Here is a 213,704-nt window from a genome sequence, read left to right on the forward strand (position 1 = left end):
CTCCTACATAGCAGTCCAGGAAAAAGGCTAGAAAGAAACATCCCTACTAATATTATAAATGCGAAAGTAACTTTGCCTGTTACGCTTTCACGTCTAAACCACTGAACTGATTTTAATGAAATTTGGTACAGAGATAGAGTTGACCTTGAGAAAGAACAAAGGATAGTTTTATCCCGGACTTTTGAAGACTTCTCTTGGAAACGCGATATAACAGACTTCGACGCGGGCAAAAAGCTAGTAAACTCCATAAATGTATATGTTTGTGCATTATAATTCTCGATAACAGCAGAATTAACAAACATGTTTACAATCCGTGAAACTGAACTGCATTTAAAATAACCGTGCAATAAACATTTGTCCCGCGCTTGCGCACGTAAACGCGCACAAACCGATGCCAAGTCTAATGCGCGTACGCACGTCGATATTACATCGTACGAACTACAGAAGGTTTAATTGAGAGAATAGTAATACGAATCTATTTCTGGTTTAAACCCCTTTAGATGTTTTTCGAAAGTTTTTATCTGTATCTGTAGTAATTTACAAATTCCTTCACTGAGGAGATTGTTCGTCTAGCAATTATCTGTTAAAGAAGCTTCAGTTTTAATTAAAACATTTTTTGCAAAGACCCTTAATGTGAACCTACCCTCGCCTTATGAAGAGTCCTATAGGCAGAGGTTAATGTCTTATTTCCGTTCCCCTATAATCTCGCTTAATACTTCTGCGACTTTGTTGAATATAATATTGTAAGATTAGTTTAATGACTCTTCATTACAAGGTTGAAACCCGAAACAGTTTATACGCTACATTAAGTGCCAAAATTGTTGTAAATTTTATGTTACAGGTCAAGCATTAACTGTGGCTCAAAAACAAACTATTTTGTAACTTTTCTCATGTTTATACAACTAAACACACTATTTGCACTTGCTTTTTTTAAGTCGATACCTATTCATTAGTTCTTTTTTATAAAAAATACAAAATTTCGAGTGTCAAGATTTCTTGTCTAACACTATGGCCGGAACACCATGGGAAAATATGTACAATGAAAAAGGCAATATAAAATAAACAAATTTTAATTTATTGATATAATAACTAAAAAAAATATTTTACACAATACATTATAATTAGTATTATACCACTAAGAATAATTATTTTTCATTAAACATATTAAAGACGCGGACTAGCAAATAAAAGTTAACTAAGGTATACAAATCCTTTAAGTCCAAAGGAATATGATATACAATTACAGGGATAAGTCAACTCCTTAACAAATTCGAGGACATCGCCCCTTCGGTTTTCACATCTTTAAGATTAGGCATTGTAATCCCTGATAACCATACCATCTGTTATCCCTCGTTTTTTAAGTATATTTATAGTTTACAGGTTAAAATATGGCAGTCCATTCCAATAATATGATGTAAAAGTGAGAAAAATTGGTCTGAATAGACAAAAAACCGATTATGAGCCATCCAAACTATTTATTAAATATAATACATATCATATAATGCTATATTATAGTTATCGTACATTGATCTGAAAAGAAGCCGTTACAGTAGAAAACAATGTTTTTATTATTATTTAAAAAAGAGTCTTATCCTAGGCGTAACACTAGCAGACCAGAGCTAACTTCAGATTACATCCTATGTATTTGTCCAACGCCGGCTGTATGCTACTTGTGCCTTTGCCTCGTCAGCATTCCCGCCTAAACGTCGGCGGCCATCTTTTTTGTTCGTTGGACAAACATTTCCCATAATGCAAAATTACCTTACGTATAGACAAATAGATGCATGCGTGAACATAGATAATAATATTCTCAAAACGTGTTTAATCAACATAATAATTCACACACAAAATGATTACATCTCGATGATTATTAGGGATACAAAATGGCGGAGCATTTGTTTGATATGCCATTTTTTTTTTATTTAAATACATTCACCTGTTTGTCTTTAGAGCTTTTATTGTTGAAATTATTTAAGTTGATTAGTTTCCGCCTTTGTGCAATATAAATATTATGATAATTGAGCACGACAAACTATAGAAATGAAATTGATTATATTGTGTTTATTTATCGATAAATTTCAAAAGCATATCGATACCATTAGCTCTCATAGACGCCACTCCTGACCTCGTCTGCCTAATACAAACATCTATAATATAACCTATCTAAGACAAAAAGGCTTAATTTAAAACAAAAATTAAAAAGAATAGCGCGACAACCATTCATCGATTGTATAATTAAAAAGCCGACAAACAATAATTATAAAATATTTTGTGCTTAAAATCCCAACAAATACTGCAACGAATATAACTAAGTGTTACAAAAAAAATATTGGCATCCAATTTTTGCAGTTAGCAACACAGAATGTTCGAGTTACAAATGCCTATTATTTTATTCATGTATATTAATTCTTACGTACCTAAAGCTAGCTTAGTCTAGTTATATGAACTTAGGACGATGGTTTGATCTTGTCTCGTCCGGTGTGTTGATTCTCAAGGGATTATAGATCATAATTATCTGTGTGGGAATACGAGCGAACCTGGCGCGAAAAATTTTACATGATAACCCTTATATGACATTAAAAACGCTACCGTTTACTCTTATTTTAAAATTAACCATCTATGATTGAAAATTGTTTCACAGGGTATTTAAACGTTTCAAAACGTATCGAAGACGGACTAAGTACTATTAGATGAGTTGAAACATATTTACATTACATTAAATGGCAATACCAAAAATAAACTCGGATATACTACGTCATCGAGGAAAGTTCACTCAATGAGTTGAGTTTATTTGGTTGGTTTGAGGTTTTAATGTGATTTAAACATGGCGTCAACATTTAATCATAGTTATAGCAGTATAAACATATAAAATAGTGCATAATGATGATGATTCCTGCTTATTTACGCGAGACCTAACACTCTTACATTAGTCTCCAGACGGATCACACCCCACATCACTACAGATCATATCTCATTTCCTGCGTTTATGCTGGACTCCCCAAGGTTTCCGTTAGCCATCAATAATACATACATTTTAGACTAGAACAAACTAAAATTAAGCCACTTTCTGCTACGTTTGATTACAGTTAGTATACTCTCTGTACCGCACTCGCCAAGTTAGTCTCGCGCAAAAAAACTTGATTTGAATGTTTAAGTTCATTTCAAACCGGAACATTAATGGTTATCAATACAGCCCGCGATGATGTGGCTCAGACTCACCACGATCAACCACTAGGATTGAATTCAAACAATTTTTACACAAGAAATAAGTCGTCACTACGCCAAATAAAGGAATGGAGAGAAATAAAATGCATCTATTTTACGGCACAGCGCTATCGCTGCACATTCAATCTCAGCTTTGACAACGTCCTGCTGACGGAAGCCAATGGATCGTTAATTTGTGTTACCAAGCAAACTTGATAGAATCATACAGACCAAGCATTAGTCGACACAAACCTTGTGATAATCCCGAGGGACAAGTATACCCGTCTAACAAAATGAACGCCTGTATCATTCCAACAAGCAGTTTTCAGTGCAATCAAGGGATAATGATACGAAATTATATTGGATATAGATAAATTATATTGCATGTCAAAGTATAAATCATTGTAATTGTACGCTTAAAGCCTAGATTAAGATTTAGATCTCAGTTAACAATAATTCGTGAACATCAAGATAAAGACGTTTACACACAAACAGTGCAGGCGTGTATAGCGAGCCGTGGAGAGTTGTGCGTGAGAAACGTGTTAAACGCGTCGAGTTCATGTGTAAACGTCCTTATGAAGGTACAAAAAATGATTTTTCCTTTCGTCAATGGAGATCAGTAAAATCTCGTTTTACTTATAACAAACCGGTGTGTTGACTAATCTAAAACATATAATAAATACATAATAGCTCAACCACGTAAGGATTACATTAAAGTGACGAGAAACGAAAATTATGTTCTCATTTAATAAGTTACGCATAGATACATTTATAATTAATATTTGGTTCTTTAATTATAGTTTTTTTTTATAAGTTGTACGACATTCTGTTGTGCGAAGACGTCACCTGAAACCCAAACAGAGACTTGTCAGTCATGCGGCCCTTAGAGTACCTCAGTGGCTGATTAAAGCAGCAATCATCAATATACTGTGAAATGTGAATACTGACAGATGAAATAAATAAAACTTGTACAGAGTAAACTTTAGCGGTATTTTCATTGGAATCTGTCATAAGCACTGAGTATTGCTGAATTAACACACTGTACAATTTCATGATCGGTGAAAGTGAAAACACTACATTAAAAAGTCATATACATTTATATTGAAACATCAGCAGAGTGCCACAGAAAATAATATAAGAGCTTCTCTACGATACGACTACATTGAAGTTAACTGTCATAAATAAATGAAAATTACACGAGACTATAAATTAAATAAACTTACCAATAAACAGAAAATTATTCCGGCAGCCTTGACCCCTCCGCGGAAAGGTCTCCAGCGTCTATCGTTAATATATCATTACATCATTATCCAATATATAATTATATAAACGTTATGCAATGAACAATGGATCAGTAAACACACACGCACACACGCGCGCACATTTATAACGCACACACATACATACACATGTAAACTACATACCTCCCTAAAAGTTGTTTAAATGCTTTTAATATTGTTAGAAATTATAATTATAAATAAATAAAGCGAGTTGTGTCGGGTGGAGTCCCGTGTCGCGGCTGTATCGTACGGTATTGTGCGTTTGTTCGCCAAACTGCGCATCTATTTAAATTGTGTGTACGCGCAAACTTGTTTACAATATTATTCACAACACAACACGACAGTACACATTTGTGCATGTTCAGATCGTACGCAACTTCCAACCGCAGGGTGACGGGACTAGTCTTAGGATCATGTTGTAGTATTAACAGACACTGTAACAGCCGCCCCAAACATTTCTTACAAGAACATATAAAGACCATTTCGGTTCAGTTTTATAAATTGATTCTACTCATTGATCATTCAATGCTGACGGTCGAAAGGAACAAGGAAACGGACCATCAAAGGTAAGACAGAAGCTAACACATTCACACACCGCGTTTGATATCGAATATAAAACTAGAAACGGTCCGTGACGTCACAGGCTAGACTGAGGGCCCACCACCAACGCTTTAACGTTCAAGATATGACAAGCGAACTGTCTGCTGACATCGTAACAGTCGGAAACATTCGAGATATTTTAGAATTATTAACTATAGTGATTATCAAATAAGTTTTGAATTTGATAATGTATGAGTTGCTGTTGTTAATATTTCTAAAATGTGTTCGCAGGCGGGCATGGCGCCCATACGTAGTGCGGGGAGGTGGCGGAGCGTGTCGGGTGCGGGAGGCGGGAGGGGGGGGAGCGGGAGGCGGGGGAGGGTTTAGTTCCAGATGCGCAGGAACGAGTCCCAGGAGCCGGTGGCCACGGCCATGCCGTTCTCCGTCACGCCGAGGCACGACACGCGGTTGTCGTGGCCCGCCAGGATGCCTGCGAAACAATATCACAGTTACAAACCAAATTATCATATGCCGACTTAAAACTCTAGTTATATGCTACATTATGTTTAGCAACTGCCCCTGGACAGTAGATTTAGGCACCATCTTTCTATATGAATAACATAAAAAAGGATCATAATCAGAAATCAAGTTTTTATTGAGTTGTCCTATTCAATTCTGGGTATACACATGTTTAACCTAAGTTGTTCAAAGGGCGTGAATGTCCTACTGCTGGCCAAAGGGCTCTTTACTGTGAAGTTTATTGGGTTTTCGAGTCTAGTTTCATGAAGAAACACCAAATAACAATAAAAATGTAAGTTACCGGCGCGTTCGCTCTTCATGGAGTCCCAGACGTTGCAGTTGAAGTCGTCGTAGCCGGCGAGCAGCAGACGGCCGGACTTGCTGAAGGCCACGCTGGTGATCCCGCAGATGATGTTGTCGTGCGAGTACATCGCCAGCTCCTGGTCGGCGCGGATGTCGAACATGCGGCACGTCGCGTCGTCAGAGCCCGTCGCGAACGCGAACCCGGACGGGAAGAACTGTACAGGGACAAGGGTGGAGGTGAGTCTACTTAAACAGTTCTTGTAGGCTTACAATTTGAAAGAGAATAAAGGATCAACAAATTCACAAGAAATTATGTAAGCAGCAATACTATTAGGAAAGATTTAGACTTAATAAAATAATAACTTGAAATGTATGTCGGTCGTAATGTATGACCTCCTGTTGGAAATCTCTGCATATATTTGCCCTCTTTTTATATTTTGTAGTTAAGCCCACTCAGTTTGTACACACTATGAAAGCTTTTTATGGACGCAACATAGTGAGGTGATGGGGCTGTCCTCACAGTGTGGCAGTACGTACCGTGACCGCGTTGATGTCGCTCTCGTGTCCGGGGAAGGTCTGCTTGCAGGCGCAGTCGCGGATGTCCCAGAGCTTGGCGGACGCGTCGCAGGCGCCCGACACGAAGGTGCGCTGGTCGGGCGCCAGCGACAGCGACATCACGTCGCCCGTGTGGCCCGTGAACTGGCCGCACTGCTGACCTGTCTCTATGTCCCACAGGGCACTGCCGGGACAACACAACGGCTCAGGGATAAGGTGATAACAAACATCGACAATTAAGGACAGATCAATATTAAGAAATCAAGGAGGGAGACCTGTACGCCGTTGTATGATTAAGTACGTACCATAAAAAATAAAATGTTTTAATTCCATAATACATTTTAGAATTTTAAAATAGGCACTAATACATGTATACACACATTCAAGAAAGTATTCCAATTAGATTTGACGAGTCTTTTTATCTGTTGACAAAACCGCAAAATACAGATTGTTACGGATATGACAAAGCGAATATTGAAAAATCATTCTGTTTAATTGCTTTAAATTTTCGCACCTACGCAAAAAGAACATCTGAGTTACATTCTATATTGCATTCACCTATAGCAACTACAATAGTTACATCATATATCCGGATTTCATCCAAGCATTTTATTGCATGTAACAATTGTCGCGATTCTATAATTAACTCGAAGTAATTAGGAGTTTAATTCACATGAAACATTACAAATTGAGTGATTACACGCATTCCTCATTCATGCTATGTTAATATAAGAATTATAATCGATTTGTTGCGCGAACACAATGATTGGTTGATCTTTTGTTTAAAATCGTGTCAAACAGTTTTAAGTCGTTTTTTTTTCTAACTACTTAAGGAAGGTATTGTTCAAACGCGAACTATAGACAAAACAGTATCCTGTTCCTAATATGGCAAGTTAGGTGACCTTTTCCTAAATGACGATGTGAAAATGTTCATTTATCGTTAAAGCTGACTTGATAATTACATAACAGTATGTCACCTACGGGCAAAATCGCAATCAGAACAGTTTCTGAATACAACCGTAAAGCTATTTCGTTACCTTGCACGCAATGTCGTTAGTAGTATGCTTTTGCATTTCATTTCGTATAACTTGGACAAATGCCTGTGATGTGTTGGTTTGAGGTGTAGACTGCATATCTAACTCAAACAAAACTATGGTTATGCCATTCAGCATAACCGGCTATGTTACGTTGCTGTACCTATCATAACAGAGACTGAGGGTCCATATTGATCTGTAACTGTTATCATTACCATCTCTGTAACATATAAATTGCAATAAATGATTGAGTATTGAGAGTGTACTGACCAGGTCATATCCCCCGAGCTGGTCAGAATTTGGTTGTCATCGAGGAAACGGCAGCACGACAGGTAGCCGGAGTGTCCCGGCAGCTCGCGGGACACGCGCACGTTGCCCTCGCGGGTCTTGAGGCTGGAACACGCGACCACATGGCTTAGATACGGTTACAGGCAATGATGAGAGGTGGCAATGATTTTATACTTCTTTTTATCTCATTTATTTACGGGCATTTTTCTGTACAGTAAATGTCACCCAAATGATTAATACAAATATTTTTTTAAATAACACTTACATATAATTACTGGATTTTTATACTTTGTAACGGAAAATAGAACAACACTTTATTGAATGGAACAGAACTAAACATAAACGTAGTATAATATATCAGATTCAAAGTGTTGCTAATACATGAAGAGGGAAGATGCATTAGTTGTGTATGTTACCTGTAGATGGAGCATATGTTGTCTAAGCCGCCGCACGCCACGTAGGAGCCGGAGGGCGCGTACGCGCAGGTCATGACCCAGCTCGAGCGCAGCGGGATCGCGTGCACCTTGTTGGTCGTGTGGCTGTCCCACACGATTAGCTTGCCGTCCTGGCTGGCAGACACCAGGTTTCTGGAACAAAATAACAATAGGTTAGATAAGTTTAATATTGATTGTAACTGTAACGTGCGAAAGTGTTCCAGTTTGGCCTCCGAAAATTTTAAAAGTCCTGTGGTATTAACTGATTTGTGTTGAGGCACCACTCTTTACCTTATCCAGGGCCAAGGAATTCTTTAAGTATGCTTATTAAATAGAAAAAATAAACATTAATTTGTAGGTAAAGGAACAAAAGCGACTTGGTGTAATGTTTTATTTTGATCAAATTATATCTGCTGAAACTTTAATGCAAGGGCGTGGTTTGTCTAATTTCCACTTTATTTATTTTATTCAATTTTCTACATTCATTTTCATTATAGATTTGGTAACTGTATGTTTTTAGCCACAAACCATCCTCAATAGGTAAAATGTCCCAGTTTACGAGGACAAGACTTAACCAGCGATGCATAGGAGATCAATTACTAAATTATAATGATTATAGTGCAAAGTCTTTCAACAGACTGAAGAATAACGTCACAAATTGTCAGGTACTGACTATTGTGACTCGTCTAAACAAAACAACGATTTAAATTCTTCTTTATTACATTATGAATAAGGTAACATTTTGAATGAGTAAGTAATTGTTTAGGTATTTCCTTTCCTATCACAAGGAAAAAGTGAGTAATATACGTTTAGTAATAAGTCCTTTTGTCTGTTTTATTGTATGTCTGTGACTGCGAATATATGTCATTAATTTGTTTCGTAGTTATATTAACATTACTTATACTTTATAAAAAAACAATAAAATCGTTTGTTTGTTATAAAATTTAAATATATATTATATTCAGTTGTTTATTGCACGTCGATATAGTTATTCTTGTTTATTGCATTAACTCCCTGTTATTTTTTGTTTCCATTTAATTTCTCCCTTACTAAGAAAATAAATAACTTGTATTTTTGTTATATACTCTTTCTTTTTTGCATGCTTTATGCTGTTCGATGATTTTGTTACATGGTTACTTTAAATTACTCGTGTACATAAATTGTTAAATACAGTCTTAAATCATTTAACTCTAATCGTTTTTTTGCCAGTTTTACAGAATCGCTATTCACATTCTGACTGCTTCCGGCAAAACTAAAGACTAATACTGAGTCCTTGGAAACTTTCTAATTGTAGCTACAAAATCATATTCCTAGTCAAAAATAGCGGTTATTTTGAAATATCCTTCTATCTCCGCTACTCGTTGATATAAAGCTTACATTCACATTGATGACATATTTATAAGAAATAGATTAGCTCATGAGTCAAAACAAACAATATGTTTATAAATTTAGAGTTTTATTATTGTTGGCCAGGAACTGTGAGCGTCACACATTGCTAAATAAGAGTATTATAATCGGAATGCCGTTCTGCATGGTTTTCTATCTCTTTACATTTAAAGTGTAAAAATCCTATTCTGTCCTATTTTGTCTTTCCTAAATCAGACTACAAGGTCGGTATTATTATTCAAGTAGTACCTAAGTTCGATGAATTCATTATTGGGTTTCTTAGTTTGGGGTGTTTATTTGACTAATTTAATTTTTGAACTATTTAAGTGTTTCGGTGGTTTTCATTGGTTTTATTGCAGATCCAGGCTTACAGGTGTTGCAATATCCACTGGTCACTATAGCCTACATGGCTAGCACAGGAGCTTAGAAATAATTGCAGGAGTTTGCCTGTTTGCCCTCTGGTGGTTATGGCCGGTAAGAGTCCGGTATAGAAAGTCCATGAAGATTTCCCCGGGTAAAAAAAATCAGGACCGTAGAAATTGTCACGAGAAAGGGGAAGCCTAAGCAGAGGCCTACCAGTGGAAGGACAAAGGTAATGATCTTAAATCATTGATCAGTTTAGAAACATACAAACTTCTTCATTATTAAAATGCAAGTACCAGTTTCCATAATAAAAAAAATCAGTTCCTGTTTTCATTTCCCTTCTTTTATTATTAGTCTCATCCAAAAGTCTATCAATAAAACTGACAGACCATCTTGATTCTACAAGAATCTCTATCACACGTTACAAGCATCTCGATATTGCCTCAACAACTCAGTAGTGCTGATCGTGTCATGAGTTCGTGACGTGAAGTTTCCTTAATAAATAGGTCAGTTAACGATACACATCGCATCGTAAACCTCGATGACATCTCAACAGTTTCGGTCACGAATCACGATTGTTTGACGCGTCATCGGTTAAAGATTTACCTTTGACCGAGTCATTTCTTTGTTGTGTATGCCGTTTTAGGTATTAAAATATTGTATGAACGGTAAACATACTCTGTGAATTTGTTTAAAAATTATTGAAAACCGCAACAAAACATTTATTTATTTGGAAATATTTTTGTATAAAGAGATTCAGGAGTATGATAGGAATAGCATTTTAAGATTGTTGAAACCTGCTCTCTGAAATGCGTTTCTTGTGTTTTAGTTAGCTACTTTGCACAATTTGATGACTATTAATTTCAAAAACTCTTCTTCCTAGAAATGTTCAGTTTGATTCTCAGGTAAAGTTGAAGTTACAGTCTGATTGAAGAAACTGGGAACATGCAACAGTCGTTTTTTTTTTAAAGAAAAAAAATTATGCATTAGCGAGTTGAACATCCCGACTACACTTACAGGACCGTCACATCGTTTTCAGACGTGCTAGATCCCCATAGTGAGTTTTATGACATAGGGAACCGCATGTTTCATGAGCTGTGTGTACTGAAGACTTAAATCCGTGTTATGTTCCTTACCTCGAATCGCTACCCCAGTGCATGGCGTAGATCTTGGCGAGATGTCCACGCAGCGTCCTGCGCGTGCGCATCTGTATGCGGCCGATCGGCTCGAGGTTCGCCGTCGCTTGTGCGAGCGACGTGTCGCACGCCGCCTTCCTCGCATCCTGAGGATTCACAAGAATATTTCATAGGATTAGAGCATTTAAAGCAGCCTATACACTTTAAACCTTCTCTTCAGATCTATTACATATTGAGTTGACATGTGGTTTTGTGAATATTTATTGAAAAAGATTTTTCATAAGTTTTGAATTTATTGCATGATTAATAAATATTTTGCTATTGATTTTCCTTAGAGACCCAGGATAGTCGGAGCAAAAACTTAACTTTTTTGTTACTAAGCGACAAACTTGTGTGAAACGCCCTTTTCTCCCGTCTTACGTATCGGCTATAAACTTTCGGCATTTTTAAAACCTAACATAGTGAAAAAAATAGTTGTCAACTTATTTAAAGGAGTGACTCGTGCTCGCACAAAAGAATTAACTTGTTTTTTTTTTAATGTTATGTCTTATAGAAAATGCATACCGTCAATTTAATAAATTATAAACTACTTTATTGACACAATCAGTTACAAAATTATTGTTTGAGGACTGTACCTATGGTACCTATGTGTAACTACAAGTCAGGAGTCCGAGAATCGAAAAGAATGAGGGAGACAGAGAATCAAAATAGATATTTAAAGTAAACATGGTGTACTCACCCTGATGGCATTCTTTAGCGTTTCCGCCTCCTGGCGCAGGCTATCTAATTCGTTCATATTTCCCGCGTTGCCCCTGGCTTCTCAAACGTACCGACCGCTCGACAACCGCGCGCCGCGTACAAAACACACGCAACGCTCCGACCTGCATAATAAAAAAAGCATTATAAATTAACTATACAAGAAATTTGAGGAAATCGTCGTTATGCCGATATAACACCATAACTCTTTGATAAATCTCTTATTTATACTAAAGAAATTACACTATGCGTTGATGTTGATTCGTAATTACACCCTCCCTATGAGCATAAAGTACTGATGTACCGCATACATTATGGGAAAGGCACCATTGTACAAAAATGTCTATCTTATTCACTAACTCACACAAAACATCCGCGACTTACTGAACACTTGTTATAAAACCACTTTGTAACTAAAACATTAGTCCTAAAACGTAGAATATGACGGGAAAATGCACTGGAATACTCAGACAACGAGGCTATGCAACAATCATTGTCACTGGTACACTCCCGGTCCGACTAGCTACCATATTACCTCTGCACACTAAAATATCTAGCACAATCACTCGAAACACGTTTCCACTTACAAATATATGTTAATAATACAACTTACATCAATGTTTGGTGAAGATTTATCTAAAACAAATGAGAATCGAGGTGTTCTAATGCCTGATATCCGTATATCGTTCGGGTGGCGGTGGCGAGGCACAGCGGTCAATGTTGGCGCATGCGCGGTGGCAGTCGGTACGGTTTGACAGGAGGGCCCTAGTACGCATGAACACGCCGAGCCGCCGAGCGGGCAACGTTGACAGCCATCATCCAATTACCGGGATAATTCCTGGAAGTTGACTGGTTGCGATCGATCGGGCCGATGGGAAGCATGCGGTTCTAGGACTCCTAGTATCTAGATGTAATTCTGGATAGCTAAACTGTTCGTTGTACAGGTATATGAATGTACAAGTTCTCTTGTTCTTTATAGAGTATATCCTTTAGCTATAGCTAAAGGATTTTCTGACACGATATTTGTGAAACGAGGTGTGTCGTTTAGTAGAGATCCTATATTAAAAGTTCACGGTCTGCATGTCATTATTTGACACTGATTTATTTGCAAATACAATATTAAGGTTATTTAGCATAATCTTATTTTTTGTCCAAAGTTTAACGACATAAAATGCTTACTAGACTGATATACGTATGTTATGAAAATACTCTTTCCTGATGCACATTCGTAGTTTCATTGCTTATATTTTCACCCCTTACAAGCGTGGAGCAAAGGGGATATTTTAACATAGGGTTGTTAGTAACCCTTGCAATTCAAGGACACTTTTTAAGTGCTTACCAAAACATTGGGAAATAAGACAGTAGCAGATGTGGAAAAGGGACGCCGTTCTACATCGGGAAGCGCGGTTTTGCATTCACAATTACTGCAACATTAGCACTTTAAGAGTTGAATGATGAATCAATGACGTTTATAGATAGCCTCAGTGTTAATATAACCGTTTCCCAATAACTCCAGTTCTCCATGATTAATATAGTTTATGATTATACTGGAATAGGTGAGCTTGTTGGCACGCACGAGTAAAATCACCGAACCACTCCGCTGTGCTGTTCAATCCTTTATTTTTATTTTATAGTGCTGAACTATTGTTGTAGGTTGTTAATAATATGTAAGTCTAGTTTTAGGAATTAGGGTTTCGGAATGTCTCACCTAGTAGTGATAATTTTCTTAGTATTTTATTCTATATGTATAAGAGACTAGCTGTTGCCCGCGACTTCGTCCCCGTGGGTAGAAGATATAAGTTATGATTTATACCTGCCCTGTTTTTTTCTCATTTTCCATTGTATCTTCGCGCCTATTAGTCGCAGCGTGATGGTTTATAGCCTAAAGCCTTCCTCGATGAATGGTCTATTAAACACAAAAAGAATTTTTCAATTTGGACCAGTAGTTCCTGAGATTAGTGCGTTCAAACAAACAAACAAACTCTTCAGCTTTATATATTAGTATAGATATGAAAATAACGTGTAAATTTGTAAAGACCGAATAATGTGCAACTTACAAAGTTCGAAATAGAAATGCCAAATTCAAATACTGGTAAGTAACGTTAACTATACTTTGTTTATTTTAATTATTTTATCATTTTCAAATTAAAAGCAACATATGATCATCGTCAAACATTAACCGCCATTTCATAACACCGAAAGAGTTTTCTATGCTCAATAAAACATAAAAAGTGCCGCTATTAAAATGTGAAGGACGAAGGCTTTGTATCTCACGGGCCGTCATTATCTCGGCCATTGTTTTCAGCTGCGATTGTCCTGCGTTGCGTCAGCGTTGCACAACCGACGAACGACGGCCAAAGACGTGTGACGGTGCAATGATGACTTGCGAAAATCGACCTTATGGCGTAGTGAAAAAGGCTGTGTTGGTGAAAACTGGGCATAATTTTGTCTTACCCATGGACAAGTATTTTACTACGACTAGACCGAATCGCTGAAGTATGTGGGAGTGACAAGTTCTAGTAGCATACTCGCGTGATTTATGAGAATATGTCGTTTCCATACATTTGGGCGATTGAAATTTTCCTCGGCCACCACTGCAGTGGTCAGTACACCAACTTTGTTTAGATGAAGAATTAAGGAAAATGGTCAGCATATTTATAAATAGTGAAACTTTCACTATATTTCTTTAGTACATAAATCAAGTTACGAGTTTGTAACTATTCAGCAAGTGGCTAAATTTAGTTCGCCATGTTATTGTTGTAAGTGTTCTCGTTCAACAGTGTTTATGTTTCATTTTAGGGCTGTCACGTTGCATCCAATGATAATTCTGTAATACAAATCGATAATGCAAGAAAAATAATGTGTGTCCGCATGCGTGACAGTCTCATATTACCTTTAATATTTAAAGGGACGCGCTAAGGAACTAGTTAAAACGTCATTTGCCGTTATTTTGTAAACTTTCTTAACGTAATTTGGTATTACATATTGCGTACAGCCCTAGGTCTGTTTCATAATGGGATGCGTCCACACTATCACGGTGCGGTCTAACGAGGTAAACCAAAGTACATTGTTATATTGAAAACAATTAGGGCAAATATTTATATTGTGGCTGTTATAAATTAGATTGTTATATACATTTTGTTATAATGTAATGTACTTTGACGACAGTTTAAAAAACTGTATATTACACATGGCTTCTAAATATTTTAAACCTTTCATCTATGACTATGTTCCTGAAGAAATGGTTTTAAAATATATTTAAGAGCCATCTCTTTTGAATCTTTCGGTTTATAGTTGCAACGAAAGAAGTCTAATATCAACTGATTTCCAAAAATAAAAAACATAAATATTGTTATGTTCAGTGGTATTGAAGTAGCGTCATAGCTCTACAGAGTTTAGGTAGCTTAGGTATAAACTTCGACCCCTAACCAAGAATTTACAGCAACAAACTAAATACACGTGTTCTAGAAACCCTTTGAGGGTGTTACTGGGAACATAATACATAATTCAGAAAGGCAAATCAGTGCAGGCTTCCATACAGTGACGCAAGTCGCTACACAGGTGGGCAGTGCCTAGAATAATCCGGTATTCACCCCTAACGGCTAACATTAGGGCGGTATATTCGGGGAGCTATTTGTGAGTCTGGCTGGACAGTATGATACAGCTCTGCTTCTTTGTCACAATGTTGCATTGAAATTTGGTTGGTTTGCTGGGAGTATCAGAACACTAAATCGAATTGGAGATTGGTTTGCGGAAACGACACAGGTGTTAGGAATATATAAATAAAATTTTGTGCTTATTGAGTAGTTATTACCAAGCTGTAAAATAATTCGCTTGTTGAGTTACATTTTAAAGAAATCGTAGTTTTGTGCAAATCCAATAGCACTAAGGAAATGTGAATAAAATATTCTCTGCCGTAAAAAATACCTTTAAAGCTTACTCATAATAAAGGGGTTCAAAACAACGCCTCAACATGCAAACTCTATTGAAATCGTATAAAACGTGAGTCTACCGTACATTTCCGTTTCGTTCAAACTCATTTATGGCGTGCAAACAGCCGCCAACCGGTTGTGACGTCACACGTATTAACACGTCAATAAGCGGGATTACCGTAAAATTGTTATTGGGAACTCTGGGTCATATAAGAAACGTTTTCAAAGAATTTAGTCGTTAAACCAAAACGTGTAAATTTAGAAACGTGGCCATTATTGTTCGCGTAACAAAGTTATAATCATTTCTTGTTGATGGATTGTCTAGACTAGTCTAGAGATATGAAAACAATAAATAACGAAAAAACTTTGCCAGTTATCGAAATTGTTATTAAAGTGGTTTAACAAATTGTCGATTCAAAAATCGGAAGGACACCCTCCATTCAATTTCTGCACAATAATTACAAGATTAAATTCCAGACTTAACAAAAATCTATTACTAGTGTTATGGAGCCAATAACGTAACTAGCAACCAACCTTATCCAATCACATCAACTATTACGACGCCTAAAAGAAATAGGCTTGGTAAACGTAATATTTGTCCGATGAAGCAGAATAAGTTCTGAAGTAACGCTAACCGAAACAAAAAAGAAACAATACGTAACGCTTATGCGGAAGTTCGTACAGTTTGTATTACACTTGATACTCAATCATGGCAAATCAAGCGAACGGATTTAGAAGACGTAGATTGATTCCTAGATTAACACAGAGAACATTTCATCATACAACTTACATATTTTTACGGCAGTAAAGCTCAGGTCTTAGATAATATTTTAGAGCAATGTGTATACATTTACGTAAAATATTATGAAGTAGAATATAGTAAACAAGAAAGCTAATTCGGCATTCGGCATGACTGAAACAACTTGTTCGGTACATCAATTCATCACGGGTGAGACGTATTTATCCTGAGTCGGAAAATCGAAAGACAGGGAAAAGACATTAGGTGTAGTCGTAAAGAAAACGGGAGAGCATTAGACACATGCCCTGTTTGTACGAAACGACAAGGGGCAGTCACTTATAGGGCTGTGTCCGTAGCGAATGCTGAAACCGTGCGATTTTCGAAATCTGTACAAAGAGACTGCTGCACAGAACAGTTCATTCGGGGTTTTATCGTTTTAGCTATGTGTATTCATGGATTGTGGAGTATGACTGTATGAATTCATTTCATGAATACATTTGAAAGCAAAGGTTTAAACAATACTGTCTTTTGATAACGATTGCAACACCTAGTCTAAGTATCTTTCTTAGATTTGTACATGTTCCCTTACGCTAACAAAACCTACTCTATGTACTTAGACTTAAAGATACCTCTCATCTCGGCTAGTATTACCACAAAGGGGTCCTCATTAAGTACGTAAAAGGGTTCCACCTCGTATTATCTATGCTACCTTTTGCTTATTGGAAGAACAGTGGTATGGCCGTAGTGAGATAGTAGCTTACACAAGAAAGGCGGGCGCAATCGAAGGCTCCTATCTACCGCTGTTAATAAAATGAAGCCACTCACAGGCTATTCCAAGTCAAACGACACTTAGCCGTACTGAGCAAGCCTGAGTAACATCCAGACAGGCTTAAATAATAAATGACAAGCGAAGGCGCCGCCGAAGCGGTATTTCCAGAGGGGTTCGGACCTCAGAAGGGGGAACGATGGGGAGTTGGAAATTTATTAATATTAGGGGATGTAAACTGCTGCGGGCGAGCTCCTTCGGCAAGTCATAGGGGAATTTGAATAAGTCTGCGATTTAGTATTATGAAATACATAAGAATTCATCTGAGGTAAGATTTCTTATTTAAGTCTGAAACATGAATCTCAAATATAATACTAACAGATGTGAGCGCCTCTTAGTTCGCTGTTGTTTATTGATATCGTCCTATATAATATGAGAGCGAATAGATTACAGTGTCCGACGTACCAACAGTGAGATTTGGTAACAACATCGTACAAAAATATACAAAGTCGGCCGTTTGCTCATAGCGTGGCAACACTGAAGCGAGTCTATACCGCCGTTAAAGTTAAAAGCTACGATTACCTTTTATACGCCGACGTTTTAGTCGAATTGCACCGGCCGTAATCGAGGTTGGGCGAACGACCTGTGTGTATTTATGTAATAGCGGAATCACCCTCACTAAAAATAGATAAATAAAGCATTTGCTTTGTGGTAAAATGCATAATGAGCAAGTTACAACAGATTACACTGCGAAACTAACGTGCCTCTGATGTTTAAAAAAAACTATGATTTGTACGTAATTATATGTATTTTAATGGCTTATTTTAATACTCCAGTTTAATATCAGTCCTTAATTAAATGTATACGTAACATGTACGTGAATCGAGAAGATAAACAGACGACGCAATTTACCGGAACTGGTAAACAAACAATTACATATATTGTGAGGAAAAACACGAGGAAACTGGCGATAGTTGGAATACCTATAAATATATTATTATAGCAAAATTCTCGTGAAGACGTGAAATCTTGGAATCGGACGGAAAGCTAAACTGTTTTTTTTTTTGTTTTGATTCATTCCATTTGCCGAAATATGATTTGTGCATAATAGGATAGCATTCACTAGGCCTATTTAGTTACTTTGCTTAGATTTTCTAACCATCTTAAGCACTTTAATAAGTAATACCTGAAAAGAGAAACGTTTAATGCTTGAATAGCCATAATTTTATTGTACTTATACCTTAAAAATTCACATAAAAGACGTGGATATGAAAGAAATGATGGATTTGGACATGGGCTGAAGTAAACTGATAAACTCCGTGGAAACATGCTAAGAGACTACTAGACGCAATATACACACGATGTATATGGTCTAACTCCTCTCGCTAATACAGGATATGAGAGGAACTTGTTTTTGCTCCTGTCGCGTTTGCATCCGCGACACATTGCCCTAGGCATCTAGGTTTTATTTTTATTAGATATACCATAACGGTATTCTCCACCACAATCGGTTATTTGTGTCATATTAATTCCTGATAATTGCACAACTAACTCAATTTAAACTTATACATTTTTTTTAAGATTTCATTGTCTAATGCGAAACCATGGAATTATGTCAGACTTTTAACAAACATGTACGGCCATTACAGAAATCTTTTATTTTATTCCAGGCATCCATAAGTTATGCAGGATGACCGTACATGTTCAATAATTTCCACTCAATTACTTATGGCTTAAAATTACAGTTCAAGGAGTAAAGCTTTCTGGTTCTTTCTTAATACAAAAACGACCCTACAAGTAAAATAAAGAGATAACCCAGTTTGCTGCGTTCTTGCCCACCTCCTTCCTCTAAATAGTTCATCATTCACCGCCGTCAGTTGTTCAAAACTTGGCGGAATTTCCAACGGCTTCGGTACGAAGACACAGGTTTATGAGGAAACTTAAATGACGTCACATATTAAAATAGAACTCTGGACTATTTGTTTTTATTGACACATAGAAATGTTTTAAGCCCTCTAAACTGCGGATGGTCACGAACGCATTGTGGGCGGCGGTAATGGTTCGGCGGGTGTGTGTTTAAATAGAACGACTAAAATGAAGGACAAAGTACTAACCACGCCCCTATTTTGGACTCTAAAGATATGAATTCAGAAGCGGTCAGATCAAAACTGAAGAATATATTTAGAGAAAGTGTAAGAAGCTAACAAGGATAAAAAGATTTATCAAGTGCGTGACTGACGCGCATCAAACCTAGACTCCGTAAAATGTACTGTTTATCAAGTTTATGGCTTCATCCGAGACCTACTTCACGGGTCGTGTGATTATTCATCTTGTACCTTCCTATAAGGCCGATAAAGAGGTTTACAAGAATTTCTAGTCAAACGAGACATGTAAAAACTTGAATGCTCTAGTCTTTTCATTGTTAATAGCATGCATAATTCAGTGGCTTCTAGACTTATAACGGACATTTTCAGCAGTCGTGATTGTTAAGTATTTTTTGCCGAGTCACTACATTGCTATTGGTTCAAAAATAGAGAGCAGAAATAACGGATCCTGATCCGCTGACCCAAATTCTATCTATCTAGGTAAATTTAACCGTCTTTTTTTCTCTACAGCCTGTGTGAGATCCCACAGATAAGCAAAGGCCTCTCCTTTTCTTCCAGATCTGTCGCGATTACTGGCCATCGTAATCAGTAATAAGAATGAATGAAAAATTAAAAGGTTGTTTCTACCATTATCTGTGAATTACGTCCGTACGTTGATACGTAGAAGTGCTAGCTAGACATTTAAACAATCGCACTAATGACACGAACCATCTCGAAGGCCGTCACAACGCCCGCAACACTGCAACATCCCGTGTTGCATATCTCAAGTTAACTCGTCCACTGGACCGTGAAGTCTACATTGCATGCAGTTCTAAACAGTTATTTAAGTAATCAACACATGTAAGTCGACGGAAACGCAACTGAAATGGAAGGCTCGCGCATGCAACAAATCATTTATAATCATGAGGTTATTGACTTAGACAGGATTATATGATCACGTGTGGGCTATAAAATAACAGTAAAAGTTAGAACGAAGCGACAAACAGCTTTTTCTAGGTGGTGGAAACGATCCCTAGGTGAATTAGTTTGGGCATTTTTTTTTGTCATATAGGTTGTATTAGCCCATTTGTCTACCATATATTTTTTTCATTATTTCCAACTTTTAAAAGAGTAGTAGTTGTTGCTAAGGGTGCATTATTTAAAGGCCAGTATTAAAACGTTTTGTAAGACATCGATATCATGATCTATCATATCAAGAATTCCTTCCATACTCTATTGAGCGATTGTGTCTGTTTGTGCGTGAAGTACTTTCTAAATATTTTCATATCGATATGGCGTACTAAGGAAAAGAATTGCTTTTATGTTGATACGACGATAATAGATTATGCATGTATGGTAGATAGTTTGCAATATGTCGTCAAACTGATTGGATACTGATTTATTTTGTTTCTTTAACTAACATTGAATTTGATTTCAAAACGCTTGATACTCAGGGTCTTTCATACATCACACAATGATAACAAGGTCGATAAACAAAAACAATCTAAGAATGTAATTAAAATAATTAGAGCATACATCTAATCGTACAAAACAAAATCTTATCTACAAACAACATTCTAAAATCTGCGCTGAAGGTTCGACTATACCCAATCGTTAATATCCCTTTCGCAAGTGGAAAACAAAGTTAAAATCTCTTTCAATTAAAAGGACAACAAATGAGGATAACGCTGGCTGACCTAAATATTGAGAATCAGATGTGATCAGGGCCTGTACTATGAGATTTCAATACTGGCCTGGCGCCATTGAGGAAGGGAGACAACGCTTTAACATTTTCATAGCGCCGTCTTGCTTCCACTTCGGCAAATCCTGCTTTAAGAGCTCATGGTTTGACTGCTCCGCCCTTTATAGCTACAATAGATTGATAGATGTGTGGGCCCGGATAGATTGATCGCAGACTTGTATTGGGCGTTTCAATGTCTTTGTTAATTTAGGGGTGATCGAGCTGCATAAAGATTAAGAGTGGTTTGATCAATAACAAAGGACCTTTGGGAATTTAATTCCAAAAGCGATGCAGATTTTTTTTATTAAAATATTGGAGTTTGTCTAAAGACTTATTTACCTATAGGTAACTTAAATACTGTTTCTGTTTAAAACCAGTTAACAACATCTAAACTTATTTTGCAAGTCACATCTAGTGAATTAACCATACAACCACACAAATGACTTCCTTCATCTATTTAATTGCATACTCTAACTGTTAATCTTCTCATAATATAGGCAAATGAATCAGCTCAATAGTGCCTGCATAAAACCTTGTCAAGCGGTGACATTTCAAAACTTAATCATGTATATACGATACCCGTCGTTATTTACTCAGAACTAAAACTACCGCAAACGACATCAAACGAATCGAATCTGATTGATTTAAACACGGTATTGATATAAATCGCAGTCGAGTTATGGATTGATAGCTTTTGTAATTGATTATATTGATCGGACACAAGTAATAAGGTCAATGAAATAGGTGCATTGTGAGTAAATAATGAAGGTTTGAATAAAAACATTGTGCGATAGACTATCGCAAATTAATTCGGTTTTCACAGTGCAAAGTGATAATTATTTTGCAGAGAATCTTTTTTTTCAAATAACGCCTTTCTACGAACTCTATCAATTTTGGAAGCGCGACAGCGCACTCCTCTATATTGAGACGTATCCCTTCCACAATTTCAAGTCTTACTTCAAAACATCGTACTAAGCGCTCAGATTAATATAAGGTTTTCAACTGAATCAGAATACTACACAAAGGCGTCATACATTTCGTGAATGAGTAATTTATGTTTACACGAACGAACAAATATCACAGCGTTGCGTCCTACAACATTACATTGGGCGTCAGCATTTGATTCACATTTGTAATTGAGAATTGCTTTTGTTTGGTGTTTCCCGTTTCAAATATCTTGCGTTTCGATTGTTGCTGCGGTTGGATAGTGTTTAATTATTTACTATCGGCCTCGTTAACACGGCCTGTCTTGTTATTATGTAATGAATGTGTACTTCAACAGTTTTACGGTAAGCTATCAATCGCCAGCTTTGAAACGTTAGAAAAAAAGGTTTGTATGTTGAGAGATTTAGCCATTTAAATAATTATATTTCGGACCTTTTTTTTGCAAATAGGATAAATGATTTGGCTTTTACATGCGAAATGTATTTTTTTGGTTATCAGACTCGACATTTCCTGTCTACCCTGAGAAGAGTATGAACTTGATAAAGAGAACTCCTTATATTCGTTCATAAAAAATAAGGTAATACAACAAAAATGTGCAATGTCGAGCAAAAGATCGTAAAAATGTGAAAAATTAACGAATGTCGAAAAACATTCGTTTGTTTCACATAGTTTAAATTAAAAAGGCCCTGGAAATGTCAGGTCGGTGGCACGTTACAGAAAACATCTGCAATTTAATACGCCATGTTGGATCTATTGTAGCTAGCTTAATACGTATTGATTAATTCAAGAATGCTGTACAATCACGCCATTTATACAATCAATCAATAGTACATAAAGTAATCGGAATGAAGGGGTTTTGTTTTACTCTCTTATTCTGATTAGCAAATATTAACTACGCTTTTTTTCTAATGTGTATTTATAAGCTATCAGCTTTTTCAAATCTAACATTTGTAGAATATTTTCATTTAGCGTACTAATTTCTTATAAAGTCGGTATTAATACGAGCCAATGCGAGCCATAATTTGATATTATTTTATACTCCCAATTGTGTTCACAACATACTGATTTATTGATTGACATGTTTATGCCTATGTGGGTCATTAGCCCCTTACAACTGTAACAACTTTAATAGAGCGTCATTCGAACGGATCCTGTCAATTGGAGTAGCAGAGGATTTGAATACATTGTATCCAAAATTACGAAGCAATTTTTTCCCATTTTATTTAAAAAAGAACCACGAATAATATATTCAGTTTCGTACCATCAGGTTTCTATAGCACGAAACTGCGCTAGATACATCTGAATATTTTGCCGAAGAGCCTTTTGTTTATATTAAAGATTAAGGCAGTCGAAATGCGTGTAGAAGTACAATAAGAGAGGCTGTGAGATTTTTAATAATATAAACACAGCTTGAATGATTTCGATCTCCACCAATGACCAATGATCTAAATGATCCTCCAATGATCTGATGACCGCAGTATAAGACGAATCGATACTATACTATAAACTCATATACGGTAAAAGCTACATCGCGACAGGATCAACTAGTGGGTCGTTAGCCGGCTACACCTGTCCAACGTTCAATAGGGCACTGCCATCGGCCGGATCGAACCAATTAGACGACAGCCACACATTTTATACTAACGTGCACTTGTAGATCGCATTTTAAAAGCTATTGCTAGCTGTCTAGTAGCCGTTTTAGCAACAGCTATGGCGGTAAAAAAAATTCTGTACTCTTTATTGTAATCCAATAGTAATACTCACAAATATAATTAAAATAAGTTCAGCGGTTTAGCAGTACGCATAGAACAGACAAACAATAGACTGAGACTTCATATTGGTATAGATTACTTTCAACTGACGTGTCGGAAATTGATTGTTTCCGTCTAGATGTTTCTTTCTAAATCACACCGTAACGAGTATTTGTTACTAACATATAATCTCGTACGGAGTATAAGTGTTGTTTAGCTTGCGTGTTTACCTGCTAGATTTTTTTTTAACAACATAAAACCAATTTTTTTGTGTGTAAAAAAATTGTTACAATTCATTACTTTTGCATAAATGATTTTTTTCTTTTCAACCCTTATACGCAACATATTTTTTCCCCTTAAATATCATGGGAAACCATTCACCTTTCCTTCGCCTTCCCCTCCATCTCCACTTAGATCCAACACATATATCTTTAGCACATGGCTTTAAATTTAACAATGAATATATTTTGTCCTTTCCAAAGCTACATTATAATCCTTTGTTCATATCGACCGGTGAACCCAGTATGTGCTATAGTGTTCGCTGGTTATCGGTGTGTCCGCGTCAAAAATTAGGTTAACGAAGGATTTGTCCGGAAATAGACGCGAAAGGCAAAACGAAAACTCACTTTCGTATGGTTCCATTATTAATTAGTTAGAACCCTTTTGCTGGCTGTTGATCAATAGGATGTTCTGAATTATTTAATCGGATTCAAAGTTGTTCGAAGTGTTAATGTGATAATTTCGCAAGTTGTTTAATGGGAAAGCAAGGGCAAATCCAATGCAATATTAGTCAACTTTGAGTATCAAAATAAAAATAAGGACAAAAAACAACAGGTATAAATTAATCCTAATGTCCCTCACGACTGTTTTTTTTTCCATTAGGTCAGCTCCAGGCAGTCGCTACACTGTTATTTGGTAAAAGGTCAGTAATCGTGTCAGGTTTTTCATCATTTTGCGTCATGATCAAGCTATAAAACAATAAAAAGTTTGGTGGATTTTATATAGCTTATTCGAAGATTTTGTATATTTTTTGTTTAGTTAATAACTATAATGCACGTACTCGATGTTTTGTAGTATCTATTAATTTTAATGATTGCTTGACCTGAAGAATAAAATATAAATAAAAACTTATTTTTCTTTTCAATAGTGTATCGCCTATTTCTCTATGGTGTATCTCATATAATAAATGAGCTTAATTTATGTTTTATAGTCAGTGCTTCTAAATTATTATGAAATCTACCTAAGGTACCTAAGTAATTATTTTTTTCATTCAATGAATATTTTTTTGACATTGAGACATTCATATGCAAAAACTTGTCTTAACGAATTTCTCAAGTGTTCCTCACGCAGTCAATCTAGTTATAAAAATATACAACCTGTACCATAGCGGGGACAATGGGACCATTCATGTGAGCCATACAAACCCATACAATGCGATTAATGCACCTGCTTTGTATCATTGTTACGAGATGTGTTGTTCAATAGTCTGGAATGGTACTTGAAAGACGTTTTGAGTGACTATAACGTAGGTTTTATAAAAAGCGTCGAGTCCTTAAGATATTCAAATGAAAGTATTCAAGCTAATTAATCAATTAAGATAAGTTTTCATTAAAACCATATCAATGATTTCACCTAAGATACCAAAAATCAATAGAATCGCTTAATTTGCCAATCCTCACAGATTTTTTCCTTTAATAATGCAACTGAAATTCCAACTGACCAACAATGACAACTTTTAGATATGATGTTTCACATTTTGCGCTTTTGACGTTTCGCTCCTAAGCCCTTCTGTAAATGTACTATCACTTAACTAACACGCCAGTAAAAAGCCTGATATCGGCAGACTGACATAGTTAATTAACTAAACAATTTTGAGATTTACTCTGGTTTGTATAACTTTCCATAATATGTCCGTCCCAAAGAAGCAAATTCAAGTTAAAATGAATAATGACGAAAACAAATTTTCGAAAACGATTTTCTTACATTATTATCAAAGGCACGAACTCTATGACGTTTAATTTCTATCTCCAGACAAAACTAGACAAAAAAATCAGTTCATCCGTTTCCGAAGTGGTCCGGAACACGATTGAAATTCAAACACCTGTTTACACTCACAATATCATGTAAATAAGCAGTGCTCCTAGTTTCTTAAATAACATTTTATTTATACATTCGTTACATATCGCCATATTGGATTTCGTATTTCAACTCTATGGAATATTCTTAGTCGAGATTTTTCATGGATTTTCACACTTTGACGTTACAAAAACAAGGTCGTGAGCGAACGAAAAGTATTATATTGCTATTGTCCATTTGTTTAGATGCTTAACTAAATATGTATAAGCTACTGCCCTCCTTTACGCCTGTTTTAGCGTATTTATAACAAACACTAGTCATCATTGTAATGTGAATTCGTCAACATTAAATTACGATCATAATAATTGGAGGCAGTTTTTGGATTTGATCGTGTTGAACTCATCATAGTGACCACAAGGAAACTTAAGTTATTTAATCGAGTATATTGGGGTAGTAACACGTATAAAATTAAGAAAGTTACCGGGCAACTTGTTTTAGTATACGAGTAGACAGTAATTACTAATTAGTGGGTCAAACACGTAACAGATTAATTGTTACATGACCACTGACCACGTTGTAGCTTCGTCTAAATATAGACACAGTTATTTAGTTCATTAATAAGTTAAATGTTTCTTCGGTGTTGTTATACTGGCAAATAATGATGCATCGTTTACGATATTGTTTATACAGCGATAAACGCTTGTGATCGGCTTGTAATAGGCTAGTTGTAAAGAGATACAGTAGCGTATTTTCCACCTTGACAAATGGACATTTGACAAAGGTAGTTACACTAAAAACACATTACTAAGGAGGCACTTAATTATTGTCATCGAGCTTGTGAACTTTAGGCAAAAGTATACATATTTCATTAAATTGTGATTTTACTTTGCAGATTAACGGGGCAATACAAGTCTCGAATAAGCACCTCCTCCTCCTTAGATCAGATCCATAGATCCATATATGTTCATAGACAAGAATCGTCGAAGACTTAACTCATCGTAGACCGAACATTTGAAACCATGTTGCTACGTGATTGCACACTCTTACAAGCAGTAAATGACTGATTTATTGATCTAAAAGTAAATATGTACAAAAAGTGAGTGAATATCCAGGATCTGAGGGCTTATCCACACACTTCCTACAGTTTCTACCCTTGGGAAATCGTGTGGGCATGTATATACTATAATTGTATGTGAAAGAGAACCATAAATAAGAATTAAGTTAATTAAGGTATAATACGTCACTAAAGGGTGACCTCGTTAAGTGTAATTAAAGTATGTACAACCTACTTTTATTCATTGCCGTGTTTTACGTTTAAACTAGTATAATTTTTGGATATTCTTTAACTTTGTATTGTTGCATTTTGAAACTGCAGTATAGTAGTAGTCCACACAAGATATAGCACTTGACTATATTTTGTGTGGACAGAACACAAACTGATCATTTTTAATAAAATATTATAATTTTCAACTTCTAACTATTAAGTATAGGAACTCACCGATATAAACAACAACGTCAGAATAATAAATCTCTATACATATATTATGTTGTATTTACATTTATATGCTCTATCTTGTCAGTCTAGTTTATAAAGGTCATGTAATATACATAATAAAATCTAAACATTTATAATGTCGCATTTTATACTGGTAATGATGGCAAGGCTACTTAGTTAATTAGATGAAACTTGAATGCATTTATTTATTGATATTTTATGATTAAATTAACTAAATATTAAAACTATTAAGGCTACATTATTTCCTGCTGCAGTAACTGTTAATATATTTTATAAAACCCTATACCAGATCTTGTAAATTTTGTCGAATGTAAAATTCTATCAAGTTTATTAAAATTTTGTTTAGTGTAAATAAGTTACAAAGTTTTATATCATTTTGATAAATGCTGGGGTGGTAATAAATAAATATTAACAGAGTGTCAATATATCACTGAAAGGAAAAAGTTAAAATTCATATTGTTTCGTTCAACCTACAAATATAAATCAAGCATTTTAGGAACACAATGTTGAAGTCCCTTTTTACATTTTAATAATATTGCAGATAAAAACATTGTTCCCATATTGTGCATTCAGTACTTGAGAGCAAGAATCTGTATAAAAGATCAAAAATTATTGATTTGTAAAGATTACATTTGTTGGATGTGTGTTGTCTTTTCCAAACAACTAGCAAAGTCCGTGCCACACCTAACTTGTAAAAGCATATCAAATGTAACAACCTCGGATTAAAATTATAATCTTAGTACAGTAAATCTTAGGGAGGCCTTTGCCCTGCACAGACAGTAACGGCTAAAAAAAAGGTGGTTACCATGGACACACCTCAAAATACGAATCAGTACAGCAACTTAATATACAGGATGATTAATTAATAACAGCAACCAGAAACCATTGAGGTTTAAACTTGTGATTTGGTTTCCTTTCCAAAATTAAGAAACCGTTAGCAAAGCTACTTGTTGATGCACTTAGGCCCCATAATGGTACACTGTATCTAACAGAACTTGTTTTCTATCACTCAATAAGCTTTATATATTTATGCTTATAGCTCAGGTGACGTTTCTGAGATATATCTGTAGAAATTGTAACTTCTGAACTGGGAAATTCTGATAACTGAGTGTTATCATTTCATTTGACTTTTATTTGACCCATTCTTAATGTCTGCAAATTCAGCAGACTTTATTATTATTTAAATATACAAACATAAGTAAAATAGTATTTAAGATTTTTTGTAAACCAATGTCTTATGTCTAAAACTGATAAAAAATTACCACAATGTTTGTTTGTAATCAGTTTACAGAATAATTGTTTAGGACATAATGTCTGATAACACTTCTGATAAAACTTATAGTAAATGAAAAACAAATAAAATTCATGAAAATATTACACTGTTTTGTTTCTAAATGTACTATTGTACTGTTAACTGTTTTTAACATTTTTTTTTTTAATTCATGGTACATCATAATTTGACCCAATTCAGTACCTAAGTAAATGGCTTTACAAAATATGTTGATTTTACAAAAATCACACACACAACTACAATACTAAAGAGTACTAGACACTACATATATATTGTGCACTAAACAAGAAACTAACATACAGACATACAACATGCAAATATTTTCACTTACCTGGGGACATTGACCTCCAATCAATTGTAAAAACTGTATGTAATCACTCAATTGACCCACATGTCTGATAATAATTGCTGAATTAGCAAAATTGCTTTATCTAATAGGCAAAACCAGCCTTAAGAGACATACTAATAATTTGTTCTTGTCACACATACTGATATTATAATTGCAAAAATTATTCTCTTTGTTTAATGGGTATTCATGATCATGACTAAACAGCTGACCTGATTATGATGATGCTTGGTAGAAAGTAAGGACAAAATTTCACCCTTATTACTATTATTCCATCTATTAGGAATCATGATGTTAACCAGTAATTGATATACCAGCACATCACATGACTTTAATAGACTATCAGGAATTTGGTCCATTATAAATTTTCATTCATCAGACTCTTATCTAATAAAGAATTAATATGGTACACAGGAGAAAACTGAACATGGATAACCATTACAACCATAACATTTATAATCGAACATGACTAACAACTGGGACTCTGTGGGAGATTATTATAGAGGAAAATATACAATAACTATGATGGGCGAGGAAGACGGAACAAAATTATTCAGATGAATATGAAAATAAAAATTATTAAAATCTTACTGATAGATTTTTAACAATCAGACTCTTGTATTTTTTAATAATGGGACAAGTATGCCTAACATGCCCAAATTCTGGTAACTACAATGATCAATCACAACCAACAAATAACCACTTAGCTCACACAAAGCTCAACTGGCTTTGTGTATCCCAGGGAAATAGTTGACTCCCTTCATGGTGATCACGGTCTGAATATGTGTTGGTACTTAATTGTTGAGGAAAACATGTAAGTTATAAAAACTGTCTCTCTATCACCAGTTGTACGGAGTTGGTGCAACATGTGAAACAAAATATAATAATGCCTTATTGGAATTTGGTGTTGTTCAGTTTATATGCAAGGAGTTAAAATTTGACTGATGAGGAGAATAATTATCTAGAGAATGAAGGCAAATATTGTTTATAAGGTATGTCATATTGCCATATTGTTGGTAAGGTATGGTATTGGTAATTACAATTTTATGGAGAACCCTGCAGTTTGTCAATTTTTAATCTAAATAAAAGGTTCTTTTACGAGTTTCTTGTAGCTTTCACTCAAAATATCTACCTAACCGTCAAGGTACGTACAAGACAATTATTTAATTTAAAATTATGTTCCTAAAATGCTGCATGCATTAAATACATAGCCAAAAGCAAATAAATAGTGCAGACACAAAGCATAAACATTAATTAATAACATAACAATAATAAAAACATAATTATAGCATTTTTGTAACTAAATGAGCAAATAGACTTAGTATTTACTGTGTATAAGTATTTATTATATCTCAGAGTTGGTTATGGGTGTTACACATGGCAACTTCGGTAAGGTAATTTTTTCGAGATTTGATTGTTAAAGCCTGTTAATAATTGATGCTAATCCTTTTATAGATTTCCCTTAGCTGCTTCCAGGAAGCAATTATCTTGCAATTTACAGATAGATTAACAAGTTTATTAATCTTTATGTTTCAATCAGCTGACACTGCCCACAGCTGGACATAACTGTGTTGAATCACAGTTGGGCAAAAGCAGGTTATTGGAAAACTGTAGTTTAGCAGTTATTATGAACATTCAGGTCACATTATACTTAGGGTGTGGTACCATTGATTATTCACACACCAAGTACAGTAGTACAGGGAAGTTAGTTATTCTTGGTTATTTCAGGATATATCTGAGTGATTTACTTGTATTATAATCCTATACCATTGTAAGCAATGATAGCCATCAGATAAACTGTAGGTCTACTCATTATCATAATAACACAAAATAATACAAAATTGTGTAATCGTAGGATCTCACGCCCGACACAATTGATTATCAATAATTGTCATTCAAATTAGTGTTGGATGAAATTCCATCACAGCTATAAATTACAAACAGTTACACCTCATTTACAGCGAACATACATGACGATTAAACTCAAACTACCTAAATATTGGCATAATGGCTGTAATAAAAGGTGAAAAGCGGATAATAGCAACGAATCGATGTCGTTTCGTCTAGCAACAGGGCTGTGGCTACATGGCCTCTTATACATACCTATAACTATGTACACACCCTACACTTTTCCCGATAAATGTTCAATTTCCTATGTTCCAATGGCAGTATTTAAGGCCCACATTCTCCGTAGACTGCGTACGTGACGATATCAGCTCAATAACACTCACATATCAGCACTAATGCGCGTTTCACAAAACGTTTTACACCGGCGAAGCTATGCGCATACACCCAAACGAATGTCGATTTCGGTCAATGATTTATTACTAATTTACACACGAATCAACAGCAAGACTTACACACATCGCAAACATAAGAAAGAAGCAACGAAAAAAGACACGATTAGGCTAAAATGATAGTAGGATTTTACCCTTCTGTCAGCAAAGTCCCTTAGATCGTCGCTCCAGCGGTTTTCGGGCGCGTCCTATACCAACATTAAGACTGGATTCTCACTTTTTGGCACATTTTGTATCTTGCACAGCACCACACTGAATCTAGAATTATTCACAAGTTTTTATCACGGTACAATCCACCATTAGCTTTTCATACACCCTCGAGATCGGTCCTTTTCACGGCCATTTGCAAATTGCGTCAAAGTTCCTGAAACGTGATTGGTGTTCACTGCGCTAGTGTAGTTTTATGAAATAGCGCCATCTGCCGATACAGATTGAAACTAAAAACTTGGTTAATCCAAAACAGACCTTCCGTTCACCACAGAGAGGTTACTTTGATAAAAATAGTTCGTTCATGATACCTTTGGATTTGCAAGAAATAGGGTGCGGTACGGTTCATTCGAGAACCCCGTAGCGTGACGTCAAACTGGGCGTGAGAACCAAATACGCGGGAATATAAATTTTCAGTGTGATTGCGGGAAAACTAAGATAAATTATGTAAAATAAATCTATTATTAATGCTTATCAATAGCAAGAAATTATCGAAAATTCAAAAATAAATACCGTGTCTATTGCACATAAAGATATTTTTTTATATCTTGAATGAAAATATAATAATGAATTGAGATTTCTTCGATCGTTTGCTTACGTTCCAAATTAAGCAAAATATTTATTTTATAAAAGATTAAAAATGTTTTTATTTCTAACATATTTTAGTCTGTAATTATTAAAGATTTATATTTTTAAAGTGCATACAATAAAATCAACATACAATCACAAAATAAAAACTGTAAGCTGAGTCTTGCCTGATAGTAAAATTAAGTATCGATCTAAAATTGAATTAAAATGAAGCCAAAGAAAACTATAATTTACTTGTTTATATCGCAATAATATGTTTGGAAAATGTATTCTCACTGTGTCATTGATGTTTTTAATAAATATAGATAGAATATAGAATATTGTCTAACGCCACAGCATAAAATTAAATAGTAATACTAGGTAGGTTTGTTTCTTGAATTTGTTTACATCATATTGTTATATATTAATTTCCACTATCTTAATTTCATCTACTAATAATTTTATTTAAATCGTTGATGATGAAGGACATTCTTTATTGCTTGTTACATTTTTTAAATGTGAACATACCTTTATATTTTATGAGTCTGGCAATACTACTTAACGTCAGCTGTTTTTGTTCCTGTGATTGGCGGAACAATTTAATTCTATTTCATGATTCGTCAACGTTTGCACTTGCGCAGTTTGCCAATAGCTGGGTTACCTACCTTTGTGTTTTCTTGTCTCGCCTGTCATTCATTCATTTATCGGTGAACATCATTATGTAGTCAGTTGCATTGTTTATTATTGTAAAATAATAAATAATAGAAGCATAAATTGTGCGCGTGTGTAGTGTTACGTGTAAACATTTAGTTTTTATTTTCCAATATTCGCTGAATCCTTAAATAGGATTCTGTTGAAGTGCAATTTATAAAATTGGTGTAATTTACTTCAATTCGCGATCTTTCTTGGGTAAGTATTAAAAATTGTTTTTAGTAAATATTAGAATGAATCATATTTTTAATCGAGCTATTATTGTTCCGTGTTTGCAAAGTTTTCTAATGAGAATCTTATTGGATAATAATAATTATGTATCATGTTTATAATGCAGTTCTGTCAATGCCTTTCCCTTTCTCTCAACTTTTAAAATCACTTTTCTGTATAATATAACGTTTAACGAACGGCACGATTACCAGGATTGTTGCACGACGAAGGTAAAGTTTGTTCAATGTAAAATTACGTCTTATTTTTTCTCATAAATTCAATGATGATAGATTATTTGATTCACTCAAACAACTTAAAAGTTTTCAAATTCACTTTTTTGACTTCGTAACAACAAGGTTCTTTGTAATAGTATGTTGTTTTTAAGTATGATAACGAAATGTTAAATACGCTTCAAAAATAATTCATGTTAGCAATAATACGCATTGCCGCGATTGTGTTCGATTGCTTTTGTTCAAGAAGCGCTATCTGAAACAATAACATAACAGTAATAAAAAAACTAGAGTAAACAAAGTTATTCTAATAAATATTTAAATTAATAAAAATAATTCGTCTGTACTGATAATATTGGGCTTTTAGCCAATTTTGTGTCAAAAAAAGTACCTAAAAATAGTTACGTCTGGCAGATAAGATCTACTTTACTTGTGGTTTTATATTTACAACAATGTAAAACTAGTTTTCTGCTTTTAATTATAAGAAAATCGTAAAGAATTGCTTTATCAAAACGTAAAATCTTTGTTAATTAATTTAAATTTCCGTGAGCCCGCAAAAAATACAGACGAAATTATTGCTTCCGCATTTTTTGAAGTGGGTCAATTTTAGGTAGGTAATAGGTATGATAAAGTAAGATTATAAAATATGTAACTAAACTCGTTACTCATTGAAAAGTGCCGCTAGTTTTACCGCAACGGTACTTACGCCGGGTTCAATCTGCGCCATAGAGAAACACCGATGCCGCATTGTTTACGCATCTGTAGCGATTCCAATTGTAATTAAAAAAAGTTTTTTTATGTCTATTGCTTCATGAATCGTAAAATGACGCAGTTTACCTAAAAAATAATTTGAGCTGCGTGCAATGTGATGTGACAAATGCTATAAAAATTGGTGTTTAGTTCAATGTAGAAAACTGTTGGTTAATCTGAAACTGGGAGTTTTCAAACCTTTAGAATATTAATGATTTAAACTTTAAAAGATTTCTCAAGGTTGCATATTATTAATCTCATTATATGCACTTACAAAAAAGTATTCAATGAATAAATCAAATTATATATTGTAAAATAAATCTACTAAGGAATTACTAATTATTATTAAAAAACTAAAATATTTATTATTTATATAATCTAAATTGTTGGTAACATTGAAATTTTTTTTTTATGAGAATGGACATGACTCCAAGTAACATTAATCTAACTGATAATTGTAACGGTAGCACTAATTAATTATGTTATTCCTCTGTAAGGATAAATGGACATAGTTTTACAAATAAATACTTAAGTATGTAGTCCCAATAATTCTCACCAAATGCATAAAAATATCTTAGTGCTAAATAAATTACAACTGACAAATTTTCATTTACAAATATATGTATAATATATGTACCTAAAACTATATTTTTAAGTGACCACTGCACTAAGGGATTTAATTGTGTTGTGTTCAGGGCTAAAAATAAACAAAATTGTGAATTTCTACTACAAACTCACATCAATAGTGGTTTTTGCACGGTTTCAGATCCCTAAGCGGCAAAATGTTTTCAATCATACAGCCCAGGATAGCCCAGAGCCATTTTAGCTTTTGAAAACCTCTCATACTAGCCAGATTATGAAAAATGATTTAAGAATTTTAATAGGATTATTAAGTATTTGTCATTCAAATATTGATCTATCAAAAAAATCTGTTTATGATATTATGTCTATGATAAGGAAAATGTGCGTGAGGTATTTATTGTAATCAAATTAAGCACATTAATTGCGACTATCAATTCCCTTTGATACTGTTGTAGGATTAGATTTTGGTTTATTAATTGTATAAATGTATAAACGCGGACAATTAATTGGAAATTAGATATTTTTCAGTCATATTAAGATACACGACATATTAATGTATGTATGGTCTCTATACTTTATTCGTTCTAGTATTGTGCGACAGACAGATGTTATTACAAGATTAATATATATTTTTTATTCCTATATATATTTCGTAACGACGTCTGTTAACGAACGAATGAGATTTGTTTTAGTATGTATTACGCACCATCCTATTAATCACCGTTTTACTGCCTTCAAGCAATATTTTATCACAATTGATATAGCCGTTTTATCACAAACAGGATCAAACATACATTGTATTCACACTCAAAAACTTCCGCCTCTGGAGACCCTGTAAAATTCCGCTAATAAGTTATTGCAGTGACAAACTAAATACAGAAGATAAATTACAAAGTTAAGAAAGCTCGGCCGATTTTTATCAAACATAATAACACTCGCACATAATTCACTTTAAATACATAACCGCTCAATCCGCTATGATGATGTCCAATCACGTCAAATTTTAACCCCTTTTTTCGCGTCGGGGTATAAAAAGTCCCGCCTCCGAATCTATAATCAATAATGTGAGAAGTTGTTTTTCTTTATAATTATTTCTTCGCAGTGCGTTCTTCGCATGTTTCTAAACCTTTTTGGTCTTACAAATGACATCCGATATTTACATAATATTTCTGCTATCACCGAAATTGCTTGTTCAGTGCAATCTGCACTTGCTGCGAGATTAGATAATAACGAACTGTATGTCTTTGTGTCGGCTGTACATCATAATGGACAAAGTTCGAGTGTTGTGTGAATCATTTTTTGTTATCATTACTTGGAAGTTACTCGTGTCAATGTATTTTATTTTATACTATAGTATTAAATGTTATTTGTTCACATGCACAGCTGTTTTACAGTTGACTTTTCGCACGGATCGTTGTGATAAACTTTCAAATTCATTTATTTTAAAAAAGAAAGTACTTATATATGTATAATAGGCATTCTTAAGGCCTGCTAATATTATAGATTTCGTAGATATTATGGTCCAATAACAGTCACATAAAGTAAACACGACTACCAGTGAATTATCAGTAACCCAATTACTTGTCGAATTTTGATATCTTGAGGTTAACTGGTTAACTCTAAATACTCGTACAAGAATGTCAAGTTTTGATAATTATTATTTATGAAGGGATCTTCTTGTTATGTTTTGTTTCGTCTAAAAATATGGCCATCGGCCATAAAGAAATCCCTAGGAAACCGATTGTGAACCTCAGTAAGCATATGATACTAGACAGTTTTTTTGTATTCCGCATCGAAGCGTAGCGTATTTCGGTTAGGTTGATTGAAAAAGTGAATACTTCCCAAAGATGCTTGATAGTCTGATGATACGGATTTCTTGAAACTTAGGTTTGGATGCGGATGGCTTAGTAGCTAATGTTAGTGGATAGTCTATGTCTGGTCTAGTCTACAATAGAACTAGCAATGAAGTTACAGCCTAATGAAACAATCTATATCAGGTTGATGAAGAAAGGAGGTTTGCGAGTTCCAAGATTTATTAGATCTAAGATTTGTCTAATGAAATAACTTCACTACTACTACGTACTACGAAAATGAAATGATACTTTATTTTTCAATAACTTTAAACATTCTACTATCTACAGTTTATAAATGATGACCTGTCGAACTCATAACATCCGGGGAAATGGAATGATGGATTTCTGCGTCTATAGATACAAAAGCTTTGCTATTGGAGAATAGATAACGTTTGTAAATCATGATCATTGTTCCAATTGAGTCTCTCCATGGAATCATCTCAAAATAGGTTGTGGAAGCGTGACAGCGCATTACAGAATGTAGAGCGGCATCTCTTTCCTCCACTACAGTAATAGTACTCTAGAAGGTGGTGGTTTTGTAATTTATATTATTGTTAACCGTAGACCATTATAACGGCTCTTAATGTCACAGTTGCAGTTGTTAAATTGTCACCGTTTAAATAGAGGATAAAGTTAATGGAAGCAGTTAAATGATGTGGTAAACTTTATTATGCATGGATTCAAAGAACTCTAACGTAAATGTGTGAGAATTTTCGCAATATGCGTTCTCTGAAATAATTAAAGCGACTTTGTAATGCTTGAAACCAGCGAGACAATTATGGGCATCCATGCAAGATTTATTTACCTACGACAGAAAAGCTTTCTCATATTATAAATGTGAAAGTGTGTGTGTGGGATTTTATGTGTTTTTTTCAACTTTACACTCCCAAACGGCTGGACCGATGTCGATTAAATTTGGTATTGAGGTAGTCGACACCTTGGATTAACAGATAGGCTATTCCTAGCAAAATGAGAATCCTATAAAATTCTATTCCTAATTTGAAACCGAAATTAAGGCGGGCAAAGCCGCGACCAACAGCTAGTTATTCATATAAGAAAAAAATAGCCTCATTAGAATTTTTTTGTTTATATTGATAAATTGATATCCAATGGAAACTTTAACTCCTGATACATATTTCGTAATCTCACTCTTACTCTGCGGAGTTTGTGGCCCTGAACGGAAAATCCTTTCACCTTACTTCGTCTAGATCCATTACAGCGTATACTGTACAGCAAAGCCGCATTGCAGAACGCTCAAATATTTATCCTAGTTCTGGTATTTGGGACCTTCGATCTTGCGACACGGTTAAACAGCTTCTGTTTGTATGGTAAACCTTTGATTTATTTACTAGAAGGTTGACAATATTTGTTGTAGATTGATTCAAGGTATGGAGGGATACACTGCTTTTATTGTTCCGTACCTTAAGCATGAAAACGGAACGCTATTGCTGAGCCGATGTCTGTCCGTCCGTCATTATGGCAGATCATCTGCCAGATTGAAATTTTGACAGATGACGTATTTCTGTTACAACTCATGAGGACTACTTATTTACCTGAAGTTAAATCTGTATGCAATAAACTAAGACATAATAAACCTTAAAATATATCTCTTTTTTAAGTCCGTTGCCAAAAATCTTTGACACAGACTGTCCGCAAAAATTAGGACATCATATTGAAGACATCTACTTACTAAAAAGGTATCAAATCTCGTCTGATAAGTAGAGTCATTACTTTAAAAACATCCTTAAACAAAAGCAAGAAGAAATAAAGAGAGGTTTACTACACCCCATAATACTATAGAGACCATTAGTATCAAATCTCAGCTCTCGAACCGGTATTTAAATAAACAAACTGGTAGCCCGCGGTGTAGTGTCATTTGAACACAAATTTGTGTCATTCAAAAGTACGTAGCTACTACTTCAGATATTTGTGATGGGATGTTTAAAGGCGACGATGATGATGCACTTTTTAAGTTTATCACCATGAACGCTGACAAAAGAATTGTCGAAACGTTGTTATTTGTATGTAGAACGGCGATCTAAATTCTTTTTTAAATTATGCCTCGGTTTACTTACGTTTTTAGCGGGATTGTCTGACTAGTTTCGGACCTATGAGTCCTTAACCATGTTACTGAACTGATATTGCTATATAGATCTACATTCTACTTAAATACTTTGAAATGAAACTACTTTTACGGAGTTTATCGCGGTTTTATTTTAGATTTTAGTTGAAATACTTTTCCAAAATTTTCTTCTCTTCTGCCCTTGGTTTGCAAAAAAGGATGAGTCATCAAATTGCTTTTTCTAAGTATTCCCCGTATTTTGCAAATTGTCGTATTTAAAGTTGACATTGATAGCGTGTATTACTACTGATGGTTTATTTCCGTTGACTAATTGAAGGTCATATCATAGATACACGTATTAGTTGTAAGTAATAAAAGTAAATTGGTTGATATAGCTCTTTATTCATAAATAAACATGCCTAGTCAACGTACTCAAATTATATTTTCTATACAATATGTTTTTACCTACTAACATTTTGTCTTTCTCGACTGTTGAGAGAGCTTATTAATGCACTTTAAAATAATCACCTGACTATTACTAGAGTTCCTAAGACTGGTCATAAAAATGACCATAACATTTTTAGCTAATGTCAGCCTCATGACACTCGACCTCATGTAACGTAGTAATTATCAGCTATTATGTTTTTTCTAAGAACTGCACGTGTTTGTATTATTTATATATGTATGATACCTAAGCTGTAATAGCCCTCGTACGAGCTGTCTGGTTTCTAGTATTGCATGCCCTAAATAACCAACGAGGTGTGGTGCCTCTGTTGGAGGTATGCATGTAACCTGCTTGTTCATCACTACCCCATCATTATGGTGTATTAATGGCGTTTCAGTCTTGTTCATTTGAATTACAGTTATCAGTTTTATTACACTTTATCTAGAATCTGTTCTGTTGGAGTCTGTAAGTATGAGTATTAAAAGACGATTTAGGTGGCATGAATAAATTCTGGAGAAACTTGCTCAAAATTAGTTCGTGTAAGTACCTAAATAAAAGCTACTAGCATTTTAAAATTCAATTAAATGTTTAATGTAGTTATTACGTACAAAAAAAAAGATCAGAGGGAGTCGTCAAAATCTCGATTCTTCACTTAAAGAAAAAAAAACAATTAGATTCATATGTAAGTACAAATCTAACGCTAAAAAACAAAATTAAAATAATACTAAAATATTTTTTTGATATCCATCAGAGACTTCTAACATTGGTTTGGACATTAAGTGGCTAACGAAACGCGTTGGCCATAGAAAGCAAATACATCCGGTAACCGGGTGAGTAGCTATAACTCCAGGAGATACAACCGACAACCAGTAACCGGTTAACTTTCTTAATGTTTGGTTTGTCGACCGGAGCGCTGGTGGCGTCGGCATCAACGATATCTTAATCATGCTCTAGGTGTGTTCTTGTAGCCTGGTTTTATGACTTGTTCTGATTTTTATGTCTTTGGTTTCGATTGACTCTACGGATAGTAGAGTGTTGATGTCACCACGCCAAACCCACTGTGGGCGGCTGTTTACGATCCTCGCGAAGGACAAGCATTTTTGTAATCTTGTTCTGACTTCGTGTGTCATTGTGCCTGTGCCTTGAAAGTATGAATACTGTAAAGCCAAGGAATGTGATTTAATTGCCTCATCGATAGTTGCTGTACAGAAACCTAGATTTAGGAGTTCTAACATGCTGTTAGCCTAAACGCTGGATTTGAGTGCTGCCCCTTGCCATAAGCTCGCTATAGAAAGTAGTGTGTGGCGTACAATCTCTTGTTTTAAGCGTAAGTCTTCTTTTGGGGACGCCACACAAACATTTGGGAAAGTACAAAAGAAAATCAAATATGTATATTGTACCTAAATGTTAGTATGTCAATTTAGTCCATTACACATTCATAATCAACAAATGATTTAGCTTAATCTTTTATCTCATCTCGTGTGGTTTCGGCACGTGTTTATAATGGACGGCCCTGAAGACATTAGCCTAATACGTTAACGTGATCAGTTCATCTCTAATGTTCGAACAGATTTGTTTAATGATGGCTTTGCCCTTGACAGATAAAAAAATAAACTAAGCCCCTTTTTGATAGGCTCGGATGAAGATCATTAGTTAGATGTATGGTATAATTATGATGGTATTAGGTTATCTGGTTGACAATTCGTTGGTAATCTGGGTGAATATTTTGACATCACGAACGGTTTCGGAAATGACCTTGCATATTAAATACTAGCTGTTGCCCGCGACTTCGTCCGCGTGGTTAGAAGATGTAAGTAAGATATTTTTGAAACCCTCGTTTTTCCGTTCTCTTTTTTTCACATTTTCCATTGTATCTTCGTTCCTATTAGTCGCAGCGTGATGGTATATAGCTTAAAACCTTCCTCGTTGAATGGTCTATGCAACACAAAAAATAATTAATAATTTAATATAATAATTTTTCAATTTGAACCAGATGTTCCTGAGTTTAGCGTGTTCAAACAAACAAACAAACTCCCCAGTTTTATATATTAGTATAGATTTGAATTTGAATTTATTTTTAATCTATTATGTATAATACTTATTCATTTTTTCAATGTCTTCACATAGATCCGATTAAATTATTTTTGATCCTCCATCCTCAGGATTATAATTGATCTCTTTGATTTAATTTTGATGCGTTCATATAAGGCAACCGGTTTTAAAACCTCTTCCCATCCGATCATCTGACCTATCAGACAGAAATAGACGAAAAATGTAATTTAGAAACATATTATGTAAGCATATTAATTCCAAGGCCGCACGAGACTTGCCCCGCCGGCTCCGAACCAGCTACCGACCACTTTCTACTAGAAATGGCCGTAAGTCAAACACTTATTAGCACCTCTCTCTGAGTTTCACTTTAGTGTAGTACGATCGATATGAATAGCTAAATCATAGGTGCTCTTGAAAAAATAAGGTTAGGATTGATTTCGGTGCTTTTGTGAATGTATGCAGGTGTTTTAAGAAGAAAGTACATGATGAGTGGATTTCTTATAGAAATTATAGTGTTATAAATACCTATATGTGTTTTACACAAGTGTCCAAAATTATTTTAGATACCGATGTACCGATTTCACACTAAAGTCAGAATGGCTATCCCCAAGTTGTATTCCTATAGACAACTCGAGCATGGATTCGACTTCTAATTCGCTGCGCCGCGCCCCAAATAGATGCAATAATTAAATAATAGCATTTGTTCAATTAGTTCTCACTTGATATTGTGAGCTTTTACTCAGCAAAGTAACCGGTCAAGACCTAGTCGGTCCTCCAACACTGCAACCTCAGAAAATAAGGTTCAGTACCCAAAGTTTATTACGATATACGGATTTTTTTTTTAAGTTTCTATATGTAACAATTTTACTAGTTATAAAGGCGCTTTTCCAGCTACCAGTATAGTGTCCGTGCGAGTATGCTTCATTATGGTCATAAAATTCGATATTTACAAAGAAACGACATTTTTAAAATGGCGGAAACAGAGGCGACTTCTATTACGCAATAAACTAAATTAATTAAGTACATTATCCTTTGTTCTAGCATTAAATTTGTTATTTACGTTATAGCGAAAATCACACAGTTGAATTACGATCATAAAATTGTAATTATCGATAGCTTGCTATGAAAGAAAAGAGTGTTGTGTAGTTAGTTGTGTAGGCAACCTAACTCAATTACAAAAAAATATTTACTATTTACTCGAAACTCTGTAAATCTAAATTGCTATACAAACGATGTCTATAAGAAAACACGACTACGAGTATATTTAATTCTCTTTGTTCTAAAGTTAAAAAAATCTAAATTCATGAGTAATAACGAATTGCGATTAAGTTTATATGATACCCAGTCATAATCAGAATCTAATATTATTATGATAATAAAATTAAGCAAGTATAATAAAACAGATCTCCCTGTATTTCAAAGGCTGTGCCCGGTGGAGAAAACGAATAAAAAAGCATCACGATGCTAAGCATTTAGCTATCAACTCGGACAAAGAGAGGTTGTCTTATTACATGCCTACTAGGAATAGGATGGAATTATTTATTCTTCCTTGCGATTCTAGTGTTCCATACTCAGAGGAGGCGAGATAAGGCATCCGGTTTAGCCCGCCAACAATGTTTGTTTTAATGGGTACCTCGCCTCGCCAGTTTATCGAAGGAAACGAAAAAGCAAATTCTAAGATATGAATAAATAAATGCGGACAACATAAGTAGTATTCGCTACACTAGTTTTTTTCAGTCACAACATTGTGGCAAAAGTTTATGTTACGAAAGTTTCATGCATCTTCAATTTCCATTCTTATTCTTGTCAATTAATTCTGAACACACACACCCGTTCATTTGAAAATTCATAAAGCACAAGTATTTGAAGTCCCAACATTGTCTCGTACAAATTAAGCACTTTATGATTTTCCAACACGAAATCATTACTTCCAAGTTATATTGCTACATTGCATCAAAGTCAAATGTAGCAATATCTTCGTTGAAAGGAAGTGCGTAAACCACTCTGGCTCCTGAATAATTAATCAGCTTGTGAAATGTTGGCCTGTTCATAAAGTTCAAGTTATATGCATTTTATGTCCGACTTGATCCTTGATTGGTTAGGCAATGGTGAGTGGTTGACCATTAAAGGGTCATTTTGTCCTAAAGCACTTTAATGTACTGTGCACTGCATCGAATCGTTGATCTAAATGTAATTATAGCTTACTAGCTGCTTTACCAGCGGGCCCACCCGATACAAATCGAAATTGATCCGACGGGAATACGAAATCGGGATAAAAACCAGTACCAAGTTTCGTCTAAATCAGTCCAGTGGTTTTTGCGTGAAGGAGAAGCAAACAGCCGTACATCTAATATACATTGTATACCTACAGACTGTCACGTTTGAAATATTAGCAGGAATGCAAATACATCCTCATCGTCATAAACATCTATTATCTACAATCTATTGATTAGCTAATTTAGTTATTATCGTCACGGATACTGTGGTTTGAACTAAAGTAAAGAAAAGTCTTTCTGTATAAGGAACTTTCTAGATTGGAAGCGAGCGTAGCAGGAGGCGCAACTAGTGATAATGATGGAAGTATCGGAACGGAAACAGGTGTGCAACGCCGAGCTCGTGCCGTCGATCAATATCTAGGACGGGGTATAACTGCTGATAGCTTTAGACTACTGATAACGCCCTTTGGCTTACTTAAATTTAATACAGCCTGTTAAACTTGGTCCACAAATACCAAAATTGTCTCAAACTGATTTCCTGACAGTAGGTAAAAAGCAACAAGTTTTACCTGATTGAAATATTCAGAAATAAGTTCATTTTGTGGATATATCGAACCATAATTTACCTCTTGTTAACGAATGGGTGTTCGGTGAAATGTCGCATGTCACATCCTTTTTCTCCATCTGCATTCTGTAGGTATGTCATTAAATATTAACGTCATTCCAATGCAGTTTATAAATCTGATATTTGTATTATCTACGACTGGACGATGTATCAAAAACCATGGCTCAACGTTTGTTGATTTTAAATCTGTGTTTCGACTGGTGTTCTATTTGCGATTTCTGTTTGTTGCCATAAGCAAATATTGTCTGTAAACAGTAATTAAATTTGTGTCGACATAGACCTCTATGGTAGCTAATAGTGAAAATAACTTTTAACTGGGTAAGTTTGGAGTGGGCTCCTTATTCCTGCATGCAACATGTTGTGTTGTTTTGTAAATTGCATTACTTATTTGACGGAAGGCGCTAAAGATCAAGGTGCTTAAAGTCTTGATGCAAGTGATTACAAAAGTCCAGTAGTATTCTAAGTGTTAAAAATAGTCTTATCAAAAAATCCATCTGGGTTTTTACCTGGCAACTCTGTTACTTACAGATTTAGGCGCATTTCCATGCCTTTGCAAGACATGTATGTAAATTCCTTAATAAAACCTAAAACATGTTAAGTGAAGGGCTATTTCGCAGCGTCGCTATTTGCAGGTGTGTCGCGATGTACGGACAAACAGATTGCGTTAGTATCCCATACATTATACTGTTGGCACATGCTGGAGTTCGTATTATAGCAATATTTGTTGTAGGGTTCTCGAAGATATGAGGGCCTTCTTGTAGCATGTTCATCTTGGGCAGTGTTGTGCAATATACATTTGAGCTAGGAATTTATGTGCTTGCTTTGGCCCATTAAAGTTTTAGGTTGGTTGTAGACCTCAGAAGTAAAGATAGTGGCCTGCTATGCTAATAATTTGTGCGCTTTTTTATGATCTGATCAAACTATTGGTCGATTAAATTCAGTATTCTGTCCAGTCTCTGTATATACTCTAAAACACTAGAAAATAGTGCAACCTTTGCCCCCGTTTTAATTGTATTTTTAAATATTTGTTTTATAAATAAAACCACTTAACTGCTGCGGCTTGTAGAACATAATTAACAAGATTATGATTTACCGATAGTAAAACTAGGTTTATAGTATATTATTTCTGATAGATTTTACGGCAATGTGAAATACCGGTGTACCGGATGTTAATGCAATAATTATAGTATAAGTAATCTATGATAAAAATAATTAATAACATTTCCTAATAGAAAAAGATTAAATATTTATTTCTACGTATTCATAGTTTCATCATTAGAAAATTTGTAAACAAAGACATTTTTTTTTTCTTTTGTATCTACTTTGATTTCACGAAGCCAATCCATAGTTACTCACACCAAGCATTTCAAGAGCGCACCAAAAGATGGGCCAGCTTACTCGACTAATGATTTTTTTACATCCAAACTTGCACCACAAACTGGAAGTAGTTTATTTTAATAGCAATAACAGTCAGTAAACACACTATTGCCATCCCAGTAATAAATAAACAAGTGGTCGAGACTTGATGCCCAGTGGTGCGCAACGGGGTCAACCCGTGCGCAAGTGTATGTATGTTGCAAAAGCTCGCAGTCGCCATGTAGTGCACTACACTTAAATGTATATTTATATTAATGACTCATGTATACGATGAAAACCAATATTGTTTTTGTGCTGGATTAGCTTCGAGCTTCGATTTTCTTTATTATTATGTTGCTTCATCGTCCATAAGTGTACCTTTGCTCCTTTAAAATGTACTCTTATGGACTTTAGTTGAAATCGCGTGTCTAGAATTTACGAACTTTCGTAGTCAAGCTATATTAATTTATATTAGTTTCGGTTAACCTGTCCTAAACTTGAAGCGCGTTTCCTCTAGGTCTGTAGGTATGCAGGTCTGTACTACAAGCAACAAAAAGGGGATGTTAGTCCCGATTTTAGTCTAAACTTGTCAGGTAACGGAGACTTGAGATTCTTCGTGTCCGCTAGACTTTAAAGTCTGCCATGGTCGGTGTCACATCGCCATTCAGACTTCTATCCTACAGGCTCAGGAGGAGTTAAATAAATTGGGGTAGTCTACTGTGCCCTCAAATAAAAGACAATTCCGACTTACCTGAAAAACATAAAAGAAAAAGTATATTTTGTGCAAGTGTTACTCGATCTGTCGTCGGTAGCGGTATTAATAGTGAAGTGAAACTGGTTTTTATACACAGATGGAGAACAAACTGTCGCTATTGCGGTTACTGCAATTATTTAACCCAGTTACACGTGCAGTTGAGAGATTAACTCACGTGATTCGAGAAATAACGTCCATATTTTTTACATGTGGTTATTCTGAGGTTGCTATACTTAGAAGTATAGTTCTGTTTTAGAAGAAGCTTTATCCAAATATTTATAACCGGTGTTGGTCTGCCTTTTAAGTCTCGTCCGTGGCACAGGTACTTTGGGTTTTCCAAAAGTGTTACAGTAATAAGGAATGATTTTATATATTTTTTAGCAGAGTACTTAAGTAGAACCAGGGAGTCAGCTACTTGATGCATAGAATCTCACTAAAGCGAGGAGCGTTAAAACATTTCCAATAATTACGCTCTACAAACACTCTTCAAGGTTCAACATGGAGTGTCTATCGAACTTTACACTTTGAAGATATCGATTTCGGGAAAGAAAAAAACGCTTATCGTAAACATCGCATATTAATATTTGAGAGTAAATACATATCTATTCGAACGTCTCATAAAAGTATAGTTAAGTGTTTGCATTATGATTCATTCATGTTTATGATTACAATTCGCGTTACGATGCCGTTTTTTACTATGTTTGTTTAACAAATAAATATTTCCGTTATCCTGTGTGCTTACTGACCTAATTTGGTCTTGTACACGTGGGAATATTTGCCGAACCTAAGCACGTCTTAAATTATATGGACTATGTTGGAGGGCCTATTATAAAGAGGCACTGAAGGCTGCTGAAATTTAATTGTGGAAGAGAGATAGAGTTTTTGGTAAAAGTTTACCAAGAATTTTCAGTATAATTAACAGACCTAGATGTACAATAGAGAACCAGTCATTGTTTAGTTTACGCGTACGTATTATAGTAGTTAGATAACGAAAAAAAAGATAAACTTTGACCTCACATACTAGAGAAGTTTTTATAACTTAAAACTATTACGAAATCATGTCGTACTGGTTAGAAAATGATACTTAATTATTTTTCGAGGAAGTTCGGTATTGCTACAATTAATTAAATCATCATCCTATGTAAGTTATTTCTTATATGATACTAACTCTAATTCAATGTATTATTTGTTTCAGACACACCAACAGACCGATGTAAGTTAACTAAACATTTTGGTTGTAACAGGCAGACGTAACTTCCTGAGGTAATATACAAATCGTTTGCATACTTGATTGATAGTTCGGAAAGCGTAGAATGGTAAAGTGTCTATGAAATGAGTGGAAATCTTTGGTAGGGGGAGGTGGGGGATGTCTAGCAGTGGACCTCTTTATAAAAAGTCGTTTTAAGTTATGTCACTGCACGATTTAGCGCTAGTTTCGGGTTCCAGAATACCAAATTAAAACAGATCTCGATCTTCCGGGATTAAGTGTGATGTGATGATGATGAAAGTACAAAACTCAATTTGTGTTTTTGTCTTCAAATTAATAATAATCTACTTTATAAACCTCTTATGTACCCCATACACATAATTTATACAGTTATCTTAACAATTAATTTTCCGCACGTTGTACACCGTATTTGGACATAACTTTCAACTTTTGCAAAATATTAAAAAATCCCATAAAGAAGCGAAATCTTTCATATCAAAGTAGGATCAACATTATAGCGTCCATACCCCAGATTTGGTTGCGCAATGCCGCAGTGTGTCATTGTGCGCAAGATGGCGACCTGCGCCCGCGTAGCTATTGTCGCGCTTTCGTTCCGCCACTGTAGGGATGGGACATTCCTAAGATATAATAATATATTTAGTTATTAATCATAAGCTTATTTTTAAAATTTTTGTCTCTATCATAAACGTTTTATTTAGTAAAAGGTACCTATTTGATTTAAATTGAAAAATGAACATCTAGCTTCGAAATACGTGCTTAAAATATTACTAGATACATTTTGGTTGACCGTACTTGAAATTATTACAAAACGAATTAATAATATAATATCGCAACGTAAGATAGCAATCTTTCATTCTAATTGACGAATTATTGTGTATTTCGATTCACTCATTGGCGAATGCAATCAAAAGATTGCAATTGCGATGTCGACAATATCTAGCAGAAATCATAATAGCAACCTTGATTTTTTTCGTATATTAGATAGTGTACAATATTGAGTACACATACATGTATAATACTATTCATAGATCTGTTTTCTTTGAGTCGCACGTCACGGTAACAGGCAGGCAGGTCTTTGTACACAAATTGCTTGCATCCCTTCAATAATGACAGGAGCTATCCTTCTGTTCGCTGCCTTTCTAGGGATGGGAAATGATATAGATCGTGTAATAGCATGACATTTGATAACATCGCGATGTAGATAAAATATTTTTTTATATTACACTGACTCATAAAAATATTTTGACTGGTTAATGGATATCGTTTGATGTCACTAATATGGCTAGTTTTTATGATTCAATTACTAAGTTCCTGCCGGGGTAGCGTGGGTTACCGTGGCCCCGGTACACGAAGGGCAAAGGGCTGATGAGGGGTCGGTCGCTGCCGCTGCCGATGCTAGTTTTAGTCGGTAAAGACTGTTGTTTCCTTCCGCTCAACCCAAAGCGGAAATAGTCGACTGATAGTTTCTCATCCGAGAAAAAAAGGTTTTTCTGCGCTTTCGTGTACTGTAATGATAGTTTTGAGTTAGGACAAATAATTAATCGTTTTGACATGGATAACGTGACTCGTGTCTCAATTAAACAATTCTCTGCGTAGTAATTAACATTGAGGATACAACGTAAAATAAATATCACATCGATTAGCCTTACTTTGTGACCTGTTCAACACGTGGGTATGTTGCAAAAAGGATGTTTGGAATATCTTATCTGGGGAATGTATGGATTAAGATAAAGATATCGTATTGTTATTAACTGATAGTAAATACAATGTGGGTTTATACGGTGATACTGTGTTACGTAGTGAAATGTGCTGTAGAGGTCAGAGTGCTTCTCAACACATCCTGAAGAAATAATATTGCAGTGTGGAAGAGAGATGCCGTTCTACGCTGTGTAGAGTGCTGTCACGCTCCCACAACTGCAATAATAATACTTTATGAGGTAGTGGTAGGCTTTCTGGTGGGTGATGTAATTTGAAAATAGGGTTTTCAGGGTTCCAATTCTGCTATTTACAATAATAGATGAATGAATGAAAATTTGTATGAAATTGGCACTATTCGTATTATTCTTCATATTTTTTCAACAAAATAATTGGAAATTTAGTACGGGGTGAAGCACTCAAGGTTTGCAAAATGCATAACAGAATAGCAAAAGTTTCGAATTTAATCCAATTGCCATTCATTCATCAGTCATTGTAAATAGCAGAATTGGGGAACAGCTGAATTCGGTAAGAATGGCCTGAAAGAATTGTTTAAAGTGCGAGTTGTACCCGAGACTTAGGTTTACTTACAAATAAACTAAAGAAAAAGTAATCGTTTTAATGACAAACAAATTCATTTCCCTCTTAACAAATAAATGACTGTAACATTAACAACCGTTGCCTCACCTCGGTAACTATTTTGAGTATGTGTTGGTTGATGTTATAGTGGCATAAGAAACTTTCTGGTGACAAAGGGATTGATTGGCAGATAGTAGTGCCTGAGTAATAGGGTTCCGTTTTTACAGTTTGGAAATAGAAAACTTATATTAGTTTTGTTTTTCATTTGTTGCAGTAATTAATAAGATTGTTTGATTTAGTTTCTTTGGTAAGATATTTGTTTCAGAAAAGTCTCCCACGTAATTGAATACAGGCTAAACTTCTGCTTACCCACAAGTTAAATCGTGACGATATGTATATTTACTTTATTTTGTTATAGTAGCTTTTTAAGTACCAATAAAAGTTTTTTAAAGATAAAAATGAACTGAGAAGATAATATTTATTATTGAAAGAGCTAACATGTAATATTGACAATGAATTACACAGTAATTTACATGTACACTTATCGTTAATGAATATAAACAATAATATTGACATGATGTCGTCTGCGGCATCATTTATCATGATGTACTTCGTGAACTTACTGCACTGAGAATAAATAAATGTTAAGAGTTTTTTTATGTATAAAAAATCGCAACAAGATCAAAGAGAGTAATTCTTTTTTCGACAAAAATTGATATTCAAAATAACACCAACCATAAAAACCACCGAAGAAAAATAGCATTTTTTTTTTTAAACTCGTCCCTTTTCTTCCAAACCTATTCTTCTTGAATTTGGGTCACTTGTGCCGCGTGTCTGAGCATCACCTTAAAATAAGAAGACTTAAATTACTATACAAGTTAACTTTCTATTTTCATTATTTTAATTCGCAGAAAAGACTTTAAATCGGAAAATATTTACATTATTCATTATTTGGACAAAATTGCAGGTTCGCGTCCAAAAAATATCAACTTCAGACAAGACAGAATCTGCGACTCCTGTGATTTGTTTATTCATTCGTATTTAATTGCCAAACTCTCATCAGACAATTAAGTTATACCGACACCATTCACAGCTGACGCACGACGCTTTATCGATAAAACAATAAAAATAATCGCATAATATTATTATTGCACTTATGTAACGAATTTTATGTGAATAGAAAGTTATCGATGTTTTATATCCCATCACTGGTCGCTGTTATGACATGTGTGAATAGCTTTTGCTTTCTTCGACTGTTATTATATTATTGTTATTTAATATGCCGTGGTTTATAGGCTTGTAAAGGTGTGTGTTATGTTAGTGGCCCAGAAAAACGATGTTACCTGGCATATTGTGAAGCAACATTATCAAAATGATACTAAATCTTGGCTATTTGTTTTTATTGAGCTTACAAAGAAGTTGATGCGCAAGTTGGGAGAGGCCTATGCCCAGCAGTGGACCGCCATAAGCTGTGTTGATTGATTGTAAAGAAACTAATGACTAAAAACAAGCCGTGTTATTTATTCTATAATAAATATTATGAAGCCTCGGTGACCGCGGTTGACCCGTAGATGGGTGACCTTTACACATCACGACATTTCCGCGTTTGTAAAATTAATAAAACCGTCACCGTTCTGATTGTCATATGTTTTGGATGGGTAATTTTTTATGAAGTTAACAATCAACTGTGTTACCAAATCAAACGGGCTGTGGATGGCGGATTGACACTCGCTTTTCTTTAGAAGAAAGTATTTCCCATTGACTTGTACTTGGGGCTTGATTGGCACCCTGACGGAGGAAGTAAAGAGCTTAAAAGCTCAAAAAAGTGCAGTTAAGTATGTTGAATACTAAATAAATATTATTCCATTGTTTACATGTTCATAAATGTTCCAACGAATATTATATAGTTATAGATAGTGTTTAGAATATGGAAGACTGCGCAGATCGATACAAGGACGAGTGTCGTCGCGGCACCGTTTTCAAATGACTGACCCATGTTTGTAATACAGTCCTTCGTCTAAGAAATAGACACTGACAATGAAGTACTAACATAATATTCCTCAAGATTCCTCGAGTTGGTTAGAGACAAAACGACCAATAACATTTTTCTAGAAAATAGGATTGTTATCATACTAATAGAGAGACCTATCTTCTACATAATCCACTTTTTTGTTTGTATCAGGTCAATTGATAAATTATCCGATATGACAGTAAGAAAACCAAGTGTATCAAGAGACGCGGTTAACGATGCTCCGACTGCACTACTAGAGCCGTCTAGTTCAAAATAATAATTTAGTTGTAGATATAAAATCAAGATACTGTGGCTCATATTTATTAGTGACTTAAATTTTTGTGAAACCCCCGCGATAAAAGGAACAAATTCTTTAGTGCTTCAGTCCTTAGAAGAAGAGCTACTTCGAAATTAGACCATACTAAAAGCCAAACCATTCGAGTAAAGACAATAAAATTCCGTAATACAAGATACCTATGTGTATTTTGTGATATTCCAATACACGGAGAACGAACGAGATAATGTTATATGTCGTACATGGACATTGTACTTAGATAATATTGAAACAGATCGATTACGATAATGAGGACGCCAGAACTTAAATACTGGTAGAATGAAGTTGTTGTGATATGCTTGTGGTAATTTTAATTTGTTTAGGGGAACTTCATGGTGAAGTTTTGGCAGTTGACGAATTAGACTTGGTACTACGACGGAGACGTTGGCCGTCTAGCTTATTTTGTAAGGGGTTTGTTTGTGAGTACATGCATTTGGGAGTTTTGGTTTGGATTGTATAATCTGTCACTTTTTTCTTCCGGAATTACTATATTGTACATTAAATAAGAGGTAAAGCTCTTTTCTCCTTTACTGTCAAGGCCTTAGATCAGTCACGCTAAGTTAGTTTGCCTTTTTTGTCTTCTGTACTATCTATAAAATAACCTCCTTAGTCCAGTATACTAGACAACACGGTGTCTCATATTCACTGTATGTCACAAATCACCTATATTTAATATCAAAAATAGTTTGTACAGACAAACAAACGGATTACCTAATAATTAATAATTATATGCTTCTACACGTGAAAAATAAATGAACTAATCTTCATCACGTGTATTATAATATCAATAGGAAACTATTTATCCGATTAGTTTACTCATTTAGCTGTACAAATCAATAATGTTATATTTAGATAGTGTAAATTAGATAGCAACATTTGATTTAATTTCTGCTAATCTGTCCGTGTATGTGGAGATAAAGCCCAGGCTAGTCTCTCGTATCATAAGTTAATACTAAATGGTAGAAAATAATAAAAAACAAGTTTTGTGTTCTGCTTACGATTTCAGTCCAGAATAGTCATAGCACTGCTGGGCATATGCCTCCGGTGGGCCATAATAGAACGCACCCAAAAAAAAAATTGCGGCAGGCATATAAAATATCCCTTTGACATTTTTTTTTTAATAATTGAGCAAACAACTCTGTAAAAAATATTATCATTATAAAAGTATCATCATTGCAGTAAATGACGTACCGTCCCTATACTTCAAACCAAGGATGTTTCTCAAATTCGAGCTTTTATTTCCATTAACAACATGATTTCAGTAGTATCATTCGTCCAGCAAGGGTAAACGAAACGAAACAAAAGAACAACTCAAGCCAACCATCGCATTAAAAAGTTTAGTAATGCCAACGAACTCTTTGGTTTGTCGAGGAGTTCCGTGGCTAATGCAGATGGACAATGGACTGGGCTCGCAGTGTAACGACAAGGCGTGGTAATGACTGACTCATAATAAGTGGCCTGAGGCCTGGGGGCCTACTACTAACTCGATCGCGGTATCGTCACGTGTCGTGTGGGTTGTGCGGCTTCCTTAGTACTCCACTCAGGGCATGCTTGCCGCTTGATGTCGCAGGCTTGCTCATATCCATCTGGACTTTCAAAGAGGCGATAAACCCTGAGTTTCGATGTTTCTTCTCAGGGTAGCCAGCTAGGATATGTCGAATCCAACCTTGAAAAAATGACATGTAGAAGTGATAACCTATTTGCAGAATAATTAATTTCTAAAAGTCTGTGTGCAGCTGTGGAAGCGTGATGGCGCTATCTAGCACTTGAAATGGTGTCTCTCTTTCACAAATGGTAACGTAGTAATTTTCTTATTGTTACGGGTGATAGTAGACCTCCAGTTCGGCTACCATTTTTGTTTGACATGGGAACGGATGTTCGAGAATAACTTGGAAAGGGTTAGCTGGTTTCTGATGTAGGTAGACGTATCAGGAGTGAATTGTTTCATTTGGAGTTCATCAAATTATTTTATTTTGAACTTGTTTCGCTAAATTGCAATTACTTTTTTTTTCATACTTGACTTTTCCCAGTATGATTCGGTTCATCATTTAGTAGAATACACTGATAGAGTACCGATTCTTTCGCAAAAATCATATTTGGCATTTTTTTATCTGTTCCTTTTGGCTAAGGATTGTCATTACTGGCTATTTTTTTCATAACATCATATTATTAACAGAAGTAAGTTACCATGACGAATCCAATTCAGGATTTGATGACGTCACAAACACGCCTGCGTATCACGGTCATTCGTCTCGCATTCATACGGATGCTGTAATGCCTGGTAATGACATTGTTTTTTATTCTATGAGAACAAAGTAACCGGTAATATAAAGGTATGTTTAGACATGGCGGTAGTCATTAGCGACTGCTTAACGCTGCAGACCACGCTGTGCGACTCCTTCGCCGACTGATGATGGGGACTAGGGAAGACGATAATGTGTCTTGTAAAAGTCGCGCGTTTCTCCCGCGCTCTTGTCGCTCTCTGTGGACTATCCTTTATATGTATATAACTAGCTGTTTTGCGCGACTTCGTCGGCGTGAAGGTACAAGATGGTTTCTTTTTTTAAATCGGATTATTAGATTTAGACTGCATGGATCTTCTCCCCGTTTTTATATCATATTTCATTGCTGCTTTGCTCCTATTCATTATAGCGTGATGATTTATTTCCTATAGCGTTCCTCAATTAATGAATGCTGAAGAGGAAGAATTTTTAAAATCGAACCTATAGTTCCTAAGCTTAGCGCGTTCAAACTTTTCGGCTTTATAATGTTAAGTATTGATTTTAAGGAAATATGTATGTAGACCTTTGAAGTTCTTGTTTATTACAGAGTCCATTAGGAGTTCCCCTGCATTAAAGTTTACGATTTAATCAACATCAAAAGTTTATAACTCTAGAACTTGTTTTAATTACGTCAGATATACACTAACCTAACCTAATCATAAAAATGACGGCGTTTTAAATGCAATGTCTTGTTCAAAACTGACATGGACAATTTTACTCAAATTTACACTTTGACGCCATGTGTGGCCTAACTTTTTAATTAAAAAGTGACGTTGTGTATTAATGCAGAGTATATTTTTGTCATTGTCACGTTATATGGAAGTATCAATAATGGCATAAACAATCAAAGCATCAAGCGTCCAGCGCCGCGCGCACAAATGAGTTTAACTTATGTATCTAAGAAGGTGACTAGTATATTGAATACAATACTATCGATATCATCCTCCTAGCCTTTTCCCAACTATGTTGGGGTCGGCTACCAGTCCACCCGGTTACAGCTAAGTACCAGTGTTTTACAGGAATATTGTAGGAATAACAGCCGGGACCCACAATTTAACGTGCCTTCCGAAACACGGATTAACTCGCTATGGCGAGTATGACGCTCGCTATGACAAAGATGGTCACCCATCTACGGGCCAACCGCGTCAAGCATAGCTTAACCTATGATCGAATCACTTATGCGGATATAGCTTAGCCACGAGCTCCTCTAGTCTTTTATTCTTATAAATAGTACTAAATAATCGCTATAATGGTTTTAAAATTATCAGCCGTATAAAGATTTGAGTTTTCCGTTGTTCGCACCTTAAATCCGAAAGGTGTTAATAAAACTTTATTTTATTATGTTTGAATGTGTTAATTGATGCTATGACTGGTAGGTTGACACGAAATATTAATGATAATATAACAGATAAGGGAATGATGTCTAAATATGTACATCTAGTCACATTTGATTATTATCAAAAATTACAAAATTGATTTGGTAGGTAATGACACATAGTAGTTGATTATTAAATACTTGAACAGGTGTTCGTGGCAATCGTGTTTTGTGGCGTTCTAGAAAAATACAAATTTCAATATTAACATTACTACAATCACTACGAATTACTATAGATAAGAGCAGGTTTGGCGAAACAAATACTATCAAGTTCCTCGTAATGTTGGAAATGATACGTTCCGTGTCTTGGAAGGAACGTAAAAATTTGATTCGATGCCATCTAGTGACAGCCAACCTTTGTCCAGCGCACCTGTCTAGTTCCTGGCAACGCTAGCTGCCGTGACCGAAATGGGTCACGACATTATTATTATATCATCAGTAGCCCTGAAAAAAAAAATTTTTTTTTTGACTATCGGTCAAAAAAGACAAGCAAAAACTACAGTTACGTATCTTAAATATCTTTACCCTTGTATTAAAATTATCTCAACCATAAAAGTTTATAATCAGGCATATCTAACAGCTCTCATTGAAACTGCTCTACGTGATACACTGTGTCATTACGCACCCTCAATTACAATTGACGTATTTATGGAGGAGGTGGTAAGCCATCTGTCAAATCTCCATCTACACTGGTACAGTTGTAATCTTTGTTAATGTTAGTAAAACTTAACAATAATTCGTTGTGGTGTAAAAGGAGGTTGATCGTGACTCCTGAGATTGGTCCATTAGACATGGATGCAGACTTGTGGCCGTGACTCGAGAATTGCTTATTTCTCTTTAATTTTACTTGGTGAATGTTAGGAATGTTTCCATCATCACTGACATCCCTGCCCTTATGCTGTTTCTTAGTAAAATTGTATTAGTCTGCCAGTCTGAATGCATGGGCATAATGAATGGAGAATGGCGTGCATGGTGAATTACATTTTGATCAGATTTTTTGCTTAGCGGGAAATCCAGGAGCTTCAAAATCTAGAATCAAATTTGGAGAGGTTCTAATAGCGATGATGGTCCAAAACGAAATGTTTTTGAATACAAATCAATTTGAAAGTATGAGGCAACAATCATAGCCAAAGCTACAGTGATGAAGTGATTTAAAACTAGATTCCATGAAACATCAGAAGACGTTAGACTCGACCAGTTAAAACTCAATCCAATAAACACAGTTTAACAGTTATCAGTATTCAGCGTGCGTTGGTAATCGCGTCAATTCGACACTCTCGATATATCATTGAGGTGTGACGTCAATGGTATCGGCAGTCATGTTAACGTTTTGGTTCAATTGCTCTGCCCATAAATGAAGATTTTATGTTAAGTTTGATATGCATCTCGAATAAATTAACCCGAAATTATCACTTCAGTGAAGTCATGAGTCTAGTAATAGTGGATATTACTATTAAAAAATATCATTTGTACCGATATAGCGATAGCTTCAAGTCTTTTTGAAACGAGCTATACTTAAATTCAATGATGTAGTACAATCGAAGAGTTGAAGAACCAACGAAGCAAAGAATTTTTAATGATACACCGACTAGGAAAAGGCCAGTCATCGTTATAATGAACCTGATTATGATGATGATTGTCCTTTTTACGCAAAAGACAGTCTGATACTGTTATGAAATGCTTGACTGAAGACAAGTTCGTTAGGTAGGTTCAGGTATTGCGACTAACTTTAGGAGTTTTTGTTAGTATTTCTTATCTGGTCCAAAAAAAACATTGGCAAGCCGTTTTTCGGTGGTACTGACAAAACCTATCCAAGCAAAACAGAGTTCCTGTTTAGTCTAAATTACAGGTCGAATGACGTCAAAGCCCCTTAGTTTCTGTGTTTTTTTTGTTCTCCTATGATAACGGATAAATAAGATTGACGCACGTTGAGGCTTTAAGATTTTTTTCTTCCTCAACGATCAAAAGCCATAAGCAAAAATACTTTTGAAATAAGTTTAAATTGCCATAACAAGAAAATACTAGAACCTCCACGGGTAAGTCTTCTCAAAAACAAATCATACAAATCAACAGCTAACTTGTTTATGGTAGATGGCGCCACGTGCATTGTCAAACCACTATAGGTCAAGTTCACAATAATATTCCGCTCTAATAAAGGTTCTACTCTGAACTTATGTTAATGAATGCTCGCTTTACCTCAAGGCACAATAAACCTTGACACATGGCAATCTCGTTACCAGAATATCAAGACATTTTCCCTAAACAACATCGATTTTAAGACGAAAATATTTGCATCATGTGTTTGACATTTGCTTAAATATAAGCAGCTGGAAAGATTTTTGTTATATTTCTAAGAACACAGATTTTAATATGACCTAGAAGGATATTTTAATCTAAAGGGGAAATCCCCTTTCCCGATATTCATATGGACGAAATCACAGCTAATGTGAGATGATAAGAATTGGGACTGGTCCGAAGGAAAGAAGAAATTTGTCTTCTTATTTAATAACGGAATAAGACAAGGGTGAAGAAGAGGGTCCAAAAAGATTGGTTTCCAGACCTGGTAAAAAATTATGGAATTGGTAATTTCCCACGTTAATTTTGTACGGACATAATTCTATTTACCTACCTTTTGGTGATTAGGCGCATAATTGTATAGGATTAAAACTGCATGCATATCAAGATGAATTTACCCAAAATAAAATTGAGGGTTTTTTAAATTGTCCAACCAAGTTGAATGATATTTAAAGTTCATTGCGAATTATTCATGTATGAATTAATAACATCCTTTATTGATTACCTTCAAAATAATCGCAAGTGGAATTATTAAAACAATTATCAGTTTAGCTCTCGACCTTGAATTTTTAGATCGAAACGATTAATAGCTAATATTTCGGCGTAATAATTATAATACATATGTTATTGATTTAATTCATGAATATTTGCATTCAGGGAAATCCTGCTGCCAAGAAGGCTGAGCAGCCGATTAAACTCATATGAAATGCAAACATATCATGTGTTAATCTTTGTTTTGTTAGCGTTCACAAAAAAACAAACTCAATATTTTTGTGTTACCATTATCCTTTAAAAAGAATACAGTTGGATATCCCGACCCTCGTCTCATACTCTTTCCTACAAAACAGTAGTCGAATTAAAAAGAAAACAAAACAAAAAACAATCTACTCAACCACACAATTAAGTATTCGGGGATTATGGAGCGAGCGCCAATGACAAAGCCTCAGTAGTTCCGCGGCCGCGACCAGCGACGCACGCGCATCACAATCGTTACGCCGTAAATATCGAACACATCGATAGTGCTGTGATTGTGTATGTTGTAATCTGTGATATACATTTCTAATTGGATAATCATTTCGGTGAGTCTTTATCTGTAATTATAATATTAAAAGAGATTATGAATTGTCGTCATTACTTAGATGACTTGTGGTTTGTTGACGAGGAAAATTCTTATGGCGATGTGATTACTTTGATCGGAGTATCAGTTGCCTTGTCTTCTAATCTGTATTACTGATATTAAAAAACTGACATCCTTAATGAAGTTGGTGTTCTGAGTGGCACAGTTTCAAATGTTTATAAAACATTAGGATGCCTCCAGTGAGGTTCAGCTGATAAGTTACTGACCTTTTGTTTCTGGGATCATTGTCTGGTCTCTTTATTTGATCAAGATTTATTGAGTGCAATGCTTGTGCTAACACTTAACATATTTATCTCGTCCTCTTTTAATATTTGGTTTAGTTAGCAGATTTGAAACATTCAGTAACTTCTTTGGAAGATATTTCTAGAAAATGAAAGTTAAAATCTTTAGTACATTGTCCGAACATTCAAAAGAGAATTTTCCATAAGTTTTTGTCATAAAAGTAAGGTTTAATTATCAATGAATGCTCAAGTTTTTCAAGTGGCTCCGATCCTTAACAATATTACTTTCGCTTCTTTCACTTTCATTACATTTTCAACAAGTTTTTTACTTGCTGGGCCATAACCAGATGTCTTCAGGTATTTCGTCAAAAAACTTGTCTCGCCTTTCAAACGAACAGCTTTTGGAAAATTTGCAATTTCAAGGTTAGCAGCTAATATGTCTTTGTTAATTCGAATACATTAAATTTAAAGGATATTAAAGTTTAATCTTTAATTAAGCTCGCATGTGATAATTGTATGACATCATTATTATAATCCTTTATATACCTATTGTATGAGATAGGTCTCGTATAGAAAATTCTAATCGTTTCAATAATAGTCCGATTCTTAATGATTTATAATAATTGCTTTATGCATATATGAAATAATGAATCATTGTTTGCTCTGCGACAATTGTTTTTTTCTCGTAGTTGTTAAGAGACCGGCGGTTACAATTATATTGTTTATTTAAATTACATATGTTACTGGTAATTAGGAAAAAAAATATCATATTTATTGCGAGAACAAAACGGCAGTTCTTAAATTTAAAAATAAAAGTCAATCTATTATACTAATTGCCGGGCCCCATTTTGATGGTTTTATTTATTTGTATCGGTTTAGGTAAGATAACTTCGACATATAATTGGTTTTGGTTAAATGGATAAGTAGTCCCTTAAATCGATACTGAGAATTTGCTTAATTACCTATTAATAGCTTTAAGTAAGCCGCATTATTTTATCGTCTTTTTCTACTGTTGTGTGTGTGCCTAACAATTTTTTTTCACGAACATTGTCGCTGTGCTAACTATTACATAAATGAATTATTATAATCAGTATTTTAGTTTTATGACAATTTCAAAACTTATCGGATCAGTCGGTATCATTTATTTGTAAATATTATATTTGTCAACCCTTTCTACTTTAAATTTGATAAAGTTAACATTTTTTGTAACAATATTGCATTACATGTATTTAATCGAAATTGTTACGTTTCAGTTAAGTAAATATGAGGAAAACCAGACAAAAAAGGCTTTAACCACGCGTGGGAAGATAGTAAGATAGATAACATTATATGTACGTAACTGTGTCCAAATTGATATATTATGCGAATAATTAATTTATTAATTCTATCTTTAATTATTGTTACAAAAAGGAACTTTGAATACAATTGGTTTTGATAGCGATAATTTCTCGATGTGATGATACGTCTCTCTTGCATCAGATTTCCTATTTTGGGAGGAGGTTAATTTAGACGATTGAACCCGTGGATACTTCCGTTGTTCTACAGCTGACTTCTATAAAACTTAAAACTTTCATGAGTATAATTTTGGTTTTTGAAAGACTCTCACTCATTTACTCCCAAAGCCTTGTGTAGCTCATAACAAGCATTCATCACACAAAAGCTTTTCCTACGCGGTGATCGAACCCGCGGCGGGCGTGGTGACTGACTCAATTCGTTGGCTACTCGTGACGCATCCTACCCACCTTATATCTATGGAAGTAAGAATGGCTGAAAACCAGAGCTGTACAGCATCAGCTAAGCCACCTTTTAGCACTAGGCACTAACTCTATCTAAGTTACACTAGTATATCTTTTATTTCAATATTGTAGTTTTAGTAAAAATAAATGTTTTTAATTTATCTTTCATTTCGTTAAAGCAATTGCATAATGTGGTCATTGTCGTAATCGACGCTATATCAAGGCAACATTTTTATTGTTATGAAATGTGTGAAGTTGCCAATTAAAATAGATAATTAATTATAATGGTCAAAAGTACTAGGTATTTTAATTTCTGGTCTACTTATTACACGCTGTCTTTAAAGGACTTTAGTGAAATTATTTGAAGTGTTATTACAAAATTGGTCTGTTTTTGTATTTTTTTTCTGCTTTGTGCCGACCTTGTGGCATTCCTTTCAGTCAAGATAACTTTTTGATTTTTTATTACTTATTTATTCAAAACTAGCTGTTGCCCGCGACTTCATCCGCGTGGTTAGAAGATAAGTTATGATTTATATCTGCCCTGTTTTTTCCACATTTTCCATTGTATCTTCGGTCCTATTAGTCGCAGCGTGATGGTATATAGCCTAAAACCTTCCTCGATGAATGGTCTATTCACTACAAAAATATTTTTTCAATTTGGACCAGTAGTTCCTGAGATTAGCGCGTTCAAACAAACAAACTCTTCAGCTTTATATATTAGTATAGATTATAGAAAATTTGAAAAAGTGCTGAATTTTACTTTACATTTTGAAAAAGTCTAGTTTTTCTTTGTTACTCATAACCTTGAAATAACTTATCAACCCGGCAGTAATGCTTGATGAACATTTGAATATATATCTAAAGGTCAAATGACAACACGACTGATAGATTAGTTTTCTTTTTGCTTGTTAAAAAAAACAATAGCAAATTGTCTTTGTTTTGAATCATTGTTCTGTCACCTAAATTAAGATAATTTATTTGTTCTGAAGAATAGGTAAAACAATTGTTTTTATATTTGGCGTAATAGGACGTGGTTCGGAGATTAATAAACAGACTAATTGTCTTGAATCTAAATATTGAAAGGGGTTTTTTTATTCTTTATTAATATTTAAGGGGTTTTTATCCACATGCATACGTCAACCCAATTGTACCTTATAAAAAAATTCACTAACACGCTACTGAAAAAGGAATCACTGATTTTCTCGAACCGGACTGTATATTCGTTTAGCAATTTCTTAAAAAGGATTTGACAAAAAAAAATATAAGAAGACCAACATCCAAAATGTTTAATTTTAATTCCTTAATCAGTGATTCTCTTTCTCTTTTCTTTACACAATCCATCAGAAGATTATTGAAAGGGTTGTCTTCAGTATTTTTGAAGCTTTTTAAAGTTTTTATTTTATTTGCTGACTTTGACATGTTGTTGACCTGTGATCTTTCGTAAAGTCGTGTACCTAACAGGAAAATCAATATGTGTTTTTTTTTGTTATAAAAGATATTTTGACATAAAAAAGTCCAATTAAAACTTATAAATGTAACTTATTTTACAACAAAAGATAGAATAACAATAACATCTATAGGTATGTACTAATTATTAATTAATTAATTATTCGCATAATAATTATATTAATGAATACTTAAGGGACTAATAGCGAAGTTTTTTCTTTTTAATGATATGAAAGAGAGACAGTGATTCTAAACTCATTAATTCTGTAGTTGGTTTGGGTTCGGGTTTGTTGTTAGGGATTTTTTTTTGGTTTGGTCAATACTTGATAGAAATGTATTGTTTAGCTACACTATACATAGCTACGAAATATTGCTAAGGTGATAATCGAAAATTGCATTTATCTACAATTACAAGTTTGATTAAAAATATCTAATATTTATGTTGCTATGACTATTTTTGTATCGTAACAAATCTATATACTTCTATACTAAGATATGAAACTGAAGAGTTTGTTTGTTTGTTTGAACGCGTTTATCTCGGGAACTACTGGTTCAAATTGAAAATATCTTTTTGTGTCGAATAGACCATTCATCGAGGAAGGTTTTAGGCTATAAACCATCACGCTGCGACTAATAGGAGCGAAGATACAATGGAAAATGTGGGAAAAAATAGGGCAGATGTAAATCATAACTTATATCTTCTAACCACGCGGACGAAATCGCGGGCTTCAACTTGTTAGTAATAAGCAGAAACACTACTTTTTGCGGAAATCTAAAATATCTAATCCAAAACAGATTTGTTTAAAAATAGTTTTACGACTATTATGCAGAATAAAATTTCGCTTTTGTTAAACATATTCGCGGTTCATACCTAGTATAGATGTGAATACATTCGACCGCCATCGCCAAGCAAAAACTTTCTATATCATCGCTCGAAATAATCTTGCATTTAAAAACTTGATCTGACTCAGTGAAAGTTGATTGAGGCAACACTTTAAATAAAAGTTATGTGTTTGTTGCATATAAAAGTAATTTTGTATTGCCATCTTTGAAAATTTTCCACTAACTTGATGGAGATGTTTTTTTGAATTAACGAGTATTGTAAATCTCAAATGTGATGGTGACGATGATGGGTTCTAAGGTCCATAGCCAGCTGTGAACCGTGATTGATTGAAAATACGGTATCTTGAAAAATAGTTTCGAAATGTAGAGAAAAGAAGGAAAGTTCAACTTGCGAAACCTGCTGCATCTAGGTTTTGCACTGTACAAGTTTTGCTATAAGTGATAGTTTAGCCAACTGTACATCTGTTGAGAGCTCATAACAACTACTAGTCTATAAAAATGTAAAATTCTCTAAAAAAGATTTAAATTAAGAGTTTTTTTTTTAAGTTAACATCAAAAACATTAAAACCTTTTTATTTGTCGTTAAGTTTTTATCCAATTTGTTTGATATGGTCCTTTAGCAAGGAGACAAATATTTTTTTCTATCTTAAGGTCTTCACTGAAGAACCAAAAAATAATCAAATGTAGTATCTAAAACGACTATATCATATTAAAATAATCAATTCTAGGTCATAATCCGGTCAACCTCAATTTTGCATATATCCCCAATTTCAAGTGGAAATAAACTGAAGTACAGTCAGCAACAAAATACAATCATCAAATGCGTGATTTAAAAGTTTAAAATATTAATTTTGTTTAGCAAATTGGGAATTTGGACGTAACAACGCCTCAGTATAGGGTTGCCTTTTTTATCTAGGGTCAGTTGGTCCATTGTGAGCATACAACAAACTTAAATAATTATAACGTTTTATTGTATTTTTGAGGTCCTATGGTCTGGTACCACCTTAGTGTAAGATTTTTTTAAAACGAGTACGCCGTACTCTGAATTAAATGACTTTTTTTTTTATTTATTTATTTCCAAATACATCCAAATCACATGTTAGACTCACTTAAACCCGCGACACGTCACGCTGTGTCTTTGAGATTCACTCTTCCACAGCCGTATTAACCATACTTTAAGATACCCATATAGTGTTTTGGGTAAGTCTGGTTGTGTTTTATTGGTTTAGTTGCTGACTGTACCATACATTATCTATCTAGTTATATAATACATATCTTCTCATGGCTTCATAAATAAATCCTTCACGTTTGGTCACATGTTGGGGTCATGACATTTCAAAATGGCCGCTAGAATTACATAATTGACATAATAGACAAGAATCTGAATTAGGTTTGTTAATTATATAATATGTATTCCATAATTTAATTTTAATAAACCTGACCACGTTTTGTTGCTTGTCAACTTAATACTACAGCTACAGATGTAAGGCTTCAATATGAAAAGTAAAAATGGAAATGTTCTACAATAATATATGTATTGACTAAGAGTCAGTGTAGATTCTTTTATGTATAAGAATTTCAATATTGTGTTGCTCGCTTGGACATATTTTTGGCCGGCTTTGTGATTTTCTGAAACATTTTATCGATTCTTCATTAGGCTTGATCTAAGGCAGAGTGTTGCCATTTTAGTTCGATGAAGCAATCAAGCTTTAGCTATTAGCTTTGACTAACCTCTGACCTCTAACAACTAAACACTCCAGCAAAATCTTACTGCAATTATCAGGATTCCTCCAACTACAATATTGTAATGTTTTTCATCAGACCTTCCCAATGCATCTACTTCTTTTTATCTCTGCTCCCTATGGTTGACTGATAGAGAATGCCTCAGGCATAAGCAGGGCCGGATCTAGGGGCCCAGGGGCCCTGAGGCCTCGAAGCAACAAAGGAATGGTGGCCCCCTTGGCTCAGATGCATAGTGTCAATAATGTGGGCTACTACCGTGGTTTCATTTTTTTTTATCTCATCCGGATTGCTGGGCCCCTAGTCATAGTGGTGGGCCCCTGGTCATAGTGGGCACTGGCCTAAAGTGCCTTATGGATTATACGGCACTATATAGGTCCGCCTTTATACATTTCCATAATCATGTATAAGATCCTATGCATGTATATCTGCAATCAATACATTCATAAACTCTACTTCAGCCCTTGCGTGTATACCCCGCCAGTTACCAACTTAAGTTTAATTCCAAAACAAACATAATTCTCTAAAGTTTATTGTTTCTCCATGTTTCCATACCTTTACGTCTCTCAGTCACGTAGCTTCGGTATTATCCAATTATTCACTTGCATTTGCTATTTATAAACTCGTTAAGTTATTACCGGCACGCATTTCTTTGGGTTTCGAGATTTTCTACGGTGTTTTTAGATGTTCGTAAGTATGATATATTGTGTGGACTTAGAAATGGATATAATTAGTGGATTTTGAGAAACGGTTTTGGACATGAAGTAGCTTTCGATGTGATGAAAACCGCCGATTTTTATACAACTAATTTGTGGTTAGTTGAAATAAGACTCTAGAATTAACAAGATAAATTTATAATTAAGGAATTACATATATTGATAGTAAAAATGCTTTTTTTTGCGTCGGGGTTTAAAAATACGACCTAACAGTCAAAAGCTCATACAGAAAACGCTGAGATGCATCGTGATAGGTGACGTCATAAAAAAATCGTGATAATATCATCCTCTAAAACACCTGTTATTCCACTAACTAATAATAATAAAAAGTAATGAGCAGTAACCAGTGTTACCTAGTTGCCTTGCATGTAATTTGTTCGCGATATGACAATAACCTCCAAATGAGACCATAAAATCACGTAACCAGCAGCCGTAGTCGTTAATCTGAGGTTTAGTAGAGAATTCAATGTCAAAATATACTGATGTAATGTGTTTATCAAGTTCATATTCAAAAACAAACTGATAGAAGCTTAATTCTGTTTTTTTTTTCGGTATTTATTGAAATCATCGACTAGAATAGAAGTTGATTTTGAATTTAAAAACTTTAAAACATGGAAGGTCGTCATCGTGTCATCGTAAAACAAAAAATATATTAATTTGTACCTGTACAAAAACGTTGTCCAACAGTTGAATGCGTTGGGTTAGTTGCTAATAGACAAAAATCAAACTTGCAGACTGTCTTGAACGGAATAATATGTATTTACGATGGGACCAAAAGCCCATCTCCTCGGTCCATCGACTTTTACTTATTGCAGTCGCAGAACCGAGAAAAAGCACACTGCATAAGGTGTAGAGTGGTGTCCAGCGCTTACAAATGCAAGTCCTCCTTTAAGGGGTCATGGTATTGGTACACCTCTGATTCTGCTTTAAATAATAGACTGCATAGCTAGCCGAGTAACATAGGTCACCATGCCAAACTTACTGTGCTATTGCCCGCGAAGATTCGCTGCTGTGTTCCACGAATGCTTTCTCTGAGTCTGGGTGTCATTGTGCATGTGAGTTGAATATTTGTGTAACCCCAGCGATACAAGGTTTAAGTGCCTTAGTGCAACTGCCTTAGTTTAAATACAAAAAATAGCTGCGTATGATGCTACATCAGCGTACTTCGCATTAACTAAAAAAAACTGCAAAAATCGGTTAATGAAATATATTGAGGTTAATTACACAAGAACGCGGTCATCGCTTTGTTGAACAATACAAAAAAATGTCTGTTACCTTGATAAAGCATTTGATCCGGTCTATGTCCGAAAATTATTATAATTGGATGCTTATCTTTGTTTTTTTTTTAACATAATGTACGAAGTGCTTTTGCAAGTAGTTTTTATGTTCTATTTTTAATAAGTTAATAAGGTTTTTAGAGATGTAACTATGTGATTAGAAAATGTAGGCTGATTACTGGTTGGCTACAAAAAAATAAATAAAAAATATTCGCACTGGAGCGGTACAATTGGGCGTTGACCTAAATAGTTAATGCCCATACTGATCTAGTCGCTTATGTTGCGAATAATTAGTCGAAAGAGTGAGCGTTAGAGGCATGATCAGGCGTAACAGTCACTAAATTATTATTATTTTACTAGCTGTTATTCGCAGCCCTGCCCGCTGTAAATCAAAAATGACCCCACAGGAACCAAGAATCGGGATAAAAACTATCCCATGTAATATTCTGTCTCCAAAGTTCTATCTAAATCCGTTCAGTGGTGTTTGAGTGAAAGAGTAACAAGCATCCATAAATCCATACATACAAACTTTCGCGTATATAAATTATTGGTAGGATTAACTAAACTCAATGGAAATGCAATGTTGAGAAACGCTGAAAGGAATTAGATACAAAATAGAGTCTGCACGTGAATATGAAGTGATTATGATCGTTATCACTCGGCCAGTAGAGTAGCCAGGACGATGACGCTCTCTTTTCAACAGCAGAGGTCTTTGCCCAGCCGCGAACAGTTATAACTAGAATTATTATTGTTTATAACAAATTCACGCTACCGGTCCAACCTGCTGTTTCGAAACTTCCAGACAATTTGATATTGAGAACGAAATCACAGCATTTCAAGGCGAATGCAAGGTCGCCTCAAAATATTCATTAATTTATCGAACGATGGACTTATTTACATAAATATGCTATATGATTTATATGTAAGTGTTTTCCGGGCTATTTGATAGTAGACGATTTTAAGTGTATGATAGGATCGATTCAAATCATCTTTGCACATATCGTCATGTGTGGGTAACTCTTGTAAATATACAATGATGTTGTGCACCAACACAGCTTTCACTAGTGTGCAACTGTCACACAAAACAAAGCTTCAATAACAAACAATTGCTGTCAACCGCACGCACACACAGCGCCGCGCGCACATTTGACTTGAACTATCTGCATCCAATGTGTGAATGTTATGGTTTATGTCTGTTTTTATCGTGATGCCTGTATTAAACGACGGTATTTAAATTAAAAATACATTCTCGAATATTCTCAGTCGATAATGTTTATTGGAAAACTGGATATCTGTCAGTATTTATTGCTTTAGCAGTCATTTACGTTAATTTCTTTAGAGCTACATGCATATTGATTAGTTGTAGTTGTTAAAATGAATTTAGTATCTAAAGTTTACCTAAGTCTACCTACATAAAGAGTAAAACGTAGGTCATGCTAGATAGACTCATATAAAAAAATACATTTACTCTTAACAAAAACCAAAATGCTTTTAACGGTGAGATGTTAAAAAAAGTACCACTCTGTGTTCGTGGCACCATTTTTTTTACCATTTTAGTTACTTTCACTCGGCCGGTAGTTGCGTAGGTAAATGATGAATGATGGTCTCTATTGTTCACTTGCCAGACTACGAAAATCTTTTGTTTGTCGTCTTACTTTTATATGAACTATCGTGAATAGGATAGTCTTAAAAATAGAATATTGTTTTATAATGAATTAGATCGAAGTTCTGTCTGTGTAGAATATTGAAAATTATTATAAATATAGATTGGAATAGAACAAAAATATATCTTTGTATTTTACGTTGAATTGTTTTATTTATTATTTCTGTTATTTCGAAAGTTCAAGAGATTCGATTTGTCTGATTTAAATGATGCAATAGGTTATTCACGCCCATTTGTCGAGATTGTTCGACTAGTTTCGGACCTAACCGGGAGTCTTTAATCATGAGCTGACGCGGCGGTATGAATAGTTTTACTAGTGATTAAGTGATAATTCAATTAAAAGCTGTAAAATAATTATGTAAGTAATTATATATTTTGTTTTCTTAGTAAGGATTAGGTATGCATATTTAGACATTTAATCAATTATCTTTAAAATAATTTATAACTCGAAAAGTTTATATTGATAAAAAAACTATCGTGTATCGAAAACTTATCCCATCGCATTCACACGGACTAAATCTTTGAATTGACTTCTCAAGCTCAATCCAACTATTTTAATAAAAACATGTAAGTATTATTTTAACCTACTATCAATTCTGAACACGCGTCAAGTACACTCGCGACCAATACAAGATACATGGTAATTTCATCAAAAATAGTATCCATTGACGTTCGTCAGTAAGTGTTATGTGATCTCATTAATATTTATGAGACGTTCAATGTTCGCGAGTGATTAAATTATTGTCTGTTTGTCCTTGGCTAACTAATTCGCACAGACTAAGATACAAGAGTGTAGTTAGTGTAGGGACTTCTGGTTTGGTTTTTGCTTGGTAATAAAAATATATTTATAATAAAAATTAAATGTAAAGGCATGCGGTTATTGAAATATTGAACCGATTTCGAAATATTATTCGATGAAATTAGTTTCATAGAGTTAGCTAGTATCGCGAAACGCGTTTTTACGTTTCGTATCTAAATAGTTTAAAATATTATGAAGGTTCTTCTGTCTGTACGTGTGTCTGTCACCAGGCTATAGGTTTCTAATGAATCGTGATAGCTCTACACTAAAAAAAAGTAATTGGAACAGCAACAGTTAGTAAGGACATTCCTTATTCTTTTTGCCAATTTGTATTCTTTGCTTTCATTCATACAGCCATATAACCTTACCTAAATATTTACTGCCATGAGGCAATGACCTCTGTTTACATCTAGTAATGTGAACTTAATTGATATTACCGTACATATAAATATAATTATAACTGTATTATTTTTTGTATATGTTAGTCATGCTACGATACCCTCCCTTGCGTTTGACCTACATTTCATATTTAAAATAAACAGTTAATAATTTTAAAATACATTTATTTGTCTATCATGTACTTACAAATTAGATTTGTGTAGCAAAAATTTGAAGAAGGATACTAACAGTCTTGATTTTGTTAAGATTTATCAATAGAAATCTTATAAATGTTGTTCACAAGTTTTTAAAAACAACAAAAAATAACACCTTTTTTTTAAATTTATTGATGACGATATTGTACGGTAATAAATTCCTACACCTGAATAAGACTTATCTGGCATCCTGGTATAGGTACGAAAATAGTCATCTTAAAAACAGACGGTATATTTTTTACAAGATCATGTATTTTTCAATGATTTATTTTATCCAATACACAATTCGTTTTACATGTCGTGCAACGACGACGTTGGACTTTTACTTTAGCAACTTAACGTAAACAAACAAGGTAACCAAATATATAATTTTCGAAAATTACTCATACCCATCATGAAAACATACATAGTTAGTTAAAATAACCAGTTATTATGACCGTCAGACATTCTTTAATATGGTTTTTATTCATATTTTATTTTTTTAGGCCATGTACCTACAAACATATATTTTAGAACTCGTGTATTATTTGATACAGCTAATTATTTATGAACGCTTGGAAATTTAATTAAAATTGTCTTGTCTAATTGATATTTTTTGTAGGTTCTAGAGGTGTATAATCTTTTTTAATCTATAGTTCGAAATACAACTTAAACCTGTTCTTATAATTTATCGACTGTATTTTTTGTTCTGCAGCAACTCGCGACCTAATATAAAAAATCTGCCTTTACATAACTTAATTTATCATACCAATTATAAATTTAAGCTCTTTTTGTGCTGTCATAGTCAAAAAAACGGTCTTCTTTTAGCTCACGACCATAATATAGTTCAAATGGACGGAAACAAGCAAAACCTTGTTACAATTGGCTTAGTTACAAGAGTCGTTTATGTGTCTCTCGGTACTTTATAACTTCGGCGTGAATACGTTACCAAAAAGATCAAAAAGTCCATAGCGTATGTCTATAACCTTTTTTATGGTAATAATAATAGCATATGTAATATGTCAATAGGATGTCGTATTCCAGTCATGTCTTCGACTTGATCGGCATCTTACAAGTCAGTCGCATCAGTTGACACGTAGAGGAAATGTCAAACGGCGTCTATTCCTATTCCATTGGGATAACGTGCGGAGATTTACGATTTGATACCGAATAAAAATGTCGACTGTCACACACAAACGCCAAAATGAATTTTATACGTGTCTCAAATATTTGCCACTTGATTTAAGTGGTAGGTATCCAATTTGTGAATATACTTGTTCTGGCTGGATTGTTGTGATGCAAACGCTCTAAATACAAGAGGATGCTTAGATGCACCGATGTGTCTGTTTATGAGTTTGAAGATACATAGAAGCAAAATATTTTTTATTCTTTAATGACTTGTTAATTTCCCATGTTACGTAACCATGTAGAAGTGTTCTGAAAAAAAGTAATAATCGGGAAACACTAACTTATCTCAATAGATTCAACATCAACTCCTTGTAAATGTATAGCAGAGCAAAGCCACTTTCCAGATACCCGATAAATAACAAAACGAGACTGCCAAAAAAAACAGTAATCACTAAACAAATTTGCACAACTCTATTTCATCACAAGTCACATTAAATTCATATCAATGGTCTTGTAGAATCCATTAACAATATGATGTCCAAGGTGAAATCAGATCGGCGTACTGTAGTAGTGTTATAAGCCGCAGCGTTCGCCTTGACCGGCTCGCAGCAATTACTGCCAGCTACTTAGGTTTTATTGAAGTCATTCAGATTTCTGACTTTCTTAATAAGACTGACGACTGATAAGATAAGGAGGTCTAAATGGATGACGAACCTTTTTTTTACTAGCCTGTATAAGATCTCACTGATGGGCATAGAACTCCCCCTTCTATTTCATCGTGTCTGCTCTTTAGTAATGATTGTTTTCGTGTTTGATTTTATACAATACTAGCTGTTGCCCGCCTCTTCGTCCGCGTGGTTCGAAGATATCGGGATCGCGAGTCGAACTGTTCGCCGCGTCTGCTCATGATTAAGGACTCCGGTTGGGTCCGAAACTAGTCGGGCTACCCCGACAAATACGCGTGAGTAAACCGTTACATCATTTAATAGTGATGGCATATAGCTCAAAATCTTCCTCGATGAATGATCTATTCAACACAAAATAATTTTTCAATTTGAACCAGTATTTTCTGAGATTAGCGCGTTCAAACAACGCAGTGGATGCAATTTTACCTGTTCTAAATTTTCGGAATACAAAAACACGTCTCAGAAATCGCAGGGATGATAGAAATGAATATTTTATTTATAGAGAAGACTTGTTATTTCCCTATAGATCTCAGAAATACACTATACTGTCTATACTAATTTATGTAGGTCAGGAAACCCCAACAACGCAATTCATTTTAATATCATTACTACAGTACGCAACTGTGGTCGGCTAAAATTGAATAGTTTGCATATCAGAATTCGTGCAGACAATGATAAAATGAATTATGTATTCGATACATTGCGAATTTTTATAAGTATGTACTTATAAAAATTCGCAATGTATCGAATCGCTGGTTAACATAAAAAAATCATTAAGTCTATTGCTACCCCGATACCATTTTAGTTTTATATTTCAAAGGTAGTTGAAGTAAGTAGAAGTAAGTAAGTAGGTTACTACCTATATTCAAGGCGATTGTTCTTTCTAATTTCAATTGATGGCAACCATCTATCTCATGATCTCATAAAAATATACTCCACCAAAAAATTGAGATCTTCAATTTATTCTTAGGGTCTTGTAATTTTTTATCATGATCTTCGATTTGTTTCAGTTCTCCTATTTTACATGTGACCAGATGTTTGTATGTGTACAGCAATTTATACATATTGACACCTAACAGTGCCTAGCAACATGAGAAAAACCTTCATCGCTCTCTGGATTAGACACAATAGCACAATTAATCAACACTTCGTAACGTCACAAGAACTGTGTTGATTGTCAAACAGATTTTTTATTCATTGTACATGTCGAGCCCCAATCAATCTTACTTACACTCTCATTGTAACCTGTCAACAATTTATCCAACTTAAAAAAAACCTGATTGATGCTTTTTTAATAATATTTTAAAATTTGAAAGCATCTTAAGTATTTCTTAACTGATTAATATGTATTAGTGTAACTGTTATAGCGTATTATTTGTTTATTGTCAGTTTCAAAACCCTTTATCTGTTTATCGGATTATTTAGTCAAAGAAAAGTTTACGACTTAAACAATTCATTCAACTTAAGTGGATGAGATGCATAGGTGTCTTGTCTGCTGTCTTTATTATCTTCGGTTATGTAGGAGGCTGTACGGTTTATTTCAAAGATACTTTTGGTAATGATTGACATCCTTTTTAGAGATGTTGTACAGTTAGTATTTATTAAAGCTTTGCTTATTTCATGCGCTCTGCAAACACTATCCGATTCTAATTATGTATTGTACGAGTATAATATGAAGTTCTCACAAGTTATCATCCTTTAATTAAACAACATCAGTTTCTTTGAATTGTTTTTATATTCACGTGTAACTATGTGTGGATTTGGATAGTGACTGAGATAATTGCCAACAAAAAAATGAATTTATGACGTTATCGCGTTACACAAAAAAGGGTTAATTTGACTGTAATTACAGATACCGGTTTGATATTTGCCATTATCGCAAGTTGAATGTTCTAGATGAATGACTAAGCAAAAAACGATCCGTTTTACTATGCCAGTAGGTAAATAGAAGTCCATGACCCATGATCCCGGGAGTCCAAAGTTAGATTTAATAATCGTTATGTGATAGCCAATGTTGCTATGTTGATAAGTCGTTCAAATAACGGCATTGTAAAGACGAAAAAAATGGATTTTATATTATTTAATTTAACTGTTTTTAAATATAATATTGTCCTGACCCAATTTTAGCCACGGCGTTGAACGCCGAACGCAGCTGCACGTAAGCACAGTTGGACTCTCTGTTCCCTTACCATCATAGCCCGATGGAAAGGCAATCCGACACGACCAAAAAGAGACCAGGCGCATGACCTACATTTTTACTTGCCATCCGTAACATGGAAGCCGTAATATTTATTACTTATTACAAAAATATTATTATGTGATCTGTTTGCATTATTTCTGACACAATCTTTTCATATTACCCAACGCAATAATAAAAGCAACCGCACTTAGAGTAACCCGTAGTATGTAGTAAAAATATGTACGTCTTCGTCCATTGCAGGTAGTGTAGGTACCTTCTTGGGACCACGTACGCGGACAAAACAGTGACACATTCTTTACAATCTTAAAAACAGAAGCGAAACTCTAACAAAGGCTCAACTTTGAGACTAATGGCGGTACTTAAGCGTTATTTGTCAACTGTACATTATGAGTAATAGCATTCTATTCATGCGCCCACTGTTTAGCATCTAAAAGGAAGTCTTACGGTCTATCGTCCTTCCTCATAGCGTTGGTAATTTCCTTTGTATTTTCGTTTGTTTTTCCTTTACTTTCAAAGTTGCGTATTTGTGCCGAGTTATTGTTTTTAACAACACTTACGTTAAAACTAATGGGGTTTGTTTGGGTCATGTCGTCATTTCGTAAAATCTGTTACCTCTTGCGAAGAACATTGATATTTATCAATGTTCTTCTTTATCAATGTTATGGACTTTACCTTTATTTTGCTCCATAACCTCTGGTTCAGAAGTTCGATATGTTGACTACTAATAATATAAATCAATTGCTATACAAGAACAAACATTTTATACCTAATTTATAAGCATCATTAAACGTCCACTATTTTTATTGTACTATTATACTGATAGAGTTAACAAAGCTAATAAAAAATACCAATTTGAAATGTCTCTACCTTGTTGTCAGCCGCCAGCATAGTATCTTAGAAACATAGTAAAATGTTTATTACTACTTAATTGCTAATTATATTTGTAATAGCACGCTACAACAAAGTGACTTTTATGCAGGAGTGCTATTTTCTTAGCGGCACTTTGTACTTAAGTAATTTGCAAGTAATAATATATAAGAAATACTCTTTAAATTTAAAACTAAATGATTAATAATTAATACAGTATTATTAAACTTAATACATAACAGCTCAATTGCATTCACGTTCAATTATAAAATTAATCAGCAGATCAAAGCAATTCTATTGTAATTCTTCTAAGAATGACTTACAAAACACGTGATGACTTTGATCTAACTAAGCCATCTGAGTGTGTGAACAACAACATTCTTCTCGTATATAATATACAGTTTTTCCTTTTTAATCCTTGTAAGTAGCAGAGGTCGATGCCAAGCATTGTCTACGATGTATCTGAGTCACGTCAGGGTCAAGGTCCGAATGCTGAGTGTAAACACGTGAGGTGTACCGCAAGGCATGTGCCAGGGACCCTTGTTATTTATTTAATAAACAGTGATTAATTTTATTAACGTCTTGGTAACTTCCACTTGAAATTGACGCGAAGTTCGCCAAATTAAACATGTTTTGATAAGTTTTTAGTTATTATTATTCGGGTTTATGATTCATAAAGTACTTGATGTCCGTTTATTATTGTGACAAGATTTTTTTATAGTTTGTTATGATATTACATCTACACCTGATACAGCATACATAAACTAACGTTTATTACCAGAACAATTGACCTATTGTTCTTACATCCTTCGTCTACACTACAGGAACGTCACATTTATGGATTGTTAAACAAAAATATGATTTGCTGTCCGTACTATGGCGAAACTGAAAGAAAATTGTAGCAGTCGTTTTATTGTCAAATTACATTTATTGCAACTTAAACTTTGCGACACTGCATAATGTTGAAACACAATTGCATCATGTAGATTCTTGTACGGATCAATATCTGGTCACCTGTTACTTAGTCTATCTTAGACAAAAACATGAAACGACTTGCGCAACTCAGTGAGTGTATACCTGAGCTATGCACGTGTTCGTCAGAAATGATTAGTTTATAAACTATGCAGCTAAGTTATTTTCATAAGAACAGGAATATGTTTCAACCCTGACCTTTGATGTTAACTGCAGACTATCTGCAGTAAACATAAATCAAGATATCTAAAGGATTTTTAGATTATGGATATTTAAAATGCATTAAAATGTTAATTCAAATCAATCAAAGGAATTTCTCATGCAACTTCAGAGTGTTTTTCTTCGGTTGAGGTTATTTTTAAAATATAAATAGAAGTCTTGGACGAACCAGATCAGCGATCACTACGTAATCAATGGACATTTCTCAGCAGCCCTCTTGCATCACCTGAAGTATTGTGCCTCAGCTTTACGAAATACCCGCTTTTTGCTCTTGCTGTTCATCGACTGACTATATTACACTAGCAAGCGAACCCGAGAGTATTGAAAGGTATAGTCTTATCGGCTGTAGTCATCGCGCAGGTGCATTCGACCGCTCCCTTCGATACAACTTTGTAGTAACTGGACCCTCTAAAAATCAACTGACGATATTGTATTAGTTGATAAAGGTAAAAAAATACTAACTCGTGTTTTATTGATTGTTTATTGGCAACTGGGAACTGTAATCAATTACCAGTATCAAAGAAAGATCCCAAATTCAAAATAATTACATTCATTAGAAAAGTTATTGCACCCTATAGTTAACTGGTAGGGAATGCCTGTGGAAGTCTTCACATATTTTCATGAATAAGTAGTATTTTAAATAAATTCATATAAATAAAAAAGCAATATATATTTTATCTGTAAACCGGCATGAAACATCCCGCCAATATTGCATCCTCGTTGATAGCTTACTACATAAATAACAATTTATGATACATCAGCGCGTGTTAACTCCTGCACTGCGTATACTATTATTATATCCGTATTTATATGACATACATCCAGACTGCATTGTGACGGTGATTGCGCAGTACTTATGAAGATCGTAATATCATATGTGGAGTTTGAATAACCATGCTAATGAAGCCTTAAGGAGGTCAGCAGAGTTGAGGATATACTGGCAACGTTTATATTGTACCATTGGAACAAATAACCAACAACCAATTTTTTTATGTCCTAACGACCGTTTTCGATATCCTGTTTATTTATGGATTTGGCTTCTAGATTTACAACTTTGAAATTTCCTCCATATTTATTTTGTTATCATTTTCTAGAAGCTACACGTGGTCTGCGACCCTTGTGTGTCATTACCGCTAGCAAATTACGAATTAAGATGGTTAAAAACAAACTTGTTGATTTCACTATTGATAATATCTTGTATAAATAGTCCCTGCTTGTCAACATCTCATAATTAATCAGATTTTTTTATCATTAAATTAATAGCTTTGTAATTATAATCATCATGACCCACTGTTAAACTACAGTTTCAGATCAAACAGTACAAATGATTCCATAATAAGTACCTAATGTTAAAAATTAACATATATACATGTTAATAGCCACCTCTTGAACTGCATGTGTTTAAGTGAATAACAGCTCAGATTACAATGATTAATTATCACGTGCTTCGACAAATCTGAGTGGAATGGAAATTTTTACACGGTCGGGTCAAATGTCATCCATTGTTTTATGTCAGTTAATTGGAGGGCGTTCTAATTGATCTACGTTGATTGTAATGTATGCTATTAAATCTTCTGATTGTTCTTTAATATTATTACTATAAGGAAGTGTATTATTATTTTTTATTACTTCAGCGTCTTTTTATTATATTTAGAATTATAGATGCTTTTCATTGGCGTGGAATAGTTACTTCAACCTTTAGATGTACCACTGCTGGGCAAACCCCTATTGCTAGATGGCAAAGTATTTCCTCACCTCGCTTGTGTCATACTGGTTAGCGATATCAGATTCCAATACTTGGAATCAATAGTTCCTTCGAAGTTCCCCTTATAGTTATTTTAATTGCGATACAAAACCCAGCTGTGTTATTGTATGAGATATCGATATATATAATCCTCATCATCACCAGCAGCCCGTCTCGTCAGCGACACGCCACTGAGTTTGACCTTTAGCTTTCTTCCACCAATCTCTGCCCGCTGCCTTACCTATATCATCTTTCCACCTGGCTACATTTATAATCTTATTATTTGTAAATTAGGTATGTACTTACTGCTTAAAAGAAATATTGTAAGAGATAATATAGATTTATTGGTGTACTTTCAAAAGCTTATAAGAATTACGTAGGAGTAGATATTATTATGACATGACATTGAAAATGAATTTGTATGACAATGTACAAATTGTCTTGATTTATCAGACTTGCATTTGTGATTACGAATGTTTCCTTTTAAGAGGTTGTTTACTTTAGAGATATTCAAATAATGTTATTTTTAACTTAACGATTTATTACAAAGATGACCTCTTCACACCCAAGACATTTAGCTTTTTCCGTATTTTTACAATTCCAAATTGCGTAGCCACAAAAAAAAAACTCTTTGGAATGCATATTTTTGACGTCAATATGTGTTTGAGATTTATACGCAAATTACTTTACATACAGGTGCTAACATAGTCCATTTTATTGACATACTGCAATAAATAGTTATTGATGATTAATTAACTGAAGGCAAAGGTTATTTATTGAACGGACGTCATTCACTAAAAAATATTTCGCTTACTTGAAAAAAAAAATCGTTTTAATAGATATGTAAATTATTTTTATGTCTATGCGTAGTAGACAAAAAAAATTGTTTACCCTTTGTCCCAAATTAAAAAAAAGAAACGTAATGCGTGTTTAATTTTCAGTCCATTACCTATAATAGCGGCCACCTCTTGGGGGAATGTAAGCGGGAGACGGAAAGGGGGGGGATAATGACATAATGCGTACGTCTATGTGGATCGTCTTTTGATTACCTTCCCCATCCTGCCAGTCACATACGTCACGATAACAAGTACTCGCGCACACTATACTTGTCAAATCAGCATTCACTTCTCCGTGACGCATATATCCATCATCATATTGGGTATCAAGGTTTAAAATAACTAAATATAGATGACTGTTACACGTCTGTGACGTCAGCACCGCAGTGATCGCGGCTCGTTTGATGTATGACCGGTTGCGCGTGCGCATCTTACACGCATAGGTCGGGTATTACTGGAACTCTTTTGGCGGTTCGGTGATTTTCCCATGTTTATATTCTGAACTGAAGTTTTTACATACCACAGCTATTTTAGTAATGCCTAGATCTGCTCCTTCTTATATGTTCCTATGAATTACGTATCCCGCATATTGTTTGAAAACGCTCTAAAATTCTTTTGTAAAGCTCATGTCGTTGAAATTGATTTTAAACACTTAAAATAATTACATGCATTAAATCTACCATGCCTAAAGAACCACGTGATTGACTATTAAACGAATGATTAACAGAAACAATATCGATTTTTTTAACGTGAATATGTACTTTGATTTGTGCAAACACTTTAACACTATTTTTTCTTTTGTTACAGGAAAATGGACGAAGACTCCACAAAGATAGCATGACGTCAATTGCATTGAACTGTGATTTAATTTAAGTAAAAGATCTCATATTAAGCGTAAATGATCACAGACATATATTAGTTGAAGATGCCTGCGATTTTGACTAAGATTAGGGAGCAGGCGTCGAGGGTCCAGCCCTCGATAGCTCTGGGGGTGGGTGTCGGCGTGGCGCTGGCGGCCTGCGCGGTATACGGCACTAGGGATAAGAAGCAGAGCCCACCTTGCAACAATAACAATAATTATAAGGTTAGTTGGCGTTTTATAATTATTCATATTTTTCATTTGCAGCCATTTTGTGTGAAAGACGATGTGGCTGCAAAGTGTTCATTGTGAGCATGTAGAGCATGTGAGAAAAAAGCATGAAAGAAGAAAGAAATGATCGCCGAAGCCAAAAAAGCACAATGGCTGACGAACACTTATGTTTTATTAAATACTACCGCTTTCGAGCATTGTTGATACTATATACCTTAGTAACTACTTACATCTGTTTCTCCTATTTTAAGCGGGCTTTTAAGCGGCTATTTTAACCTATGTAACAATAGTGTGTCAGTAAAACTGACTTAATCAAATTGGAAGTTGGAATATAAATAATTTCCCTAACTAATGACTTGAAATAAAATTTCCAGGTAACGAAAAACGGCAAATTACAAACAGTGGAGAATGGGACTGCCAATGGTGACAAATGTGGGGGGCGCTGCGGCGCGGAGCAGTGCGCCCTCTGCCGGGGCGATGCCGATACTGACAACAAACAGAATATTGTAAGTAATACAAAATAGTACGTTTTAATTATAATGGGGAACGTGACGAGATGGGGAGAGATTCAAAATGCGCTGTTATATAAAAATACCTGCTGAATATTTTAACAATATCATTTTAAAACTGACTTAAGACTCCGCTGGAAATCTTGAAAAAAAATTACTATTGTATAGTTAACGACTGTTATATTGTTTTCTAAGTGTTTGTTTGATAGTAATCGTAAAAGAAACTTACGTCTGAATATTCGTTTTATAGCTTTTATACGCAAATGCACGACGTAACAAATTCCTCGTGCCTATAGTTTACTATGCGTGGAATAGAAATAGTTTAAAATAATTATCGGAAATAATTTTTATTTCTTAATTGGACTAGCCATGAAAAAAAGGTTTAATTTTTGAGCACTGACAATCAAGTGGCGGCATGTGCTAAGGGTTCAATTCTCGCATGGATCATCTTATCCATTTGTTATTAATAAAAAATATGATCTAAGTGAAGGTATTCTTAGTGCACGGGAATTGAATGTTACGACGAAGATTAAAACTTAAGTTAATTTATAAAAGTATTGACGTATTTCCTTTATTAACTTTACATATTCATCTCCTCCAGGAAGATGCTGACGAGACCCAATCGATAGAGGAGTACGTGCCAGGTCTGAACTTGGAGTTCCTCCGGCAGCTGATCAGCCTCGCCAAGATCATGGTGCCCGGAGTGAGGAGTCACGAGGTGGCGCTGCTGTCCGCGCACACGCTGTGCCTGTTCACAAGGACGTTCCTGTCCATCTATGTGGCTTCCTTAGAGGGGTCTATTGGTAAGTTTGATATTCATAATCATATCATCAGCAACATATAAGAAATAAAAGGCTCAAAAGAGCCAGAAAAGCTCCTGCACTATTTAATCAAATCCCTGTGTGGCGGGAGGTTTCATAAGAAATTAAGTCTCAGGTAGAAATGTATTATCAAAACGAAAATTGTGCTATATGAGTTACTTTCGTTCGCATATCGCTTCGAAGTCATTAAACTTATTTTTGCTAGAAAGAGAAAGTCTGTAGAAAGGTTAAACAAAATCTCGTGACTTTATAACATTATAGAAAATAGCAGGATGTTCACTATAATCATGTGATTATACAATTGTGATAGCCCGGTTGTTATTAGTTCAGCTAGATGAAACATGATTGATATAATGGGTTTCTAGGGACCGTATCGTAGAGAAACCATCGCTTAGCCTTTTGGACCAGGTCTTGAATAACCACTTATTTTATTAAAATCACGGCGAAAATAAATTTGATATTTCTGAAATATTTTTTTTATTTTCTCACAGTTTATTACTTAGTATGGAGATTTTATTTAACCTTATAATCATTTTAGTAAAGCATACTCGTGTAATCCAAACGAGCAATTCGTCATTTTGCTTTCAATAAGCAAACTTATCACCACTACATAAAACACATAGTCCAATAGGAAAATACGTCATTTTGAGTCTCATCTTAAAAAAAACTTGAAATAAAGCACATTGCTGGACAATAACCAACCTTACCCCATTCCAGTAAAGCACATAGTCCAGAAAGACATGAAGCGTTTCGCGGCGCTCCTCATGCAGTGGTTCGGCATCGCCGTCCCCGCCACCTTCATCAACTCCATGATTCGGTACCTGGAGAGCAGGCTGGCCCTCGCCTTCAGGACCCGCCTCGTCAACCACGCTTACGACCTTTACTTCAAGAACCAGACTTACTACAGAGTCGCAAACTTGGATGCTAGGATTGAAAATGCTGATCATAGGTAAGTTGTGTCCATAGTCTGATGTCAGGTGCATCCCGTGATGTCGTGCTGTTTTTAAGATTGTCATGCAAAACGATGAAGATGACATGAAATCATAGGGTGTCATTCATTCTGTATGTAGGAGTACGTCGTTTTTTGGAACGCTTTAGTCGACATTTTCTTTCTGAACACCTTGAGGTTAAGTGTGGTTTAACTACGTTCTATGGTCTCAGTTTTACGCTACCCAATCGCGAATCTCTTCGCTATCATTTTTTAATACCATTTATAATGTTAGTAACAGCCTCCAGCTTTTACTCAAAGCGTCATGACTAGGACGATTGTTGTTTGTGGAAGCTAGACCGCGTATTACACGGTTTTTGAGCGGCATCCTCCTTCCACTAGCTACAGGCATTTTCAATTTAATAACTCCTAACGGATGTGCTATAATCGTTTTTGGACAGCCTAGCGTAGGTAGTGCAAATATTTGGAACACAGTGCCTAATTCTCTCCTTATTTCTCCTCCAGACTAACGGAAGACGTGTCAGTGTTCACGCAGTCGGTGGCGCACCTGTACAGCTCGCTGACGAAGCCCTGCTTCGACTTGCTGCTCATCGTGCTCACCCTCGCCACGTACTCCAACAAGATGAAGGGCAATATATTTATTGGTGAGTGTATAACTATAACATACTACTGTTAAAATCTTTAACTAATTATATCAAGAAGTTTCAACGACATCTTTCTCTATAGAGATAACACAGATTCAGGTAAGTTTTAGGTGCCCACGGCATAGTTCAGTGGTCATATAAGTCAGAATACGAAATATAACTTTACTTCTCAAATTCGAAAAGCACGTGATGGATCATTAGGCACATTTTGCATTTTTGGTAATTGTAATATAAAAATATGGCTTAAAAAAACCATTTTGTTATATCTATACTAGTGCTGTAGTTATTAAACAAAAATGTTGACTTGGTTTAAAGCAATAAATCAGTATCGAACTAATTGTTCCTTTTCCAGTTTTTCAATGTCATGTCGATCATGTGTTTTAATCCGGGATCTCCTTCCATTTTTTTTATTTTTTTTTCAGTTTTCAGCTCTCACCTATAACTGTTTTAATTTTTAACTTATCTCCCAGGTCCAACAATAGCGACCATAGTGATCTGCCTAACGGGTCAGCTGCTGCGACTACTGAGTCCCAGGTTTGGTGCGCTGGCCGGGGAGGAGGCGCGCATGAAGGCAAACCTGCGACACGTGCATGCGAGACTCATCGCACATGCCGAGGAGGTCGCCTTCTATGGAGGACATAAGGTCAGTGAGATTGCTGAGGAATGATAAATTTCTCTATGTAAACAGGACTTATGTCGCGAAAACAATATTATTAAAACGTTGAGACCCTACAACGCTGGTTTTTTTATGCGCAAACCTATCTTAATTGCTAGTTAGGACCAGCCAAATACAGGGCAAAAATGTATAAATTTTCGCATACAAAACTCTAACTTTTGTATGCGCTAATTTTTCCGACAGACAATTTTCAAAACAATGATAAAAAAAGATAGCTTTGCCATTAAAAATCGTCATTATAGGCTAATTTTTTGAACACTTAAGTCTAAATTGAAAAAACATTCCATTTACGTAGAGCATGACCGATCTATTCCGCAACATTACCAGCTATCTAACATTCGATATCCTCGCAGGTGGAACTAGGTCAACTTCAGAACGCCTACCAAGAGTTGGTCGCCCAGATGACGTCAGTTTTCAACAAGAAGCTGTGGTACGTGATGCTGGAGCAGTTCTGCATGAAGTACGTGTGGTCGGGGACAGGCATGGTCATGTTGGCTTTGCCGATTTTGACCTCACGAGCGAAGAAAGATGGTAAGTGACTTATGAGCCTGGGGCAAAGAGTTTTTCGGTAATACTGTGGTACCTTGCTATTACTTGCGAGTGTTTCTTGTGAGATGACGTCAGATAGAAAGGCATGGAAGAAAAAGACTTGTTAGCGCGACCCAAAAATGGTAATTGGGATAAGAGTAGTTGAATGATGACTGTGGTATAATGCTATCTTCAGTTAAAGAACTTAGAAAGCGGTGAAGGGTGTTGAATCATACTGTTCAGAAGAAATAATAACACACTTTATGACTTATTTCACTAACGATCTTCAAGATTTCGTTCCGATTTCAATGATTGCATGTAAACCGTCTGTGTGTAAATCGCAAACATCGGGCCTACCTACTACAAATTGAAAATGATAAAAATGATCGTATGACTAAATTCGTTCAATGATTGATTACGTGAAAGTGGAACAAACATCCATACATACAATCTTTTGCGTTAATAATAATAGTAGGATTGGATGCGCGGGGCATTCAGCGATCCAATAAAATACAATCAAATGCTATAAATTACAAGCTTGATACCGCAGTTTGCTGTGCAGGACATTCAAATAATGGAACTTTAACCATAAGCACAAACATTAGGCATGTTTGAACGATTCGTGGACCTCATAGAAAGTATGATACCATAGTCAGTATTTTTCATACGTGATAAATGATATATTTTTGATTTTGTCCACTACAGGTAGTAACAGTATAAGTGACCGCGCCGAGTACATGACGACGTCTAGGAATCTGCTCAACTCTGCCGCCGACGCCATCGAGAGGCTCATGTCTAGTTATAAGGTACGATATAACAAAAGTATTATGAATTATGAGGTTCAGGGTGATTTGATGAAGTTAAAAGTTACCGTATCGGGAGAGATTAAATTAATAAATTAAAAATTTAAATACATACAGACGTATTTAAATGTCAAATTTTTAGTTGTAAATTGCATTGTCATCGGGTTTGAAGCGCACCTGAAAATTTCAGCCTGCTAGCTTATCGGGAAGTGCCTCAAAATTGAGTTGGAAAAATTTTTCGTACCATTTGGGAATGAAAAATAAACAAACATACAAAAAAGTGAGTTTATAAAAACGTGGGAAAATTAAAATTATTACAATATTCCCCGTGTTTTTCCGTCGAGTCTATCTAGGAGTATAATTGTAGACGACAGCTTAACGGCCATTGGAAACATGCCATTCGTGTTTATAAAGTTCTTCATTGGCTTTTACATTAAACACGTATTAATACACAAAATACATGGAGTAGCGTACATGGTATTTTTCAATTTCATTCTGGTATAACATCTACCCCGAACTCCAAAAGAGTACATAATGAAGTGAGTTCTGTGTAAACATGAACAATAACGGTCATAATGTGCTTCCCTGAGGGACACCTGCGTTAGGTTAGAAAATTTTCATAACGTTTTCGTCTGTGCAAACTAAAACTGTGCTGGTTTCTTGTAATTTGTTTACCAAAAGTATTAGGTTTTTCGTGATGGTACTTTCTTAAGTAATTGTCCATTAAATTGGATAGTCCACTGAGTCGAAAGCTTTACAGAATTTGCTGACGATTTTGTGTTCTTAAAATAAATGATCTATTAACTAAGTGAAAAGTTAATATTTGTTACTTAAAGATCTTTTTTGCAATATACTTTTTGGATTTCAAAGTTAGTCCAATAATTTCTGAAATTAGATATTTTTTCTGCAAGTTGGATGTATTCGTCACCTGTACCTACATGTTTTTTCGAGAATGCTGGGGTTGCTTTCTCCGTATCAAAGTTTTATTGCTTTATTCCCGCGAAATGCGATATCGCAGACAAGTTGTACCATCGTATTTGGTTGTCAGCACCAGCGGCAACGGGAGCGGCAACTCGTTTGCGATATACTTGATCTTTTCGCCGAGTGTTAACCTTAGCGTGACGTTGCAGGAGATCGTGACGCTGGCGGGCTACGCGACGCGCGTGTCGGACATGCTGGTGGTGTTCGGGGAGGTGGCGCGCGGCCGCTGCGTGCGCGCCGTGCACGTGCAGGCGCAGCACCCCGCCTTCCAGGTCACCTTCCGCGACAACCGCCCCGTGCCGCAAGGTAACCTCGTCTGCGACTTGTTGCAACAACTCATACCAACAGTGGGCCCAGAACAACTGCCTAGTCGGAATCCAGCTATTTTAGAGCAAAATATAATTGAAACTAATTTTTGTGATTATTTTTATACAGTAAAAAAATATTATGTAAAAGTGTCTTAAGTAAATATATTTGTGTGTTCAGGCAAGATAATGTACACAAACGATCAATCAATACGGCTGCGCGGCGTGCCCGTCGTCACGCCGGCGTGTGACGTCGTGGCCGCGGGTGTCACGCTGGACATCGAACCCGGCACGCATTTGCTGATTGTCGGGCCTAATGGATGCGGGAAGTCTAGGTAAGTAACTTTACTTATATTCAAAGTGGACTAGGTTTTTGTTTTTCTGTAAAAGGAATTTTCGAAAAATTCGTTTTAAATAAGCTTGGAATTATCCAATGCTACGTTAGTAATTTAAAACTTACTGGGTCAGTGATAGGGACATATCGTTTGAGATTCTGCTGATGCATCCTTCCCCTGTTTTTATCCCAATTATTTTATTTGGGGTCGGCGCAACATGTCTTCTTCTTCCATACCTTTATATCTGACATCATCATACAAGAAACACTCTTTGCAGCCATATCGTCTTTTACACAATCGATCCATCACACGCTCAACTATTCATTTCTTTACCATCAGCATCGGCTTAACCGTTTATTAAAAAAAAACCCTAACTAATTTATAAATTAGCAGCTAAACCATAGGACACTATTTATCGTCTAGTTTTTACCTTAAAGTGTTTAAAAATAAGTTTTTTGCAACACAAACTTACCTCCAAAATTCCCCGTCAGTTTATTCCGCATCATCTCCGGCCTGTGGCCCGTGTTCGGCGGCGAGCTGCACGTGCCGCGGCCCTGCTCCTGCTCGCACTGCGCCGACGAGACCAACCTCACCGAGGCGGGCTACTGCACGTCCAGGCCCATCATGTTCTACATACCACAGAGGTAAGGAAGGTGTACAATATTGGTTATTATGTTTCAATGAAAGTTCAAGATCTAATATTTAAAATATTTTCACACTATCATTATAATTTAATACGCAATGCGTATTAAATTATAATGACAGTAAATTTGAAGAAAACAATTAATTGAGATGTGAAATAGTATTATTGAGGTTAATTTTTCTTGTCCTTACTAAGGTTTTTATAAAAAATGAGCTTCTAGTATGAACTAAAAAGAACAAAGGTTCAAAAATAACGCCCTGTGGTATCCCGATATTGACGTCGTGTTTGATGATAGTGTGAAAATATTTTAAATATTAGATTATTTCTATTTTTCTATCTTTATTTGTGTGCCAGTCTTATATGTATTCTACTTTTTGTTTTTAATATTTTTGTCTTTACAATACAGTGTGATTAACAGAGTTAAAAGCTTTTAAAGAATTAGGATTATTTGAAATCGAAAGCTGAGTGTTTAATAATAGCTTTATATCGTTTATGAATGAATGTCATCCATATTTAATTTCAAATTTTCATTGACGTAATGTCCTCCCCCGGCAGGCCGTACATGTCGATGGGCTCCCTGATCGACCAGGTCACGTACCCGGCCCGCACCGCCCCCGGCGACGCCGAGGCGGAGCGGCGCGCGGCGCACATCCTGCGCCTGGTGCGGCTCGGGGCCGCCGCGGCCCGGCACGGCGGCCTGCGGGCCGTGCGCGACTGGCGGGCCACGCTCTCCGGCGGCGAGAAGCAGAGGATGGCCATGGCGCGCATGTTCTACCACAGGTACACATACACAACAGGGGCACATCCTGCGGCTGGCGCGGCTCGGGGCCGCCGCGGCCCGGCACGGCGGCCTGCGGGCCGTGCGCGACTGGCGGGCCACGCTCTCCGGCGGCGAGAAGCAGAGGATGGCCATGGCGCGCATGTTCTACCACAGGTACACATACACAACAGGGGCACATCCTGCGGCTGGCGCGGCTCGGGGCCGCCGCGGCCCGGCACGGCGGCCTGCGGGCCGTGCGCGACTGGCGGGCCACGCTCTCCGGCGGCGAGAAGCAGAGGATGGCCATGGCGCGCATGTTCTACCACAGGTACACATACACAACAGGGGCACATCCTGCGGCTGGCGCGGCTCGGGGCCGCCGCGGCCCGGCACGGCGGCCTGCGGGCCGTGCGCGACTGGCGGGCCACGCTCTCCGGCGGCGAGAAGCAGAGGATGGCCATGGCGCGCATGTTCTACCACAGGTACACATACACAACAGGGGCACATCCTGCGGCTGGCGCGGCTCGGGGCCGCCGCGGCCCGGCACGGCGGCCTGCGGGCCGTGCGCGACTGGCGGGCCACGCTCTCCGGCGGCGAGAAGCAGAGGATGGCCATGGCGCGCATGTTCTACCACAGGTACACATACACAACAGGGGCACATCCTGCGGCTGGCGCGGCTCGGGGCCGAGTCTAATCATGTTGGCAAAATGTGACGCTCGCATCGCACCGTTGCAACTCGCATGTGGCATTCGAGTTTCTCATCACGCTACTCAGCCAGCTATGGCATCTCAGCCATGACCTGAGAATAGACATCAAAGAAAAATCTTTAAATTTCAATTTCAGTGCGGAAGAAACAAAGCACTACCCGTATCCAGAGAAAAAATTTGCAAAAATTATCCGATTCCCTTCATAAAATTTATAACGCCATTTGTTTCCAGGCCGGTATACGCGCTACTAGATGAGTGCACGAGCGCCGTCTCCATGGAAACGGAGGTCGTTATGTACGAGGAGGCTGTGAAGGAAGGCATCACCTTGTTATCCATCACGCATCGACCCAGCGTGTGGTACGTATACATGATATTATTTTGAAAAAAAAAAGAAGTATGTTTTTTTTTCTCTCAATGGTGTTTACACTAGCAAAAGTGGAAAAAGCCTTAATGTGAAATTAAATGATCCAGATTCTATTTGATAATATTTTTGCTCAATTGAATTAAAATCAATGAAATTTTTGATAGCGGCACTTAATGTTATCCACATAAAATGTCAGTTTAACAGAAAAATATAGACCACCAGTAGCAAACATTTACTTTTGGTTACGACAAACTTATTACAAGTTTTGGCGTTCTCGAGAGCTATCAATTCACTTGACGAAGAAAAAGCAGTGTCTGAACCACCTTAGCAAAGGAAAATGTATATACACACTTATATAAACCTTTTACATAACTCTTCATTTCACTTCTCATGTTTTCCTCTAGGAAATACCACACGCACGTCTTAGAGTTCGACGGCGCGGGTAACTGGTCCTACAGGCCTTTAGACAAAGAAGCCCCCGCTGTCACCACGATCCTGACTGCGCTACCACCAGCGGCCGAGCCCATCACCACGTCGCCAGAAACCCAAACGGTTGCGGAACACTGACACCAACTCTTGTAATGGTACTTATGACACGTCTTAACCCTTTAGCAATTTGTAAAGCGAGTTTTCAAGGTAAAAATGTGCTGAAAGAAGTTTAAAATTGATACTTTCTCTTTCTTAAGAAGGTATAGCACTAAGATCTACAATGTATTATACAATTATTTTGATTATTTGTTCAGCGAAAGCCAGTTTAAAAAAAGCATACTTCACGTCTATTTTGTAAACGCTTTCGTCATTTTCCAGCAATTTAGCTTCAGAAATACTTTGGCACAAATTTTTTAAAGTGTAACCGCACTTAAATTTTTCTGAACTTAACTCGCCGCTACGACATCTAGTGGCTATTACCGTGAACTAAATACTTATTTTGCTTTTGTATTATCAACTGCTTATTGTAAGAGGGTTATTGCGAAAATGGGGTTTAAAACCCTCATAATAAAGTCCATTTCGTCCTGTGAGCACATAGTGAAATTCAGCAATACGCTGTTCTAGTAATATTTAACTGGTGTATATTAGATACTAAGCCTTAATTCTTATGGCATAGGGTGCGTTTTGCAATGTAGTCCCTATTTATGCAGCTAAAACACTTGGAAGAATTTGCCCATATTTAAATATTAGAACGTAATAGTGAAGCAACAAAATATAGTGTTACTTAAATATCGATAGTCGATATAAAAAAATATCAGAGTAAGATCGTGAAGCAACTCTGAGTCATTATTGGTATTTTAGACTTTAAGTTGAAATGATCAAAAGTCACGTGATCACCTTTAAAACCTGGGACATTATTATGAGATTACTAGCAACTGACAAATATTCTAAACCCAAGATTTTAACCAGTTTTCAAAACAGCTGGGGTGGACAACTCTTATCACTTAAAGGTATGGAAAATATCTGTTAGCCGATTCTCCCTACTAAATGCATAAAAAATGGCATAAAAATCAGTCAAGCCTTTTCTAAAGAGCAACTAACAATAATTGTGGCACGAGAATTAAAACTATCGTTTATCGATTCAAAATAGCACTATAGTTATTTAAGTAGCACTATAAAAGACCAATAAATAAATAAGTGATAAACCAGATATAAGAACGAGGTTCTAAGCTATGTTCAACACGACCAAGCACCGACCATGTATCTCATAAGCAACTAGTATTACAAACTGTAGCACTAAGTAACGTCTCGATGTAAGGAATCATGACAGAGATAACAATAGAGGACATTGATAATAACTGCTATACTTCCCACTGCTGGGCATAGGCCTCTTACTGTATAGGGAAAGGTTTTGAGCATTGTCAACCACGCTAGCTTATTGCGGGTGATTTCAGATTTCAATATTTTTAATCCAGGTTTCCTCTAGATGTTTTGTTTAGATTAATTAAGAAAGTGCATACAGTGCACCTGCACACAGTACATAAAAATCTATGCACAGAAACGCAAGGTCACCACGACATTGTTTCCGTTGCTCGAAAACCTTTCAACCAATTTAAGTTTATGAGTGAAAACTTATGCAAACATTAGGACAAAATGTTTACCTAACTGCTCACCTATTTCAAAGTTAGCTATGATAACCGACTTGTGCAGAAGGACGGTAATGTTTTTCACAATGTTCTTCAGTAAGTTTAGCTAAGGCCACGGTTCCCCGATAGTACATGCATACAACCTCCATAGAATGGGCTAGACACTCCACGATCAGTTGTATCTTATGTAAATAATATTTTATATTGTAAGGCAGGAACTATAAGCAAATCTTGCTAAATTACCCGTACCATGAGGTTTTAAAACAGATTTGTAGCTTTAGCAGAAGCGAGATAGCAGCATTCGCTGTAGAGCGTTGTCCTGCTTCCACAATGGTCACAATAATGTTTTGAAATCTCATAGTATTGCTAAAGATTTTATTTAGTTACCTATATTTTGGTATCTTCAATGTTGTTTTTATTTTTATACGTATATGTTCTCTGAGATGAATTCCAAACGTCTTATGAAGTGAATATGACATGAAGAATATTCAGTCACCTTCGTATAAAAAAACAAATTGTAATTGATTGACATTGTACATTAATTATATTGTATAGGTAATTAGCCTCTTGGTGTCATCCGCGTTAGTCCTCGTTCTCATAAATTGTATTTTCGTGATGTTTTCCCATTTTCATGATTATCCAAATTAACAAAAATGGTAACATACGTTTTACAAATCGAGATTATTTTGGCGTAAAACAGTTCTTTGTTGTGTTATCATAACTGAGTAAAAGGTTAATGAAATTATAAATCTTGTTAAAAATAATAATTGGAATAAGTGATTGGCCACTATGCCGTCTATTGCACTTTTGAGATTAATAAAATAGAGATTATTTTAAACTTTTTACTTATCTCGGTAGATTTTCGTCCAATACAACTTACTGTTTGGCTTGGTTTGATTGGAAGCCTAAAAAAGCTTTAGGCCTTATTATATTAGGAAATATTAACTCCATTTGTCAATTTATAAATAATTTTTTTATACAAATCGTTACAAAGGATACAACTGTTCATAGGGTATGGTTTATTTAAAAAGGGTCCGATTAGATAATATGACATCATTGCCTGTTGTGTCACTTTTGGGAATCAGGATGACGTAAAGTGTATCACTCAGGAAGCGAATATTGCATCATTATTGGTACAGGAATTTAAATAAATATCGCCTATTGATATTATATAATGATGGTCTTCCATAGAAAGTTACATCAGAATATATTATCAATACAATTAATTAGGCAAAAGTTTAACTATGATGTAACATTTCAACGGTTTTAATTGATTTTAATTAATGTACAATGACAATTAAATTTTATAAACACCAGTTACTGTAATTAATGTAGTTATTTCTTTAACTTTTTATAACTTTTGTGAGATTATCAATCATGGCTGTTAGTTTTTTTTTTAATATAATTGTATTATAGCAACATATCGAAATTATAAGGACATTGTATTTTTGTATTTATTGTTACGAGTATATGTTGTATTGTATATTGTAAATAGGTAGTTAATGAGGTAATTAAGGGCGATCGATGAGAAATAAAGTGGGTTTTATATGAGTATGATTTTTTTTGTTTCTACCTGACGTTTTCAGGATAACTGGATGGAACTTTAAAGCCACGGAATATCGAAAGGAAGAATATTATTTTAATAGGTATAGCAAGTACCATATTGCATGTATTCGCGAAGCTTTTTACAATTTAAAGTGTTAAATTAACGAATTCTACGAACTGAATAACATTCAAATGCACCTGTTCAATGCACCAAGACCCCCAGAATCAAAACAAGCGTTTATTGGTCACACAAATGCTTGTCCTACGAAGGTATCGACACATCGCGTAACCGATACTACTGATCTATCAGTACAGGCAAAATTACAAACACCCAATGGCGTTCGCTCTGCGTTTGCAAAGTACCTGATAAAGCGGGCATTCCCAGTTCAAACAAGTATGTACTACTAACAAAGTTAAGATCAGTCGACTTCGACCAAAGGTTGTCGACCGCTGCCTCAAATACAACAATGACCTATTTATTTATCTGTTTTCTTCAGTAACTTTGTGGTCATGAAGTTAGTAACCTTCGGTAATACCTATTGTTTATTGCGCTTTGTTTTAATTAGACAAACAACAATTATCTACGCAAGTTCAGTGTCGGGATTGCTAAAGGTGAAATCAACTTGAACTTCAGAAAATATTGTTCTGTTTTTGCAAATGATTTATCTGCCTAAAAGATGTATGACCGCTCATCTGTTCATACTTTGGGCATTGACAGCTCTTTGTTACATTACCAGATTGTTTTTCTTTTGTCCATTAATTAATTTATCTAGAATTCTAGTGACGTCAACCGTTGGATGCATTGGTAAAAATAAGTTTTATTGATTTGCGTCTAAGAGCTGGTGGTCTTTATTTATTTCTTTCTTCTTTTTTCCTTTAACTTCACTTCTGTCAGAGTCCATTTTTGTTTCAATAGAATTGAGATCAATTTAGCACTCATCAACGCGAGACTAGCGCTAATTCGTTTAGTGGTACGAGTTGAAACTACGCTCAATTATCATTTTCTGGAGTAAGCCTGAATATGATTGTGAAAATCTTAATTACAGTTGTTACACTTATTTCAGGGGCTGTGGGTGGTTAGTTCGCCTTAGCTTTTAACTCAACAAAAAAATAATTTGTCCTTTTTTCGGGAAAGGAAATTTCGACTTCTGCCGCTATGGGTTGAGTGGAAAGTAGCAGACTATTACTGACTAAAATCAAAATTTGCGGGCAATCACGGCCCCGATACACCCTTTCAGACAATCCCATTGTACCTTTTTCGCCGTCAAGTGAGATTAAAAAAGAAGCAATAACTATTCGCTTCAATAATTTCCACTGGGCTTGGCTTGCTGTTTCATGAAACATGTTACTTTGTGAACATTTTTACCAAATACAGTCGAGATATAACACTTTCAACGGTTATCGCACTTTTAATTTAAATTGGACACAAACACGTGATTACAGTTATAATTATTGCTTTTATTATTATCAGGCACGTGAGCTTACTCAGGTTCAAATTATATATGTTCGTTTAAAAAGCATCAGTATGAATTAATCTCGATAGACTAGCTCAAAGAAAGAAAAGGCTATAATCGTGACTGTTTTAGGTTGTATTTTAAATGGCAACATTCGTATACCTAAGCAGATTTATTTTTAATGTACCTGCATTGCTGAACCTGGTGGAGAATTTAAATTGCAATAAAAAATGTTTTTCTTTTAAAGCCAATTAATCGTTTAAGCCGAAAATCGATCTCAGTGGCGTGCACTTGGAGAGGCCTATGTCCAGCAGTGGACTGCGACAGGCTGATGATGATGATGATGATGAATGGTTTAAGGGATACATTGTAAAAACTTGGCACTATTTTGACAAGGGTGGCAACCCTCCAAACTTCTTTTTAGCTTTATTACAGTGACACCTCCTAGTCATCAGAAAAATAAAAAGTGCGTCCTCTAAAAACCGAAAGTTTAGGCCTAAACAATGTTAAATTTCAGTGGACTACGTATGCTCAGCTATGAGAGAGATAGTAGACTTTACTACGTCACTAAATACTGTCATATTATTTATAAATTAACTCTTAAGCTTTATGGATGCACTCGCTTTAATCTCAGTTCACTATAATCTTATCTAATTTGCTTCAAAGTGTGCAAACTTACCTAAATATAAACGGTTTTAACATCACACTAATTGATTTCTTAAAATACACCAAAGAGTAAATTTAGTAAAAATAAACACATATGGTGGAAACAAGAAGGAGAAAAAAGAAGGAGATTTTTATTCATGGGTCAATATTCTTTTAAAGTCAAAATACTTAGGTACCTAAAATTCATATTCCGGCCGCAACAAATATTATAATAATTATGTTGCAAGACCCGGATATTCCTCAACAAAATTATCACAGCTTAGAAAGTTAGGGTTATTATAAAAAAAATATTTATCATAACCTTTGGGTAGACCAATATTTTTTTTATTAAATTGAAACTAAAAAGTGATTTTCTTCCTAGGAGAAAAGCTTTTTTATAATTATTTATTAATTGATGCAATTTTATCGGGATTCCCCGTCTATTTCCAGACCCAACCGGAGTCCTTAATCATGATCTGACGAAGCCACTGGGCTGCGAGTCGAGTATACTCCAAATATTCGGATATCGTCAAAAAACATGCAAAAAATACACACAAAGACACTTCAATTAAATTATTAGTATTGATGAATACATTCCGATAGGTCGTCAACATTACTCTCACACTATTACAATTTAAATTCGGGTTAACTACAAGTCAGATCGCTAACCTCTGATTATAGGCTATTAACAAACACAGATTATATTTATTTTAAAAGAATTTGATGAGAGCGTTGTCCTCCGTCATGTTACTAAGCAATTTTGAATTTTAATTTTAAAATATCTGTATGAGTTGACGTTGCTACTTTTGATTTTGTATCTTATATTAAGTTGCATTAGCTTCAATTTCAAAAATAACTAATAACATTTTTACGCTAGTACTGTCATCCAGAGTCACTCTAGGAGAGAATTCCATTTTAATTAAGTTAAAACAAGTTGATTCCTTCGGGGGTAGCTATAATTTTACTGGTGTCCTATCAACACTTCGAAAATAAATATTCTCTTACTTTCGGTAGCTTAGTGGTTGAGGTCACTACGCCAAACCCACTGTGCGCGACATGTCGCGGGTTCGATCCCCAAGTATGATTAAAAAGGAAAAAAAATGCTTGTGCTATTATACAACTAAGAAACGATGGATGGATTGTGTGAAAGACGATATGTCTGTAAAGTGTGTTTCTTGTGAGATGACGGCCGATAGGAAGGTATGGAAGAAGATGACATGTTGCGCCGACCCCAAATAAAATAATTGGGATAAGGGCAGGGGAATGATGAATGATGATGAATCCCAAACTCATATCGAATCAATGATAAAATATAGAAATAAATAATATTCTAAAATGACGTAGCACAGTGACTCACGATCACATTTAGCATATCTTTTCTACCATCACGAGCCAACCTACTGAAACTACTTTAAAAATAACGCAACGAGACTTACATATCTAGTAATCATAATACTTATTCAACATTATCTGACAATTTTAAGAGCTCGTGGCAAAGTTAATCTTAAATCTACAAGTTTGGTGCTTCAGATAACTATTACTCATAAATGATGTGGCTATAAATGATGGAAGGTATAATTGACAGTTGGTTGTGTTGAGGGAGCGAGACAGCGCACTATATAATGTAGATTGGCATCTCGCTTCCACAAGTTTACATTTGGAGGTTGTAGTTTAAGTGGTATCAGAGTAAAACCACGTGAGTTTCGCATTCGTCCTCAGATATTTTTATGATGTAATGTAATTTTCTAAAAGTTTCTCACAACGCCATCTAGTTTCAAACAAAAAAAAAGTAAAGCTTGTATCATGAGTACCAGACAACGGAACAGACTTAAGTATTTGTGTTATAGTTAAATTACACCCAAACACCGAACATATGATCGAGGTCATTTCACAAACATTTGTCCTGAGTGGGAATCGAACCCACGACCATCGGCACAGCAGTCAATGCTACTTATTACTAGACCAAGAGGCCAGTATCATTTTGTATTCATTATTATTGCATTAAAATAATTTGAGTAAGTTGAGATGTTACAAATGAACAGATTTTAACAGCAATTTAATTAAATGCGTTGTCATGTATACTGTCAAATGTTTCAAAGGCACTGTCAGCAACAAATCTCTGTGAAAGCAAGGCTCATGAATACAATAAAAAACAGAAACCGATGTAGTTAGGATCCGAAATAGAGAAAAGAAAATTCATCGTCAAAATCAGAAGTTTACCGAAAAGTATACGATTTGATCAATTTTCTCAGTTTAAACTCTATATTTGCCAATCTATTTTCTCAGCAAACCGTACAACATAATACCCCACATTTATTGCAACATTTTACCCCGTATTTTATATCATCTTACAAATTAAGTGTAGCTACATCTGCTATCTGGCTGGGCGCGATCATTCGCCGGCCGCGTGCCGCCCGCGCCGCCCGCCCGCGCGCCCTGACCGCTGACTCCAAGATAACGCAGGTTGTTCACATTTTTAATGAGAGACCCCATTTTTGTATTTATTTACAATACATTTAGGATATAATTGGACGCTGGCGCCTGTTTTAAAGTTATTTATTTCAATGTTGGGTGTGATGAGGCTATCGTTGTAGAACTTGTAGATATTGGTGTTGGAGTGAATCAGCGCTGATTTTAATTTTATTTTTATACGTATTTATAACTCTGACTTTTCTTGCGTGGGAAATAATATTTTGATAGCATATTTATTTTTAACTGATTGGCGAAGTACCTTCTTTCGTGTGTAGAGATTTCTGTAACAAGACAGATATATCTTAAAGTAGCTTAGGGTCTTATTAAACCCTGACCCAAAAAAACACGGGTGTTCTAAGTTTGTCGTGTCTGTATGGCTGTCTGTGGCACCATTGCTCCCGCCCATTGTGGCAACGGATTGAGAGTTTTTAACTTATTTCATTTCTTTGTTTGTGAATGCAACTGTTCTTAGACAAGTTTGATAAAGTCGGTCGTTTAAAAAGTTGAGTGCTAGTTTTAACTGTCAGGGGTTGATCTAAAACATCCTTCTTACCTGCGTAGCTCTTACACCGACTTCAGGTATTAGTGTATTTAATTACTGATTATTGTAATAACATTTCTATTTACTCTGATAGTCTAGCGGTTAAACCACAGGACTGCCAAATCAGGCTTTTCGAATGTGGTATGCGGTTTAGAAACGTTTTCTCCTCGGGGGAGAAATTCTTACTCTACTCTTCTCTACTTGCAAAGCCGTGCAACGTCTCCCACATTTCCCATTTCCCGCAATTAATCACGCACAAGACGTATGGGTCTAGAGTCACATCAAAACTAAGTGTTTCATTTACACTGTCAATATTTTCTATCACCTAATAAAATAAATCCCTCCTTTAAAAATAGACTTTATAGCTGCTGTAGAAAGATGAGTTAAATGTTTGACTCACGTGGACGTAAGCTTTTGTAAATATTGCCATAATTATCACGTTTTTAGATCGTGCTACCCAATTACAATATGTACTAACCATTGTCATAAAAGTAACTGAAATAATTTTTGGCAAACATTTTTCGTCATTCGAACGAGAAAAACTTTAGAAAACTCTTGGTGAAAAACTTCATCAATGTTACTTGTAGATGTCACATAGATTCTTGCTTTTGGGACCTGAATTCCCTTCTGTTGCCTTCTTAATTGCAAATCTAATATTATAAATTATATTTCCGAAAACAAAGAATACATGAAATTGTTAAAAATATTTGCCTTGGACATAGCAGAGTTTGATGCTGAAGAAGAAGTAAGAAGCATAAATTTGTCGACTCACTACAGTCTAAACGACGGAAAGAATATTGCGTAATATAAAGTAATACTCAAGTGTAAATATGTGAACAGGTGGTTTTCGCAGATACTAGGAAGTGAAATAATAAAAGTCTAAACAAACTTGAAAATACTGGCTTTTGTAAGTCATTGTGTGTGTAGGGATTCGCCAGCTATTGTGGACATGCGTTTACTTAAATGTCATTAACAACGTAAGACTGTACTCTTTGGGGACCAGTAAGTCACTTCATTTACTTGAATGCTGCTGCAGCTGTTAGCCAAGATGTACAATGATCTTTTTTTTTAAATGAGACTAGCCCGCCACACATGCCCGTCCTTGCAACTCCTGTAAGCCAGGATCTACAATGAAACCAACGAAAACCACCGAAACACTTAAGTTCGGTGTGTCTCTGGGGGAACAATTAACTGCCTTGGAACCCGCAACGAAATTAATCAGAAATAGTAAAAAGGAGGAGTAAGAAAAACAATGTACCAAGACAGGTGAGTTGGAAAAAGCAATGAAGTTATTCATAAATATTAAAAACATAATTTACTCCATTTCCTTCCACTGCAAGCAGGAGACGAAAATAAATTAACAGTTGTAGGGTAGAAAGAAGATTGACAACTGAGTAATTCCCAGTACCCAGGCACTGCGAATAGAATAAACAATTCCTAGGTCCTACTTATACCTACTTGAAAAATACAGACATCATTGGTTTGAAGAAATTCTATTGGTTTTTTGCTACCTGTCCCTTTCGTGACCACAGCCTATTCCAAGCAGGATAGACACATGTACCAAAGTTAAAGAATTTGATATTTCTGCTTTAAGGAAGTGACATTTCTACAATCATTAACATGTCTTTGAAATGTCACCTCAATAGGTTTGGGCGGTGACGATGATTGTAGAAAACACTTGGCTAGAAGGAACAGACATGCCAACAATACTCCAAACCGTTACTTAATACAAGGCATAGGTAAGACAGAGTTTATCAGAGTTTGTCGACAACCGGTTCTCACACACGATATCACCCAGTAAATGGGTTGCAGGGGTCAGATGGCTATCGCCTCCGTGAAGCAAAGATAACAGCAGTCCAGGAGCACTTCGGAATTGTGATGATTCGAGTGACGGTAAATTTGAGATACTTACGTCATTCCTCAATTAATGTACGATTGAGACACGTAATGTGTTAAAAATAGTATAGGATCTTTGGTATTAATAATCTGGTCTAAGTTAGTAATATAATGGACGTGTGATGATTAAAAGAAGATGGAAGTTGGAGGAAATAGATTCAGGAAAAAAATAATTGCGTTGCGTGGAAAAATACATAAAAGAAGAGAGGGGTTTGCTAAGAACCGGAACGGTCCAATACTGCCTGAGAAAAAATATTGCAATTTATTTTACATACAATAAATGCCATTTTTTTCGCCAGAAAGGCTTACATTTTTAGTTCAATCAATCTAAGTAGTTAGATCAATTAGTGGCATCGATTGCCAGAAAGTATTAAAATTTGCGAATTTAAATCTGGAAAAAGACAGTATTTTGAACTTCTAACTACCTCTTTGTAAATAATTGCAATGGCTGAAAGACTATTGTCAGTTCGGGTAAGAAAAGTCCTACCACGTTTCACCGCGCACACGCCCGTTATCACGCAATACTTGGCCTGCGGTTATCTTGTACTGAACCTCCATAGTATCTTACTAATTATGTATTTCGGTATAGCACAATCGGATCTACATAGTTAGGTGACTGTGTCTTTGACCGAATTCCCTTCTTAGTAGACCAGTCTTCTATGACGAAGATTTACGCACAATTAATTATTTTTAGGAAAATAGATTAGGAAGATTATGTTCCTATAAAATGTTTTATAAGTACGCAGGGGTGCGTCTTCAATAAAGAAATCTTGCTAGAAACTAAAGTATTCGACTTTAAAGTATTCACCAACTTTTTTAGCCTTTTGTGTCAGTTTCTCAGCCGCAGCCTGTCACCCCTCTAAGACTGTTGATCCTGATTATATCGAAGAAATCCTCATCCCTCTGTGTCCACTTGGGCCTGCCGTGTATTTTGCCATTCAGATAATTCATTCACAACAAAGGAAATATCTTTAATTAATGACATAAACTTCCTGATAAGTTGATATTAGAAAAAGTTTAGGTAGCACGCGTGATCCACGCTCTATGTTATAGTTTTTTTATATATATATTTATTTATTGGGTAGGGTTATCTGTTTTGTGGGTGATAACATAGGCCTTGTCCATTGCATGTCTGATACCATGATCAGTAGGTACCTATACTATTGGCACATGTTTCTATTTTTTGCGCATTTGTATTTCACATCACTAAGCTTTTTTGTTTAAGAGTTCTGGAAGAGACAATGTTGAATGCCATTCGAATTGACGATTTGAAGAGTAGAGAAATTATATAACTTTCAGACAATGGACGTGACATTGACTTTTCAATTAAAGCACTTTCGCCGGGTGGTATAGATCACCATACGAAATCTATTATGCGGGAAGTTTCCTGTGTGGGTGTTAGCCGCGGATGCTTGACCTAAGTCTATGTCACATGTCTTACACGTGACTTGAATGTTTGTTAAATTCCTACGAAACAAGAAATAATTCTTCAGAAAAGGAGTTAAAGTAAATTAGCAAGTTAATCGGCGTTGGCGATTAGAAAAATGTGGTTTATCTACAGGCATGAAAGCCGTTTAAACCAAAGGTGGTTAGCCTCAGACATGACAGTGTGGCACTTGAAGAAATTACGTTATTTTACTAAATCCTCCTAAAATATCGTCTAGTTTTAAATCCACTGCAGCTCACCGTCTGTGTTAATTCAGAAGCGGATAATTGCATCCTGATTTCATTACCTGATTGTAATTGTCTAATTTGTCTGAGATGATGTGACACAGAACAAGCTTTAAGAATGATAGGACTCGCTCTTACGCATACATGTATCTTTGACTTCCTAAGTACATATTTTTTGCAAGTTTATAAAAATGTGTTCTCAAGCAATGGAAATTATCATTTAAAATGTTAGTAGGTACTATTTTATTTATATTAGGCATGTTAATTAATTTTCAGATACAACTGGCTTTTTAAGCCATCAAAAAAATTTTTTACATACGATCGTCTGTTTTGGGGTCCGTCATGAAATTGAACTGCTGTAACTTGTAATAAAAAGGATGTAAAAAAATCGAAATACCTGCAGCAAAGAACTCATACTGGGTAAGTTAAGGTTACTTATTAAATTCAAGTTTTTAAAGCTTATTAAAAAGATCTTCCATATCTCTTTAAAATGTTGTCTTAAGGCTGGTAGTATGATCACGTTCCATGGCAATGCTTGTTCTCTGTCCAAGGCAAAAGGGGTTTAGGTCATGCGATTTTGTACCAAAACTTAGCTGTCAAGGCAAATCGCGGTTATTTTTTACTGGGTTGCTATCTAAACCTTGGTAAAAGAATGTGAGTGACTTCCGTTTTAAGTGTTATCTGTCTCTTGATACTTTACTACTGTATTATGCAATAACGGTGTTATACATTGATTTATAGGTAAGTATAGATCCATTATTTAATAAAGTGTTTTCCTTATTTTCGCAGTGTTTGTTAAACAATCTCACTTTTTCAGTTATTAAATAGGCAGAATGGAATATGGATATTGGGCGATTTTTATACCTCCGTTGGCTCAAAAAACAGGTAAAGTCAAAGTCATTATTTTTAACTAAGATTTGATACTGGGAAATTATTAAGTCACACGTTACATGCTGATGAGAGATAAGCACGCATTCGGTAATACTGAAAGCTTATCCTTATAAGTTCAAGTAGCTACGCTGATATTGACTTTTTGTGCCGGAGGTGAGCTTCTTGACTGATACTATACTTAACCCTAGAAAGATAGTCTGCGTAAAATTGACGCATGCATTCTTGAAATATTGCTCTCTCTTTCTAAATAGCGCGAATCCGTCGCTGTGCGTTTAGGACATCTCAGTCGCCGCTTGGAGCTCCCGTGAGGCGTGCTTGTCAATGCGGTAAGTGTCACTGATTTTGAACTATAACGACCGCGTGAGTCAAAATGACGCATGATTATCTTTTACGTGACTTTTAAGATTTAACTCATACGATAATTATATTGTTATTTCATGTTCTACTTACGTGATAACTTATTATATATATATTTTCTTGTTATAGATATCGTGACTAATATATAATAAAATGGGTAGTTCTTTAGACGATGAGCATATCCTCTCTGCTCTTCTGCAAAGCGATGACGAGCTTGTTGGTGAGGATTCTGACAGTGAAATATCAGATCACGTAAGTGAAGATGACGTCCAGAGCGATACAGAAGAAGCGTTTATAGATGAGGTACATGAAGTGCAGCCAACGTCAAGCGGTAGTGAAATATTAGACGAACAAAATGTTATTGAACAACCAGGTTCTTCATTGGCTTCTAACAAAATCTTGACCTTGCCACAGAGGACTATTAGAGGTAAGAATAAACATTGTTGGTCAACTTCAAAGTCCACGAGGCGTAGCCGAGTCTCTGCACTGAACATTGTCAGATCTCAAAGAGGTCCGACGCGTATGTGCCGCAATATATATGACCCACTTTTATGCTTCAAACTATTTTTTACTGATGAGATAATTTCGGAAATTGTAAAATGGACAAATGCTGAGATATCATTGAAACGTCGGGAATCTATGACAGGTGCTACATTTCGTGACACGAATGAAGATGAAATCTATGCTTTCTTTGGTATTCTGGTAATGACAGCAGTGAGAAAAGATAACCACATGTCCACAGATGACCTCTTTGATCGATCTTTGTCAATGGTGTACGTCTCTGTAATGAGTCGTGATCGTTTTGATTTTTTGATACGATGTCTTAGAATGGATGACAAAAGTATACGGCCCACACTTCGAGAAAACGATGTATTTACTCCTGTTAGAAAAATATGGGATCTCTTTATCCATCAGTGCATACAAAATTACACTCCAGGGGCTCATTTGACCATAGATGAACAGTTACTTGGTTTTAGAGGACGGTGTCCGTTTAGGATGTATATCCCAAACAAGCCAAGTAAGTATGGAATAAAAATCCTCATGATGTGTGACAGTGGTACAAAGTATATGATAAATGGAATGCCTTATTTGGGAAGAGGAACACAGACCAACGGAGTACCACTCGGTGAATACTACGTGAAGGAGTTATCAAAGCCTGTGCACGGTAGTTGTCGTAATATTACGTGTGACAATTGGTTCACCTCAATCCCTTTGGCAAAAAACTTACTACAAGAACCGTATAAGTTAACCATTGTGGGAACCGTGCGATCAAACAAACGCGAGATACCGGAAGTACTGAAAAACAGTCGCTCCAGGCCAGTGGGAACATCGATGTTTTGTTTTGACGGACCCCTTACTCTCGTCTCATATAAACCGAAGCCAGCTAAGATGGTATACTTATTATCATCTTGTGATGAGGATGCTTCTATCAACGAAAGTACCGGTAAACCGCAAATGGTTATGTATTATAATCAAACTAAAGGCGGAGTGGACACGCTAGACCAAATGTGTTCTGTGATGACCTGCAGTAGGAAGACGAATAGGTGGCCTATGGCATTATTGTACGGAATGATAAACATTGCCTGCATAAATTCTTTTATTATATACAGCCATAATGTCAGTAGCAAGGGAGAAAAGGTTCAAAGTCGCAAAAAATTTATGAGAAACCTTTACATGAGCCTGACGTCATCGTTTATGCGTAAGCGTTTAGAAGCTCCTACTTTGAAGAGATATTTGCGCGATAATATCTCTAATATTTTGCCAAATGAAGTGCCTGGTACATCAGATGACAGTACTGAAGAGCCAGTAACGAAAAAACGTACTTACTGTACTTACTGCCCCTCTAAAATAAGGCGAAAGGCAAATGCATCGTGCAAAAAATGCAAAAAAGTTATTTGTCGAGAGCATAATATTGATATGTGCCAAAGTTGTTTCTGACTGACTAATAAGTATAATTTGTTTCTATTATGTATAAGTTAAGCTAATTACTTATTTTATAATACAACATGACTGTTTTTAAAGTACAAAATAAGTTTATTTTTGTAAAAGAGAGAATGTTTAAAAGTTTTGTTACTTTATAGAAGAAATTTTGAGTTTTTGTTTTTTTTTAATAAATAAATAAACATAAATAAATAGTTTGTTGAATTTATTATTAGTATGTAAGTGTAAATATAATAAAACTTAATATCTATTCAAATTAATAAATAAACCTCGATATACAGACCGATAAAACACATGCGTCAATTTTACGCATGATTATCTTTAACGTACGTCACAATATGATTATCTTTCTAGGGTTAACACGGATATCTGACGGACAGCGGGATCTTATTAATAGCGTTCCATTTTCATACTCAACATATTTTTATTTTAATAAGAACAAATAGTACATCGCTGAAATTTGCATGAAATAATAACGTGATTGGTCGTGGTGATAAAGATACAAAATTACAAATGATCAACGTAAATTGAAAAAGCCCAATGGGATTGTACAAAAGCTTGTATTGGCACAAACTCAATCCTCTAGTTTATTTCATAATGGCGTTGATTCATCCCCAATGGGGTTGGACATAATTAAACCACATTTATTTATTTATTTACACTTTTATACATTAAATGTACAATGGCGGGCTTAATGAATGAGGCATTCTCTACCAGTCAACAATTAGGAAAATAATCTCTTTAAACCAACGCCGTGCTTGTTCTCTACACTCTTCAGAACCGGTACTGTTGCATCATCATATCTGAGTATCTGTAATACTGGTCCGATCATATCACAGGAAATCCTATGATGTAATATTTCAGTGTATTTAGTACTTTATTGTAATCTATTGGTTTTGTTACTTAGGTACAGTGTGAGTTTTATCGTTTGATATGGGTACCGTACTTAACGGCTAGCCCATGGTTGGATGGCTATCTGTAAGTCTACCTGAACTTCGTACAGCACTCGCTGCCAGCTGTTGCTGGAGACTGTTATACTTCATCTTGACTGGAAGGTTGGTCTAGTGGTTAGTGACTCTGACTGCTATACCGACGGTCGAGCGTTCGATTCCCACCCAGAACTATTTTTTGTATGATGAACACGATCACGTGTTATGTGTCTGCATGTAATTTATCAATATTTTATTTATGTATTTAAAAATCTGTGCTTTTACTTAGTTTGAGACTAGATGGCGTTGTGTGGATATTATTAAATTATTTTTTGCAACAGGTTTTGTCATTGCAATTCTGACAACTATACTTAATGTGGGTTAGAATGTTTGATAGTGGAGATCAGATATTCTTTTGACAACCAGTCTTACAGTAGTGCTTGTACTGTGTTACCCTTTAAAATGGGCGGTAGATTTTTAATAGGTAGTCGCATCATATAATATCAGTCATTTGGCAAACATGACGTAGCAGATATGATTTCAATATTTTTGCCAGTTATAAAGTTTGTTTGCCAACAAATCATGAGTTAAGTGAATGTCTCTGTAACCTTAGCGGGGTTCATTAATTAAAGATAACTTTTATTTTTAGGTAGTCATAGTTAATTATCGAAATTCCGGGATTGTCTTGATATCACGTAGATGTTAAACACCGGGGTAATTGTAGTATCTGTAGTAATCATTGGAATGTTGGTTTGTAATGGTCTTTTTGAGATAGTGTGTGTTTTACGATGATTTGACCTCAGAGAAATGAAACGAAATAATTTATTCTGTAAAGACGTCATCACTTTTACGTGTAATTTTTTTTAGGTTGCAACATTTCATAACTGGCTACACTGAGGGGAAACGTCAAAACAAACTTAGGGTATCATCAGTTTGTAATGATTCGACTTATTTCATTTCGCTGATTTTATTGAGTGACGCATTACCTTTTTTTTTTAAATCACGTATGTAGATAAAATCAGATGATTGTGACATGAAACAGTGAAATAGTTAACTGAAAGATGAAGATTAGATGAACACGTGTAGATCATGTAGTACCTGAGTACTTGAGTGGAAAAGTACGGACCGATAAGGTTCTATAAGTAAAAGTAACCGGATATATTGTAATATTACTCATATAGATGCAAAAGAAAAAAAATGCTGATTATTTCAATGTGATTTTTCGGAGCTTTTAGGAGAATTAGGTACTATAAATTCGCAGGATAAATAAATGGAACGGGACAAGGCAAAAGTAAAATCGTTAGGAGGAAAAATAAATCAAGTTTCAGCTTAAATAGGGCTTGTAGGTCCAAAGAGAAATGTATGAACCGCAGATATAAAGCATGTAGTAGTATGTACCTCGTCATAACTGAATAATACAGAGGAAAGCACCCTGTTTTTCTTCCTCTTCACCGTTTCAACCCATCAAAGGAAAAGAAAAGAAGAAAGGCGAAAAGCTTTTAATAAAAAGATTTCGACGGTTTTAGGTAATAACCTGAAATCGTCGAAATCTTCCATTATATAAAATTCTCTTGTCACGGTGTACGAAATTGAATCTTCCGAAACAGCTTGACCAATTGTCATGATATTTGTGTGCATATTGGGTAGGTCTGACAATCGGACAACATCTATTTTTCATCTTCTAAATGTTAATGGTAAAAAAAACTTTTTGTTTTCATTTTTATATAATACAATATACTAAAATATATACGACCCTAAATTTTCAACTCTCTACGATCAAACCCTATTTTTATATAGCAAAAAAAAATTTTGCTTCGTCAGCTTGTACTTCATAAAACTTAAACATTTAACCAGATCTCCATCTGAATGGTTATCACGCATCGTCAACGTGATATGACTCATGATTTTTCTTAAATCAGATGACTTACATTTTATATTGTTATACTTATTGTTTAAAACTTCGATAACTTATCTCCCGAGTGAATTACAGTCATTATTTATGTAAAAATATTACGATTCGCGATATACGCAGTTGATTGATGCTTTTTGTGTTTTGGCGCGGTTTGATCAAGGACTGTCAATAATTGGAATTTAATGTTTTAATTATATTGTTAGTTGAGTTGCTGATTTAATGTTAATTAAGCATGGATATTAATTAAAAGTCGACTTCGACTGTTCTTAACTGTTTTGGACATCAACTGTTACTAAGTTTGGCCGGGTCACAGATTTATATATTCAGTTCTTCTTGAAAAGGTAAGATTTTGTGGATATTTAAAATTCAACATTAAATAAATAATATATCCATGCATTCAACCGACTTTAAAAGGAGGAAGTTTTATTCATGGGTATTTTTTATTTTTACCTCCGATCTACAGTTTTGTAAAATCGTTAACGTTTCAAGCCTTTGACAGGGATTATAACTAATTTATTTTAAGATAGGAAAGTATATTTCCACACCTATGAGCTTTATTTATTGACCTAAACGACTGTAGAAATGTCACTTGGCTACAGAAGCTGGCCGTCGTTCACCCATCACGGCTTTCACGGGTGATGCAGTTTCATCATTGCGAAAATTACCGATTCTGTTTTCCGAGATATGATGCGGCGGAAACCAGTCTGTAAACAAATACTGAAAGCGCTGTAAACCAATACAACTAGTAATCGTTGATTTTTTTCGACAATAATGTTGGTGTAGCAATTAGTGGCCCTGACTGTTATACCGGGTTCAATTCCCAATCAGGACAAATGTGTCTGGGAGTAATTTGTCTATATTATGTATGTATTTAGAAATATAACAGTTTTTTTCTGTCTACTCATAATGCAAGCTTTGTCTAATGGATTTATATAAAAGTTGTAGAAGACACATAATCGGTATTTTATACAGAATGTCTCATTTCTGCGAATTACTGGCGGATGTACCGATTGACGGATTGAACAGGAATTTGCAATCATCATACGTAAATACAAGTGGGAAAATGTGTGTTTACTTGTAGGATTCATCTGCGTCTCTACACACGTCAATAGTTGTGTTGCTCGTAATGTAATCCGTGTGTATCCCTACTAATATTATAAACGTAAATGTAAGTTCGTTTGTTACGCTTTCACGCGAAAAATACTTAACCGATCGTCATGAAACCTTGCTTTCATGTTATCGGAGGAATTAGAAGTAACATAATATACGGTGTTTTACTAGGCGATATCCCACGTATGCTACCGCTAGTTTTATATATGTTAAATGAATTACCCACCTGGGTCCATTAGTTATGCGCATATTTTTTGCACAAACAACGTAGTTAGTTAAAAGTATCGCAATTTTGCGTCCAAAAGAAATGTACTAAATTAAGCAAAGCAATTTACTTTCACTATTCATGGATTAGCAAATTGTTTTCATACTTGACTGTACTTATTTTGACTGTAATTAAATTTCAAACCCATAAGTAAAGTTGAATCTTTCAAATAAAGCGATTATATATCAAACAAATGCTTAAACAGCCGTAATTAAAGGGCGTTAGAACTTCAACCCCGGATATGTCAGGGCCGGAACCATAGACGATAACCATCTTGCCACAGACAAGATAGAGTTGTGAATAGAGCCGGCTTTAGGTCGCGTGCTATATTGTGTGACACTCTGTGACCTCTCTAGAGGTGGGCTACGGCATGAGAGGCAGCGAAAACTGGTCTATGGTTTTATTGATGTATTTGAAAAAAGCTTCTATTCTGGGGGCCTAACACTATGTTTTGAATTTAATTTTATTGCGCTGTGGAAGAGAGAAGCCACTCTACACGGATAAAAAGCGAGTTTCTTTTTTACAAATACAATAAAGTATAAGCTATCTTAAGTTGTAATGTCAGGCCCTCTGATCACGTATCTCTATAATAGGAAGAAGCCTTATCTTAGATGAGGCATTTTTAATTATCTAAGGTAATAATGCAGTTCAGTTATTGTGAGTTTCTTGAAACAACAGCTGGAAACAATACACAACATAAAAAAACGTCATTTTGAGTCATTTAAATGTTTTAAATACATGAACAATAACGCTGTGAAGACCTGATCAAGCCAAAGGTCAGAGTTATTCCGCTATTTGAATTCACAAAAAGGTTGTTCTACTTAAGGAAAACATGAAACCTCGCTAATTCTTATAATGCAGGCGGGTGCCGGCGCCGGCGGCGGCGCTGCATCTTCAACGGGCCAGACTTTGTCCCCAGGACATTATTAGACAAGGACAGACATACAAACATCAAAACATCGATACAAAAGCTTCACAGAATCGTAAACTAAACGAAAACACAATAAATGCCAGTGAAACCACGATTTATGATACCTAGGCATATCACGCCGGTCCATTGTCCACGGGTCGACCTCCGCGGCGGCGATACCACAGACAATGCTCCGATAACTCTGAAAAAAATATTCACGGAACACCCCCAGAATGCCGGGGAGCTGCGCGTGCGCATCATATATTAATCCGTGTATTTTTTCTCGCGTGTCAGTTGTGCGCCGCCCGCCGCCGTCACCGCACGCATGCGGCTCGATCTGCTCTACTATTTCAATTGTCTGCGACGTAGGAATTTACCGCGATGGGTAAATTAATAAGTGCGCTCGTGTTTATTCTAGTCAGTAATTTAAGTTTGCAAGGAGTGTATTCTTCTTTGGGTAGTTGTGCTAATTGCGCGAATGGGGATCTGAGCGTGAGGGAGTTGACGGAGGCGCGGTTAGAGTTCGTGAAGCAGCAGATTCTGAAGAAGTTGCGGCTGAGCAAGAAGCCGGCGGTGGCGCTGCCGGTCAACAGCCTCCCGATGCCGGTGGCGGAGGGCCAGACCCTCAGCGAGGGCACCAGCAAGCCGCCGGAGTTCGACGACTACTATGGCCGCATGGAACAGAAGATCATATTCCCTGTTGAAGGTAAGCTTTTGATTAAATTGTAAATTGGACTACTTTGGAGTGGAGTTTAAGGGTTTATTAAACTTTGATGAAGTTTTTTACCGTCCACATTCAATAGTATTACTAAAAAACTGAATGCTCTACCTTTACCAAATAAAATAAAGTTAACCAGAGTTTAATGGTCGAATATGCATTTTAACGAAACTCAAACTATTGGTTCGACAATTAAGATACTTTTTAAGTAGAATTTTATTTAAACTCATTTTTTGTAACTGATTTATGCTCTTTGGATAAGAAATTACTTCCCGGCCATAACATTATCCGTTCTCATATTGTAAAGAGAAAAAGTGTGTGACTTAAATTTTATCAGCAAAGCCTTTTCTTTGTGAGTGAAAAATTAAATAGGCTTTATTCTAACCAAAGAAAGCCGCCTAATGCATAGTTCAGTTTGTTTTCTTACAATCTTAAATATTTTTTAATCCAGACGAGAAAAAAGAGGGGTGTTATCGATTGACGTGTCTGTCTGTCTGTGGTATCATAGCTCCTGACCTGATTATATGTAAATGTTCTTTCTAGCTATACATAAAGTTGCGGTTGATGAAAGTTTTTATCAAAGAAATATTTTTATTTGTAACTAGCTTTTCGCCCGCGCCGATGTCGGTTATATCGCGTTTCCAAGAGAAATCTTCAAAAGTCCGGGATAAAAACTATCCTATGTTCTTTCTCAAGGTCCACTCGTATCACTGTACCAAATTTCATTAAAATCAGTTCAGTGGTTTAGACGTGAAAGCGTAACAGACAGACAGACAGAGTTACTTTCGCATTTATAATATTAGTAGGGATAGTCACTGCTTTGTTTTCATATCTTTAAATCCTGTGTCCTTAAAAAAAAATCGTTGACCCTTTTATCAAATAAAACCTTCATTACCGGACTTTGATTCATATCATTAACCTAATAAATAAACCACTTATTTAATTGAACTATTAAGTGATAAATCATTTATTATTATTGATTATTAGGTCTAAAAAAGACCTTGTATATAAACAAGATGACTATAGCTTTTCAATAGCAAAAATAAAAAGCTTAACCTGGGCCCCAATTCTGCTCTTTACAACGGCCGATGAATGAATTAAATTAGGCTTAAAATGTCAATTTTCGTATAATCTTTAAGCATTTATCAACACAAAAATTGTAAATTCAGTAGGGGATGGTACACTCAAGGTCAATACAATTAACTTCCAATTATTGATTTGGCAAAAAAACCTTAATAGAATTGGAATAATTTCAAATTTAGTCCAATTGCCATTCATTCATCGGCCATTGTAAAATAGCAGAATCGTGGCCCTGATACTGTAACGATAAAGATTTAAATGATTATTGGGTTTTAAGCTGGTCCAGAGACGAAAAAGGTTGCACACACACTAACAATAACACTTAATTAGGGTGAGATTTAAGTATTAAAAAAATATGAAAAGGCAATAATTCATTATTTATCATTGCATCACATGCGGCCATGTGTCTAACGTGAAAATGTACTAGTCAGTACTACAGTACCGAGGGTCGTGGGTTCGATTCCCACCCAGGACAAATTTGTCTGTAATCACTATCATTCTTTTGTTTGCGTATCTGTGACCTATATTTTGTGTGATCTATATTATTCACTAGCTAATGCTGACGGGCCCGCCCGTTGCAAATCAAAAAAGATTCCTAGGAACATAGAATTGGGATAAAAACTATCCTATGTGTAAATCCATGGGGTAAACTATCTATGTACCAAGTTTCTTCTAAATCCGTTCAGTAGTTTTTGCGTGAAAGAGGAACAAACGTTCATACATTAAACTTTCGAGTTTGTAATTTTCTAGTAGGATGTATTTAGAAAAATGATAAAAAAAAGCTTTGCTTAGCTTGAAACTATAGGTTTATAGCTACACAAAAACTGTGTACTAGTTTTTCTACATTGTCCGATGTTTCATTAACGAGTATCATACAAAAAACTATGACATATCACGGCCAAACGAAGTGATAGTTTGCCAAATTACCGAAAATTAATATCAAGTCATTATCACAGTTGTCTTTAATTAACTAATTACTTCTTATATAACACCGATACCTATTCGTTGGAACCTATCTAGAGATGATGAAATTACTACATTTGTAACGTAGTACCCATTTCTTAAACTGAATTGAACTTTGGTCTTTACGCTACACATGCGGTCAGCGTGCTACTGTACACAGGTGTACGCAATATTTTCTGCAAACTGCAAAAAATAATGGACTTTGATTTATTGAACTGAGTCAAGATTTATTCTGTGTCGGGCAAAGATGCAAATGTGCAATTTTTGATGAAATTCCTAATGTTTTGTTAAATTGCAATATTGTAACTGGGTAGTGTAGTTCAAAGGTTAGTTGGTTAGTAAATACTGATGTAGGTTTAGTCAGTAAGAGTCTTAAATTACCTGCTTCCTCTCCCCAGGGGGTGGGTGTCCATGAGGATTCCTCCGTGATACTAATAAAGGGTTTAATTTAAGTAAATATTAGCTTATAATGGTATCATAACCGTATGTAGGTATACAACTAAAGGGTGAATTATAGATGCCGCCGATATCGTAGCTTATAAATGAACAACAAGGTCTTTTCTGAAATAAGCAAAAGCCATTTCAGTTTTCCACACAATATTGTCCATATAATGAAGTTGTGAGGTGGAAGGCTCTTAATGTGACTGATGTTCGAAATATCATGTTTAAAGTAAACTACACGACCTCGCACAGATCATTAGCATTTTAGCTGTATTTTTAATGACTAAACAATAATAAATATCCTTATAAAACGGCACGGATAGCCGACTGTATAGTGAAAGCAATTGATTATGAATGCTCACTTACAATTTAAATCCGTTACTAAACAGATATCAAACGCGATTCCACCTCATAGTAACTGTTGTACACGTGCTCCTACGTATATTTGTAGTGACAACCTGTAATAGGAATATTGTACACATGAACCTAATGTTGGGAAACAATTGAACCGGATAATTGGGAATGAAGGACATTGGATGATTGGAACAGGGACCCAATTCTGCTATTTACAATGGTCGATGAATGAATGAATTTTGGCTTAAAATGTAAATTTTCGTATTCTATTAAGTATTTTTCTACACAATGATCGTAAATTCAGTAAGGGATGATATACTCAAGGTCAATACAATTACCTAGCAATTATTGTATTGGCAAAATGCTAAAGAGAATAGGAATAATTCCAAATTTAATCCCATTGCCATTCATTCATCGGCCATTGTGAAATAACAGAATCGGGGCCCTGTTGTGTTGTTTGAATTATTTACATAAATAGAGCTTTGATTTATAAATTATCATTTGATACATGAAGTACCTACATTTAGTCTAAAAGGGAGAAAGGTTTTGATTTATTTTGTATATCTATAAGAATCCAGTGAACGGAACGTTGGCCTGACGTCACTTCTGTGTATACATTTGTCAAGTCGTTACGTCACAAGAATTAATTTTTTGTACAGGTAAATCAGGCAAAATACATCTTCTATTTTTATATTATCTAAGTTAGGCACTAAAAAGACTTTAACGCTTAATCAGCTGATACAACAATTTCCTCATTAAAACCAGTTATTTATAGAAGCTATTGTATTCACGGTAAATATAGAAATTAAAGTTTATCTAATCAGCTGACTGTGACGTAGATACAACGTCACTATTATGTGGTATCGTTGTGACGTCATCTTGTTACGTTAGCGTATTTACGTCTGATGTATTTGATTAGTTTCGTTAAGGCTTAACTGAACATTTTTGTTTTTATGAGCGGATAGCCCAGTGGTATAGTTCAGGACACGAGAGCCGCTTAGCATGATGTGACGCGGGTTCGATCCGAGCTTAGGACAAGCATTGGTGTGATCCAAGAATGCTTATTCTGAGTGTAGGTGGCTTGTGCGTGTGACTTGAGTGTTTGTGACACCCGATGCGATGGAAGGATATAAAAACCTTAGTTCGGAGGTCGTTTAAATAGGAAATTAAAAAAACAATTTATTAAGAAACAGTTTGAGTAATAATATATTAAAACTGAATAAAAAACAATCGCGAATGACACTTAAAAAATGTGAAAAGGATCTTTCAAGTTTCAAACAAGTACGTTCCAAAAATAATTTCAAAAAATTCCATTAATTAAACCATGACACGGAACTTCATGAAACGTTAAATATCGAAGTGGGCCGCTTTAGGTAATAAGAAACTAAGTCCGCATCGACCCCGGGGCCGGCCACTAATTTGTTACATATCAGTTTACTGAGCCTTGATAACCTCACGGAGTCCCAGGCGCCGTACTGAAGTTCATTTACAAGATATTTTGTGGATTCTGTGATTTACAGCTTTGAAGCTATAGCTTTTGAAGTTGGAGTGTTGTCAATGTGGGGCCGAGGCAGCGCTCTACACTTTGCATAGCGGCATCTCTTTCTTATAATGACAAGAGCATGGTACAGACGGGTGCAAATGTTTATATTGATTTTGGATGACACCATCAATTACGATGGCTTCGATCCAAATTTTATGCCCAACCTTGGGCATAGAGAAATTTGATGATAATGACATACGCAGTATGGGTTTGTTTAAATAAAATTTGAGTATTAGAAGGTTATAAGACAAGAAAAATTGTAAAGAAGTATTTAACAACGCAAATAATTTTATCTTCAATACAAAGTAGAAAAGTAGGTATAAACCCCAAATTTTTGATAAATATTAATTAAAAAAAGTTTAAATTGATTGTCTGTGATCACGCGTGTTCAGTGTGCGGGTGTCACGATAACCTGACCTCAGGCAAACAGATTTGTTAGATATTCTCACAAGGTTCAAAAATGTTAGGAATATTTTGTTAATTAGAGAACTGTGTAGGTAAGTGATTTAGTATTTGTTTTAATAAAGGTTATAATCAGAACAGTCCTCAATGATTAATATTATTTACATACTGTGCAAAATATAACTTCACTATTTTTTTTATTGCTACAATGCGCTAACTCTGTTTTAAACTCTAAAGGTAGCGACATAAACATTCAGAAACTCAAAATAAATTTCCAGTTTTCGTTAGTACTGTATTGTTCTATAAGTTCTGATGAAGGAAAAACGTTAGGTGAGATTAGAGTCGCAAGGCGGAGCTCTACTTTTCGTAGTACAACTTGGGGAGGTCTATGTCCAACAGTGGACCTCAATATTTTGAATTGATTGATTAAAGTTCTATTATTCGTTTCAATGATGTTGTAGCGCACTTGAGTGAGCAGTGAACTTTTCATTGATTGATTCCAATTCTGCGTTTTCATTCAATAATTAAATTCCAATGAATAAATAAACTACGCTTAATTTTTTATTGAACAGGAATAATTTATCTTTCGGGTCAGAGTTGATGGCGGCGTGTTTTTAACATGTTTATTTATTTGTAATTAAAACGGTCTCGGACCAATTAAGCTAATTAAGGCTACTCGTATCGGGAGAGATAAATATTGAGCATTCAGATGTAATATGATGTGTCACACTCATTGAGAATATTGAAAAAGTCATCATTGCAAAGCCGCATGGATAAAGTCAATATTATTATGAGTGATATAAATAAAAGACGGCATTAAGTGATAAATCTCAAACTCAAAGTTGTACAAAGTTTATTGACTATGATAAATCCGGGGCATGACAATAAAATGAAAAAACAGCACCGAAAACAGAAACCCATGAAGCCATATCTATTCACATTTATTAATAAGGAGATATACCTATATATTTATTATAAATATAAATTCCTACACTTATACCTACGACAAAATTAAGGAAAACGTATTTTTCGTCAGAAAAAAAAGCACCTGATAATTTGTATTGTTTTAATTTCACATTTACAAGATAAGCTAGAAAAAATATTATTTATTTTATCACCACAGCAACTAATGTATTATTTTATCTCGCGTTTTGTTTGACCGCTGGTGTAAGGTAAACTATTCGAGTCACTAGTCAGTAACTAGGATTAATTACTTGAGGATAATTTTAAAATTATACTTAGGAAATGTCTGCGCTTTACGCTTCTTGCCTTAGCAGTAAAAGGCTTTAAGCTGAAAGTCATTTTGTGCGTTGATCAAGGTTGTAAACTTTTCCTTTGCTAAATTCCGTTGTTTGTTTTTTCCTGTATAACACTCACAGTTATTATAAATCACTTATTAAAGTCAAACGGGGTAAAATAATAGAGGAGGAATGAGATAAATCGCACGAAAAAAAGGAAAACTTCTTGTCCCGCATGAGTTCGTTAGTAATATTAAATATAGGAGTTATATAAATATACACAATACTTAACTCCAAAAAACGACGAAAAAGTTCGTTATGTTGTAGTTGTTATCATTATCATTTCAATAAAGTAGGCACCTATATTCCTACCTTCTTATCACCAAAAGAATTAGGTACAATTAATATCTCAAGTCAAAAACGATATTATATCGACGAGAAAAATATTTACAACACATGTTCGCATACCTAGCATCGTAATACTATGCTATGTTTTATAAACAAGGAAGTTTAAAGTTCAACGATACAGATTTAAAGTTAACGACTTGATTTTGAGGAAAAATAAACAAATGTAGGTCTATTTGTTTAAATAATCATCTCTCTCAAGTTGTCAACAACATTCAAATTATAAGAAGAGGTTTATACAGTTTTATTTATACTTTTGAAACTGAACCGTAAAATAATATGTAACAGAACTATCGTCTTACGATCAACTTGCAAATTATTTAGCTGGCCTAAATCTTAAGTGTGATCATTTTCTGGTCTCTTGTCAGACTAACCACAGTTATTAACAGATTGTAAAAATTTAAGAATTTATCAGCCTTTCAGGACCCCAATACATGGAAAAGTATCTAGCAAATATAAATGATTGAAAAGAGGCATCGATCATGCTTCCTTGGTGTGTTTACGTTCACTATCAGTGACTCATCCAGTACTGTTAATTACCATATAAAATATACGGTATTAATATATAGTTGAGAGCTTGAAACATCTAACTACAGAGGTCCATTGACAGATATAACCCTTTCCTAAGATTCATCACAATATTTGATCCTGTTACTTCTATATCCAGTCCATCACCTCTTTTTCATCATTTCGTGCTCTGCTTTTTTTACTTGAAATGTAGTTTTGTCTTTTGAATTGAGAGCATATAAGAAGTTCTGCTGCTTAAAGTTTTACCAAATAGTCAAAGCTTAGGGTACCGGCATGCAGCAAAGTTCAGTAAAAGAGATATTCTAATTTCTAACACTTTTTTCTGGATGGAAAAACATTAAAAATGAATCCACCCTCTTTGCTGCGGAAAGGAGAGCCAGACTTTTACAGACCCTAACCCACACATGTTCCTTCTTTTGCTTGTATATATCTGGCATACCTGGGTAACGGAAACCCTTAAGTACCCCAAATTAAGTAAAACCATTAAGAAAATGAAAAGGTTTCAGTGCCATTATGTGAGGTACACATTTCTATACTATGTGTATTGATTAGACCAGCCTCTAGCTACTGACCTTTCATCTCATCTGTCTTCGCAGAATTAATATTAATTAATAATTGTTTACATATTTGAAGCGTGTATGTAATCTATACCTCGTTACCGGATGTGAGAAACTAACATCTAATATAATGATATAATATTAACTGGTAATTCCAATCATTTCTTCTGACTCAATAAGGATAACTGTTTGTGATAATGATTGGATGAGTTTTAGACTTTGAACTTAGATCAGATTTGTATTCTTCACTAGCTATTGCCCGTTTACAAATTACAGATCCATTGAATCTAATATACACAATACTTAACAATTTTATTGCATTCCTCATTGTATTCTTAGGTGGTAAAATTAATATAATTAGACCATTACATGGGCCCTGTAGGGCTCAGCAAATAAGTAATTTCAGGAGAGAGAAACTCGTGTTATTTGATAAGAAAACTACCATTCTCAGCGCTATTTTGACAGGTGATTTATAATTTTTATGGTGATAAACTGATCACTGACGCTGCATATACATATATGCTTAAAAACTGAGATTATTTTTAAAACCTTGGATTTAAAATGTACCTTTTATTATGAATATTTTTATTTGTTTATAAAGTGATTGTTGGTAAAACGGTGCGACACCAACACATGCTCGCGTCTTATCTGTCCGGGTGACCCCAGGGTCACTCCTCGGTCCAATTAGCTTAGGGTCACTATAGTACGTGTGTATTGTATCTCTATGCTCTCATACAATTACTCATACATATTTTATAAAATAGGTGATTTAAAACTTAAAGTAAAAATATTCATTCTTTTCCAGATGTATATAATTTTCCACAACTTTCATACAACGCCATCTTGTTTCAAACTTAGCAAATCTTGTATTTTGAATATTAGACAACTTAGAAACATACTATACTTATCTAAATACATGCATAATATAAATACCTAATTTACACCCATACATAAAACAAATGATAGTACAGATGACACCATCATTAGACAGAAGAGAAATCTTAGGTGGGATATAAACCCACGACCTCCGGCATTATCCAAGACTGCACCAAGATCTGCAGGACCTAGAGGACAAGCAAACGTGTAGGAAACATAGTATATCAGTGGTTCACTTTTTATATTTTGTCAAAGTACTATAAATAGTTTTAATGTAAACCTGTCATATGCTACCATTATCTCACGAATAACCTAACCCAGGAATAATTAATATCTAACTTTAAAACCTGTCTTGTCATTTAAATTAAAAATAAACAAATTCACACCATCGTCTCGTGTTATTTCTCGTAAACACTTCAAATTTATCTGTTAACATTTTCCTGCAGAAAAAATCGAACCTGTGACCCCTCGTTAATTGGGTCGTCTAACATTTATGTCAATAACATAAATAATCTAATCTTGTCCAGGAAGATGTATTTATTAATAGAAATGACCAATTAGGAATATATAAGTCTTTGAATTATATTTCCTCTAGAAGGCCTAATGTTATTGCTTTAAGTAATATTATTTAATGTTGAGGTTATTTGAGTGTGACAGCGCACTATGTGTGTGAGCTCATAGCGGCGTTTCTCTCTATAACGATTATAATAATAAGACTACTTATGGCAAGGTGAGAAATCTTTGACTGCATGGATATCCGAGTGGTTGAGGTCATCACGCTAATGTCGGGTTCGATCCCCGCGTAGGACAAGCGTGTGATCCACGACTGCTTGTTCTGAGTCTGAGTGTCTTTGTGCTTGTGAATTGTATGTTTGTGAAACCCCCCGCGACACAAGGATTAAATTCCTTAGTGCGTGAGTCTCAAATCCCTGAGGGATGCGTAGCAATGGATCTAATTGTGTCAATTTCATTGTTTCGACAGTACAAAACTGTGATCTAAAGTATAACTGGTTGAGTGTATAAAAACGTGGGAATAAGGTACTTATACCCCATTTGCTAAGGTATCTTAAAAAAGGTTAAAGAATTCGGTGTGTTTTTTGTCTAAAAAGTCAATTTAAAAATAAAATGCGACTAAAAATAAATGCGAAACTACCATAAAGATGACTAAATTCCAAGAAAACCTAAAATCAGTCGTTTATTTCTTGAATACGTGTTTATAATAGGCACAACAAGACTTTATCTTACGGTTGTTTACCTTTTTCAATTATCCAAACCAATGGTATAGATGAATCCAGTGAGACTGGAAATCAAACCCGAAATAACTCGAGAAAAAGCTGAAGAAGAGCAATAAGAAGCATAGTAGAAGTTAAATCCAAGTCTTTGTTCAAATTAAATAATATTTCAAAATTGACTGTTAATCGGTAAATCGATTACCTACAGTTATTAATTATTCGCGAAACGAACCTTAATAGGTAGTGTGATAAGTAATTTAAACATTGTCATAATTATTTTTCTAATCGTTGAATCATATTTGGGAAGGCCACGAGTAATTTATAAAAGATTGATAATTGTTATGAAATTTACTTAAACAAAAAAATAACTCAGGACTTTGCTTTATAAATACCAGAAGGAAAGTATAAACATACAACGACCTACAAGAGTTCCTGCTGTGAATCACGCTGTTGAATACCCTATGTGCATGCAGGCTTCTTATAGAAGTACGAAAACCTACCTTCACAAAAACTTGCTTCACCCCAAACTATAAATAGCAAGCTGTACCCGCGGGCACGCCCGCTGCAAAACGAAAATGAACAAACCAAATTTATCCCTTACTTAGGATAAAAACTATACCTAACCTATGTGTTAATCCTGGTTATGAACTAGGTGTCTGTGCACTAAGTACCGTTTAAATCCGTTCAGTGGTTTTTGCGTGAAAGAGGAATAAACATCAACATTTTCGAGTTTATAATATTAGTAGGATGTATACTAAAGCATCCAATATCTCTAAAGTACCGATCTAGTTTGATTAAATTTAAACCATAAATGGCCCACACTAAGGTATATTTCTCTTGGTTCCAGGTGAATGCTTGACGTCAGGTAGATACCCCTTCAAGTGTCTGCAGTTCGAGCTGCCCCCAGACGTGGAACCCGAAGAGGTCAATGTAGTCGAGCTCTGGTTTTATAAGGTAAGCAGTAGTCTTGAAAATATCATTTGGAATAATTATCTTGAACTATGAGAAAGCGTAATCTAAGAGATGCCTTTGCCCTGCAGTGGCAGAGAAACATATGAAAAAAAAAAAAAATGAGAAAGAGTAAGTTAGTTCTCATGAGGAAGTAGTTTGGCAAAAGTAAAATGATACTATTATGAAATCATTAATCTGCAAGTATTAGTATTTTTTTAAAACGCTAGATTTAGATATTATATTACTACCTAACTACCCAACACCGAAATAATTCAGGGGTTGCGGTCTTTTAAAGTCCAGACAATTTCCAAATGCGAAAATAAATTTGTAAACTAATACATATTATTTTCTGGACTGGCTGTGGTTAGAAAATACTTACTTACATTAAATTAAATTGCTTATTCAAAACAAGCTAGATCGTTCAAAGATCTTCGTTCTTGTGACCTCAAAAAACGTAACCAAACTAAACCAAATCCAATAACACTCCCTCCCTATAGTTCATAATTTACACAAAAACCTCATCATCTCCTATCACAACTCTCCAAAAATTTCAGGAGCGTGATCCCCTGGACGAGTACAACCAAACGTTCGTGATCTCCGAAGCGGCTCACTGGGACAGCCAGCAGCAGTTCAAGAAGACCAAGCCCATCGCCATCAAGGAGACTGACATCGGAGAAGGCTGGGTCCGGGTGGAGTTGGCCTGGGCTGTGAGGGTCTGGCTCGAGGGGAGGGAGAGACTGCACACGCTACATGTGGCCTGCAGGACTTGTCAGGTGAGATGACTTTGAATAATTCTGTTAACTTATAATGAGGGTAGGTACTTAGACTGCAGAGATAGATAAGTGGTGCCGCAAGTTTGATCGCGAGCATAAGCAAGCAAAATATTTTGTGTCATCCAAAAATGCTTGTTTTGAGTCTAAGTATGTGATGAATCGGGGGAACACATTGGTTCATTGGTTGTTTGAGAAACATATAGACAGACACTAGGATTAAATTCCTAGGTATGGGACATTTTCCCAAAAGGTTCTACTTGAACAAACAAAGCTAACCCATCCTCTTGTTCCACAGTTACGCCGCGCACCTCTCTCGTTCCACCAGAAACATCGTCCGTTCCTAGTATTATACACGAAGTACGCCGGCAAGCGGCGCCGGGGGCGGGCATTAGAGTGCGGGGCTACCACCAGCGAGTGCTGCCGGGAGCCGCTGTATGTGAGCTTCAAGCAGCTTGGCTGGGATGACTGGATCATCCGCCCTGCTGGGTACCACGCATACTTCTGCAAGGGATCCTGTGCGCCTATCTCCGCAGTCACCAACACCAATAGTTATCATTATAATGTTATTAAAGTGAGTACCTGATTTTTTATAAATAAGCAAGTGATTTCTCTAGTATAAAGAGGAGCAACAAAATCACGGCTCCTTGAAAGAAAAGTAACTTAAACATCAGGATTCTACTGAAAATATGCAATCAGTAACGTTTTTTGTACTTTCAATTTGTGTTTGTCTAACGACTTCCGAAGCTGAGCATCACCAAAAAACAAGTGCTTGATGATAAAAGACATGCAGAAGCAAACTTAAAAAAACAAGCTTGGAAGCGTGCTTTAGGCACCTACTTAATTCTAATGCTATTTTAGTATGGCAAAAAACATTTCCGATTTAAAAATCGTCTATTTCGTTCCAAAACTCTAACGAACTCTTTCTCTTTACAGAAACTTCTCTACAAAGTGTCCGAAAACAAATCGGAATTCAAACCTTGCTGTGCGCCGACCACGTTCAGTTCATTACAGCTGTTATACATGGACTCAACGAATACCGTCACGCAGAAGACTTTACCGAACATGGTGGTGGAGTCCTGTGGATGTATGTGAAGGGTGATAGATTTGAGGTCATCGTTAGAAAGGTTTTATACCTCAAAGTGGACTATTAAAAACAGGATGAACAGGAGGAAAGATCGTAAGTAGGATCTATCAGTCTTTTGCAAGAAGAAAAGTTGATCAAGATAATTTCAGAAACATCAAGATTCAGCAATGAAACAGCCATTTTGGAGTTGGCTGGGCCAAAACTACATTCCATAAATTTGAGCAACGGAAAACTAAAGCATTTTCTTGATAGCGATCTAGGCTGTGCAGTTTCATGAACTAAGACAATAAGAACTCTATGACATTTAAATAAGAGTTAGTTTTGTGTGTGTTTAGGCTAAGATATGAGTGAGTTTTTATCATAAGTATATAGGCAAAATGTGATATTGTGTTAACTGTGGCAGCTAGTATAAATGGTATGCGTTGTCTTTAGTAAGCATGTTTCTGATGTTAGTAAAATTTAAGTTTTAGCAGTTTGAATGGTTTTGAATATTCTCTGATTTAATCACTTCCGTGATGGTACTACGAGTTCTTTGACAACATTGTTAAATTTGTGTGAGCAAGATGGTGTAATGCTTAGGCGTAGTGTTGTCTTGCTTTCACAATAGAAACAGCTCTGTTTAACTAAAGTTTAAAAGATTTGAAAGTGCGTTAAATATTAGAATAATTTAAAGTATCTTTAATGCGTAGTGTAGACAAATGAGTGTGTAAGAATAATTGGTAGTGTCTCTTGTAGAAATCTGTTGCAAACTTATAACAATGCAGACTCAAACAGAACTTAAAATAAAGATGTTCTTGAAAGATTTGTCTACATGTTGAGTCGACCTAAATTACAATAGATCTTGAGTGTTTGATCAATGACTGTTGTGAGATATTATAAGATACCAGTGCATTTATATAATTTATAGTTTTAAGCTAATGTATTGACAGAATTTTTATTTTTAAGTAGAATTTTAATATACTTTCCTACTTCATTTCTAATTGGTCGTGCCCAGTGAATTTGACTATTGCTTTCAATTTCAGCAAGAAATCTAATTAATTCTGAAACTAAAACTATACTTTACTGAGTGACTTTTTAAGTGCCTATTCGTCTCTCTTGACAGTGATGAAGACAACGTGACACTTAAAGGTGCATTTTAACTAAGTGACTCTAGTGAGTGCGGTGTTCTTTAAATTGATGTATATTAAAGTTCGTTAGAAAATATAATATTTACGTTAACAAATGTGAATGTTAAGTATGATAAATTATCAATATTTGTAAAACTATTGTAAGTTTGTAACGTAGCTAAGGACTTGTTCGTAAAGATATGTTCCTATAGATTTAGTTAGGAAATATAAATGACAAATATTGACGAATTGTTAAATACAATACCATTAATTATACGCTTTTAAAAGTTCATTTGGTTCTACATTCAACTTTGCAGAGATAGAGATAGCATAACACTTAAAGGTGACTTTTCTCTCAGATTTTTATCTTACATTTTTGACAAATTTATAATTCACGTGACTTACCAATTTGTCATTGCCATATTGCGATATTTCTTTAAGGGAACATATGTAGTAATTTAATTGGTCCTGGATAATATTGCAATATTCAGTAGAAAGACTATTAGAGATTGAACAGTTAAATAAACTTCATGGTCTATTAGTTCATGTAGAAAAGAGATAGCACTATGTATAGCTCTCTCCCTCTTACACAGGTATCATTTTTGACACAGATTTATAGTTACGTAGTTATCCCAATACTTTGTATTTAATTAATTTTGTTTAATTAATGAATATTGTATGTATAAGTAGAGTTAAAACTCGAGTGTTTCAAATGTACTTAAATATTGTCGTGTACCAGTTATTCGCTTGATTTTGTCACAACGGTGTCTAAGTATTATAGATTAAGCGTGAAAATTATAGAAAATATTGAAAATTATAATACCTGTTGTTTCTTTTTCCAAAACTTATTTACCCAGGTTATTTTAACATTTTTTGCTCACATGTCATTTTGACGTTCGAATTCATGACAAATTCTCAAACTATTTTCTCGCAGTCTCTTGTATCATTGTGGAGTCCATTGGGGCTGACGTGGTTACTGTACAAGAAAGACAAATTTAGGAACATGGGTGGGTTTTAATCAGTAGAAGTCTACCCCCTTCCGCTCAACCCAAAGCGGAAGGAGTCATTTGATGTTTACCCATCCGAAAAAAAAGGGTCAATTGTATCACTTCTAAAAGGTCAAAGGTCAATAAAACAATGTATAGTTAACGACACTGAACATGTTTAATAGTTACATTAGCAACAGATCACAATAGAAATGCATCTTCAAAATATCGCCTTGAGGCGGGTCTACACTTAACGCTAAACATAGAAGCTATTACTCCGATGTAAAATACTTGTTATATCAGTTTGGGCAAAGTATTTTAGGTATTAAATATAAAATAGATTTTTGAACTGGTTTAATGTTTAGGTTTACAGTTTTAGAGAGGTAGAGCAAATAAGATATAGGTTAGGCTTTTACCCAGTAATGGGCTAATGACGATTATAAATGAATATATGGGATCAATATACTTGCTCAATTGCGGGTTAACGAAATATTGAATTAGACTTTATTCTACCAACGAAAGCTTTCAAAACTCAAAGATTGATGTTTCGACTTCAGCTTGTTTTGGAGAAATTATTCTAATTGATAATATACACGCTCTATGAAAAGCTAACTTGGGTGTGAGCGGTATATTTTTCCATTCAATGGCATCATTACTCATATATTTAACATTTACTTTCATTATACTTTACCCACACGAATATAAAACATAATTAAATAAAGAGGGTGACCAGACAACACTCTCGATTACTTGTATATTAAAAATAATATAAAAATCACAGAATTATGAGGATACAAGAACGTCCAATAGTTTAGAAAACATCTATAATTGCTATTAGTACTACAAACTTATTTATGCGGACAACAGTGGCGCTAGTAGCGTAGTAATTATTTAAAACCCAGTCAAAATCGTTCGGCTTAATTTTAGTTCCGATTTCCGCCACCGGCAAAAATAAATCTGTCTTAGTGTTTAATAAAGGAGGGTTGTTGTATATTCAATTCATTTCTAATATCGTTCAGACTTGTGGAAATTTAGCTTTTGTACGGGGATAAAATCCCTCTATTTTTCACTATCGAGTTTCTGATAAAATTTGAAGACATCATTTTTAATAGCAATTATATTATTTATCATAAATGTGTATATTTTTACAGCTTCAAAAACATTTGTAGTTGGATATTCAATCGTCGCTCAAATTGAAGTTGCCGTTAGGTAACGTGCTGGCTTTCCCGCTGTTCTATAGTATGTTACCATAGATTACCAGATATTTAAGATCAACTTACATTTGAGGGTCGTTTGAGTACTACATAACGCGATCTTCGGTTCGTTTTACATGATTTCTTTAATTTTAAATTATTTAGGACGGACATAAAATATGTATTTTTTTAACATCTTTTTAGTTAAAGAAAAATATTAATTTTGTATCTGACAAAAGCATTTACGATGTTTAACTTATAACTAAATCTGTTGCACGATAGTGGCGCAACTGTTGCGACATGGTTGCGCAACTGTGGTTGCAAGTGTTACCATAATACGATTGGAACTTTGTTACTTATAGCTAAGCCTTATAATATATGGAAAGGTACGCCATAGACATTTAGAATTAAAGGCAAATTAAAAATAAATGTATGTTTTATGGCCAAATACTCAAATGTTAATTAATCACTGTTAAGTCTCACACTGTCTTCTTCACTTTAAGGTGTAAAGTAGCGACAGATTCACATTTAAGAACGTCTTAAAGTTAAGTTGCATTTTGGTATTCGCAAGTCAGATTCGATAAGTTAAAATGAAATATCTTTCACCACCATTTTAAATTTTCTTAAATTCCTTTGGTATTTATAAATAATTAATATTTTAGTTCAGTTCCACAAAAAAATAATAGTCTTTGGCATACCAATCCACGGTCAATTTTAAGCACATTTTCATCAAATTTCTATTATTGCAATAATTTAATACTGTATAACAATTATAATATGGTAACACTCGCTCACATTAATGGCACGAACAAATTGGATTTGTATTTGACACGCAATTTTTCTAAAATAGCCTCTTAGCCTCTATCACTGTAACGTTTTAAAATCGACCTTATTTTCATGCACTAAGACTCATATTTGTAATTCAATGAAATATAATTCTATCTCTATCACACAAGAGAGAAAATTGAAGTATCAGAAAGAGATGGAAGTACTTAATCGAATTACAGTAGAAATGTTCTAGTTAAGCCCAGCGTTGGGCAAGTTTCGCATCAAATACAAACCCAATCAATAAAAGCAGTGCTGGAAACGTCTTTTTCCTAACATTTTATATAATAATATTTAACTAAATTATTACTTATCGACTAATAAACAACACTTTTGGAATGAATGAAGGATCACAAGCCTTGGTTTTAATTAATTTGGCTTCATGTACAGGCGAGAAAACGTTTAAACATTGCCATAGGTAAAAATAACAATTATTTTTAAACTGGCAACACTGGCTACAGTTTTATTTCAATATTGCAAATAAAAGATATCATATTTGCAATAATTATGCGATTTTCAGCCGGTACAGAAAAAATACATCAAAAATTTTTGGGCTAAAAGTAAGCAATATACTAATTAGTATAATTGCTTGTAAATGAATACCATGACAATATATAGGCAAGAACAGAAACAATAAAAGCTATGAATAAAATTTTAATTTAAATAAATTAATAAATATGTCTTGTTTCTTTCTTGCATATACATATTAAAGGCCCGCGTATAAATGGCAAAGAACAGCGTAACAGATATTCTAGGACACTTGAAAATGGACTTTAAACTATCAGCGACACAAGGATTAAATTCCTTTGTGCGGGATTCGATATTAATTAAGAAAGACTTGTTTGTCAAAGAAATCTTTGAGCTGCGCTTTGCCATAAAACGAGATTATTATACTATCAAATTGTATTGAACACTGTTTTTTTAATCTCTTTCGGAAGCACCATATACATAAAAAAAATATCTATCAAAAATACACGTACTTACAACAAAATATTACGTAATTGTGACGATTATATATTTTTACGTAATTCATAATATTAGTTCATAACAATATGTCTTCGTGTGACAAGTCTTAAATTATGCATAGTGAGTTATTAGTATTGGGAAATATCCCTAAAGGGACAGTGAGTTGGGAATATTCCCATTGGGAATTTCTAATCTTTGGACGAGTAATTTTCGATTAAATCAATACCAAACCGACTCATAGTCAATCACAGATATTTAGAAGAAAATTTAACCGATTAAGGAACTACACACAAAAATTAACCTAAAAACAGCGTACTTAGCGTTTATTTCGCTTTGAGTCTAAAACTCTTAAATATTAAGGCTAATAAATCCTACAAGAACATAGTAACTTACCAAAATAAAAGTTCTTTAAGAACTTTTGAATGGGAATATTCCCAAGTCGACTTTTTCTCTTAGGAATACTTCCCAGTAACGATCACGCGTTTGCTTAAAAACTTAAGCCTTTTTGGCTTTTAATAAAAGCCTTTTTTGGTTACACATTACTGCAAACTTATAGATAGGTCTTGTCGGAGTTTTGAAATGAGGTCTCAAAACTTGTATTTTCTTAGTTTTATAGCAATTGCTATGGAAAACTAGATCTTTTTCAAAATATACTAGTTCAGTAGTTCAGAATCACCAATTAAAGCCTCTATCATCTTAATAGAGTCACGTCATATGACCCCATCTATGTTGCCCCCATGTTGGGGACGTGGAGCATATTTTTGTTTCTTGTTATTTTAAGACTACGTTTTCCTTTAACTACAGTAACGAATTTTGACCCCATTACTCTGCAGTTACGTTTATAGACCCCACTTTTCTGGAGTTTTTATATCCCCTACTTTTCTGCAGTCAGATTTTTAGATATTTTAGCCCTCTACGGCATTTATCACCTTTCATTGTCACCTTAAGTTCAGTGGTCGCCCTGTGTGGTAAGCTTGGCGGTCTCGCTGTCACTGGGAGGTGCGGGTTCGGTGCCCGTGACCTTGATGGTGAGCGCGAGGGGTGTGGCGGGGGGCTCGGGCCGGGTCGCCAGGGTCAGGGCGCCTGAGTTCACGTCTTCTATGGCTTTGCGGAGCTAGAAAAGAGAAAGAGATTTAATTGTTGCTTTTATCAATATTAAGTTAGTTTTTCCCTTGTAGCCCGTGGGATCAATTTACAACGTGGGATGGATAAAGACCCCATTATTTTTTTCTTTGAAAATAACTATTTTAATTCAGAACAATAAATTTGCAGACCTTTAGGCGAAGGTTTCAAATGAGAGAATATTTAAATGAATTAATACCATATGTTCAAATAAACGCTTCTAATATCTGAAAATACAACTCAAATTATATCCAAAGCTCAAAATAGTTTCAACCTAAAATACTTCTAAAGCCTGGCCTTTTCAGAATACTCTAAAAAAAATACTAATTAGACTTATATTATATTCTTACCTCTTTGAGTGAGACCACTCCAATGAGTCTTCCAATGGCAGTGACGTATGCTCTGCTCACCCCCAGCGTCGAGAACAGCGAGTGGACCTACAGACATACATCGATATAGTAATTACAGTTAATTATCATATTATCGATATAGTAATCTGGGATTAGATTGATTTGCATAGATAGCCGAGTGGTAAAAATCGCTACGTCGAACCCATTATAAGCGATGTATCATGGATTTGATCCCCGTTTAGGACATGCATTTTCGAGATCTACGAATGCATGTTTGCATACAAAGATTTGTATGTTTGTGAAATCCACTGCGACATGCGAATTCCATTAATGCGGGAGTATTTTTTTTATCCAGGAATGGATCTCAAGATTTAACAGAGACGACTTCGTTTTAGTAGAGTCAATTTTTTACTAATCTAGCACAATTTATGTTACAAATTCTTTTCTTTATCGCAAGGAGTAATCCGGGCTCCAATTCTGCTATTTACAACGGCCGATGAATGAATGAAATTAGGCTCAAAATGACAATTTTCGTATACTCTTAAGCATTTTTCTACACAATAATGTATTGTCAATTCAGTACGGGACGGCACACTTAATGTCAATACTATTAACTTCCAATTATTGTTTTGGCAAAAAACTTTTATTAAGATAATAGGAATAATTTCAAATTTAATTCAATTGCCATTCATTCATCCGCCATTGTAAAATAGCAGAATCGGGGCCCTGTACTTCTAAATTGCAACGAAAATGTGTCAACAGCTCCTCAACGACTAAACCGATTTTAATGATTTGTTTTAATGCGTATGCATTGAGATGGTGCCCTACATGGTGTAGATTCGCAAATCAGCCCGTACAGTCCGCTGGACCAGCAAGTGTTGTAGTAGGAAGCTTAATGTAATCTTAATACCTTAAGTAGCGAGGTCCTCTCAACCAGCTGGAAGGGCGCGGGGTCGATGTGGCAGATGTACAGGTTCTCATCCTCATACTCGGGGTCGTCTGGGTGCTACAATCAAAACACATACTTGCTAAAATATTAATGGCTAATGCCAAGTAGCGAAGAATATGGTTGATGTTGTTTTTTTACTAAATATTTTGATGTTGTCCAATTATAAATTTAAGTCAATTTCTTCAACTACCCTTTCATTTCTTTATAATATGTTTTAGATCTAACTACGGCAAATTCAAAAATGTTGACGCTGCTTAACTCTTCCAATTTTACTAAACTGCGTTAAATTTTCGATAGAATAAGCTATATTACTTACCAATAAACATTGAATACTCAATATTAATTGCTACCATAACGTATATTTAACAGTTGGTAGGTAAGATAAAGAAAGAGTCATGGGCGCTGTTGGTTAGATGTACATTTTAACAGTTCGTAAGTTTAACAAAGAAACAATACACCCTTTACTCACAGCATATTTGTAGAAGAGACTTCCTCTACTTACACTAAAATTGCTTACAATATAATCAGTTTTTAAAACAGTGTTTAAATATAAGAGCTCACCATATCTCTCTTCCTGGCGATCTGCAGCATCCGATCGAAGTCGATCTCCTTCGCCATCTCCATCTGCTCCCACGCCTTTTGATCCTCAGGGGACATGTCACAGACTCTCTCGCGTGGCTAGAAGAGGAGAGATTGGGAAATAATTAATATTGTGCAAGAATGGTACTGTTTGTCTTAAGGTAATGAAAAGAGGAAATAGAGCTTTGCAATTATTTAATTATAGTTTTTAAACAATTTTCTTTTTGTATTTTATTGGATTGAGGAATGGTATTTTCAGATATTCTTCATCTTTGACACAAAGCAATCTAGCCTCAAACTAAACTAGTACAATCTTTGTTTAATTTTAGTTCAGCAATTGTTTAATACAAATACCAAGCAACTACTTATATTCTTTTAAATACATATAAATTTAAGACAAAATTTAGTCCAGATACTGAAAATGATATCATTTTCATCACAAAACAATCCCTCCGGCAAGTAGTGGGTAGGAACTAAACTCACAACCTTCCAGTCAGGTCAGTCAGTCAGTATACCAGTCAGGTCCTCTAACTATTAGACCAACAGAATTACAGCTATTACAACTTATAGAATTTACGAAAAGGTTTTCTTATACAAATTATATTGTATGTTATTTTGATTACTCTAATTGTATTTTCACCATAGTAATTAAATAAATAATGACAGACGGCTTATTGTAACTCACCAGTTGAACTTTCTTATTGATGGAGGGGCTCCGCGGCAGTGAGGTGGGGCTGAGCTGGTCGGGGAGGCCTCCCTCCACGTCCTGCAGGAGGGACGAGCGCTTGAAGATGGCTTCGAATGCTGCGCGGATCCTGGGCAAGGAGTATTACACGTTGGATTATTGTGTTGAATCAAATATTATGGGAATTAAGAGTAAAATCTGATTAAGTAGTTCTTATTAAGTAGTTTCTGATTTAGTAGCCTAGAGTAGGTAAAAGAGGAGGGATTGTGTAGCTGTGGAGGTAGTAGTTGGTGTTTCAAGGAACCACTTATTATAATGATGATTTCTTAAATACGTTTCTTTTATTTAATAGCGGGTCTTGACCAGGGTTAAGTAACCAGTGTTGCGTTGAATGTACTATTTTCGTTCTAAGAATTTATTATGTGATACCCGTAAGAAAAATAATAGTACTATGGATAAAAAATAATCATTTCAGTGACAGTTATTTTACATCAATATGTAAATATGTGATTTATATTGTTTGTTACGATATTGCTTAAAATAATTTATACACTAATTATAATTTATTCATTATTAAGAAAAGTTTTTTACGCTCTAAAGTGTGCAACCAGTGTAACTAAGAGGTATCGCGTAGCCCAGGTAACTGGGTTGAGGAGGTCAAATAGGCAGTCGCTCCTTGTAAAACACTGGTACTCAGCTGAAACCGGTAAGACTAGTAGCCACCCCAACATAGTTGAAAGAAAGTTTTTTTCAGTAATTATTTACATAAACCAGCATACCTGGTCTCTGCCCCGGTAACAGTAGTATACACGGAGGGTTGCGGAGCGCTGGGCGTGTGCGGGGTGGAGCCCGCGCCCAGGCCGCGGGTCAGGGTGAACGAGTTCGTCTTCTTCAGGATCGACTTCGGACGGAATAGCTGGCCTGGGGCTAGGGATATAATGTTATGTCAGAAATGGAAATTAATACAAGTGATATTAGATTATAACAAATAAATAAAGAACTAAATGAAAACACTTTACACTAAATGAAATACAAACTCATGATTCATATCATATCATAAGGTTGTATTTCATTAAAAAAACAAAGATTTGAATAACGGATCTAAAATGCATCCTTGAGGGACACATACAAAGTTTAAATATGATGATTTAAGGATATTAAAAGTTTGAATAAGGTATAATTACCGCAATTTAAATAAGGAGTCATTAATTCATTCTTTTGTTTAATTCTTGACACTTAAGTTTACCAATAATACTATTATTTTATTTTGATAAGATTAAACATTAAAATACTATTATTTTAATGCTTAACCTTATCAAATGCTTTGCTTCAATCCATTTTATATGCATATAGTATCCGACTAACCTGGTATAAGTCCACCCTGGTCCTTGGTGGTGAGTGAGGATCCTCGCGTCATGCCAGTTCCGGGGACTTGCAGCATATCTGGTGCTGGAGTAACCTGGAAACAGTATCATTGATACAGGACTTTGTACCTTAATTATATGGATCATAAAGTAGATTATGTGAGTCTAGTAGGTTTATTGACTACAGATATTTACATCATAACATCGATTAAAGTTGAAACTCGATTATAGGCTTACAACAATTTATTTGTTTCACTCAAAGTAACTCGAGTATAATACTCCTGCAGAAATGTTCTGCAGCATTTCTTTTTATCTAGCTTTAAATATACAGCTGTCTTAAGATATTCCCAATATCATATTATATGTTAGTACTAACTATATTTATCTACGAATTCATTCGGCATAATATTTAGAGGAAATATATACACGTGGTAAAGATATATAATTGCAGTTTTTTGAGTGCCTTTCAACTACTATTATGATAGCAAAAAATTCAGAGAAAATCTATTCAAAGTATTTTCTATTTGTTTCCCTCACCTCAAACCTGGAAGGCCTTCTGACTTTCTTCTTGGCCTCCTCATCCCGCCTCCTCATCTCGGCCTCCCTGTGCCACAACGCCGCTATCTGCAGCCTCCTGTCGCGCCCCACCTGCTTCTCGATCACCTTCACCAGCTCCCAGCGGTGGATGGAGCCCAGGAGTACCATGGATGACGGACTGTCCACCAGGGGGAAGCTTTTGATTGTCTGCGAAGAAGAAAAAAAGGTTATTAAAGTAATTTTGTAGAAGTTATCATTTATTAGTGCTACAACTTCGTAAGCTTTTATTATGTTATTTATCAAATAAGTTTCAGGTTTCGCGTAAGAATCTTTTTAATATGGAAGACGAGCAATTTCCAAAAGGTAAGTTGGGTCAAAAACGCAGCTTTCGACAATATTGAACTGACCTTTAAACCGACTTCTAAAGGAGGTTTCTCAATTCGTCCGCGTGATTTTTTTGTTTAAACATCGATTTTTAATACCAATAGTTAAGTTTAAAAATAAAGTTAGATGTTTCTACAAAATCTCTAAAACGGTTAATGTCTCCCTCTTACAAGCAAACCTGCCTTTTGAGGTTTATATCTACTTTTTGATACATCTCATGTACAGTCCTACCTATATACAAGTACTAAAGTCTTGTCTAACCTTGTTCTCCTTCAGCAAGTCCTTGAGCTGTTGGAAGGTCATCCTGTTCCAGATGTACTTCACGTCGCGCACCATGAAGTCCTCGACGCAGATGTCGTACATCCCTGGGGAGGGAAACATGCTTAGTTAATAAACAAATCACTTGGAATAAAGGTTACGCGGTGAATAGACATTAAAAGTAATAATTAAGATTAAATTAGAACACTAGGACTTAATCTTTTTTTTTTATTGTATAACTAGCTGTTGCCCGCGACTTCGTCCGCGTGGTAAGATATAAGTTAGGAATTTTTGAACGGAAGCCCTCGAAGATGAATAATTTTCCCTGTTTTTTCCACATTTTCCATTGTATCTTCGCTCCTATTAGTCGCAGCATGATGGTATATAGCCTAAAACCTTCCTCGGTAAATGGTCTATACAGCACAAAAAGGATTTTTCAATTTGAACCAGTAGTTCGTGAGATTACCGCGTTCAAACAAACAAACAAACTTTATATATTAGTATAGAGTATAGATTAAAAAAAAAACTTGTGATCAATTATAAAGATAAAAATATATTTATTTGTATAAATATATTTAACATAACATAGAAATGTAAACGTGGAAGGGAAAAATTGGGAATGACAGAGATAACCCCTAAGTCAGGTCAAGGCACAAATTAGCATACAAAAATTAACAATTATAACTTTTTAGATAAAAAGAACATTTCTAAAGAAAGAAACTAATTAACTATAGTCCGATTTTTAATTCGAGGCAGTAAAATGACATTTCCAGTGTGGCAGGTTTTTAATTCCAAATAAATAGTGATGTGTTAGAATCGACTTATTACAATCAAAAGTTAGTCGAGCTTACATTTTTTTATTCAGATATCAAATTAGCTCTGTATAAAGAAAATACATATATTTACGACAATTAAGTTTTTAAATGTAAAAAAATTATAATATTAATTTAAATTTATAAAATTAAAGCCAAATGCGGTGCTGGTATAAGATGAAGCACCTTACCATGCAAGAAAAGTCGAGCGCATCCAACTCCAAACTGGATGAATTCTGACATTTTGCAGTGGTTGGATGAAAAACAAATTTAATATCAACTTACAATTATAAAAGCTCAATTAATAGAAATAGTAATTTTTGATACAATATAAAATAAAGCATGACCAAATGTCATCGTCGTAGTAAGATTTCCAAACATCACTATTGTAGCGGGTCACCCTTTTTTGTATAAATGACGGTTGCAATTGTCATTTTACTGCCTCGAATTAAAAATCGGACTATAGTAAATTGTTTTCTCTAAATGGGATTAAATTATCATTTTAACATTTCAAATTACATCTTCAAATCTATACTAATATATAAAGCTGAAGAGTTTGTTTGTTTGAACGCGCTAATCTCAGGAACTACTGGTTCAAACTAAAAAAATATTTTTATGTTGAATAGACCATTCACCGAGGAAGGTTTTAGGCTATAAACCATCAGGCTGCAACTAAAAGGAGCGAAGATACAATGAAAAATGTGAAAAAAACACAGGGAAAATTCTTCGAGGGCTTCCTTTCAAAAATTCCTAACTTACATCTTCTAACCACGCGGACGAAGTCGTGGCACAGCTAGTTACTAAATATACCTTACAATACGTTATGTTGTATCAATAAATTCATATTGTTATCAAACAAATATAAAACAATTTTACAGTACATGATTTTCGTAAATAAGGTGGCATGTGTTTAAACATTTGTGTTGTTGTAACTGTTGATTGGCTTTTAAAGAAACATCTGTTTTATACAAATATACATACATACATACAAGTTATGGCATAATAGTAATTTCGACTGTTTTTGTAATTCACTTCAAAACGTGGAGGTTAACGATTTGACTGTATTTTTTCACTTATTTATTCCACAGGTTGAAGTTTCAACGATCCCAGGTTATTTCTGATTTTCTCTATATTTAAAGACAAGTATCTTTTATTTTAGAAATTAAGTTTTTTAAGCTTTCCTCGTTGGGCTTAGTTTAGTTGACATACAGATCACTTCAACGATACCTCCTATGTTTTATCGCGACGATGATTTATAAGAAAAAAGTTAATGAAAAATGTATTTAATATAAACTGTTATTCTAATACAAAGTGTAAGTTATATAAAGCTGTTATAAATTTGTTCATATAACGTATAAGACGAGGTGGCCGAGAGGTTAAGGCGTTGGACTGCTAATCCAATGTGCTCTGCACGCGTGGGTTCGAATCCCATCCTCGTCGGGGAGATCCTTTTGATAGTTTTAACTTAGGATGTCCCGGTTTGTTTTATTGTACATATAAAGATACTGATTTGATGATCTCACCCACGAATCTATTTTGTTTTTTAATAAAAATAAATTGTTTATTATACTGTTTCCTTTTGCAAATTTTAATGCATGTTAATACTTATCAGTAAAGCATATTTCAAATTTTTAATTTAACAAATAAATCTGTGTAAATAACATTAGTCAAGACAGAGACCTTGTGTTAAAATAGATAAGTAATAATAGTTACTAATAGCGATACTCAATTTAGGTTTTTTTTCTATTCTTTATTCTATTTCCAATAAGTAAAAAAATCTACATCCGACGAGGATGGGATTCGAACCCACGTGTGCAGAGCACATTGGATTAGCAGTCCAACGCCTTAACCTCTCGGCCACCTCGTCTTGTTACTACAAGTACAAAAACACCCTGGGACAAGCCGATCTTAGTGTTTTTGTGGATTTCGTTAGTTTCATTGTAGGCCCTGGCTTACAGGACTTGTTAAAGGTGCCCATGACTAATAGATGTAAAAATTTACATAACCTACATAGCTTTTTGTCATATAGGAAAGCATCAAATGACTCCTTACACTTTGGTTTGAGTGGAAGGAAGTGTCGAAAGTCTACTGACTAAAACCCACCCATGTTCCTTCCTTTGCCCTTCGTGTACCGGGGCCACGGTAACCTTTTAGGATTACCGCTGGCCCGGCAGGGTAACCTACATAGCTGGAGCGATGATATATAGAAATGGTACTAACATTTATTTTATTAAACGCAACGGTTTACTCACGCGTATTTATCGGGATTGTTCGACTTGTTTCTGAGTCCTTAATCACGAGCTGACCCGAAGGTCTCGTGAGTAAACCGTTGCATCATTTAATAATGGATCAGTCTCACGATATGTACTATAAAAATATATAGCGAACATTTATTTTACTACATTCTATCTTGATCACCAATATATAAATTAACTAGTCTGAGCAAATTATAAACGCTGAAAGTTGGTTTATGTTTAGAAATGGTACTAAAAGTTTAAGTAACTTTGGGTATATGGTCTATAGCATCTTTACTATGTACTTACGGCTAGCTGAAGATAGCAGGTCTGGCAGATAAGGCAGCTTCTTGATTAAGATGATGCTGTCGAAGCAGGACGGCTGCAGCAGGGAGGCTGTCGCGTTGGCTGCCAGCACTGCCGCCATGATGGGCAGGAGATGTGTCACCTGAAGGATTGAGTTGTGTGTGAAATACTGATAGAAATACTTTGGTAAAGGGGTGGTTTTAAATTAATAAGGTGGTGAATGGTTTTGATCAAGTTAATATTGGTAAGCTGGAACTTATTCGATTTCTATTGCTCTGCTGCAAAGTCGAATCCAAATTTGATTTTATAGTTTTAAGGGTATCCTAAGGGTAAAAAATGAACTGTCCCTCACAAGAACGATTTGTTCGTCTTTTAGGCTATATGTCCAGAGACCGGTGTCGCAACACCCACCGGTATCGGTTATTGTTATACGCGATCACGCTTCTCAGAAATCCTTAAGGTATTATTTTCATTAAAAAAAAACTGTTAAAGTCAAAGTCATTTTTTCATTTTAATTAAACCAATATATGGCACTTCTGAACGTCAAACAATTTAGTCATACAATATTAAAATCTAAAGTGTCAGTTTGTCAGTCTGTGCGCTATTGAAGCTACCGCTCGAAACTCCATGGTTACTCTTTTTCCGATTAAAGGAAAATATACCCAAATAGAGCTTTATGCTACTTTTGAAGTAGTATTTTTATTAATATTAGTGTAGACTGACCTGTCCCGTCATCTCGCTGACGATGACGATAGTGGACACGGTGTGAGTGACGGCGCCCGTGAAGGCCGCCGCGCCCACCACCGCGTAGCCGCCTGGGGGAGGGACACAGTAGGTGTTACAGATCATCTGTCGGTGATGATTGGGGATTCTTCCTACATTGGAATTGAATTAAACTGTCTAGAAGCAGTGGAATCAATTGGCGGTGGTCAATTAGGCGTATGTAGTCTTGTTTTATGATTTTTTTTTATTGTACGTGAATACACAATTGGACAAGATTTTCTTGGAAAGTTCATGTTCAAAAACGAGCTCAACCCAAAGTTGGGTTCTCTTACAGTAGGTCTTAATAGTGTCACAGTATTCTACATAGTTAATCTTGAAAAGGGATTTTGAGGCGACAGATGAGACTGTAGTCACCTGCGGTACCAACTGTGTATCTAGTCTGTTTAGAAGAGGACGTTAAAAGGTTATACATTTTTCGAATGAGGATCGAGGATACTTTGATGTGGTTATTTTTTATGAAACCATTCAAAGTCTTAGAAGAAAATAATCTCTCAAACAACAAATTCGTTTGTTACCTCAGAACATACGAAACTATTTTCTTGATTGTTTTTTTTTAATTCTACGTGAAATAATTTTGTCTCGCAAAATATCTCTTAGCTGAATTTAGCATTTTTATTTGACGTCAAAAAAGCAAATCAGTTTGTCCAACTCACCGGGCAATATCTTCTGTATATGCCCCCCGTAGGCGACCCCTAGCGGGCAGAAGTAGTGCATGACCTCGCCGGTGAACCTGCCCAGCGCCGCGCCCATCTTGAAGGCCGGCACGAAGATCCCCGCCGGCACCGGCAGCGTGCACGACACCAGGCTCAGGAAGAACTGCGGGGGGCAAGCCATCCATTCTGACACCCAGATTCTGAACAAGTACTCGTGGATGTGGGGATCGCGCACGATATCGCGTACAGTAGGTTTTTTTTACAAATTTCACACAATGCCATCTGGTGTCAAACTACGCAAATCTTGTATTATGAGTACTTGACAACTGAAAGTCACTAATAATACGCATTATAGATGACACAAATATTTGTCTTGAGTGGGAATCCACGACCACAGGGTATAGCAGTCAGGGTCACTAACCACTAGACCAACAGGCCCGTCAAGGTTTTCTTTTTTATCTAAGACACCACTGGCCAACGATGAAGGGAAACATGGATTGGTAGGTTATAACCACGCCAGCCGCAGTGAACTATTAATGTGATGAACACTCAAATGCTGCCTTTTCTATATACATAATATATTTTTAAGAATTCTTCTATCCTAATCTAGAGGGGTGTGTTGGAGACTGATAGTATTTTATTATTATAATCATGACACGGCTAACTGAGCTCTGCACTTTCATTTGTATTCTTCACTAACGGTCATAACGTGATTTTCTTTAGCCCTCCTGGATAAATAAAAGATCAAACACAAAAAAGTTCCTTACATTAGGTCACACATGATCGTTCCAAGCGGACTTATTCTAATCATTACAATATTTAAAGTAATATATCCTACAAGTTGAGAGGAGCCCGTGGCTAAGCTATAACCGCATAAGTGAAACGATCACATTTTAAGCTATGCTTGACGCGGTTGGTCCGTAGATGGGTGACCATCTTTGTCATAACGAGTTCCTCCGTGTTTCGGAAGGCACGTTAAATTGTGGGTCCCGGCTGTTATTCCTACATCTTTGACAGTCGTTACAGGTAGTCGGAAGCTTGAAAAGTCTTACAACCAGTCTAATCAAGGGGTATCGTGTTGCCCAGGTAACTGGGTTGAGGAGGTCAGATAGGCAGTCGCTCCTTGTAAAACACTGGTACTTAGCTGAAACCGGTTGGGCTGGTAGCCGACCCCAACATAGTTGGGAAAAGGCTAGGCCGATGATATCCTACACCTTGAAGATATGAAATACTCCCTTTGAGGGTTGAGTATCCTTTGAAGGTCAAACTATGTACTTGTATCCAATTCACATCACGAATAATAACATCCTAACTAAGAGCTACAACAAACGAATCTTTAATACAATAACCAATAGTTATGTAAATCTAATTGTTTTACCAAACAGTACTTAGATAGTTTTCATAGATGTGTTATGTTTGATACTAGTAGTAACAAGACGAGGTGGCCGAGAGGTTAAGGCGTTGGACTGCTAATCCAATGTGCTCTGCACGCGTGGGTTCGAATCCCATCCTCGTCGGGGAAGATACTTTTGTTAATAAATAAATAGTCTTAATTTTCATTCTTAAATGTTTAGCTAACAAACATTCGTTTCAATAATTTTTCGATAGAGTATTTGATCAATTTTAAAGAATTTGATATTCCTTTCCAGTCTTAGAAATACAAGATTGTTATTGGGGATCATCGCCATAGCACCTCGGAATTAGAAACTGATGAGTGTAGGTCCCAATTTTATCATCAGTTTTGTTTATCTGTCTATCTTTTTGTTTGTGGCGTTTCTCATCTATAATTAAGCAGTCCACAACTAATAGAACCATGGCCACGAATCCTACGTATACAAAAAGCAATAAACCACTCTTATAGAAAGAATATAAGGAAGACATCATATTTTTGTCCCATTGAAGATTAAAACATTATTTCAACAAGACAAATTAAGAAAATACGTTGTAGAAATTTAGACTCAATCAGCCCTTATCACACGAGGACACATGAGGGATAGATAACTCACGACTTGTCTGACCACCAATTCAAAGAGGATACAGTTTTTAAATCACCTATCCAAATGTTTTAAAACCCATTTCTCTACTCGTACAATCGTTTTATCAAAGAAATAACAAATTGAAAGTAATCTTTAAGGTTCAATTCAGCTGTTATGTGTAACTCGGTATGTAATATGGTATCGTTACACACAAGACGAGGTGGCCGAGAGGTTAAGGCGTTGGACTGCTAATCCAATGTGCTCTGCACGCGTGGGTTCGAATCCCATCCTCGTCGGGAACCACATTTTAATTTTAATATTTATATAAGTCTATTTTATACTTATTTCTTCACATTCTATTTCCATTTCGTATAATTTTTGATCCCAATTTCGTAAGTCATTTCGATGCTGCAAAAATATCGGCTTGAAATCAAAACACACATGTTATTAGGTCAACTTTTTTAGGCCTTACAACACAAAATTTCTACACATCCAAAGGTTGTCTGGAAGATATCGCTTTTAGCCATAATGCTGCGATTTTACCCTAAAACTGTATGTAGTAAGAATCATTGCTGCAATTCTATGGTGTACAATAAAGAATATTCTAATCTAATCTAAACTTCCAATTCACCATTAAAAAAATACCACAAGATTCCCCTGACCTTTCCTTACAACATTTTCGCTTCCCAACTCCAAAATTACCCGCAAACATCTTCAAAATGAAGCTGTATGACTGTATACTCACGATAGAGAAGAAGTACACGATGAGGCATCCGAAGTGGTCGAGCTCGAGGGTCTGCCAGTGGGAGACCACGGCCGCCTGCTCCGCCGACAGGGAGTCCGTCCACGTGAAGTTGGAGAACAGGGACAGGACCTGCACGCAACAGGGATTACAGGTTTACTCACGTTTTTATACACTCACTTTCTTGTTCGTTCCGGTTGGATTTTTGTAACTCAATTTTGAGCACTTCTCGATAAGCTAGCAGGCTTTTCAGGGTAACTTCAAACATTTGACAATGTGACTATAAAAACGGCTGGTCTGTCATTTTGAATGGACTGTCATTTAAAATCGTGGATATTTAGATTTTTTTAAATCTATTAATGTCGACCCATTTTTTATTGTATACTAGCTGTTGTCTGCGACTCCATCCGCGTGGACATAAGTTCACAGAGCGTAGTGGTATCAGTTTCCGTGGAAATGTTGGTTTTAAAAATACCTAAAAACCGCTGTCCATTTCATTATTTTAAATAAACAATATTTAAGCCATGTTTCACAAACGTAGTCCATTCAAAAAAAAGCTTCCTATAAACTTTAACCCTCCATTAACTCTCTCCCTTACAACTCTCTATTTTATTTTTTTTAGCTTTGAAGAAAATATCCTAAAATCAAATAAAATACAAGTCATGTAGTTACCTGTTCCTGGTTTCCAAGGTCAGCAGCCATGTACTTCCCGATGCCCGGCGGGAACAGGATGGACATCACCGCGAGGGTTATGAAGCCCGGGTAGATGAAGCGACTGGAAAAAATACATTTTATATTATGATACGTTTAGTTGAGATTTTTGGGATGATTTTCCTATGATTGATTTAACTTAATGTTAAAGTTTTCATACCGCCAAAAAGGTTTCTGGCATGGCTTAATACAACCTTGACAAATCCTCAGTTGTGTTGGGTAGGTCACAATGTTTTTCCTTTATAGTTTCTGGCAGTTGATAATTACTGTAGTAACGAATTCGAGAAGACATTAGTGCGTGTTTAGATTCGAACCTATGACCATTGGCAGTTGGCAGTCCTTCGGTATTGCCACTAACCTATCACTGTCAGATTTGTTAAGAGAGTCGGTACTTGGGGATTTTACATGAGGGAGAAACTCTCTTTGTAGCAAGAATGATATTTGAAATATTTTTAATTAAGAGACTATTCGAAACTCCAATAAAAGTTAAAATTCATTTTGCGACTTATCATTTAATGAAAAAAATGGATTTGTCAATTATCATAGTATGTAAGTACATTTAGAAAACATTAGAATTTATTTATCCTAGCGAGAATTATATAATAAATATAAAATTTGGTTACAATGCAGGTTTACTTACTTCTTCTGTAGGAAGTTGCTGAGTGATTTTGTATTCCTTATAAATAAGACGTATTGCCTATGTAAGAACACCCAGAACGCGGCTAAAAGACCGCAAACTATCCTGAAAACAATTATAAAAAACAGTTGGTTAAGGATTTATTTATTTTACTACTTCAATTGTACATGCCCCAAAAATTTTACTTAATGAACTTTTCAGCGCTGTTGAAATCGCAGGATATTTATCCTTGAAGGATTGCAACGCATTGGCATACACCGACACAAAAACGCGGATGAAGTAGCACGGCGGTTCAGGTTTAGTCAGTAAGAGTCTGACACTACCCATTTCCTACCCCGAGGGAGTGGTTGTCCATGAGGTTTCCCACACCAAAAAAAAGGGTATGTACCCCAGGGATTACTCTTCTTGTATTGGCTAAAACCATTTCATAAGTCTATCAAGATTAACCGTGTAGGTACTAGACCAATCACGGCTTATGAACGAAAATCGACTCAGGTCAGATTTGCAATCCACAAATATTCAGCGATAGGACTATTTATCTTGCCTTGCTTTGCGCATTTTGTTCGGTTCAGCCGTCATTTAAGCATAAACGTTTGTGTTTTATTGGTGCCGACTGTTAGAATCATAGTTAACTAAGCTCACCCCAAAAGCACGAAGACAGCAAACTCCTGAGGGTCGAAGGGGAAGTCTTGAGGCAGGTTGGTGGGGAACAGCGGCTTCACAGTCGGCATGGCACCAGACCATACTGATAGCAAGCGGAACATCTGTAACATACATAAGGAATTATTATTTCAGTGCAAGGATAGCCGATTGGGCAGAAAGTCGTGTGTTCAATCCTCGAGAAAGCATGTGTGTGACTTAGGAATACTTGTTTTGAGTCTGCGTGCCTTGTGCGTTAAATTTTAATGTTTTTAAAAATCCGCGATACTTGAATTGAAATCCTTAGTGCGGAAGTCGTTTTTCCATAAGATTTAGCAGTAGCGTCTTAAGCATCTATGTACTGTCAGAGCTCACTGACTAGGCAACTACTTAAGTAGGCATTTTATGAAAAAAAACGGTATAACGTAACGGCGAGACATCGCAGGTTAACATGAGCTCTTGAAGTTGCTGTTGCATTTTTGACCCAGCTAAGTTAGTACCAGCCAGCCCAAACTCATTATTAACTGGCTTTTAAATCACAAGTACCTAATATTAAAATATTTTATGGTTGCATCCATTCACACCAACACAAAATATTATGAGCAAGTTCCACATATTTTGAATACAGACTGTATGTCTTTAAATACACTCTGTTCATTTAAATTAGAAGGTCAATATACACATACAATGTCAGTTCCGCCTCTCAATAAATTAGTATCGTCCAATTCAGTACGAAACAATTTCTTCATTAATTAACATTGATCGATGCGCGCAGTTTTAGTATTCGCCAGATGTTACTGGCAGTTACAAATTAATATGCTAATAATTTTCGAATATTAAGTCCTGAAATATGCTTAATTGGCTATCAAACAAAGGCACAAAGACACCCAGGCTCAGGACAAGCATTCTTGGATTACACCGACGCGTCGTACGCAGGGATCGAACCTATGACACGATGCGCACAGTGGGTTTAGAGTGTTAACCACCAACCACTGGAGTATCCATGCAGTCGGTGACGAGTCGACATTTCATTTGTGATCATCTCTTTTAACTACTGACCAACCATGCGTCTGTTACGCATGGTTTCTTTAAAATAGTAATTAATGCAATTATGTAATGCATAAATGACTTAGGTGGTTTGGTGGTAATATCATCTTGCTCTATATTCAGAAAGGAAGAGTTAGAATGATAAACTTACAATAGCACTGCAGCATGCGGCGAAGAAACCACGCCAGTAGTTACGAACTGCGAAATACGTCGTCGTTACTTCTATTGAGAACAGGACACCTGGAACATAACGGTTTACATACTTAGAATCATTTCAGTAATCGCTTAAAACGTACAAGGTATTTTTGGCAAATATTTTGTTACTTGCTTTGCAAAAGTTTTCCCATTTCTTTGCACACTGTTCTATCCTTGGCAACTCCACAGCTATCTCACAAGAGAAGGTCCATTTTTTGGCGAGTTCTTGCATTAGGAACAACGTTTAAGTAAGCTCTCCAAACTAACGAATAGGATATTTTAGAACCGCGCAATCGGATTCATCAATTAAACGTTTCGACTGAGCTTTTAAAATGCTTACTTAAATAAAAATAAGAATTCTCTTATAAAAATTATGCACGAAATTTTCAAAACAAAGGGAATTGGGTCTATTTCAATTCAATTTCCTATTCTGGCAAAAAAACCCAATTCCCATTCATCCACAATTTGAATCCAATTACCTCCTACAGGTGCAGCGAAGCATGAAGCGACTCCCACAGCGCAGGCCGCTGCCAGCATCTCGCTGGTGCGGGACTCGTTACTGTAGATACCCTGGAACGTGGTCACCAGCTTCGACAGCAGAGTCGCTACCATCGACGCTATGTGGACTGATGGGCCCTAGAAGAAGAGATCGATAAACATGCTGTTCAGTTACTTAATAAACATAGTTAACTTCGTCTAATAGTATGGGATGAGAGAGCAGAAAATGTATTCTTTCGTTGGAAGTCAATAAATTAAGAAAAAAAATATTTTCGATTTCGGTAGTATTTCAGCGTGGGACGGCCACCTGCCAGATGGAACGTCGCGCAACGACCTGGTGAAAGCCGCTGGGTCTCGTTGAATAATGAACTGTTCGCGCTGGAGATTGAAAGGAGAGGCCTATGTCTAGCAGTAGACAGCTATAGGCTGAGATGATGATGATAGATTTCGGTCTTAATTGATAGAATCAATGGTTTGGGAGATCACTAAGAGCTTTTGCAACAGGATTTTTGCCATTTATTAAAGGGAGACAGCGCATTGTATCTCAAGTCGGCGCTCTTTTTTCACAACGGTATGTGTTTAGCTATATCTCATAGTACAAGAACCATCTGTTGATTAGTAAAATGTAAAAAATTAAGTATTTGTTTAGTAAGTGAGTACTTACCTCTTTACCAAGTGGTAGACCAGAACCCAGTGTGGCTGTGAGACCAACAATCTTGGATATCATAGCTCTATACGTTAAGTATTCTTTGAGGTGGACTCCTCTGAGGATTGTCTTCATTTCAGGAATACCGGATCCTGAAACGGGGTTAAGGATGAGATAGTAGTTATGTTTATACAAGAGGTTTTAAAATATTGGAGGATGCGAGTGCTATCAGCTTGAGCTGTTTGAGGCTAAGTAGGAAAATCCACCACATATGCCCTTCATTGCAACTCCTGTAAACCAGGATCGACAATGATGAACAACGAAAACCCTGTTTTTTGGTAAGGCGGGTGGATCCTACTAGAAATGGGTAATGTCAGACTCTTACCGACTTAACCTGAACCCGTAGGCGGCTACGCCATCGGCCCTTTTGTATCGGTGTATTGCTATGCGTTGCAATTCTTCATGCACATTTGCACAACGTAAACCACCTAGCATTTAAGCTCAGTGTACCCCAGGGAAACAATTTACTGACATTTGAAATAGTTTGCTTTGCCTTCCTGTTGTCCCAAGCACAAGGGAAGGGTGAAACACTCCGGTGGTTATGTTTGACAAACGTTGTGGAATGGAAACAAGATAATTTATTCGATTTTAAAAACCGTTATAAATTACAATGACTACTTTACGGTTCTTCCCATCAATACTAATGTGTTATGTAATATTGTTAAATAAGTAAATAATATTGGAATAAGAAGTTAATTAATCAATAAATGAATAAAAAATCTAAGAATTTTCCTCAATTTGAGTAAATTTATAGTCTGTCTACCTATTTAGCTAATTGTACCTATTGTGGCGAAATTTTTAAGAACTTAGTATAAAAGAAAGGACAGAATCATTAAATTCCGAAGGGATATTTATGACTGCATCCACCAAGGACAGTTCACTAAGTAACACTTTTATATGTCTATTTGTCTTTAAATTTTCCTTGACATTGAGGAAGACTTCGTGACATCTTGTTCTGGGCTCTAAAGTTGAGCAAGAACAAAATAGGTACAGTCCAACAAACCGACTTCTGATAAAGCGAGATATTTGTAAGAATTTATAGCCATAATCTATTCTTCTCGGTTGTAATTTGTAATTTATCTAAGGGTACGATGGTATTACCATATTATTATACTGTTCGTCAAAGTCCCTAAACTATTGAAAAAAAAAAGTGTCACACTTATGGCAATTTTTGTATTTATTAATTAATTTTGTAAAATTTCCTATATGGATGTAACTCTTATACATTAGAATAATCTGCTTCATTAAGTTTAGCCTTTCTCAATTATTTTGGCGTCGGTATCCTGTCTTATTGGATGCAGCTAATTACCAGAGTTGAAAACAGTGGTTCAAGCATTTCAAATAAAGTGGTGGCCCTGTAGTTTTAGTGATGAATATTTATATTTATAATCACCAACCCGCAGTGAGCTGGTGAGTGATTCACGCTCAAACTCTCCTCTATATGGGGAAAAGACTGTGCCAGCCTTGGGATCTGTTGGGCTGGTATTATATATTACAAGTATTACCTATGCTCTGTGCGGCGACTATGTGCACGAATCCGGCGGCGAATAGTATGAGGCAGACAGGTAGAGATACCCACGCCACATACTGACTGAAGGTGGACGTCGCCAGATCGTTGTACATCCACATACGGGCTGGAACATGACAAAAAACCTCAATTATGTCGAGAAACTGTACAAGAATGATTTAAGTTACAGTCATTTGATTTTGACTTGAGCGAAAATACTACTAAAAGTATAAAAAACCATGTTTTATTCAGAAATGTCTATAATAGAGGTCTAAATTCTTTACTTACCTACATTCCATGAATCCTTTTGTAAACGTGTAAAAATTGAAAAGTACATATAATAATGATATAATAGGCATGTGAAAGAAACAATTTTGGAATCACAGCATCTACCTCTGCATCTTAGGGTCATAGAAAATGTCGTAAAAGAAAAACGCCGTCGACGCCGTATAGAATTTTGCACCCTTTCACAACTGCAATTATATCACTTTAAGAGGCAATGGTAGGTCTTCTAATTCCTGTTAAATCTTAAATCTTCTAGACTGTCTTTTAAGGAACTTAGCCTTCAAAGCTTCCTTGAATTACAAAGGCAATACCAACTCCTTTCTAAAGGAAATAATCAAAATCCAAGTTTCTACAGATGCTTACCATTTTGACATACAGCAATACCCCTGTCCATGGCGAAGTTGACGACCGCCATGATGATGCCGAGCAGAGCCAGGAAGACCCAGTCCTCGCCGAGCCGCGCGAACGTGTGCCTCCATACATAGCCTGCAAGAAGCTTTACTTACGTGAATATTTGGTATTCCCTACAAGAATTATTAAAACTTGCCATTAGTTAACCTAATGTAGGTAAGGCGTAACTTTACGTAAGGCTGAAGGAGGTAGGATTCCCAACTCCTAGAGGAGAAAAGGTCGGTCGGAGTAAGGGCAAAAGATAATAATAAAGCCTTTGTAGATTCCTCGTCTTTTTTTATAAACTATTCCCGTTTGACAAACATCCGAAATCAAATTTTTCGGATGTTCTGTCCGCTGGAAATCACAAACTAGTGTGTGATTGAGGCTCACAATTAAAGGTGTATTTGTGCATGTGATTTGAATGTATTTGAAAGCCCCCGCGACACAACGATTGAATTCCATCCTGCGGGAGTCGCTTTAAAAAAAAATGTTTGTTATTTGGAGCATGCTGTGATTGAAGAGACAGCACTTCACTGACCATGGTTTAGATTCTATCCAGGAATTCAACTATTTATCCTCCAGGAACCTTCAATTCTACTCACCTAGTACTTTGAAGAACTTCCCTCTTGGTCTGTGCTTGCCGCTCGCCTCCAGCTCCTTCTGTCGGAGCTTGTCGTCTTTCCGTCTCTTCTTGCGGAGTCTTCTGAGTCTTCTTGCTTCTTCTCTAGCCGCTTCGCTTAGGTCGCGTTGATAGCGACCATACATCTGTTAAGAATAATTAGGTTAATATTGTTATAACTGGAGGTCAGGGTTTTGATAATTTTAGAGCAAAAAAACAAATTAGATTGTGCTGATGTTCCTATAGCAGTTGGTAAAATAAGGTTAATGCATTTTAACGGTGTTCTACTTGTTGTAAATGTAAATAATAACATGACCAATAATATAATCGGTATATTCTGCTTTCACGCTGGACAGGGAATATTAAATCTATTCTTCGTCACACCTATCACGCTTTTATATAATTTGAGCCTATCATATTGGATTTAATAAAATCGATCCATTTTCCTTTTGTTGTTTTCCTTCAAAAACGCTTTCTTGCATACAACTTATTTATCTAAGTCTATCACATATACTCGTATTATCGCTTCTATGATGACGCGCCTGCGCTCGTCATCCAATGGCTTCCTGAACTTTTCTTCAGACCGGTAAGACTCTCCCCTTTGCAAAGGTGGATCCAGTGTCCAGATACACTCATCTACATATTTTGATTAAATACTAATTACTTAGGGCTTGTTTATTTATTACATACAAAATATAAATATGATCTAAATCAAATAATTGAATTTGAATAAAAATTCATCAGAAAAATCAATTTCATTATATTCAATACTCGTTAGAACGTCTCAAAGTATTCTTCCATTTTGTTCATAGTTAATACGGCAACAATTAATACTTTTACAACCACTAATCATATCAAATTACGGTAAAATTCTTTCAGCACTCCCACGTCACTTGTTAACGATGTTCAATGCCAATTCATTTATCAATATTTTGATTAATGTTAAATCGTACAACACGATTTAACGTAATGAAGAACGTTCGCTTCAAAGAATGTATTGGGAAGCTTGAAATAATATTTGACCTTTCACTACGCAAACCTAAATACAGTTTATAATCATAATAATAAAATACACATTGTTAAAAAGAAGATGCGATAGTATTCCATAGTTTGTGAAGGACACGATTCTATTTAATTTAATTATACCAAGAGATCAATTTAGTTTTATCACGACAATTTACAATAGTAAACCTTGTGCCGTTCAGTTCTGATTTTATATAGAGCAGGGGTGGTTGGACCTTGATAGGAGCTCCATTAATTGTCATATTAAAGTCTCTCAAAAGTCCTCTGCATGTTAGATCTGTATCTCCGTGTAAAAAGGCCTTGAAAAAGGAACGGGTCTCGTGCGAAAAAGAGAGATAAAACCTCTAAAAAGAGACACAAACAAGCTTTGTCCAGGTTTTTAGTACAGTTCTTCATACGCAGAGCACCGCAAGTCTTCCTAACCGAAAATGTTAGTGTCCAATGGCGCCACGGCCGTTAAAGACATCAAAATCAATTGTCTAAAAACCTAATTGTCTAGTGTAAAGACTTGCATTGCCTCCTGTTTGAAGAGGTAGGCTCTTTTCCTTTATTTAGAAAACTTAAGTTATAACAAATTATTCCACTCTAACACTCTCTACATAAATTATTTAAACATACCACAACCCTGCTTCCCTTTTCGACAATCTCTTCCATTTCTTGATCAACCATTTTGAATTAAAATTTAATTTCGCATCACAATTTATAACCACATTCTTATAATTCTAACAGCTTATAACTTAATCCAGACTTCCCCACAGACAACACACTTTGTTGGTGTCGGCTTCCATATTTCTATGATCGATAAACAACGCAAAAATGTATGGGAATGACAGTCCACTTCGACAAGTCACGTGACATTGACCTGTTATCTCCATACATTTGAATGTTTTCTATTGACGTTAACGATTAAACTATATACCGTATTTCACATGGAAGGATTAATATATATATTTGGGTTTTACAGTCCGTTTAAGGGATAATAAATACAGTGTCTCTTGGTAAGACTGGTCAAAGCCAACTGCTTAAAACTAAGAAAGTATAAGCACTGAAAGCCTAATTTGCGCAATACTGCCTTGAATCAAGTCTCTGTTTGCAAAGTTTATCAGATAATCTCTTGTGTAGCGAAGATAATAAATCGGAAAATATCAATATTTGTCCTCCTTGTGCTCTCAAATAATGTTCCATTAATCTTAATTCGGTGAGTTTTCTTTGCTTAACTAAGCTGGGCTTAAAATTTCAGGAGTTATATTAAAAAAAAAACAATATTGTTATTCTCGTTAAGGATACTTGACTGACTTTTGTTCTAGCAGGAGACTTTACTTTCTTGATCTAACCTACCTAAAAGATTTGCAGATAGGGAAGAGTCAAATATATAGTAAGTAAGTAACAATCCGATGTCTAACCTTCTTACTAATATGGTATCTTGTATATTCTAAGCTTAAAGTGAAAAAGGCATTTAGATAATATTTCTCTCTAAAAAAACCAATTCATTGAAATGAAACTACTTTTACGGATTTTATCTCGGTTTAATTTTAGATTTTAGTTCCCGACGTTTCGAAACCTTTGCAGGTATCATGGTAGAACGAGCAACATGTTCTGTCAAGACGAACGCCATCTCAGTCTGTCCGTGACCATGATTCCTGCAAAGGTTTCGAAACGTCGGGAACTAAAACCTAAAATTAAACCGCAATAAAATCCGTAAAAGTAGTTTCATGTCAATGTCTAATATTTGCGTAAACCTTAGAAAACCAATTCATCTTGAATCGCAACAGATGTATTATCTTTGCCAGAAAAGGCACAATTTTTAAAAAGCATAAAATATTATGCACAACTACTCCATATAATTGCATTGTCACGTTACATAACGTCAACCAAAACTAATATTTGACAGAGCGTCTGAACGTGCTAAGTGGATCACTTAACAAGTATTGGCATTGGCGAGGTATGTGACACAAGACCATGAGGTGTTTAGATGGATTTACTAAGAGGCCAACGAATTCAGGAAGTTTTTTCATAATGACCGGATGAAAAGCACGCTGAAAACTAAATCTGTGAGTTCAATTATTGACGCTCTTGCTACTAAATTATATTGAAGAAGATATAGTTTCTTTAGGAGTCCAAGCAACAGTGCAATTAATTGAATAATAGAAGGATCTTTGTAGCGGCTTAAATAAAGATACAAAATATAATAATCTTTGGATCGAGTAATGAACTGTTTCTAATCAATGGCAGGAATTAATTTAACATTATATACATACAATAGGTACCTACAGATAGGAGAGTAAAAAACGGCCAACCTTATTAATCTTTTGCCTAAAATGTTTCTTTGCCTTTCTGGTGTCAACTCGACTTCCAGCACAACTAGAATCATTTCTTTAACGTATTCAAAGTATCTTAAAAAGAAGAATGCCTATCCAGCAAAATGTTCCAAGACATTTAATACGTGAACAACCTAAATTAGCACTACTATTTGCAAAAGAGCAAACCAAAGTAATCAAAACCAAAAGAATTCAAACGACGCAGTACAAAGGTCCAGTAATCAAGAGAAATCTGGTCTAAAGGGGACATAAACGGATCCTAATAATACTCGTTACGTAGTGGTACAATTAATACTGCAATTAGACTTACAGATACGTGGGAGGCGAGTATTTATAGATCGTCTGTAGGTCTGTACCTAGTATGTCTACCGAGAATATTGAAGTGAGGTACCCGGTATCAGATTACCACGGTCACGTTTTTCTGAATGGTCAATTATTTTTGTTAGTGACTTCACATCAATATTGTCTCATACCAAAAAAGGTGCAGTACTTTTTATTTCAGCCATATCAAAATCAAAATCAAAAAGTTTTTATTTCAAATAGGCCGTTTCTCAGGCACTTTTAAAACGTTACAATGACTCTAGTTGCACGGTTCCGCCGGTCATTCTTATGGAGAAGAACCGGCAAGAAACTCCATAAGTTACTGTTTTTCAAAATAAAATATTATAGTCACCTTTTACATTATAATTAATGTCTACAAAAACAGCGTAAATTAGCAAAACAAATTGGCAAAATTTAAGATTTTCTATAAAAACTGACATCCAGAGAAGAGAAAACGTTACAATGAAGTATATACTTTGTTATAGTAACTATCGTGGAATGATTAATAGTAAAATGTTTCAACAATTTACTTAAGCGTATCTATCTAGTTTCGGACCCAACCGGAGTCCTTAAATGCAGAATGAAACGTGGCATTTTTTTAACGACGGTATCTAAGACTTTTTACATCAGCCTAGGAACGTTAATAAGGTAATCTAATGACAAAAGAGTAACAAATATGACAGAGAATGGGTAGAGTGGTGGTATACCGAAGATGATCGACATTGTAACGGATGGGAGTGAACTCCAGCCCGTTGGATTGATGACCTAACAAAGGTAGCTAACTATGACTGGATGTAAAATGATCGGGTGTTGTAGGTAGACAATATGTCCAGCAGAGGACCGCAATATCCTAAGTTGATGGACTTATTGAAGTGGTGAATAGGATAAATTAATCAAAAGGATTTTTGCAATCTATACTTCTATACTAATATATAAAGCTGAAGAGTTTGTTTGTTTGAACGCACTAATCTCAGGAACTACTAGTCCAAATTGAAAAATTCATGTTGTGTTGAATAGACCATTCATCGAGGAAGGCTTGAGGCTATAAATCATCAAGCTGCGACTAATAAGAGCAAAGATACAATGGAAAATGTGAAAACAGGGCAGGTATAAATCATAACTTATATCTTCTAACCACGTGGACGAAGTCGCGGGCAACAGCTAGTAATACATATTGCGCTGTCTATAACTATAATTCGTAACAGTGCAGAAAGTAAAAGAATAATCCTAGTAATATTATAAACGCGAAAGTTCCTCTTTGTTCCCCTTTCACGTAAAACTACTAAACGGATTTAGATGAAACTTGATTAACAAATAGTTTTCATCCCGATTTGCGTGGCATCATTTTCGGGCAACAGCTAATATACGGTGATTTTTTAGTCGTCTTACAAAAGCAGACCAGTTCATGTACCCGACGTAAAAAAATCGCGCCTAGGGGTACCTAGGCGCGATTTTTTTTATCATCAACTAAGATAATAAGTACGAAGAAATTTAACAAGATAAATCTGAAATATACTCTTAAAAATGATAAAAACGCCGTCGCCCGCGCCCCTCACCATTGTTACAAGGCTCGAACCGCGCTCGCAATAGAGCTGTGTTTCTAAAAAACTACGAAATGCATCATAATATTGAAAAAAAAAACATTTTTTTTTTCAAATCTCATAAATACGTATTTTTTATCATGAACGTGTTCTAGTCATTGGATACATGAACTGGGCTGATTTTGTTAGACGAATAAAAAAATCACGGTGTATATTACAACAATACAAGTACTGAAAAACGCTACTTATTCAGTAATCTACACATAAATATATGAAAATCAGTGTCGAGCACATACTATAATCTTAATCTCGGCAAACACAGTGAAGGTTGTGTTAATCGTTCACGTGAATCTGAACGTAAGTAACGTTATCTCAATCCGTAAATCCTTCCGTATACACGGTATGTTTGTATTGCGACTGCAAACTATTACCGGTTACTTTTATAATGGGTCTGATAAGTATTCTTGGGTCTGGTATGTATTTTTTAAGGTTCCGTAACCAAAGGTTTAAAACGGAGTCCTCTTACTGAGGTCGCTGTCTGCTCGTCAACAGGCTGTATCTTATGAACCGCGATAGTGAGACAGTTGAAATTTTCACAGATGTATTTAAGCTGCGATACATCAACAAAAATATGAGACTATTGATTTTCGACGATTCAAGTAACTATGTTTTCTTATTATGATGAAATTTAAGGATTCGATCAATGCAAGTCAATAACTGATAAACATAGAAAAATAAACTAAACTAAATAACTAGACATAGAAAAAAATATCGTCCTCATAACACAAACATTTGTACTGGGTCAGAATCGAACTTACGACCTCCTGCACAGCAGTCAAGGCTACTAACCACTAGACCAACAGTATGGTCAGGCGTCATTAATTAGCGATCACGATACACTTCCAAATCATAGGGAATTCCTTATCAACTGTATATTACACAATCACGAATATAATGTTGACAGATCTTTGACTTATTTACATTGCCTTGAAAATGGCGGTAAGTATAAGAGGTCACTATACCAACCTGTTTGGTGACATGTGTTCCGGAGTTGTATAGGTTACCGTGTCAACAGGTACTGCAGGTTCAATCTCGATTTGGGATATTGTAACAGTTAATTTGTATAAAACCAAACTGATAACCAAAATAATATGAAATAAATAATAAAAATAAAAATACAACATGCATCTAATTCAATGGACTTAAAGTTATAGAAACCAATTTATTCAGAGAACTCCAAGAAATCGCGGAAAGACAGAAATTTGAAACATGGGAATCGTAAATAGTAAGGATTTTTTAACAGGGGAGGAAGCAACAAGCAATTCCAGGAGGAGCAATGATGGGCATGTGTATCAGGCTAACTTATTGCCTATGCATATCAGAATTATCAGAAAATTACATATTAAAACAGTTGCTGGAATTTAGACTTGCAACTATGTGCATAATAATTCAATCTTTGAAACCCTAGTTCAGAGTTAGACCTTTCTTTAGTCCTAGTTACCGCATTAGGTTAAGTAACCAGTAATGGTAGATTAGTGTGATAATTAAAAAAAATAAAGAATAATAATAATAAATAAGCTTTAAGTAGGTATATGAGTGATGATATAATTTGATAGTTTGTTAATATAATTAGGATTACTTGGATCTTATATAGTTAACAGGCATTAAATAATTTGAATATCTTCCCATCAACTGAATAACTGATATATTTTAACCATGAACAAGAATCAAACCTACGACTACTTGTGTTAGAAACTTAACCATCTTATAAACAAATCCCATACTGAATGAATAAAACATAAATATTGAATGAGCTTTACATAAGACAAGTAGCCAAACTTGTTACAGCTTTACAAGAAAACTGCAACTGTTCTGCGTACGCGCACCTGACGTCACCAGGCGGTGTCGATGAACTTCAACAAAAAGCTCGCGCTTATGTGCAACCGTATTTAAGAATTAGTTATGAATTTCTAAAAAAATCTGTAAGTGCTAGGACAAATAGGCAATTTGGAATAAATCTAACCCCACGTGTGACGTGTCGAGAGTTCGATTCTCGATACTTAATTAAAAGGCAGTTCAGGACAACCGCGATCTGTAACCTTGGATACCTATGTTATCTGAACAAAGCATGCAATATAGGATAATGCGAAAACGAATCTAGAAAAAAGTAAGAGACTTATAATCGAGTCCGGGTCAAAGCTTATTTAGAGCATGCATCTAGTAATAAAGGTCTTCACACACAGCAGCTATAATGTATATTAATGTACATTACATCCCGGGATGTATAGCTTTAAATTATCTTAATGTATCACACACACACAACAGGTAATTTAATGTATCTCTCCCTTTTTAATGTAACTTTTAGAACATCCTTTTCGAAGAGAGATATACGGAAATGTATTGAGATGTCTTAAGATGTATCGAAATATAAATGTATATTTTCGTATCGCTCTGTATTTTAAGATTCGAAGATGTAAAAATATACATTATAGCTATCGTGTGTGGTCTCCTGACGATTTTTATGGAAAGACGTTATGAGATGTATCATCTTTACATTGTAAGTGCTGTGTGTGAAGCGCTTAATACTTAAACGTTTTTAGATCATAAAACTTAGTTACAAAAAATGAGGAAGTACATAAAAGATTGCAAGATATATTTCAGTATAAAACCTTTATAAATCCAAGCCATATTCAAGCGGATGCGAGATAAAATCTTGCTAATTAGATCTCACACAGATTTGCACATTTACAGTGAGTTATGTAACCACACGAGCTGATCCAAGTCACGAGGTTATTATCTTCGGTGCCTGGGTACTGAGTATGGTTGCTATGTGATGCCATAGTATGTCAAGTAGAATTGTTTGTATGTTTGGTTGAACGTGTTGAGCTCAGGACCTACTGGTATGAGAAAAAACTGTTTTTTAGGATGCTACTGTCGAGGGTTTTATTCAATAAATCGTAGATGTCGATTATAGCTATAGAAATTTCACGCTCCTTTAAGCAGGATTAAAGCAGTTGATTTAAGGTACCAGGTGCCTCCATACTAAATTTCATCGAAATCGGTTTGGCGGTTTGAGCGTGAAGAGGTCACAAACATACACACATACTTTAGCATTTATATTAGTACGGTAAACAAATATGATAAAGAATTTCGTTTCGACAAAATCAGATTTATTTATTTGTTAAACGACAAGCCTTTTTAAAAATAGGCAAGAGTTAAAACCCTTTTCAAAAAAGATCTAATTCTTTAACTTTTATGTTAACCCGCTTTGTTAAAATCTTCATAATGATAACAAATATTTACGGATAAACCTTGTTTGACGCCATAACACAGTAAAGAAAGGCTTTATTTAACGTGTGATGACGTAAAACTGAGATAGAATACGTTACAAGAAGGAACTGACAAAGAGAAAGATTCATCTAGGTTAAAGACGTGGTGGCATTGCGATTCTATGCATGGATTTGGATGCACATGGTGCAGGGTCGATTAAAACGCAGGCAAAGTACCAATGGGATGTTGTTCCGAAGCAACTATGACTAGGTGAAAGAATACATTGTGAGGGAACCTGTATTCCAAATATTGGAATTTGAAATTGCCAACCAGCAGTGAGCTAGCATGGTGATCAAGTTCAAACCTTTCGTTTGCGAAAAGAGGCCTTTTTTGTAAGAAAAAATAATCGTGGTTTTTGCGGGAAAGAGGAACAAACATCCATACATACAAACTTTCAGTAGGATAATGATCCAAATTAATTTTATATGAAACTATAGTAAAAAAATCTAGTCATAAAATTAAAGCACGTACGTAAACTCGCCTAGACTTGTTATGAACAACGTGTAGAACAATAAATTATAGCATATAAATCGATAGGTAATAAACTTGGTATCCATTACCCATAAAATTATTGGGAATCACGATTTATTCTCGCAACAATACATGACTCTTAACTAAGTTACGTAATACTGATGAGCTTATAAACAATATGAAGTGCCTGTTTTAATTATTACAAGATCTACCTCTAACTAAGGCGGCTGCAATTGGAAATAGACAAATTTATTCCCTCAGATAGACTTCCAAGTAATATCGGATACGTCTCGCGAGTATTCCTATTTTATCGCGTAAACAAAAAAAATTGATGATCTAGTAAAAACGCGTAGGCGCGTCGCTAGAGGTCTGGAAAAGAATAGCGGAGGCTTTTGGCCAGCAGTAGGTCCTAAAACAGGCTATATAAAAAAAATAAGATGATACAATAAGTTGATTTTTCGTCTGGCGTCACTTCACAGTACAGTTTAACAGACAACTTATTTTCGAAATAGGCCTGAAACACTAATGATTTCTTATTAAAAACTCGAAATAAAAAGGAGATTCAAAGGAGGAAAGGAGAGAATCGTTATTTCCAAAAATAGACTTATTTTTCGGATCATTTATTGTTTCCGTCAGCATTTTTCGGGTCCTTTGGAGTTTGGACAGCCGGTTAAAAAGCAAAAATTGTATAGAAATTATTTTACTCCATGGCCTGGGTGCCTTTAAAACAATGAAGACTGCTAATTTGCGACACAATGTTTTGTGTAGTTTTAAAATATGTACACGGTTTTGACAGCGCTTTTGTGTCTTAGTATGTAGATTGTTCTAGCTAAAAAAAAGGTTAGACATACAAATATCATGTGCTTCGTAGACCATGAGTTCCGTAACTTCCGTACGGTTTTAGATAAGGATTTAGGTACCTTTAAACGGGGTAGTAAATTAGAATAGTCAATGTTTTTTTTTTGACAAATTATGTTTTTTTTCTGGATAAAAAATAACGAAATTACTCCGCCCGTTTTGGTTTGAACGATCGGGAATGTCAGACTTTTACTGCCTAAAAACTACTCATATTTCGTTTGCCCTTTGTGTATCAGGGCCGCAGTAAAACCCATTCGGACAATTCAGTTTATTTTTAGAAAAGATCATCATCATCATCATCATCTCAGCCTATCGCCGTCCACTGCTGAACGTAGGCCTTAGAAAAGATGGTTGATACAAAACCATCATCATCTTTTTGAAAGAGTTTTAAAAATTCGTTAAGGAACTCAAAGAAATACGGGAACTCCACAATTATATAACATCACAACGTATTCAATAGACACTGTACTGAGTCAAAGTATATATTATTACTAGTTACATAAATAGAACAACGTTCTTTCACAGCTATGTATTGATTTCTGCGGTTTCTCAAACAATTGGCTCCGAGTTATTTTATTTATAATTTAACCACAAAGTAATGGTATCCTTGATTTTTCCATTCTAATGTTATGTCTTTAATATTGTTAATATTTGCTAAGAAATCTAAGTATCCTTCCTATTGCAGAATAAAGATGTTCGCAAAGAAGAACGCGAATCTCTGATAAGACTTTATGCAATTTTTGCCATTCAAACTTATAGATATTTAAAGTGTCCGCACATCTACATTTCAATAAGGCTGCAATGGTGTAGCAAATTACTCTAGACCTCTGAGTCTTTAAAGTAGTACAATTGTCACGAGAAGAAGACCCCATCGCCGTTCAATTATAAATTATTTTAACATTATCTACTCCCATAAACCAGACAAATTAAAAAAGAGATACATAACATAAAATAAGCTTAGAACGGAGCCATTTTCTAACTGAGTGTTTTGGAAGTGCCTGTACCTAGGTGGGTACACTAGCTACTTTTTTTTTCCTAGCTTACTGTGTCCCACTGCTGGGCAAAGGCCTCCCCAAAATCCTTCCAAGACTCTCTCTTCTGGGCCGCATGGTACCAGCCTGGTTGGTAAGCGTTGAGATCGTCTCGCCACCGCTTCCTAGGTAGGTACTAAGTAGTTAAATTCCTTCGAGGGTAATCCTCGAATCGTTCTCACACTTACACAAAACTAGCTTAATTTGAGTGGCACGATTACATTATCAAGAGATCGTGTTACCGGACGCTTGTCTCATCGTAACCTAGGCATCAGGTTGCTGACTGTTCGTGTCTGCACTATGAGTTCTTAAAATACTGTTGCATTTGTAGGAGCAAGACGGAGGACACTGTATAAAGCAGCATCTCGCTTCCACAATGCTTCAATCCTGGTTGATAGTTTGACTGCATTGATAGCCGAGTGGTTGAGGTTACCACGCGAAATCTACTGTTCGGTTTGACCCCCCATAGACCAAACGTTTGTGTGATCCACGAATGCTTGACCTAGCTCTGAATGTCATTTTGCATGTGACTTGAGTGTCGGTTGCACTACCCGCGACACAAGGAATAAATTCCTTAATGTGGGAGTGAAAAAGAAGTAATAGCGATCACTGCCTATAGGAGTGGCCACAAAGGGTTCCAGAATAAGAGTCAGAAGTTTTACATAACATACTTGCGGCCGACGCAGCGTCACATGATTAACGACTTCTATCTCTAAGTCCTTATTGGACATAGGCTCAGTTTCCAGCGGACGAAAAGATTCCCAGTTATCAAGTTGCAGTGCGTGAAACACAACACCTGGTACAATTCTGAGCCATTACACAATTGTCCTTGCCGTGGGAGTAAAGGAAATACCGTCTGATGAGGTAAATTTCACAATTACTGCAATTGGCATGCGTGAAGACGGGAGCGAATGCTAGTGTTGGGTTTCAAGGGATTATTGTGTCCTAAATTATGTAAATGTTAGATGATGAGTATATTAGTGGACGGTTTCTGGTTACTTGGACTATTTTCTGTGTTTTGACTTAGTTTAAAGATCTCTACATGGGAAGGGGCTTTGATTCGGGCATGGGCATTTTTTAGGCTAGCACTGTTGTTGTTTAACGACCTTTTAGTTCCATATCATATTACCCTAAGCATATCATAGTATAATATACATTGATTTACATTTCTATAAACTGGTAGACAAAGTGGGCTTATTTATTTTCTTTTTCTTCCCGCCAATTTGTCAAACTAAACTCGTTAAAACGAATAAAAGATACACTTCAATCTTTCTTGCGATGGAACCTGTTATTTTTCTATTAGTTGCCTCCCATTTGTCTTTTGAGGCACTGAGTAACTTCATATGATCATACACTTCATATCATTTTGTGAGGCAAAACTAATGGGGATAATAGAAATCATTCTCTATCTACTTTAGTATACAGGATATTCGCTCTTTTACACCGGAAAGCTAATTTACAATGCACTGAGGTATCGACCCACTAATTATGATCACTATGGACGTCCAAATCTGGGATAAGTACTGGCAAATTTTCTGATCAATTTATGGCAAAGGAAAAATACGTTCAAATGCCAACAAAACTGACCTAGGCAATTCTGAGTGCAGTTATATTGACATTAACCTTAGGTGATCGCGTGCAGGATGACAGGTTGACACTTTAAACAGTTTACCGGCTGTCGTGAGCTGTCTATCTTGTTCAGACGATCAGTAATCATCGTTTACGTGCCTGTCCGAGGATGTCCGCGTTTTTTAGATGTTTTATGGTTATGATTTAAAGAAGTGAGGGTAGTATACAATGAATGTTTGTGGGATGATCGCTGACTGACGCTGGTTTAGAATTATACTTTTTACGATAATCGTAAATAAAAAAAATTGTTTATAAATATTTCGAATTTGTATCTGTCAAGGGTTATAAAATATATTTCACCATATATTTTATACTTTACCAGGCCGCGGCCTGGTGAAGTATAAACGGATAGATAGCGAAACTTCGGTAATAGGTGTATAATATAACGTATAATATCTATAATTATTTTGGTATGGAACCCGGAAATAGACAAGAGTCTAATAAAATTATTCCTACGTGTTCCATTTGGAAAAAATGTTTGGTGTTCGATGATCGATTAAAAGAGAACTGCTACTGAAGATTGCGCTACGACCAATAAGCGAGAAAAGAACGCGTTTAATGTAAGGCTACGCCTTAACAAGCAACCAATATAATATCACTATACATTCCAACAATTTAAACATAAGTTCTAACAATTAACTCGAGTATTTGTCGTTAACTAGATCAAGTTCAGCGGTATGACAGTCAATGGGAAATTGTATTCGCTAAGATTTGCATAATGTTTGCAAGTTATTGTATTTTGTGAAGTAATTAGCGCTGAGTTCGTTGTTTTGTCGTTACGAGTAACGAGGTTATGTTAAGATGGTCGGGATTGTGATATAATAATAACAGCTGGTATTGTTTTCTGAGGCGAGGGAGTCTCGTGAAGAAAATGTGTGGTGGTTGGGTTAAGTAAAGTCTAACGTTTATTTTAAAAGTATTTCTAAGGTAATCTTGCTATATCGTAATTTAAAGAAATGATCATGATGCTGAAATGAGTCAAGTTCATCAATTATACAGAGGCTAGCTTAACTCTAAAGCGAAAGAAAAACTCTCATAAAGAGCTTTTTTTCAGCAAACTCTTTGTAGGGTGAACTTTGAAAATGTAAAAAAATATTTTTTCTCTCTTAATGTGACCACGGTATCATTAAGTTTAGTTTTTTCATTTTTAGTAATTTAACTTGTTTCATAACAGTTCGGCGGGACGTACTGAAGATTTTTCTTGAAAATTGGTAGAAAGGAATACCTAAGGGTCTGTGACATAGGAAACAAGGGAGGAACTAAACAGACTATGTTAATCTTATTTTTAGCAATAATATAGTACGAGTACTCACAATTGTTTGTAAATAAAACCAGCACAGATCACGAGTTACCAATAATAACATTTCTCGCAAAGTTAATTAACTAATTAGTTGTCTTGCCCTTTGCTTTGTTATTATCACTTTCTCCAGATAGCAGTCATGTGATGTTATAAATATTATTAATAATAATACATTTGTTGTTGATTTACGTCATACCTAAAGTACGTAGCTATCGGGTGTGAATAAACTGTAGTCAAACGCCTTGGTCAATATTTATGTTTACTGAGTCAGGAAAAATCAAAATAATAAAATTGCTTTGTGTCTTTTCCGGAGTTTCCCAGAAAAACCTAACAATTAAGAAACTTTTTTCAAATATATAAAGAGCATTTGTAGAATACTGGCAACCCTAACAACGAAGCGTTAGATTCAAATTAGGAACACCACGAAGAATCAATCATCACATGATCGTTCGCTAATTATCGCCAATGAATAATTAGTGTTCGAGATTCAAATACGTAATAACGCTTTTGAAAATTACGTGCTTATGCGCAATGTAAATTACTGATTTACTGAAAGAAGTTGAATAAGTGTTTTATTTTGGCAACAAAACCATTTTTATTGAAATGTAAAAGGGAAGTTTTGAACTGTTATTAAATCACAAGCTGTGGCTCGCCTGAAATGAACGTGAATTTCTTAGCTAAAAAATTGCTTATTACAATTATCACGGACAATGTTTAATGGAGGAGAAAGAGACTTAACAGCTATATTTTTATCTTACGTATGGTGAATACATGTACCGTCTATAGGCATCGGACAAGTCAAGCCTTCGCAAACCTCTGAAAACAGTTGTGCCAGCTTAAAACTGAATCTTAGTCAAAAAATTATCAATATCAAAAAAATTGAGCATTCGGTAGTTAGTCAAACAATTTCCTCATTCATAACACAGTGATAATAATTTTCAGTGCTAGGTTAATAAATTAGCACTTTTCAAACCTTGTTTGTATCGATCACGAGCTAGCACACTCGATTGAATCATACATGACAATTGAATTTATAAACTGCAATTTTTTGCTGTAGCTTGAACTGGCAGTTTTATATATGAGATAAATACACCATTCTGAAGACCATGAGGCTATGGAAGGTGAGTGATGGGTAGGTCACTATCCGATTGTGTATGTAGCACGATGTAGCACGGCAGTTCAGGTTTAGTCAGTAAGAGTATGTCACTACCCATTTCCTCCCCCGAGGGAGTGGGTGTCCATGAGGATTACCAAAAAAAAGGTTGCTGTCCGATCAGCACCAGGCCCGTACCGGACAGCGCGTTCATGTTCCACGCGTGCCTCAAAGAGTTGTCAGGGGATCTTTGGAGCCCATTAGGGCTGATGCCAGCCGGGGCAGCAGGATTGTCCGAAAAGGCTACCCGCGCTGTCCCGGTACATAGACAACGAAGGAAGGAACATGGGTTGGTCTTAGTCAGTAAAGGTCTGACAATCCCTTCCGCTCAACCCAAGGCGGGAGAAGGGATGCTTTGCCTTAAAAAAAAGGATTCTGACGACGACATTTCCTTAAATTAACAATTCTCAAATCACAAGTTGAATAATGTTTTTTAAGTAAGATGAACCGCAGTTAACACCTGAGGCAAAGAAAGTGTAACAAAATAAAAGCATTGGATAAGAAACTGGCATTCAAATTATACGGTTATATTTGGAGAATTAACCTTTTAATAAATACGACATTATTATGCCATTTTAAAAATCACTTAGTATGACTAGTTGGAATCATATGACCGTCTGTGAGTAGCAATGTTTAGAAATGATTAGTTATTAACATAAAAATCACACACATTCACATGACTTCTAAATCATGAAATATTTAAATCAGTATGGAAAATGTCTAGATATCTCGTAACTATTGTTTTTTGCATTCGTCATACTTTTTGCATTTGAATGTTGCGCAATATTTTGGGTAAACTGAATTCTGTGTATCACTACACAGAATTCAGTTTACCCATGGTGAGTGAGTGAGAGAGTGAGTGACACTGAAAGTGATAAAAAATAAGTTTGGATGTAACTCAACAAGTCATGTCAGTAGTCATGAGACTGCTGACATGACTTTAAAAGAGACTGCGACCCCTGAGTTTGTTTCGACATTTCTTCTTAGGGTAGTCAGCTAGGAAATGTCGGCTCCATCGTTCTCAAAAAAGACATGTAAAAGTGATAAAAAATATCCTATTTGCAGAATAAATAATTTCATTTTGATTTCATTTCATTTCATGTCAGCTCATGATTAAGAACTCTATTTGGCCGTCACTATACCAATATAATAGGTTATACATGTGAGTAAAACGATGATAGTTGAATCCGCGTAACGTAGTAATAAAAAATAAAAAGAAGCTCACAAAGTACGACGATCTCTAATGATTGTTTAATTGCAGGCCCATTGAATAAGAATGATCGTTGTTACTTAGTCTCAAGTAGACATAAACTGAAAATGTTTCCTTATATAGTTAGCAAAAACAAATCCGAGTCATCACAAAACCAGTTTAAGAATCATTATTAGGATCAAAAATTGTTAACGAAATTTCAATTGTGCGTGATTGAACTCAATTGAACTTAGCTAAAGGATGGTTAAAAAATCATCAAACTTTATGTAAAAAGGAACAAGGTAAAATTAATAATTAAATAAATTCAACACCAGCAAAACCAAAAGTCAATCAATTATATCAAAAGGGTATGCAAACTGAAAAAGAAATACATTCTGTTGAATAACACGATGGCACGTTGAATGGCAATGCTAATAATGGTATTTTGTTAACAAGAAGCTTTGAATAAAGTATCAAATATTTTAATAATCCTTAATATTTGAGTCCATTAAAGTAGAACTCAAGTGGAACTGGTCAAATGAATTCTGGGCAAAGAGGATAGTAAAGGACGGGAGAAGACCTCGCGGCAGGACCAGAAGAAGATGGGAAGACAAAGTCGAATTTTTCGCACGAAACTGGCCTCTGTTAGCCAAATACTGAAATAAATGGAAAAAGAGAAGGGGGTTTTTGGAATGCAGAGGGTAACTAATGGATGATAATAATAATAACATTTGAGTCGATATCCAAAATGTCCAGATTTACGGGGCATTATAGGCAAGCATTATTTTAGTTGGAAAGCACGCCAAAGAGACAATAAAGGGAGCATATTAATCTCTTTTTGAGTGAGCTTCGAAGGCGGTGTACATGCCCAGCAGTGGGGTTTATCAGTTAAGTTATAAACAATACGAATGAGAGTTCAATAACCTTATTAAGAAAGTCACAAGTTATTTAACACATTTACATAACCTCACGCGGTCATATTTAGATCAATCGCTAATTAGCTACGCAAACTCTTTCCGCCATATTTGTCAAATACAAACGCTTTAAATTTGCTAAATTAGTTGTTGCTAATTTACATACGATTGTTGAGCGATACATGTTTGTATTGTGAAAATAGTCCATTAAAATTTGTTCTTTGAAAAAATCCTAGCATGGATCGAACTGGAGAAAATTCTTGGAAATAGGTATGTACCGGGATCGCTAGAAGATGCTACTGGGAAAGGCCTTTGCCAAGTAATTGAACTGGGCAGATTGAAATAAACAACAGTGAACCAAGGTAAATAAGATAAACCCTTTTTGGATAAGTAAAATTACTCAGAAGAAATATGACCCATAGTTATTAGCTTAAAGAAAAAATCCACTCCCAAATTGGTGCCACATAACCATTACATGTTACACCGTTTGGGACTCGATAAAAGTAAATGAGCAAGCCGTTAAAAAGTGCCAAAGAATCGGCACAAAATCAAAATAGGGATACTAAGTAGCATTTTCTGAATGTCAAATCACAATGGACAGCACCCAGATTCGCTTACCCTTCACCAAGTAACGGAGAGCTTTTTAGCCATTTTCAATACTACAATTCTGCACCAGTATGATTTAGCCCTAACAGTCATAGCTACTAGAATACCTAGACTAGTCTAGGTCGTAATCCTGATATAAGGATGAGTAACAACATTCTTTGCTAGTAAATAGTAGTCAGCTGAGGGAAGCGAGTAATAGAGGTGGTGGGTGGTCACGCATGCGCAGGTGGTATTACTACTGACGTGATGATTTCGCAAACATAGTGCAAGAATATGTTGAATATTGTAGATTTGAAGGGGAAAAAGGGACATGTAGGTCTAGGATAAAAATATCATCCTATCCCTAAAATATTAATCGATTTTCATTTTTCATGGACGAAATCCACAGAAAATAAGACAAATTAAGTGAATTTGGGATGTTTTGAGAGTCTATCACCATGTCTTAAAGTAACGTAATCATGGTTATGGAAGCGTGACAGCGCAATACACGACAAAGAGCGCCATCACTTTCTCACACCTGGAGTAATGTGACTTAGACGAGGCAGTAGACGTCCAGGTGTCGTTAAATTTTAGTGAATGAAGTAATATAATACGCAAGGCTATTTCGTCATAAAAGATGCACCACCCACAAAAGATTTGATAACGTATCAAAAGGAATTTACCAAACAAATAGAAATACGATTACCTGTAATACTCCAGAATTTACTTAGTCAACTATTTTTATAAGAAGTACGTCAATTTCTTAATTAATTTATGGTTGTTACATAAAATATATGAGTAACCTCGTAGATAACTCGAAAGAGTAACCAAGATACATTGGAACTACCATAAAATTACAAGAAAAGCGAAAGTATCAACAAAGAGTTTTCATTTCAGAAAAGAGCAAATAGGGATCATTTCAAGTCTAATTTATGCATCTCCAAGAGACACCTTAAAATATGACTGATTAAATTAGATGACTTGAATTCCTGATGCCTTAAAATATTTAAATCAATAGATGTTGCCTAAAGAATAGTCCATGATCCTGATAACTATCGACTTATTTATCTACATCCGATGGGATCAGAATACATTTAGTTAGGTTTGGTTTAAAGTCTAATATAGATAGATAGATAGAATACGCTTTATTGTACACCATAAGGAAAAACAAATATGATAAGTACCAAGGCGGCCTTATATAAAGCAATCTCTTCCAGATATATACCCACACTTCCCTTGCTTTACAGGTGAAGTATTTAAAGTCGCAACATGAAGACAAAACTTACGACATCCAAGGTGTTAAAGCTGTTTTGCGATACAAGAAGGACTTACCAAAGTGCTCAAGTAGCTGTGTCCGATCTCATCCTCGGATGTTTCCCCGGAGACGAGGGATTGTCTCTTCCACTTCATAGTGAAACTGATCAGTGATCACATTCGTATTTTAAACTTTAGTCGGGAGTTTTGCGCGCTTGTCGGTTCGGAACTGGTCGAAAATATTTCAAAGATGATGACAATCGAATTGGGATCAATTTCAGATTTATAGAATTGTCAAATATTTCTATTGGACTTTAATATTGAAATGTATTAGTTTGAAGAGTAAATACAAGATTTCTTTTAATGCATTTCTTTTGTTGATAGTTTTGTTTATAAATGTGTGAGCGATATGGCTGTTTGTTTAAGGACTCATTAAAGATATCTTTTACTTTAGGTTATTTTGCTTTTTTCTACATAACAAAGTAAGAGGAAGTTTTATTTTTACTGTTGAAGGAAAAATATGTTGATAAATAAATGCCTTAATTATACCATAATTTACTTAATAAGTTTTACAGTGTAAAAAACAAGTGAATTTTAGAAAATGACTATAATTAGCTAATTGCTTGATAATATTTTTTCTGTTCTCCTATCTTGGGGTTTTGCTAAAAATAGTAAATAATGAGATGACAATGATTGATAATTGTGAATGTTTATGACTTATCAATCATCTTAATGATAAGACTCTTTATCACTTAGAAATAATTTCCATCAGCCCCGAATCACATCACAAAACCCGAAAATATTTTGAAAATATTTTGCAAAACACCAAACAAGCCAAACATTTTTTTTTAAGAAACTGGTCAAAAAATCCACCTCAAAAATTTCGTCACACAGTAAACATATTACAAAAAACTTTGTATATTTTCGTATTTTTTTTGGAATATAGTTTACTTAACGGGCGTCCGCTTCGTCCAGGTGAGGCCAACTAATGAGATGCGACGCTCCCGCGCACATCTGAAGCTGAAACTAAAGCCGCGTGCTGTATGCGCAAGAGTTGATCTCGCGTAAGAAACTCGGCGTTATTAAGTAAATTGAGAAACTATTAGTCGGGGTTTGACGTGTTTATTGTATATTATTTATTTTAGTTTGTTGGTGATGATATTATTAATTTTGTTGGGGCTACGAAAGATGGATATGGGGTAGGTCGAAAGGCAAAGGATTTTTAGCCAAATTAAAAAAAGAAGTTGTCTCTGTTTCGTGTTGATCTAGAAATTAGTGTTTATTATACTTATGTCAAATAACATATAATGGGTTACATCAATGAATGTCTGTTCACGTTGATAATCATTATTTATTAAGATCCTGGTCATCATTATTAGACCAGAGTGTAAAAATTGATTAAATAAGAATTAATAAAAGGCTAATAAAATACAATGATTTATTTGCAAGCTTCATCTTGTTATTTTAATGAAGACATTAAATGATTTATTATGTTTAAAAATCTTTCCTTAACAAATTAATTAATTTAATGAAGTCTTCGTTAGTTAATAACCCATTGAGGTAAGAATCATGTAATTAAAGCTATATTTTTTATGGCTTTTGGTAGTCTCTTCTAAGGATAGGTAGGAAAATATATTTTATTATGATATAACATATTTAACACCATACATATCTAAAGTAACCATAGTAATTATTATATTAGTTTTTAATATTAAATGTGTTCTGTCCTGGTAGGTACAATCGATATAATAAACCAAAATATTAGCATACCACAATTTATTTAGATTTCAAAATACGTGTCGGATCGCCCAAACAATTTATATCAGAAAATGTAGATTTAAATAGATTTGAGTTCTTGTAACAGTATTATCTTAAAGAGTTTTCTACATTAGCAATATTTAATCGATCTCCTTTAAGGGAAGGGGGCGACTAGAGTTTTTATCATTACTACTTACGTTTTAAAAGTGCCTGGAAAACGGCCATTTAAAATAAAAACTTTTTGATTTTGATTTTTGGATCGAGCACGAAGTTGCTCAGAGCTCACAGGCACAGTTTGTGAAGCTCCTAGTCCTACTGTACTTTCTCCAGCAACGAATACAAAAAAGGTTAAATAAAAATAACTTAAGAGAACTCTTTCCAAAACTACATTATTATGTGAACACACCCTAACTAAACTCGCCACTATCATTGCCTCACACATTACCACAGTTTGCTCTAACAGTTAGTGCGTCCTCCGGTATCGATAACAATAGCGTTTATCGATATGCACAACACTAATCATTCGATAATTGCTCTGTAACAGCTATAGAAATGAAATCACGTGAAATTAGTTTCGTGACTTTCAGAAATTAGTTGCTAGGGAGGGTTTGATTGCTATAGGTTGGTTGTTCAAAACCTAGTTGGGCAACCGTTAGTCATTGTAGAGTCTTTCTAAGTCACAACAATGTTACCTTTAGGTGCAGAACGTTTAAAAAAAAGTTACATTTCCGTTAAATGTTTTGCGGTTTATAAGATAGAGAAGTGGAGAGAGTGGTGTGGCCTTTGGCCAGCATTGAGACATTCGGACTATTAATAATAATATTATTTTTAACCGACTTCAAAAAAAGGAGGAGGTTCTCAATTCGACTGTATTTTTTTTTATGTACTGGCACATAAAAAACTGGCACCGACCTCAAAAATAACTGATTTTAAAATGTAAATAGTATGCATAAGTATCAATAATTTCGTTGATTTTCCTTTAGTGTTCTTTGGCTTGTAATTAAAATATTATTTTATACTTTTTAGTTCAATTGTATATATTGTTAGTGTAGTCTTGAAGTCGGTTTTTATTTTTTTCCAAAATTAATTTTATTAATCATTTGATTTCATGAGACACCAAAGCTTCTTGACTTGTCATATTTCAGGGGTGACCAGGCTTCACCATGGACCTGGTACACGAGGAAAGATAGAATCATAGGTGGATTATAGAAGTCAGACACTCCCTTCAGCTCAACCAAAAGCGGAAGGAGTCATTTGATGAATTCCCATCTAAAAAAAAGTACTATTGATGTCAAAAATGATAAGGTTTAAATAATGAAATATCTACGTGTTATATCTAATGAATGACGTTCTTCACGTCATACAAAGATTAATTCCACTAACGTCATACTCGGCGGAGAAATTTTGTAATCTTATAATCATTTAAACTTGTTAAATATTATAGTGATAAAATTGTAAAATGTGATATACTGCAGTACACTGATATGAAAAGCTCACTGATATAATTTATCTGTATTGATACTCATGCTTCTACGTTAGTTGTCTCAGCAATACTCTAAGGATTTTTTGAAGAGAATGCATCCTCACATTAAAAGGGTCCCATATATTGGTATAGAGCGCGTGCAGAGAAGAGGATTCATAAAACCAATCTTAATACTATTGGTGAGAATTTACAAATGTTTGACAAATGTGTCTTTTACTTTATTTTAGATATTTTGCTGATATCGAATGTTACAAATAAAATGTAAAAATATTTGTGCTTGGCGATATGCACACTGAGCCTACGTCCTTTGTGGACCAGAACGCATAAAAATATTAAATAAATAGAAAAAAACGAATCCAGAATAAATTCTGTTTAGGGAAAGTACTTAATAATAGAATTCCTCGTTAAAGCCGACCATGAGTTAAATACCAATAATTAAGTAATCCAATCAACACTTAAAGAATTTACCTTAAATTAAAATAACAGAATAGATAATAAAATCACAGAAACGTATTGCGAAGGAAACAACGATTATTGACAGTAATGAGCAATTAAACGGTTTTGTATCTATTATCTCTTAAATTGTTTCATATAAGGAAACTAATGGATTTCCGATATTGTGACATTTTTAAAAGGTTACATTTTCCTGTGTAGACATGCTAATTTATGTAGTTGTATATTCTGCAGTAATTTATTAAGATGAGCATAAAACTTCGTAAAGTGACTGTCGACACACTGACTAGCATTTGTGGAAAAGCTGTAAACAAGATCAAGGGATTTACTTTAGGTTGGGTCGGGTTTAAAGGGTTACCGCAGTTTCGGTACTCCAGGGCCAAAAGAAGGAACATGGGTGGGTCTTAGTCAGTAAAAGTCTTGCATCCCTTTCGGCTCAATCGAGAGCGGAAGTAATTTGATAATTCAAATTGAGGAAAAGAAAGAAGAGTCCCACAAGAAACCAGATCAGCTGATTTTGATGGTGTAAAAGATAGTTAATAGGACAAGGATTAGAGAAGTATTTTCCGTTCGATACGAGCATGCAAGCACCAACAATGGGGTAAACTAATTTTCGATCCCAGTGAGCCAAAATTTTTAAGGCATAGGGTTTACATTGCTGTGAACTCATCTTGAGACAATAGTCATTTTGAAATCAAATTCTCATCCTCAAGTTTGATAAAACAGAGTGTCAATGACTCAACATCATTTAAGTGACAATGGCACTGCGAGAGTAATTTGCGGAAGTATTCGTGTCGGGAATATGAGTCAACCGGGGAAACAGGACGTTGGTGGACACGCGAGATGTCGAGATGATATCTTTAGAGAAACCGGCAGAGGAGGTATTGATGTTAACTTTTAGAGAGCGGTTGTAAGGAGTGGTAGAGAATGGTTTAAAAAGTAGAAAAAGGACTACTTGAAATGAAGTGTATGATTTTTATGGAGTTTAAGACATGATTTCGTACATTTGGAACGAAAATGGTTCTACTCTAAATGAGGTTAATTTGTGATAAAACCTTTGTCTGAAACTTTCGTAACGTTGAATAAACTCTATCTATTCCAAAATTATATTCTCTTGGGGGAGAATGGTAACTTGAGACTGTTTTTGGTTACGTTCGAACGGACCGCGGTCCATTCGCTTTGGGCCGTTTAGACTAAAGACCCCCGGTACCGTACTATATTAATCAAAAATAAAAAACAAATGCTTAATCAATGCTTATCGTCTTATTTCAATTCTAGATTTAAAATTAATCTGAACAGTTTAATCTACTGTCACGACTATGATTAATTGATCAAAAACCAACCAATTCTCTTAAAATTCTGTCAAAATTTATTCCATCTTGTATCTTTATTTTAGGTCACCTACACACCTGCTGACCCCATAAAGCCCGTCATCTAAGGAGCATGTCTGTCAGCCGAGTGAAGAGGTACAATCAGTCACGGAAGTATCGTTGGCCGTGACTGAGATAGTTATGTGCGAGTCCATTGTTACGTTCGATACGAGAATTACTAAATAAGTGTGAGTAGAAAATTATACTTTATTTTACAGTAATGTTCAGTAGGTAGTAGAGTAGGCGGGTATAAAATATTGTACATATTATTCATATTCTTTATTTTACATTAATTTTATATTAAGTTCACATATATTATTTTACTCTCTATGGACGAAAACTTTAACTAAATTCGTTCAGTTTTTCTATTATTTTTTATATCTTTCATATTAAACAGACTTTTGACAAAACTCTTGAACCTAGTTAGTACATTGCTGTGCATAATAAGAGTGTAACACATTGATTCCTCTTCAAATTTAGCAAAAGATTTATCAAGACAATTTATGTGTCAGGTTAACCAGTACCGTTTTAAAAGGGTTTGGACACCAGCTACAACTTTTGATTTCGATATTTTTATTTATTATATTAGAAAACTAACAAAGAATGAAAATTTTATATCGAAACTAAAGCCACTTAAAAGTTTCCACCCATAGTTGTAGTGTATTTAAAACTGGTACCTATGGTGATGAAGAACCTATACCCAGGACATTTGTTATTATAAATAAGAACTTAAGTTATTACGATAAATTTATATATAGCCCAGGTTATCAATTTTATTGTTCGCGAAAGCTTAAAATTGCAAATAATTAGATTTTCGATACTTATGTGCCTCAACATTATATGTCACATATGAAAAATGTGCAAGTGTTAACCTTACAAAAAAAGAAGAAAAAAAAACTAGAAATTTTTAATTTTTTGTAATATTTCTTTTAATTATCTATTCCCGACACGCCCCCGTGTATTAAGAATAAAAAAAAAACAGAAAAAAATGTCAGTCATGACCGAATAGCGTATGACGTATCGTACGACAACGGAGACAAACACCGTCTTCCCCTTACGAGCGTTCAATTACCCATTATACTTTATCCTTTGCGAGGCACTAGTTGTGCCCATGCGCAAATCTGTCTGCTGACCATCAAGTTTCACTCTCGTTTTCTCTAATACAACTTTAAAGCAATTTTGACGACCTATCTGAATTCCATAACACAAGTGCTTTAGCAACTTACTTTGGGTTCAGAACATATGTGATGTTGTCCGCATTTAAAACTCCTTTGGCAAAGAGTTGATGTTAAAATTCCCAAGGAGTACACGCCCGTACAAATTTTAATAATATTTATTTTTAAAGGATTATCGCTGTCATAAAAACGGTAATTGAACATTTTACCGATGATGATGATAAGAGTAAGGGCATTTTAAAGTCCTCTTGACTTTATGTTGAGAAGATAACTTACATAAATTCATATTTTCTTCCAGAAAATACTTTTATTTACAAATTTGGCAAGACTGTAGCCAGGTTTATTGTTTCAATAGCAGCAATCGAAATATATAATCTGAGAAAATTTTCACGGTCTAGCTATCAGGATACATGAGATACAGCCTGTTGACAATCTGACAGACATTTACAAAGGTCTACTGTATTCACAGAAACGACTTAATTATACATAGCTGAAACAATAAATCTTAATCAACACAATAATTATCCTTATAACCCGTAGAATATAAGTCAGTTCATACAGACAGACAGACAGACAGACAGACAGACAGACAATCAAATCAATCATTCAGTGTCACACCATTAAGGAAAGTCATCAAATAATTAGCAACAATCAATAAAGCAAAACACGAAATGATTTGACTATTTACGACTATCTAGATAATTAAATCAGGTAGCCTAAAACAAGGACTATAGCGTACACAATAAGGATGTGCAATTACGGATTTGGTTTTGGATTCGGATATGTGGATGTCGTTGTACTAGTTTCGGTTACGGTTTCGGATATTTAAAGAGATTTGTAGTTAATTGATTCTTTTGTATGGTTTTTGATAATACAAAGGTAAAATATTTTAAGCTAAAATGAAAAAAACACAATCAATCATTTTCTAGCTAGACTAGCTGTCTAGCTAGAAAATTGGATTCTTCTTTAAATATGGCCGATTTTTATTTAAATTTCTGTCTGAAATTATTCTTCTTCTAAGTCTAAGGAAATCATTCTACCTTTTTATGATTTCGGCTATTTTTATTTCGGATATTCAATACTTTCGGTTACGCTCACGGATCTCTACATCCCTAACAAATTAAAATTCAAAACACATTTAGACAAAGCGGTTCCCTTCCTCGTACGAAAGGTCACAGAAATTATTGAACACCATCAGTCAACTCGCATATATCCATGAAGGAAAGATGTCTGTCTGAATATTAAAGTATGATAATTTCAGCCTAGGTGTCAACGGTTAGGACGTCTGGATTTCAGTCTTGAGTTTTCCGTGACGCGTTTTGATGTGACTGCTAATGGCTGTTAGGTACCTATTTGTGTTATTAATGAAGGTAATATTTTTGAAGAAGAGAAGGTTTCATCCCCGCATAGGACAAATATTTGTGTGATCCACGAATGCTTGTCCAAGTTGTCCTTCTTGTCGAAGTCTTTGTGTCTTCGCACATGTGACTTGAATGTTTCTAATATCCCCGCGACACAAGGATGAAAGTACCTAGCGCGGGTCTATTTTTTTTTAAAGACAAAAGCCTAAAAAAGTTACCTATAGCAATCTACAGATTTCCGTCAGAAAGGTTTTTATAGATTTCCCTCTTTTTATTTCAATTGCAGAACTTGTCAATCAAAATAATTACTCGTATTTCCTAGAGCTCCATATCAATCATACAGCGCATCAATAAAACGATTGCTCGAACGGAAACAATATGCAAATGGCAGTCATTCATCGCTCTGCAGCAAGTACCATTTCCAGTTGATTCACTTAACTAGCCGAGTGATATGACGAGCAGCTGTCGTCTAGATTACTGCGACGTGACTGAATCATGTCCTTAGAAAGAGTTGAAACAACCGACATTTTCAACCGACTTTTAAAAGGTGGGGATTCTGAATTTTTAACCTCAGAACTTCAGATGAGACATCTTTGTGATTATTTATAGTTGATCCTGAAATAGCTGTCATTTCATCTTCGTCATCAGCCCATATTCGTTCTCTGCTGGACATGGGCCTCCCAATTGCACGCCATTGAGATCTATCTTCGGCTGTCATTTAGTACTTCCAGAAGCAAAAGCAGGTAAAGCGGAGTTCGCATCGTTCTGCTTTTTGGTAGTAATGGGGGTACTTCGGTTCACATACTACTGAAACTTCAACGGCATACAGTTTTGACGTGAACAGCGTTCATCAGCATTGAATTTCTGATTTCATTCATCTATTTTAGTATCACACATAAAATGTTCGTCATCAGACATTTCTTCCCTTTTAAATAAATACTCAAATTATTGTAGTTTAAACAGATCTGCGTCAATAGTTATCGATCCCACGTGATGCTGCAATCATTATGTATGCGCAGACGCAGTAATATATTGGCATCAATAATGTAACTCGTTTGTGGCACTTGACTTGGGCCTCAGATGCAGACGGGATCGATTCCGAAGTATATTTCAATACTAGATTTTCTTCATTTACTTCATTCAGAACTTTATTTTTAGACTTAGAAATCTAATTCAAGAAGTTCTTGTAAACATTCTAAAATTAATTCTAAATGAGAGCTATGCCAGCTTAAACATGTTAAGAGTTTTGGTGATGCCTTATATTAATATATCTATAAATATCTTGTTAATAAATTTCTTTATTTTTGCGTGGATGATGCACAATCCGGTGTTAGAGTTTATAAGCCGGGCTCTGGCATGGCTTTACACTCCCTTGAAAATTTAGTCGTGCTGATTTCCTCAGTATGTTTTCCTTTACCGTTTTTAGCAAGTGATAAATTAAGCATGTAGTATTTGTCTTTCGTTTCATTGTATTGTTCCAAGGGGAAACACTAATTAAATTATCCTTCAGTGAAATTTGGTATGCAGACTGACGAATGCATTTAGGCAAGGAAAACAATCAGTTATTCGATAAGTATCGATATGTAGCTTAATGGGGTATCCATAGTGCATACTAAGATGGCTTATAACTTCAATTTTCTAAGCAAAGGTTCAGGAGAAAAAGCCTGGTGGCAGACGGACCGTCAAGCCTTACTAATATAGTTTCTACTAATAACGGGTAAAAAGTGCTATTTAACCAGGTTTAACACGCTTTTTATAAACTCACTTTACTTGTTTGTTTGTCGTACTGGCTGGCTTTTTGGAACTCAATTTCGAGGCACTTTCCGAGAAGCTAGCAGGCTGAAATTTCCAGGGTAGCTTCAAACCCGATGGCAATGCAATTTACAACAATAAAAACGGCTTGACCGATATTGATAAAATTTGAATGAAGTCACATTAAAAACACGTGGGTTTTTAGATTTTTTTTTATATAATAATTTATAACCCTATAAACAGACGTCGCTTTGTAACTCTACTGAAAAGGCAATTTAAAAATGTAACTCGCCTACAAGAGCTATACACATAGCATGCATTCACAATGCAATTTCAAATCACAATAAAAATAAATTAAAACGAGAATTCCTCATTTAACTACAGTAAAGTAAACAAAGTTGTTATGAACTAATTACAATCTGGCTGGCACTTGAAATATCAGTCGCAAGTTAGATGAACTGGTTTACAATAGGCAAGTTGCCTCATGTCACCATTTATAGAAATAACTTTTAATTCAAATATTATTCCGTACAAGGGTCCGAAAATATATAAGCTTCAATGAATATTAATAAAGGATTGCTGTAAAAATTCAACTGCAACCCATTAAATTTTTCCTTTTTTTCTCTTTATTGAAAACACCGTCCGCCATGTTTCTACGTCACCAGTATTGTAAACAACATAATGTCAAACGCTAGTTTCAGGTTATTCGTGGTCTTTCATTTATACGCTTTGACAATTATTGATTCACGTAAAAATACACAGAAATACACTGCAGCTCCACTGGACAGCGTTACAGGATCTCTTTTAACCAGGTGTTTCGCATATTCTCATCAATGGGTACTTCAATCCACAACTTTTCTGGGTTTTTATTGATGTATTCTTCCCGCACGATACAATAGTGGTCATTACTATATTTATCATGTAATCCTTTCGAAGCCATGGTTTGAATTCCGATAAAAAGGTTATGACAGTCACGCGTATTGTTTACAAGAAGAGTCACGTCACGGCACAGATAATTAATAGACCATCATGGCGGACAGCGTTTTTGGCTGCATAGCGAAAATATGTTTCTAAAATTAGAATATATTCAAAAAAAATTAATATTTTTTGTTGGGTAATATAATCGTAATGAACCGTTCTATAAAATAATAAAAATAGTGGCAACTAGCCTATTCAGAACACATTAACAGCCTAAATTAAAGAATGACTTTTTTCTCTCTAGACAATTGCGTCCTACTGCTGGGAAAATAAATGATATAATTTTTGGTTGAGATTGATGAATCTCGTTCATTTTGCGCAGAAATCATATCAAAAAAGGCCAGGGGTCTACAAATCTCAACAAATGCTGGACCGATTTTTATCAGGCAAAATAATGACAAAGGCGGATGAAGGAGAGAGAGACGAGAAAGCCGGATATCCTGGATTCATTTTCAATAAACTTGAGCCCTTCCTGAATTCCCGTGATTGACCAAATCGCGGGATAAGAAGAGTGGGCAACCCTTTGTCCAACAGTGAAACATTCCTTGCAATAACAATAATAATTAACTGTAATTTTATAAATATTGTATTTAAAAACGTAATTTATATGTTAAATAACGGATATTCCATTTATCGTAACCAGAAATAATGTCCAAAAACAACGCGCTGTTATAAAATTAATTTTACGCATTACTTCGCGGTTTGATTAACTCTATGTCAACCGTGAATTGTGAAAACGAGGTGCACTTAGATATTGTAATGCTGGTGAGACATGTATACAGGTCTAACTGGTTTTGTCTAGACTGTACTGCAGACAGAACGACGATGGCAACCGTTGTATTTAATGTCACTTAGATAAAAATTGGCCTTAAGTAACATGCTGTATCTGTCACTGTCACGTGGATACAAAATATGGACATTGAAGAATGACATTTCATAAAGTCGTTTGTAGAGTTTGTTGAACAGGCTGTAATTTTTTAAGATAGATAATTATTTGTACTGTTTAAATAATAAATATAACAAATTGGTCGTAAGGCGGATTTATAATTATTTAGTTTACAACTGCAACAGTTCGCTCATGCGCATTTTATTTTACGCGGCATAGACAGCTTGTGTGACAAGTTGGACTCGCTACCTCGCCGCGTCAGCTCATGATTAAGGACATTGGTTGGGTCTGAAACTAGTCGGGCTCTCCCGATAAACACGAGTGAGTAAACCGTCATTACATAAGTAATTATAAATTAATATTAGGTAAGGTAGGTTATTTGCACAAACATTTACATGTCTCAAAAGGACCAAATGTATATTTTTTTTTAATTAATAACGACCAATTCTATGTACCTACATTTTAAGAAAACAAAGAATTATTCTTATAACAAGAAATCACCGGTAAATACCCTATAGACAATGAGCTAGAACATAAATAACATATTAAAGATTTAATAGGTATTGACACGAACAATTTGATAATTCTGAGAATAAAGTGACATATTATCAAGGAAAAAAATACGAACAGGTAATTTGCAAAAAAAATTGCTGAGACCGATATAATCCGAAGGTATTGTCATCAGCTCTTATAGCCCATACATGTATAGTAAAAATGTATGGAAACTACATTTCGTTCCTAGCTATCAACTTATATTATATTGGTCTACTATAAAACAAAGACTTCTCCCAATTTGCTACAGCTCTTCCGGTCTAACCAGACCCAGTAATTATGTCTAATCAAATAGAAAAAAAGGTTTTAATAAAAAGAACATTGCAACAGTATAAATAATAGCGTGTAAATAATACACTAGATATTTTATAGTCTTATTTGAATCGTCAGCAAAAAAACGAAAGGCAGTTTAATTGTAGTGATCGTATTTCGAAATGATCATATGATTGAAGCATGTTAGAGGATGAAAGAGGCCAAATTACAAATTAAATTTTTGATGTATAATACCACTAATATAACAAATGCGAAAGTATGTATGAAACAACACAAATGGTATGTATGCTATGTTTGTCACTCTTTCACGCAAAAACCACTGAACGGATTGGGACGAAATTTGGAACACTGATAGTTTACAACCTAGATTAACATATATGTTTTTTTTATTCCAATTGTATGTTTCCCTGGGTTCTTTCGATCAATTTGTAGCGGAAACAGCCAAACTAAAATAATTACCATAATATGTTGAGAAATACACAAAAGCTCCTGAAATTATAATCAACTTTAATCTTTTATTAAACCCAACATTACCTTCTTGAATAGAAAGCGTTTTGGGAAAATTGATATAACAAGGTTTATCACAAACTGGAATAAAATTCTCAACCCACTTACATTTTATTTACCATAAGCTTTAAAAATCCCTTCACAAACTAGACACTCACAAAACAAAAGAAAAACACATTTAAGTCCTTTACAAATAAATAACATAACAATTAACTAATTAACACAATTATCTTTCAACTCACGCGCTCGCTCCAAACTGATGCAACTAATATCTTTGGAATAAGGAACTAATTAGTATTATATTATTATGTGATATAGGAACGGTCTCCGGAGAGATGCACTATTAACATTGTTTAACAATTGATAATTGTTGCTGTTTGTAAGTACAGTTGAGAACACTATTATCTCACTTTGCAGGCTTAAAAAAATATTTTTTTCTTTCCACTCCCACGCTCCGAACTTAAGTCCCAGGCATATCACAAGACACTCAGACAAACAACAAGCATTCGTGGATACAAAAGCTTATCCTACGCGGGGATCCAAACTGCAACACGATCTCAGTGAGTTTGGCGTGGTGACTTATACCACTGTGCGCAAAGTGTAAAAATTGTGATAGCTATCATTCAATGATGGTATTAAGATTTAGATTCATGAATAGCATTTTTTCATTTCATTTCATTTCATTTCAATGTCTCCAAACAGTGCCAATTTACTAGTGAACGCGATTGTACTTTGTTTTATCACTGTTTATTTAGAGCCCCAGAAGACTACACACAATTTACCAGCCTATAGTTAGGATTTATTTGCGTACACTGGCATAGAGTTTATGAAGTGTGAGAATAGGCTTTACGACAATCAAATCTCCAGATTTACCTTAATTGATTGTTTACGCTATAAAAGGAAAAACATTTATTCGATATTTTTTGGAAATCTATCTGACGCGCTCTATAGACCTGACAAATACCTAATTTTTGATAAAAGCCCCTGTGAAGACTTGCTAATATAGTTAAAAAAAAATGAATTGCTGTTCGTTGTCTGACTAAAAGTCGAGAACGGCTGAACCGATTTGGATTATTTTAGTATTGAAATATTCGTGAAAATCCAGGAAAGGTTTAAAAGATAATTAAAATTAGAAAAGTTACAAAAAAATTGGTTTTTTTGTCTGCATTGTGGTCATCAACTGTCAGGGGGTACGTAGTTCGCCAGGATAGCTAGTACACTATAAAATATTTAAATTCCTTAAATTAGAAAATATATATCGGTGAAACTGGAGTTGAGGAAAATGTCCAGCAGTGGACAGCGAAAATGGGTCAATTGATTGATTAGAAAAGATAAAATCTTACAAAACATATAAAACACTGTTCTAAGCAAACCAAGACATCCATTCAAAGTGCTCTACATAAACTGACAAATTAGCATAAGTATTTATCTGCAGGAACAATAAGTATATACATTGACAATAACTCATACATATGCATGTATGTATTTACATATTCTTCAAGTAAAAGTGTAGTGACAGATAATGATGTAATGGGTGATCTTCTTTTCAATGTTTTAAGGTCAGTGTAGACATTGGTTTATTTGTTTAAGACTTGTGTAATAGGTTTTATTATTTTATACATGTTGTATGAAACATGACGCCATCTAGTGTCAAACTGAGTGAAGCTTAGAGATCATGGATACTAGACAGCTGGTAAACATAATGATATATTTAAAACAAATACTTTCACCTAGCACAAACCACTGTTCTCACATTGGATCACACAAGGATGCAGTCAGGGTCAGTTAATGTCGGGTATCTGTTTTTCAAGGCGGATAGTTCCGCCTCATCCCTAGTTCATCGAAAATAATCCTGTCCTTCCTTAGCATAGACAGAGCCATAGGATTGCTAACTGCTCAATTAGGCTCATATTTTACGTAAGAGCCTCTAAAATGCCTTTAAGGCTTTTTTTTCGAGCTATAATTGTGTTTATTACACTCCTTGCAATCACCCAAACTGGAAGTAAGGATTTCAGATTCAATATTTCCGAGAAAGGTATTTCTTTTTACCACTAATCTGTCCTTCGCTAGTTTAATGCCGTAGGTACTACGAAATGTGGCTACAGCAAAAAAAAAACTGTTTCTAGAAGGAATTTTTATACGTCAGGTAGGTAGGTTAGGTATCGATAAAATAACGATAAAGATATCGAATAAAAAAGACTCCGCTTTTAGATTACATTGATTTCAATTTCAAGTGCCTTGTGATTCTCCATGATGTCGCACTTCTTTCAAATCCTCTTCAATTTCATAAAATCTATCGATTTCGTTCAATTCACATGAAGACAAATAAGTACAGACTATCACAGTCTTGAAAACCAACATCCACATCCGAGAGAAAAGTATAAAACACTGATCGATTGTCAAGAAGCGATTAAAGTGATTTATTTATCGATATGAAATATAAATAGAGCGAGCGATGTGATCGCAGTCGGACAGGAAACATGTAGATCGTACATGTTTCGCAATCTCAGCTGTGTGTGACGTCACAACATAGTATCGTACCGTTAACACTGCATTTATGCTATTAATTAAGATGTTTTAGGAATTATGTGGTAATCTTAAGGTAAAATGACGACACTTGATGGCTTGAGGAAGATGTTACTCAGGTGTTTATGAAAAATCTTGTATTAAAAAAAGATCGTCGAAATATTTTTGTTTGTTAAATCGACTCATGTATTAAGAAATTAAATTCTTGTGTCATTCTAGTTACCCGTTAAATGACACACAGTCTCAGATCAAAAATAGGTGGATCACAAAAATGCTTGACCAATGCGGGGATCGAACCCGCGATACGTCGCGATAAGTGGGTTTGGGTGGTGACCTCAACCACTCGGCTATCCGTGCGACTGTGCTTTGCTCTAACACATTCTCTATTCGACTTACCATCAAACGTTAACAATATCAGCCAATAGCCATATTCAAAATGAAAATAAATAATAAAAGTCTGATAAATTATACTTTACATAGGTATAATTGGTTTATAAACAAAACTCGGTTCGAAAATTGCTAATCAGCGCCAAATTTCTGTATGTAATGCGTTTTTAATGCACTACTTCATACGAGGCAAATTTACGAGGTCGCTGTGACCTTGATTTGTTTCCGACAGTTTTGTTCTAGATATTAAACTAAGGAAATGAAATTTTTATATTATACATTTTAATGTATATTGGCCTCTGAATTTTGACCGTAGTCAAATTAGACTGGCCGAAGAAATATACATTATTTTAGAATCCTACTAGCTGTGATTATAAGGTCTTATTTTGTATCCTTAACTTTTATATAAGTATAGGTATGGGTATCCATATTTTATATTCCGATAAAAAAGTGATGAACAACTTTATCCTTTTAAGACAGAAAATTAACCTTCCTACCATCGCCATCTGTTCAAAAATTAAAATTCAGATGAAACATCATTTTGGAAACAATCAATTTTTGACAATATTGATTTCTATGGTCACGCATCTCCTTTAAACATACAACATCATTGATTTCCATTCAAACCTCTTGCATCACTTACACCAAGAATAGATCCCCAAAAACTGGGCCACTACTATTTCGCAACGATTCCAAGAAATACATGATTTATTTATAGAGACTTCTACGAAACTATCTATAAAGCTGATTTATGGGCTAGAAACAAATACAAATGACGTAAAGTATTAATTATAAGGCTTAATGATTCTTTGTGGTTCAACGACAGAATGAGAAAGCGATGGACCTTAAGGCAGAAACTTAATAAACAACAAATTATTAAATTACATAAAAGCTTAGATAAAATAGTGTAAGTGAATAATTAGCGATGCTTGGTTCGGATCTATTACAGCTAATGTTCCGTGGTAATAATCCATCTGTGTACCACGTTTCGTCTTAACCCGTTCAGTGGTTTTTGTTTGAAAGAGGAACAAACATCCATACATACGAACTTTCACGTTTATAATATTAGTAGGACTAATGTATTTCAATAACCTCTTGTCAAATAAATAGCTCACTTTCATTGTCACAACTTGATAAGAGCAAATCTTAAGAGCAAGACAATAATAAAAGTTACCTCATAACACCTATCAATGATTCTGTAATTAATGAACTAGATGGCGCTAGTGTGTTCTAGACGAAAGTATAGAAGTAACATGGATTCAGACTCTTGATTGTTTTTGATCTGTGCACTCTAAACAATTGTGTGTATTCGTGAAAGGCAAAGTTTATTTTGTAATAGGCATGTCGAGATAATGATCACACATTTTAATGAAAAAGTCATTCTTGAATCCGAACTTCGAATTATTATTCTCTGAATTTATGTCTTATATTGGATAGGGTTGAAGAACAGACAAATTTGTTTTTTCTGTTTTCTCCTAGATCTTTTTTCACTAAGATATTAAAGACACAAACTACTGATTTCTGTTGTCAAACAAAATAAGTAAAATAAATATTAACATAAACTAATTGGATATGAAAAGTTAATATTTAAACAGCTGCGTATCGGTCACACGTCTTATTATTGTAAACAATTTCTCGAATAAATGATTTTAGTATATTTATTTATGCTACCAATGGAGTACTTTTCAGCGAAGAATGACAAAAAAAAATTGTTTATTGGGCGTAGTTTTTTAAGAAAATTTACCTTTAAAAATGTGATCGCAGAAATCTGGATAACTAACTCTAATGTAAATAGGTGTGAGGATTAGATGCCGGGTATGACGAACGAAGCAAATTATTTAGCCGCTTAGATACAGGGAGACAGGACGGGGATGTTCGTAGTCGGTGCAAATTCAACGTATCGCTGTGACGTTGGCGTATTTTTATGACCAAAATTAAAATAAATACGATTGGCTATTCATATCCAAGCCGTCTGAAAATAACAATCCTAGAATTTTGTTACACAATTTCCAAATCTATATCTATACTAATATATAAAGCTGGAGAGTTTGTTTGTTTGTTTGTTTGTTTGAACGCGCTAATCTCAGGAACTACTGGTCCAAATTGAAAAATTCTTTTTGTGTTGAATATACCATTAATCGAGGAAGGCTTTAGGCTATAAACCATCACGCTGCGACTAATAGGTGCGAAGATACAATGGAAAATGTGAAAAAAACAGGACGGGTATAAATCGTAACTTATATCTTCTTCTACCCACGGGAACGAAGTCGCGGGCAACAGCTAGTTATATATATAATTATAATTATCACATCAACCCTGAATCAGTTTACTGGTTCCGGCCTTTAATAAATCGTCCCAGCAATAACTTCACTTCTTAAAGTATTAAGATTAAACGATTAATTAAGCAGGTCAGTTACAAATGACCAAAGCAAATCGCTGTAGCATTAATTTTTATGCTTAGTCTAGAATAAATAACGGGGAAATATTCAAATGGCACTTTCTTAATTAAAAGTTAACTTTCTCTTAAGTCAAGTCTGGCAGTTAGACCATTATATTTGGAGAATAGGTATATCTACTATTGCATGGTATTCGTGTATTTGTACTTAAGCTCACGCTCTTTTTTATATTCCGTGCTTCAACAGGTACTCCTATTGGTTGGCAATAGGGATGACGACAATTTTTTTTTGCAGTGTCCGTCTTGTAGTGTTCTGTATAATAATGGATACGTATTTTTTTATTTGTCCCGCAAACAAAAATTGACCAAATTACAGTGAATTAAACTTACGCGTGACGTCACGATTGAGTATAAATTTTACTCTATCTTAACGGCACAAGCCCCCTCTGCTAAACTTTAAAGCAGTTGATCTTTGTCAATTCTAGTTTTTTTTTAAAAAAAAAAAAATACGTGTCTCATACTTTTCAATTATCTAACTGAGGGACTAATTAGATATTTTCCTTTAATACCCAGTCGTCGTCCCTATTAATCTGCTAGCCGATAATGAAGGTGTATTATATCTTATGCAATATCAAAATGTTTGGGAATTCCTTTGATGATAAATTGGCAACATTTAAAGCAAAGAAATAAAAAGAGAAACGTCCTTATCAAACTTACAGATTTAGGTTTATCGTAAATGGAAATCGTCAACTAATCAATTGCATTACACCCCAAAATCATAATAATGTCATTTATATTTTTGTGTTAGACGGTCATTTAATAAGCGATCAATATAAGACATTTTTCAACAATAACGTTTAAGTTGATTCTACAGGATAACACACATTCCACCCAATTTATTGGCTCCAACTCCCAAACCTACCAGAAATTCTTGCACTAATTTCGCACTTAGTAACTGTGGTTTTTGCCAATAGAAGTTTATTATACACTTTAAAAATACACTTTAAATGAATATTTCATTTCCTTACTTCGAATAAAACTGGATAAACTGCAATTTTAGTAGATCAACCAGTTTAACAAAATATTAATTAAAATAATTGACGACATGAATGATGACGGTATCGTGAGCAATTAATGAAACTTCTTTTTATTGCTTTTTGATAGCCATCACGATGCCCCCTATAAGTCACAGATGATTCATTATTCTAAAACACAAACGTCTAAATAATTGCATTTTAAACGCAGTCATTTGTATTGTTGAAGAATTATCGTGCAAAATTCGCAGGATTTTTACTTTATTTTACATAAAAACTTTTTATGTAACACCTGGAGACAAACGTAAGAAAAGGTTAGTCAATGAACGAGGAATGGAATGAAAGCTCTATAGTCAAATGAATCTCTGCCTCTCATATCAATAATAAAGTTAAAATAATCAAGAATATTTAAATTAAGGACTTCGTATCTCAGTCCCAAAAAATCTTGATTCCAGCAAGATTAAGTGCTTTAAACATATTTTTTACAAGTAGCTGAGCAAGAGCTTGCATCCTCTAAGCTCTACCGTTTTTCAAATCCGTATCGAAACCTAACCTCTAGCAAAAGACTCAGCAGCATGTTTCGCATCAAATACGCTTGAATAAACCGTTTATATTTACGTATAAATCCATCTCTCATTAGCTCCTATTGCGCCAACTATAAGCTCTTGGTACGATACTGTTGCTGCTGTTGAAAAGAGACGGCACTCCACGTAGCACTTCGCCATTTCGCTTCCACAGTAACACCAGCTCCTTCTTCATAGCTTATAGTACAGGTACTGTTTGGTTTCACCGTATTATTTTGGTTCAGTAAACTATTTAGGGTTCTCGTTTGGTTAGTCCAAACAAATAGATCTGAAACGCCCACAAATATACAGAATACCCGCAAATTACATGAAGCCAACTAGAACGAATGCCTTTTGTAATACCTAGCAATCAAAGCAATGAACTCAAAGTTTCGTATTAAAACGTCCTCAATAGACAAAATGTTCGAGGTTAACATTAAGAATAATAATAATACTTTTTTAAATACAATAATGAGTTATCTGATATTTATAGTAAAATATTGGGGCAGTGTCTGAGAGTTTCGAGGTAATCATTGAAAAAACAAGCATCCTGGAGATTGGTACCATACAGACTTGTACCAAGAATCATAGTATGTCGATAAGTTGGAGGTGCTAAAAGTAGCATTTCCATCCCAGTACTTCTACGTTGATTTCCAACCATGCAAAAAAAAACAAATATTCTAAACCACATATACTATAAACCGTAATCATACTCGATCAAAGCACGCTTTACGCAAATACGGTTATTCCTTATCACCACGCTTGGTAAACTCAAAGCAACTGGAACAACGATGCAATCAAAGCGTAAAACTTGCGTCGGAATGTTTCATTAATCATATTTATTCAGTTGCATAATATAAGTTAAAGGATTAGGAGTTCAACTACATCTGGGGACCTGTCACCACATCCTAGTAATATTATTGGGGGCGTGGAAGAGGGACATCGCTCTACGCCTGTTAGCGACGATGACAACTACGTACACCTAAATTAAGTATGTTATAGTTTTTGTTTGATTAACGTTTCAAGTTTCTTAAAGTTAATGAGTTTGTTTACGTTTGCAATCAGTTATAGGTGTACGTAGGTATATATTTGAAACATTGTTTATGTTATGTTAAGGTTTGTTTGCAAATGTTTAGGACTATATGATGTGTGCTAGGGACTTAGACTATGGTTAAGAACTAAGATTTAGTTACCTAAGTGTTGTCCATATACTATTTAACCCTGAAAAACCTAGAAATAGGTTTTATTTAGAAACAATTATTGATAGGAGTTGTTTCATAAGTACCCGCAATTATTTAGAATTGGTTGTAACTAACTCTCGGTAGGTGGCGACGCACGTAGATTAGTTTTAAAAGTACCTACATAAAATTCACTTTTTAGTTACCGATTCTGTCACAGGGGGCAGCACCATGTTGTTGTCATGATTAAGGTGCGGGTTTTTGCAATTATCTTTATTTTAAGACATTATTTTATGTAAATAAAGGCATAAGGATAGGGTTAAATAGGGTAAAAAGGTCTAGAACATTTGTAAGGGACGCCTAACTGCCGGGATAAGCCTCTGGAAGGGTTTCTTGCCGGCCAGCGCGGGAACGCGGCACGCCATGATTGGCTGGCGCCAAATACGCGCCCCCGTGATTGGTCGGCAGTCACTATAAATAGAGGGCCCTCCCGGCGGTTAGGCATTCCACATCCAGTGAGCATCCGGAAAGGAACCTTGGAAGACTAGGAAGACTAGGAAGCCTAGAAATACTGGGGACAATAAAGAACTATGTAAGTACTGCACAATTATCTTTTACTGCGTTGAACCCCTGCTTCTTTGTATCCCGCCAGTGCCCGGTCCGAACCCATTGGACCAACGGACCAACCACAAATACAGTCCACTCGCTGGTAACATTTTTGGTCCTTCGAGCCGGATTGGGTTACAATACGAAGATGCCAACTACAAGATCGGGTTCGACGCAGTCTAAGACTGCAGGAAATAGTTCGTCGTCGGACTGGAGTATGCACACTCCGAGCGATACCGCAAGCTCCGCCGCTACGAGTATCGCAAGTAGGTCGACGCTCACGAAGAGGACGCCGACAACAAGTCCGAAAGGAAGCCGGGCCCCCGTACCCCAGTCCAAGGACGCCACCAGGAGGGAATCAACGTCAGCAGAGGCGGTGCGCCCCGCCCCCCTGACACACGCCGCCGCGAAAGAGGTTGAAGATTCAAACCCCGCACGTCAAGAAGGCAGTCATACTACGCTGCAGAATCCAAATCGAAGCGTTGGAATCAGGACGTCGTCGAGAGAAGGGACTCTGCAGCAGCTTGATCCTGGGAACCCGGCCCGGGACAGGGACACAATGTCTACTCGCTCTTCGCATAGGAAGAGAGCAGAAGCGCAAGCAAGATTGACTGTGGCGTTACGGGAGCAAGAAATGGCGGAAGCACGACTAAGGGTGGCGCAAGCACAACTAGAGCTTGTCGCCGCTGAGTCGGAAGATGAAGATGGAGCTGGTGAAGAAATATACGAGCGAACTCATGAAGTGGAACAGTGGTTCATCCAAACCAGCGCCGGGTCAAGCAAGGAACAGAGGCCGGTCGAGTCACAAGATAAGAAGAGCGACATTCAGAAGCTGGCAGAAGCAATAGGCAAACTGTCCAGGAATTCGCGTGACGTCATCGCGCCGAAGTACATCGAACTTCCTTACTTCAATGGAGCCTGTGAAGAATGGTTGGCGTTCAGAAGGACGTATGAAGATACGGCTGCCTCCTTCAGCGCCGCACAGAACCTGGCTCGCCTCAGAAGAGCCATACAGGGGAAAGCGAAAGAAGCAGTTCAGAGTTTACTGTTTACCGCTGAGAAGCCACATGAAGTAATCAAGGGATTGGAATCAAGATTTGGAAGACCTGGTGCACTGGCTTTAGCTGAGTTGGAAAAACTGAAGAACTTGTCGAAAGTGAGCGAAAGTCCTGGCGAGATCTGCGTGTTTGCAAGTCGAGTCAAGAACGCTATCGAGACAATCAAGGCATTGAAGAAACCTCAGTACCTCAGCTCGCCTGAAACATTGAAGGCTATTGTAGACAAGATGCCACCTACCATGAAGTTTCGTTGGTTCGCATATCATAGGGGTCGGAGAGATGAAGACATTCAGGAACTTTTACTCATTGAAGAATTCCTGGATATTGAAGCCGACATGTGTGGGGACTTTGCCCCGCCAGAAGTTCCATCTGATAAGAAGTGTTCAAGAAGTCCTGTACACACTGTACAAGAAGAGTCTCAAGATAAGAAGTTTAAGAAGTCGTGTCCCGTTTGTGAAGAGGAACATTTTGCAACAGAGTGCAAGAAGTTCAAAGAAGCGTCGATTGATAAGAAATGGGACATCATGAAGAATGCGAAGATTTGTTTCAAGTGTCTTCGCTTCAAGCACTTAAGAAGCAACTGTAAAGCGCCTGTCTGCAGGAAGTGTCGAAGATGGCATCACACTATCTTACACTCGGACAAGCCAGAAGTACAGAAGTCAAGCAAGGAAGGCGCATCAGAAGAGAAAGTCGCCTCAGTCCACAACAATAAGGATGAAGACAGAGCATATTTGAAGATTGTTCCAGTGCAACTCTACGGGCCCAAGGGACAAGTTCGTGTGCTCGCGTTGTTGGACGAAGGGTCGACCGTCACTCTCTTAGACGCGTCGATAGCCGAGAAGATTGGAGCTGCAGGAAGTCGCGAAGCACTCACAATCGAAACCGTCGGCGGGAAGGTCATAAGGAAAGATAGCTCACAGAAGATCAACTTGAAGATTAAGGGGGTTCACAGAAGGGATAAGAAGACTATCACTGTTAGAACCATCGACGATCTGAAGCTATCTGAACAAAGGGTCAACAGGAGCACTGTAAAGAGTTGCCTACACTTGAAGGCAATTGAAAGGCAGTTGCTCTACGACGCAGAGCGACCGAAGTTGCTGATTGGGCAAGATAATTGGGGACTCATAGTCACAAGAAGACTGAAGAAGGGCAAGCCAACTGAACCTGTAGCCTCACTCACACACTTAGGGTGGGTGCTACATGGGTGTGAAACCGGATCGAACGCCGAAGTCAACTTCACGCACTACGGCAGGGCAACGTCAGAATGCGAAGACATTGAAGAAGTCGTCCGGGAACATTTTCAGTTAGAGTCTCTGGGGATTCAAAATCGGCTGCCATCAAACGACAGCGATAGAAGAGCATTGGAAACCTTAGAAAAAACAACGAAGCGACTACCAAGCGGTCAATTCGAAGCAGGCCTCTTGTGGAAGAAGGAAGGCGAGACCCTACCCAACAACTACAATCAAGCGTTTCGTCGCCTGGTCAACATAGAGAAGAAGCTGGATCGTGAAGAAGATGTCAAGGAATATTATGAGAAGCAGATCCAGACTTTAATAGAAAATGGTTACGCCGAGAAGGCCCCTGTAACCACCACTAAGGGGGAAACATTCTACTTACCTCACTTCGCCGTCGTACACCCGGTCAAGAGGAAGCCAAGAATTGTTTTCGACGCAGCAGCCAAGTATGAAGGAAGAAGCCTCAACGACGCATTGCTAGCAAGACCTGACTTGCTGCAGTCGCTATTTGGGGTGCTACTGCGCTTTAGAGAAGGCCCAGTGGCAGTTATGGCTGACATACAAGACATATTTCTTCGTGTCAAAGTTAAGGAAGAAGACCGGAATTGTTTAAGGTTCCTCTGGAGAGGAAGCAGAGGAACAGGCAAACCGGAAGAGTACAGGATGTCGTCGATAATATTTGGAGCAGCGTCATCACCTGCGACAGCTATATACGTGATGAATAAGAACGCAGAAGACTTCAAGATCACGCACCCTGAAGCTGTGAAGGCAATAAGAAGAAATCATTACATGGATGATTATCTTCAAAGTTTCTCGTCAACCGCCGAAGCAAAGAAAATTTCAAGAGAAGTTAAAGAAATTCATACAAAGGCAAGAACTCCTCTTGAAAATGCAAGTAAATTGAAGAAAATAGACGTGTACATCGGTGACGAAGGAATCATAAAGCTACGAAGTAGAACTATGAAGTTTCGCGACGGAGGAGTAAGAAAAATGAACCCTGTCATCTTGGACGGAAGGCAGAGAATCGCGCAACTTATCATAAGAAGCTATCATGAGAAGTTTCTACACGGTAACACAGCGACCGTGATGAACGAGGTCCGACAGAAGTATTGGATTCTCGGTTTAAGGGCAACATTGAAGGCAGTAGCACACGGCTGCCAATGGTGCAAACTAAGGAAGAGTACACCCGCCATACCGCCGGCGGGCGACCTGCCTAGCGAGCGGCTGCAACATCATCAGTTCCCGTTTGCTTGTACGGCAGTCAACTATTTCGGGCCTATGCAAGTAACGATCGGCAAGAGAGTCGAGAAGCGGTGGGTGGCATTGTTCACCTGCCTCACCACCAGGGCTGTTCACCTGGAGTTGGCGCCATCTCTCAGTGCCAGCTCCATGATTATGGCCCTGCGACGGATGGCGGCAAGAAGAGGGACTCCAAGAACGTTGTTCAGCGACAACGGCACGAACTTCGTCGGGGCGAACAAAGAATTGGAGGCGGCCGCACTTGAAAAGGGAATCAAGTGGAAGTTTATTCCCCCGGGCAGCCCAAACATGGGAGGCGCCTGGGAGAGGCTCGTGCGCACCGTGAAGACGGCGTTGGCGGTGGTGCTCAACGAAAGGAGCCCACCAGAAGAGGTGCTCCACACGCTGATGACTGAGGTCGAACACATCGTGAACTCTAGACCTCTCACCCCAGGCAGCATGGACCCCAACGATGCAGAAAGTTTGACCCCAAATCACTTCCTGCTGGGGAGATCGTGCGGAGCAATGGCGCCGGGCGAGTTCGAGGACACCGAGCTGGTCGGCAAAGCAACCTGGAGAACAGCGCAAAGGCTCGCCGACCACTTTTGGAGACGGTGGGTGAAAGGTGGCCGCTCCTCATGCCGCGGAAAATCGACGGGCGAACAACCGTCGACCCGAAAGAAGGCGACGTCGTATTGATAGTCGACGCCGCGCTACCCCGCAACTCGTGGCCTCGAGGTGAAGCCATCAAAGTTTACCCCGGGCCAGATGGAAGAACGAGACTACTGGACGTGCGGACATCAGGTGGAGTGCTGCGCCGGCCAACCAGAAGGGTCGTCGTGCTCGTGCCTGCAGCAGCATCGTCGCATCCAGAGGACGGCGTGCTACGCACCGCGGGGGAGAATGTTAGCGACGATGACAACTACGTACACCTAAATTAAGTATGTTATAGTTTTTGTTTGATTAACGTTTCAAGTTTCTTAAAGTTAATGAGTTTGTTTACGTTTGCAATCAGTTATAGGTGTACGTAGGTATATATTTGAAACATTGTTTATGTTATGTTAAGGTTTGTTTGCAAATGTTTAGGACTATATGATGTGTGCTAGGGACTTAGACTATGGTTAAGAACTAAGATTTAGTTACCTAAGTGTTGTCCATATACTATTTAACCCTGAAAAACCTAGAAATAGGTTTTATTTAGAAACAATTATTGATAGGAGTTGTTTCATAAGTACCCGCAATTATTTAGAATTGGTTGTAACTAACTCTCGGTAGGTGGCGACGCACGTAGATTAGTTTTAAAAGTACCTACATAAAATTCACTTTTTAGTTACCGATTCTGTCACAGGGGGCAGCACCATGTTGTTGTCATGATTAAGGTGCGGGTTTTTGCAATTATCTTTATTTTAAGACATTATTTTATGTAAATAAAGGCATAAGGATAGGGTTAAATAGGGTAAAAAGGTCTAGAACATTTGTAAGGGACGCCTAACTGCCGGGATAAGCCTCTGGAAGGGTTTCTTGCCGGCCAGCGCGGGAACGCGGCACGCCATGATTGGCTGGCGCCAAATACGCGCCCCCGTGATTGGTCGGCAGTCACTATAAATAGAGGGCCCTCCCGGCGGTTAGGCATTCCACATCCAGTGAGCATCCGGAAAGGAACCTTGGAAGACTAGGAAGACTAGGAAGCCTAGAAATACTGGGGACAATAAAGAACTATGTAAGTACTGCACAATTATCTTTTACTGCGTTGAACCCCTGCTTCTTTGTATCCCGCCAGTGCCCGGTCCGAACCCATTGGACCAACGGACCACCCAACAAATACAGTCCACTCGTTGGCTACAACGCCATTTATTGCGCTGTCAGTTTTCCACAACCATAATATTACTACAAAACATGGTATTCCACCCCCTGACTGCCCTAAACTGCACCTTCCTGTACTTCAATTTTTTCTATCACTTAGAATTGTCAATTTCTGTTTGTCCCTAATAATTCTTCTGAGGGTCGTGACAGCACGAGGTCGTGTCGCATTATAGTCATTTAGTTGAGGAAGAAACATAAAGGGGATATAACCACAGGGTTACTCCCGAAACTGGTTTGGTTCTGCTCATATGATGCAATCAGTGACTAATTAGGAATCGAGTGTTATTAGTTCGGCTTTAGCTGTCGAACGAATGAAAGTCTAGTGTTGCCAGATTCAGCCGTTGAAGCGTCGATTTTTAGAACTTTCAACCTTTGCTTTGATCTTGGTAGTCGTTGAGTTATTCGTAATAACTTCTGACAAGTAAGTACCGGATACTGCACGTTGTGGGAGAAAAAATAACAAACTACATTCGGAAAATACTCTTTTATTTGTAGCTTGTATCTTTCTTTCTTTGATTCAATTTTGGAGAAAATTGGCAAAGACTCAAATGGAGCAACAGATGGGCAATTATTTCAACATACGCTAGAGCACAGAACCTAACTTTGACTGCGACCCCTGAGTTTGTTATGACATTTCTTCTCAGGGTGGTCGGATGGAAAATGTCGACTCCAGTGTTTAAAAAAAAAAGATGACATGTAAAAGTGATGATATATCCGACTTAAAGACTAAATGTTTTCATTTTATTTCATTTCACTTCCATTATCATATAGAGAAGCTTTATGTTCTTTTTTATCTACACCACTGTGTCCCACAGCTGGGCAATATACTACAATGCGATGCAGGGATAATTTATGTGTAACTATATGCTATACTATATGTACCTATATGCTTACCTTTACAATCATCACAAAATCGACGTAGACAACGCTTGAATGCTAATATTTACATTTAATAGCAATAACGTAAGACTACATACAACAATTCAAACTGCATTGTCACACGCCATAAAAACCATACTTTGCAAATATTTCTACAAAACTTATTTTCCTACAATGATTATTTTAATGATAAAAATAAGAAAATTGTCGGACAATAGGAATCATCATCTTATTATTTTAAGCGCAAAAACGATTGCTGATTGGTCTTTTATTTAAGCTTTTTTCTATACTTAGGTAACCTTGTCATTATGATCTCATCATGTCGTTTTGCAATATTTTATATCATATTGTATAAGATGGACAGTTATGGAAAATTGCACATTACAAATTGCAATTTACGGGTAAAATTGAAGGAGGGATGATAGGGCAAAGGCCTTGTCGTGGAAGTAAATGGTACCAAATCATCATCATTATCATCAGTTCATTCGCTTTATCATACTTGTTCACGATATTACAGATATTCATAAACATTGCATTAACAATTAAAGTTTTAATCAGTCACTAATAACTATGAACAACAATTCTTCTTTATTCAGCATAACTTAGGTGCATTCTTGGATTTGGGACATGGAAAAATCTGATTGCAGATAAACTTTCATAACTCTATTTTTTATTTTCAGTTTTTATCTAAAAACTGCCCTGTCCAAAAAAGGTATCTGGATTCGGTTAAAAAGACACTCTACAGTAGCCAAGAATGGCCCGTATTTATGTAAAAAGAGAACTTAAACAAAAGCTAGATGCTCGAGACACACAAAAACACCACGTAGTCGTTATGAACTTTCAATTTGACCTCCCTGGAGCGAGCACAACGACCCTACGCTGCCGACTGGGATACTTGAGGCAAACGCACGAAATTCTCAAACGGTCGAGAATTATTCTCATAAGGAATTTATTTTCTCTTGTACTGTTTGTTTAGGAATTGTGGAAAATAATCAGTGAGAACGTGTTTTCATTAATTATATTATTAAAGTACAGTTTTATGAGAACATTTTACATTTTTTTATTAATAAATAAAATTGTAATAATTACAACTCAAGGGTTACGTGATACGTACATGCTATTTCTTATCAGTAAGCAGAATAGTACCTATGTACACCGCTTGATTGTCTGAAATTTAATACTACCCACTTTGTAAAGAAAAAACATATAGATAATACAATCTCTTTTTTATATATACAAAATAAAGATTGAATATTTTATTTTATTATAAGTCGTTTTATAATGGGATTTCCCGGCATACTGATAAGCTGCCCGTTTGTCGATAAAACAGAATAATACTGGACCAACATATCTACGAGTATTTTTATTGTTTATTAAACACGAGTCATATGCTAAGTAAAACTGTTGCGAAAACTAAAACGAGGTGTCAGTATACCGCAAAAGCGATGCCAGGCGTCTCTCTTTCACATTAGCAACAATCTTGCTTGAAGACATCCTGGTAGTTCCTCCCTTTAACTGCTTTACCAGACTATACTTAATATTACTGAAAAATCAAAATCAAAACCAAAATCATTTTTCCAATTCAAAATAGGATATTCATAAACCAAAATACAATTAACAGCACCTATATTCACCCACAGCCTTTTCAAAAGCAATGCAATAGAATATTTTATGATTCCGCCTTAAACTTTTAATTGGGTTTACAGCGACACACGCCTATTACCTACGTTCATTGATAACATATATCTCTCATCCTCTTATCAAAGCATTTAAATTTCATCACATTATCCATAATCCAGTGTAATCCTATCTGATAACAGTTATTTTTTTTTTGTTAATACGATAAGATATGGATGAATAATAAGCTTATGCTTAACACCCGGCTTTGTCTTCGATTAAAAGTAGATATTGGAGCAGACTGTTAAGTAAAGAATGATTAATTAAGAAGTAATTACGAAGCTGGACGTTTTGGCAGTGCTTAAAATTAGAAACCAATCATCTCGCCTCATTTAAATTTAATTTCATAGGGTTAATGACATTTGTTAACAATCAGTCAATACACTCAATGTTTGTTTTTCACTTAGACCAAATTCTTCCACGCCTCCTGGAACCAGAATTCGTGGTGTGCGTTGAAATCATACTCTTCTCATCAGCTATATTGGGGTCGGCTTCCAGTCTAACAGGATTTAGCTAAGTACCAGAGTTTTACAAGGAGCCACTGCCTATCTGACCTCAACCTAGTAACCTGAGCAAAACTGTACCCCTTAATTAGACTCGTTGTCGGACTTTCGAATCATTTTCTACTTATTTCAAGAAAAAAAAATATACTAATTACTTTATGAACAATAATATAAACCTACAGGAAAATAAATAACAAATCTTTGTATACATTTTATCAGTGACATTTCAACTAACAAACGGACAGACAAGTTTCAGTACAAACATACGCAGAAGATAACGTAGATAACGTTAATCTTGCCCACTTTCAATGTCAGTGTTGTTTTTTGACATTTCCTTGCTTTTTTGTTGTAGATATAAGTATTATACAGTAATATATATTACTGTAAAGTGTATTATATGTTCTGACAATACATCGAATGTAATAATAGCATTCCCTTTCGACTAGTTAAGTGACTTGTCATTCTAAGGCACTTCTATCGTTAGGTGAAATATAAGTTGTCAACAGGCCAGTCAATGTTTATTTTATTTTATTTTTATTTTATTATGGAAACAAACAAATATTATATATAAACAATTACAACCATAATAAACTACACATAATCCAAAACAGTTTCCACACTTAAACAATACATTCGCGACAAGAATAATGTCAAACAGGTATGAAAAAGAGGAGAAAAACAATATTTCAGTATCAAAAAAATTAAAAAAAACCATGTTTCAGTATCAAAAATAAAAATGTTCAATATATTTGAGCGATTCAGCAGCGTTTCACATCGCTTGATAGGTGATAAACCGATTTTGTTATGTTAACAATCTTTCAGGATCTAGGTTCAAGTGTTTTAAGGGTGACAAGGAAGGAACACCTTTACCTGACAGTGATCCTAATAAAATCACACGACTATCATGTTTTTTAAATATATCAATGGAAATGTTTACAATATACAGGTGTGCAATATTCTATTACTACCTATTGCTGATTAGGCGAATACTTCGTGTTACATTACAAATGCTCATATCTAGTTATTCGAAGCTTGGGCAGATTCCTAAGCCTGTAACTACAGTATGTGTACATCGGTATTTCATGCTAGAACTATATTGGTGGGGTGCTCACTTGCGACGAATTTAGACGCTCATTCCAGACAAAGATCGGCTATATCTGTTACTCAAGAGTTCAATCGAAGCAACCAGTAATGTAACAAGTCATAGTAACATGAAATACACCTGGATTCTAAGCTTCTAAGATACAAGATTCTCGTGTCACGGTGTTTGTAGTAATTATCCTCCGAAACGGCTTGACCAATACTCTTGACATTTTGTGTGGATATTGGGTAGGTCGGAGAATCGGACAACTTTTTATCATATCCCTGTGAAAACTTTATTTTAGCGTTTTTTTGTACCTCTGTAATGTTCTTTTTTTCTACACCTTAAAATCCGTAGAAATAAATTATATGGCTAAACCACGTCTGCCGGGTCAGCTCTACTTCATCGCATCACCGACAAAAATACTTACCAAAAAAAAACTCCATCCAATGACGCTTATCATAACAGCTGATTCATTCACCGATCATCTGATACTAAAGATTAGATTTTAACAATACAGTAGGTATTACAAGAAAAAAATGTCACATGACACCTGACGGAAACGATAGCTTATCTAAAAGAACTAGAAAATGAATCAATAATATCATGTCCAGTAGTATGGACTGTAAGCTTCCGGATACTTAGTTATCAAATCAAATCTCATGACTAGGAAGTGTAATGTATTTTTAAGCAGAAACTTTCCACGAATTTGGAAAAATGTAAAAGGTTTTATTCAATAACATAGTTGGGTTAAAAATATTGAGGTTGTGCTCTCCTTTTAAGTGAGTACACCGAAAAAATATCGTGTACTATATTTTTGCCTTAAAGTGTATTTTAACACACAGAATCAGAACACAATGCTGGGCATACAACTCTCCCAATGAGGGCAATCCCTCCATCTCTTCTTTCCAATTCGAGGTTTTTTTTTGCTCCGTACCTAGTAACAATTTACACATGTTTTCGAATTTATCTGATAACAAAAACATCCAGACGAGTTAGTCATTTTGGCAAAGTAAATATTGTATATGTTAAGCTGAAAGGATCTCGCACTAAACAAATACCCTTTGTCCGATAATATTAAGCATATTATCAAGCAAATAAACGTAACACTGATAACTGATGTCATTACATCATATAATATTGATAGCATATCAATCGTAGATATGAACTAGATTTGCCATTTCTAAGATAAAATTAAATTCCCGAATGTTCTACAGATTGAATCGCGAAAACGATACGAGTGTAGCCTTTGTTTCTAGGGGAAAATTGTAATGCGCAGTGCACTTTTCACAGTAAAAGACCGAGGTTTATATATACGGCTGAATATGCCGATTCTTACCCGCTGAAAACATGTGTATGCTTCTTTCGGCCCTAATACTTGAAATCAAACGAAAAAACATTGAGAACTATTGCGATGTACCAACTTATCAAGACATTCTGCTTTGAATTATAATTCTTTTCCAGTTTGACGTAGAGAGAAAACGGTTCCCTTTTGCTTTTCTGTTACATTTATTTGTTTATTATTATTGGATCTCCAACAAAGAATACATAAACAGACAAAAAGGGTAGAGTACATTTGAATTGTGCTCCCTCGAGCTATAAAAATGACAATAACGTTTCAGAGTTTATGTGTGAAAATACAAAACATGAGATGAGCAGAAACCTAATTTATTCATCGGTGGATAAAGTGAACAAACTTCTATTAGACTTTAAGATAATTGAGGATAATAAACCGAGAAATGATAAAATAGACACGATTGTTAAAATAACATAGAACGTTTTTATGTTTTACAGAGGCAAGCAGAAATGTAGTTTCTTACAGGTTTCAATCTCCTTCAGCTACGATTTTGTTACGGAAACTATTTTGTCCAAATACTGGGCCAAGATCCCCCCCTACCCCCACGAGTAATCGACTAAGAACTCAACCGAACTCCACTTTATCAAAGAAGAGAACGACGACGCTACCGTCTCTTCTGTTTTTCTCATCTACGAATCACCTGTTTATATTGAAACCTTCATTTAAAGTAATTCTGTAGCCATTCAGCCATAGATTCTATGCCATCCAATTTTCACCCTTATACAAATGAAGAGATTGATTAAAACAAGGCCTATGAGTAAAACAAGTGAGAGTTGTTTGCTCTTGATGCATTGACTCCTAATTTAGCAGTCAAATGATTTACTGGCACAGGATAATAAGATGTGTACTAGAGCTCCAGTGCTTATTTTACAGATGTTGTATTTAAATAAATACAAACGCAAAATGTGGCAGCACTTTGGAATTATATTTGGAACGTAAGCATCTTTTATTCATAATCTAAATCTAGGTAATAATCTAAATAGTAGGAATCCTCGAACATGGAGAAAAATTTCAAAACTCATGTCGGTTGCGCAAGTGTTTTTAAACCAGAATCACGTTTATATTACAAATGTAAAGGTATGTAAGTGTGTATATTTGTTCCCTTTTCGCACTCTGCGTTTGCAGCTGGGACAGATTTCGATGAAATTGGTATGGATGACCTTGGTTTAACTAGTAGGCTAATTTATCCGACTGTGTTAAAAGAGGGTATTGTTTTAGCAGCTATAACCAACATTCGGGGCGGCAAAGTCGGGAGCAACAGCTAGTACATTAATAAAATAAAAAAATAATAGTAACATAATATTACTGTTTAGATGTCTTTTTTACCGTTCATAAGCTGTATGAATGAGGCAGGTATGTGACACCCAAAGTATATATTTGTTAATGACATTAATCTCACTGTAATAAATCCAGAGACTCTCAAGGCACGACTTCAAGATCAAATCCTATCGCTGTTAGATCAGTGTTGGGTACACAATTTGATTAATTTTATGACATTATACTTAGACAGGAAATATGATCTTTGATAAAAGTTAAACTATATTTAATAAGTATCTTTACTGCGTTACTTTTCATTGACACGTGCTCGTATTTCAGGCTGTCTCTAGTATATGTTAAGTTTATTTTTCGCTTGTAATAGTAAGTTTATCGTCAAGATATATGTACAGATTCAGATTTTAAAAAAGCATAGCGAAGTGGTCACAATGCCTAACACGATGTGCTCCACGTTTCGCAGGTTCGATCACCGCGTATGAAAACCATTTGCATGACACCAGATTTAAATTCCTTATGCGGCCATTCTTCTTAAATAAAAAAAAATCAATGACTGATAAATTTTAAGTGAATTCTAAGTCCCCTTTTATAGTGCCAAAAACTACTGAGAAACAGCATCTCTTTAACAGAGGAAGATTCAAATCCTTTCCTTCCTGACCTCCAAGCTGACAATAGCAGTGCAAATTCAAACTTATTGTTGTTTAATAAATACAAATACGCAATCTATTAAGGTGGTGACAGGTGGTCACTTCGACTCCTACGACCGTCACAATGGACCGTTTCCCGTTGTTGATTCAGACCATTTGTGTGATGATAGGGATAATATAGCTTAAGTTCTGAAGAATCGTAATTCATTGAACAATGAGGTTTCTTATAATTAATATTGAGTCCTTCTTTCATTTAAGAATGTCATGAAATAAGTCTTGACTTATAAATGCCTTATAGTTAAATACTAAAGAACTTTATTGGGCGTTCTTGCAATTTCTGAGACCAACCAAGAGATCGGTAATTTTGAATAACCAGATTCTAGTAGCAATATTTTCGGGTTCAAAGCAATGGTGGTCACTTGAAGACGTGCCTCATTTTGGGCGTACTTTTGGTCGTAAGACATCACAATTACAATCGCAAATAAAAAAAAACTAGCAAAACTACAAACATTTAGAATTAAATAATGAATGCAGGTCACAAGCTGGTATTCATTTCGTTGTCCTTACCTATTCATTTTGATATCAAATTCCGTACGATTTCTGTAAACCAGTGAAGAACATTCGACACTTGCCCCAAAATCTCGAAGTAACAAAACTAACAAATAATCACAAAGTGAACTGTCAATAAGAATCAATTAAAAGAAATAGGTTACTGGAGTGCTCGTTACAGATAAGCTGAGCAGTTTGCGTAACGTTACACTTACGATACTTTATTAACTTCATTATATTATATAAACCCTCCAGTTTAGAGGACGCTAAAGTGTCTGACTGTGATTAGTTGTACCAGATCACAATTTATGATTTCAGTATTTGAAACTTCTCCTGTTTCAATTGTAACCACCAGATGTCTGGATTTTCTCTTATTCTCTTTGAGGTCATTTCTGACTATTTTTTGCTGTCCTTAGTGAAAACCTAATGAATTCACCATACTGAGGTTGGCCCCTCATCATGGGTGAAGCTACTCAACTTAAATTTAAGATGTGGGGATTTTCGGATTCTCGCCGACTAAACCCACGCCGAGCCGGTAAAATTGCCCACGCCGGAGTCACAGGATCGCTCACGCCTGCTCTGCGCGACTCCTTTATTCATTTTATAATAATCTTTGTTGAGGAAGGGTGTAAAGAACCCACCCCTAATTTCACTCCTACTCTTTCGTCATGAACTAACAGCGCAAGTATTCCCAAAATTAATATCGAACGTTCAATTTGTTAGTTTGGTATAATGTATGTTCATATATCCATGTCTTAAGTAGAAAGTTAAATATACTACCCCCAAAAATTCTCATTAATGTATCAGATTAAAAACGAACATGCATTTCTTAGTTTCCGTATCACAAAATCCAAGCGACTACTTCCATAAAAATTAACGCATAAACATGTTATCGCGAATGGCTGACTGTTTACAAAATGTCGTTAGACACGCACAAACATTCAGTCCAGCCATCTGATTCGTAGTGAAGATGTAATCTAACTGTGGGAACCTTTGATCTAAATACTTATGTAATAGGTTATACCTTACGTGCAGAAGGGAATAGAAGGAATTTCTTACAGAATTTAAGAAAAAACAATAATAATAACGCCTCTTTCGATCAACTATAGGCAGTTAGCCTGAGTGCAGATTATGACTGCTCTACCAGACTTTTTGGAGAGATACAAGCCTCTAACTGGAGAAAATTTCAAAACAAAGTTAGCAACAACCAAAGTTGGTAACGTTAGCAACGTTCACTTAGGGGGGTCGACTCAGTGCGTTGTTAATAATATTATTAAGGCAAACAGCAATAGCATCGACCAAAAAAATTCCACTATTGGCCAAAGCTCACTTGCATTGCTTGCTACGGGTTGGCGTCTACAGTTTCTGATTTAAAATTTCAGCCTAGATTTTTTGAATGACTTAATGCATTTATTGTATAAGGATACTAGCTTATGGATTACCATCGCATTGGACTATAAAAAGATGATGATTTACAATGTACTTAACTGTCTAAATGAAACACAGATACACTTCAGGTTCTTCCGCGGTTTTCAAAATCGGCCATTTATCATTTTATTTACGACCTCTTGTTTCAACATTAATAAATCAAATCACATTTATGTAGCAACAGATATTTCTTTCTCTTTTTTTCTGTCTGATATTTACTACTTCAATAAAGATTTTGTCGTTTAATAGTCCGTGCCCTGATGCATTTTTGCCTTCATATTTGTCAATATCTTCATCTTTATCTTTACCTTATTCTATAACACTACGTGTAGTTGCAAAAGATTTACCTTTCCTCTGCGTACCGCGTCTTCAATTGAAGCTGTCAAGTGGCATTTGTCTCAAATTAGTTTACGAGCTGGCCCCTTCCAATATAGTTTTGCAGACACTTGATAAAACGCGAACTAAATCAGGTCATTACAAATCATTTGTCCAGTTTTATCCAACTGCTAACTGAATATCTGATTTCGTTTAGTAAACAAACCAAAAATAACGTTTACGATGGGTTTGCCATAACATTTGGTCAGTAACCTCTAAATCTGTACAATGGTTATGTTAAAATGGCCGACAGTTACTAATGACCTATCAACAAGTTTTTTTGGCACAGGAAAGAACACTGAGTGAATTGGCCATAAAAGAATCGCAAGATGCTATACCGCCATATACCTATACACATTCAAATGTCCATACGTAGGGACACAAACGTTGGAGGGAAAAACATCTGGGATTAATACGTTGTCTCATGTTCTTGCAGTTAAATAGGGTTTTTTCTTTTACAAACGCTCCGATTTTGGGCAAATACGAGCAGACGACATAGCGAACAAAATAGTTCTTGGTCGGCTCCTAAACGATAACATTATATCGCACCACATTACAAATTGTGCAATATTTAATACGCCGTTCAATCATATTGCACAATAAAATACGTATATTGCAGATCTAGGGGCCGTTTAGATAGAACAAAGCTAATTGGAAGTGTTCTATATAGACAACAGGGGTTCCCAACTATTTCTTGGTCATGGACCAAATCAAATCAATCATGGACCATATTTAAGCGAAAGCGGACCACTGGTTGGTCATCCCTCACAGACTAATTGAAACTATCTAAACAAAGTCATCTTCTTCAGTAATTATGTTTACAAGTAAAGCACTAAGTACGAATAAACTTGGTATTATTATAAATATTAAAATGATGTCACTAATAACGTACGCAAGAAGGCATTATGAAAATGTATATAAGTGCAGAATAAAAACACCGCGGAAGTTATTTTTTAACGTGTCAGTTATAATGAATTTCCTACTTACGTAGGTATTATGAAATAGGTATATTTGCTTTATAAATGTTCGTAAGAATTGTCATCGTAAAGGTGTTTTTAAGAGGTGGTAGTCCATGTGGGATTAAGTAGATAGTGTCAGACTCTACTGACTAAACCTGAACCGCTGTGCTGCGTCCCCCGTGTTTTGGGCATAAATGGCGACGCATCGACTTATCATACACGAAAATATAAATACCTGACTGAAAGGATTTATTTATCGTTTTTAAGAGACTACTGAAAAACTTTACCGTAAAATACTTCTTCTTATCGAAATTACCTACTTGTAATGAATGTCTAATTTCCATCCTGAAAGAATTAGTCTGCTTTTATCTAAGCTGTTGAGATCGGTTTCCAGACTAAATTAGTTCAGCTGAATACCATAAAACAATATTTTATAAGACGAGTGTCTACCTCATCACAACCTATTTTTTTCAAAATAAATAGTCCAAAAAATTTATCACAAATAAAACAGCTGTTTTAGTTAGTACTCACTCTAATCATAGCCGCCTGCATGTTAACCAAATATTAATTGGTAATCAAATAGCAATGTGTACATTAATTAAGATAACCTATTAATGACCTAAGCGGGCTCAGCTTCGGGAAAACGTGAGTAAAATATACTTACGTACAGTGCAGACTGCATCATTATTAAATCATTCATTACAGAGTATTTGCCTACATTATAACGTGAGAGATTACTCTGAAGCTTTATATCAAGACCTATCGAAGAATTTGAATGGTCCTCTCAAGAGTAGTCAGCGGTTTTTTTTGTTTCTTACCCAAAGAGTAAAAACGGAACACTAATCTCTTCGTGTTTACTTTGTTTTAATAAACGACTTCAAAGACGACGTTTCATTTAATCATTGTGTCTAGGGGTGTTTCACAAACATCCAAATTACATGCACAAAGACACCCAGACTCAGAACAAGCAGTCAAGGATCACTCAAAAGCTCGCCCTACGTGGGCATCGAAACCGCGACACGTCGCGAACAGTGGACAGTGGTGGCGTCAACCACTCGGTTATCCGTGCAGTCGATCGATCCATCTGTCATCCGGCTGTATCTCATGAACCGTGATAGCTACAACGTTATTTTTACAGATAATGCATTATTGTTGCCGCTATAACAAGAAAATACAAAATACTAATAATTAAAGGCCAAACTGTAGGTTTATTTTATCGATAATTTAGTTTCTTTAATTTTATAAAATGCTTTACATATTGTTCCAGAGTACGAAATCAATCAACTCGACAGAAACATACGCAACTCAGTCTAATTCGAAAAAATAATTAGTACCTACATTAAGAGTTTTTAATTTGTTATGGTTGTAAAGACCAGGGATCAATAGATATATTTTTATGTCTCTCACACAATTATTCATAGGTCAGTAGTAACTATTTATTCATATTTTATGGTTTTACATTAGCACTTCATAAAGCATAAACAATAACGGTGACAGAGGAGATTATTAGAGACATAAAATTGTCTATGGCTTTTTGTTTAACAATAATAGATGGCATGTGGTTTTGTATGTGTTTTATATAAATTAAGATTCAGATAGTAGAAGATTGGGCTAAGTTTTATGAGCAAAGATTTAATTTTTTTAACTCAAAGAAATTGAGTTTTTTGATAGTAAATCTTATCCAAAATAAAGTTAATTTTAAATTAATAAATATTCAATTATTATGATCCTGAAGATAATCTTTGATGGATGGTCAAAAACTTTAAGAAATAGAACTTTGCTTGTTTTTCATGTAAATGTATATTAATTACATAATTTACTAATAAAATTTTCTAAGACTTTTTTCCACTTTTTTATTTAAGTATTTTTATATATATTATTTTATTTCAAGAATTAAGTAATATTGAAACCAATTACCAATAAATAATAAAACAATTAATTGTAAATAATAATTAACTTTTTCCCCTAAACCAATAAAACATTAAAGTAAAAAATCTCATTATTATTATAGAAAAATATTAGTACAGAAGTTTATAATTTTTTTACAAAAAAGAATAGTATTCTAGGTCTAATAATTACATGGAACATTTATTTAGTTCTTTATCAATTTAGACAAGAGTACAAAATTCAAACGCCCTAATAAATAAAAGCATTAATTCTTGAAATTCAAAGAAAAACTATATATATAAGGAAAAGTATGATCACTGATACACCAAAGAGAATAATAATGTTATTTGGAAAATAATTAAACATTTCTGACCAGAATCAATTAAAAAATTGCAATGTAACATAAATTATGAATGTATCAAGAAGTTACAAATAAAACATGTAAATGGTAATCACTATTATCAATAAAACATGAATAAATACATAATTGAATTAATTACAATATCTAAAATTGCAAATTCAATTAGTATCAGCTGATCATGTATTATCTTAAACATTTGTTTAAGTTTGCAATATTTATGTACATAATATGATTTTTGTAGTGCAGGGGGGCCTATGTCTAGCAAAGGACAACGGTAGGCTGAGGCGGTTGATATAATTACTGATATTTTAAAGAATGTTAAGTTTGTGAGTATATGACTTTGTCGGTGGTAATCTCAAGAACTGCTGAACTCATTTATAAATTCTCTAAGGTATCATTAACAAAGCCAAGTTACTTATGAGTGCCATAACCAACATTTAAAAAAAAATCAGAACAAGAGGCAACGGAAAAGCAGAATAGGAATTTTTAACACAAAGATATATTTAATTAATAAAGATATATTTACTTGTAACACTCTAATTGGTAGGAAGAACTATTAAGTACACAATTTAATAATATTTATTCTGTATGTTGACTTAAAAGATATATGTTTAGATATCTTTCCGTTCAAATAAAATTACGGAACGAAATTAGGAATTTTATTTCATTATTATTTTAATTGTTCTGTTATGGATATTTTCTTATTTAAGAAGAATTCCTAAATAAACTTAATTTATGAAACTTTTTGAAACTATGCTTTTATTTGATTACTCAATATTCCTAAGATGATGTTTGGTTTTTGATTTGCTTATCTCTGAAAACCTCTGACAAAAGGGCAATGTCAAAATGTCAAAGTATATTACAATGTAAACATCATTGTTTTATAACTACAGGAAGCACAATTCATTTCAAAAAGTAATATTGTTTAAGTTATTAAACTTGTGAAGGTTTCTAAATGTCAATTTAGTACTTCTACACATTTAAATCTAGAACAAGTCACGAAGAATGAATGTTTTTTTTGCAGAGGTTTAATTTAAGTGCTGACAATACACTTGTTTAACAAATAAACATTAAAGAAAGTGTGTTATAATTTTAAAGGTCAGAGAATATTGCTCAACTGCCTGTATAGAAATAAAATTGTAATTATAATAGAATGCAGTATTCTAAATGAAATATCAAGGACTGCCAACCTGTCTTGTTTTTTTTTGTCTAGGCTGAATGCCTGAATGGTATTGTATTAATGACTAACTAGGTATTTAGAAAAAAAATGCTTTAGAATAGAATAGAATATTCTTTTTAGCACACCATATCTTTAAAGGATTTGACAAACTTAAATAGAGAGTGACTTTAGTTACTTTTTTAATTAATTGAGGAACTGAGAAAAAGTGTTACAGTTAAAATTCGTCAGTGATTTGAGAAAAAATAACTTACAACTAAGTTTTCAAAAAGTTTAAAAACTTTCGTGGCGTGTGGTGTTACGAAAATTTTAATATAAATAAAATTCTAGAACCTAACAGATACCTTTAAATAATCGAGCGAAATGTAGACATCGTTAATAACAATATTATTCGTGTTTAAATAACTGACACAAGTATGAAAATAATGTGGTAATGTTTATAAACAAACTTTACATCAGCACAATCCATGAAATACCTGACACAAAAATAATGTAACGTTCGCTGCACATACTCAGCCTAGTGCGCTTTCATAAACTAGGAAAACGACTTTGCAATACGTATTTTCTAGAAAATAGAAAGTCGGACATATTATTATGTACTTACCAAAGTATTCTGGTATCCTAGCCCCGACTCCTCGTCCGACGTCTCCTCCTTGCCATGTGGTCCTTTCATGTTCACAAGAATGTTTCAAACTTTATTCAACACACAAAACTGAATTATCAAAACAATGCGAATGCAGCGGCTCGCCGCGTTTCCAAACTTTTTTTTTCTAAATATACAACAGTGGCAAAGAATCACAGTGTCCGGTGGCAATCGGCCATCTCCCCGCTATTCGTACAACCAACGTACAAGTGTAATAAGATGATGTATAATTGAATAAACGGAATTTCATGCAAATTGCTTTCGTACCGGCGGATACGTTAGCACACGTTCAAACCGAACGTCATCGAGTGACCGACTGACGAAATGACAAATGACAAAAAACTGACAAGTGACAGTGCACATTCAAAGGTTCGAACGGCGACCATGAACTTGAACTTAATCGTTATCTATTTAAACTATGTTTAATTCTCACTATCAATGTTAATTTATATTTAGAAGTCAGTATAAAAAGTTTAAAGAGTTGTGTATTTAAATTCAACCGCACTCGAGTAGCGCTAGAGACACTCAAACGTCATGATATTCCGAACGCAACTAATCTCTGATTTATCAACGTTCCGTTCCGCATGTGATTTGATGTTTATTTAGCTTCTTATGTAGCACTCATGATAAATGGTTTTATCAGATTAATTTGCAAAAAGCATGTGACTATAATACTTGTATTTATCAGATAAACCAATCAATAAGACGTCTAACTTTTACATTTGCATTACGTAGGGCCTAAAGCATTGTGGCATTGTAGTGAGCTGAGTGATGTAAAACTACCGGAACACTTTATACATTGCACATAAGAGCTCATAGTTATGTAGGTGTAGAAAGGAAACAAGCGCCGGAGCCACGGCCGTTGTGAAACGTTTAATAACAAAAGATATTCATCCCATTGTTATTGAGACTTATGTTTGGTTGACAATTCGCCACACAATAATTATTGTAGTAAAGAAGTCTTGATGTAACAGTAGGCAGCATTCAAAACTAATACGAGTAGCTTCGAATATGTCTTTATTTTACTGTCCCAGTATTGTGTTTGCGTAATTTAGGAGAAAAGTCACTAATTTCACAGTTCTTTGAGTTTTATATGTCATTTTCCCGCTTAATCCCTTAGAACCACCCTTTTAAATGCTCCATTTACTTCCCCTGATGTTATCAAATACCAAATCCTCCCAGACAATCAGAACTCAAGATAAATGAACCCACAAGTGGGCAAAACGTTTTCCTACATAATAGTTAACAACAATCAACTATCACCATTCAATATCTAATGATTAAGGTCTTGATCTTGGCCGGAGTCAAGGTCTGTCTCTACAGCAGTTCACACGACGTAAACATGGAACAAAAACAATGTTTTATGATTAGATATAGATTTACTTATTACTAGATATTGCGCGCGACTTTGTCTGCGTGGCAATAAGTATAATTTTATCTATATTTTATTAATAAAAAAAGCTTTATTCTCGTTTTTGCAACACAATTCATTATGTACTGCTCAGCTCCTAATAATCAAAAGCGTGATAGTAAATAATATATTGTATAGCTTTTCAATAAAATTGATATCGAACACTGAAATGTTTTTTTTCTATTCGGAGCAGTAGTTTCTGAGATTACCGCATAACACTCTTCGATAAGAGTATCTAGGTATAGATCTACAGACCAGCGATGCCCTGCAGTTGTCTGTGTAGATATGAAGTTCTCGTTATAAGGAATGATGGATGTAAAAATATGGCTTATGTTACTGTTAGTTATACACATGATTAAGCTTGCCACGTGTGAAACACATTATATATTCCGGACTATCTTTTAACTAATTTTGAGAAGTCGGAACTCAGGTTTCTATAAGTCCCGTCTTCATTACATTTGTTTTTGGTTTAGTAAGTACACTATAGAAAGTAGGTACCTATATTCACTATAGTTCAAAACTGTATTTCTTCTTTCAATTTGAATATGATAAGAGTTTTTTTTTCATGGTAGACCTATTTAGATTACAACGTAAATAATTACAAGTTTAATTTAATAATCCATTTTTTTGGATTATCTAAATTATCCTTGTTAAAAAAAATTGCACATTACTTACCTTTAATTTGACACGATGTATTAATGTGTGTTCAATGTAATTATATCAAAAATTTCATGGTGTTTGTTCACATAATCTTTAAGTTTTAGTCTATATCTATAAGTGAGGACTTGTAATTGGCTTTATGTTGTCTAGATATCTCAGTTTTGTCAAGTTTTTTATATAGCTGTAAGTCTTCCATAGTATAATAAATAAATAAATAAATAAATAAAAGTTGAACCAAATAAACTATGTCTGACTATTTTTTAACTGAGTATATTTCACTTCAATACATTTTTAATATCATGTTAGTGTTACATGAAACTTTATTTTGTTTCGAAATTTCCAATAAAACGAAACCAGCCGAGAGCAAAACGAAAATATGTATATTGTGGGCTTTTAACATCTAGTAGCCCCGTGTACCTAATAGTTGTTAAAACGACAATAGAAATGCAACATCTGTGTATCTATTTATCTCACGGTTCATGAGGTACAGCCTCGTATTAGATCGGCGAAAAGACAGAGAGGAGTCTTAGTAATACGGTCCCATTATACGCTTTGGGTACGTATGAAACTCTAAAACAGGAAAAACTAATTTGATCTGGAAACATACAACCTACCTATTTGATATATCCAATTTAAAAATACCTTTTGCGTCAGAAATCAGTAAAACTATTATCTCCTATTATTACTCGAAACGTTTAAAGAAATCTAGGAACCAAACTTAGGTCACAAAAAACGTTCCATTTACGCAGACATTTAATCGAATTGCTACAAAAAACAATGCTAAATAAAGACTTATCGGTTTTCAGAAAACGATTTCAATTCCTTTAAATAGTTTTTAAGGCAATTTATTTAGATTGCGCATTTAACTTTCAATAAAACTTGATTTTAAAACAATAGGCTATTAAACAATAATAGTATCATTGGTAATAATTAACTTTGCTCTAATTAAACAACTGTATAAATAACTGAATACTAAACTAAATTGTTTTAAAATATCTACCCGGTATATCTACTGTTACTACTGCTTGTAAAGCAAAAGAGTTTGTTTGCACGTGGTTATCTCAGAACATACAATATTTTTTTAATACTTAATTCATTTAAATTAGAAAGCTATAGCGATACCCTATCGGACGTAGGAAACCAGAGGCAACTACGAACGAAAGCAAATACGAACGAAACCAGAGGCAACTTCAGTGCCTTTGAAGGAAAGAGATATTTAAGAAAGCCCTGAGTTTTGCCTCGAATTTCGATAATGCAATGTGAAAAATAAAGGTACGCAGATAGTTATTTTTTTTACGGATAGCTGAATGGTAAACATACACTGAGCGCGAAGTGTCGAGGCTTTGGCTGATTTCCACGCAACTGCACGGATAGCCGAGTGGTTGAGGTCACCACGAGAAACTCACAATGAGCGATGTGTCGCGGGTTTGATCCCCGTATAAGACAAGCATATGTGTGATCCACGAATGCTTGTTCTGAGTCTTCAAATCACGTGCACAAAGGCACCTGTCTTTGTGCACGTGATTTGTATGCTTGCCCTGCGACACAATGATAAAGTCTTTACTGAAAGAGTCATTAAAAAAATAAATAAAAAAAGGCAAGTTTAATTTTCTATTTAATAATTAATCTTTTGCTTCAAAACTATCCTACGTGTTAGAAACAATAACACAAGCGCGAATTACTACCTACTTAGAAGGATCTAAACGACTTTCATCCGCATCTTGCATAAGATAATAGAAAGATATGGACCAGTTAACTGCTCAAATGGGTCAGTAACCTGTTTGTGCAATCTTGTTAACTGCATTAGGTCATTTCCTTTGCAATTGCGTTTATTACACCTGTGTTACAAAGGTTCTGTATCTCAAATGTATGAAAATACAAGATATTTTCGAATCGTATTAGAACTGTCCTATTCTAATTTAGCATTTTGTAGGATTATCCGAAAGGGTTACCGTGGTTCCAGCACACGAAGGATAAAAATGGATGGGTTTTAGTCTCTAGCACTCTAATAGCACTCTATCTTTCATAAGGCCGAGCATTTACTATGAAAAATAAAACAATGTAAAATTGTTAAACATCGTAACTAAAAACTCAACTATTTGATGTCAATTAGGCACAATCTACAAACACGCACACTCACACACAATACACACAATTTCCACTATTTTCTATCATCATTACTGTTTTCGTTACTGACATACTTATATTTTAAATGTAGTTAAATAAGCCTGTAGTTGTTGGAAGCAATAAATAAAGGCTTCGATTTCGATGCCCTCGATCCTCCGAATAATTTAAACCATAACGATAAGAAATAAACTTAATAGAATATACCTGTTTTTAGGAAATAAAATAAATCTGCAATTTAACAAGAAAAACATCGTACGTAAAAAAAATAAGTACCAAAAATACTTTTAACATACGTGCGTGTACCAAGTACATACATATGTTAAATGTATGTTTACTCAACCAAGATGATACGATAGAACCTACAGTTTTTGCCCACCTCTTTACCGGTTATAATAATACAAAATACTAACGCGCAATAATTTATTTACTAATTAAGTAACGATGATTCAATAAGCATGCCTGCAAAAAACAAATGTTTCGAAACGTCTTATATTTTTTGCGACATATCGAAAACTTATAAGTCGTTGCACGGGTTTTATCAATTTTATTTACCTATTAGTTACATTTGTAAGACTAAATTATGTTTGGAATAAAATACAGCTATGAATTGCCAGTCGGATGCGCAAGTACTCGCGATCCTGACGGTTTCGTAGAAATGGGCTTTAGGACAACAAATCAACTGTGTGACAGCTGAAAATTGTCGTAAACCACCGTCATAGGATGGATAGGATTAGTTT

At 35.4% G+C, this 213,704-nt stretch overlaps 4 protein-coding genes and 4 non-coding genes across 13 annotated transcripts; 5 read left to right on the top strand and 3 right to left on the bottom strand.

Moving 5' to 3' along the window:
* Positions 1-2,267: 2,267 nt before the first annotated feature.
* LOC113496053 (guanine nucleotide-binding protein G(I)/G(S)/G(T) subunit beta-1) lies at positions 2,268-31,650 on the bottom strand. 2 transcript variants are annotated; one of them, XM_026875122.1, is made up of 9 exons: positions 31,417-31,650; positions 11,782-11,923; positions 11,043-11,188; positions 8,140-8,310; positions 7,706-7,828; positions 6,384-6,585; positions 5,845-6,061; positions 4,428-5,514; positions 2,268-4,050 (listed from the first exon to the last, which is right to left on the bottom strand). In XM_026875122.1, the coding sequence occupies exons 2-8, from the start codon at positions 11,836-11,838 to the stop codon at positions 5,408-5,410; spliced, it is 1,023 nt and encodes a 340-aa protein (XP_026730923.1). In that variant the 5' UTR covers positions 11,839-11,923; positions 31,417-31,650; the 3' UTR covers positions 2,268-4,050; positions 4,428-5,407. The 2 variants fall into 2 exon arrangements, with proteins under 2 accessions (XP_026730923.1, XP_026730924.1); XM_026875123.1 differs by lacking the exon at positions 31,417-31,650 and adding an exon at positions 31,089-31,399.
* A 1,020-nt stretch (positions 31,651-32,670) lies between these two features.
* Positions 32,671-92,246, top strand: LOC113496239 (ATP-binding cassette sub-family D member 2). 2 transcript variants are annotated; one of them, XM_026875407.1, is made up of 16 exons: positions 32,671-32,965; positions 47,098-47,115; positions 79,312-79,588; positions 79,969-80,100; positions 80,705-80,906; positions 81,642-81,873; positions 82,378-82,517; positions 82,988-83,160; positions 83,547-83,724; positions 84,427-84,527; positions 85,655-85,811; positions 85,992-86,145; positions 86,637-86,789; positions 87,344-87,568; positions 88,487-88,612; positions 89,024-92,246. In XM_026875407.1, exons 3-16 carry the CDS (start codon positions 79,430-79,432, stop codon positions 89,184-89,186), a joined length of 2,295 nt encoding a protein of 764 aa, XP_026731208.1. In that variant the 5' UTR covers positions 32,671-32,965; positions 47,098-47,115; positions 79,312-79,429; the 3' UTR covers positions 89,187-92,246. The 2 variants fall into 2 exon arrangements, with proteins under 2 accessions (XP_026731208.1, XP_026731209.1); XM_026875408.1 differs by lacking the exons at positions 32,671-32,965; positions 47,098-47,115 and adding an exon at positions 58,630-58,780.
* A 16,815-nt stretch (positions 92,247-109,061) lies between these two features.
* On the top strand, positions 109,062-124,304 carry LOC113496243 (inhibin beta B chain). Its single transcript, XM_026875412.1, has 5 exons — positions 109,062-109,939; positions 120,418-120,524; positions 121,076-121,294; positions 121,590-121,865; positions 122,228-124,304. The coding sequence occupies exons 1-5, from the start codon at positions 109,615-109,617 to the stop codon at positions 122,384-122,386; spliced, it is 1,086 nt and encodes a 361-aa protein (XP_026731213.1). The 5' UTR covers positions 109,062-109,614; the 3' UTR covers positions 122,387-124,304.
* Positions 124,305-127,456: 3,152 nt separating this feature from the next.
* On the bottom strand, positions 127,457-209,336 carry LOC113496238 (chloride channel protein 2). Of its 4 annotated transcripts, none has more exons than XM_026875405.1 (24): positions 168,294-168,414; positions 167,421-167,571; positions 148,409-148,571; positions 147,777-147,899; positions 147,127-147,255; positions 145,580-145,713; positions 144,897-145,053; positions 144,374-144,462; positions 143,179-143,300; positions 142,540-142,641; positions 141,861-141,963; positions 141,192-141,320; positions 138,471-138,633; positions 137,758-137,849; positions 137,038-137,176; positions 133,686-133,789; positions 133,041-133,247; positions 132,505-132,598; positions 131,919-132,066; positions 131,140-131,269; positions 130,437-130,553; positions 129,837-129,932; positions 128,927-129,013; positions 127,457-128,568 (listed from the first exon to the last, which is right to left on the bottom strand). In XM_026875405.1, the coding sequence occupies exons 2-24, from the start codon at positions 167,496-167,498 to the stop codon at positions 128,404-128,406; spliced, it is 2,871 nt and encodes a 956-aa protein (XP_026731206.1). In that variant the 5' UTR covers positions 167,499-167,571; positions 168,294-168,414; the 3' UTR covers positions 127,457-128,403. The 4 variants fall into 4 exon arrangements, with proteins under 4 accessions (XP_026731206.1, XP_026731204.1, XP_026731207.1 ...); XM_026875403.1 differs by having other exon boundaries at positions 168,216-168,414; XM_026875406.1 differs by lacking the exons at positions 167,421-167,571; positions 168,294-168,414 and adding an exon at positions 208,731-209,336.
* On the top strand, positions 135,853-135,934 carry Trnas-gcu. The gene has a single exon. It is a non-coding gene; the product is annotated as a tRNA-Ser (tRNA).
* Positions 136,280-136,361, bottom strand: Trnas-gcu. The gene has a single exon. It is a non-coding gene; the product is annotated as a tRNA-Ser (tRNA).
* Trnas-gcu lies at positions 139,906-139,987 on the top strand. Its single transcript has one exon. It is a non-coding gene; the product is annotated as a tRNA-Ser (tRNA).
* Positions 140,661-140,742, top strand: Trnas-gcu. Its single transcript has one exon. It is a non-coding gene; the product is annotated as a tRNA-Ser (tRNA).
* Positions 209,337-213,704: the final 4,368 nt, after the last annotated feature.

The sequence above is a fragment of the Trichoplusia ni genome, chromosome 7 (genome assembly GCF_003590095.1).
Source record: "Trichoplusia ni isolate ovarian cell line Hi5 chromosome 7, tn1, whole genome shotgun sequence".
Taxonomy (NCBI): Eukaryota; Metazoa; Arthropoda; class Insecta; order Lepidoptera; family Noctuidae; genus Trichoplusia; species Trichoplusia ni.

Bases quoted from the DNA above. Each gene is read 5' to 3' on its own strand.
- LOC113496243 (XM_026875412.1), top strand. From the start codon at position 109,615: ATGGGTAAATTAATAAGTGCGCTCGTGTTTATTCTAGTCAGTAATTTA. The intron at 120,525-121,075 runs GTAAGCAGTAGT...CAAAAATTTCAG, and splicing joins TCGAGCTCTGGTTTTATAAG to GAGCGTGATCCCCTGGACGA. The intron at 121,866-122,227 runs GTGAGTACCTGA...TTCTCTTTACAG, and splicing joins ATCATTATAATGTTATTAAA to AAACTTCTCTACAAAGTGTC.
- LOC113496239 (XM_026875407.1), top strand. From the start codon at position 79,430: ATGCCTGCGATTTTGACTAAGATTAGGGAGCAGGCGTCGAGGGTCCAG. The intron at 83,725-84,426 runs GTAAGTGACTTA...TGTCCACTACAG, and splicing joins CTCACGAGCGAAGAAAGATG to GTAGTAACAGTATAAGTGAC. The intron at 87,569-88,486 runs GTACACATACAC...ATTTGTTTCCAG, and splicing joins GCGCGCATGTTCTACCACAG to GCCGGTATACGCGCTACTAG.
- LOC113496053 (XM_026875122.1), bottom strand. From the start codon at position 11,838: ATGAACGAATTAGATAGCCTGCGCCAGGAGGCGGAAACGCTAAAGAAT. The intron at 7,829-8,139 runs GTAACATACACA...CGCGTGTTCCAG, and splicing joins AACATATGCTCCATCTACAG to CCTCAAGACCCGCGAGGGCA. The intron at 5,515-5,844 runs GTAACTTACATT...ATTGTTTCGCAG, and splicing joins CATGAAGAGCGAACGCGCCG to GCATCCTGGCGGGCCACGAC.
- LOC113496238 (XM_026875405.1), bottom strand. From the start codon at position 167,498: ATGAAGTGGAAGAGACAATCCCTCGTCTCCGGGGAAACATCCGAGGAT. The intron at 148,572-167,420 runs GTAAGTCCTTCT...TATTCTTAACAG, and splicing joins ACAGCTACTTGAGCACTTTG to ATGTATGGTCGCTATCAACG. The intron at 131,270-131,918 runs GTATGCTGGTTT...CTCCTTGCCCAG, and splicing joins GTTACCGGGGCAGAGACCAG to GATCCGCGCAGCATTCGAAG.